Source organism: Equus caballus, chromosome 16 (genome assembly GCF_041296265.1).
Source record: "Equus caballus isolate H_3958 breed thoroughbred chromosome 16, TB-T2T, whole genome shotgun sequence".
Classification (NCBI taxonomy): domain Eukaryota; kingdom Metazoa; phylum Chordata; class Mammalia; order Perissodactyla; family Equidae; genus Equus; species Equus caballus.
Genome location: NC_091699.1, coordinates 84,215,343 through 84,462,789, shown reverse-complemented (window position 1 = coordinate 84,462,789; position 247,447 = coordinate 84,215,343). Strand labels below are relative to the sequence as shown.

Below are 247,447 nucleotides of genomic sequence, written 5' to 3'. Positions count from 1 at the left end.
ATACCGCTATGGACAGGGGGGATTTGGGGAGAAGAAGGAAAAAAAAAAGGAAGAAGATTGGCAAGAGATGTTAGCTCAGGTGCCAATCTTTAAAAAAAATTAAAAAATTAAAAAAAGAAAAAGAAAGTTGAGGACTTAGATGACCTGATTTTAAGACTTATTATATGTCTTAGTCCGCTCAGGTTGTTATAATAAAATACCATAAATGGCGTGACTTAACCACAGAAATTTATTTCTCACTGTTCTGGAGGCTGGAGTCAGCGATCACGGGGCCGGCATGGTTGGGTTCTGGTGAAGGCCCTCTTCCGGGTGCCAGACAACTGACTGCCCCTTCTGTCTTCACACGGCAGAAAGAAAGGCAGCTGGCTCTCTGGCCTCTTCTTATAAAGGCTCTAATCCCATTCGCGAGGGCTTCACCCTCATAATCACATTAAGGCCCTACCTCCAAATACCATCACATTAGGATTAGGGTGTCAACATATGAATTCTGAGGGGACACAAACATTCAGTCCATAACACTACACAACTACAGAAAACAAGACAGTGAAGCGCTTTATAAGAATAGACAAATAGATCAGTGGAATAGCCTAGAGAGTCCTGAAAGAAATTCACATTTATAACCAGTTGAAATTTGACAAAGGTGCCAAAGCAATCCAATGGAGTAAAGAAAAGTCTGAACAAATGGTGCTTACACAACCAGAAATCCCTATGGAGAAAAAAAATGAACCTTGATTCCTAGCTCACATCTCACACAAAAATTAATGTGAACCGAACTGTGGTACACTCACATTGTGGAATACGCAGCAGTAAAAAGGAACAAGACATTGATACATGCAACGACTTAGATGAATCTCCAGGGAATGGTGCTGAGTGAAGAAAAGCCAGCACCAAAAGGCTGCATGCTGTATGAGATGATTTATATGTTATTTTTTAACGACAAAATTTTAGAAATGAAGGACAGAATAGTGGTTGCCAGAAGTTAGGGATCAGAGGAGAGATATGCAAGAGAGAGGTAGGTGTGGTGATAAAGGACAACAGTAATGATCCCTGTGTTCAGGATCTTGACTACGGTGGTGCATGCATGAACCTATGCAAGTGAGAAAACTTTATAGAATTTAATGCACACACACGGGTACAACAAACACTGGGGAAATCTGACTCTGATGGCTGAATTGTACCAATGTCAATGTCCTGGTTGTCATATTATACTACAGTTTTATAAAATGTTACCATTGGGGGAAACTGGGCAAGACTCACAAAGGATATCTCCGTGTTAGTCTTACAACTGTATGAATCTATAATATCTCAATAAAAATTTCAGTTAAAAATGAATTTGAGATGCATGAGAGGCCTAAATGTAAATTTTAATAATTTCTTTCATTATAATTTTAAAAAATAATTCCTCTTCTAACTACTTTAAAATCCCTGGAAGAACATAAGGGGAATATCTTCATGACCTGGGGGTAGGTAAAGTTTCCTTAGGAAAAGATTTCTTAGGCAGGGCAAAGAAAACAGTAAAATAGACCAAAAAGTTGATAAATCAAATTTCATCAAAATTTTAAAATGTCTGGTCATTAAAGCCATCAGAGTCACCTCAGGCTGGCAGCTGGGGGCAGAGGGTGGAGGAGGCCACGTCTGATACTTCACCACTTGGGCCCAGAAGCAACACTCCTCGCTTCCACCCTGACTGAGGGAAGCTAGCCAACTGGCGCCACCTGGCTGCGCGGGATGGGGTGGCCATTGTGACCTTTGGGATGGGGCCTCCCAGCAATGACCCTCTACTCTGAAAAGAGAGCCTGATACCTTAACAACAACAACAACAACAATGGCTTTCCTGTCAAGAAACTTTAAAAGACACTGTCTCTTTCCACAGCATTCCTGAAAGGTGGGTATTATACTGCCCATTTCAAAGAGGAGGAAACTGACGCTGAGGAAGTTGAAGGAGCTCACCCAGGTAAGAAGCTCACACAGGTCGGAGGCAGTAGGTCCAGGACCCAACTCAAGCCTGACAGATTCAAAAGCTCCCAGTTCTGTGACTCCAGCTGCCTTCCTCACAGCAGGTCACAGTAGGGACATGCCGTTACTTGTGGAAAAAGAAAACAGGCTATCTGGAAGCAGAGAGGCGTCAGCCTAGGCAGAGCTGTATGCACACATTCTTACCATCCAACATGAGAAACTGGAAGGTAGCTGGGGAAACAACAGCCCACTTTGGTTTGCGATTTGCTCGTAAAGCGAGTAGGTCCTTTCTTGTTTTACAGTCACAGCCCAGTTTTGAAGTGTTTTCATAAAGAAAATGCTCCTGGTGTCCAATTCGGATCACAGGAAGGTTTCCCTTGAGCAAACCACCACCTTGTGGCAATGACATGACTTGCAGGAGAAAGAATAAGGTTTTTTGTTTTTCCAATCTTTCAGACTCCAAAACACAGCAGTTACCATTAAAGTTAGAAGTTTTGGCATTAAACAAAGCAAAACAAGCGAACAAAAAAGCACCTCCCTCAGGGCTGATCTAATTAAAATAGATGTCTGTGAAAAAGACATCTGACTTTGGGCAAAGCAATCGAATCACTGACCCATATCATAAAATATGTGAAAGATGGAAATTTCATTAAATCAAGATGTAAAAAGCTGGAGTGACCCAAAGTGATCCATTTGGGGGAAAACTGATTAGGTTCCATTTTGTCCAAACTGTTCACTTTTGAAAGTAAAAGTGTTGCCATTAATAATTGCATGAGACAACAGATGTAAAGTGGAGATATCTCAGGCAAACCGGGACACATGCTTCCCCTAAATTTGTTTCTGAGGTTCAGCCTGGCAAAGATATGACCACATTTTTTAGTAGAGATCAAGTGGTAAGAAATCTAACCCTTTCCAAAAGAATAAAAAGGCAACCTCTATTGTGCTGGCAGGAGGAGTTTAGTATCTGATTTGAATTTTATTTTGGGAACAAATTTTAAGGGCAATTTCCAACCAGTCAAGAGCTTGAGCAACCACCACCCTGTGGCAACAAACGTCACTCGCATCTTGCAGACCCAGTTTGCAATGCTGTGTCTTACAGACGCCCCTGTATAGAGGTGTCACAGTTTGATTATTCATTCACCTATTGAAGGACATCTTGGTTGCTTCCAATTTCTGGTGAGTATGAATAAAGCTGCTGTAAACATTTATATGCAGGCTTTTGTGCACACATAAGTTTTCAAATTAGTTAGGTAAATATGTAGGAACACAATTGCTGGATCATATGGTACGACTGTACTTAGCTTTGTAAAAAACTGCCAGACTGTCTTCCAAAATGGCTGTATCATTTTGCCTTCCCGCTAGCAATAAATGAGAGCATCTGTTGCTTGGACCTTCATCAGCATTTAGCATTCTCAGGGTTTTTTTTATTTTAGCCGTTCTAAAAGGCGTGAGAAGTATCTTATTGTTCTAATTTGTAATTCCCTAACGACAAACGAGGAAGAGCATCTCTTTCATTTGCTTACTTTCCATCTCTGTATCTTCTTTGGTGAGGTATTTCTTCTGATCTTTGGCCCATTTTTAATTGTGTTGTCTGTCTTCTTATTGTGAGTTTTGTATATTTTGGATAAAAGTCCTTTATCAGATATGTCTTTTGGAAATAGTTTCTCACAGTCTATGGCTTGTCTTCGCATTCTCATAACAGTCTTTTGCAAAGCACAAGTTTTTAATTTTAATAAAGTCTGACCTACAAATTTTTTCTTTCATGGATCATGCTTGTGGTGCTGTGTCTAAAAAGTCAGTGCCAAATCCAAGATCACCTGGATTTTCTCTTATGTTTCCTTTTAGAAGTTTTATAGTCTTGCGTTTTACATTTACATTTATGATCCACGTTGAGTTAATTTTTGTGAAAAGTGTAAGATCTGTGATCAGAGTCATGTTTTTGCAAAAGGATGTCCAATTATTCCAGCATCATTTTTTGAAAAGACTATCCTTTCTCCATTAACTTTCCTTTGCCCCTCTGTCAAACATTAGTTTTGTACATTTGTCTAGGTCTATTTCTGGACTCTCTAGTCTGTTCCATTGATCTATATATCTATTCTTTAAATATAAAACCATGCTGTTTTGCTTATAGCAGCTTTATAGTAAATTCTGAAGTCCAATAGTGTCAGCTCTCCAACGTTGTTCTTTTTCGTCAGTATCGTATTGGCTATTCTCGGCCTGTTACCTTTTCATATAAACTCTAGAATCAGGTTGTTGATATTCACAAAATAGCTTGCTGGGATTTTGCTTGGCATTATGTTTAATCTGTAGATCACACTGGGAAGAAGTGACATCTTAACAATATCGATTCTTCCTCTCCACAGACATAGAATATGTCTCCATTTATTTAAATCCTTTCAAGTTCTTTCATCAGCTGTTATTGATTTCTAGTTTAATTCCATTGTGGTCTGAGAACATACTCTATGATTTCTATTCTTTTAAATTTGTTAAGGTGTGTTTAAGACCTGGAATGTGGTCTATCTTGGTGAATGTTTCATGTGAACTTGAGAAGAATCTGTATTCTACTGCCGTTGGATGAAGTATTGTATCAATGTCAATTAGGTTGATGTTGTCGTTCAGTTTAACTATATGCTTGCTCATTATCTGCCTGCTGGATCTATTCACTACTAAAAAAGTTGTGTTGAAGTCTTCAATTATAATAGTGGTTTATCTATTTTTTCTTGCAGTTCTAGCCTCATGTATTTTGATGTTCCTAGGTGAATACATATTAGTATTAATTAATTAATTAATACTAATAACATAATTATTGTCATGCCTTCCTGGAGAACTGCCCCTTTAGCTTTATGTGATGCCCTCTCTTTATCCCTGAGGAATCTCCTTGTTCTGAAGTCTGCTCTGCCTGAAATTAATATAACTACTCTAGCTTTTTTTGGGGTTAGTGTTAGCATGGCATAGCTTTCTCCGCCTCTTTTAAATTATCTGCGTCTTTATATTTAAAGTGGAGGTCTTGTGGAGAACACACAGTTGGGCCTTATTTTTTAATCCACTGACAATCTCTGTCTTTTAATTGGTGTAGACTATTCATACCATGTTTGTAAGTGTTTTATATTTGTTCCACTTGACTTTCATCTCTAAATTTTGAATGTGAATTTTGTATTCTTTATCTTAAAGAGAACGCTTCAGATCCCTCAAAACCTGCACCTACCGCTGCTCGACATGCATTAAGTAACGGTAGAAAAGGTGCAGGCCAGCCCGGCGGTGCAGGAGAGGCTCAGGGATTCCGGGATGCAGCTGCATAGTACATGGATGCACCGGGTCTTTGCTTGCTGGGTCCAAATCCCCCAGACACTGACAAACGCTTCAGCCAATGAGAGCGTTCCTACCGTCCAATTCTGACTTAAGGGGCGGGACTCCCTCCTGCCTTATTGCCTTGTCTAGAGTGGGCGTGGCTTACGTGTACGTTTGTTTATCACCTGGCCAATTTGGTGCGGCCCTGTGTTGCCATGACGACCGTGGCTAGGTCACTGCAGACTCGGTTGGAAACTCTCACAGCGCGTTGAGGTCCGTGTACCTGTCGAGAGATCGTTCACGGTGGTTCAGCTTCCCAGGAATACATTGGAACAGTAGGGATAGCAGGGTTCTGTGGCCTTTTTCCACCCTAATTCCTCGGCGGGCGCTCCGATGCCTGCCGGGCTGCGTCGCCTGGAGCCCCCACTCGGGCCTCTGCGCGCGTCCCTTGGCTGGCTCTGGGGCGAGGAAGGGGCTTCGCAAATCTGCAGAAAACCCGCCCCCCGAGCCGCAAGCCCCCGGGCTGCAGGCTCGGCCTCCCTCGTGGGGTGTTCGTTTTCCACCTGTGCGTTTATTTTCTGCCACTTATAAGCACCTTAAAGGGACGAGGGGCTTTGTCTAGAGGAAGCTCTTGGCTTGCTGATCCACGCAGCGGTTTGCCTCGAGGCTGCGGCCGGGGAACGGCCTGAGCCCGCGGTAACAGTGCTTCTGTCTTCTTTGCAGAGCCATGGGCAGCAAGAAGAAGGAAATTGCCTTGCAGGTAAGCCTCTAGGGGCGCTTGCTTCCTGCACTTGGTTGGGGTTGGGGACGAGCAGGATGGTGTGGAGCGGGAAGTGCAGTATGAAAGTGATATTGTCGGGAAGTGCAGTATGAAAGTGATATTGTTTGCCAGCAGTCTATTACAGCCAGTGTTCTCAAACTTGAATATGGTACCTTCCGTCTTAAAGGAAAAAAACTTATCTTGGACCCCTAGTGATGACAAATTTTTTGTGCACTTAAATATAAACAAACATAAAATTGGGTGTAAGCTCTTTATGGTTAGAGTACTTATGTAATGGTAAAACCCAAACATGCGTTAAAAGAAAATAAAACTACAAAACCGAGAAAATATGAATCAATATAATTCGATGTGACTTTTTTGTTGAAATACAATTGCCACTTGCTGTGGGAATCTGATATAGGTTCTTTTGAGTCTGGGCACACGTCTGTAGCTGAGTGCTCTCCAGAGATCCAGTTCTCCTACCACTGCTGTCATCAATCATTCGCTTATTCAAAGTAGATTTTGATATTTTATGTGCTGCACATTCGTTATATGGAGTGCCTTACTTACTTTGCGCCTGGGACAAGTGAATCCGTAAGCCAGTGTCTCTGTTCTTTTTTTCTTGGTCCTGGACAATAATTAGTGGGTGATTCTACAGTGATGGTAAACATGCAGGCGTAGCTGGAACTGGGAGGGAGGGCTTCGTCATCAGGAGATCATCTGATGATCTGTAATATGGGTACATTTTAAAGCAAACCTTAAAACGTCTCCTAGTCAACTTGGCCCATCAGGATAAATGCCAGGCTACAGGCACCGCCTGGAGACTAGAGAGCAGCAGCAGTCCTGAGCCACCTGATTCCTTTCATTGTTCTCGTGGCACCAGGAATTTGCATGTGAATTTCAAAACACTAGTGATTTAAAAAAGGGAGAAAGCAATGTCTGTCTAAGGATTGCGTTTACTGGGAGGGGGTTGGCGGGGGAGGGAAGAGCTTTGAATTGGAAGTCAGAAGACCTTATGTAGTTCTTGACTCTTCTCTCAGCCAACTCTGGGACTTTGTATACATCATGTAAACTCTCTGGGCTATAGCTTGTCCATCGTAGACAAGCATTGATGTTCTAGCAGTCCAGAGTTATGAAACTTCATGTGTCTATATTCTGTCTGTAAATAAATCCTAAGGACCCGGTCCTACCACTTACTGCCGTGTGAACGAGTTCTTCAACCTCTCGGACCCTCCACACCCTTTATGAAAACAGGAGGGATGTTACATAACCTGCAGAGTTGTGGCAAGAGACTCCTTTAGACACTTCTAGGATGGTCTGAATGCTGTCTGTGGTGGCTCTAAGATTTTTGCCCCATATGATTATCTTTTTGTGTGTCTATGCCCAAATCTCCTTTGGGGGTAATAACATTTTTTAGCAATTTTTTTTAAATGTATATTCCCCAGAGCCCTGAGTTCAATGCGGTACTCAAAGTAAGTGCTCCCATTTGCTGAGGGAGGAGGCAGTGGTGTGCCTGGAGGCGTCCGTGTGGGCACTGCCTCTCCACCAGGTCAGCTCCTTAAAAGCAGTGCTCAAGGGTCTGCCAAGCCAGGAACTCTGTCCTCTCTCTGGGTAAGACTATTTAGGATTCCTTTTGTGACTGAGATGGAAATCGCAGGACATCAAGAGACAGCCTGGTTGAAAGTGCCAGAGGGGCTGGCCCGGTAGCTAGTAGTTGAGTTCCTGGGCTCTGCTTCAGCGGCCCAGGGTTCACATGTTTGGATCCCAGGCATGGACCTACACACTGCTCATCAAGCCATGCCGTGGTGGCATCCCACATAAAATAGAGGAAGATTGCCACAGATATTAGCTCAGTGACAATCTTCCTTAAGCAAAAAGGAAGATTGGCAACGGATGTTAGCTGAGGGCCAATCCTCACACACACACAATTGCCACACATTCCCCATTCATTCCCTACAATGTAGGGCTTGGTGAAGTCCAGCTATTTCCCGTTCTGTTCTGCTCCCGCCCTGCTCCTCCGAGTGAGATTCTTCCACTGCCCACAGAGTCCTGGCCCCACTGCTGATGTGGCTCCCTCCACGACAGGGGTGCACTGCGGAGAGTTGCCACTGGCTGACAGCTGAGCCTCTGAGACTGACTATTATGAGAGAGAGGCTGGGGGTGGGGGTTCTTCTGAATCCTCTGTCGCTTTCCTCAGGACCATAGTTATGGGCCCAGGATGACATCAGTCCAGCTCTCTTACCTCATTTAAGGCATCAAGAAGAAGGCTTTTCTGTTTTTTGTCCTTTTTTATCCTTTGAAACAAAAAAGTATGGAAGCATGATTTCCTTGAAAGATGGATCTTTAATAAAGGATTTGCGGATGTTACATGTTTCCAGCCCTTTTAAAGGGACAAAGACCTTAACACACCTGTACTAAGAATGAGTGGTAATTGTCATGGTCTTTTAATTTATATAGTTTCAAGGTAGCTCCCCACAAAACGTATTAATTACAAAGGGAAGAGGAACAATTTCACAGTGTAGAAGCCTGACACCACCTTAATCAAGTGATCAAAGTGAACATCATCCGTAATGGGGCAGATCGAAACTGTGTCACCTGACAAGATGCAGTGAGAAGAACATTCTTCCACTTCTCTGACACTCCAACCAGTTCCAACCAATCCAATCAGTTCCAACCAATTACAACCAATCCAACCAGTTTTAACCAATTCCAGCTAGTTCCAACCAATCCAACAAGTTCCAAACAATTCCAACCAATCCAATCAATTCCAACCAATCCAACCAGTTCTAACCAATTCCAACCAGTTCCATCCAATCCAACCAGTTCCAAACTATTCCAACCAATCCAACCAATTCCAACCAATCCAACTACTTCCAACCAATTACAACCAATCCAACCAGTTCCAACCAATCCAACCAGTTCCAACCAATCCAACCAATTCCATTCAATCCAACCAGGTCTAATCAATCCAACCAGTTCCAAACAATTCCAACCAATCCAACCAGTTCTGACCAATCCAAAGATGCACAGCCTGAATCTAATCAGGAGGAAACATCAAACACACCCAAACTGAGGGACATTCTACCCTCTTGTAGTCTTCAAAAGTGTCAAAGTCATGAAAATCAAAGAAAGACTGAAAAACTGTTCCAGATGGAAGAGACCAAAGAGACTTGACAAATCAATTCAGCATCTGGTTCTGATTAGATCCTGTGCTATTCAGGACATTACTGGGGTGACTGGTAAAACTTGAATGGGGTCTGAGTATGAGAGAGTCATAATGCATCGTGTTTATTTCCTGATTTCAATGGTTGTATCACGGTTATGTGGGATAATGTATTCAGAGATAATAGGATATCAGGTTTGTCATTTACCTTCAAATAATTCAAGCAAAGGTTCTTTATACTGTACTTGCAAATTTTCTGTAAGTTTGAAATTGTTTCAAACTAAAAACGTTATACAAAAATATACATTATTAATAATGTACTATGTATGATATGATATATATATCTCTCCTTGAATTTCATTTATGACATAAACCAGAATATTTCTTAAGTAAGAGAAAAATGTGAAGAGATGGCAATAAATTCAACTGTTAATTATTTCTGATGTGGATGTTTGGATATATTTAACAAAAGATGTGCCAAAAGTATACACTGAAAACTACAAAACATTGCTGAGAAAATTAAGGAAGATTTAATAAATGATGAGAAACATGTTCCTGAACTGGAAGATTTCAGTTTTGTCCCAAATTGTTCCATAGATTCAATGCAGTCCCAATTAAAATCTGTGCAGGAGTTTTTGCAGAAATTGACAAGCTGGTTCTAAAATGTATATGGTAATGCAAAGGCCCTAGAAAAGCCAAAACAATCTTGAAAAAGAAGAATAAATATGGAAACCTGACACTGCCTGAGTCCAAGACTTATTATAAAGCTATAGTAATCAAAATAGTGTGGTACTGGCAAAAGAACAGACTAAATAGGTCAATGAGATAGAATAGAGTCCAGAATAAACCCATACTATTCCGTCAGTTGGCTTTCAATAAAGATGCCAAAGCAATTTAATGGTAAAATAAATCTTTTCAACAAAGTTTGCAGAAACAACTGTATCACTTCATGGAAAAAAAATTAACCCCAATCCTTCCCTCACAATATAGACAAAAATTAATTTCAGATGACTTGCAGGCTTAAATTAAATTAAAGCACATGAAATAGTGCTCAGCACCCCTAGTGATCAGGGAAATGAAATTAAAGCCACAGTGAGATACCATTATGTTACCATCAGTGTGACTAAAATTTAAAAGACTGACATCACTAAGTTTTGGTGAGAACCTGGAGCAACCACAACTCTTATGCTTTGCTGATGGAAGTTTAAAATGGTACAACCACTTTAGGAAAAGTGGTGGCTGTTTCTTATGAAATTGAACAGATATTTACCCTGTGTCTGAGCGGTTCCACTCCCAGATATTGACTTACTGAAGACAAATGAAAACATGAATAGAAGAGGATTTAACAAGAATGTTCATAAGTCTTTATTTATAGCCCCAAACTGGAAGTAACCCAAATATCTATCAAGCAGATTATGATATCGTCATACAGTGGAACATGCTCAGGAATAAAAATGGACAAGCTACTGACACACGACTACACAGAGGAGTCCCAGAAGTACGCTGACTGAAGGAAGCCGGCACAAAATAATACATGTTGTATTGTTTCATTTGTAGGAAGTTTTAGAACAGACAAAACGAATCTATCGTGACAGAAAGCAGATCGGTGTTTACCTGGGGTGAGGGGTGGGGAAGGGCTGAGAGGAGACACGGTAGAATGTTCTGGGGTGATGGAAGTGTTCTGTAGTGTAATAGGGGTATGTATGCTTTTGTCAAAACTCAAAGAACTGTAACACTTTAGTTCTGTGTATTTCACTGGACGTAAATTATATCTCAATAAAACATAAAAAGACAAAAAAGAAAAAGTGAATGAATACCTCTCTGTACATAAATATAGGTAAATGTCAAAACAATGTTGAGTGAAAACACAAATTGCAAAAAGTTATCTATTGTATGATATTATTGAGGTACATTTTATGGACACAAAACAACTTTATATATTGGTTTTGGACAAGTAATAAGTAAAACATTATTTTTTTAAATGACAGATTTTCTTAGGATAGCGGTTATTCCTGAGGATGGAGGCAGGAAGAAAGAGAAGGAGAAAACAAGATCGGGGAAGGAGGCCAGCTTAGGCTGTGTCTGTAACTATTTCATGGAGAAGGAGAGAGAGACAGAGGGCTAGAGATCTGGAGCAAATACATCAACTCGTTTCCCCATCAGTGCCCTGGGTCATACAGTGTTTGTTTCTCTTTGATGTTAGGTCAACATCAGCACCCAGGAGCTTTGGGAGGAAATGCTCAGTTCCAAAGGATTAACTGGTAATTTAAGATAATTTTTTAGATCCTTCTTTTGCAAAATTGCTAAATGATGTCTTGAACCCTGAAGAGAAAAGCTGCAGTAAGCACCATTTTCCTATATCCTTGAGTTTCATAAGTAAGGAACCAGGTGATTTCTTTGTGTATGTGTGCGCGCATGTGTATACATACATACATACATATATATATCTGGCTTGAACATGTTCATAAGTTCAGTTCAGGCACCTGGTCAGTACTGCTGGATAACAGGCTTTCCTTGTTTCAGAGCTGACTGTCTTACTCAGGGGTTGTTTGCTGTTAAGGAACAGAAACCTCTCCTAATGGCCTGAGGCATGAGAGGGGAAGCAGTGGAAGGAATTCAGGGATCTCTTGGAACACAGGGGCTGGAAGGAGAGCCAGGCATCCGAAGGGCCCGGAACCAGGGGCTGCACAGTCATTAGGAAACAGCACAGCCACTGTCCCTGGGCCCCCTCGTCTCTATCCTCCTTGTATCAGTTATCTATTGCTGGGCAACAATTTACCCTGAAACTTAGTGGTTTGAAATGACACCCATTTACTATCCCCCAGTTTCTGTGGGTCCGGAATCCAGGTGTTGCTTAGCTGGGCGCCTCTGGCTCAGGGTCTCTCACCAGGCTGCAGTTTAAGAGTCACACAGCGGGAGCCGACCCCTTGGCTGAGTTGTTAAGTCCACACGCTCCGCTGCGGTGGCCCAGGGTTTGCTGGTTCGGATCCTGGGCGCGGACATGGCACTGCTCATCAGGCCATGTTGAGGCGGCGTCCCACATGACACAACTAGAAGGACATGCAACTAAGATGTACAACTATGTACCAGGGGGATTTGAGGAGATGAAGCAGGAAAAAAAAAAAAAAGGTTGGCAACAGTTGTCAGCTCAGGTGCTGGTCTTTAAAAAAAAAAGAAAAAGAGTCACACAGGGAATGTCAAGGCTCAGCTAGACTCAAATTTGCTCCCAAGCTCGGTGTTGTGGCTTTGGCAGATCTTAGAACGTCACTTCCAAGTTCATTCATGTGGCTATTGACAGGACTCAGGTCCTTGCCAGCTGTTGGCCAGAGACATCAATTCCTCCAAAAGGTTTTACAACATGGTAACTTTCTTCCCTCAGAGCAGGCCAAGAGGGAAGGCGGGAGAGAACGAGAGAGAGAGACAGAGAGGAAAGTCATAGTCTTTTGTAACATAATTTCAAGAGTGACATCTTTTGCCCTATTCTATTAGAAGCCGTCACTAGGTCCAGCCTGCGCTCCAGTGCAGGGGATCACACAAAGGCGTAAATCCCAGGAGACTGGCCCACCTTAGAGGCTGCCTACCACCCCCGCTGCTCCACTATTCCTCTCTCTTCTTTGTCTACTCTAGACATCTCTGGGCTGTTTTTCTCTGTGTCTGCTCACGTCTTCTCTCTATAAATACACCTGCTCCGTCAGCTTGTGTTTGCTCTTCTCTCTCTCCGCCACCCCCCTCACCAAAGGACTTCAGCATTCAAACCCCTCTCCCCCTTCCCTCTCTCATGGCTCAGTTTGTCTTTCCAGCCCCTTCACCCTCTGTTCCCTGAGGTGTGTCCTGAGCTCCAAACTGTTTCCTAACATGCCACAAGTTCTCTTTCTTCACTTTTATCCGTGTTGTTCCTACTACCTGGAATATCATGGCCCCATCACACCCTGTACTTCCTCACTCCCAGGCCCTGCTCCAAAGCAGCCTCCTTGCGCGAAGTCTTTCCTGAACCTCTGTGTCGTCACCTCCCCCTGGGGGTCTCTAGGGCATTTGGGGTGGGACTCTGTCTCAACGCCCCCAGCAGACACCCAGCTTGGTGGGACCCCTGCGTGGGTGAGCACCCTCATGGCTTTCCCCATAGACTGTCAACACAGGGGCGTTGTCTTGTTCATCTCGTCTGGAGCAGACTTGTCCGGGCCTGGCTGCTGGTTAAATGTGGTTGCCTTGACCCAGTAGCGTAGTGAGGAGTTGCCACCCTCTACTACTTGAGGGATTACAAAGCCTTTTTGACGGTGCCAGGTCGTAACTCTTCTGTCCATGTGTCTTGTCTGTGCAACTAGAACATGCCTCCAGGGCAAAACCACCATGACTTCTATTTCTTTACCACCAGTAAGAAAACTACCACCTCATCACTTTTTGAGAATCTGCCTGTGTTCCGGGCACCTGATGTGATCCTGGTGAGAGTGTCGACTCTGTCAAAGCCTGCTCTAAGCCGTGCAAGGGAACTGTGTTGGCTGAAGGCAGCAGGGGCCCATCTGCCCCTTCTCGTCAGGCAGTCTCGAGGAAGACATGCTCCTCCTTCTTTCTGGAGCCAGCAGAAATTTGCCTCCCAAGTCAACCACCATCTTGGAAGTCTTGCCTTCTTCTGGCTCATTTTCATCTGCCTTCAAACATGCAGAAGTCTACTCAGGTTTACACACACACACACACACACACACACCCCTGCACAGGTTTTTGTATTCCCTGCCATTCTTCTCCTTCAGGTGTCTTTTCTATTTTGCTTTCTGTCTTTCAGAGTCAAACTTTTCGGAGTCCTCTCCAGTCCCCAGGCCCCCATAACCTTGTGAAGTGTACCTTTGTCCCCGCCACTCCATGGGGCACCAGGGAGTGCAAGAGGAGATGGGAAGCTCATACAAATGACTGGGCTGAACTACCAAGTCAAATCCTGCGTAGAGATTGGTTGCTAATTGGGCCCCCAATTTTTTCCCACTGGGGCTTGAACCTGCTCTCCTTGGTGGGCCTGGATATAGGGTCCTCTTAGTCTTCAAGGACTTTTTCCTTACTTGACCCAAATGCCTTTCTCCCTCAACGGTGAGGCTGCTGTCCTTAGAGAAGCCCAGAGCTTTATCCTCTGTCTGATGCTAAGGCCCCAGTCCCTCTCTCCTGCCCCTGCTGGGGTCTGGTTGCCTCTGAGACCACTTGCCTTAGATTCTCCGGTTGGTACTGGAGACCCAGCGTGTCTAGAGTCGAGTTCACTTTTCTCCCTCCCCAAATGCTCTCTCCCTGCCCCACCCAGTTCTCTCTGCCAGGCTCCAAGGTGGAGTCCTTTTCACACCCACTCGACTTTCCTCCCCAGTTCTCTCCACTTCCTTTTCAAAGTCTCATGGATTCCCCTGTTCCTCCCCTCCCATCGACACTGCCACCCCCGTGTCTGGCTTCCTTATCCCTCCCACACCCAGCTCGGCTCACTTTCTTTCTGCAAAACTGTGCTGCCTGGCTGAACTAACCAAGACTGCTGAATCTGTGCATCCTGCTTCTTTCCTGGGGGAGTTGAAAGAGCATGGGCTTCAGACAAACCTGGGTTCACACTTGGTTCTGCTGCTTGAGAATTTTATTTTTTTACCTTGGGTTGCTCACTCCACCTCTTTGAACTTCAGCTCCCTTGTCTCTCTGGCAGGATAATGATGCCCATCTCACGGGGTTTTCTGAGAGAAAAGCAAAGCGCAGATGCCCTCTTGCAGCTTAATAAATATCACCTCCCTCTCCTCTCTACACCTTGCTGAGGGTCCTCATCGCCTAGTAAATCAGGATGCAACTCCTTAAACCCACATTCCATACTCTTCCACTGATCTCTGCCACCTCTTCCCACAGCCCATCCCCAGGCAGGTGTGAGCCCGCAGGCAGCCCCTGGACGCCCCAGGCTGTGCCTGCACGTGCTTCCCACCACAGCCTCCCTCTCTGCCCATCCAAGCGTGGCATTTTCCAAAAGGCCCAGTGTAAGTCGCCCCTCCACGAGGAAGCCTTCCTCCCCTGATTAGTACAGTACAGTGTTCATATGGTGCTGCCAGAGTCTATGTTAATTTGAATAATGCTAATTTATGTCGTGTTTTTTTAATAGTTCTCCCGTGATGTGAAAATCTTAAAATGTGAATCTTCAAAAAGTAAAATCACAAGTTGCATGCTATTAAAATTGGCAGGCCCGAGAGTTTATAAACAGTGTCTACACTACCTCCCCATGACGCCGATACCACGCCACTCCCGCTGCCGAACAGAAGGCCACCTGTGTGGATGAGGCAGGAACTCTGAGGGCTGAGGTCTTTTTGAAGACATCCTTCCTCTAAAATGTGACCTCTGGGACATCGCAATCTAGCACTTGCTGCATCTTCGTGATGGGGCCAGGCGGGTCCTGCGGGGATCCGTGCACATGTGCCGGCCCAGCTTGCTCACAGGCCTCATGGTCTAGTGCAGTCCCACGAGAGGCTTCCCTCTCCCCAGCCCTGGCACGCTCCACAGACTGGGGCCAAAGAAGAAAAAGCTACCCAAGTTCCCACCTAGGTCTCTATCGGGTCCACTTTCCAGCAGAGCAATGTCAATTTCGTAAAGTGAATAAAACTCTCCTTTACCCAGAGCAAGTGGGTTTTAATTTGTCAGGGAAAAGGTCAAAGCTGTGTTTATTATCAAGGTAGCTAAGAGTTGACTGTACGCTGGCAGGTCACATACAGGGACTTCTTCCTTTTAGAATAGATAGTTTCAGTCCAATTCAAATACTTATTGAGGGCCGCTCTGTGCTACGTCTGCCCCTGAATGTGCCTGACAATTCCTTAAGGTAAAGCATCCATGTTAAGAAAATGATTTTCCACCATACTGACTGAATTATGTTTATAATTCAGAACGCTGAGCTCATAACAATGAGGGAGAGCTGGGTTTCCATGCTCGCTGTACTCTGAGGGGATAATAAAGCCCTTTAAGCAGTAAGCGCCCCTGCAGACAGATGTCCTCTGGAGGGGTCAGAATGGCCAGAGATAAGTTCCACCGGCCATGGACGGCGCCGGTGCCCACTGAACGGTGCGCTTCTTGTCCACGCAGTGGTCGACGTCTATCAAGGCTGGTGTGGCCCCTGCAAACCCGTGGTGAGCCTCTTCCAGAAGATGAGGATTGAGGTTGGCCTGGACCTGCTGCATTTTGCATTAGTAAGATCCTCTCTTAGCAGCGTGTCACATGACATTGTAAAAAAATTAAGAATTTAAAAATAGGAAGAGGAAGTGCAAGCTGCCTTTACCAGATCATTGAAAGGACACCAGTTGTGGATTTTGGGGTGGCTATCAGTCATGATGCTTTATAATTTCTCCAGAGATGCAGATTCTGGCCCCACCGCCACCTCCCTGACAGTGTGGGCTTGGGCAGTCTCCTGATGCTGTGCGCGGGGAAGGGATCCGTGTCACCCTAGAGGGGATGCTCCTTCGTGGCTCGTGAACACTGTGAACTCTGAAGTGTCACTTTCAGAGCCCAGGGTTTCAAGATTTCTATCCTTGCTCCATAAAGGAGAACTTTTAGCAAAGATTTCCTTGGATTAATGTATGGAAATGGGAATAAATTCCAGAGAAGTGGGCAAGAGACACTCGATATGCTGCATGGGTCTGAGGGTCACAGACAGTGAACGTGGGAAATACACCATACACTGATTTCTTGAAGTTTGCCTTCAAGGACTCTGCACTTCCTCCCTCGGGAGTCGGTGCTGACGCTTCTGTAGAGTGTGGAGGAAGCGCCCAGATGGGGACACACTGTGTCCGTGTTCAGAATGGGGTTCACCAGACACACACCTCACACCTTCCACCTCTGTTGTTGCCAGTCCGGCAGCGGGAGGAGGCTGGACAGCGGAGCTCCCTCGTTTCGGAGCAGGAGCTGGGAGGGGAGCAAGAGAAACCTCATTTCCTCCTGATTTTAGTCTTCAAAAAAGTACACTGTCAACAATTTTTACCAATATGTTGACAGGACAATTGTTAAGATTCTGTTGAAAAGACATTAGGAGCAGCATGAGAGCAAGCTGGGGCTTCGCCTGGTAGGGCAGTCACTGTGTGTGTTGTGTGTGTATGTGTGTGTGTGTGTGTTATATGTAGTGTGTGTATGGTATGTGGTGTGTGTGGTGTGTGTGTGTGGATGTAGTATGTGTGTGTGGATGTAGTATGTGTGGTGTGGTGTGGGGTGTGTGTGTGTAGTATGTGGTGTGTGTGGTGTGTGTGTGTGTGGATGTAGTATGTGTGTGTGTGGTGTGTGTGTGTGTGTGTGGATGTAGTATGTGTGTGTGTGTGGTGTGTGTAGATGTAGTATGTGTGTGTGTGGTGTGTGTGTGTGTGTGGATGTAGTATGTGTGTGTGTGTGGTATGTGTGTGGTGTGTGGTATGTGTGGTGTGTGGTGTGTGTGTGTGTGTAGATGTAGTGTGTGTGGTGTGTGTGTGTGTATGTAGTGTGTGTGTGGTGTGTGTACAGTGTAGTGTGTGTGTGGTGTATGTGTGTGTGTGGATGTAGTATGTGTGTGTGTGGTATGTGTGTGGTGTGTGGTGTGTGTGTGTAGATGTAGTGTGTGTGTGTGTGTGGTGTGTGTGTGGTATGTGTGTGTGTGTGTAGATGTAGTGTGTGTGTGTGTGTGGTGTGTGTGTGTGTGGATGTAGTGTGTGTGTGGTGTGTGTACAGTGTAGTGTGTGTGTGGTGTATGTGTGTGTGTGGATGTAGTATGTGTGTGTGTGTGGTATGTGTGTGGTGTGTGGTATGTGTGTGTGTGTGTAGATGTAGTGTGTGTGTGTGGTGTGTGGTGTGTGTGTGTGTGTAGATGTAGTGTGTGTGTGTGTGGTGTGTGTGTGGTGTGTGGTATGTGTGTGTGTGTGTGTGGTGTGTGTGTGTGTGGATGTAGTGTGTGTGTGGTGTGTGTACAGTGTAGTGTGTGTGTGGTGTGTGTGTGTGGATGTAGTATGTGTGCGTGTGTGGTATGTGTGGTGTGTGGTGTGTGTGTGTGTGTAGATGTAGTGTGTGTGGTGTGTGTGTGTGTATGTAGTGTGTGTGTGGTGTGTGTACAGTGTAGTGTGTGTGTGGTGTATGTGTGTGTGTGGATGTAGTATGTGTGTGTGTGGTATGTGTGTGGTGTGTGGTGTGTGTGTGTAGATGTAGTGTGTGTGTGTGTGTGGTGTGTGTGTGGTGTGTGGAATGTGTGTGTGTGTGTAGATGTAGTGTGTGTGTGTGTGGTGTGTGTGTGTGTGGATGTAGTGTGTGTGTGGTGTGTGTACAGTGTAGTGTGTGTGTGGTGTGTGTGTGTGGATGTAGTATGTGTGTGTGTGTGGTATGTGTGTGGTGTGTGGTATGTGTGTGTGTGTGTAGATGTAGTGTGTGTGTGTGGTGTGAGGGGTGTGTGTGTGTGTAGATGTAGTGTGTGTGTGTGTGGTGTGTGTGTGTGTGGATGTAGTGTGTGTGTGGTGTGTGTACAGTGTAGTGTGTGTGTGGTGTGTGTGTGTGGATGTAGTATGTGTGTGTGTGTGGTATGTGTGTGGTGTGTGGTATGTGTGTGTGTGTGTAGATGTAGTGTGTGTGTGTGGTGTGTGGTGTGTGTGTGTGTAGATGTAGTGTGTGTGTGTGTGGTGTGTGTGTGGTGTGTGGTATGTGTGTGTGTGTGTAGATGTAGTGTGTGTGTGTGTGTGTGTGGTGTGTGTGTGTGTGGATGTAGTGTGTGTGTGGTGTGTGTACAGTGTAGTGTGTGTGTGGTGTGTGTGTGTGGATGTAGTATGTGTGTGTGTGTGGTATGTGTGTGGTGTGTGGTGTGTGGGGTGTGTGGGGTGTGTGTGTGTGTAGATGTAGTGTGTGTGGTGTGTGTGTGTGTATGTAGTGTGTGTGTGGTGTGTGTACAGTGTAGTGTGTGTGTGGTGTGTGTGTGTGTGGATGTAGTATGTGTGTGTGTGGTATGTGTGTGGTGTGTGTGGTGTGTGTGTGTGTGTGTGTGGTGTGTGTGTGTGTGTAGATGTAGTGTGTGTGTGGTGTGTGGTGTGTGTGGTGTGTGGTGTGTGTGTGTAGATGTAGTGTGTGTGTGTGGTGTGTGTGTGTGTGGATGTAGTGTGTGTGTGGTGTGTGTACAGTGTAGTGTGTGTGTGGTGTGTGTGTGTGGTATGTGTGTGGTGTGTGGTATGTGTGTGTGTGTGTAGATGTAGTGTGTGTGTGTGTGTGTGTGTGGTGCGTGTGTGTGGATGTAGTGTGTGTGTGGTGTGTGGTATGTGTGTGTGTGTGTGTGTGTGTGGTGTGTGTGGTATGTGTGTGTGTGTGTGTGGATGTAGTGTGTGTGTGTGGTGTGTGGTGTGTGTGTGTAGATGTAGTGTGTGTGTGTGGTGTGTGTGTGTGTGGATGTAGTGTGTGTGTGGTGTGTGTACAGTGTAGTGTGTGCGGTGTGTGTGGACTGTCCTGTGCGGTTCATCCCCCCTCAGGCCCCCACAGGCCCGCTGTGCCCAGGGTCCTGCTGACAGCTTGTCTTCTTCAGGCGGAGGCAGACTGTCTTGATGTCCTCGAAAGATACCGCGGGCGGTGTGAGCCGACCTTTCTGTTTTATGCAGTAAGTACATTGTCAGAAGCAGAACTATGCGATGGTTGCACATGGTTAGAGCTCAGGTAGACACGTCTCGCTGGATCAGTCCTCTCTGGGAGTCACCATGAGGCCTCACCGGCCCACACAAGTGATGCTGTTGTTTTATTGCTTTGGCTAAAGACAGATGTCCTTAAGTCATGGTAAGGCAGGGCCCTGACTGGGATGGTGGCCTGCGGGCAGTGCTCGCTGGAGGGGAGCAGGGAGACACAGCTTCTGCCACTCACTGTGGGCTCCAGCAGCCTTCCTGACCGGCGGGAGCCACTCACATGCTCCTTCGGGCTTATGCACGCTCTTGCCTGAGGTTTCCCTCTCAGAGCAGTTTCCAGATTTCCATCCTCTGCCCCGTGGAGGGGAACTTCCAGCAAACGTGAATGCTCCTTTATGGGGTAGACAGGCTGTGCATTCACCTTTATTTAATCATAAAATGTGATGATGTGTTTACAGAAAGTCAGAAATGAGAGGGACTATTGATGAAAGCCAAGTGGTTCAGTGCTTTGAAAAGATAATTTCAATGTCTTGGGTGTGACATCCACTGGCACAGCCCTTAAGGTCCACTGTCTCACACCTGGCTTCCTAGGTTTAGGTCAACTGCCAGGCCCTGAAGGCAACGGATCGCTGTGCAAACCCTAACTGGTCCAGCCCCTCATCTACGGTCGGGGAACCAGGGTCTAGCCGCCCAGGCCAGAGTTGTTTAGTTTGGAAACCGTCGGGCCCCTGCCCTCAGCACTGCAAGTAAAACACACTGGAACTCATGGTGAAACATTATTTGGGCTCTGGGCTGTTAGCAGGGAGACTGAAGTTAGAGGACGAAACATGGTGGGGGAGGGAGGGAGAAGTGGGGAGGAGCCGAGATGAACGTGCACCCCGCCAGACCGAGCTGGGAGCTGAGTTGCAGCAATGGGATCATCACCACAGTGGTTTGCTTGCTGGAGCCCGTAGCGATGAAAGCATAAATTGTCGTCGGCGTGTGGGAGCATGGGCCGAGCCAGCAGGCTCCATCGCATCCCTCCCCCATGGGGGTCCACTGCAGCACGGGATGGCAATGGAGGAGGACCCACTCTATGTGAGCTGCTGGGAGAATATGCATTGAGAAGGTTAAAGCAGAAACTTAGGTCACCCCGAACACCACCTCCACCGTGAAGCCTTCCCTGACCACTCCAGATGGAGCTGATTCTTGCCCCGATTCAAGTATCCCTATTAAAGCAATGGTCTTATTCCATTGGAATTGTTTCCCTGACATGACCACCTCTCTCCCCACTCACTCCCCATTCATTGAAGGTGGTGAGCAATTAGGTCTTTTCATGTTTGGTGTTTATATTCTGTGCCTCTGTCTGGGTGCTTGGTGTCGGAAGTGCTCGATAGACATCTGTTGAGTGACTAAGCCCTTTATCGGTCACACTTAGTCCCTCACAACCTAGCGTGTGCTGTTCCTCCCTTAACTGGTTCCCAATGCCCTGGAGGAAATTTTGAAAGGAGGGGCATGGGGTAGAAGGCAGAGAAGTGGCTGGAGGCTGTGGGCCTGGGGTGATGGCCTTAACCTTGGGCACACTCCTAAACAAAGCCCTTGAACACTCTCGTGTCTCTTGAGAGAGACTAATGTCGCGAAGAGGGGTCGGTGGTTTGCCCAGTACGTTGGTGCCGTGTTCTAGGGAGGAGAACTGGTGGCCGTGGTTCGTGGCGCAAACGCCCCCCTGCTGCAGAGAACCATCCTGGACCAGCTGGAGGCCGAAAAGAAGGTGCTGGCCGAAGGCAGAGAACGGAGGGTGGTAAGGAGGTCACTTCTGCAAGCAGCAAACCCACGAGGGTCCCCTCCACTTGCTCCACCCTTTTTCTGGCACCGTCGGTGGGAAGTGTGGTTAAATGCCCACCCCTGCATTGCACCCCACTGAGGCCTGGGAGGAGGGTGCCTGCTGACCATGACAAGTTTGCCCTTTGAAGCTTCTTTTAAGAAGTCGTCTCCTTCCTCCAGAGTATGTTAACTTCTTTTATCCATTTCCTTTTCATCCCCCCTTTCAACTCAACAGGCATTTTTGGAACCCTAACAATGAATTCCGAAATGGAAACACAGTTCTGAATCAAGTAGTGGGAAGGAGGCGTCAGCCTCAGGGTGACATCTCTCCTGGGTCACCTCTCATTCCTGACGGTTCTACTTGTGGATCCCAGAGGGTTCATTTCTTTCGTTTAGAAGTTAAGCTCTGTCATTACCAGGAGCAATCGGATCAGCATAGCTTGTGATTTTGATAAATTCTTTCCATGATCACACAGACTGCAAGTTTTTCACAAATAATTGGCTGCCTTTGGATATGGACACACCGTAGGTAGAGAGAGGTACTTCCTGGTTCTCTGAGCATCTGCCAAATGAGCCTTAACATTGTTCAAAGTTCATTGTTCAAGTTTGAAACGTTCCAAATAGTAAACCCTATTTTTATAGAATGGATTAGAATGAAATTTTATATTTCCCCCAGAAAACTGGCAATTTTCCCCCAAAAAAGAAAATCACAAATGCTTTTGCCTTCTCCAGGGAGCATCATCTCTCTCTTCACTACCTCCCTGCACTGGGTAGCCAATTGCTTCTATGTATTTCTATTTCAGCTCCTCCTCTGTGTTCTTGCCAACTCTCTATCACATTCTTCTCTTTCCTTAGTTTTGACTTGATGTTTGTGAAAACAGGCAGAATCTAAACCTTCAGATCAGCATGGATTTCCATGTCTTCAAATGCTCTTACCCCACTGTCATCTGACTACTAACAAGGGTCTTGTAAAGTTTCCAAGACTGATAATCTTTTTTTTTTTTGAGGAAGATTAGCCCTGAGCTAACATCTGCCACGAATCCTCCTCTTTTTGCTGAGGAAGACTGGCCCTGAGCTAACATTCATGCCCATCTTCCTCTACTTTATATGTGGGGTGCCTGCCACAACATGGCGTGCCAAGCGGTGCCATGTCCGCACCCGGGATCCAAACTGGTGAACCCTGGACCGCTGAAGCGGAAGGTGTGAACTTAACCGCTCCGCTACTGGGCCGGCCCCAAGACTGATAATCTTGACGCTTTTTTTTCCTCTGTATTTTGGACCTTTATGTTTTTGGTTTCTGCAGGTTTTGGAAGGTCTTTGTGGTAATTTTAATTAGCTAATTACTTTCTGTTCACGACCAATCTGCACTAGATTAAAGATGAGGCTCTTTCTGATGAAGATGAACATTCTTCTCATGAAAAGGACGATGGTGAAGATGAGGATGTGGGTGAGTACAGAACCAACAAGGAAGGGAAAAGGGCAAAGCAGACTCAGATTTGGTGGGTTTTCCAAAAAATATGTGAGTAATCAGTTTATTGAACAATCTGAACTCTGGGAAGATTAATCATAAAACGTTTTGTCCCCAATCACCTGACTTCAAACACACTGTGTCAGTTCTCCCTTCTGCCCCTTAATGGCGTCTTGGGCACCATTCACAGCTTTCTGATCATGTTCAGACATAACCAGTGTGGCTTTCATGGCAATTACCGGGCATCAGGAGAAGCTCCATTCAATAAAGTGGAGGGTAGTGGCACTAATAATGTAGAGTCATGATGCTGGTGTTTCCTTAGACCTTATTTGAGCTGACAGCTCAAGTTTCTGTTTTCACCTTTTTTCTGAAGTGTCAGAAAGTCAGCTGTACTGAACACCTCCCTCCGACAGCCCTGCGCCCTCGTCCCGGGAGTCCCAAGCATCCCTCACCCCTGGGCGTCACAGTTCTTCCTGAAGCTTTAATAGGAAGAGAACAGCTTTATCTGACAGTGCGCAGAGACGCCGGAAGTCAGAAGGGCCCTTGCTGGGAAGGTGCTCTTGATGGTGGCTGAGACACCAGGGACAACCAGGGTTAAGTTCAGGAACGGAGCTGGAAAGAGAAGGAAGATTTTTATTATTGCACGAAGTAGAAAGGCTGTTTATTGGAGAGTGGATGAGGACTGTTAGAGTTGGATTCTAACAAGGAAAGAGGCTCAGTTTAGAGAGCAAGGAAACGTCAACTGTGAAAAGAAATCAGTGATTGGGCTTCTGCAGGAAACAACTTTTGCCTCCTTTTTGGGTTATCTCCTCTTTCTTCCCTCCCAATTATTCCCTCTCAAATCAAGTCTCTCCATCTAGAAAACATCACAAAGCCTGCCCTGCCCTTAGCCTTTCTCTCCTGCACAGCCAAGCTTCCTGAACTTCGTCCACACTCGTGGGGCCACCCCTTCCCTTTGAATCCTGTCCCCACCTGCCGTGTCTGGCCTCTGTGCCCGCTCCTCCCTGAGCAGATGCTCATGGGGGCACCAGAGACCTTCTTGGTGCCAAATCCACTAGGCAACTAGGCAGGTTCCAGTCGTATCCTGTGGCATCTTTCGGTGGACTTGGATGGTGTTCACAACGTCTCCCTTCTCAAACCCTCTGCTCTTTTGGTTTCGGAGACCTCACGACCTTTCTCGTTTTCCTTCTACATCTCTGGTCTCTCCTCAGCCTCCCCTCCATTGCCTTCTTTTCTTTTGCTCTTCTTTCAAGCTGGAGTTCTCTGGGCCCCTGCTCTGGCCTCTTCTCTTCTCCCTCCACATCTGTAGGTGATCTCATTAACTGGTCAGTTTATAACAGAATTTATTGTGAGTCTCTTTAAAGTCTAAGTGTACATGGGATGTTAGAAACAGTACTCACAGAAAAATGAACAGGTTTGTTGCTGAAAATGTTTCACATCTTTGCAGTGCACGTTTTGAGATTTTTAGAGTAAGAAGCCCTCCTTAAATGCAGACATTGTCATATTTTATTGCAACCCAATAGATGTAAAAGCTGCGAACGGGAAAATAGGGGAATACAGAGTCAATGGAGAGTGCAGGTAGCGCCCCAAGGCCAAGTTCGTCCAAGCAGGACCACACCAGGCATGGCCTCCTGGGCTGGACACAGGGCTCTACAGCTTCCACTGGCCTGAGCAGTGGCAGCTCCCTTAACACTACTGCTAACGGGACCTGTGGACACTGGCCAATCAGTGCACTGGTCAGTGGGCTATGACTGGTGCCTTGGCTCCAAATAACGAGCTGGCCAGTCCGGTCTTCCCTCAGGAGAATCTGCACTGAGCCCTGGAAGATGGAAGCTGCAGTTTGTTGTAGGTGGTGGCACTGGAAAGTTGTGGGGACTCAGGGCCTGGCCAGCCATTCTTGGCCACACGCCAGGAAAGCTAAAAAGCAGCATTGGTAAAGGAGCCAGTGCCGTGAGAGAACACAGTAGACCGCGGGCAGAGGCCAAGAATCACAAGAGTGTGACAGGAAGGGACAATAGTGGCCAGGCCTGCACTGCCTCTGCTCCAGCTCTCCCCCATCCAGGCGACTCTTTCAGTTGCTTCTGGGTTTCTGCTCCTGAGTAGTCTCTGATCTTCTCCCCAGCCCCCCTCCCTCTCCTCAGCCCCTTCCTCCCAGGTTTATGTCCCCTGCATGTCAACGTCCCTTGCAGCCAGGTTGAGGTTGAGGTCTGGAGGCAGACCGGGGCATCCACTAGAGTCCAGGTCTGCAGGGGCACAGCCGGGAGGCCAGGCGAGGGAACCCCGGGAGCCGTGTGCAGAGGCTGTCTGGTCCCTGCGGGTGGCCTACCGAGAGCCTCAGAGACGCTGACAGCACTGCCCTCACTGACTGCAGTTTCAGCAGAGAAGACCTGCACCTTGGCCATCATTAAACCGGATGCGGTGGTCCACGGCAAGGCCGATGAGATTATTATGAAGGTAAGAGAGACCACACTTACCCTGCAGACTGTCCTCATGTCTTCCCGGTGGGAAAACAGGCGTGGGGGCTCATGCAGCAGTGTCCTAGTGGGAAAAGAAGGCTTCTAAGGACCTTTAGCCAAAATTCCATTTAAGTAACTTAAAAATTTTAAATCTAATTGGGAAAGATACCATGAGGATCAGGGTCGCCACAGCTTTTAATGTTGCCTTTTTTTTTTTTTTTACTTTTTACTTTTTATTAAGATTATGATCGTTTACAACCTTGTGAAATTTCAGTTGTACGTTATCGTCAGTCATGTTGTAGGTACACCACTTCACCCTTTGTGCCCACCTCCCCACCCCCGCTTTCCCCTGGTAACCACCAATCAGTTCTCTTTGTCTATATGTTTAACTTCCACCTATGAGTGGAGTCATACAGAGTTCGTCTTTCTCTATCTGGCTTATTTCACTTAACATAATACCCTCAAGGTCCATCCATGTTGTTGTGAATGGGATGATTTTGTCCTTTTTTATGGCTGAGTAGTATTCCATTGTATATATATACCATATCTTCTTTATCCAGTCATCAGTTGATGGGCACTTAGTCGCTTCCACATCTTGGCTATTGTAAATAATGCTGCAATGAACATAGGGGTGCATGGGACTTTTGGAGTTGCTGATTTCAAGTTCTTTGGATAAATACCCAGTATTGGGATGGCTGGGTCATATGGTATTTCTATTCTTAATTTTTTGAGAAATCTCCATACTGTTTTCCATAGTGGCTGCACCAGTTTGCATTCCCACCAACAGTGTATGAGGGTTCCTTTTTCTCCACAACCTCTCCAACATTTGTCACTTTTTATCTTATTTTTGCCATTCTAACAGGTGTAAGGTGATATCTTAGTGTAGTTTTGATGATTTCCCTGATGATTAGTGATGATGAGCATCTTTTCATGTGTCTATTGGCCATCCGTATATCTTCTTTGGAGAGATGTCTATTCATGTCCCCTGCCCATTTTTTGATCAGGTTGTTTGATTTTTTGTTGTTGAGTTGTGTGAATTCTTTATATATTGTGGAGATTAACCCTTTGTCAGATATATAACTTGTAAATATTTTTTCCCAATTAGTGGGTTGTTTTCTTGTTTCAATCCTGTTTTCCCTTGCCTTGAAGAAGCTCTTTAGTCTGTTGAAGTCCCATTTGTTTATTCTTTCTATTGTTTCCCTTGTCTGAGAAGACAGTGTGTCCGAAAAGATCCTTTTGATACTGATGTCAAAGAGTGTACTGCCTATATTTTCTTCTAGAAGCCTTATGGTTTCAAGTCTAATCTTTATGTCTTTGATCCATTTTGAGTTTATTTTTGTGAACGGTGAAAAAGAATGGTCAATTTTCATTCTTTTACACGTGGCTGTCCAGTTTTCCCAGCACCATTTGTTGAAGAGACTTTCTTTTCGCCCTTGTAGGCCCTCAGCTCCTTTGTCGAAGATTAGCTGTCCATAGATGTGTGGTTTTATTTCTGGGCTTTCAATTCTGTTCCATTGATCTGTGCACCTGTTTTTGTACCAGTACCATGCTGTTTGATTACTGTTGCTTTGTAGTACATTTTGAAGTCAGGGATTGTGATGCCTCCAGCTGTGTTCTTTTTTCTCAGGATTGCTTTAGAAATTCGGGGTCTTTTGTTGCCCCATATGAATTTTAGGATTCTTTGTTCTATTTCTGTAAAGAATGTCATTGGGATTCTGATTGGGATAGTGCTGAATCTGTAGATTGCTTTAGGTAGTATGGACATTTAAACTATGTTTATTCTTCCAATCCATGTGCATGGAATGTCTTTCCATCTCTTTATGTCGTCATCAATTTCTTTCAGGAAAGTCTTGTAGTTTTCATTGTATAAGTCTTTCACTTCCTTGGTTAAATTTACGCCAAGGTATTTTATTTTTTTTGTTGCAATTGTGAATGGGATTGTGTTCTTGAGATCTTTTTCTGTTAGTTCGTTGTTAGAGAATAGAAATGCTACTGATTTATATATGTTGATTTAATGTTGCCTTTTCCTTTATCGTTTATTTTTCAACTACGTTAAATGTAAATTTGGGGTTGATTTACCCTTTCAAAATATGCATATATATATTTTACAGATCCAGGAAGCCGGCTTCGACATTTTAACAGATGAAGAGAGAACCTTGACAGAGGCAGAAATGCGACTTTTCTACGACCGCACAGCTGGAGAGGTCCGCTCGTCCGCTTCCGCGTGTCCCACACACTCTCCTTTCTTTCTCTTCCTCTAACATCATGCTTACAGACTGACATTAGTTTGGGAGAAAATAGAATATGATGGAGAAGAAGGATGTGAACAGCAAGTGGGCCGTGAGTTTGCTCTCAGCATAATGGTTGCAAGGAAGAGATTGTGACTCTAACTTAAGTAATGAAACAAGGAATTTATTGGTACTCCATAACTTCCAGAATTGAAGGAAGAGAGCTGAAGGAGTTGAAAAGAAGGTCTTGGGGAGAAGAACTAAGACAGGTGCAGGGATCTAGGAGCAAAACCTCAAGGCCAGTCACTTGAGGTGCTGCTGTTGGATAAGTCAGATTCAACCACCCACCATTGCTTCTGCTAATGACTCACCTACTCAGGAGGGAGGGTCTAGTTGACCGAGCTTGGGTCAGAGCCCCACGTCTCAGGGGAGGTGTGTGCGGCGAGGTTGGGGGGTGACAGGCATCGTGGTGTCAGGCAGACCAGGACCAAGTGAACTGGGGAAGGGCTGCTCCCCAAAGGGAAAGCAGTGCTGCTACGGGAAGAAGGGGGAAGGGTTGCCAGGCTCTGCAAAAATGAAGTCTCAGCTCCATCCCACGCCGTGGTTGTCCAGCATCTGCATGATTGCCATGCATGTGGTCTTTTAGATGCCCCACCTAATTTATTATAATCTCACATTCAGTCCCAAACGAGTCACCTCCAAGTCTCATCTTCCTGCCTTTAATTTATATCTGGGTTCTCCGGGTGTGGTTGGGCACCCTCCCCGCCCCTCCACCCTGGGGCCCTCCATGGCATCCCTGGGCCCTCCACGGGCATGCTGGCTGGTGGCAAGACTGCCCACTGTCCCCCTTCCATCCTGTGGGGGGATGGGCCCGCTGACCCTCTGCAGGCCCCACGGCCCCTGCCCTGGGTCACTGTTTTCCCTCCCTGTGCTAGGAGGCATTTGAGAAACTGGTACATCACATGTGCAGTGGACCAAGCCACCTCCTGATCCTCACCAGGACTGAGGGTGTCGAGGACGTGGTTACTGCCTGGCGAACCCTCATGGGGCCCTGTGACCCTGAGGTGGCAAGGAGGGAGCAGCCTGACAGGTGATGTCGCAACTGTGGTCCTTTCATCCATCTCAAAACCTGCACCCAGGGAAGCTGAGAGCCCCGCTCGATGTTGAGCCCAGAATCATGGGTAACACAGAGGCTCTCTGATGGTCATGAAGCCCCTCTTCGTTATATATTTGGAGAGACCCTGACCTCTTTGTTACGTATTTGAGGAGGCCCTGACATGCTCACCCTGTGATCCAGTCCCCAGCCATTCACTGAGTGCCTCTTGTCATCTGCCTCTTTGCTGCCTCCTCCCCCTCTGCCCTCTTCTGAAGGCTGCTGCTGGATCCAGTCCTCACTGCTCTTTCTGCAGCCAGAGGGGCCCATAGTGTGGTCCAGGAAATGCAGATTCCGGAGCCCCACCCAGGCCTGCCAAGTCAGAGACGCAGGGAGGGACCTAGGATCTGCACTGTAGACTTGTTGCCCACCCTCCCCAGCCCCAGGGTGTCCTGAGGCCCCCTAGGGTCTGAGCACCCTGTTCTGCACCCCACACTAGGCTGCAGTGGTCTGCTCCCTGGCCCTGTGCATATTTAGTCTGGCCCCGCCAACGCCAAACCCACTGTGTGTTGCCTTTGAAGCTGACAGAGTCCAGCCAACAGGAAAGAAATTAGCAAGAGACTAAGTAACTGCAGTTGTACCTGTAGTTGTAAGGGGCCGGGAACATTCGTGAATGAGGCAGCCTGGGCAGTGAAAGGCAGCCCGGGGTTCGATCTTAGGTTGGCGCATACTCAGGCAAGTCCCTTCTCTGAGCGTCTGTTCTAGTCTGTAAAGAGGCGATATGAGCACCTGTGATAGGAGGCGTAGAGTGTCACGGTTAAGAACACAGACTTCAGGATCTCTCTTCTCTCTTACTGACTGCCTGGCCCTGGGCCGTGCTTTAATCTCTCTGAGCCTCAGAGTCCTCATCTGAAAAATGCCTACTACAATAGGGCCTGCCTCCGCCGCTGATGAGAGGGTTAGAAGAGTATATATACGTTGAAGCACTTACGACAGTGCTTGACACGCGGGGAGCGTATTATCTTGTGGGGATCCTGGGGGATTAACTATGCAAACCTGTGCCAAGCCCCTGGCAGGGTGCCAGCCCCTGATAGTGACATCCACCAAGGGCAGCCCCTGGGCCTATGCTGTGCCTCACGCATATTTAAACTGGGGGTCAGGATGGAGGCTCCCTCGCAGGGCTGTGGCACACACGAAGCCCCAGGACACGTGCCCAGAACACTGCCATGACAGACGAGACGTCAACCACGGTCCTCCTTGCTGTGGTTCTTGGCTTTTTCAACAGAGAGAAAGCCAGTTCACAGAAATGCAGGGTGCTGAACGGTAGCTGGGGACCATGTTGCCAGAGAGAAAAACATTTCTTTTCAAATGAAACAACCGTTTCTTGTACATTTTGCTAATGTTCCCAGTCTCCGCGCTCAGTATGGCACAGAAATGCCCTTCAATGCGGTCCATGGAAGCCAGGACAGAGAAGACGCCAGCCGAGAACTGGCACTGCTCTTCCCCGGTTTTAAGTTTTCAGATGAAGTGCTGGAAGCCCCTCGGGGTAAGTCACCAAGGCGGACTGGCCTTCATGAAACCTGCAGGGAGTGAGCGGGGCTGACAATAACTCTGTGGTGACCCCGTCTTCAGATGAGTGAGGTCCTGTTTGGGAGACGGGCTCTTACATACCTGTAGCTGCAGTCCTCATCTGTTCTGTGTTTTTATAGACTAAGTGTTGCTTTTTAATATCGCCATTACATTTTTTGCTCCATTCTTACTCTGGAGCCGTATTTTCGTTGCAAAGTTACTTTGCATTTTCCTGTGGAAACCACTGGGAAATGTAACTAACTTTCTGGAAGCCTACTTCGAAGCCATTCAGAGGCCAGATGTCACCCCTCACTTCCTCTGCGCTCCGTGTGCCCCACACTAAGCCCTTGGTGGGGATGCTGAGAAGCGGAGGGACACAGAAGGGGCCTCTGCCGGAGCTTGCTGTGACTCTCGGATCAGCCCCCACAGTTTGGGAAAAGCGTGCTGGGTCCAGGCTCCAAATCTGGGTAAGACACCCAGGGCGGCCGGCGCGCGTGACTTACCGTGTTCCCCAAATCGGAGAACCAGGCCTCGGCCGGCTGCTCCTGCCGCCAGCCGCGGCGTCGGCTTGGAGCCCGAGGTGAGGTGGAGGGGCCAGGGCTGAACATCCTGGGAAGAGCAAAGGACGTGACGGTGGGATTCCTGGGAGATGGCTGCGTGCAGATCTGAAATGGTCATGACCCAGGTGTACCTAAATGTTTAGGTTTGAAGCAGTATGTTTACCCAAATATTTGATATCTTCATGGTCTCCTCCAGATTGGAATGTGGCCACTAAGAGCAGGGACAGGAGGGCGGGCTGACCTGCGCTGGCCCGCTGCCAGCTGAGGGCCAAGCTGAGAGCAAGCTGTGGTTCAGGGAGTTGAGAAATCAGGGAGTGTGGCTCTCTGTGGGTCAGAGACCCAAGTTTACACATCCGAGTGTGTGCTGTGGTCGTTCAAAGCCATTCCCCCGCCGGGAGGGACTCTCACTCTGGTCATGGTGGCATTGCTAGGGCCAGCTTTCCTCTGGGGACCTGCCCTCAGAGAGAGCCCACGATGCATGTCCTATGTGTGCAGGGCCATGGGCCGTCTTCGTGCTTTTGGAGTGATTGGAAAGAAGGGGGTTTAACTCAGGGCCGCAGCTGGGGAAGAGGAGGGCGGAGCAGCTGGGGAATACTCCCCGGTACTGGTGAGAGTGTAGGGACATCTGAGCCTGACTTTTTGGCCTCAGGTGATAATGAGCAAAGAGGACAATTCCAGATGCGTCTGAGCCCAGACCACATCCCGGGAATGTCACAGCCTCCTGCGGGCATGAACTTGCAGCGGCCTCGGTGCGATTGCTGATGCTCTGCCCATTTGTTTGAGGTGCCCGGTCTTCTCAGTTGTCAGGAGCAGAGTGTGTGTTCAATGTACCCGGCACTTTTCGTGCTAAGGGGCAGGGGTCAGGGCACTGGAGACACACAACCCTGGGTTTGAATCCTGGCTCCACTCTTTACCAGCCCAATAGCCTGGGGAAAGTTACTTACCTTTTTTGGGCCTCAGTTCCCTCATCTGTGAAACGGGGATAAGGATAGACCCGTTATAGCCCATAGTAATCATCTTCCTCCAGGGCTGTTGTGAAGATGGGAGGAGACGAGGGAGAGGTTCTCAGCCCGGTGCCTGGGGCTTAGTAAGTGCTCCACAAATGTTGCCCTTCTCCTCATTCTTTCATTCCTGGTCCCTGACACGCGTACTAGGACCTCTCTTTGCTGTCCCTTCCGCCCTGACCCCTCACTTCATCATCTGTGAGGTAGTTAGATGCCCTTTTCCTGTTTCTTTGTGGATGGTGTGTGGGACAGAGGACTGGGACAGGGCTGTGTTTCAGAAATCCTACAGAACATCTGTCATCCCACAGGCCACGGGGCCGAAGGAGCGAGTGGTGGGCCCCACGAGGCTCAGGTGCCCTGAGCATGTGGATGGACAAGGCCGTGACTGAGGTGGGGCCCGAGATGAAGTGCCAGTGCACAGAAGGAAACCTCCAGAACCAGAACTTATTCTTTGAGCACTGATACTTTTTTGGTTTACCTTTCATGAACAATAAAAATAACAGTGTGTACTTTCCTGACTTATTAAACAGTATATAGAACATATACTAACACTTTTTTTTTTTTTGCTATCTCTGGGATTTTACAAAATAAATGGACATCAGTTATTGTCCTCCGCTGTGATATGATGTCATCCCAGGTCAGTGTTGCCCCAAGAATAAATCTACTTTATGATTTAAACAGTTTTCGAGCTGAACTTGGTAACTATGAACTTGAAAACAGTGCAACAAGATGGGACATGACGCTTCCAGGCAGAGTGACGTGGAGGCAGGTACAAATCGGCTTTACATCTTCATGCTGCCGCCCCAGCCAGGAGGACAGTCCTGTGACGATGCCAGCTTTGCCATCTGTGGTCCTCCACGGAGCAGGGCACGTTCATAAAGCAACACCTGGGGTTTCATTTGGAACCAGGATCCATCTAATTTTCTTGACATGCCCCTGCCCTGTTTCTTTGGTTTCTGATTCTGGCTAAAGCCTGGTTTTAAAAGCTGCGAGCTCCTGGGAGCCAGGTTGCTGCGGCTTCCACTGAAGCGCCTGGTTTAGCCGCCCCTGCACGGTGTGCCCTTGAGGGATACAGGAGGTTTTCAGTACAAAGTAACTGTTATTAGCCCCGTGGGTATTAACGTGCACAGCCGCCCTCTCTTACCAGCCTGCTCTTGGGTTTATTTGTAAATTCGCTAAGCCCAGCATACTCCTTCCTCTCCGAGGGAAAGGCTGTGTTCTGCATCACAAGGCAAATGTCAGCCATTTCCTTCTCATTTGCTGGTTTTCTCCAGAGGACTCTGTCCTTATGACTTGAAGAAGTTTTTTTTTTAAAGATTGGCACCTGTGCTAACATCTGTTGCCAATCTTCTTTTGTTGTTGTTTTTCTTCTTCTCCCCAAAACCCCCTAGTACATCGTTGTATATTCTAGTTGTAGGTCCTTCTGGTTGTGGCATGTGGGACGCCACCTCAGCATGGCTTGATCAGTGGTGCCATGCCCGTGTCCAGGATCCGAACCAGCGAAACCTTGGGCTGCTGAAGCGGAGTGCACGAACTTAACCGCTCGGCCACGGGGCCGGCCCCAAAGAAGTTCTTTAAATGGGCAGTTAGCTCCCAGAAAACTGCTCTTCCTGGGCACGTTACTCTTCCTGCCAGCGTAGAGCATAAGGCACCCTGTGCTGGCCCTAGGGATAGAGGGATGAGTCAGGCTGTGTGAAGGTGGGGACCAAGGCCTGTGACACTGGGTGGATGGCTGCGTTTCCCATGACTTTGTGTCACCTCTGGAGGGAAACATGCAAGCCTACTGTGCTCGTCAGTATCTGTACAGTCCCCGTGAGAAACAATGTGCTCAATGGAGCTCTCCCTGACAAGATCGGTTAGAAGTTGAATCCACTGTTTCAGACCCCGAGACGTGCAGCCCACCATGGGGCTATGTTCTTCCCTTTGTGAGTGGGCTCAAGAGGGGGGACTCAAGTGGTCTGTGCCCACCTCTGGCAAATGCCTTGGAGGAGCACTAGGGCCCTATGCCTGGCCTTCCACACCACAGGTGCTGTGTGGCTCTGAATGAGCTGCTCGGGGGTGCGCCCAGCTGACAGATCTCCCCAGAAGCTGGGGCCCAAGGATCTTCCATCACTGGAGAGAAGAGAAATGGAGCGACCAAGGCCTCTGAAAGCAGCAGAACAAGGGGAGAAGGTGGGAGAACTGGACCTGCAGGGGGAGACGTGCGCTGGTGTCTGGGAATGAATGACCTTGAAGCCTTCCCAGGAAGTAGCTGGAGCGGCAGGGCTGGGAGGGGGAAGCAGGAGGGGCACTGAGTGATGGGGCTAGAGTGGCAGGGGTGGTGACACACCCCCTTCTTCCATTACTTGCTTGGGCATATCTTGTCTCAGAGTCCAGAAGGTTCACGGCAGAAGGAATGGAGGTGGGCGGGGGAGGGTGGTGGTGGAAAGAAGGCTCCTAAGAGTGGCCAAAATGTCAGCCCACGCTCTGAGGATGGAACTCCTCGGCGGAGAACCTGGGCCTGGCTTCCTCTGACAGGAGCAAACCCAGGACTGCAGGATGGGTGCCATTTTGGGTGTTAAAGCCTCTCAGCTCCTGGGTGTCAGGGCCTGAAAGGGTGGAGAGCAGGCCAGCCCCATGAAGTCAAGGAGGGTGGCTCCCTCCTAAGGACTGGCTCTGGCCCTCCACTCAGCGAGAGGGCTGACTGCCTGGCAGAGCCAAGGCCAGGAGCCAGGCGCTGCAGAGCTGGAGGGTGGGGAGGCGGCTCAGTAGGTCATGACGTGGCCCTTGAGGGGGCTTCCCTCAGCTTTCTCAGAAGCCAGGTCATAGACCAAAACTCCCCTTGTGCTGGGAACTGACACGTGCCTCTCCGCCCAGCAGCGAGGGAAAGTCAGTGCGAAGGGGCAGGACTTGGTGTTGGGACCTCTCTCTGCTGGCTCTCCATCAGGATCTGGGGTCAGTCCTCCTTTCCTCTCCTTTCTCGGGCCTCATTTCCCAGTTTCCCCTGTGGCAGGGGAGTTCCCTCCCCTGTCAAGCACCTCCCTACCCTCCCCCAACACTCTGGGGCAGGTGTCCTTGGCTTTCTCTCTTTCTATATTTTCGGGATGGGGAAAGGAAGGCAGCACACAGTGAGCAGGTGAAGAGTGCCCGTGCACCCCTGCGGAGAGAGAGCAGCCGCGTGTGCTGTGCAGCTGGCCGTTTGGCATCCTTGCCTCTTCCCTTTATGGATGCCGCACCTCTTCTGGGGGCAGACTGGATGGAGGGGGTGGACACAACTTTGGGAGGTCCTGGTGGCTGGGAGTAGCCACTTGTAAAGGGTCTTCTAGTCTTCAGGAGGCCAGGAAGAAAGGGGTCTTCAGACGGCTGCAGATGCCCCTGGAAGCCGGAGTAATCTTAGGGCCCCGGCCCCCAGCTGAAATGCAAAGTCGCTTCCTGGTTTCTCATTCACCAAGAACCATAGGTTCCAAAAGCCAGTACACATTACCTCCTAATGTTTCCTAATGTTCTAGACATTTGGAAAACAGACTCCTTTTTAGAAGTTGCCGTGATTTTTCTTGGCTTTTATTAGCATGTGTTAAAATCATATTATCCAAACACTACCAGAAGAACATGTATTGTTCCGCATAAAGTGCTTAAGGAAAAAAATGCAACTTATTAAATTGGACATTCTTTTCTAGTTTATAAATTTTGGGTTACAATCAGGGCACAAAAAGGAGAAACAGAATGCAGTATTAGAGAGAGCGAGAAGCTTGGTTAAGAGCTTGGGTGGAGACGCAAGACCACGCCCCCTTCCCCCCACTTCCTTGCTGACTGAACACTGCACCTGCGTAAAGCAGCAAACAGCTTTGTTTTAATAAATACATTTTCCTTCATTCAAATCAGAAAGGTTAATTATAGTAAAGCACTTTTTCTTCGACCAACTGTTTATAGCCAGAGGCAAGATTTACCCACAGAGTTTAAGTGTGAAAGTGTGATTTCATTGGGCCTTCAGCTTTCTGATGCTACCTGGGTTCAAGATTGTCTCAGCAATTCATTACTGGTTTCTTTATATTTACCTGGTACTTTTACATACCAACTCTATAGTGTTTTAGGATACAAATGCCGACCATGGATATTTTCTCAGGACTAGAAATGTCAATGAGTGGCCTGGATGAGGCTTCCCCAGTAAACTAGATTTCCCTTAAACTGGCTTCCTCACACGGGCACTCTGAGAGCTGCACGAAACCCAAGTCCCTGACGTGACAGACTTTAAGTCAGTGATGTTCTGAAAAAATAACAACTTGGAAATCTCTGTGTTTGAATCTTGGGTGGTCATGTTGAAAACAGGAAAAATTGCATTAAATACATTTTAAAACATTCATTTGCAATCAAACATATGTAAATCTTCCAACGAAGGTGCAGGTTGGTGACGGGGCGGCTGCAACGAAAGCACTCCCATCAGGAGTGGCTGGTGGGCGTGGGACCCTGTTGGTGGCACGCACTCACGGCAAGCCTCTGGGCCGCAGACCTCACTTCCTGGCCACAGTCCCTTTGACCTTTTAGCAAAAGGAAAAGGAAGGCTGGTTCTACCTTCAAACAGTCAAGAGCAGCCTCTGTTGAGTTCACCTTGAAGCTGACCCAGAAGTTGGAGCGGGCGCCAAGCTGAGGGCTGTAAGGGCCAAGCGGCAGTCGCTGTGAGAAGCCACCTTCGGTCCTCCTGGGGAGAGGCCCTTGCCTTCTCTCAAACTTCGGCGCTTTGGGCTTCATGCAGGAAAAGATCTTTGCTGTATCTCTCACTAAAATCTCGATTTCACTTTACAAAAGCACACTGAGCAGCAGTCCTGAGTGACTAGCATGGAATTTGCTGTGTATAGCCAAAGCAAAAACAAGCTTTCTAAACTATCCTGTTCTTTGCTTGTTTCTACAGATGGGCCTGTAGGACGTTCTTTAGTTTCACAGTGATAAATGCTGTTTCAGGAAGCACAAGGTGATCGACTTTGTTTCCAGGAAGCGGTGACCTACTTTAGTTTCAGCATAAGGTTCCGTGACTGGTTCTAAATCCTGCCAGATATTGCTACACCAGTGACAGGATTTAGGGCAGCCGGCAGGCTCTTGGTGCTCCGTTCCTGCCAAGGGTAGCCCACTGGAGTCACGGCTGGGCTTTCACTTCAGTAGTCCTATTTCCCTCTGATGTTTCAAAAAAACGTGTGGTGAGTCTGCTGCCTCCCTCCACTCCACCCTGTCCATCGGACCTGGAAGCCTGAGAGCTGACTGAGTTAGGCTGAGAAGAGGCCCTGCACTCGCTGACCTTGACGGCAGTAAGACGCTAGCTTACTATTTTGCACAGCACCATATATCATGCCTGTTATTCAGGCCAACTATAGCCAACCTTTTCTTTTTCTTTTTTTGTTTTTGTTTTTTTATAAAGAAAATCTATGTAAGTTGAGGTTCAGAAATGCATATATTTTTTACTTACAAATATTCATCTGACCAAAATTCAACATAACTTTTATGGAACACTTAACAATTGTTTTGTTTTTAAAATAACATTTCATTCAAACTGTATATAATTCAGTAAGGTTTTTTATACAGCAAGCAATGCTTAAACCCTGGAAAATCTGTAGAAAAGAGATTTTCACACAAAATAAGAAAAGAAAAATTTGAGGTATCCCTCACACACACACATCCATTCATTCTGACCCACATGCGCGCACACACATACACACACACTTGTGTGTGCACAGACACATTCATTCTCACTCACAAAGTGGCTGCAGCATAGGCAAAAAATTGTAGGTCCAAAGGAAAATGATTGATTGTTCTAATAAAGAGTCCAGGTAGCTCAGGAAAAACCAAACAAAACACAACAGTCCTCTGAGGAAATTACTACCTCAAAAAAACGTTCTCAAGATGAATTTGAGATCTAAGCCTACCAAATTGCTTTTGCAAAACAGCTCCCTGCAGTCCAAGGTGACTTGTGCAAATAGAAGGAATCCAATGAGGCTAGTTCCTGTACTTCCTGTAACAAGGACAGGGGATGCTCGCAGGTGCCAGGGCGCTCCCATCACGCCAGGTACTGCTGCAGTGCCATCTTTGCCCTGAAAGCACAAAGTCCCTGTTAGCCATCGTCTTGGCAGGCTGCAGTTACCGGGGGATTTGTCTTCTTTAACGCACTGCATGGCAAGCTTCATGGAGGCACGGGCCCTGCTCTGTGTGTTCCAGTCTGGCACAGCTACTCACTCGAGGACAGTTACCAAGTGCCTCTTCCCTTCAGAGGGGCAGACAAGCCACCTGCCATCATGACCCAGGATGGTATGCTCTGCGGGTGCTATGGGAGCAGAGGGGTCCCAGGCTAAGCCTGTGGAGTAGGGTGGAGAATGGATCAGGCAAGACTTTTTGGAGGAGGTGACAACCTGCTCTGAGTTTTGAAGGATGAATGGCCATTGTCCAGGCATTTTCTTCTCTTGCTTTCAGGACACCTTAAGTGCCTGGGTCTCAGCCTGCCTCGTTGATTGTTCCTTCTGCTCCTTTGCTGGGTCTTTCTCATTTTCCCTTAAATGCTGGAGGGCCTCAGAGCTTGGTCCTTAGCCCTCCTCTCTTCTCTCTTATTCTCCCTGGGTGACTTCATTCAGCTCCAGGGCTTTATATACCATCCACATTTACATCCTAAGCCCTCATCTCCCAAGTCCCGTGGCTATCTAATAGGCATCTGAAAGCTGGCACACCCACACAAGGACTCTGACTCTCCCTATCAACCACCTTCTCTTGTACTCCTCACCATCTTGGTAAATGGCAAGCCTCTATCCAGTCACTCTGGCTACAACTCTAGGCAGTTTTCCTTTCTCTCTTTAACATCCTACATCGAATCCTGAGCAAATCCTGTTGGGTCTACCTTTAGATTAAATCCTGAATCTGACTTCTCCTCCATACCTGTGCCACTACCACCTGCCGTCTCTTTCCTCCACGCCTGCAATGCCTTTAACTGGCCTCCCTGCTTCCATCCTTGCCCTCCTGCGGACGATTCCCTACAAGCCACCAGGGTAATCTTTCAAAATTCAAATCAGATGGCCTTCTGCTCAAAACTCTCCCACGACTTCCTACTAACCTCTGAATAAAATCCAGAGTCCTTACTATGGCCTGCAAGGCTTTTCACTTGCTCCCCCATCACCTCGCTGATTCCACTTCTTATTGCTCACCCCCATTTACTTCCCTCCAGCCCCACTGGTCTTCCTGCTGTCTTGTGAACGTGCCAAGCTCATTTCTGCCTCAGGGCCTTGAAGTCACTGTCCTCCCTGCCTAGAATACGCTTCCTCTGAACATCTGCCCGCAGACTCTCTCCCTGCATCCAGGTCTTTGATCAATGTCACGTCCTCAAAGAGGCCTTTACTGACTAACCTGGAAGACAAGAAACTCGCTTACTCTCCACTCCCTCACCTGGCTTTCTTTTTCTTCATAGTACCTCTTGTTACCTGCTCTCGTATTACACTTTCATTTGCTTACTGTCTGTCTTCTGTACTAGAATTTAACTTCCACAAGGGCAAGAACTTCATCAATTTTATTCACCAAGATAGCTCCAATGCCTAAAACAGTGCCTGATAGAGGTTAGTATTAAAAAATATATATCCACTGAATGAATGGGGATTGAGAGGAGAGAGGCTTGGGATGGCAAATCAGAACAGAATGTGTAAAGGCACAAAGGTGTGATACTGTAAGAGGGGAGGTGTGGCTGGGGTTTAGGGTGGCAGTGGGGGTGTGGGGGAACATGAGGGCTGAGAAAGGCAGAGTCAAAGCAGGAAGTGCTTCTGAGCCCCGCTCAAGAGTCCGGAGGATGAAAGAGGTGGCGTTCCCTGCTGCTGTTACTGTTAGGCAGGGAAGTGAGCTGGAAAGTGAAGGCTGTTATATGGGAGCGTTCACACCGAGGGAAAGCATTTTTGGCTATTCTGAGGTTAGAGGGCTCTCTGATGATGACTCTTGCCTCTCCCAGTAAATGGTGAGCTCCTTGAGGACAGGGACTCCTTAGTGGTCACTGCTACAGCCCCAGCAGCCAGGCCAGGCTGGCAAAAGGCAGGCACTCAGTGAAATTTTAACTTTATGAATGTTTTTGTTTTTGTTTGCAGGGGTTTGCCCTAAGCTGACATCTGTTGCCAATCTTCCTCCTTTTTCCCTTCCTTTCCCCCACCAAAGCCCCAGTACATAATTGTGTATAGTTGTAAGTTCTTCTGGTTCTTCTATGTGAGCTGCTGCCACAGCATGGCAACTGACAGACAAGTGGTGTGGTTCTGCGACCAAGAATCAAACCCGGGCTGCCAAAGCAGAGCGTGCTGAACTTTAACTGCTAGGCCATCAGGGCTGGCTCTAAGGAATGCTATTATTGGCCATCCTTTCTGCTTTCTAAAAGGCAACGTGCATTTCTATTCTAATGATCAAGGCAATATAAGGGAGTGGCCTCTGGATCCTGCCAGATACCCCGACCAAGATGGCCCAGGCTCATGTTCACTCAGAGTAAGATGAGACTCTTTAATAATTTGCTAATTATTAGTTTATCTCTTACTCAAATGTCACATAGTTGGCTCACAGAAAATTAAAAAGGAATTCAAGAATCTAAAAAAATTTTAAGTTTGGTCATGTGAATTATGAAGCAATTTGAACTCTTTCATAAAAAGATCCAATGTACCCCAAAGCAAGGCCCTTTTACTTTGATACTCACTTGTCACAAAGGTTTGAGTCTGGTGACTGACTCAGTTTGTGTAGAATGTCTACGATGCCCATGTCTCGTAATTTATCCTGGCGTTCTTGTGAGCCTAAGAGGTGAAAGCTAACAGTTACTGGGAACACGACCCAGGCAGTTGCTCTCCTTGATTACAATCAACTATCTAGAGCTCTACCAGTGCCCTTCGCTCCCCACCCCATCCACCCCCGCCGTCCTCCACTCTCCCCCAGTGTAGGTGGATCGCCCTCATGCTGGGATTCTCCAGCAGCATTTTAACAGGTCTCTCTGCCTCTTGATTCTCCTTCCTGTAGTCCATCCTGGGTTCTGCTCCTGGAATAATTTCTCCACGGACTATAGGGTCAAGGTCAGATTCTTCAGCCTGGCACAAGGCACTCTGCCACTGGGCCTCAGCTTCATCACTTCTTTCTGGACATACCAAGCGGGCTCTTCCTCCTCCAAACAGGTCTTGTTTCCCCCCTTCTATTCTCTTCCACCCTCCCCTGACCTTCCAGCACTACCTGCTGCCTCTTGGTTAGCATGTGGCAGTTCCAACTTCACGCCACTCTGTTCTATCTTCCAACTAGACTAGGACCTCCATGAGGGTGACTGTGTTTTCCTGGCTTCCGGAAAGTACTTGGTCTCTAGGCCTGTGTGCTGAGTCCAGTTTCTCCTCCCTCCACGTTGCTCTGAACACAGCTGCTGAGTAGAGTAATCCTCTTGGAGTCTTTCCTCCCCACTGATGAGCTACAGTGACTCACTCATGCAGTGACCTCGTCTAGACCCAGTGACCCAGCATCTCCAGGGGTGAAGACCAGAAGTCTGCATTTTAAAAAGTTCCACAAGGGATTTCTATGCAGCCGACCCAGCACTGAGACCCACTGCTCCCCTGCACCTGTTTGCTACCTTGGCTATACATTGGAATCACCTGGGGAGTTTTAAAACATACTTAAGCCTGGAGCCCACCCCCAGAGATTCTTATTTAATTGCCTTCGTGCAAAATTCCCAGGGAGATTCTAATATGCAGCCAAGGTAGAGAATCTTTGATCTACAGAGGCCTCCTGCCAGACTGGCCACTTCCCCAGTAAGTGTATTTCTCACTTTTCACCAGTGCATCCTCTTATCCATTAAGCTTGTATGCCTCCAGTCCTTATATGTACTTCCTCTGCACACAATGACAGGCCTGTCCTTCCACCTGCTCTCACCTCTCATCTCCTTCAAGTGCATCTTACCAGCCTCCTCCTCAGCTCTCTCAAGGGCAGGGACTGTCACTTACTTCTCTAGGGTCTCCTCCACCCACATCCCTAGTAATCTGGTAAGTGTTGACTTCAAGGTGGGGGCTCAGTGTTAACTGTCCAGCCGACTCAGGCTGGACCCACTGATTCTCATATCAAGGCAACTCTATTGGGTGCTTGGGGCCCAATGAGCAGTGCCTCTACCCAGGATCTCGGGTACCTGCTGTCTTCTCTGTGCAAGACTTTCTTCCCATAATTTTCTTCAGAACAAATCTCACCAATCTCTTACCTTCCTCTTCATTCCATACGAGGTTTGATATACAAAACATAGCGGCAAGCTGCAGTTTGACATGCGAATGACCCTATTGTTGCAGAAAAGGAAAAAAAATGGAGGTAATCTCATTTGAGATTATTTTTTGTGACATACCATAAGAAATCCCAATAGCCTAAAAGTTTGAAGCAGGGGCCTCAAACTCAAGTGTCTTGAAGGGCCACAAAGTTAATACTAATGGGTGAATGGGTTGGGCTAAAGACAACAGGGAATGGTGGGGAGTCTGGAAAACTAGGGGCTGAAGCTTTGCCAAAAGACATTTACATTCCAACTTTAGAAACCCTCTGGGGCTGGCCAAACAAAACACTTCTTGGGCCGTAGGTGTAGTTTGCAATTTATCATTCAACCCATGCACACAGAAATACTGGTATAAGACAATTCTATGCCTTTGACTTAGGCTGTGCTTTGTCTCTGTTAGGAAACTTTCAGGTCACTAGTAGCCAATAAGTTGGATGGATGTGCATTTGGTATTTATCTCTTCCGCTATTGATTATCTGGTTCAAATTACTCTTATTTTTATAAGAACATCCCCCAAAACTTGACTGAGTCTCTACTTGATTCATCTTGAATATCTCTACTACTGTTAAGGAGCCTCCTATTCTTCTGAAACACAATTCTTATTTATTTTTTTGTTTAACTTGGATCATTTATCCATATAGGGTGTCTTCTCTTAAACAAAAGAAGACCCAGTGGTAAAACAATCTTTACAGATGGTTTTCCTATTGGTCAAAAAAAAAAAAAGTCCCCAGAATATTTAAATAATTTATGTAAATCTGAGGAAATACCAGTGGTATGATACGCTCGACAGTTTCTTAAAGGCTAGGAAAGACTTATCTTGGCATGTAAGACTATGTCCTAACTAAGTAGAGACAAGGAAATGGATGTGGCTTCCTCCAACAGAATTCTATGGTTGGTGATTCTTTTTTCCTTCTACCTGCCAAGACCTGTTAGGAGATGTCCAGTTTGGATTCTATTAAGACAAAACAATACAAAACTTATTTGCTCCTAGCCTCAGGCCATCAATGAGTACTTACTGAATAAATGAACTTGTATACAGTACAACTATGTATAAGTCCACTTATTATTCACTCAATAAATATTTTTTGAGGAAACAAATTTCTGGGATAGAGAAAACTGGAGGGAGGAAACCTAATTTAGGTGGAATGTACAGAAAAGATCTCTTTGAAAGAGGCAACATTTAAGCAGAGACTTAAAGAATAGGAAGTTGCCAGTTGTGCAAAGCTAGGGGTTAGGGGTCCTGGGAGAGAGGAAAAGTTTCTGGAAAGATCTGAGGTAAGAAGGAGCTGTATGGCCTGTGCTTACTGAGAAGGAAAAGTGGAGTAACATTAGTTCAGAGAAGCAGGCATGGCTCAGTAGGCACTGTGGGCCCTTGTAGGCCAAATAAGGACTCTGGATTTCATTCTGAGTTGGTAGGAAGCCCCTGAAGGATTTAAGCAGTGGAGGGACATGACCAGATTTACACTTTTAGAAGATCACCCTAGCTGACAGTGCAGGGGTGTCTAGCAGGCTGTTATGGTCAATCAGGAAGGAAATGCTGTGGCCTGGACTAGGGTGAGGGCAGTGGTGACACAAAGAAGCAAACAGAATTCACATCAGCTTTGGAGGCAGGGCTAACAGGACTTGCTGCTAAATTGGATTAGTGAGGTGAGAGAGCTGGAGAAATCAGGACTGACTCGCAGGTTTGAGTAACTGGGTAGACGACAGAGGAACTATACTGAGACAGGAAAGCCCAGGAGAGCAGAAATTTAGGTTTAGGAGAGTTATTTAAGAACTCATTTTTAAAGATCAACTTCAAGAGGTTTCAGATGGCTACATGGAGATGGTGAGTAGGCAGGAGGATACACGAGTCCAGAGTTCAGAAGAGAGGTCTAGGTTGGAGGTACACATTTAGAAGTTACCAGCACAGAGAGGATAGTAAAAGCCACAGGAATGGACAAGACTCCCTAAACCAGTGGTTCTCAACTGTGGCTGTACATAAGAACCACCCAGGAAACTTAAAATAATCCTGATGCCCAGGCTACCTCCCAGACCTATTAAATCAGAATCTTGGGAGGAAGAGGACACGGTAACAGTCTTTGAAAGCTCCCTAGGAGATTCCATTGTGCAACAAAGCTTGCGAAGCACCGATCTCTGGAGAGCACGTAAGAGAGAACACAAGAGAGTCCTGAGCTAAGCAGGGAACTATGGTGTCATGGAAACCAAGAGAAAAGAATGTTTCCAAGAGGAGGAAACGGTCAGCTGTGTTGAAGTCTGCTGTAAGTGAGGTAAGATGAGGAGAGAAGACTATGCTTTGGATTTGGCATCACGGAGCTCATTGGTGGCCTTAACCAGAAGAGTTTCAGTAGAGCAACGGGGGGTGGAGGCCAGATGGAGTGGATTAAAAAGTGAATTTAGAGCTGAGGAAGGAGACAGCACATGCAGAAGATGCTTCTAAGAAGTCTGGCTTTGAACAGCAGCAGAGAAATAGGTATACCTTGATGGGCATGAGACATCAAGAGATACTTGTAAAAGATTAGAGATACTATATGGATCTGGTATTGGATAGATAAGGGGGTGCCTGGTTGAAGCAGCAAGGTTTTCATTCAACAAATATTTACTGAGCACATATTAAGGGTTGGCACTGTAAAAGGTGATAGATATATAATTGGATATATTATACTGGATGGATACAAAACTGATACAGTCCTTGTCATCACGGAACTTACACTCAGTAGGCACACAAGCAAACTATAATTGAGCTAAGTGTTCTAATAGGAAGACAATGCAGTAACAAAGAATAACACACACAGATAAAAGCCCACGAGGAAGTGTCAGTTGAACTGAGATCTGAAAGGTGAGAAGGCACACCATGAAGAAGTGGGGAGAAAGCGCTCTAGGCAGAGGGGTCAGCTTGTGTGGAGATCCTGAGGCAGGAAAGAACATGCATGTCCTTTTCAAGGAACTGAGAGAGAGCTCAGTGTAGTGAATGAAGGGAAGAGGGAATGAGTGGGGAACATAGATGAATCAGGTCATGCAGGACTTCACAGACCATCGTAAGGGGGAGGGGAGTATGGATTTTATTCAAGGTGTAACAGGGAGCCATTGAAGCATTTTGGCTTCTATTCTCTTAATAAAACAAAAAGGGAGGTCACCACGAAGTGTGAAAACGGAGAGAAGAGGTGAGGTCTAAAGAAGGAGAAGGTAAGAACCGACACTTGTAGAGAAGGGGGGCAGCAGCTCACTGGAGAAGCACAGGAGGGGACCAGGCAGTGTTGAGGGCCCACCTGAGTTCTATAAATGTGAATTTAACATGAAACCACTCAGCCTGGTTCTGTGCCTTTCTCTACAGTTGTTCACTCTGACATGTAGGCAAAGAGAAGACAGGTTCATCCATGGTTAGGGTTTTTCTAGAAGACACTGGCCAACTGAAAAGAGGAGGGATGTTTGATATCCAGATTTTGGCAATGGGCAGTTTGGGTGATAAGATCCAGGGTATTATGGCAGTTGGTGGCTGAGGTTTTTGGAAGTAGGTGGCAGATGGTGTTTGAAAGCAAACAGGTCAAAGAACAGGTGCCAGAGAACTCGAGGGTTTATCCACATGGGATTGAAGACTTGAGAGAGAAGACAGGCTGGAGGGCGCTGAGAGAAAGCCAAGAGCCTAAGTCTTCCCTGAATAAGAGGAAGGCAATCAGGAGATGATGAGGGTGCTGAGCCAGGGGGCAGGTGGGAACACTGCCAAATGGCACAAGGCTCAAGGCCTTGTGTTGCTTCTTTCTCTTCAGAATGGAAGAGAGTTCCTTGAATCTGTTACAGAGTAGTCTCTTCTTTTTTTAATCTCTGCACAATTTGTTTTGAACTAACAATGCCACAGTCCCTGACTTCTAATGTTCGGCTAGCGGAGAGCCGGGAAAGGGGACAAAGGCCTACCATGTAGTACTTGATTTTCTGCAAGATGTCATCATTGGTCATAATAAGTTCTTTTGCCGTTGTCCCATCTGCTATGTTGGCTAGGATGCACAGTGTCTGGAAAAGAACAAAGGCCAGCAATCAGGAAAGCTCTGAAGTCCCCATACTCAAGCTCGCTTAAGAAATTGGGCAATTTCCACCTGAAGTGCATGGATTCTCACAGCTTCCACGATGAATGTCTTGATTTTTCACCTCCTGGCCTCACTGCCAACAAAAATACCCACACCTAAGGAAAGCCTACCTTAGGCAAAAAAGAACCCAAACATATCAGTGGTTTCTTTCTGGGCACACGCCATATGGGCAAAGGCAGCCATGTCTTAGAGTTCATGCTATCACATAAATCAAAGGGAAAGCGTAATTTATCATTTTCTTGAAAACTCCGTTTCTAAGAGAAGCTCTTGTTACTAACTCACAAGGTTTCTTTAAACAGGGGGAAACTTCATAGGTGATGCAACTTCCTTCCCTTCCTCTTCAAATGCTACTTGCTTCCAAGCACATAACCTTCTGGGTGAAGGCCTGGACCCTATCCACCAGCTACACTAGCCATGTGCAGTTAGGACCTCTTCACTTTTCTGAACCCTGTTAGAGGAACACAAAGGGAGCAAAATGTGTGAAGGAGCCTAGTTCAGCTTGGCCTAACGTGGGGACTGGAGGAGCCTGTGCCAGCTGGCAGGACAGGGCATCTTGCAGACAATCACCACACTGGTATGGAAGGAAGAGACTGTTCTTTCAGCTGTTATATTCTCACAGCCAGACCAGCAGAAGGCAAGAATTAAGGGAACGGTGGAAGGACTACTGTAGGGACACTGAGCCAGAGCCAGACTGAACAATTCAACAAACACTTCCTAAGCACCTATAATGTGTGTGCACTCTGCAGGGCATCAGGGGGACACAGGAGTAAGACACGCTCCCTGACACTGCTGTCACACAGTCACAGTTCACTGTGGTGTGACTGAGGTAAAAACAGAACTGAGAAAGCACAAAGTAAGCAAGCTTGTTCCATACTGCAAGGGTCAGGGAAGGCTTCCTGGAGGAAGTGACACTGAGTCCTGGTGCATCATTCAAAGAAAGTGATGAGAGATGGGAATGGGGTCTAAATTCAGATAATTTCCTCCATCTTTAATCTTTCCCTTTGCTAGACTTAAGTTAATTAAGCTTGCAGGTTATAGCTAATTGAGGAGATTGTTTTCTCACTTTGTCCAAACCCTCAGATATCTTAAAGGGTATGTGGTCTTATTTCTCCTAGATTAACACACTGTGGTAACTAGATTATTAGGGAATGAGTCCTGAGGTTTGAACCAAAAACAGCTGCCTCTGGGATACAGGAGACATGGAAAATGCAATTGATAATCCAAGTCCTGAGCAGGCCCTGGGAGACTATTTATTCCATAGCACTTAAATCATGATGAGGAGACCTCCACATGGCCCAGGAAGGGAAGAGAGATGACCTGGGGAAGATGTCATATTTCAAATGATCTGGTATGTGGTGAGCCATTCAGAAGTCTTGGCAGGTATTACACCCTTGAATTTCTCAGGACTGAGGGGACAGCAAGGGGGATAAACAGGTTTGGACTCTCACTATGGATAAGAATTTAAAAGGCTTTATGACCAAAGCATTCCTGGGAAGAGGAGGAAATGACAAACACCTTTATCTAGGGAAGAACCACCCTTCTTTCACCCACTAACACAGAATAAAAGGGGGGGTTTCAGGAAATATTCCTCAGAATAGACTAGGTCAGCAAGATAGGAAAGTGATTCCCTTTCTTGGAGTGTCAGAATACACCCACGCATCCTCCGGCTTGTACAGCATGGCAGAATGAGCTACAGTTCTGCTTGGAAGCCCATACAACCCCTACGTAAACATTCCTATGGAGACAAGAAGCCAAATCTTCAAGAGATCAATTAGTTTTTGGGCCAGGCCAGTCTAATATATGAGCTAGGGAGCAGAAATAAAAAGCTACACACACACACCCACCCACCCACACACACAGGGTCATGTGAACAACTGGAAATCAATGAGATAGAGTAGGGACTGGTAAATTATGGCCGGTGGGCCAAATCCAACCCACTGCCTGTTTTGGTAAATGAAGTCTTACTGGAAGACAGCCATGTCTCTTTGCTTACATATTGTCTATAGCTGTTTCCAGGCTGAACAGCACAGCTGAGTAGTTGCTACAGAGACCGTTTAGCCCACAAAACTTAAAATACCTATCTTGCCCTTTGTGGAAACAGTTTGCCGACCCCTGAAATAGAGAATAGAAAAATAATGGCGGGGGGGGGGGGGGGGGGGGGCCGGTGCAGAATCAATGAAACCAAAAGCTGCTTCTTTGAGAAAATCAATAAAATTGATAAACCTCTAGCCAGGCTGATTAGGAAAAAAGGAACTACCAATATAAAGAACAAAAGAGAGGACACTCCAAAAATACTACAGATTTTTAAAAGAGAATACTATGAACCATGTTACGTTTATAAATATGAAAATACAGATGAAATGGACAAATTTCTTGAAAGACACATAATACCAAGCCTCACTCAAGAAGAAATAACTTGAAGAGTCCTATTTCTATAAGAGAAATTGAATTTGTAGCTAAATACCTCTCCACAAAAGAAACACTAGGTCCAGATGGCTTCACTGGTACATTCTGCCAAAATTTAAGAAAGAAAGAATACCAATTCTTCACAAATTCTTGCAGAAAATCGAAGAAGAGGGAACATGTCTACCTCATTCCCTGAGGCAAGCAATACCCCAATATCAAAACCAGACAAAGACATCACAAGAAAACTATACACCAATCTCTCTCATGAATACAGATGTGAAACATTCCAGTAAATGTGTGAAAATTTCAGTAAATTGAACCCAACAACATATGCAGAGGATAAAACATAATGACATTTTAATATGGCATATCTCCCCATTTATTTAGGTCTTGGACTTCTTTCATTATCAACGTTTTGTAGTTTTCAGCATACAGATCCTGCACATATTTTGTGAGATTTATACATAAGTATTTCATTTTTTCTGAGCCACTGTAAACAGTACTGCTTTTAAAATCTCAATTTCTACTTATTCATCCTAGTATACGAAAATACAATTGATTCTTCTGTCTTGTGGCCTTGGTTAACTCATTGATTAGTTCTAGCTTTTTTGATGAGTTCATTCTCTACTTAGACATCCATGTTGTCTGGGAATAGTTTAATTTCTCCCTTTCCAATCTGTATGCTTTTGTTTCTTTTACTTGCCTTATTGTACTTGGTAGCAATTTCAGTACGATGTTGAATAGGAGTGGTAAGAATGGACATACTTGTCTTGTTCCCCATCTAAGGATGGTGATAGACATGTTCACTGTCTTGATCATGGTGACTGTTTCATGGTATAAACATATGTCAATTTGTATACTTTAAATATACATTATACATTTGTATACAATTAAATATATGCAGCTTATTGTATGTTAACATACATCAATAAAAAAGAAAGAAAAGAACAAAGAATTGATCAGATGCATTTGAGAACTGAACTTCCAGCTAATAACCAATTTAAGCCTCCCTATAGCTGCCTACTTCTGGACTATCACCAACATCTGTATGAGAGTACCATTTGTGTCCTGCCAAAACATGTTATTGTGTGTTGGTCTTTTGTTTTGCCCTCATCTAAATCTTGCTTCACCTTGCTACCTTGCTTCATTTTTCAAGTTGGTGGAATTCTATCTAGGTGAGCTGTCTTTATAGACAAAATTCATTCCTCTGCTCTCCAGGTAGAAGTCTATTTCGAACAATATGTCTTCATTGTTGTGTTCCAGTAGTGGATCTCATTCAACCTAATTTCAGTGATGCCTATGAGATTACAGTTTTTCTGTGTTAAATTTTTGTTCATCAAAAAACATAGTTGTTTATTATGAATTTTAAGAGAAATCACCTAAAAAGTCCATCTTAAAACCACTTTGTCAAATCTGTCACCTTTTTTGCTCACGAATTCAATCACAGCTCCTAGATCCTACCACTCTTACATCCTGGACTGTTGTTCTGAAGCCTGCTGAATTACTCTAACACAGGAGCACAGAGGATGAGGAGTATGGGCCCTCTAGTGAGACTCTGGGTCTAACTCTCCACTGATGACCTCAGGCAAGTTTCTTCCATGCATAGAAGTATAAAGCTCAATGAATTTTGAAATTGAATACACCCACATAGCCAATGTCTATGTCAGAAAGTTGAAGATTACCATTTTCTCAGATCTTGCATCAAAAATTTAAGTTCACAGGTGACGTTTCTTTTTGTAACAAAATATAATATACACTATGTTAAAAATCCTATAATAAACCTGAGGAAATATAGAAAAGTAATTCCCAAACTGTCCCCTCATGAATGCATAGCCTCTGTAATTTTTTTCTTTTTAAAGATTGGCACCTCAGCTAACAACTATTGCCAATCTTTTTTCTTCTTCTTCTTCTTCTCCCCAAAGCCCCTGAGTACATAGTTGTATATTCTAGTTATAGGTCCCGCTGGTTGTCCTATGTGGGATGCTGCCTCAGCACGGCTCAATGAGTGGTGCCATGTCTGCGCTCAGGATCCAAACTGGTGAAACCCTGGGCCGCCGAAGTGAAGCACGCGAACTTAACCACTTGGCCACAGGGCTGGCGCCTAGCCTCTGTATTTGTATGCCTACCCTAACCTTGCCCTACCAAAACACAACAGAAAGTAGGAGTATGGGATAGGAATAAAGAACAGGAATGTGTAAGAGTAAAGAAACAAAAAATGTCTCCAGCATAAGAGATTATTTTATTAGGGAGTTGCAGGAATTCGAGTTCAGAGCATGGTAATACAGAGGGCTGGAAACAGTCCTGGAGAAAGGATTCACTCTAGAACAGGCACAGGTGGCTGTCACAGTGTATACAGTGCCTGACACAGAGGTTGAAATTATCATCTCTGGTCATGTTTTCTTCCACTCCAGGAGGAAGAATTATTGAAGAGTTTAAGCGGTGGGGGAGGATCTTTCTCCTCAGACTTTTCTTGTCTCTATAGCACCTTCCATCTCAGCACCCTGTCTTTTGCAGATTTGACTATTTCAGGAGACTCCTAACTAGGATCTTTCTCAGGACTCACACTCAGAAGATATTCCTCAAAAAAAGGGAACACATACCTGCTCTTTGACCTCAATGTTATGCTCCCCTTCCAGAATAAGGGTGACGGCTTGCATAATTTGCTTTCCATGAGTACTCATTATTTTATCTATATGCTGCAAAACAATGGGAAATCCACAATTATCATCTGGGGAACAAAGAAAAAGACCATAGGAAAGAAAAGAAGGCTTCTAAAAGTTAAACAATACAATACACAATTGCTTCAAAGAGAACACCATAGCATACAGAAGTAGATGCCAAAGAACAGTGTTTATTATATTATGAAGCTGCATTTTGCCTTAAAAAAATTTTTTTTTGATGACGAAGATAAAGAGAGCACAGACCTGGCCTGATAGAATACAGAATTGTCATCACTGGGTATCCTCAAGCCCAAAGATATTAAAGAAAAGGAAAGCACAAAAAATGGATGGGGGAGACAGGGAAGCCAGAGATATGGAAAATATGGTGCAGATTTACTAATACTATCTTGGGCCAAAAAGGTACAAAGAAGACTCACAAAACCTGAAGGCCACTGACACTGCTGCTCAGGGAAGATTAGAGAACAATGAGAGGGACCCCACAGCACGGCTCAGCCTCTCCTGCTCTGACATATACCCACTGTTCTCCACAGTGATATCTTCAGAGGTCAATCCAGTAAATGTGGGCAGGGAGGTGTCTATGGAATGGCACTGAGAAGGATTCTCTAAAGGGAAAGAAGCAGACGCCCCAGAGATAAGGGATTTAGGCAGATGTGACAACCCATCCTGGCCAGCAAACCAGGTAAGAATAAAGTAACAAATCAAAGCAGGTTCACATTTATCATGGAGGAAAGACAGGGAGACAGGACAGGCAGTGAAGGAGTGGAGGGGCAGGTGACTATATGGTGAAGCACCTCCGAAGGTGACAGGTCTAGATATCAACTGCTTGCTTCTTCCAGGAAGGAGCAGTTTTTGAATTACACTTGTGGGCAGATGTTGATGGGAGCAGAGAGGGTGGGCACTGTTTCGCAGTGCATATGCAGGGGTAGCTAATCTGGAAACCTGGGTGATTTTACTTACAGGCCGAGTAGAGAGGAGATTTCTAAGAAGTCCCAATGTCTTCATCAGCACATTCAAATCTGAATCTGATAATAACCGGAATAGCTGTTCAGTACTCAAGCTTCGTAAAATATCTGCTTTTATTTTTTGTTCAGCCTGAAATGCCATATTCTGAAAGGATTAAAGAAGTTTCAAGAATCATGTCTACATTGGCTTTATTAAATTATATTTTAATAGTAACTCTGATAATTTCAAAGTATAAACAGAATCTGCAGAGTATCCTTAAGGATAAGTCATATTATTTTTCTGATTCCTGTTAAGCACCTATAATTCTGCCTGTCAAGAGAAAAACAACTGTCACTCCTACATATACTCCTTTACGAGGAATATGACCACTTCCTGCCATGGACATTTGAGAGTCTCAAGATTTTTCAAGTAAGTACAAAATCCACTATTACTTTTGAGAATATCCTTGTGGTGATTACCAAGTTGCCTTCTGTGCACTGTAATAACAAAATGACTACTAACGACTATACTATGCCATGCATTTTGAGAATGACTTAAAAGTACTCCGTTACCATGCATGAAAATAAGGAGTGGGTTTTGTTAACTTTACTGGCATGAAACACCTGATGTGTTCACAACACTATGCTAGATGTTGATATGGATGGTCCATATTATACAGGAAGCTCTCCACGAGGTAGGAGGTTTATACAAGCTACGAGCAATCCCAGAAGGCCAGTAGCTACTGTGCTCCTTTTTCTCCTTTCTGGACACATCATGGATTACCCCAGCTTAACCTGAAGCTATAATGACATGTCTAAAGAACAAAAAACCATGACAAATTCCAAATAACTCATAAATCAACTTTTAGTACAAAAATCACTTGTAAACTAGAGACTTATTATAATATGTGGCTATTGCCTTCCAGGCAATAATTAATTAAGGAGCTAAGACATATGAAAGATCAAGTAACCTAATGATGCAAAGTGGCATGGAAGAGCAAAGAGTCCTGGGCTAGGTGTCAGGAGACCCAGGCCAAAGATGATTCCAAGGTTTTATATTTTGTGGATAGAGAACATAGAAGCTGGTAGTATGGAGACTGATAGAATAAGATAGTTAATATGGATTTGAGAAGTGGGATAAGTTCAATTTTCTTTTCTTTTTTTTTTTTTTTAAAGATTTTATTTTTTCCTTTTTCTCCCCAAAGCCCCCCCGGTACATAGTTGTGTATTCTTCGTTGTGGGTTCTTCTAGTTGTGGCATGTGGGACGCTGCCTCAGCGTGGTCCGATGAGCAGTGCCATGTCCGCGCCCAGGATTCGAACCAACGAAACACTGGGCCGCCTGCAGCGGAGCGCATGAACTTAACCACTCGGCCACGGGGCCAGCCCCGGGATAAGTTCAATTTTCAATGTCAAAACTGTACACGTCAGGGAGCTCTCAAATGAAGTCCCACAGGCTGTTTAAGTGATAGACCTGGGAAATAGGACAGTTATATGTGGATAAGTGTATTTCAAAGTAACCTCTTGTATGAGGGGGAGTTTAAACCATGAGTGTAGGTGAAGTCCCTAAAACTGAAGTATAAAGGGAATTAGAAACTGGGAACCGAAACTTGGGGAAATATCCCCTGAGAAGGGGATGGAAAAGGAGGCTACGTAGAAAGTGGTAAAAAAAAAAAAAAAAAGTCAAGTTCTGGGAAAGAGTTTCAGGAAAGAAAAGTGCTAAAACCTGGTGCAAAGTTAAGGAGAAAAACAAGTGTGAAACTGCTGAATTCAATGCTTTCTTAGAAGATGGTTATTTCTATCCCAAAGTTTGTGTGAAAAGACAGCAGATACAGCATGGAAAAGGGAGAAGAGTAGGCTTGGGACAGGTTCACAACCCATTTCCGTTGCTTCTTAACTGTGAGGCCTTGGACGATTCATTTACCATCCGAGTCTCAGCTTCCCAACTGTAAGGTGGATATATACCAACATAACTTAAAACAAGAATTAGAGATAACAAATATAAAACATCTAGCTTAGTGCGTGGTACATAGTAATTAAATTGTAACTATAATAATTATGTTTAAAAAAGTCCATGTAGGATTACTGTTTTCAATTTCAATAAATTTTATTTTAATAAATCTTAAGGAAAAATGGTTCTCTGACTTCATAGTTATAAAGTTTTAGAATTTAGATTATTATAAATTATTTACTAGAAACTGTTAAAAAATTATTAAGCATTTATGTACCAATTCTGTTTCCTTGGGCAAGTTATTTAATCACTCTGTGCCTTAGTTTACTCATCTGCAAAATATGAACACTCCCTAGCTTATTCCACAATTTTGTTACAAAGAGCAAAGGAGACATGGAAGTGCTCTGTCAAGTAGATAGCGTTAGACAGTTAGCAATATGTTCATGACGGGGAAAATGTTTTCCCAAAATTAGGTAAGTCAAATTTCAATACCTGTCTGCTTTTCTTAGCAATAAAATAGGAGAGGTGACGCACACAATGGCCAAGCAACTTGCTTATGGTCACATCTGAAAGCTGAATACAGAGTCTTCTAGGTCCTAGGTCATTAGAAAACTAGGCCAAACAGCAAGATTTTTTAAAAGAAAATTCCAGACATTTCAAATAATACATTCTTTAGTTTTAACTTTGATAATAGCTCTCTTTTCTTTGTAAATGATGATATATATAAAACAGTGAAACATACCATTAAAGCCCAAATTCCATTCACTCGTAAAGCAGGATTTTCACTTTGGGTTAATCCACAAAGCAGCTCCACAGCTCCTGATTCTAAAATTGGCTGTCATTGGGAAAGAAAAAAAGCCCCATAGCTTTAATGTCAGGTTTGTAAACTAAATGTGTATATATACCCTGGCATTCTGCCTATGATTTCTTTCCCACTCTTACCCAATTCCAAGCAACTTTCCCAAAGCAGGGAACGAGGCGGCCATAAAAATAATCTTGAGATGGGCAAGGACAAGTATTCTCTCACAAATCCCCAAAATAAAATAATCCCTATCATTTCCTTCTCCTTTGTAGTCCTGAAAGCCTCTCCTCAGCATCTGTACATTCCTCATAGAGCCTTATGATCCCATTATCTAGTTCCACACTCTCATTCTCACCATCCTGAGACTCCGTCACTCTGGGCTTACGCTGTGACTATGAAGCAATATGGCTGGTTTACAATGGAAGTTAGATAACCTAACTATCCTCCTTCCAAATTGTCCATCTTGTTCCAACCATGCTGTAGAATTCATCTTTTACAAATATTTTCAGGACTACTTATCAATCATACAAGCAAAGTAGCCTTGTACTTTTCTAGTCCTACCACATTTGACACCTAAAATAGCATGCTTCAGCCTGACCACTTAAATTATTTATGATACTTGGCTGAAAATGGGTTTTGATAATTTCTAAAAAATTCAAGCCTTAGAGGATGGATTTACCATTACCAATGAATGCTGAAAAGACCATTTGTCAAGTAGAATCAAGAAATGTCTTAAGCAATTAAGATTTACATACCAAGAAAAAAACGGCAGTGCCTTTCAAGACCACATTTTCAAGAAGGGTACTCATTCCTTTACTTGTACTAATGGGTTTACTTTTTTCTTTACTTTTTATTTTGAAATAAGTTCAAACTTACAGAGCAGCAAGAATAACACAAGGGACTTCCATATATTCTTTTCCCAGACTTACCAATTTTTAACATTTTGTCATATTTGCTTTATCATTATGTTTCTCATTCTATATACCCACATCCACATTATTTATCTTTTCTGAACCATTTGAAAGTAGAATGCATACATCATACCTCTTTACCCTTAATAATTCAAAGTCTATTTCCTAAGAACAAGGATATTCTCTTAGATAACCACAGAACAGTTACTCAATTCAGAAAAGTTAACATTAAAACAATATTTTTAATGAATCTATAGCTCATATTCCAATTTTGTCAATTGGCCCAATAATGCTCTTATAGCATTTCCTTCCTTTCCAGTTCAAGATCCAGTTTATTATTTATTTTTATTGAGATATAACTGACATATAACATCATATTAGCTTCAGGTGTAAAACATGATTCAATATATGTATATATTGCAAAATGATCACCACAAGAGTCTAGTTAACATCCATCACCACACAGTTAAAATTTTTTTCCCTGTGATGAGAACTTCTAAGATCTCCTCTTTTTGAAACTTTCAAATATACAATACAGTATTATTAATTATAGTCCAGTTTATTTATTTACTTATTTGTGAGGAAGACTGGCCCTGAGCTCACCTCTGTTGCCAATCTTCCTCTTTTTGTCTGAGGAAGATTGTCCCTGAGCTAACATCTGTGCCAGTCTTCCTCTATTTTTGTATGTGGGACGCCACCATAGCATGGTTTGAGCAGTGTGTAGGTCGGCGCCCGGGATCTGAACTCGTAAACCCCAGGCCGCTGAAGCAGAGCTTGTGAACTTAACCACTACACACCAGGCTGGCTCCTAGTCTAGTTTACTTTTAATACAAAAAAATCAATCATATTAATGATCTTATGGCTGAGCTTATCTACGTTACTTCCTAACTGAACCCTAAATATTCTGAAGGCCGGGCTGAGGCATCATAACAGCTGTTCAGGATGATGAATGGTGTTGCACTAACTGCAACTAGATCCTCATCAGACCAAGACCCCATCTCCCCACCAGAGGACAGAAGAACAGACGGAAGCTCTGGCGTCCTATCTGGCCTTCGCCTGCCTTCAGAATAGCTACCAGTCTCTCTCCTTTTGTTCCAAGATTTTCGCTTGTTGAACAACTGTCTCTGAACCCCTACCCTGTTATTAACACCTTTCTAATTACCAGTGAGAAGCCTGCGGGTGTTGCAATGTAGAAAAGAAATTCAATAAGAATGGGATGACCAAAAGCACACTAAAGGACAGTGTCTAAACCTCAGTTCTCGATTGGGCAGACCAGAGGTATTTTAACATGATAAAATTAACTCCATAAGGTTTCCCCCCCTCCTTTACTAAAGTTTATTTTAGTTTTCCCTATTATAAAAATAACACATGCTCACATAATTTATAAAATGCATAAAGGAAGGGAAAAAATACCTCCACATTTCTTTTCAGGAAGATTAGCCCTGAGCTAACATCCACCACCAATTCTCCTCTTTTTGCTGAGGAACATTGGCCCTGAGCTAACATCTCTGCCCATCTTCCTTTACTTTATATGTGTGATGCCTGCCACAGCATGGCTTGACAAACTGTGTGTAGGTCCACGCCCGGGATCTGAACTGGCAAACCCTGGGCTGCTGAAGCAGAGCACACGAACTTAACTGCGATGCCATTGGGCCAGCCCAAAATATCTCCACATTTAATCCTTCCCCAAACAACTACCATTAACACTAAATATTAAAAAGATTATTTTCCAATGCCAGCTGTTGTCTCCTTGAAATGACTCATAATCCTGGTTTACAAAACTGAGTCTCAATTTATTCTTTAGTAAACATAGTTTGAAAATAGTCTATTTCCTGTGTAATTATTTCTTAGATTTGCAGTTGCAGGCAATTTAGAGTACTGTAAGCTGTGATCTATTAAATGATTGGAACATGTCAGGCAGAATAAAAGGGATAACAGGAAAAGATAATCATATTTAAAAATCATTTATTTTGTCTACCCCTTCAAACAATTCAGAAGTAGTTTTTAAACCCAATCCCCAAATTTCAGTGTCAACTACTGTGAAAATTATTTGGCTAAGCTCTTGGTAGACTAGGCAAAGTCTAGGAAGAGAAAATCAATACTAACCTCTTTGCTTGGAGAAAATTCAAGAAGAAGATTACATAGCATGGAAGATGCTACCACTAGGATTTCATCTGGTGCATTTTGTAAAACCTATGGAATTGAAAAAAGGGACACTTTTAATGGTTTGGAAACATGGAGGTGAGATCATAAGAATAAATGAGGACAAAAACAATTTATCTTTCAACCTGATTTCTCATATTGGAGAGACGATTAAGAAAGATCCACCTGATACCGTGTCAACTTTTACCTAGTGCTGTAACTATGACCGACTAAGGCCCTGACGTCTCTTGCTAGAGAAACTATAGCCCTGCTGCCAGGATGAGGGTTGCTGCACAGAAAAGCAGAGACACAAGTCATGGAGGGGTGCTCTATGTGAAAAGTGTGAAGGCCACCTGGGACAAGTTAGCTCATTCTACTCCATCAAATCAGGCCAATTGTGAAACCACAACATTGCCGTAGGGTGTGAGGCTTTCTGAGGTGTCTCTAGAAGGACTGTTTGACCAGAAGCATGGATGGATCAAGCTACTGCACAGGCAGGGTAATGTGGGGCACTGTTTCTCAGGACTGGAATCGCCCAGTGCTGGTTCCAACCCTCTCTCCTCCACTTCTAGACGCGTGCTCTTGAGCACATGTCTTTACTTCTCTGAGCCTGTGAATTGAGGAATTAAGGAAAACAACACTTGCTGGACAGGACTATCTACGATGAAATGTGGCACAATAATAAGAGAAGCAGTATAGCATGGTAGTTAAGAACACAGGCTGCCTGAGTGCAAATTTCAGCTGAACCACTAGATAGGTATATGAATTCCTGGGCTGAAAAAATGGAGATAACAATAGTACCTGCTTCATAGGGTTGCTGTGAGGATGTATAAAAAGATTGTAGAACAGTAACTGGCACATAGTAATGACTATATCAGTAAAGTTTTTAAAATTTACTTATTTATTATGGTCAACTTATTGCTATAATCACACACATAGTAGGTATACAGTAAACCAAAAGCCATGGACTCCTGCTGAGCTCAGAAGACAGCATGACGACAAATGTTAGTTGCCATTAGCTATTATCAGAGCCTGTTCTTTCTAGATTGTAAGAGAGAAGACTTCACAAATATTACCACTTACATGCAATAATCACTTCAACTAAATCCTCTGCATTTGGGATCAGATCAGCATCAAGCTCATGATCCCAAAAAGAGTCCTAAGGGGCTCTAGTTACACAAATTGGAAATAGATAATCACAAAAAAATTTAGAGAGTTAAATATATTATCTGCTTTCTTCAGCTAAATCAAGTCTGAAGTTCCCAAGTTAAGAATAAGCAAGAATTACAAAATAGACGCAGTTCTTCTAAGATACTCCGTTTTAACTCTCCTGTGAGTTATTAGCTAGCTGATAAAGATCAAATCTCATACACTCTGCACGCTGATCTCTCTGTCTGCTACAACCCCCCTAAGACCCTCTTCACCCTCCCCTTGCCTTGCCCTTCCTATATCTCTCAGGTGTCCCCTCTACTCATGCTTTAAGGCTGTCCTATTCCAGAAGACTCCTTGGGGCCCTTCCAGTCAGAAGTCACTCTATCCTCCTCCAAGCACCCACTGCCACTGTTTCTGACCTCTCTCAGGATGCTTATTACTCTCCGTACTATTCAAATTCTATGTGCAGAAATGCCAATCTCCTTTTCTCTTAACAAATTTAAGCTTCTTGAAGGAATAATCTATATATCTATGGTCTAATTTATCCCGGCCTGTTTCAACCAAATGGCGATGCACAAAATGGGCTCAATGAATGTTTGTGAAATAGGAGAAATAATCATTTTCCAAAATTATCCTACTTGGAGTAGTAAGTAGTAAGTATACTACTATACTATTGGTTGAAATAAATAAGTGCCTACCAAGGCTTTAAAAAGTTGCTTTGTTTGATATGATTCATTTTTTAAAATATTATTTATTGTTTTATAGAGATTAATGTGCTCTTATCAAGTTTTGTTTTCAAATTACATAACAATTATAAACAAAAACAGAAGAGATTCTATGAAATTCTTAAAAGCATTTACTCAGCGCAGTGTAAGATATAACGTGAAATTCAGAAACTGACACCTAACACTGACCACATAGAATTTCACCAAAATAAGAACAAAAAATAACCACAAATAAAATCTTTAACTAAAATCAAATGGCTACTCTTCTGTGGTTTGCTAACCAACAGTTAAAAACATGGAAGAGCAAAAGAGGAAAAATCAACAGACATGCAAACAGTCTTTGAACTAAGAGGAACCTAAAAGTATCTGAAATAAATCATTGCTTACTTCCAAGCTTTTAAAACTATACTTTAAATGTGCAACAAAGTAGTAGTTTCATAGTAATTATACCCACGTGTACCCAAGTGCACAAAATTCTAAATTGCTCACCAAGTCTTTTCCCAGGTAGAACCAGTTAGAAACCAGACGCTGTTCCATTTCTGATTCATATGATAAAGAGGTACTGAGCTGAGCAATCAGAGAAATGGCTCCAGAGGAAATATTTGGAAGTTATTTTGGGGAACAGGGGAGCACTTTAAAAAAATCTTGAACGGACCAAATCAATAAATCAAGAGTAACATGCTATGAAAGAGGTGCAATCTAAGAACAAGAAAGAGTGACAAGAGTAAAATCTCTTAAGTGAAGAGAGCACTGGTCCAACTCCACAACCTGGTGCTCCTACCCCATCCGCCCTTACAGTCTCGAAGGCACCTCACGCTGCCCACACACCGGAACGTTTCTGTCCATACTGCTCCCATCCCTGGAAAATCCTCCTGCCTTCGAAGCCTACTCCAAATTCTCCCTGCCTGAAGCTCCCCCTGTTTCTTCCACATTGACGGCTCTACTGTAACCTCGAGCTTTAAGCTGAGGACAAGAGCACTGTAGCAAAAACTTTCGGCAGATTTATTGTGCCTGGAGGCTCTCACACTAGGTACTAAAAAACCAAAAACATAAACAAAAAAATTCTGCTGATTAAATGCAAGGTGTATGGTCACTCAAAAAAAAGAACCAGAGACCAAGTTGACCTGTGGTTCTGTAACATATTAGGGATGCTATTATTAGCAGCAACCTGATGCGTATTCTCAGCCTCAATTCAGATTTATTTGACCTGAACCACTTTTTTTTTTTGGCCCTCAAGGGAAGACCTAAGATCAAAGAAGTTATTTTGGAGTAGAGAAGCAGGAGGTAAGAGTTGTGTTAAAAAATATCCAGGGATTGACAAAAGACTAAGAAGAGGCTATATCTGTAAGTGGCTGATTCCTTTCCTTCTTTTTTTAATTTGTTTTCAATTTTTGAAAATTGGCACCTGAGCTAACATCTGTTGCCAATCTTCTTTTTTTCCCTTCTTCTTCTCCCCAAAGTCCCCCAGTACACAGTCGAATATTCTAGTTGTGAGTGCCTCTGGTTGTGCTATGGGACGCTGCCCCAGCAGGGCCTGATGACTGGTGCTAGGTCCGCGCCCAGGATTCGAACCAGCGAAACCCCGGGCCACTGAAGCAGAGTACGCGAACTTAACCACTTGGCCACGGGGCTGCCCCTCCTTTCCTTCTTAAAACTAACAATTACAAAGATAACTCTGGACATAAGTCTAAAGTATAATACTAAACACACAGGAAGATCAGAAGAGTAACTGAAGTTTTATTTAAGAAAAGAAAACCAGGCATGTACTTCCCTGTCACAAATGAGATGCTGACCTCAGAAACATATTCTACAGATCTAAAGATGATTCTAACACCAGATTTGAGGAGATAACTGTTCAACACACTCCACACAAAAATCAGACAGACTCCTAGACCAGAGTGCTGTCAGCTCCCTCAGCTCACTAAAGGCTCTGTGGGAATGGGTGTTACTTGCTGACCCTTTCTTCTTACCTTCATTAAAGGTTTCCACACAGCATGATCCTGGAAACTGGTTCGAAGCTGCTGCACAGATCTAGATAAACTGTGCAAACATCTACAAAGAATAATCAAAATTAGCTTCACAAGAAGCCACAACTTTTACTTTTCAAATACACTGCTTGCCATTTCACAATTACTAATATACAATTCAAGTATATCTACAGACACTGTTAATTCAACTACTTAGAACATTTCATGGACTTTTCAGGCTAGCTTCTCTGTTAAATAAGGTTATACACGGAATTCACCTGAGCACACTCTGGAGTAACATTTGGATTCTGCGCTTACTCGGTGAAGGTCCAGAAAGGAACAGGTTAAACACACGGCAAAGGATTTTGTATTCAGACCATTTAAAGCTCATACCTGACGGCAGCTAACCGCACCTTGACACTAGACTCAGACAAGCCAGTCACAATTCGGTCCATCATATTTTCAGTCTCAATGATCTGGAGAAAAAGGTTAATGCTGCATAAATAACAACATGAAGATGACAAACTTCACTGCTCGTAAATGCAAGTATGCTAACGTCCTTTAAAAGTCTAATGTTTTTAGCAAGAGTTTTTATCTCTGGAACAATCATTTTGCGGCAGGCAGGGCAAGCAGCTCATCAGAAAGGTAGGGCCACCCCGCTAAGGACCTGTCAGGCTGAATGACAGGCTTAAGGGACAGCTTATGTTTGTTTTAAAAACATTTAAAACAATAATTACATGGCATAAGTATTGGAGAGGTGTTGCATAAAGAGTCTTGAGAAAAAGATATAACTGAACTACCAATGGGCAGGTTCCTGCCATGATGAGATTCTAGAAAAATCATGGCCCACACTCAGCCCTTATGAAATGAACTCTGTGGGGTTCTGACAGAGCTACCCTGTGGCTACAAGCAAATTGGAACTAAGTTAAATATTTAGAAAAGTAACACTCGCCACCTTTCCCTGTAGCATCAAGTCCTTCTATATGTCAATCATGAAACTTTATTAAAATTTAAAAACTAGATAGCCTACAATTTTACTTCATTAAGCAACGTATAGATACAAAATAGTGTGTGGAAGAAATTAAGTTTAATTTATGTGGTCCTATGGAAAAACAGTACATTAGAAAAAATGCTAATGCACCACAACACAAATATTAACAAAAACAATTAATACTTGTTGAGTATGTCTATGTGCGAGGCGTTGTGCTGATAAGTACATTACATTATCTGATTTAACCCTTTTGTGGGCATTACTATGATTATTCCCACCGGCATATTAGGAAACTGAGGATTCTAGATAATACAGATCTTGCTTGGGATCACAGAGCTGAGACTGGAACCCAAGCACCTGACTCCAGAGTCCTTATGCTGAGCCATGCTTGTATTACAGCCCTGGTTATAGGAGCAGTCCTTGCTCATCAGGTAGTTCCCTCTATGGACAACACATTAGGAGTCATTATTCCTTTGGGAAAATCATCTGTGGAGCTTTAAAAAAACCCCAGGCCAATTAATCAGATTTTCTGGGGTGGGGCCCAGGCATCTGTATTTTCTTTAAAAGCTCCTGAGGTAGAGTCCAATGTGCAGCCAAGGTTGAGGAACACTGACCTAGACTAAAATGAAGGGTGTTAGAAGGCTGACCTGAGAACAGGAGGGAGTGGGAAATCTCAGGATGTTCAATCCAAATGGGAAGAGAAGAAAATAGAGTTGAAATTAACAGTGATGGGCAGAAGAATATCAACTACTGAGAACAGAGAACCACACTTTAGCTATAGGGTAGGAACCATAACAATAGTGTTTGTAGGCTCCAAAGTGGTGGTGAAACTTACATACTGATCTACCCTCACCCTAGCCAAACATAATCTCACCCTACCTTTACACCAGCTACCCTTTGTTCCCATCATCACTTCGAGCCCCCAAATTCCTCCCTTTCTCCCTGCCTGCCTACTCCTTTTGACCCTCATCTGCCTTTCTCCCTGACCTGGATGCCCTGCTCAGACACTCCACTTAGAAGACAGATTCTCTTTTTCCACTGTCCTCCCACCACTCATTCCTGCTTCAGATCCCAAACTGCTGCGACTACAGTAGAAAAATCATCACACCTGGCTGCCTGGTCTTTCAGTGCATGCCGCCCACTTCAGTGGGACCCTCTCTGCTGCTCCACCAGCCTTGCACTCACCTTCACGAGACGCCCATATTCCCTGGGATGTTTACTTCCTACTTCAAATTCTTTCTACTTCCCTCATGTCCTCAGTCCCTCTGTGCCCACCTTATTTTTTGCAGAAACATGGTTTCTTTCTGGGATACAAATTGCCTCAACTTTCCTCTTCTTATTAAAATGTCTCCCTGGTTTTCATTTTCTTCACTCTTGTTACACTGAAGTTGGGTTCTTCAGGCTCACAGCCACCTTGATCCAGAAAGTACCTCCCACATCTCTTTCTTCTATCTTTATTTTGCCCCATCCCACTGGATCCTTTTCTTCAGCCTGCTCCACCTCCCACTTCCACTCCTATTTAAAAGATATAAATGCCCCAACTTTAACCTCTTTAAACTATAGTCCTCTCACCTCTTCTCTTTCTTAAATGGACATGTGTCGCAAGGCTCTGTTAATCTCTCACTCTACATATACGACAATGTGTCACTTCAAAATCAGCTTCATATGGGTAGTTGCCTAATCTAAAATTCTGTCCTACAGTTCTTTTCTGACCTCTTGCTCCACATTTCCAACTGCCTACTAAACACAATCTGGATGCTTGGTAGAACTTCTAACTCAGTATGTCCCATACTGAGTTTATCTGCCCTCCCCAAACCTGCTCTTTCCCTATGTCTGTTTCTCTCTCTCTGCTAATGGTGTTATCATCTTCCCAGTCACCCGAGCACTAAATTCTTGTTAACTTTGACTCCATCTCTTCCTGAATACCCAATCAAGTGACTTTGCACTACACCTTATATCCAATTCCATCACCATGCTCACTCCAATAAACTAGTTAGGACCTTATTACTATTTCCTTGGGGTAACAGTGATGTGTTTTCCAAGTTATCTATCTTCTGTGCTACATCAACTGTCAAAGACTGGTTGGCTGACAGCTGACTTCAATTAAGCACTAGTCAATGTTCTTGAAACAGAGAAGGCCAAATTAGGACCTTCAGCATGGGAAAGAAACTAAAACCTGGGGCAAAAGTCTCAGGCACCAGATGGTTAGATGCTGAAGCCTGAAAGCTCCTCTCTAGTGGCTTGGGAAATTATTACCTAGGAATTAGAAGTGACATTTACTTAGGAATGAGAATGACAACTTGGGAGAAACAGTTGTCTGTATTGAGTGTAATTACATTATCAGAGAATAAAGTGGTGGTGGCGGGGATGGGGAAACATAATTACTCTCCAAGAATTGAGAAATACTATTAGCACTGGCTCCAGGTGCTGAGGAAACCTGGACAAAGGCAAGACTTGAAAGAGGTTTCTGGACAATGTTTACTGGTCACATTCAACCAAAGATGTAAATCTGCCAAGGGACAGGACAGGTGTAGCAATCATGTAGGCATTCAGATTTGCTCTACAATCTTGAGCAACTTACTTGACCTCCTTGGGCCTTCAGTAAAGTGGGGGAATATTGCAATGATTATTTTACCTCCAATCCTTTGCAATCAACAGGTAAATAAAAATTGTGTTAGTCTGTTCGGGCAAAACTATCATGTTGTTCAAAAGCAACATGGGATGGGAGGTAAGTTAGAAGAGACTGGAGACAGTGCAGGGCTAGTTAGATAGGGGGCCAAAATCAGGGAGAAGGCAAGGAAGGGCAAATAGGGTACAGCTCCTATTTACATGCCCACATTTACTTATTAAGCAAATATCTGAGCACCCACTGAGTGCTAGGCAAGGTTTTAAAACTTGAAGCTACAGTGGTGGGGGAGAGAGCCCTTGCTCCCACCAAATTTACAGTTTTGAATAAGCAAGTGAAATTAACTGTTTAATGAGTGCTATGATTCTACAGCACTTGATTCTCTGTCAGCAAGAGCACTTCAGGAACGACAAAGGCCATGGGACTTAAGGGAGAGACTGAAATAAGCACCTACAAATGATAAGTAGAAAAAACATCTATTCTCAAGCATGGGAGTTTTAATATTGGTTGGGAAATAGCCATTAATGTCCTTACCAAAGAATATTCAGGCTCAGGCAAGAGGACAGTGGAGAACTACGTTAGTGGCCAATTACTGTAACATTAGAGGGTACCTTTGTGCTTTCTTCTAAGTTTTCTGGGGGTGTGGTGGCTGACACTTTGGGGATAGAGTACAGCTATAAGTGGCTGGTAAATCTTTCCCCTGAGTTAGCATATAAAGCAGTAGGACTACCTGGAGGCATCTTCCCCTCAGGCACAAGGTGACCCTTCTTAGGTCACAGTCTATCAAAATGTCTGCAGTAGGAGGCCTGGAATTTTAATTGACCTAGTTATGGAGGGACTTCAGTAACCCTGCTAGAGTTGCAGAAAGCACACTACAGTTATGCATACATAACAACGTTCTGGTCAACGATGAACTGGTGTATACAACAGTGATCTCAGAAGATTACTACCGTATGGCCCGCGTGTGTAGCAGGCAATACTATCTAGGTTTGTGTAAGTATACTCTATGATGTTCGCACAATGACAAAATCGCCTAAAGACACATTTCTCAGAACACGCCCCTGTTGTTAAGCGACACACAACTGTACTTGAGTGTCTGGTCTACCTTCTCCACCAAGATATCAGTCTACAAGCAAGAAGGAGAATATAATGGAAAATCAGAATATGAACCTAGGATTTCAACCCAAAAGGGATCTAACAGGGTTTTGTAGACTTGAGGGCATTGAGACCATCTGAGCAGGGATAAAGGAAGCATTATAGTGAATACATTGACCAAAATGAGGATAGAAATGTGATTACAAGACAGAGAAAAGTTTGGAATTGAATCCAGAGAAAAAATTTTCAGGTCAGCAGGGATGGAACTGGCAGTGGCTGCTGCCACAGTCCTTTGATTCACATGAAGATCTAACAGAGCACCAGATAAAGATCTGGAGTTGGAAAGCCAAGAGCAAGAAAACATTCTCCATGGCGCCTTTCAACGACCCCAGTACTGTACTATAAAGCCTGGATAGTGATGGAGGGTGCCGAGTCCTACCCCCTGCAAAGGATCTTAGGTCTTTCCTGAACATAAGAGCAATGCCAAATTGAGCTGTAAGTTGTTCTGCCTCAGGGTTCTTGTTGGGATTCCTTAGCCATAGCTCAGCAAATATGCCTGTGGTACAGCTTGTTGGATCAGCTTAAAAAAAAGAGACAGAAAGAGAGAGACAGTGCCCACTGTTACACAGACACTGTGCCCAGCCAGGAGTATTAGTGGTGGACTGAACCCTCAGAGTGGAGGAGACCATCTCTTTCTCTGCTCTTCTAGAGATGTGGGCTGTAAATTTAACTAAAGAATTAAATCACATAAAAAATGCTGCATCCCAAACTGACCCAGTTTTAGGTCATTGCACCAGGTGACGTGCACCTCTCTGCTGGTGTCTTTAGTCTTCATGACTACATGCTTTTGCTAAGCTTTTTGTCTCTGACATTGCAGCTCTTGCAGGGGTAGATGAGGATACACTGGAGCAGGATCTGAGGCCCCTGTCACTGAGACAGAAGATGGCCTGTGGGAGAAAGGGGCAGTCAGCTAGAGGGTCATGGAGAAAATGCAAAACCCAGATAATCCTAGGGCAGAAGTTCATTACACACATGGTAATGTTAACAAGAAGAAGATGGCCTTGGCTTATAAGTCAATTCCTCAGCCCTCCATGAGGTCTAGTGGACCCATAACTCAGTTGTGGTCAAGTCATGCATCACCTTTGCCTCAGAGCATATGAAGAACTGGAAGAGTCTGGAAGAACCGGAAGACATATGGTCTTCAAAAAAACAAGATCCAACTATTCTTCCAGCATGATCCAAGATGAAGCATTTTTTTAGGTACTAGAAATTTCAGCTTGGATTTTGAACAGTGATCAAACCAGGTCAAGCAGAGCATGTGGAAACTGGCACTAGGTAGATTCTTAGTGGTGTCACCAAACTTCTCAGACAATTCAAAGTGGGTGGGCACGGAGTCAAGGGAGTTGAATGGCAAAATGGGCATTCTGTTAACAAATTATGTATGCTAATGTGCATAATGGACAGGAAAATATAATTTAATTCCAAATGGGCTTTTGTGAAAGGTTCCCAGGAGTTCTAATAGAGGATAATAAGACAAAACTGGCCAAAAAGAGTGAACACTTGGAATTAGATGTCAGAAGAGGCAGCCATCTAAGATCTAAGTGGATAAGGTATCAAATCCAGAAAGTCTAGTTAAAGCAGCAGGGACTAAGCAGCCAAGCAGGGTGCAGCACAAGAAGGTCAGGAAAGAAAGAGTAGGTCTGGCAAGGAAAAAGGATCTACAATTGAGACAACCTGCGGGATGTGGGTGGCAATGCTTTAGTCTCATAAGTGTCAATGTAGATGAGTCCCAGGGCACACACTTGAGTCTTCCCCACTAGGGGCTACTTATTTAAGGTCTAGCCTCTTATCTAACTTATCTTTTTTTTAAGGAGATGAGCCCTATGAACACAAGGTCTGAGGTCAGTGCAGTCAAGAGACTGGTTTTAGAAATGGGGTAGAGGCTGGGGAGGAAGGAGGCAGGTTATGAGTGAATATGGTAGACACCAGAGTGAGACAAGCAAGTACAACCAGCTTCTCCAGTGGACTAAATAGAATCAGTAGGCCCTGGCAAGGGATCATTCTTAAAAATGGAAAACCAAACTTTTCCTAGGTTTCAGGAAGTGACATACTGATTTTGCCACAGAATACTTAACTAAAGGACATGAGACCATGCACATCATGGAAATTCTTGAGCACCTAATATTTATAATTCCTGAGTACATCCTTATGCCATTTCCCCTTTATTAAAACAAAGCAAAACAAAAAAACCTCAACAGCACATGGCCTTCCATGAACCAAGCAAGGACAGCTGCAGGGCTTGTTCCTAAACAGGTTTAATTGAGAAACCAATTCTCTTACTGTATTCTTCTTCATGTCATTAATGGTGGCAGATATAACTACCTGAAAGAATTAAACAAATTTATGACTTAATTTGGTTGAATAATGTCAAAATCTGAAGGGGTCTTGGAAGTAAACTCAACTAACTTCTTTAGGTGATCAGGGAAGTCTCTGAAGTTCAGAAAGACTAAGTCACCGGTCCTGGTTTTCTAGGTAAACTTGGGCAGACCTGGGGTTTCACTGCTTAAAATAGCTGCTTCCAGAGTGAGGTCCTTTCCACTCACTGTGCCGTAAGGATGAGTTTTTAGTTTAGCTTTAATAACTAAATGAGATCTGACTTTGGAAACTGGGAAAGAAGAGAAGAACTTTCAAAAGTTTTCAAAAGTTAGTGCTGTGGGAACTACAGACTACACACTGACATCCTAGACCAATAAAGATCAGTATAAGAGGCAAGAGAGGTCATCCTTAATAAACTGAACTGACAAGGAAAAAAAAGATGCAATTCGCAGGGCCTGCAAGAGAGAAAATGACAAATCAATGACTCAGCTTGGGTTGGGGTTACAAATGCCAAAGGCTAGAGGGGATGCAAGCCAATGAATAAAAGATAAGCCAAGAAAAAACTGTGAAGAAACCAAAAGAGTAAGTTCTGCTGACTTTTCAATTCAGTTCCCTGATGAATGATCTGATCTCCGTTCTAGAATCAGGATCTAGCTCCAGCAGATACTAACCAAATGGAACTAATATTCTACTGTTCTCAGGCCACAAGCTCCATCTGTTCTGAATGAGAACTGCAGACTTTCCCAACCACAGCCTATTTCTATGTAATATTTGCCCACTGCTCCAATATAAGATTTTCTGACATTTCCCTTATTTATTTTTTAAATACAGGGTAGTTTTTACCAAAGGCTCTTTTTTCCTGAAAGATACAGTTTCTCTTAGAATAGATCACTGATCAACATATTATTTTCTGGAGTCTCAGTAAACACTTTACAAAATATTTCTTCCCTTCTCTCACTCTTTCATTGTTATCCACTTACACAGTCATACCAAATTTCTCTAGCTCCACCATCCTGGGAGGCAGAGGGTAGGGGAAAACAGGGCATCTCCTCTCAACCAGAGAACCAAAAGGCAAAACTTCTTTAGAGTTGAGGCCTCTTTTTGGTCCTTTCTCTTGAAGGCACTGAACTAAATTAACATCTAGTCTCTCCTGGGCCTGACTGAGCCTGGGAGCAATATCATTTCACTTTAGGAGCGGAGCACAAAGAGGAGGCCTTCTTATTGTGGGCCCATTCTTAACCTTCTATATTTCATTCTTGCTTTTAAGCCTCTTTATTTTGCAATTTCTACCTCAGGACCTTTCAATCTTAATAAATGGGAAACTTCCACTTACATTAAATGTTTAAAAGAAATACTCAAAGTCCTAAACTTTTCTACGCTTTGGTAAAAAGTGGGAGCTCTCTCTTGGCCCAACTTCTCCTTCTCCTAAAACCAAAAACATAAACACACTGTGTCAGAAATACTTATAATGTCTAAAAATAGAATAACTCTTCCTCTATAAAAAAATATTTCTCTATATAAGAGTTCAATTTTTAAAGTTCAATCATTAGCTCAATGGCAGAATCGAACCTAAACAGCCACTGAATTAGACTCTTTTATTTTAACACATAAACAGAACCATTATAAAGGACTATTCAAACAAGAGAACTAGAACCATCCCCTCTATCTCTTACTGTTTTCCATCCCAGGGATCTGAACGATGCGCTTTCCCTGCAACACAGTGGTCCTGCTCAGCCCCTGCCCCTTTATAAATACATAGTCATGCATGCAACAGTCTTAATTATCCTACAGGTTAGCTGGCTGAATTTTAATGTCCAGACACACACAATTTACTCAATAAATACAAGCATAGCACCTACTGTATGCCAGGTACTGCTTTTACAGATTATATTCTAGTTACAAACATTATAGCCTGACAAGGGAATAACTATTAAAAGAAGGCCTCAGGATTTCAAAATGTTACCTCAAGTTTAAATCTACTCCATAAGGAAGCCGTCTACAAAATAAAACACAGAGATAGTACCTCTATGACATCATTAACTCTGGATGCTTCCTTTCTAGAATAATAGCTCACAATGGAATCACATCTAGACGGTGCCCTTAGAAAAACATTTTCAACTGATGTAAAAGAGACACAGATACAGAGATCCCTTATTCTGTGGGTCAAAACTTCTGAAATAACTGATTTTAACATTTTGGAAGAAAGTGAGAATTCTTTCAACTAAACTTTATAGGAGATGGACTTTTCCAGACTCATTCATAATAGGCTATTTCAATTACAATCACATCATATCTGGGTGTATCTATCACGGCAAAACTGGATTTCAATGTAGATAAGACTTTTTATACACACGAGGCCCTAGAATTATTACCTAGCAAATTACTGTCTCATCTTCTTAACTACAATAAATTGTAAGCTCCCACAAGGTACACACCAGTTTTCTGCTTCGTCCCTGGGCACACAGGAGGTATATCACAAATGCCAGATGAATAAACTGATGTAATTAAAGCATCTCATGACCCAATTTGTACCAAGAACTATGTGAACGAAAAGACATGTTTTCTGAATCTGATGCTTTGCAACCAGCTAATACAAACTATTACGTTCTCTCAATTCATAGTTCTCTTTTGCAATCATTTCAGACTATCACACATTGTCCTGTGAAATCTCTTGCCATTCTATATCATAATTTGGCTCTAGTAATGGTATTTAATTCTACATGAGTAAAGCAATGTAATGGTTAACGGCATACACTTTGGAGTCAGAGACACTGGGATATGACGTAGGTGCTCTCACTCACTAGCTGGGTGGCTTTGGTCAAATTGCTTGTTTCCTGACCTGCAACAGCTATCTCACAGGGTTGAATGAGGTTTTAGGGAGACAATGTACTAATGCTTAGCACAGTGCCGAGCACATGGTTAAGTGCTCAATAAATGCTACTAGTTATGTTAAATTCAGTTTCCAAAACAGATTATCTCTTGATGTTAAGTGCCTGAATTATATGATTTTTGCATATTCCCCTACCATCTAACACAATGCTTTGTATGTAGCAAAGGCTGAATAGATATTTTCTTAATAAGTGAACTAATCTTAATTTTTCTCTTTGGCATGGTAAAGAATTTTATTCATGCAACTTTGCTAACCAATACACAGAATCTAGTAACATTTCCTACCATAACCAAAAGCCATAGTTAACATCCAATTTGTCTGGGGTCCAACACAGGCCAAAATCATTCAAATAAGGGAATCAGCATGTAGGAATGTATCCAGTAACAATGACAATGTCACTTGATAATGCCTCTTTCAGAAAGTCAGACAACTGACCTCTCCCTGCCCTGGCTTTGATAGTGCCCTATTTCTTTCTACAGTCCAGTACAAAGAGGCAAATGAGAAGTAGAGTTTTTCGCTAAACTGGCTTATGATCATTTCTATTTGGCTATGCAGAATTAGCACAGGGCGGGAAAACTTTTCTGTAAAGGGCTAGACGGTAAACAGTTTAGGCTTTGTGGGCCATACAATTCTGTCGCCAACTATTCCAGCTACCATTATTGTGCAGAACAACCATAGGCAACACATAAACAAATGAACATGGCTGTATTCCAATAAAACTTTATGGGCATTTTGTCTATTATATCTCAATAAAGCTGAAAAAATAAAGAAAAAACCTTCATGGACACAAATTTGAACTTACTTTTCACGTCAGGAAACATTTTTTTACTTTTTGTTTTTTTTCCCCATTTAAAAATGCAAAAACCATTCTTAGCTCATAGGGTAAAGAATTATTATACAGGTAATAAATAGCCAAAGGGTGTAGTTTTCTGACTCTCGTGCTAGCATTTTAATCACAGACGAGTGTAGCAATGGTCCTCGAACACAAACTCAATTTTCTCAAGGTCTAATACTTCACAAATATTCTATCATTCCAAACATTTCATTCATTCCCAGATAGAACATTCTTGAAAATCCAACTTAAGTCACTAATTTTAGCTCTACAGATCTAAATAAAGATTATATTTTAGCCCATTTCTTGGTTTATAAGACATCTGTATGAAATAGAGCATAAACAACTAACAAAATAACCAGTGTATACTTCATACTTTAAAAAAAAGAAAATGAACTGTAATGCAATGGTTTATGTAACTGTAATACCACAACTAATAGTGTAACACTCAATTTCATGTCTCCATTTAATGAAACTCTGAAACAACAATTCCTTACTTGATTATATAAATACCTCTATTGTGTATATGGCATTATCGCTCCCAGGTTTGCTTCTTTCAGTTTGCTGAAGCCAAGGGTCTCAATACTGTGGGCAAGTGGCAAAACCTGGTCCTGCCATGGTTAACTCTTGAATACTTACCATCATGAATGAATGTTGCAGAGTTCATTTAAAATTCTTTGGTAGATTAGCTTTAAGACGATAACTAACACTTTGACCACAGATTAAGTCAAGGAATTCTGAATTCCAAATGAATGTGTTGCCATTCAGTAGCAGAGCCAAATCCTGAAGGGTGCTACTTTTGTGGTACCATCGAAAACCTTCACAATGTTCAAGACGTTTGTTTCGGTACGTAGGCTAAGGCTTAGAAATAATTCCTCTGCCTCATATCATGACAGAGACAAATACAGAATTTTGACACTGTGCCTTTTAAATGACCATTTAGAATTACTGAACTTTTGCAAAATATTTAAAAACATAAATTCATGGTATACTTATACTGTTACCCAGAAGATCAACTAGCAATAAAAGCAAGCTACAACAAATGATGAAAATGTTCAAAGTGAAATGTTTAGCAAGATTTTGAGATAGCAAAAAGATATTTTTAAAAACTGACCTAAATTTACAAAGGTACTTTAAAGTCTTATAACTTTAAAAATAAGAATTTACATTTGTCCAAATTTGAACATATATATTTGGGATATGGTTTCATATGAAGGATGTCCCTTTGGAGAAATGACGTCTATGGCAACCAAGGAAGGTAACACTTAGAAGACCAAAGTTAGATAGAATTTCGCCTCCTTACTTTTCTCAAAACATCTATTACCTATGATTTTAACCAATTATTGATTTATATTCTATTTAACTCCAAGAAAAACAAAATTATATTTGGTGCTTCAGAGGGCATGCTACATCAACAAAAAGTCTGAAAACCAGTATTTTAAAACACAATTATAACAGTAAGAAGACATCTTGTCATTAATAAGAAAACTAAAGAAAAAGCCTATGCTTCTGAAGTATAAATTTACTTTTACCAGAATGAATAACTAACAATTCTGGAAATTTACAGCATAAAATCACTGTCTGCATTGCAAACCTTTTTAATTTACACCCCAACATTGTTCAGCTTTTCTCCCAATGCATGTAAAATCTATATTTATTTTTAATCTTCCAATGAAGTCACTTAACATATTCTAATATATGCTTCCATTTACGGAGCACCTACAGGCACCATGCTAAATATTTTAAATACATTCTATCTCATCTTAACAATGACCCTGCAGTTACAAATTCCTTTGCTAGGAAAGAGGGTAGAAGACAACTCCTCCTTCTTCTTTGTTTTCCTTTTCTTTTATCTTTCTGTGCCTATATTTCTCAAAAAAATTGTTCAATTAAAAAGCAAAAACATCCCACTCTCAGCTACGTTCTTCCTATATGTCATGTAAAACCACTGCGATTGGATGATTTTTTTTCCCCCACAAGGAACAAAAACTTAAGATTTCATGTTTTCAATTTCTTTTTAATGAGGAAGCTTGGCCCTGAGCTAACATCTGTTGCCAATCTTCCTCTTTTTTTTTTGCTTGAGGAAGATTGTTCCTGAGCTAACGTCTGTGCCAATCTTCCTCCATTTTGTATGTGGGATGCTGCCACAGCATGGCTTGACGAGTGGTGTGTAAGTCCGTGCTCAGGATCCGAACCTGCGAACCCTGGGCCGCCAGAGTGAAGCATGTGAACCCAACCACTATGTCGCCAGAACGGCCCCTCAATTCTTGAAAATATAAAAAGCCTTTAGAAAATGAAACATTAAACTATTAATTTCCAAATTGATACAAGGATAGCTCCACTAATATCACCTTGTTCATTTTAGTTGATTCCAAGTAATTCTTTGAATCCCTAGCAAATTCTTATTGGCCATTCCTTACTTTTCTCTGACTTACTGAAGTTTCGTTATAAATGCTGAGTTTTAAGGCTGTATCTTATTGCTCTTTACTTCCCCTCACTGCTTTCCCCACTCCCTCCACCCACTGGACAATGCTCACACATTGCAGGTAGTTTGATCAATCTATGTAGAATTGAATTAAATTACTGGCCTTAAAAATCTGACATTCATTAATTGGGAAGATAATATTTTATACAGGTGTATATCACTTTACAGAATAGGTTGATTCCTGAGGCTCAGGCTAATATCTATAAACCAACCATACTATTATCCCTAGGAAAAAAAATTGGTCCAGATTCAAACTTGTGAATGATACACATTTTTTTAAATCATACATTTAGAAAGGAAAAACACTAAGAAATAATGGTAAAAATTAACTCAAAATTAAACAAGTAATATACCATAAAACATGTTCTCTTTGATCTATATCAAAGTGAGTAGAAGACATGCCCTCGGGATTGTCTGCCTCTTGAAAAGTGGGAATTTCCTGTATTTTCTCTACGCTAAATATAATGAACCCTCTTGCCTATATGATCAGAGGTAGATTTCCCCTATTTTAAATTTCCTCTCTTCACATACCCACAGAATTGCTAGTAAAGTTACAAAAGTTCTCAATGTAGGGAGGCCCATATATAACTCAATTAAGGGTACTTAATAATGCAATTTTGCAATATGGTTCATTCATGCATTTGTTTGTCCATTCATTCATTTTTTTCATTCATTCATTCTTCAAATATTTATTAAGTGCCATCTATGCACCTGGTAGTATTGAAGATACAAGGAATACAGTGATGAACAAAACATAAACAATTCCTGCCCTCATGGAGCTTACATTCTAGTTCCTTAAAAAGAGATCTCCAGCTAAAATATAAGCACTTGAAATCCAAGAGAAAAGCTTTCTGAAAGGCTCCATTAGTCAGATACCTCAAAGGAGCAAAGGCTACAATAAGTACTACATTTTAACATTTGTATTGTGTTTTATTTTTATCAAAAATAAAAACAACCTCTTGTTAAATTTATTAATTTCCTTCCATTTTAATTTATACTGACTACTTCTAATTTTCCTCAATTTACACTTTCTATTTCTGATAAATTCTACTAGAGTTCCTTGAAGAGAGTAAGAAAGAGACAACCCTTTTAAATTTCCAACCTAATTGATGATCAATAGGTACTAATCAAGCGATGGTCTCCATAAGAGCAATTCTTTGTTATAAAAGAATTGGCTTCACAGTCCCAGGATTGTTTGCCACTGCTGCCTCTGTTTGACTTAACCACTGACTGGCGCTTTGGCTGGGGATGCCAGGACTTGAAATTACTTGTTAGGTATCTTCTTTCTTTTTTAGTATCTCATTAACTGAACTTACGCTTTGTAGGCAGCATTAATATATAGTAAAGGCCATCCTTAGAAACTGGACTTTCCCTGGGCAAAGAGAATAGCCAATTTTTACCTGGCATTGTTGTCAGTGCAGTTACTGCTAATGGACTCTGGACCCTTCTTCCACTGAGCTCTCAATTCCTGCCCCTGCCCTTGCTTTCCCTAACCAAAATCCTTGAATTATTCTAAGTTTATTATGGCTAGACCACATGTGGTCAAGTTCAGTGGTCCTTCATCTTTTCTTGGGCTTCTTCTGCCTCTTTGTGTCATAGCCAACGTTAACGTTTTCCACTCTCACCTGCAGAACTCTTTCTACCTTCTTTCACTCTATGACAGGACCCAACAGGAAATCAGGAAATTTATAAATACATCACACGGTGATAAAGGATGCAAAGTTAGGAATTAGGACACCAACTTTGCTCTGCACAAAAAGATACAGAAATATCCAGGTATATTAATGGAAATGTCACTCTGTGTATGATTTCTGCATTTTCATTTCTCTATTTTTCAACAAATATTTATTGAGTGCTTATTAGGTTCCACAGATTGTTAGACAGTTGGTTTCTTTTAATGGGAATACACCAACACTGCTCCGAAGCAGGAGTGGGAAATCTCTTGACCTACAGATCATATTCAGTCTTCGGCTGAATTTTGTCTGGCCCAGAGAGAAGTATCAAGAAATGAAATACAGCAGGCCTTTAGAAGCAACGAGAGAGAGAGACAGACATAATTCTATGAAGAGAGAAGGCCTGTATCTTTCTCCTTTACTGCTGTGTATACCTCTCATCATCTCTACCTCTTTGCTCTGGTTTTCTCTTCTTCATTCTCCATTTCCTTAACTGGCCATAATAGGGTAATGTGATATATGTTATTTCCTGTATTTATTGAATTACATTCCCATTTTCAACTTAAAACGCAGACTAACTGAACATTTCACATTTTTATCCTGAAACAAAGAAAAAGCCATTTTGTTGCTGTTGTTTTGGTGGGAGGGGGAGATAAGTCTATAGTCCTTGAAATTTCTTTCAGAGATTCTCTACTCATTAACTCAGTAAGCTGAAATTCCACCTTGGCAAGCATATATATTGCATTAAAAAAATAAAACAATAAACATTGTACTTCAAGAATCTACACAAAAAAAGGAATACAAAGTCCATAAGGCATAAATGTAAAAGGTAAATAAATATTTCATGGAGAAAGTAAATAAAAATCTATCCAAATATTATTTCAACAAAAGTGGAATAGAAATAAGCGCATTCAAAAGAAGAGTTATCGTTTATCATTTTTTATACACTGAAAATAAGGATTCTCCACTCCTAAGAACAATTTTCATGCAGATTTTATCACAAAATGACTTTATATTTTCCATTTTACAATTTCTCTCTTCAGTAGTTGCTATGAACTACAAATTATTCAAACACTTAATTTCCCAGAAATGAAATATCTTCCTAAAAACTCTATAAAAAATCCCCATTACATAAGAAAGTCACAGTATCTTTTCTTCACCACACAAAAAAACTATAATAATTATAACTTATTCTTTATTTGTCATCTTTCTACATAAATTATCAGGATTAAAAGCCTTACCAGGAAATTATACACATTATGAATACAAGTTTTAATAGACTGCTGATCATCAGACTCATGTTGCAAGTACTTCTAGAACATGATATCACAAATTAAGTCATTAATTCCAAAACAATAGTTTATTAACAAAAAAGTACAAATAAGTACAAATGGACATCCTATTTCCCCCCGTTATGGTCTATCTATCTATCTCCCTTTCGGTCCATGGCATGGCCTCCTTAAGCTAAAAGAATGGGTAAAATATTCCTTCTCTTTCCAATGGGCCCTAATAATCATCCAAAATCAAATCATTATGTATTTAAGTTTTACAGTCCATGTCAATTTTTAAAATGTTTTATCTATATAAGCTGCCATAAAAGTCTCCTCCCTTGCAATATACCATGTACCTAAATTTAATGAAACACATCGGCATCAACATCCATAAAGCATGCTTAGACATAGGGAATATCATATCACTAGCACGTTTGCCTTGAAGGAACAGTTTACAAATGAAAGCTTAGAGGTGTCAAAAAGGATTTTCATAGATATTTACTAAAAACACTTCAAGTCAAAAACATCTTGTTAACGGAACTAAATTGAGGTACACAGAAAACATTCAGCTTAGTTGTGTTCTTTGCACTAATTTTAAATCAAAGCTACTCATATATCTAATCTTACTGTTATTATTTCAATTTTCTTCAAGAATGGTTCCTTTTCAATTTATTTCAATAAACCTACAGTTACTCCATACTTCTCTCTCTACAAGCCCAAAGTAGTTCTCTGAATCTTGGTAAATTCCCATGTGATTTCTCTTACATGGTTCCTTAAAATACCAATATAGATGGGGAGATTTAGTAAATTGCCATGTTTAGTAAATAATGCCCAGTTTGCTCTTTCTGCTATGGCTCATTGAGACAGAACATGTGGATTAATTTACTGATGTTCCTAAAAGCTTTGTGTAAAATTTATTAGATTATATATTATTTGAGTGGTAAGCTCCATCTAGCCTTTTGGTTTGTGGAAGGAGCCAGGTCAGAGCTTACTCACTTTACTCCCTACTCAGAACTATTCTGATAAAGAACACGAACGAGTTCAGTGTTGGACTAGGCTGTAGTAACATAAGGTGCTATACCAGTGACACATTTTTCGGGAGCTGGAAAATTCAGATGACCACTCACTAAACATAAAATCATTATTCCACAAAGATTTTATTCACATCAAACTTGCACAGTAGCAAAAAAATCAAAACATAACTAGCCACATATCAAAGAACAATATACAATAGAGATTTGAATTTCTCAATGGCATTGGAAAGTATTTCCATAAATAACATTTACAATTCTACTGTTAGGTCTTTCAAGGTGTCTGAAGCTTCACAGTGCTAGAATTGATTTTTATCAACACATGCAAAAATGTGCAACATAATAATCCATATTAATGACACAAAAAAGCACGCCAGTTATTTGTCATTCCAGCACGGCCATGCCACTCTATGTTCTAAAAACAAACAAACAACCCCCCAAATCCGGGTCCCATTCATTCTTCAATTATGCCTTTAGTCACTCTGCTTTATTATATTCAAACAGTCACTGTTAGTGCTCTTCACCACGACTTTCAGGTTGACGTCACTCCCTGCCTGCTGGCTGTCAGGACTGGGGGACGCCCCTCTCCCAGACTCACCTTCTTCCGGATGTCTTCATCATTTGCTCCGAGAGAGGCATAGAGCTTGAATGCAGCCTGGCGGAGTTCGTGAGCGTGTTTTAAGTCGTGATCAAGCTATGGGAGGGGAAAAAAGATATGTTCCAACTTAATCCACAAATTAAATCTTCAACAAAACTGAGAAGAGTTGAAGAAAAAAACTTAACTATAACATATTAGTGCTTTCACTGAATTCCTGATTATTTTTGGGTTCTGCTCACATTTGACTGAGACCTTGCTGTGCTTGTGTCAGAACGACCTGAAAGGCATGCAGTCTGCTTCTATCTAAAAGTGACCACCACAACATTTGACACTATAGTATAGGAAAAACCTTTGTGAACCCTTGACCCCTAAAAATTCAGTGTTCCTAGATGGTAGCTTTAGTGTTACTGACGCTTGCTTGCAGCAGCTCTTTGAAACGCTCTCTTCAAAACCAAGGCACACTCAGGCCTTTCTAGCCCCAGGATACAGCTGATAACTTGAGTGCTGCCGCAATGCAACGTCTTTAGGAGGTTCTCCTAAACATTGAGTAGTGCTAGCCTAATTTCAGCATTTATATAGCTTTTAGAAAAAGGGAAACCTTGTGAAAATCCCTATCAAACAATGCACTATCTATTACAATTACCTGAGATTTATGTTTGGGTTTTTTTTGATAAATTTATTTAAATTACTTAGTGGTACGAAACAATTAATGCTATCTTTCCATATGCATAACTGGCTTTCTAGGTTATCAATTCTTCCATATACCTGATTTATCACCAGACTACCATAAAAATTAAATAGAAGCATGTTCTCAGGACACTTTCAATGACAGACTATGAACCAGTGAATATAAAAGCCCTATCAATAATGTAAATAATTTTATAACTAAGAGATATAACTTATTCATCCAAATGATTGCTACTTTCTCCAAATGAATTGCCTTGGAAAGGTTCCCCCTTAGGCAAAAATGTTGCTGTTGTTCACAACATTCTGAGATCCTCTTTTGAAATTTCCTAAAGAGCTAAGTGGCCTATTTCCTAAAGAGCTAAGTGGCCTATTAGCTAGAAAACCTGGACAACGATATATCTTCATGAACTAAGAGAGTCTTCAGTTAATTGTCACATTGTGTCAGATTGTGGTATGTGAATATGGGGAAATCCTGCTGGGTTGCAACATTTACAGTAACAAAAACAACAACAACAACAAAAACACCATAATAAAAAACTGAAACTCATTTGGGGTGGTTCTCAAGGCAATTCTTAAGAGTAGTTACAAAAATATTTTGACCAAAGCAGGCACCAATGGATTATGGAAGGAACCTCTCAATATTCAACACTCATTTTGATGTGTGAGTTCTAAAATATCTATTATTAAAGTCTTAACTACTTTCTAGTCATAATATATATTAGAATACTGATTTGGACTAAGATACCATGAAAATCACACATTCATTAATATGTAAGAATTTCTCTCTACAGGTCTAGTATCTATACTTTCATGGTCAGAAATCAGTGGATAATCCATCATCAGACTTAAAGATGACAAAACAAATTAATATTCAAGTTTGGCACTAGGAGATAATTTTTGAAAATTATTATTATTCTAGTTTTACTGTGATGGAAATAAAATGGAAAATCCCAAACAGAAGGGATAATCTTCTACATACTAATTAAATGATTTGCACATGCATAGGCTAGAAGTTCCTATTAACTATGTTTGCTCACTCTCATGTCCATCAGAGCGTTCTATTTGCCTTGCTAGGATGGTTAGCTAAGGGTGTCCATGAGGCCATAGTTAGGACTTGCTCATGTATCTTTGTACCAATGAGATACTGTGTCCAGTGTGAGCAAGTAGCCAGAGAGAAAGCAGTTAGTTCAAAATAATCCATTGCCACTACTGGAAAAACACTACTACCGAAAAAAGAGCAGACACATAACTTTAATATGTAAAGGGTGGTGTACATTATTAATACAAATATCAGTAAAGGCTATTTTAGGCCCTTCCTAAGACAGAGAAAAGATAGCCTTAACAGTTTGTTTTATTTTCAATGTTAAATGTCAAATGAACAGTTGCCTGATAGATGAAATTTTCTGGAACTCAGGGGCATGGGAGAGGTCAAGAGAATAGTTTAAAAAAATTTTCCATTGGGACTACTGGCATCAAAAATAAAGTCACATTCATGGAACAGTACTGGTTACTAATTAGGAGGCAATGCTCTCTCTATCATGACCTCCTTGAAGCTTTCTCTAACATAATATTTATCTCTTATGCTTAGAAAAATGGATATGACAAACAGGCTGATAAGAACAAACTCAAAATATCTACCTATTCTAAGGAACTTCTATTTTGAGAAATAGTTAGCACAATTTGGTCCTCGGTGGTCTCAAACTAGAGGTTAAATAGCACTTTAGCTGTCACTAGCAGGCCCAAAGCACAGTATGAAACTGCAAAAAGGAAAGAGAAGAAGATGGCAGTAGTTGGAAGAAAAGGTAGCAGAAGAGAAAGACAGTGGTGGAGAGTGAAACAGGCTGCTCGAGGTGACCCTTGACCTAAAAAGGAGAATACAGCAACAGAGGTGATTCTGAGACCTTGAAGAGCATTAGATGATGTTGATATAATCCCACTATTTTAAAGTTTTAGTTGGGAATTCAAGGTGCAACTTTCTTTTTTCTCGATTATCTCCTTAGTAAAAAATTTGACAATAAACATGAAACAAATTGGATTCATAAAGCAACATCATCTATATTATCAGAGGAAAAAAATTCTTTTATTTAAAAAGGCTCTGAACTGTAGTTATCAATTGGTTCAAAGTTTTGAACAGTAGGAAAAACTTTTTAAAAATCCCCCTCTTGAACTGCTGAAAAGGAAAAGAGAACATACCCTTTTAATATCAGTGATGGCACTCACTGAGCTGGGATACTTGAAATAATCAGCAAGCATGGCAATGAGGTGATCAGTGATGCTAGCGATTCTCTGTAGCTCAACATCTGGTTCAATCAGATAGGCAAGGGTCTCAGCTCCTTCAACTCTCTCTTCTAGTAATCTCTCCTTACTGCACATTCGAACCAAACAAGGCAACGTCTAGAAGGCAGTGATATTAATTATTTGTTTTTTGGTAAAGGCAAAAGCTTGATGGAGAGCATACAGTGACTGAATCAACTCAATGGTTTTTCTTGAGAGTCATGTTTGTGATCAAATGTTTCAATAAAGACATTCAGAGAATGAAAGGTGTTTTTGGAATGTAAAAATAAAATTCAGTGCATATTAATCATTTATGCTGGCACACTAAATTCTAATCATACAATCAAAGCAGATTAATACAAACTCTAATTAGCCTTTTGTGATCAATAAGACTGAAGCTTTATTGTACAACCTTATAAAAGACATTTAAGGATCCCTAAGAAATCACGTCTGATGCTTCTGCCCCATCTACATATTTATTTACCTAAAAGACATTCAGCAGTTTAATCAGGAATGATTCTGTCTTAGAAACAGTATGCTAACTTTTCCTTTGTGAGTAATATGGCTGGGATGACTTCTTTTGTTTGTACAGTTCCAAAAACAAAATACAGCTTTAAAAATTCAGTGATCTTACCATAACTCAGATTCCACCAGTTCTCCTATAGTGTGGGTGAAATGCATCAATCAGAGTTCCTAGGTTTTCTGAAGAACTCCCTGGAATGACTGTGATACCTACTAGACCAATTTTACTTCTGAGGTCCCTCAAAAATCTTGGTATTGTCTTGGTAATTTATCCACATTAGGTTCTCAATAAAACTATCCCATTTATTTACTATTTCTAAGGCTGATGAATCCACTTTAAAAAGATAATGTGGAAGTAGAAATTGAAATGTTATAATTATAGGAAGCCTTCCTCAACTACTGTAGTCAACTGTGCTTTGCTCTTTTCCAAGTTCTTATTGTATCTTTACCAAAGACTTGCACTTTATTGTTCACTACTGATTTCCTATCAGGCTTGTTGAGCTTTACAATACAACCCTAGGCTTCTGAGAGGAAAGCTTTGTTCTTATTTTCCTTTGGACAGTTACTAACATTTATCAATACCATAAATTCATGGATTATTGAATTTAATGCTCACAACTACTACACGAAGAAGATACTGTTAACCTAGATTACCAATAGAGCAGTTGAGTTAATAAACCAAGGTCATGTGCATGGAAGCCCTCAGTATTCTATGCAGTGTTGTCTACTTAGGGGGTCCTCAGATCTCACTAAATTAACTGACTTGCTTCACCAAAGACTAAAGCAAACACTAGTCTTCTCAATGCTCTTTTATCCTTAGGTTCACTTTGAACACTGATAATGATAGCTCTCACATTCATAAAATGACACACAATCAATTTATATATATATTTTTATAGCTAATAAGATGTGTTAAATATATTTAATGTATTCTTATCCTCACAATAACACCGTGGAAGAGATGAGCAGGAATTACTGCCTGCATTTTCATAATTGAGAGTCTGAGGCACCAAAAGAATAAGGGATGTGCCTAAGGTTACCAAGTCAGTCAGTGGTGGGAGTGCTAAAACCAGAATCCAGGTCTTAGAACTTTTAGGTTACTTTTTTTTTTGAGGAAGATTAGCCCTGAGCTAACATCTGCTGCTAAACCTCCTCTTTTTGCTGAGGAAGACTGGCCTTGAGCTAACACAGTGCCCATCTTCCTCTACTTTACATGTGGGACACCTACCACAGCATAGCTTGCCAAGTGGTGCCATGTCCGCACCCGGGATCCGAACCCACAAACCCTGGGCCTCCGAAGCAGAACACACACACTTAACAGCTGGGCCACCAGGCCAGCCCCTAGGCTACTCTCTTATCTGGGTTTTTCTGAGTTCTAATTGCATTTGACATATCACAATGATCATGATTGTTTTCATGTTATTTACTTATTCTTTCTCAGTATGCCTTTCAATTATCTGCCATGAGGGTGATATAAAGTCTTCACCTGCAAAGATAGCGCACTGCTTGCCTACAAACACTGTGTTGCAAACTTAATGAAAATCAAGGATTAAAATATATTTTCTATTTCACTTGAATTTCACATAGTTTTACAATTTCTACATCCTCCCAATTACCATAAAAATGAAAAGGTGTGACAAGGAAAGAATTATTTCACTTTGACTTTCAAAACACATTGAAAACCAATTTTTTAAAACTATATGGCAACCCACTGAAAATAAAAGTATGGTGTTCTAATATTATTTTATCCTATGCACACATACCACAGTGATAAATGTATAAAAAGAAATAGGAATACCAACATTTCTATTCAACACTTATATGACTGGGTAATTTTCACAAGTTTTTAGAGAGAATTAGCTCACCTTTAACACAATACAGTTGTCATCTGTCCGAATTGCTCCAGCTCTACACATGTAAGTTAAACTGGAATAAGATGGCAGAAAGTAAATTTTTGCTTGTGTTTTAAAGCTTTAAAAGAAAAATTATCTCTCTTTAAGATTTTATGGGGAAAAAAGGACAACTACTCTTACTTATTTGGAGGGAGAAGGTTTTGACATTCCTTTATCTGAGGTTCTGTTAACTTAATAGTCAAAGACAACTAACTGATATATATATATAAGCCAGATATTTAAAAAGAAATACTGACAAAGTTGTTTTAAAAATAAATGGCCTAATGAGTAGATAAATTTTGAAGCTAGGTGCTATGCACCTTGGAGTCCTTTATACTTTTCTCTATACTTTTTTGTGTTTGAAATTTTCCATAATAAAAAGGAAAAAAACATTAAAAATAAAATATAAAGTATCTAAGTTTAAATGAAGTTAAATTGGGATATTCCAATTTGTTTTTGAAACCAGTTCCATGAGAGCATTACCTTACTAACAAAGAGGCAAACACTCAGTTTTGAAGTTAAGACAAAAAGCAAACAAAAAATACAATATAAACAAATAAAAAACAATTAATGGTGTGTTGAGTAATTCACTTGAAATTCCTCATTCTTGCCAAAATATCAGAGAGCCACAGCTTCCTAAATCCTGAAACTAACCAATCCATTTAGCACAGAACCCTACACAACAGGAGCTCACCCCATCTGCTAATGTATTGATAATTACAGAACTAACGTGTGTTGAATGCTTGTATGAGCCAGGAACTGTGCTAATAAGAACTTTACATAACTCTCTTATAAGCTGTCACATCTCTGCGGGGATTCCGTTTTGTTTTTCTAAAAGATGAGGAAGTCACATTCTCTGAAATCATGGTTTGGTTATCAACTTCAGCTAATTCTCATTCTATGTTTCTATATCTTTATATTTTCCTGGCTTAATATTTAGCATATTAGATGTGGGTTAAATCTGATCTAATTCGGTATAATTTCAACTGAAATATAACACGAAGGGAATGTAATAAAATAATTTTCTACAGACAGTCTTAGATGTTATATGAGAGTTCCTGTTCTGCATGCTACTAGTAGTAAACTGAGTAAAAAACTCACATTCATTTAAGAAAATGTGAGTCAATCATGACTTTTGAATTTCAAAATCACAAAACAAGATGGGGGTTGGAAGTGAGCTAATTGGGCTGTCCAAAAATACTCTAAGATACTGATCAAGCACTGTCTTCCCACATTGTCTTGACTTTTACCATTTTGCTGATGTGAGCTGCATCTCAATAGGCTTATCTCTCTGCAACATCTTCACAAAAATTTGTGGTAACAATTCTCCATCAACCAAAACTAGAAATAAAACAAACAACAAGAATTAAGGAATTCTTTAAATCTACAAAGTTCATAAATTAAATCATGTAGGTGCCACTGAAAGTTCCAGCCTACCATTTACCAGGGTCATTGATACCTGGGGGTTTTCAAAAGCTAAAACTGAGAAGCATTTCAGTGCTTGCATTCGAACCTGTAAAAATAAATGAACAAATGAACAAAGCATTTATTTTAACTTTGCAAATATGAATTTTAACATCTCAGAATCTAAGCTCTTCTGAAGAAATAACTATTTAAATCTGCTTAAAGTACTAAAGGAAGGACTCAAGGGAATACAAATAATACTTGTTTATGTGAAAAGTACAGAAGTTAAAATCATAAAAAGTTAAAATTAATTTTGAAGTAGCAGAAAAGAAACACCATGAAGTAGCAACTAAAGTTGAAATAGAAAAAATCTCTAATCAAATTTAAAAGAACACTGTACAAAATATAATGTTGGTAAGGCAAAGGGAACTTAATTAATTACCAACTGCCTTTCAAGCGGGGCACTTCTTCCCAAACCACAAACCAGAGAACTGAAGGGAAGACCAAAAAAAAAAAGAGACCACTCTTGCAGTTGTGTATGGGATGGTGATGCCAGGCAAAGAGAACAGAAGGAAAGGAGACAAAGTTACAACGAAAGTTTGAAAAGGACTAAACTAATTTCACTTTTTTTTTCTAATTTCACTTTTAAAACACCCATGAATTGTGCCACTAATTCTCAAAACTGGTTGACTGGTCCAGGATGATACCAAGGGCCCAAACGCTTGACCACATACAACATATTTTACAATCTGCAGGAGCTCCTATGAGAGCTGTGATTCTCCGTTCTTTCTGCTCAGTTTTCACTTCCAAGCCTGAGTCTGTAGATGATGTCATGTGGACCTGAGACTGGCCCAATAGGTAGCTGAGGTGTGGAGCAGCCCTGTCCCTCACCTGGGCAACGGTCTGCAGCACTAGCGTGTGCCCACAGGCAGAACTTAGAATATGTTAATGACACTCTGACAATGGAGCAAACCTTGACAAAGAGTAATGTTACCAAAAACTTTTTCCTTCTTATAGTAGATAAGGAAGTCTAGCGCTGAAATGAAAAGGAAAAATAGTAGAACAGCAGGGGAAATTAATGAAGCTAGAGGACAGAGAAGAAGGACAGTATATAGCCATCCCAACAACTGTTTGTTGATGTGCAAGTACTGACTGGTTCCAGCCTCTGCGTGGTACAGAGCAGAGGGAGTGGCTCTCAGTACATGATTCCTTCCCTTGCCTCTGGCTTGTTTCAAGCTGGTTCCATTCCCCGTTCCTATCCTTGTGAGCTCTTTACCACAACTGAACTTTCGACGTCTGAGGTAGGGAAAACATAAATATTAGGAGGCCCTACCTGCAATAAAGCTAAGGACCAAAAGAGTACACTGGGATCAGTGCAAGAGGATAGAAGACAAAAATCACTGCTTCTCTGCTCTACAGGAAACGCCCAGCATACCCAGCTCTAATGTTACACAAGAACAACAATATCCCAATATTTGCTACAACTTGCTAGTTGGACAATAATGAAATGACAGAAGTTTTAGCTAAATGCCTGATAATATACTATGACGCTACTTACCTATACATAAAAGATAGTAAATTTAATTAACAAGTCTGAAAACCCTTGACTTTTAAACTTAAAATACAAAAGCATTTTTTTTCCTGAGGAAGATTAGCCCTGAGCTAACACCTGTGCCAATCTTCCTCCAATTTATATGTGGGTTGATGCCATAGCATGGCTGACAAGTGGTGTAGGTCCATGCCTGGAATCTGAACCCATAAACCCAGGCTGCTGAAGCAGAGCATGCTGAACTTAACCACTACGCCATGGAGCTGGCCCCAAGAACACATTTTAAGTGTTGTTGTACATGTGGGTATATGCTGTAAGCTGGAGTCACTGTGGCTAAATAAAGGTTTCAAATATGAAATCCAAAGTCTTTCCTGATACAGCAAGCCCTTGCTCCAACATACTTCAAAGCATCACCTCGCCTACAGCTTTGGCACTGAGACCTAACCAGAAGAGACTGTTGACAATAACAGGTGAAAAGCAATAGCAATTCATGCCACAACCATATCCTGAAAAAATGGAAAGGCAAAGGTAGCTTTTTTTTTTTTAAAAAAAGAGCATTCTGTAGATAAAACAATGCCCCACAACATTTTACTGATAAAATACTAGTCTTGATTGTAATACTTATCAGAGAAGCAATAAAATATGTGGGCCTCTTTCTAGAGCAAGATGCTAGAAACCAAAAATAAAGTATAAAAATCCGGCCATAATTTTTAATATCTTACTTTGTAAGATACTGAGGTTAGTAGGTGAGCAATATTCTGAACTGCACCATGGTTAAATAAAATTGTTTGATGATCTGGACCCTGGAAGAAAAGAGAATATAATAATGCATTAAGAAGAGTAAGGATTCATTCCAATAAAACACTTACTTAAATGTAGAAAATCACATTCACTACAAGGTAGAATTCTCAGTTACCCTTCTCTCGCATAAACCCATCATAAAAAAGCAGGGTAGACTGTTTTCAGTCCTGTAAGGGGCTACCATATCTTACTTCATCCCAGTTCTGTAGAACTGCTGCCTCTTTACCTCCCCAAAACAAGAAAGGGGGCACAGAAGCTATCTGGACACAGGCTCTTTGCAATCTTAAACAGCACACCATCACAGCAACAGAACCACTATGAATTCTGCATTTCATGTGCATGCCCTTACCCTGTGCCCACAGCAAAGAGTGGAGTCATTCTTACAACTTAAGACTGATGAGCTAGCCAGAAGAACTCTAAAACTAATTAACTGCAAGGGGACCTGGACCAGAGCCTAGGCTATCTCAACACATCAGAGAAGTCTGAGCAACGGATGGTGGGAACCACAACACTCCGTAACTGACAAGTGAACAGGGTGTTCTTTTTTGTTTTTTTGTTTTTTTTGTGAGGAAGATTGTTGCTGAGCTAACATCTGTGCCAATCTTCCTCCATTTTGTATGTGGGACGCCACCACAGCATGGCTTGATGAGTGGTGTGTAGGACCATGCCCAAGATCCAAAGCTGTGAACCCCAGGCCGCCAAAACAGAGCACATGAACTTAACCACTATACCACTAGGCTGGCCCCTGAACAATCTGTTTTCATTTCTATCTCGCTTTTCCTCTTAAAATTATCACTTCTTAGAGGAGGAAGGTAAAGAAATAGGAAAATTCAGGTGTTTTATTTTTCATCAACTGTTTTCTACTAATCAATTTACTGAAGATCTTCAAAGTAGCAGAAGCTCAAGGTAAATGCAAGGCTTCAAATTTGCCACAGTTCTTATTCATTTTATGTCCCACCCATCCACTTAAATAATGGAAAGTCAATTAAAACCAGGACAAGGATGGTATCTCATGCTTATCATTATTCAGAAGAGAAAACTGTAGCACCGAAAGGTAGGCTACCTGTCTAGGTTCACCAGCCCATTAATAGTCTAGAAAAAGAGCTCTCAAACCAATTTTTCCAACCCACTATTTAGCCAAGTAACAACTATCTTGCAGAGGCTTATTCTTTCTTGGACCAAAATATCATTTGAAGTGCGGAGATTAGCACTGACACTTCTGAATAATAAAACAGCCAATATTCTATTTTATGGGTAAAAATCCCCTAAACATTTTATATACTATTAAAAAGGTCCTTTAAAAAAAACTTCAGCAATTTCTCTCTTAATTTCTACACTTTTTAAACTAACTTCTAATTTCTTATTTTTGATCACTATATAATATTCCACAGTTGACTCAGGCAAATCCTCATTACATATTTTACGTTGTTTCTAATGGTTCACTATTATAAACAATGTTTTGTTGAACATTATTAAGGCTGCATCTCAGTGTAGTAACTTAGGGTATGAGGATAAATTCCGAGTATAACTGCTTGACATATTTATCACTACATATCCATCCAGAACAGTATAAACTTGGTTTTATAACTGAAAATACTGACATTCTCAGGACACAGGCTTAAGTGTGCTGTCTTCCTATCTCATCCTCATCCATGCATCTGCAGTTATAGTTACAGGTCCTACTGACTGGGTCCTTGCTATTTGCTGGCATTGCTCTAAATGCTGTACTCCAATTGTCTCATTTGAAACATAGGCATCTCTGGCGTATTCATTATGAAGATAATGGTGGAGACCGTAATGGGGGAGTCAAGGAAAAGAAGGGTCTCCTAAGAATCTGATCCATTTTTTTCTTACCTAGTAACAAGTAGGTAACTAGAATAAATTGTGAAGATAAGCCTAAATTAGCCTCAGCAGACACGTCACCATACTAAGGGTTTTTGCCCTCCATATGAATTTTAACATCCCAATTTAAATACCAGCAGTGCTCAGTGGGAATAACTGAGTAGGCAGGGTGCTGCCTCCATTCCTTGTACCTCACTGTTCTTCCTTCTCTGCATTCAAGCAATTTGCTCCCTGGCTTTGAGGTAATCTAATACTAATAGACTATTTTATATTCTTCAAAATATTTTATACATACACAAATATATAAGTATATTCTTTCCCTTATTTTAACACAAATGGCAGAATATTATATATATACACACAAAAGGTTTATATATACAAATACTGTATACATATAAAATACTATATATAAATACTACATATACTATAAATGCATTTTACATGTATGCATATATACGTATGTGTGTGTGTGTATATACATATTGCTCTAAACCTTTTATTTCCTTTATAATGTATCTCAGAGATCATTCCTATCAGTACATAAGGAGCTTTCTCATTTCTTCTTTGGTCTTATTCCATTGTATCAATGTCCATACTTTAACCAGTACCCTATAGACATTTAGACTGTTTTCAGCCTTTTACAATTACAAACATCACTTCAATGAATATCCATGTGCATACATCTTTTTTCCCCTAAGAGCTAGATCACTTATGGAATGTCTTTACTGATGCTGTAAAGATCAATATATAAATAATGGTGAAAAGATCAACAACTTTCCAAACTTAACTATTCCCCACTGCTTACCAATGTTGTACTTTTTAATCCCTCAAATTCTTTGCCCCAAAGATTGCAGTAAACATTTGTTACAAAAGAAGCTCTTCTTCCTGTCTGTGGTCACATACAGGATTGTGTAAAAACAATTGCAAGAAAGGAATCAGTGGCTGAACCAACTAGAGAGAAGGAGCTGTCATTTAATTATCACATCTCTCTTTAGTCTCTCCAAACTGACCTGCATGGACCTGGGGTTAGTGAGGCTACATCCACAGAGTGGAAGCCCTCATGATCTTGAACTCCAAAATACAGGTCTCAGAAATCTGAGTCACTGCTGGAGAAGTGGCAACAATTTAGAAGCTAGAATTCCAATTAACTTTATTACTAGCCTTTTTTGCTGCTTACTAAGTCAGGGAGAGATTTTAAAGATATAATTCTGATTAGCTTATAACACAAATGCTTTAGTAATCTCTCCTCTTTTTGTCTCCCCTCCTGAAACTATGTAAATTTACTTAACAGTGATACCAGTATATGCAAATTTGTGAATGAGTTTTAAAATTCTATTATGAATCTTATTTTGGGCCTATACGTAAAAGTGAACAACATGAAAATAAAAGGTTTTTATAATTAATCACAATACAGAGACCATCAGATCAGTTATTTTCAAAGATACATGATGTTTGAGTATCAGCAGAGAAATAAATATTGTATTTTAGGTTATTACTATTGTCACTGGGGTTTATAAATGCTATAATGTTTCCTGAAGTCTAGTTATATCTCAGAACACTTAAATTTAATCATTTAATTACAATAGTAAATGCTAATTATCAGGCTAAAAGAAAGCTGAGTTAAGGTGATTTTCTCTGATAAGATCTTCGGTTCTGTTACTGGCACGAGGGTGACTGCACATTCTTGCTCAGCAAAGTTTCCCTCCAGCAAAAGAACTAGTGATTTAATGGTATTCCTTTATCTATGATTTCAGCTAAAACAGCACTGAGAAGTTTCAGATGAGCAAGCCTAAAAGGGTTGAGAAGTTTCTATGAGTAATTCTAAAAGCTATTTGGGTAACTTCAGGAATGGGATAATTCAAACTTCTCATAATTTGACATGAAGTAGTTATACTTGCAGGTCCAACTTTCAGTGCCCTTTGGGGATTACTGTGGTTATGACCAGCAGATGCTGTGTTCTCAAGAACTCAGGTATAGATGCTAAAAGATTTTTAATGAGACATAAAGTTCTGGAGTATCCTTCTCTACCCATCTGCCAGGGCTGGCCATAAGACATCATTTCATTGTTGGAAAATTCTAGATCCTATTGGTTCAGCTCATTTTTAGCGAATGCATTGCAACAAAGTTGTCATTTTCTCAAAGCCTTTCTTTGCCCATCTCAAAAGATTAAGGGATTGTTTGACATCCCTGGTCCTGTGAGCTGGTTTACACGCTTGTCAAAGCAATGCAGGAAGAGAAACTTCAAGGATTTTTGAGAAAAATCTTAAATTATAAATGTCTTAAATAGAATTGAATAGGCTGTGGTAATCAGCTAGGATGTGAGGGGTTTAAACTTTTAAATTATAATCTATAGATACTTTTCCTGGAACCAAGTGACAATTTTCATTTATTTGGGAAACTGTTCTAATCTCATAGATCTGTGATCTTCCTAGTTTAGTACGTAGGTGTTCACTTCTCTTTCCCTTCTGTTCTGTAGTTCCCCAAACTCCTCACTTTGTATTCGTATTATACACGATAGGTAGTTCAGTAACGCTGTCCTGAAAAAGCTACAGAATCATCAGAAGATAAACAATAATTTGGTCAGAAGTTAGCAAATGTGTAGCAATTATGAAAGACCTCAAATAATCACCCGTGGTTACCAAAAGAGTACACTAATACGTAAACTATGAAGCAAAATAAATAGTACTTCATGGCACTCTTCAGTTTAAGTTCGGGCCCTTTTAATAACAGAATTATTACAAAGATTACATCTTTGCAACAAAGAGCAAAGACAAATCTCTCATTTCTCCTTATAGGAGATCACTTAAAGCAATTTCCAGCAACGTGGAAACTGAGGGTGTGGGGAAAGAGTCATGATCACACACTGCTGGTAGCAGGATAAAATGGTACAACCCCTATAGGGACAAGATGTGGTCACATTACAAATGCACACTCTGACTCAGCAATTCTGTTTCTTATAAAATGTCTTACATATGAGGTATTTGTTGCAGCATTGTTTTGTAATATAAGACTGGAAACAAGCTAAATGTCCAACAATAGAGGACTGGTTAAATAAATTATTGTACATCTATACAGTAAAATACTATACGGCTGTTTATAAAAAAAGGAATGATGGAGCTCCTTATGTTCTGATACGGAATACCCTTCAAGATATGTTAAGTGAAAAATCCAAGGTGCAAAACAGTATGTAGGGTGAGTTACCATTTGTGTCAAAAAAAAAAGGGCAGGGGAAATATATATATAGGACTGCTTATATATTTATAGATTATCTCTATGAGGATACACAAAGAAGGCACATTTCCCAAGGGCATATAAAATTTTACATTATAGAGAACATTTATTCTGGCTCTTACTTTACAGCAGTGTGAGAAGATCTGACAGATGTACTCCTGGGTGTAGCGGGACCTGCTGAGGAGCGCCATGAGGTGCGGTATCACCGTGGCATCCTGGAGTCCAAGGGAAGGAGAACACAGCAGTAAGGAACTCAGGTACAGTAAGGACATCTAACAAACTGTTTCCATGAGTAGGTATATATGCAAGCCTCTTATCTTAATCACAGTAAATCAAGTCTCTTTAAGGAACACAGCAAAACAAAAGCAACATGGCCATCAAAACTGTCCAGGTGAAGGACAAGGAGAGGGGGTTCAATGTTCATCCTCGATAAAACACAACAACAGAAAATTCTCAATTTCTCTCCCATAAACAGGCTATATCCTCACCACAAAACAAAATCACTCAATAAAACCTGACAGAAATCTGTTCTGAAACCAAAACGTGAGGAAACTAATAAGATACACAATAATATAGTCGTGTGTCACTTAATGATGGGGTTATGTTCTAAGAAATGCGTCATTAAGCGATTTCATGGGTATGCTAACATCATAGAGTGTACTTCCACAAACCTAGATGGTTATAGCCTGCTACATACCTAGGCTGTATGGTACTAATCTTATGGGACCACAGTTGTATATGCGATCTGTCGTCGACCAAAATGTTGTTATAAGGAGGAATTATTGTATAAAAATAAAACTTGACAATTCTGATCTCTGAGACGTTATTGTAAACATCAGTAACTAGTAAAAATCTCTCATAATGACTGTGGTTAGCTAATTTCAATCTTGACCAGACAATTCATATAGTAACAACTTCTCACTTGTAGTGTACTGCCTATTGCTGACACTTAGCAACATACATCATGGTACAGAAGAGAGAAGAATCTACCCAACATGCTGCAGGGCTCTCCAAGAACCTCCTTTTTCTTAGAGTGCAAAAGGAATTAAAAGTCGAAAGAAGATTTGGCCTGAACCACAGACGGAAAAGGAAACTTAGCTCAAGCCTCCTAGCCTAACGCTGTCACGAGTCCTAGAGCTATGATTCTCAAGTTTGAATGTGCACGTAAATTCGCAGAGGATATTCTTTATGTACCGATTCTGATTCTGTAGGTTTGGAGTAGGACCTAAGACTCTGCATTCTAAGTAGCTCCCAAATGAGGCTGATGCTGCTGGTCCATAGACCACACTTCGACAAAAGACAACAGAGGGCAAGGAAGGAAACTTAAAAGAATACCACTGTTGGGATGAACAAGATTCGGGGTTTCCCTTAGAAAGAGAAGAATGTCCAAGATATAAAAAAGCTAAGTAGGAAAAGAGAAGGCTGTTGATTCCCTACATACAGAATCTTTTCCTCCTGCTTGTTAATATAACCCTCTGTGTTGTCACAAGCAGTTTAAAAACAAAATGAAAAACTTAGAAAACCTCAAAGAAAGTCAGGTACTATATGCCTAGAAAGAAAAGGAGGAGAGAAGATGAGAATATCAAGTACAGATGTGTTTTACGGGGTTGGGGGGACAGTGGTTCCATTGGCAGAAGACGGAAGTAGGTAGCAGCTCAGAGAGACCAAGCAATCGAGAGGAAGATAAATAAGCCTATTAGGCTCCTAAAGCTACTTTCACCTCTTTCCTTTCCTCATTGCTCTCTCACTCTGTTTTCCTGTCACAACAGACCCTGTCCCTTTTCTTCACACCTGCCCGCTTTCTGCCAATTGTGTTATATATCTGCAGTTTACAATTGATTAAAGAAGGCAAAGAACAGTTACATAATTTGCCCAAAGCCACCCATCTGATAAACAGGATTTCAGCTACACATCTTGCCTTCTTCCAACTCGACTGCCCTGTCTTTGGTTTAGTGCCTGAGCTGCGATGGCAGCTGGCCTCTATACAATCCAACTCACAGCCGTCAGGTAATTACACTGAAATGCTACTCTCTGTCATTATCCTGTCCAACACCTTTCACGGATTCTCCATTGTCTCTGAGGCATAAAATTGAGATGTTTCATAATTTAGACATTCTCACTGTGAAAGTCACTTAATGTCCCTGGGTCTTAATTTTTCTCATGTAAAAAAGTTAAGTTGGCATAGATCAGAGTTTTCCAAATTTTGCACCATGATCCATTAGTGAGTGATGAAATCAGTTTAGAGTGAGAAGAAGGAGTTAAAACAGCTAGCCAAGATCAATTTCTCCCCCTATTACTGGGCTAGGGTTGGGGAGAGACTTCTAGAGTAAAGAAGACAAGTGAGTGGCTTAATCTCTTTTAAACATAACAACAGGATCTTCAGGAAACAGACTGATATTTACTAGGAGGAGAGTCCTTCTCTGTGGAATGCTTTGAGGAGGATGTTCACCATTTAGGACTGCTTACCGTAAACTGGTGGCTCTCAAAGAGTGGTCCATGGACCAGTAGCATCTGAGTTACCTGGAAACTTATTAGAAATGCAAATTCTCAGGCCCCACCCTAGACTTACTGCATCAGAAACTCTGGAGGTAAGGTCCAGCAATCTGTGTTTAACAAACCCTCCAGGTATTTCTGGTGCATGCTCAAGTTTGAGAACCACTGTAGTAAACAATCTAGGAATGTATGAGGCATGGCTCCCTGAAGAATATCGCTGAGATGTAAAGAATGTCCCTGAGGTATAACATTGAGACGTTTCCTAATTTAGAGCCTCCTTGCTGTGTGAGGTGACCCATAGACCTCACTTACAGACCTTCTGTATCATTATGCGCCAGAGGAGTGTGTGTCTGATTTGGGAAGGATGGACTACACAGCCACATGACATGTCCGCTCTCCCTGCTTGCTTTGCCTACACCTCTTGATTGCTTATATTCTTGAAATATTTATAAAGCATGATTCTGGACAAGATCCCTGATTCAGATGTGTCCAATTTGACATTCTGATTCTTTGCGTTAGCTCAGAGAATCACTACCAGAATTTCTTTTTCTTAATGAAAAAGGATAGAATAGAAACCAGAGGGCATAACATTTGTGGAACTGTTTTGTGAAGACTGTCTCAGGATTCTCTCTCTCTCACAAACACACACACACAAATTCACATATACTCATAGTGTGGCAACGGAAAATATATTTCTTACTGTGGACTGTGGATAAGAGTGTTTGAAAATATTGGCCTGGATAATTTTCATTAAGGAAGTGCCAAGCAATCAATAGATAATAATATCCCCTTCTAATCCCTGAGGTTTTTGAAAACCACTGAATGACTCCAAAGATCTTTGGATTCTCTCACATGTATTTTCTGCTTGCAGCCTGACAAGTAAGCCTCTTGCAAACTGGTTCTCATTCATCTTTCCAGTTGAAACTAACACTGATACCCTTCCTATAACAGATTATTCTGCCAACCGTCCTGCATATTTTCTCTTACATAAATCTTTCCTAGACTGGTCTCTTTTGTTTCCACTTCTCTAAATCTTATCCGTTATTCAAGAACCAGGTCAAATTCTAGCCTCTCTAGAAAGCTTTCTCTGCTGGATTTAACCCAGAGTGAGTGGAACTCTCTATCACTCATTTGGCAGTAAATATACTGGCTTAATTTGTATATATTAAGAGATCAAAATGGGTCTTTTTTTTTTAAAAAAAAAAAAAAACAGCTTATAAATTCCTCAAGATCTGAGACTTTCACTTCTTTACAAAGCCTAGAACATGTGATATTTGCCAATCAGCAAGAACTCAAATACTTCTTGAGACTTTTCTATAACATAACACAGTTATGATGAGTTTCGAGATGCTAATAAGCAAATTAGAAGTACGCTGTTAGTGAACTGTAAGTGATGACTCAAAAACATCTAAAACTCACTGTATACAGTAGCTCCTCTGGAGTGACGGGGCTGGTGAAGATGGTACGCAGGCATCGGAGGCAAGCTTCAATGAACTTCAGGTCTGGGGATAGTAGTCCTATTAATAGAAAACAGATTTGAGACTCATCCTTTCAACTAGTATTTAAAACACTGCAAACTGATTCTAATTTTTACTTGTACAAAAATGACATCCCTACATACCTTGCAGTAAGGCAGGGATAATATGGCAATCTAGTAGAGACTTGACATTGTTTTCAGTACCCATAGCAAGACTTCCCAATACCACTGCACATTCAGTTTTCAGCTCTGTGCTTGAGGTTTCTTGCTGAAGCAAGTACAATAATCTAAAAAGAAGGAACTTGATAAACAGAAGAGACTAAAAAACTTAACCAAAGTAAATTAGCTAAAATTAATGTGATAGAAAAAGGCTACCAGTACATTCCACATACTAAAAATATGGTTGGTGAGCTTATGGAGTGCTAGGAAATGGTCATTTGTTTATATCAGCTGCTAATTTAATAAAAGAATATGTAAATATTTATAAAGCATGATTCTGGACAAGATCCCTGATTCGGATGTGTCCAATTTGACATTCTGCTTCTTTGTGTTAGCTCAGAGAATCACTACCAGAAAATCTAGAAGAGATATTCTCCATTTTGAGCAAAAGAACTATCATATCATCTCAGAGTTTATCAGAACTGTATATCTGAACGTTGTCCACAAGTGGTCTCTGTAGAAACAGCACCACAGTTCATGCGATCTACCACTTCAGGATATGAAGACTCCCAATGCCAAGTGCTGCTGGATCTTAGATTCAGACCAGAAATGGACCTTGAACATCCAGAGCCGTAATTCAGAGATCACAGAGGTCTAGCCTAGAGGGAGTACTCAAAGTCCTATGCAGCTCTTCAAGCATGGGAAGCTCTCTTCTTTCTCCAGCTCTCCCATTCGGGGAATCAGGAGCTCCTTCATTTCCACTCCAGTCCAGCCTGCCAAACGACTACTCCCCAAACTCTAACCACCCACCACCAGTGACCATCTCCCTCATGTTCCCTAAAGCATATTTATATAACACTAATCTCCTAAGAAAGGTGGCTGAGAGCTTTACGGTTACCAAAGTATAAATTTGAGGTCGGTTATGATAAAAACTATAAAACCATTAATCTTGTATCAGATAGAAAAGAAGAAAGAGAAGAGAAAAAAACAAAACATTAAAAAAATTCTGAGTGAAAAACATAGCAATTTCACATAAAACTTAGCTCTGAGTAGCAAAGGCAGAGAGAAAGTTATACAACTGCCACTCTTCCAAAAGGAAGCTTATTAGGTCATCAGAAGAAATCTAACTTCTATGTTAACTTAAAAAACAACAAATTTTAAAAATTAGAAATTAAAAAAAGAAAAGCAGAATTAAAAACCAAGCAGGTTTTTTTTTTTTTTTTTAATTCAAAAGGGTTTTAAGAATCCTAAGAAATTATAATCCAATCATTTAAAAACTGTCAGGGGTCTAAGGAGATAGGGAAGAAAGAACCAGGCTGGTGCACACAGCCTGTCCACCCAAGATATTCTTTTACTGCAGGGTCAAGGATCTTCCTGAATTTATAAAAAGTATTAATGCATTCACTTCATATTTCATCCTCTGGTACTTCAATTTTTTTTTAGAGACGCATCATATAAGTCAAAGTATTTATTTAAAAAATTAAGAGGCTTTTCAAAAATAGGATAGACCATATAGAAAAAAGATGAGTCTTAAGGTTAAGAATGAGAAGTACATTAGAAACTTAGTATGAATAGCAGAAAGGAGATGATAGCAAACATACCTTGGAACAGCTCCTAAAACAATGAGGTTGGCTTTCTGCTTGTTGTTTCCAATTACAGCATTTTTCATGTCTCTGAATTCAGGGGAAGAGAAAAGAGTAAGGTATGTTGAGACATCACAGAAAAATCAAAGATCAAGTCATTCCACTTCATCTTTATTATGCAACATCTTGGATTGGCAAGTGCAGAAACCAGTGAGTAACCAGTGACCCTTTCTCACCCGGAGTGCCAAGGAGAAGGGAGAGCAATAGGTGCTGAGTGAGCCCGGGGGCTGTAAAACAGGAGAGTATTGGATTGGGCGAAGTGGGAGATATCCTGAGTACTGGTAAAAGACTGCCAAGACAAAGAAAGTTGAGTTCTTCAAAAAAGGCCACTAATCCTTTGAACATAAAGAAATATAGGCCACCTTCTCACTCACAGCTCTGGGAGTGGGGAGTGAAAGAAACTAGCTGACAGAATGGATCTGAACTTTGTTTCAGGGACTATGACTTTGTTCACTTTTTCCTCTTTTTCTGACTTCTTTTGGACCGAATATTTCTCATGATTCCATTTTATCTCCTTTATTGTCTTATCAGCTGTATTTCTTTGGGTTTTGTTTTGTTGTTTTTTAGAGGCTGCTTTACAATCTACAATATGCATCTTTTAACTTATCACAGTCAATCTTCAAGGGATGCTATCCTATTTCAAGTATATTGTAAGAGCCTTGCAAGTATATACTTCCATTTCTCCAACCATTCTTTGTGCTGCTACTGTCATACATCTTATTTTTAAATTAGTTAGAAACAACATAATATATTGTTACTATTTTTGCTTAAGCAGCCAATTATCTTTTAAGGAGATTAAAAAATAAGAAAAAATAGTTTATATTTCTCATATTTTCCAGTATTTTTTATTCTAGCTACACTCAGACCTTTGCTTCATCAGGAATAAAACTCTACTCCATAATAAGAGTATCTCTATCAATGACCAATTGGTTCACAAACACGTGGTTGGTCCCAAAGGGCAGGTAGAGAAAATAAATAGCTCAAAATAAACCTAGTGATACTAAGAAAATCTTTAATAAAAGATACTTACCCAAATAGGTCAGTAGTGCTATCTCAATAGAGAACACTAGAACCCTATGTGATTCTACATAGCAGTGGTTCTCAAAGTGGGGAAGAAGGTATTACAGCCCCCCAGGGGCATTTCAGAAGTTTATGAGAGTGTTTGGAAATTTCTGACCATAGCTTTACAAATAGACGGCATTTCTTGCATAGTTTCAAAGAAAAGCATGTTTTTCAGTATTGTATCTGCCCTGTAAATAAAAGGGAGGTTATACTTTTTATTAAAAGTTATTTCATTTTGGAAAATCAGATTGCCAGCACTGTGGCACTCATGGTATTTGAGTCACTGATACCAGACACCATGAGCCCCCATCTGCAGCTCCCTGCACGCATACTACTTCATTACGTTTTCCAATGTAGTCACATCTAAGCATTTACATATTATAAATTATCTTCTTTTTAAAAATTTTCTCCTTTATATTATAAGCAGGGAAGACATTATATTATTTTTGGAGTTATCTATGTGAGTAGGTTATATTATTATGGATTTAATTTCAGCAGGGGGCGTTTCAAAATATTTATAAGGGGAAGTCATGTCTGACAGCATTAAGACCACTGCCATAGAAGCTCAAAGTTCTTAGCACCCATTTCTTTCCTACCCCAGAGTAAATTCCCCTAGATACTCATCCAGCAACTCTTTTGACTTCCCCTTTTTAGGTGTCAGAGCTCTACAATATACAGGAATTTTTTGCCAACCTTCAAAGTTACAATCCTGAAAAAGTTCTATAGTTGGCAAACCACAATCTTGTAGAAAGTGGAGTGGAAAACAGAGGGGGGAAAAGTTACTTAAAAAATCAACAACTACATGTTATAGTCAGCATGTATTTCCAATACCAACCAAATTCACTGGCAATAACTATAATACCCTTCTCTTCAATTATCTTCTTCAATGAGGGCAGAAAAATATGGCTATGATGTAGTAGTGACCTGCTGAAAGCTGATTCTCCTCACAAGTTTCTGAATAGCATTTTCACAAGTCTTGAGCCAAACACTGTACCTGACTAGTCTTCTTCCATTAGCTCAGTGCCTGAGGGTAGGTCTATTCTTCAAGGCCTGACTTCTCTCTGCAACCTATCTCTCAGATCTTCCACATAGTTTACGGGGGTAAGTAGGAGTATTTTTTATGGGGACTAAACAGAATGAAGTTTACTAAGGTTTTTACCAAGTTCTGATACATGATTATAAAATTATGTGATATCAAAGCCTCATTTAGCAACGCATAGTTGGTGAGGGGCTGTACATCTAGCTCCTGCCTCCTTATGGATGCCTGCTGTTTTCTTAGAGACTCACTTCCCAATCATCAGCTATAGACCCTAACCTAGCAGTGTGTCATTTACTTTCATCTTATTCCCTTCTCTTACTGTGTTCTGCCTACAAATGTGCACATTCATTTGTCCAGCAGCTATGTATTGAGAGTCTGTTTTGTGCCAGGTGCCATTCTAGATGCTATCTCTATTCTGGAACTCTCAACCATAATATTTTCCCAGATTTCTCCTCATTCTTCCTAAACTAAGCAGAAATGAGGTGTACCCATGTTACCTTACAAATACATTTCAAATATCCAAAACCATGCCAAAGTAAATGTTTTTATAGACAAAAGCAAATAAAAACCCCTCCAAAACCAACTGTCCAGTTCTCTTAATGGTTCATAAAAAGGACATGAAGGAGGCAGCCAGTAGTTATAGAGTAGATGCAGACTAAAGAGAACACAATTAATAAAATGGACCAATGTCTAAAGAAAACAATTCTTGCGCTAGCTCTAATAAGTAAAATATATCTATGCTAGATAAGGAAGAAGAGATGTTAATGACCAGCAAATAAATTCTATTCAGCTGTTACTAGAAAGGGATACTATAAGATCATTTCCAGGAAAGAGTTGAAGCCTAAAGAGATGATAACCGCATACAGCGATCTTTAGTAGATCTAAGTACAGCGTAGGATTCAATTTCAGAGGCAACCAGATGAAGCTTCTTTCAGTTCCCAGAGTGTAGCCATTCTCTCATCTCCTTATCCCCTCCTCCATACTTTTCCCTGGCTAACTTTATTCATCTTTCAGGTCTGAGCTTAGAGGCCAACGTCACTTCTTCCAGGAAGCATGCCCTGACAACGCCCAGGTCTGGGTAGGTGTCCTTCCTAGGTGCCCTCTAGCATAGCACACTCATTACTTTGTTAGGCTAGAAGTCTGTCCTCCTCTTGAGAGGCAAGAAAGCCAGTCTGACCTGAACTTTCAGAGAAGTTACTATTAATAGATCGCAAAACGTACCATATAGAAATCCAGATCTTTGTAAAATGCAAACTCACAACTATCATACAAGATGGGAGCACAGTAAAACTATGCAAGGTTTATATATTGCCTTAAAGTTTACAAAGCACTCCATATCCATGATTTCATTTAATCTTCATCACAACCTTGAGTAATATTAACCCCATTTTACAGAAAAGGAAGCTAAGACTCAGGTTTGGGGCTTTCTCAGAGGCTCACATTAAATGACAGATCCAGTCTCAATCTATGTCTTTTATGCCAAGTATTTTTTCCATTACTTCCAGCATATCAGGCATTCAGAACAATCAATCAAAAAGACAAAAGAATTCAGGAAATGTATTTCCTTTTTCCTTCTGTGTTTCAATTTTACATTTTTATACAAAATAAAAGTATTTCTAACTTTCAGTCAAAGACATCCTTTTTCCAGTAGATCAAAGGACTTTTAATGTTGGGGCTGGTGGGGGGGGGAATGCCCTACTTATATACTACTGAAATTCAACAATTAGTTTTTGAGTTCAGCACTGTGCTAGACTCTATGAAGGATATAAAAGCATCACATAATGGGATATCTGACCTGAAGAGTTTACAATCTCCTTAGGGAGACAAAAATAACACTAACAAGGTAAAGCAGTGCTATATTATAAACTGAGTGCTTCTAGGACTGAGAAAAGTAGACAATAAGACAAGCTTAACAAGTTCTAAGGCAATGGGAGGAACTAAGATGAACCTTAGAAAATGCCCAGGATTTGGCTAAGTAGATGGGGAGGGCAAAAAGAAAAGCCATTCATAGAAGACCATACTGGAAATGAATATGGCATGTTTCTGAGGCGGCACCAGGAGCCTGGACTGAAAAGAAGTTTTCCTTTACGGTGGCATAGGACATAAAGTCAGGAAAGCGATAGGGAGAAGAGACAAACTAAAGGGGGATGGATTAAGGAGCAATCATGTTTTTGATGAGAAAAAGGACATGAAGGAAGCAGGGCTAAGGAAAATAAATTGAGAGCAGAATGGATTGGAATGCAGATAATACTAAGGTCAAGAGAGGCAACTAAATGGCTGATGTCCTTCCTTTGTGGTCCCAACACCCACTGTGCTTATCATTAGCATAGCCGTACCAATCAAACTGTAACGGGCTGTCTCTTCTCTTATCTGTCTCCTCCATTAGACTTTCAGATCCTCTAGAGCAGTGACTACATTACTCATCCTCCCACACTAGCACTGTGCCTAGCACCTGGTAGGCACTCAATAAATGTTTGTTGAAGGAATTAATCATTCCATTCAGGTATCTGGTTATGTGAGACAGATTAGGGTGGCAGCCATAGGAATCATTAATACAAAGGACATTTTGAGGAAGCAGTTCACGAGATGATTTGATAGGTACAGGAAATGTGGTATGTGACATATCTTGAGTGACTACTTCAAATCTGGGTGCCTGGGTACAGAGAACACTAAGAAGCTTGGAGAATAAATCCCTCAGTAAGACAAAGACCTATCTTAATTTTAGATACACTGAATTATCTTGGAGGTAACAATATCCAGAGAGAAGAGCTAAACAGCAAGCCTGGGGGATAACCCACTCTTTGAGGATGAGAGAAGAGGAGCCAATATTAAGATGTTACCAACATGCATTTGTCAGGGAACATTTTCAGCTAAAATCTAGCTAGAATCTTAAATTTGCCCACTAATAAATGGACTCAAGAGGCACCTACTTTTACATGGAGGTTAACCTTTCTTTGCCCTGAAAGAGATTAATTTTTAGTGTGGTAGGGAAAAAGGGCTCAGGTACTAAAACAACAAGTACAGTGCCTACCACAGGATATGTCTAAATCAGAGTGTTATGACGGTGATCAAAACCAAAAGAGAAAGTAAATACTGCACTTTGCCATTAAAACAGTAGGAAAAGTAAAAAAAAAAAAAAAAAGAAAGAAAGAAAGAAAAAGAATTGGGATCTAGACCTACTAGAGAAACAAAGTTTCAGGCAATCAGGCATGAGCATATTTATTCCTAAACAAGATAGCATAAGTTTTAACTGAAAACCTAGTATCATCTAAAAACAGAAAATTATTCATTTTAAACCAGTATTACTTTTCACTTACCTGAAGAAGCTCTTGTTTGAAACTTGGTCTAATTGGTGTGAAGTAGCCAAAAAGTACACTGGATATTGAAAACTATAATCTGAGTATAAAGTTTGACCTACTTATGAAAACTCACTGTTTATAAGACATCCACAAAATAAGGAGAAAAATACATATTTGTGGGTAGCTAGAATAAGGCAACATGGTAAACAACTTACAATATTACTTGGACTTGGAAAATTACAAACATACTCACTGCACTGTCCCTGTAATTATAATTATTACAATGTTCTTTTTGGAGAATGTAGCATCCAAACATTGAAGCACAATAAGCTTTCTATTATCCGGCATGGATGGGGGATTGAGATCTACTCATATTCCACTTAAAGTTACCATTGCCATATGTAAACTGCCTTTAAAAGAACTGGATGATGATGAGCTATTATTCAAACTAAAGCTATCTTTAACATAAAGCTTTGATTCAGAAGGCACTTGAGAAACTTATAGTGAGCTTCATTTGAGGTCAACTTAGGCATTTATTGTGCACCTTCTATATGTATAAATTGAACAGAACTGAGAATTGGCAATAATTTAGTTCATTCTTATAAACAAATTACCCCATGGTGTGGATTTTTGGAATGTATGTAGTGTCAGATACAGTTCCAATTTCTATAGATACTGGCTCAGAAATTAGAAGCTATCGCATTTAACTCTTTGTTTTATCAATATATGATTATAAACCACCTTACATTCTCCAAAAATGAAGAGTGCAATTTAATAATTGCATAATAAATGTCAAAATATTTTTATAGCATATTAATAAATATTTTTAATGTATGTAATAATTCTAAAGAACATCAAAAATGTGTTAGAACATGATGGAATAACGCGTTAGCATACAGTTGAGTGGTTTATTAACATGAAAAGATATACACACATATACATACACATACACAGCTATTCTTGACGTTCAAAGTTAATAACATACAAACAGCTTCTCTATCTAAATGTAAAGACTATGTCAATTTGATCTAATAATTTCTGGAGAATCTTACTACCCTTTTAGCCATAATTCTCTGACTGAATTGTCTCAGAATATCTAGTTTTAAATAAGTAAGACTCAGAATCACTCCATTTCATTTTGTATGAAGCTCATCTTTGTTTACGTTTACCTATCAACACTTTTAAAAGTAACCAATAAAAAGTATTAAGGGGAAAAATAAAAATATATATTTTTGGGGGGATGTTTCTTTTGAATTATCCTAAAATTTATCCTTTAGTTTAAAATTTCTCAAAACCCAAAGGCTTCATTTAATGGGAGATCATATCTTTAGTTCATGCAAGAAAATGGAACCTGTCTATACTCTACTGAAACCAGAGGTACGTAATTTTCTGGAACCAGAAAATCAAGACGTCATTACCAGAATAAACTTATTTCATCAATACATTAAAATACTTCAGAAGACACTTTTTAGAAATGGATACCTGGTGAAAACCACACAACAATTCTACAGTTATCCACAACTGCCTGAGTTTACCAGAGAGGTGAGGTCTAGTTTTCTGGTTCTATTCAACTTTGAAACAACAAAGCCAGCCACATTTGCTTACAACATCTTTTGTCTTTCAAACATAGGGCCACATAGGGATACCTGCTGTGATCGTTCCCTGGAGAATCACTAATGTAAAAACCAGATCAGGTGCTCTAATTTAGATATGTTAAAAAACCACAGTGTTTAAGCAGCTTTCACTCACGTTCTACAAAAACATTTGAGCAGTTAATCTTCTCCAACTATGAGATTTAACATGGTTGACCTAATACCATAGTAACTTCACCAAAAAATATCCCATAATGGTTTTTTAAAGTCATACACAGATCTCCACACTAGAGAAAGCTCGGAATGTGCTATGCAGTAGTTTACCTGATATACCTACTGTTTGTTGTAGTTGCAAAGGCTACTGATGTCCTTGTTCTCTTTGCTCATCTCTTACTCCAAATCTAATGGTCTTCTATTCAAATATGCATTTGAAACTTTGCTCTTTTAGGACCTGATCCCAAAACTTTGATGCAATAGGATCATTCAAATTTCTGCTAAACATTGTACTACTAACAAAAAAATTATCTCTAGATAACTTCTCATTCTTCAACAATTGAAATTAAGCTGTTCTGATGCTTAATAGTATTTTTCAACAAGGGCATACTCACTGACTGGGTAAAAGAGTCTTTTATGACATGGGTTATTGACAAAGAAGTTCCCCACGGAACCATGGTAGGGCTATGTCTCTAACTCAGCTGAGTAGATTTATTTATATAGACCACGATGAAAACTCATTATTCACCTTTAATTTCTTCAATTCTGTTTTTCCTGATAGTATATTATGTTTTATATGTTCACAATCTTTATTGAGAAAACTCAAGCTTCATATAGCTAGAAAAATGATTAAACTCCGGCTGTCTTGTAGTTAAAACTAGTTGGTTGGTTCTTTTACGTCTTTCCAATTGGATATTTTGGATACAAAACTTCAGCCTCTGTCTCGTCCTTCCCTAAAATTAGGAGGCTGCCTTTGGTTGTTTACACTCTGTGGCCACCAGCTCCCTTCTACCTACCTATTTTTGTCTAGTAATGGTCTCTGTGTGACTCAATGATGGTTGTGTAATGTGTATAAGAAGGAAAGAATTGGTCAGCTCTCTTCCTAAACATTATTTTGGTACCCCCTTTCTTCTATCAATACTATATTATTCCACTACTAGAGAAGGTTACTTAAAACTTAATAAAATGTTAAAAATATAATTCACTTTTCATTGTCTTGACTATGTATAATTAATTTGCAGACAGTGACAAAGTTCAGGAAAGAATTAAGTCAGAAAGAATAAATATTTCTGAGGAAAAGGAAGATTTAAAAAATTAGACTACACACACCCCTATAAGGCCAGCTCTATTCTGACATACAGTGGAAAGATTTTAGGTGATCTGTCCCTTGAACCTGTAACAGATTTTAGTATCATAGCAGCAATCGCACTCACTGGCATGTGTTATAACTCTCATTCTCTTGTCTGAGTCAAGAATTCTAGCCCCTTTCCCTCTTCTCCTTCAGTTTGAGTTGTTTTATCTGTTTGATATTTCTTATTTGAGTTTTCCTTTCTCTTCTTTGAAAAGAATCATCCTATTTTTGAAGTTGTTTTAAATTAGGACCAATAATGACAAGTGCCAATTTGCAGGGATCCACAACATACCAGGCACTGAATTTCATATTTCTGACTTAATTCTTACAACAACTTTACAGATGATGAAGTTGAAGCTCACATAAATTAAGTAACTTGCCTATACACAGCTAGGAAAGGACTTCACTAGGAAATGTCCGAACCAGGACTTCAGCCTCCTGCTGTCTAGCCCCAAAGCCCAGGCCCTTTCCCCTCCACCCCCTTCAAAAGCCTTTCTTATCCATCTCAGCAGACAGCTAAGTGTCTGAGACTTGATAATTTTTTAAGAAGCGTAAGGCTATCAAACCACACCTTAGCTGGTTTGTTATAACACATTCTTCCCGATTTTTTTAATGGTTTTTTGTATATTTTACCAACTTTCAAGAAGCTAGTGTTCTTTGGTAAACAAAAAATTTCAAAAGTGACAAGCAACACTCGAATTAGCTGTTCATATCAGATATAACTCAAGATACAAGTTTTTCACACAGAATTCTTTTTTTTTTAAAGATTTTATTTTTCCTTTTTCTCCCCATAGCCCCCCAGTACATTGTTGTGTATTTCTAGTTGTGGGTCCTTCTAGTTCACACAGAATTCTTGACTGACAAATTTAGCTTTTCTCCTAAACAACCATAGTAGCAGTAATAATAAAAATAATAATAACACCATCTTCTACTATCATTCAATGAATACTTAATGAGCCTGACATTTTCAACTATTTATTGAGGAATCTTAAGTGATTTTTAATCTAGGTGATTAGATTAAATCACCTAAGGATTTCTCGGATTATAAACACAGAAAGCTGTCTGGCTGTGTGCGGGAACTGTCTGCTCGTCTAAGGAAGAGTGTTAAGTTAAACCTATCCCCTCAACTAATTTGTGTGTGTAGGCACAACCCAAACTGACGTATTTAACCGATGTATTTAATATAGCTTTTCTTGGTAATAACCAAACTAGTCTAAAAGTGGGGCTAATTAAATCATTATAAAGTCTCCTGGTGATAGGGACAAAAACAAAGTTAACATAATGGAAAAAATAAGAACACCTCCTATTTCTCTAAACTGAGAAGATGTGAAGATAAGGTGTCAAGTATTCCAGGTGGGTCTCCATCCAGCTCCTCACCTTCCCTTCCAGTTCAATTTCAATAATCAAGCAGCCTTACTCCCTTTTAGCTTGCCTCCACTTTACTAATCCACATCCCCAAGACATCCGGTCTACAATGCCTTTTTTCGGGGGGAAGGGGGTGGCCAGCAAAAGAGGGTTGGGGTTTGAATAAGAATTGTAGTCAGTAGAAACTTCCATAAACAAAGCATCTCAGCCTTGCCATAGTTGAGCGAGAGTTAAACTAAAGGTACTATTTGGCTGATAACACTAACAGGGTAAGAGAAGAAGAAAGGGACTCATTCGCGCTTCACTGCTTTCCCAGATGTATCTCATCCTGACCCTTTTTTGTGTCCTCCTTCCCCTGGACACAGTTCAGGCCTGTGGGCCCTGTGTGTTTCCCAATCCTCTGAGGAGTCTTAGGCTAGACTTTATTCCTTAGAACTAATGTGTCAAGAGCATGATAATCTGCTCTTTGAAGAATTCATCTTTCAATCTCTTGCAACCTTATCATACTTGTCCCACTTAATTTATTCAAAGCATAATCACCTCAGGTATGTTGCTTAAAAATATGTCCTCTCACCAAACACAAGGAAATTTTGGAAAAAAGAAAGGCATTTAGGTTATCAAGAGTTTACTTAAATTTTCTAATGACTGCTTTCTAAATTCTGATATTTAAAACATCACTCAGACATTCAAACCTTAGAGACAGTCTACGAATTAACCAAAAACAGAACAAAAAAACCTTCTGACCTATTCTCCCACCCCTTTCCAATTATAAAAGATCATCAATTTTATTGTCTTGCTTTTGCTGGATATTAAAGTCACAAAAGCATTCTCCAAAAGAAACATTCTTTAAAACGAAAAACAAGCATTCTACAAAAAAATGAAGCTGACCAAGTCAGTAAACAACTACCCAACAGACAATTCTTTACAGTACAATATTAAAGTCATGAATGTCAAGGAGTCTTTCCAAAACAAAAGAAAAAAGTTATAAGCCTGCATTTTCAGAATTATAATATTTGGCAGATTCAAACACGAAAACAAACAAGACTTTTTGATAGACTCTTAAATACATACTACTTACATGACACCTTGTAGAACTTTCTGGGGATCAGGGTCAAATAGCCTGTCAACATAGTGGCGACTGCTAGCTGTTACTTCCTAGAAAGTGGGGGAAAAATTATGACATCTGAAGCCATGCAAATCACAAATTCACAGCATCACCCACAACATCAAATAGCTATTTAATCTAACTTAAGGTAGATGCATTAGAATTTCTATAAAATACTTATTATATTAAATCATTCTGAGAAAAGCTTGTGACAAGATAAATAATAAGATGGGGACGAAAGAAGATATCTGGTCTCACTAAAAACATAACTAGACAGTGGGACCTTGGTGGTGAGCCCTGCAAGGTTTGCCAACAAAAGCACTGGGAGTAAGTGTTAAGAAGCAAGCTGAGTTTCTTAATTAACTTAATCACCTACATGTGAATAGCAGATAGGACTGTTGCTTCTGTTCAGTATCCACGAAAGGCAGAAAAGCTGGCTCTCGGCAAGGAAAAAGGCTAAGGACCTCAGGAACAGTCTCCGAGGGGCAGTCTAGGTCAAGAGGAAGACCCTCGGATTGGTGCAGAGGATGTGCACTGCTAGGAGGCAGGCACACGCAAAACGTAAAAACCAAAATAAAGCAGTTGTCACGCTTTCTGTGAGGGAAAAACAACTAAGAATAAGAGTGATTTATCAGGTCCAACAGGATTCTCTAGTCTCAACTGGCTGAGGCTCGGCAGAAGGGGGAGAGTTAGTGCATAAGGAACAAGGGCACTTACCTCCTTTTATTTGTGTTGTGGGGCTTGTCCGCTATGTTATTTCTTGTAATACTTATTTCTGGGGGGTTATGTTTATCTTTTATGTTTAATTTTCAATACTTAACATTATTTAAAACAAAGAATGTATGTCTAAGAACCAGAGAAAAAGAATTTTTGTCCCTTGCTGTTTCTTCCTGAAGTCTGCTGGAATATGCTTATGTACTGCCACTCATTAGCAGTAAATTATTATAGAGGGGAGGAAATACTTTTCCAATCTACCCAGAACTCTTGATCAGAAAAAGAGTTAACTGCCAAGACACAATGCCAGCTTAAGCTTCTGAGTCACCAAAAACAACTCTGGAGAAAAACTGCACAAATTCTAATTTCCTGACAATATAGTTAATCCAAAATCAAAGCATATTTTCACATTATGAGCTTGCTACCAGCATATCCTCATAGGCAAATCAAATTCCCACATTTAGTACGTACTCCATTTATAAAGAACAAACCATGGCAGCAAACAAACAAAACTGATGAAAATTCTTGTGCCCACCATCGTACCATTACAATACCTAATGGGTACCAACAGGGTCTGGTTTCCTCAACATAACAGAATCATAGGGTTAGAAGGACTCAATAATTATCTGTCCCAATCCCTTGGTTAACAAATGAGGGATGATCTTTACCCAGATTGTCAAATGTCAAGTAGGGATGTAAACAACTACACAAATATATCAACAAACAACATAGGAAGAGCAAAATCCAGAGTAAAACTGAAAACAACACTCCTGTAATAAAAACAGATGAGTTTTGTCACTCTATTTGAGCACATGGCTTTCCTGGCTCTCCAATACGGTAAATGCTTCTGAGCATCTCACCCCCTTAGTCTCTATCTAGGGACTGATCTTTGATTTCACTCTTTCTCTCCACACTCTCCCACAGCTCTACATCTCTTGCCTCTCAATGAGGTTTAAAAAACGGTACTTGGGGTTAAGACTTGTATCTTTGTTTTTTTTTTTAAGATTTTGTTTTTTTTCCTTTTTCTCCCCAAAGCACCCCCCCAGTACATAGTTGCATATTTTTAGTTGTGGGTCCTTGTAGTTGTGGCATGTGGGACGCCACCTCAGCATGGCTTGATGAGCGGTGCCATGTCCACACCCAGGATTCAAACTGGCAAAACCCTGGGGCGCCGAAGCAGAGTGCATGAACTTAACCACTCAGCCACGGGGCCAGCCCTCAAAACTTGTATCTTAAACAACATAAATTTCACCTATTAACAGCAATGTTCTTTACTGTTCTGTTCCTGGTTCATTCAATTTAACAAGCACTGAGTACCTATTATATGCAAAGCACTGAGGAAGGCATTAAAGACCAAAAAAAAAAAAAAAAAAGAATTTAGTAAGGCATGGCCCCTGCCCACAGGAATTCATGCTCTATTGTAATTGTGTTTACATATTTATACTCCCTACTAGAATACAAAATAGAAGTATACACACATAAAGGCAGCACTGAGGAGGGGTTAATGAACTGGGAGAATCAGTGAAAGCTTCTTAGAGGAGTTGGTTTTGGAAAATGAACAAGGAAAGAAAGAAGGAATTAGTGTCATAAACACAGCCATAGGGCATGTGAAGCCAACACACACACACCACCTGCAAGTATACCAGTTGCTGGACTGAAAAGTCTGGAAAGTACAGAGGCAACCACAGAACGTAAAATACAAAAGGCTAACCAATAGGTGGCCCATGACTGGAGAGTTCAGACTGCCTCTTGGTCAAAGTTCTTTGCCAGGTGCCAAAGAAGGTACAAGAGGATGTTAAGAAAGAGCCTTGCATTCAAGGAGCTTCAGTCTATAAGGAGGGTCAGTCATGTACACAAAAAAATGATCCTCTGAGCTGCCTAGGTAGTAGCAAGCTAAGGGGATATAGTAATTTATTCCATCTTATTTTACTCTGTGCATTCGCCCAACATATTTATTTTTCTGTCTGCGTGGGACAACTCTCATTATTTCACTGCTTTCCTTTGCAGATCAGGTCACTTTCCCCCTCTTATCTCTCCACTCTTCTTTTAAAACGCAGCCTGGAAAATGTAAGAACTTGAGAGAGAAGGTAATTGGTGCAGATATAAATAGGTTGGTCAGGGAAAGCTTCTCCAAGGTGACATTTGAGCAAAGATCTGAAGAAGGTGAAGGAGTAAGTCATGTGCCTATCTGGGGGCAAAGCTTTTTAGGCAAAGAGAACTGCAAATGCAAAAGTTCTGAAATGGGAAGCGCCTGCTGTGATACAAGAACAGGAGGCCATCATAGCTGGAGCAGAACGAGCAAAGGAGAAAGCAGCAGGAGATGAGGTCAGTGAAGAGGGGCCAGATGGTAAAGAGCTGTTTTGTCCAATATGATAGCCACTAGCCTCAGATGGCGACTGAGCATTTGAAATGTGGCTAGGAATTACATTTTAAATTTTTTAACTTTAATTAAAATTTAAACTTAAAAACCAATACTGGATTCAGTTATCAGGAAATGTTTAAGAATGTTTAGAACTACTTGGGTATGTAAATCTACTTTTTCAACTGTAAATTTTATGAAACCTAAATGCCAATCAAGTATTTCTGATCAAAATTTAGCATCCAAATTGTGCAAAATACACACCAGATTTTGAAGACTTGATATAAAAAAGTAAAATAATTTGATGTTAATTCCTTATATTGATCACATGTTGAAATAATATTTTGATATATTGGTTACATTAAAATTAATTTCATCTATTTTCTTTTTACTTTTACAGCATGGCTGCTAGAAAAACTACAAGTACATATGTAGCTTACATTATTTTTCCACTGGACAGTGCTGGAGTAGAGCTTTGTTGATGACTGTAAGGATTTTGATCTTATGGCATGAGTTGGAAAGCCATTAGACAGGTTTGGGAAAACAGACAGGTTCTGACTTGTTTTAAAAGGATCACTCTGGTTGCAATTTTAGGAACAGACAAAAGTATGGAGTGGGCTAGAGGACGAAAGCAGGGAGGCTAGGTAGGAGGCCATTTCAGTAGTGTGAAATGCTGTTATTTCAGAGAGACGATGGTAGCCTGAACAAGAGCAAGAGTTTAAGAGTAGTAAGACTTATTCAGATTCCAGATAAATGCTGAAATTGAAATGACTGTCAAATTGGATATGCTGTCAGACTGGATTCGGGGTGTGAAGGAAAGGAGGAGCCAAGGATAACACTTAAGATTTTTGCCTGCACACCTAGGAAGACTGGGTCACCAGTTAATGAGATAAGGAAGACTGTGGGAGATGCCGGTTTGAGAGAGAAGATCAAAAGTTCACTTTGGGACATGTTAGGGACAGTTGATCTGGGCACTTCTTATTTACTCCAGAAATATGAGAAGCACTGGGGTTCCTTCTTCCCTCCTGCCCACAGAGGCAAGGTTAGGAGGGTTTCTGATGTTCTGTCCTTTCAAGATGTGGCTTCACTCTGACCTCAAAACAACAAGGGCCTTTTAAATTACTTTCTGTAGCTTCCAGCAGCTAGAAGGGATTGTACACATGGTGAGTCCTCCATCCTCCCAACCAATAGAGTGAATGTGCCAAGCAGCCAGCCTAAAGCTCAAGGTACAGTCTGTGCCTATGAAGGAGAGGAGAGCTAGCCAGGGTCAGACTACGATCTCCACTTTTTGGCACAAGGCTTCAAACAAACGACCTAGCAAGACCTCAAAACCCAGCTCTGAACTCATTTTACACATTCAAAGCTGCAATAAAGTCACCACAAATGTACACATTAAAAACCTGTTAGAGTTTATGCTTAATAGTACTCCCCCCAAAATTATATTATGTGAAAAATGTACATGGATCCCTTCAGCAGAAAGTTTGTAGACACCAAATTTGTGACTAGAGAAGAGCTGAATCTACTGTGTGTAGAAATGGGTACTGATCATTAAAAAAAGAAGAGAAGCTTGAAGCAAACTTCTTGCAGGAAAACAAAGACAGAAACGGGTAATGAGTCGCCTTCTATTGTGGAGAAGTATTATGTGGAAGCAAGTTCCCTTTTATTAGGTGAGCATCTATGATAGGCAGCTTCTAAGACGGCCCCCAGGGATGCCCACCTCCTGCTAGTCAAGCCCTGTGCAATGTCTCCCTTGAGTGAAGACTGGACTTAGTGACTTGATTCTAGCAAACAGAATGCAGCAGAGGTGAAGAGATGTCATTTCACAGTTCTGTCTGTCTGTCTGTCTCTGTCAAAAGCCAGCTGCCATGCTGTGAGTTGCCCTGCAAAGTGGCCCACCTGGCATGGAACTGAGGCCCTTAGTCCAAGAGCCCACATAGAACTAAATCCTGCCAATAACCATGTGAGCGAGCCTGGAAATAGATTCTCCCTCAGTTGAGTCTTCTGGTGAGACATGACTCCTGCTGACATCCTGACTGCCACCTCAGGAGAGACTTTCCGGCAGAGGCATCAGCTAAGCCACACCTGAATTCCTGACCTACAGAAACTGTGAGATAGTAAACATTGTTTTAAGCAGCCAAGTTTTAGGGTAATTGGTTACATAACAATATAATAGATGACTAACAGACCTTCAAATTTGTCACCAAACTAAGGTAATTTTAAGATTGAAAGAGGGAACTATTAGTAACTGTTACAGAATATTACACATAAACCAAGAGTGTTGGAGACAAACTGAGCCATATAATCCACCTACCTTTTATTCGTCTTTTATAGTACAGTAGACCCCCTTATCCAGAGGGATACGTTCCAAGACCCCCAATGGGTGCCTAAAACCATGGAGAACAGAACCCCATGCACACTATGTTTTTTTGCCTATACATACATAACCATGATAAAGTTTAATTTATAAGTAGGCACAGTAATAAATTAACAATAACTAACAACAAAATAGAGCAATTATAACAATATGCTGTAATAAAAGTTACTTTAGATCTTATCAACCTCAGCATATGATTATTTTTCTTTCCTTATTAAGTCGAGAACTTTCACCTTTTCACTTCTAGGAAGGACTTCATGGCTTCTCTTTGACATATCTGAATTACCAGCATCACTACTCTTGTGCTTTGGGGCCATTATTACGTAAAATAAGGGTGACTTGAACACAAGCCACAACTGATCTGATAACTGAGAAGGCTACTAAGTGACTAACTGGTGGATAGCACGTACAGCATGGATACACTAGACAAAGGGATGATTTCCATCCCAGGCAAGAGGGAGTGGGGCAGTGTGGGATTTCATCACACTACTCAGAATGGTAGGCAATTTAAAACTTATGAACTGTTTATTTCTGGAATTTTCCATTTAATATTTTCAGACCACAGTTGACCACAGGTAACTGAAACCGCAAAATGTGAAACTGTGGATAAGGGAGGACTACTGTATATACAGGGTTCGATACTATCCATGGCTTCAGACTTCCACTGGGGGTCGTGGAACGCATCCCCTGCGGATAAGGGGAGACCACTGTACAAAAGAAAAGAGGAAAAACTTAAGGGCACACTAGAATAGTCTCTAATTGCCCTCCTGAATAAACTACCCATGAGTGGGGTGAATTAAAATTCTGCCTTTTGAAAAAAAATTCTTTAGGAAGGATTTTGAATGTCAAATTACTAAGTCTTAGACTTGCCATGAACAGGACTTAACTCAAAAATTAGGAGAACTAAATGTGTTCAACTGAAGTTTTTGAGTGAAATGGTGAGTTTATTAGACAATGAAGAATGGTAGTTTAAGGGTTAATAAGGAGACATCAAACTATTTTATTTCTTTCATTAAAGTCTTGCTCTACGTATATTTCACTATAATACAGTATTCTTTACTTCTAACATACTCAGGCACCGGGTGGTAGAAAGAACAAATGATGTGGCATTTGAAGACTTGAGTTTGAGTCCTAGTTCTAACACTCACTAGCTTTGTGATTTAGGGCAAAAATAAAATTTTGAGACTGCTTCTTCAACTATAAAATGGTGATATTACCACATAGCTTGGAGTGTGGATCAAATGAGATAATATACAGGAAAATCCCTCATAAACTGCAAAAGTACCACACAAATACTGATTTCAGGGAAATTCAATTTCTGTACAAAAAAGTTAATTGCTTTAACAAGTGTACTAATGTGCACTAATGCTCCTCTTGGTTATTTATATTCACGGTTAAAGCCTAATTATTCAAAGATTCTTTTCCTCACCTGATAGTAGCTTTCTCTCAGAGCAAGCTAAGTACTTAGCAAGAAATAAATATGCACTTAAGGGCTGAACTTAAAAATCTAACTTTCATTACTAGAGATTTTTAAAGCTGCTAAAAGATGTATAAACATTTGTACAGTTTTTATCACTAACTTTAGGTATTGCCATGGACTCAGAGAATATAAGATCACAGTTTAGAATACCAATGTATAGTTCAAGGAAGAATCAATTTACAGTGTTCTCTTTCCCATACAACCAACCCAGAAAGAAAAGGTAGAGAGATAATATTTCTATGATACCTGACACTTATTTAGTATGTTACAGTTTACAAAGCGTTTTCATATCTATTTACTCATTTAAATTCATGTGCTCTTTAGAAATTAAAATGTTACAGTTCTCAAAGGAGAATTCTGACCCCTAAGAAATGAATGTTTAAACTAGTGATTGCCAACCAAAATTTAATGCTGATTATTCCACAAACTACTAGGAACTTCAAGATAAAATTGTTCATAATGTTCATCATTCAGCAGTGTCAGGGAAAATCTTGGTTTTGGGGAGAGATAAAAGAAACACGCAAAAAAACAGGACGCTTGAACTTTATAAAGATTTAGTTTAAAACCTATTTCAGGCTGAAATTCAACAGGTGAATATCTTTAATTTACCAGGTATCATTCTAGGTGGTGGTAACAGAGAGAGAAGATAAGAGTCTCTTACCCTCAAGGTGTTCACAGCACAGAAAGGAAACAGATAGAGAAGCAAGTAAGTTACAAGTGTAACTTGAAACACAAGATAAGTGTAACCATGAAAGTGGATACAAGATAAAAAGAAGCTGATACAGTTAACTGAAGTACTGAAGTTAGGGGTGGAATGGGCTATGATGCCTAAACAGTGAGGATGAGTAATCTGAAAGACTAATATTAACTTGCCAGGTGAAAAAGGGAGGAAAAAAAGACAAGGACTCCAGGTGGAGAGCCCAGCACACACAAAACAAAGTTCTGAAGCCATGTGATGTGTTTGAGAAACAGAATTTAGTATTATAATGATATAGTACACACTTGGGAATACAAAACAAGCTGAAGTTGTACTCAATTCAGTCAGCCAACAAATATTTAAACAGCTATGCAGGCCCTGTTCTAGGCAATGACTAAAGACCCCCCCCCCCCCCAAACAAAAAAGAAAAGAAAAGAAAAGAAAAGCCTATCTCCGCAGAGCTTATGTTTCAGCAAGGGGAGAAAGATAAAAAGCAATAAACATAATAATTAAGTGATACAGAATATTAGGGGGCTATACATGCTACAAGGGGAAATGTTTACTAGCATATTTCCATGTCCTTATACTAAAAACTGTCACAAGCTGGGGGGAGGGAGAAGTACAGGAGAGAAAGGGAGGTAACTAGGATACATCTACCATTCAGAAAGTCCCATGCTCTCGGCCTCTCAGCAGTTCTAAATAGGGACAGCAATACTCCCTAAGATACATTTTATAAATCCACGGAAGTGATTTTGGCTGTCAAAATGACAACAGGTGTTACTGATTTCTAGTGGGCAAGGACCAAGGATGCTAGACGTTCTGCAATGCATAGGATGACAGGCCCACATCCCCAAAGACTTTCCACTATGCAGTCACACAGGCAAGAAACCCATTTTTAATTATCTGAGCCTAGACTCTAACTCTATTTTATATATAAACAGAAACTATGTTTTGAATCACTCTGCTATACAATCAATTTTCCAAGAATGCAATTAATTCTCATATGAATAAAGAAAAGGTTGTACTTTGTCTTGTTAGGAACTTTACCACAAGTTGTTCATTTTAGCAAGTCATGTCAGGGCCGGCCCCGTGGTCGAGTGGTTAAGTCCACATACTCCGCTTCAGCGACCCAGGGTTTCACGGGTTCCGATCTGGACGCGGACATGGCACTGCTCATCAAGCCATGCTGAGGTGGTGTCCCACATGGTACAACCAGAAGGACCTACAACTAAAATATACAACTATGTACTGGGGGGCTTTGGGGAGAAGAAGAAGAAAAAAAAAAGATTGGCAACAGATGTTAGCTCAGGTGCCAATCTTCAAAAAAAAAAAAAAGAAAGAAAGAAAGTCACATCAAAAACAATACCACTTACTGTATTTAAGTAACCATTCCATCATACCTATATCAGTCTGTAGCGAAGTGGTCACATTCACAGCCAAACTACGGACCTTTGCAAATATATGACTACTTTATTACTTCTTTCTAGTACGGAAGTACCTGAGTATTTGTTCATTTAAATGATATAAATTAGTTTCCTGCTCTTTCTTTCTTAATACAGCCAGGGCATTATGCCAACTCTTAAAGTTACCTGTGAGGATAGTTAACTTATCTATGAACTTCACTTCAGGACAGCCAAGGAGGCTCCACAAAACACATTTTAAGAGGAAGGTGTTAAGTCTGGTAGAGGTAGAGACCACTACCTGAAACAGCTACCACTCCAGTCAGCTGGAGCCCCAGAACCTCTTCCTCATTCCAAAAACTATTTGAAACCAAAATCTGGTTTTCTGATGCCTCCAAAACTTTCAGTCCAAAAAAAAAAAAAAAAAGACTTCTTTTGTCACTTTCACAATTTTCTGAAATCCCAAATAAGTCTACTGCTTAGATCAGTCACAAATTCACATTATTCATTTTAAAGCTCAGGGACACGACATGTTTGCAGTTGTCCCTAAAGAGATTAGGGCTGCCAGTGTCCAGAATATCAGAAATCAATACTTTAAAATCAGTATCTTACTAAATTGTGCCTTAGTTTAAAATCATATGTTTCCCCCTTTGTTCTGGTAAGATAACCTCACAAAATCCTAAATACTGCCTCACTCTTGCTTGAAGAGTTCTGGTGATGCAAAGCATTTCTCTGCCAGAGTTTATTTCACTCTGACACTAACTGCTAGACAATTCTTTCCTAATTTTGAGGGGGAAAAAATCTGCCTCCCTCTGGAACAATACCAAAAGGATAATATCATCAACAAAAAAGACTAACCTTTTCCTTGCAGAAAGCTATCATGACCTTCCTACGTAGTATTCCAAAATCCCCACTTGCCTCCAAAACGAAGAAAAATTGAAAGAAAATGCCCCAATGCTACTTAAAACCCAAGAGTTTGGAGGATTCCCCCCCCTTTTTTTTTACTTTTTGTATTCTGGTAAACTTTTGGCCCTGTTAGGACTCAGATTCTCATTCAATTCTTTCAAATCCTTTATACTTTCACATAGCATTTTTGCAACTATTTTTATCCTTAAATTTTTTTTGTCATGGGATTCATTCTTCAGTGTTTGCAGAGGCTCACATCATCCTCCCTCCGAAGATTAACCAAAGCCTTGATAAACTGCAGCCTCTGCAGCTAAACTGCAGCTTTAAAGTTCATAAAATGGCGCTTCACAGTTTGGCTGGATCCCATCAGTGTAGAATGTAACATACTTATGACAACTGAGATTGTCATATAATAGAATATAATATGCTTTAATTTCACAAACACAATCAAGAAATACTTAAATATATCATTTTTAACTTAACCTACTTGGATAAGAGGCAATCCTGACCTCTCAATAAATAAAGGCTGAAAAATCAGACTTTAACATGTTGAGAGAACATATTTTAAAATAAACAGTAAATAAATCAGTGCTTATAGAGTTTGAAAATGAAATTCTCACATGTAAGGCAGTGCACATATGTTTTAAAATTTAGATGTTTGGAAATCTGACTCTGACACTTTATATAACAGCATATGACAGTGGGCAAGTCAGCCTCTTTGGTGCTCAGTTTTCCCCAATAAAAAAATGGCAAGGATGAACTCAAGATTATCTGCAAGTTTCTTCCAGGCAAAGATTCCATAATTTTACATTGACACAAAGGAGGATTTTTATTTCATAATAGAAAAACCAGGGCACAGTTAGATTAAAAGGGATATGAAGAGTAGCCTTTACTTTTTCTGTAGTGAGTCTTTAATGTAGTAAAATATTATTACAGCCCTTGTATAATATCAACAATTGCTATTAACATGCTTTGGTAGTCACAAGAACTGGGAGCAATTTAGCATTCATGCTTCTTTCTAATCAAGCACTGCAATGTTTAGCCTTTTAAAGTATAGTACAAATCACAAAGAGTTATTTGGGTCTAGACGATCTTTAAGGTTCCTTCTCACTATTAAATTCTATTTGTTTACTCTTCAATGTGGACGGGACTTTCTGAAGACTGAGGGCCAAGAAGAGATCCCTCCAGAGAGAGTAAATAAACTAAGTAAGGACCTATGGTGCAAAACAGCATAATCTGAAAGTCCAAGGGAGCAAGAACCATCTTTGCGGCGTAGGAATGACAAGGGTTGTGAGGAGTTTTACCAACATTGAGATACTCTCTAGGTTGGCTGAGGTTCATTTAGATGCCTCCCAAGATGATAAGACAGCCCAGGAAACCCACTAGGATGCATTCAAATGCCTAGTTCTCAATCCTGACACAACAGAGTGTGGCTATTTAGACATGGGTATGGTGCTGTCCTGGGCCAAAAGAATAGTTCAAATTATTATTCACGACTGCAATCATGAATTTTAAGATCGCAATGACTTAGAGATCCTAGGTACCATCTTTTATGGTACACATCAAAAGCAGTATTGTCCAGATAGACTAGCTGCCTCCTGATTTAAAAAAAAAAGGCCTTATTTGCTTCAGATTCTTAGAGGCAGTAAACACCCTTGCCTCGGAGCTATCCATGGTGCTTGACTCAGACTCAGCCCACCACTTCCAGCAATTGGTGCATTAGCTAGCTTTCCTATTAAACTACAACTCAGGATCTGTCTGACCCATTATCCACACTGCAACCTGTGACAATCATGCCAATATTATGGGCCACTTGTGATCTCTGTCTATTCCACTTTGCCTGTGCCCAGATCCACAACTGCCTTACTTTGTCCTAGCTTGGATCTCTAGCTAACCTAGGTCTGCCTCCCGGGCCTGCTACACCATGTGCTACACAAAGCTCTTTCTGTAGATATGGAACACTTTGTGGAAGATCACTGGCATACTCTGGGCAAAAGATTATGATTCTTCAGAGCCAAGTCCCCTACATGACACCTTACGTGAGTTTTAAAACCTTATTGGCACAATTTTTACCATTCCAAAATGATTTTAAAATTTTGCTACATATGTTTTTGTGGCTGACTTTGGGATGAGTAAAGAACAGCACTGTTAACTCAAGACTGTTGTGTGGGTTTCAGGGATTCCATCAACCCCTTGAGATTATGCGATTCTTTAGGCAGATGCATATTTTTCTGGGGAAGAGGGTGTTGAGACTCTTATCATTAAAAGGTTTAAAACCACTGATCAATATGCTGATGACTCCCAAATGATGATCTTCACCCAGGTTTAAGCACTAGACCTTTTTATCTATGGTGTAATAAACACATTTAGTCTTTGTCCCAGTTCCTGGCACAGAGCTCCTAAAACCCTTGGCATTTCCTGAGTGATATGAGTGTCTCTGCTTATTCATAAGGAGTTTTGAGCACACCTGAGTTTATGCTAATGAATGATTAGGCCAAGGTGTCCCTAGAAATTCTAACCTCAGGATGGGACCGGTTACCAGAAAGACCAAGTGATTAGAAGGTTGGAATTTTCAGTCCCACTCACCAACCTCTGGGAAGGCAGAGAGTTGGAGGTTGGAGACTAAAGCTCTATAAAAATTCTTAAATAAAATCTGATGAGCTTCCAGGTTGGTGAATGCATCCATGTGCTGGGAGGGTGGCACACCCCAGTTCTACAGGGACAGAAGTTCCAGCACTTGGGACTCTTCCAGATATTGCCTTATGTACCTTCATCTGGCTGTTCATCTGTATCCTTTATAATATCCTTTACAATAAACTGGTAAACAGAAGTAAATGTTTTCCTGAGCTTTGTGAACTGTTCTAACAAATGATTGAACCCAAGGAGGGAGGCATGGGAATCTTTGATTTATAGCTGGTTAGTCAGAGGCACAGAAGAACAACCTGGACTTACAACTGGGATCCAAAGTGGGGGAAGTCTTGTTAGAATGGAGCCCTTAATCTATGAGATCTGACACTATCTCCAGGTAGATAGTGGCAGAATTGAGTTAAATTGTAAGACATCCAGCCAGTGTCCACAGTAAACTGGAGAATTGCTTGGTGGTATAGAAAACACTCCAGAATTTCCAACTGCCTATTGGACACCTCTAAATGGATGTCCAGAAAACACTTCCAACTCAGCATGCCCCAAGTGAAACCCATTTTTCCTCCTTACTCCCCTAACATGTTCCTCTCCTAATCCTCATCACCTCAGTAGATGATACCACCTAGTTGTAAAGGTAAAAATCTTACGCTTGATCATGATGACAACTTTCCCTTTTCTCCTTCCCCTTATCCAATCAGTCACCACTTACAACTTTTTGAAAGTCTAATAAGTTCTTAAAACACTGCTGAAGCAAAAGAATCATATGTTCTATAATCATTTCCCAGGTGGTAAAGATCTCCAAATATTAATAAGTCTTAGAGGCGGGAAACTCTTCCCACTGGGCCACAACTGTTCCTTTTTAATAGAAAGCATGACACTGTCTCATCATTCCCCCTTCCCCAATAACTGAATTACGAATTTACTAGAGGCTGTAGCTAACTCTTCATTCTTCTGATTTTATGGAATGAGGTCAAAACAGTTTTCTTTTACCAAAGTGACAAGTGGGAGCTGTTTCTGCAAAACAGCTCTTATTTGGAATACCTTTCATTCCTATCTAAACAATCCCAGGGATCACAGCACCACTGCTCAGTGAAGGCAGATGTTCTCCAATTTCCAGAAAGTAACAGGAATTTTCCTTTGTCAATAATTCCATATCTTTAGGCAGAAGCCAACATGACAGATGGCACTGCAAAACAACTGCCAAATCAGAAATCAAAAAGACACAAGCCAAAAATCACTGAAATTCCTGGCCCCTGGCACTATTTTAAAATTTGTAATGAGAACGGGAGGAGATAGGAAGCTTAGATCTCCAAGTGAAATCAGAAGACCCCACATGAAGGTGTCTCTAATTCGTGGTAAAGCTTAAAAGACTTCTTGAGCATTTATTGTCTGAATTCAGATGGCAATCTTTCCTTAAAGAGACAGCAAGATGTCTGAAAACATCTCCCATTCTTTACACACTGCCAGTAAAGATTAGGAAGTTCATATTGATTAATTTCTTTTAGGACCACCTCCTGACATACTGTGTGCTTATTAGTGCTTTGTAGAGTAAACCAATGGCAAACCTTAAAATACAGTGACCAGATTTTACTTTGCATTTATTACTAAAAACCAAGAGAAGCCAAATTCATGCTTATAGGATTAGTTGGGCTTAACTTCACAAAAATTTTTTTTCTAACTATTGTCAGTTGTCCATGTAAAAGAGCAAATCAATACACAGCTTAAGGCCAAGAAAATGCTTATAATTATCAAGAACAGAACAAAATCAAGGGACATCCAGATTTGGAATATCCTACACAATTTTAACACCTGCTTGTCAAAAAGGCCTAACGGCACTGAGAAAAGATTGTAATGGAGGCAATTAAAATTAATAAGTGTCTTAGTGTCTATATCAGCCTACAATATGATTCAAAAGTGTTTTATTACCTTCCCTCTCTCAAATCATAACAAAGTGACCAAAGTAAAACGCAATCATCCTCTTAACAGGGTCTCTCACAAAGCATAAATTTTCATTTTGATTAAGTACAATTATCAATTTTTTAAAAACAGGTCGTGCTTTTGGTGTTATGTCTAATTCTTCACCAAGCCCAAGATTCTGCAGATTTTCTTCTGTTTTTTCTAAAAGTTTTATTTTGTTTTACAATTAAATCTATGATCCATTTTGAATGACTTTTGTGTAAGATAGGAAGTTGAGATCAAAGTTCATTTTTTAACCTATGGTTAAGAGGATGAAAAAATAAACTACATACCAGGATAAAATATTTGCAAAGCATCTATCTGACAAAAGACTCATATCCAGATCATATAAAGAGTTTTCAAAACTCAACAGTCAAAAAACAAATAGTCCTACTAACAAGTGGGCAAAAGGATATGAAGAAATATTTCATGAAAATATTTCATTCATATTTCAATAAAATGTGGATGGTAAATAAGTAATGAAAATATTTTTGACATTACTAATCCTTAGGGAAATGCAAATTAATACCATGATGAGATATCACTATACATCTGTTAGAATGCCTAAAAGAAAAAATAATGACAATATTAAATGCTGGTGAGGGTGCAGAGAAACTGGATCTCTCATATATTACTGGTGGGAATGTAAAATGGTACAACCACTCCAGAAAAGTCTGTCAGTTTCTTTAAGAACTAATCATACATTTACCACACAACCTAGCAATAGCATTCCTGGGTATTTATCTCAGAGATAAGAGAAGTTATGTCCACAAAAAACGTGTACATAATCATTCACAGCAGGCTGTAATAGCCAAAAACTGGAAACAAGCAAAACCTCTAATAGGTGAATGGTTCAACAACCTGCGGTACATCCATACCATGGAATACTACTTAGCAATAAAAAGGAATAAACTATTGATACACAAAACAACTTGGATGGCTCTCTCAAGGGCATTATGTTGAGTGACAAAAGCCAATCTCAAAAGGTCACATACTGTATGACTCCATTTACATAACATTATAGAAAATGACAAAATTATAAAGATGTAGAAGAGATTAGTGGCTGCGAAGGGCTAGAGATAGTACAGGAGGGGGAGTAGGTAGATGCGACTATAAAGAGGTAGCATGAGAGAGATCTTTGTGGTGACAGACTAGTTCTGTATTTTGACTGTGGTAGTGGTTACACAAATGATACAGAACTATACACATACTTATACCAATATCAATTTCCTGGTTTTGATATTGTACTATAGTTATATAAAATGTAACCAATGGGGGGAACTGGCTGAACTGTACACTGGGATCTCTCTGTACTATCTTTGCAACTTCTTATGAATCTATAATTATTCCAAAATATAAGTTTTTAAAAAATGAAATCAATGTAAAATCATCCAAAAGTTGGGGAAATATGGGAGAATTTATAAATTTGTTGAAAGGGTGACATAATGCTAAATGCAAACCAAAGAGGGATAGGGGTGATCATGGTGGAGCCTAGAAAGATAGTTGGAGAGTTTGTCCAAGTCCCCAAAATAGATAGTTCAAGCATTTACTGAGTACCTAGTATATGCAAGACACAGTGCTATAAATAGTAGTGAGATTAAGAAGAAAAGGGCAAGCGCTTACCTCTGAATTAATTTACTCTCTAAAAAAGTAAGACAGAATAATTATTAAAGGCCTCAGGACCTCTGCAAATGCAGTTCCCTTTGCCTGGAATGCTCTTCTGTTTTTCTAGCTAGGTCTTACTCTCATCCTTGAATCCTCAGATCGTTGTCACTTCTTCATCCTCCATATCATCCTCACCATCCTCCATATTAGATCACGTTCCCTTATTACATGCTTGTATAGCACTCTGTATTTTTCACTCATAACACCAATCATCATTCACAAAGAACTGTGTGAAGATTTGATATCTATTTTCCCTATTATACTAAAATCTCCAAAAGGTCAGAGACAGGTCTGTGTAGCTACCACTGTATTCCCAAACCCAGTGCTATGCCTGGCAAATGACGGAAGCTCAAAGAACATTACATAAATAAATCCATACAAAGCCTATAATTTATACGTACAAATGAGTGGGCAGATAATGTGAGTTATGGGGTTTGGAAGAACCCAAGAGCTTGAGAAACTTAGTTTATATGGCATAGAAGGTTCACGCAGCGGATAAAGAATCTTATATCCAAAGCTGAACATAAATGTCAGCCCTTTGGTAATAGGAACCCACTAAAGAACTGAACCAGGGAAGCAGTGTGTCCAATGTGTTCTATGGAAAAATTAAAGTGGAGAACAGACTTGAACTGAGAGGCTAAGACACCAGGGGCAGTAAAAACTGCAAGGACACTGTGGTAATGCAGGCACAAAATGATAAGGTCCTGAATGAGAGGGTGGCCATGGGAACAGACAGATGTGAGAAACGTTAAGAATGAAGAGCCAACAGAACTTCAAGACTGATTAGATATAGGGTCACGAAAAGAGGGAAGAGTCAAGAGATGATTCAAGAGGTTTAACAGTGAGCGATCAGTGAAAGATAGCACCTTTAATAAAAATGGGAAGTCATGACTAAGTCCTTCTATTAAGAGAAGGAATGCGCTTTGTTGGAAGTGATGGGTAACATTAACACAATTAGATGGAGAAAAGTCAAGGCTGGCAAAGTAATGTGTACATTAAGTCACAGTTAAGGTTATAAGAGTAGATGAGATCTCTCAGAGGGGAGAAGGTATAAGGGGCCTTAAATGGAAATCCTTTAAAACCTTTTGATTTGCCTCTTGCTTGAATTATGTTTATCAAGCTATGGAGTCCTTCAGACTGCGAGCTCGCTGAGGGCATGTCTGATCTCATCTTCGCATTCCCTGAAGCATACATTACAGGGTGTTGTGCTACTGGGGCACAATAAGTAGCCTATTAAAGGAATCAATTATTTTCAAGATAACTTCTGATTAATATTTCCTGTTCCACTTGGACTTTGTATTTGGAAAAGTGGTGTTGTGAGTAGTACTTTGACAGGTACAGGCTTCACTTTAAATTAGCAGAATCAGTGAATTTAAGCAGTTTAAATCATTTATCCAAAGCTCTGGTTTCCCAAGGCTCTAGAACTGAAGAACTGACAGACCAGACTTTGGGACTGTGAAAACTTAAAAAAAAAAATGCAAGCCCCCAATGAGACTAAAGCTAAAACAAATCCCCACCAGAAGTAGGAAATACTTTAGTTTTTTGAACAAAATTAAACAGGAAATATTATTTACTGAGGGAGTAAGATAAATGAAAATTTCAATTGTATGCACTATACTAGTGGACAATGTACAGAAAGCAAAGAAGCTTCAGGTGAAACGAAGGATAAACTAGATAATTAAAGGGAACTGAGAACAGTCAACACATACTTTAAAAAAAAAAAACATAATGAGGGAAAAGTCACTGGCCTGCTCTCCCACCAAACTTTCCTGGGTACTACACTCAGAGGTGGAGTAATGGGGTAATCGGATTCAATACTTATGTCAACAGTATTTCCCCATTTGCAGTTTAGAATAAGAAAAAGGACTACTCGAGTGGATCAGGGGACAAGTTCGTTGACAGCCCCCCCCCCCCCCAAGTTAAATTATCAAGGTTGCAGTACGCCACAACGCTCTAACCCTGAGTCTTAAGGAATTGTCCTAGGTGCTTCCAGATAGGTGTGTTTGCGGAAGAAGCCAGGGAAGAGAAAAGAAACCAACTGAAGTCCGACTCCAGGAACCTGACAAGTCATTTATAATCCAACTGCCCTCTCAACATCAGTGACTCTCACAACAAGTCTAAAAGATCGTCACCCAGTCTTTGTCTGCTTGTTTCCAACAACAGTAAACAGATCATCGGTAAACTGACTATTCTCAGAGTTGGACAGCTCTAATTGGTAGCAAAACCCTTTGAAGTTCTCTCTCAGTAACTTTCACGCCTGGTCCTGGTTCTCTAAAGAGCAACACAGGGAAGGTGGAAGTCGTGCTTTTATTTTTTAAAATCTCTTAAAACAAACAACAAAAAACCTAGGTATTACTTGCCGGCACGTCAATACGTTCCCTCCTTTCAATAGTAGGAAAATCTGATCTTTTTTTTTTTCCCCCAACGTTTGACTCTCCTTTAAAGGAAAAAAGAAGGCCAGGCAGAGGTTCCTTTAGCCTCAGAGCTGCGACCTCCAGAGCCGAACGGAGAAAGGGGCTTAAATAGCTACACACACTCAGAGACGCTGCAGCTGATACGAAAGCCCCGCTGCCAAGAAGCAAGCAGCTCTCGCCAAGTCCAGCCCGTAGCCGGTGCTGGGACGCGACAGAAGCCGCACAGACCTGGCCCGGCCGCCGCGATGCCGTGGGGGCCGAAGACCCCGCAGCTCTTCTCGCCACAGCCGCGGGGGCCGAGCGGGCGCTGCCCCCAGGCCGGCGGCTGCCCTCCGCGGGCGCAGCGCTCGGCCGCGGAAAGCGGCAGCGCTCAGAGGAAGGCTCAGGGAAGCGCCCGGCGAGGCTCGAGCCGCGCCGCCGGGCCAGCTGCCCGGACGCCGTCCTGAGCCCCGGCAGCGGCGGCAGCGCCGGAGTTGGAGACGTCTCTGGCTCGGCCGGGATCCCGTCTATCCCGCCTGCCCACCCTCTCTCACACCCCGGCCCAAAGGTGAGCCGGGGGCCACCCCAAGGGGTGGGGCCCAGGAGGTACGCCGCGTTTGGGTGAGCGCTGCGGGCCGGACCCGAGCTCCCGGGCGGGCGGGCGGCTGCGGCGGGTCACTCACCGAGAGGACGCTCATTCGGATTGGGGTCTCCAACAGGCACGCCATCTTGAGCCTTCCCACCGGCCGCCGCCGGCGCCGGCGCGGGGGCCGACACTTTCGACAGCGAACTGTCGGGCCAACGACAGACACCTCTGCAGAAAGTCAGGCAGGGGGACGAGAACAGACCACGCTCTAGATACCGCTGAAGTACGGCCAGGGCCCGCAGGAGGGAGCAGAGGGAAACCGCGCCAGGGGCCTCCTTACGAATCGTCCTCTCAGAAACAGCAGCTACTCCCAGTCTGGATCAGAGGTGGGAGCGGGCAGCAGTTTCCGCATGCGCAGAGAAGATCTGTCGGCCCCACCTGCCGCTCGCGGTGGGCGGACCCACACGGGCCGGGTCTCGCTCCGACGCTGCTAGTTTCACCGATTGATTCATTGCAATTTATGAGTTAGCTTATTCATGTTCCGAAAAACGAGTATGTGGCGTCACATACATAATTTGAAGTTCACTTTCACATTCATTACCTCACGCCTTCTTTGCATCAAAGTCCTAGCGTCATTATCTCCATTTTACAGATGGAGAAACTAGCATCTCAGAACCAGGTCTTCTGCCGCCAATAAGAGCGTTTCACGATGCAACGCTGAAGTGTGACCTGCATCAGCATTATCTGCCCGACTCATTTATTCTGGTGTAGTGTTAAGAATAGATACTCAGGAGCCAGAAGGCTCCTTTAATTCTTGCTACTTCAGTTATGAGCTGTATTACTTCCGGCAAGTTACTTAACCTCCTTACGCTTCCGTTTTCTCTTCTGTAAAATAAGGGTCTTGAGGATGGAGAATGTAAAGCTGTTAGAACATTCCTGGAACGTAGACGGCGTTATATATGTGCTAGCGTTTCTCCAGCCTCTGAGTCAAGTAGAAAAAAATGGGGGCAAATATCTGAATAATTTACACTAAAACGCCCTGATAACTGAAGCCGTATAGAACTATGCTTCTAATTATATTTTCTGACTGATTAATTCAGTTTTCCCACTCCATTTGTATGTGTGTATGTGGACAAAACTGCCCCAACTTGGCTAGACAGCTTTCATTTTCTTGCTGCTCGCAACAAGTAAGTTTTCACAGGATTGTTGCAATGAGCCTATGACATTACTTATCTTCCTTCTGTTTCTACAGCCACTCCCTATTCAGGCTATTCCCTCTCCCCTGGACTACAGCAATAGCCTTCTGACTGATCTTGTAGCCTGTGGCCTCTCTTCACTTTGCTCCTCACTGCTTTCCTATCTTCCCCCTGTGCTTGGTTTCTAAATTTATTGTAGCACTAATCATCCTTCCTTATGGGTCTGTGTTCCCTAACAAACTGTTGAGTTTCTGGAAAGTAGGAATTTCATTTTAGGTTTTCCTTCTGTTATAACACACTTTCCCAAATTTCAGTAGTCCTCGTGCCACCCACACAATCTTTGCCAATCTGCACCCAGGTATTATTATTTACTCAATATTTTTCTTTAAAGCCAATTTCAACTCATTAGATAATTTTAGCCTCATCCTAAACCATAACACTGTAAAATCAAGTTTATTATGCTCCTTATTTTTATTCTAGTGCCTATTAACATAACTACAAAAAGTTAAATGTCCGTGCATGTATCACCTAAAATAGTGTCATGTACTGCGTACCAGAACAGAGCAGAGCAGAGCACTTACACGGAACATACAGAGATATCAATTGAATTTTCAGTTGACATTTGTATGATCTAGAGTTGTTATAGCTGCATTTGATCCGCACTTTGTCCGTTAGCTCAAGCAACCCAACCTCCAGGAAGCCCCTCCCCCAAGTATAGGTTAGGTGACCTCTGCCCCACATCTTCATGCATCACTCTGTCCTTGCCACTAACATAGCATCTCCAACAATATATTGTAATTTTTTTTGTAATTGTTTACTTGTTTGTCTCCCCATTATATACCTCAGGGCAAACCTAAGAATTTTATCTTCTAGGTCTTTTATCTCATTGCCTAGCATAGAATAGTCACTTAGTGAATGTTTGTTGAATGAATTTTTGGCTTAGTTTGGCTACCCCCAAAGGCAGATCCTGGGACAATGATTTGTGTGCAGGTAGTTTATTTGGACGATGTTTGCAAGAAACAGAACTGATGCATCAGGGAGAGTGAGAAAAGAAAGAAGAAAAAGTCAATATAGGGTCCATTATTGAAATCACTGCTTATTCCTTGAGGACCTTGTAGAAACATACAGAATGCCCCCCTGGATATCCATCTTGAGGTTGGAGCATTTAGCCACCTAAGTTGAGGGTTTGTATTTGTTGAGGGTTTCCCAGGGGGCTGTTAACTCTCCACCCTCCTGGATTGTTCTTGTGCATGGAACAGAGAGGGCTTCCTTAACCTGATGTAGAAAAGCAGAATCCATAGGCTCACTTTTGGGGTGGGATAAAGGAATACAGGCAGCAGGAATCTGAGCTTGCAGCAGAACCATCATTACAGCTGTGGCTGAAATTAGAGTGGGAGGGGCTGGGGAATGTGACTCAGGGCACCCAGCACCTCTGCTACCCAGGCTTTCCTGTTTTATTTCCAGAAGACTGACATGGCCATTTTACAGGAAGGAAGCATTGATCAGCAAACCCCTAAGCCTGGGGATCAAGGATCTCATTTCTAGTTCAAATTTTGCTGCTAAATAACCTTGGGTACCCTCCCAAATCTAAGTAATGAGTAGAAATTGAGAGGTAATAAGAAATTTTGATTCAGCCTCCACGGAACAGCAACAATAAAACTGTTAACTTTGGCGCTGTGTTAGGGAGAGGGAAGTACCCACTGACTCCCTGCAAACAGGAAAGAAATTTCTCTTCATCCTCCCTTGACTCTTATCTCAGAGGAGTATTAATTTCTGAAAAAATAATGACAACAAAGTGTGAGTTTAATAAAAGAAAAAGTAGAAATGCATAAATGCATAATAGAAACTGAGTAGCCAAAAAGAAATCTGAGAAGTATTTGTAAATATGTCAGTGGAATTGCCAGGATAGACAAACAAAGCTGTATTTTTGAAAGTTGAAACATACCTAGGTACAAAGAGGGAAGCTTAAAGTGTAGAAAGATGTAAACCAAGAACTGAACAGCCCCAAAAGGAATTTAGAAGAATCTTTAAAAATATTTGAAAACAAATGAGATTCTTTAAATAAAACATAAAGGGAAAATGGACTAATAATGGTGCAGAAGAGAGAGAGTTCAGTTCGACAGACACTAACTGCGGATTTACTTGGGCACACATCGTACAAGGGATTCAAAGCAGAATAAAGGTGTGGCTCCTGCCTTTAAGTAGACAGGAATAAAAGTGAGACTCTGAGAGGCTCAATAATTTGCTTAAGGTTGCTCAGGGAGTAAGAGGCTAAAACAATTTGCGCTCAGTCTTCCCTGTTTGAAAGTCCTTCTCAGAGCTCTCAGTCCTCTGGGACCTGACAGACTCTCCCACATGGGACTACTGAGCAGTCATTTAAGCAATCAGCCATTTAAGGAAAGTCTACGAGGGCAATGCGATGAAATAATGCATCATTAATTCATCAGGCATTTGGAGGGTGTAAAATAGGTATATGCATAAAGTGGAAGTAGTAAGATGTTGAAAAAGTCTTTTATTAGAAACTACAGTAAAAAAAGAAAATGCTCTTTGTATATCTCAATTACTGTTATGATGGAATCCTAACTTACAGATATAGAAGAAATGATGGAATTTGAAAGCCACCGCTTGACAACCATGTAAATTATAATTGTTTGGGGCAAGAATCATCAATGAGTGTTAAAACTAATGGATGAAAATATGATGAGAAACATGATATTTATGCAGTCTTAAAGCATCTCCCCACAAGTTACTAATGATAGTAGAAACTTGGTAGACATCACTTTATTCAAGTGATTATAGTTAATATCACCACGAATGGGATAATTAGATGCCACAATATGATGCACTGAGAAGCACACAACATCACTTCTGTAGTATTCTTGCCAAAAATGCAGGAGTATAATCATGAGGAAACATCAAACAAACCCTGAGAGACAGTCTACAAAATAACACACCTACATCTTTCTAAATTGTCACGAAAGACAAAGAAAAGCTGAAGAAGTGCCCTAGATTAAAGGAAACTAAAGTGACATGACAACTAAATGCAGTTTGTTATCTAGGATTGAATCTTGGACAAGGAAAAAAAAATTTCTCCCTCTTGCTACAAAGGACTACAGTGGGAAAGTTGGCAAAATTTGAACAAAATCTATTGATGAGGTGCCATTGTTATTGTCCTGCTTTTGATAATTGTACTGTTGTTATGAAGAGAATGCCCTTGTTCTTAGGAAATACACAGTGAAGAATTTAAATGTAAAAATTGAGTCACTGTGGATTAAGCAATTGTTTTTTCCTTTCCTTTTTTTTTAAAAAGATTGGCACCTGAGCTAACATCTGTTGCCAATCTTCTTTTTTTTTTCCTTCTCCCCAAAGCCCCCCACTACATAGTTGTATATTCTAGTTGTGAGTGCCTGTGGTTGTGCTATGTGGGACGCTGCCTCAGCATGGCCTGATGAGCGGTGCCATGTCCACGCCCAGGATCCAAACCGGTGAAACCCTGGGCCGCTGAAGCTGAGCCCACAAACTTAACCACTCGGTCACGGGGCCGGCCCCTGTTTTTTCTTTAATAGTGAAAAAGGAACTCGTTTAGAGAATAATAATAAAAAAAGAGGACCAAGAATTCTGGAAATTTATTCATTCAACAAAATATATATACTAAGTACCTACTATGTGCCAGGCACTGTGCCCAGGAGTGGTATTACAATTGTGAACCAGATAGATACATTCCGTGCTCTTGCAGAGTTTTCCAGAAAAGGGTGAAGACAGACAAGAGAACAAGTCATTAGAATGCAGGATGCTAAGTGACAGGGTATGGGGCTAAAGGAGCATCTAGGAGGGGAACCTCACCAGGACTGAAGTCATAGGAAGTCCTGCTGGTGGAGGTGGCACCCAAGCTCTGACCTGAAGTGTCGACAGGAATGGACCAGGCAAAGCCCTGTGTGCTACTCCACAAGAGCCTGGCTTGTCTGTAAACATTTGTCTAATTGAACAATTAAGGCACCATTTCTCTGTATTTTGATGTAAAACCCTGTCAGATCCTCCAAAATCAATCAATGCTAGGACAAGAGCCCCAATTATTTATAGGAAAAGAGACACAAGAAAATCAGAAGGTCTTCAGATGGATACCATCTTCTGGATTGCCTGGGTAATAACAAGAAACCACTCCCCCCCCGCCGCAACAATGGTGACCACGTTAGGCAGATGGGTTTGAAAATAGAGAAGTGAGGGCTGGCCCCGTGGCCGAGTGGTTAAGTTCGCGTGCTCCGCTGCAGGCGGCCCAGTGTTTCGTTGGTTCGAATCCTGGGCGCGGACATGGCACTGCTCATCAAACCACGCTGAGGCGGCGTCCCACATGCCACAACTAGAAGGACCCACAACGAAGAATATACAACTGTGTACTGGAGGGGCTTTGGGGAGAAAAAGGAAAAAATAAAATCTTTAAAAAAAAAAAAAAAAAAAAAAAAAGAAAATAGAGAAGTGAAGGTAAAAAGTTAGGCAAAGTAAATCCAAACTTTTCACCATTTGCAATACAGGAATGGAATCTGGAAGTCATCAAATCTATAAACAAGAGATGTTGCTTTTTTTTTTTCTGATGAAATCAGAAAGTCCAATGATATGTCTGACAAGTTTAAGATTCAGAGGCTAGAGACACGACACAACTCTTTTATCCTTCAGAACTCTTTTATGCCTCTGAGATGGTTGCCTCTCTTTGACTTAGTTTTACCTCCACAGACTGCTCTCTCCTTAAAGTTTCCCTGTGGTTAAGAGTGTGCTGCCATCAGGTGGTGTAGGTGCCCTAATGACCTAGTTCAATGATAAAATACAGATCGCAAGGATAGATGTTTTTCCTGATGTTTATAACATTTTATTTATAAACTGACTTGAAACTTGTTGCCCAGACATCTCCATAGCTCATTCCCTTATTTCATGAAGGTTTCTGCTCAATATGTCACCCTATCAACATGGTCTTCCAGCCACGGTATATGCACTAAGTACCTTTCCCCACCACACCCATTCCCATCCCCTTACTCTGCTCTCTTTTTAACTACCCATCTTTTAAACACAGTCCTTCCTTCCTGTGTCCTTTATTTTTATTCCCGAGCTAAATACCACCAATCCTCCTCTTTTTGCTGAGGAAGGCTGGCCCTGAGCTAACATCCATGTCCATCTTCCTCCACTTTATATGTGGGACGCCTACCACAGCATGGCTTGTCAAGAGGTGCCATGTCCGCCCCAGGGATCCGAACTGGCGAACTCAGGGCTGCCAAAGCAGAACGTGCACACTTAACCGCTGTGCCACCGGGCTGGACCCTCCCTGGAGTTCTTTTAGAGTTGAAAACATCTGCTTGTTGCCTTTTACTTGCATGACATCTTGGCTGGTACAACATCCAAGAAAACAAAACCCATTCTAGGTATTTTAAGCAAAAAGACTACAAAATTGTTGAAAGGACTAAAGATGCAAACAGGGAGAGAGTATTTTCCTTGAGATCAGGAACAACAGGAAGTTCACCACCACCAAAGGAGCCTGGGGTGCTGAGCTGCCACCCCCACTGCCAGAGTCCGAAGAGAAGAGAAACAGCTTTTACCTTTCTTTTACCTTCTAATCTCACACAGGTGTTTCTCATTCAGAAAACCTAATTCAGACCTCAGCTGGCAAGGGAGTCTAAGAAATGTAGTTTCTTGGTTTTTAGCCCCTGCAATACATGGATGGGCAGAAAATAAAGATCTATCTATATATTTTTTGAGAGTAAGTTGTAGAAATGATCCTTCTTTACCCCTAACTATTTCAGTGTATGTTTCCTAAAAACAAGGAATTCCCTTATCTAACCATAGTAAAATTATCAAAATCAGGAAATTAACACTGATACAATACTAATTTGCAGACCTTATTCGGATTTTGCCAATTGCCCTAACTATGTTTTTTATGGCACTACATTGCATTCATTTATCATGAATCTTCATTCTCCTTTAATTTTTAATCTTTCTCAGTCTGTTCTTGTATTTCATGACCATCATATTCTTTAAAAAAGACAGGCCAGTTATTTTTCAAAATCTTTCTCAATTTCAACTTGTCTGCTGTGCTGTTTTTCAAGATTAGATTCAGGTTATTCACTTTTGGCAGGCAGACCATGGAAGTAACGTATGTCATATCAGGAGGTACATGATGTGAATTTGTCCATTCCTAATGAGATTAACTTTGATTACTCTGTTAAACTGGTGTCTGCCAGGTTTCTCTGTTATAGTAAGTATATAGTAAGTATCTTTATAGTAAGTATATAGCAAGTATCTTTTGGAAAGATACTTTGAGAGTATATAAGTAGTCTCAAATAATAGATATATTGATGTAAGTCAGCAAAAGTGAGGCCATCTTGTTTCGATAAATGGCCCCAGCCCCTCCTCTGTGTGACTACTCACTGCTCTGCACACATGTACTCTAAAAAATTCACATGCTCTCCTAATTGATGGCCTCCTGATTACATATGTACTCCCCCAATAACTTGATAAATTAAAACTTTGTTCTATGAGTTTCTCTCCAGGAACAGGCTGACCACAGGCAGGAAACACACCTACAAGGTATTCCATCACAGCTGACAGAAGAATGGAACAATAAAAGACCCTGGAGTTGGTCATGACTGAAGGAAACCCCCTCCTTACTACCCATTTTCCCTATATAACTGCCTCAAGATTCTGTAATCCTTGAAGATGGGTTTTTGAGACATTAGTCACCTGTCTTCCGATTTGCTGGCTAATCTAAACTTCCTTTCTCGATCTCTAACTCATTGTGATTAACTGGCTCAGATCTCAGTGAGCAGAGCAAGCCCATTGCTCAGTACCACTGAGACTGTGTAACTATCTTATTAGTCTTCAATGTTTTACCCAATAGTTTTAGCATTTATTGAAGACTCTTGCTTGATACAATTATGATGATGATGGTGGTAAAATGGTAATTTCTAACTCCAACTTTCTTTCTATATTTATCAGTCGGCATTCTTGTGTAAATACGAGCTCTCTCTTTCCCCATTATTTATTTATTTATATCAGTATGGAATAATAGATTCCTACTTAATTCAATGGGCTATAATCTGTTACTATGATTATGCATTTTGATGCTGAAATTGTTTCAGAGTTGGCCAGTGGAAAAACCTTCACTTGGCATTCTTTTGATGTCCCAGATTCTTTGAGCACTTCCTAGCTTTCTGGCACAAAATGATCCAGGCTCATTTTGTACTTTCTCTGCCCTGGAATTAACCACTTCAATAAGCAGACTTGATTTCTTTTAGAGGAGGATAGTATTTAGAAAACAAGGTCTGGTCATACCTAACAAGTTTTGATTAACAGCTGCTCAGCCTCATCCCAGATTATGCTCTTTTTAGCATGTTTCCATAGTTGACACGTGGTTTCTTTTTTCATCTTGCTCATTATTGGGTGCCTTTATCTGAATACTATCTTTTCTCTGATAGAATCAGGGAAGTTCTTTCCCACTAGATCTGAGAGCTGTTTGTTTTCCCCATGGGACCACACACACACATTTTAAGAGCACCTACGTGTTCAGTGTGTGGCCCTTCATATTTGCAAAGAGAATTCTCTTCATTGTTCACACAATCCATTTGTCTCCAACAACCTTCCCATTTCTCCTCATTCAGAATGGGAAAGAAGGTGAGGCTTTCTATTTAGTTTGATTCTCTCTGGATTTGAGAAAGTCAGTGAGAATTCTCAAGTTTGTTGACTCACTAGTATGGCCTTGGGAAATGGGGTGTGGGCTGGGAATAGAGTTAGGAGCTAGCCATGACGCACTTGTTCATCTCTATTCATAATCTTCCATTTCCTTCTTTGACCACTAGTTTTTGAATGTAATGGCATTAAGCTATTGTTTCCTGTCAACCACAAAAGACGAAAATTCAAATTGACTGATATATTAAAATTTTGTTGTAAAATCTACATGGAAATCACAAAGAGATAGCTCTGCACACCTAAGAAAATGACTAAAATTTAACAGACAGATAATATCGAGGGTTGTTGAGCGTATGAAATAATAGGAATGCTCCTATGTTACTTAGAAAAGTGTAAATTAGCACAACCACTTTGGAAACTGACACTATCAATTAAAGCTAAGCATATACCTACTCTATTACCGAGAGATTCCATTCCTGGGCATAAGCCAAGGGAAGTAAGTGCTATGTCCACCAAAAGATTTTACAAGAATGTACATGGTGGTTTTATTCATAATAGTCCCTAATTAGAAATAATCCAAATGTCCGTCAACAGGAAAATAGATCAATAAACTGTAGTATGTTCACACAATGGAATGCCACACAGCACAATGAAACAGCATGGATGGATCTCACAGACATTAAGTGAAAGAAGCCAGACACAAAAGAGTACATAATATATACTGACATTTATATGAAGTTTAAAAACAACCAAAGCTGATCTATGGTGATAGAGCTTAGAACAATGCTTTTCTTTTGGGGTCAGGGGCTAGGGAGGAAGCACAAAGGAGTCTTTTGGAATGCTGGAAATATTTTATATCTTCATATGGGTGGTGGTTAGATGGGTGATTACAAATGTAAAAATGCATCAAAATGTGCACGTAAGATTTGATTTCTTCATGTTACTTTAAGTTAGACCTCAATTAAAAAAATTTTTTTAAAAGATTGGCACCTGAGCTAACTTCTGTTGCCAGTCTTCTTTTTTTTCCCTCTTCTTTTTCTCCCCAGGCCCCCCAGTGCATAGTTGTATATTCTAGTTTTCTAGTTGTAGGTCTTTCTGGTTGTGCTATGTGGGACACCGCCTTAGCATGGCTTGATGAGCGATGCCATGTCCACACCCAGAACCCTGGGCCATGGAAGCAGAGCACAAGAATTTAACCACTCAGCCAGGGGGCTGGCCCCTCAATTAAAATTTTTTACATGGAGGGAAAAAAAGATCCAGAGAAAGACAACTGCTGTAGATTAAAAATCAAGTGGAAAAAGTCAAATTTAGCAATGTTGTAAAAAGCATCTGTTCTTATATATTTCAAAAATCCAATGCAGAAGGAAAATAAAATATTAAAAAATAACTGAAAATTTAGATTTCCATCTTTTTCTACCCTCTTGATATCTATCTTCCTTGTAAATTTGAAAGGAATTGCCCATAAATCACTCTGGGTAAAATGTCTTTCAATGGATTTATGTCTTTGACAACTTTTTCTGTGTCTTCTTATTGTCATTGTTCCGTTCACATCTTCTGTTTCATTTCGAATTAATTTTGGTGTCTTTGCTCCTAGAATATTTTTTATCTAGTTTTTTAAAAAATGAGGAGAGATGGATTTATTATTCTCTGCATTATTTAGATTAGATTACTTTCCTTGATTAAATTATCCGGAGGTGTTTTATTTACTGGTTCGTTTCTGTCTCGGCCACTCATTCTTCAACCGTCATTTTGGTCCTTTTCCCTCAGGACGTTTTCGAGACATTCATCTACTTTCATTGAGCCTGCAGTCTAGTTATGCAAACAACCGTTTGGCAGGAAAATGAAGAGTTCCGGCCCCTTTAAAAAATATACCTGATAATTTTAGAAACTCTTCGGGGGGCATAGTTTTAAAAATCCTCAGTGAGTTTTAAAGCTGTATTTTAAAATTATTTTTATCTTGGGGTGTCTTTTAAAAAATCTTTTGTTTAATTTCTAACCCACTACCAGGCAATTATCTTTGCTGTGAGAGGTTCCTCCTAGGGAATTAGCCAATCGCACCTGCTCACTTGTTTAGCTTGGTTTAACTTTACCAAAACAAACTCCAATTCTTGGGGATTTTATTCACTGTTCTGGTTTTGATTTTTATCATTTGTCAGGCTGCGAGGACTCAGCCGTGAAAACAGGCAGAGCCCACGAGTCCATGGGAAAGCTCCCCGGAATCCTAGTGAATCCTTGCCCTTCCTGATCCCTCTCTCGCGAGACTTGGGAACCGGAAGTGAGTTATATTGCGGGAGTCTGAACGAGGCCGTGGCTCTGTTAATGTTGGCGGGAGCTGAGATCTGTCTGGTGTTCGCTGTCCGGCCTGGGCTGGCTCTGGTCTGGGGCTCGCGGGCAGCTCTCCCCGCCTCGGGCCGGCAGGATGCGGGTGGCCGTGGCCGGCTGCTGCCACGGCGAGCTGGACAAGATCTACGAGACGCTGGCGCTGGCGGAGCGGCGCGGCCCGGGGCAGATAGACCTTCTGCTGTGCTGCGGCGACTTCCAGGCTGTGCGCAACGAGGCCGACCTGCGCTGCATGGCCGTGCCGGCCAAGTACCGCCACATGCAGACCTTCTACAGGTGAGGGGCGCGGCCCGGGCCCCGGACCCGGCGGTGCGGAGAGAACCCGGACTAGGTTCGAATCCCCCCTGCCACGGACGAGCTGTCTCCCTTAGTTCCTGTCTTTGTTCAGCTTGTGTCTCTAGGAACTGACCCTTAGTAGATGTCACTTTCCTTCTTTCCACTCTTATCTGTTTCGGAAGAGATCGGAGCCTGAGGGGAAAACCTGGAGGAAGAAACTGACAGGTTAATCTGCCTTGTGCTTGATAGGTCTCTGGGACTAGTTCATTTCATGATCCAGGAGTTTTATTGGACGCCTGCCGTGTGCTAGTCCTGGTTCTAGAAGCTGAGGTTACATATAGCCGTGAACTCGACGAAGTTCTCGACCTCATTGAACGTACACTCTCTTGAAACTCAAGGTGGCAGCTCTTCATTCTTAAAGACAAGGATGGATCCTGGGCAATCCGTTTAGAAAGAGCTTTTTAACTTTTTAGGATGAGCTCGGATTTTGCCTGCGGACCTTATTTTGCTTTTCGGCTATGCCTTATTGTCTAGGCGCGCCTAATTGCTTTTCTCTCTTCCTAATTACTGTTATGCCAGCTGACAACTTTTCTTTTATGTTCTAGATATTATTCTGGAGAGAAAAAGGCCCCAGTTCTCACAATCTTCATTGGAGGAAACCATGAAGCCTCGAATCATTTGCAAGAGTTACCTTATGGTGGCTGGGTGGCGCCAAACATTTATTATTTAGGTATGTGTTCCTGGATGATTTCTTGGTTTGATGGGATGGAAGAGCCTGTCAGGATTTGTATACCAGTTGGGCAGGGTCTTGAGATGTATGATGTTTTTGTAATGTCTCTTCATTAGTTAATCATGAAAATGTAATTAAAATAGTTAATTTAGGTAATTACTCATGAAAATATGTCCATGGTTCATCTTGTGTTTTCAGCAAAAGTTAATATAACTGCAAAGACCTTGTACACTGTATTGCAATGCCTTTATTTTTTCCTACTCTTTTTATTAACTTAGAAAACAAAACTTAAATTTTTGTAATGGAAATTGTCAAACATACAGAAAAGTAGAGAATAGTATAATGAATCCCTAGACCTATGAAGTGTCTTCAACAAGTATTATTATTCTACCATCCCGACTTCAACTCACTCTCTCCTAAACTTTTTTGTGGAAGAAGGTGAATAATATTTTAAAGCAAATCCCTGTCTTCAGATTATTTTGCCTGTAAATACTTAAGTACATATTTTTAAGTGATGAGGATTTTTAAAAATACCACAATTGTAGTACCATTATTGTCTCTAACTAAAGTAACAGTAATTCCTTATTATCTGTTGCATAGTTCATGTTCAGGTTTCTCTGATTATTACAAAGATGTCTGTTTTACAAATGATTTGTTCACATGGGATCCAGACAAGGTCGACACATTTCATTTGATTGTCATGAATCTGAAGCCTATTAGACTATCACCATCCCCTTTCTTTCTTTTTTCCTCATTGTGTTTATTTGGTGAAGAAAATGGGAAAATTTGTCTTGTAGAATTTCTTGCATTCTGAATTTTGCTCATTGGAATTTCTTGTGTTATTTAACATGTTCCTTACATGCTCTGCATTTCTTATAATATACATTTAGATTTATAGACCTGATTAGATTTAGGTTGTATTTTAGGCCCTTTAAACTATACAGTCCCTTCATCTCTTTATTTAAGTGTATATTTTTTTCTAGAACGTTTTACAAGTTTTTCTTTCTTTTTTTCTTAAAGATTGGTAACAACTGTTGCCAATCTTCTTTATTTCTTTCTTCTTCTCCCCAAAGCCCCCCAGTACATAGTTGTATATTCTAGTTGTGAGTGCCTCTGGTTGTGCTATGTGGGACGCCGCCTCAGCATGGCTTGATGAGCCGTGCCATGTCTGTGCTCAGGATCTGAACTGGAGAAACCCTGGGCCTCCAAAGCAGAGTGTGCAAACTTAACCACTCGGCCACGGAGCCAGCCCCTACAAGTTTTCCTGATGATGAAATCATAACTTTAGAAATTTAATTTCTTTATGTCATTACTGATGGATCATCTTTTGACAACTGCAGTGTTGTGAAAAGATGAAATGGTCTGAAAATGATCAGTCAGAAATGAAATATAGAAACTGCAGATTCTTTATATCTTATGCTTCTTGACTTACAGATTTATGACACATAAATCCATCATAGGACATTTTCCCTTATGTGCCCCCTCCCCATATTCCATTAGGTACCAAATGATATCTCTTTCCCTCTTAATACACTCTGTCTCATTGGTTCCTTCCTTTTTGCTTAGTCTCTTGGCTGATCTGCTCCGAGGCCTTCCTCCCCTAGTCTACCTTAGATGTTGTTGGCATGTTACTATGTAAAAGAGTAACCTTCATCATGATAGTTAATTTTCAGATAATTTTAGGACTGCATGGAATTCCAGTCCTCTAAACTGCTCATTCAGTTAGTAAAGAGATGACTTTTGCCTGTAGTAATTTTATATAACTGTGTAATTTTTCAGGTTTGGCTGGTGTGGTAAAATACCGAGGCGTAAGAATTGGTGGAATCTCTGGTATTTTTAAATCTCATGACTATCGAAAAGGTATTGTTGTTCTGAGAATTGTTTTTAAACTTTAGAACTTGCGTGCCGCAGAGTCACTTAAAGCATAATATAAAATTTGACTTTTCGTTGGATTTTTTCTATGAAATATTTTATTCTTAATTTTTTATTGTAAAATATTTTATACCTATGAAAATACAGAGAACACTAGAGCTTGTTATCTGTGTATCCGCCATCTGGTTTTATGGAATTTTGCCATTTTTAGTTTTGATTTTTAAGAAATAAAACAGTGTAGATATAATGGAAGCTTAATGTTTATCTGTCCTGAATCCCAGTCCTCCCCTTTATCTCTCCCTTTCCTCACCACGAAATCACTGTTTTGAATTTGGTGTTTATCATTCACTTAATTATTTTATATCACTACCATGTATGTAAGAGCTTTGAACAACGTATTATGTAGCATGTCTTAAACTTCATATAAATGTATCATTTTGCCTGTATCTTTCTGCAACTTGCTTCTTTGTTTAACATGTTTTTGAAATCCGAGTTGATACTTGTACCTCTAATCTATTCATTTAAATTTGTGAATAGTATTTTATTGTATAAGTATACCACACTGTACTTATTCATTCCAGTATAGCTGAATGAATTATACCTTGATTTTCAAGTTAAAGGAATAGCTTGGATTAACATTGATTTCAAAATTTCATAAATTAAATTGGCAGCTAAAACTTATATCCTCAATGTAACTCTTAAGTCAGGGGTCTGTCCCCTGCTGCCCCGCTCCCCGTGATTCTAGACTGTTGGCGTGGGGAGCAAAAATAGGCTGTGTCCTACATGACAGACGTGGGCACAAATGAAACCACTCTTTGTGGGACAGTTGGTAATATCTGTGGATACTATCAAGATACTCGGACCCAGGAGTTCTGCTTCCAGGAATTTACAAGTGCAAAATGATATATACAACTTTATTTATTTCAGCCTTGTTTGTAATAGCAAAAAGTAGGAACTAGTTAAAGATATCATGATATGACTATACAATGAAATCCTTTGAAGCCGTTAAAAAAGAGAAAAAAAGAAAAAAGAGGAAGCTCTATGTGTAACTAATATGAAAAGAACTCCACAGTAAGTTAAGTGAAAAAAAAAGACAGGACATATATGAAGTATACTGCCATTTGTGTAAAAAAAGAGAGGATAAAGAAATACGTGTTTTGTGTGCATAGCTGTATCCCTGGAATCAAATACTGAAGCCTGGTTAATGGCGGTTGCCCCTAGGCAAGGTCCTGAGGGCTGGGGGACAGGAGTAGGAGGACTCCCTTCCTTTACTGAGTTGAATTTATATACCATTGTAAGTACACAATTCAGAGATTTTAGTAAACTTGTAGAGTTATGCACCCTTTCCCACCATTCAAATTTAGGACATTTCTGTCACCCTTGAAAGTTTTATGCCTATTTGCAGTTAACGCCTGCTCCCCGCCAGCCCTGGGCGTCCACTGGTCTACTTGACAGGAGGAACACTTGTTACTCTGTACCTTTCTGATGGTATCTTTTAAGTTTTAAACCAAGTGAATAAATAATGTACTCCAAATTAAATGTAATTTATTTTTAAAAAGCATAAGTCCCCCAATTATTTAGATTTATAGGTTGTGATCACTTATTAGTAGAAAATACCAGCATATTCATAGCAGTGTTTTTTAATAAAATTTTTAATAACCAAAAGCATTGCTGACAAACATTGGTCTTGGAGAAGTGTGTGTATGTATTTGTATTTGCAGTATTTAAGAGTTGAATATAGCTTATTTCTCTTCTTCAATTCAAGGTCATTTTGAGTGCCCCCCTTATACTCCAGCTACAATAAGGAGTATATATCATGTGAGAAATATTGAAGTCTATAAATTAAAACAGGTATGTAAAAAGTACATTACAGCACACTGGAGAAAAGTTTTAAGTAATTCTATACCAAAATGATCAAGAGCTTAATTCAGTATTTCTGAAATTTGGATCTCAAGTTGGTTTTAGGAAGTTTGTAGATGAATTTTTCTTTATTTTAATGGTTGTAAATTTATTTCAGTAAGTAATGATAAAATAAAACATTTAATCCATGATTTCAGATATTATTATTTAGGGTAAAGTTAAAGAATATATACTGGAATAAAGTGATACTTTAAAGAAAATATTAAAATATTTTAAATAATGGTAATTAAGTAGAAAATAAACAACGGTAATGATGGTGGAGGATATGGGAAAATTGTGAAGGTGGTATTGAAAACACTGGCTTAATTGGAGAGTGGATGAAATTAGGTTTTGGTTTGAGAGCCCACCACTCATGCTTGACACTCGGCTAAGCAATTTTCACACACGATAATTCATAGAATCGCCACTCAGATTCTGTGGGGTAAGTATTACTCTAACTTCATCACATTAAAGATGAGAGGCCAAGGCTCAGGTAGGTCAGTAACCTGCCCTGGACTTCCCAGGTAGTTGATTGTAGAGCCTGCCTGCCTGGACCCAGGCCCTTCCCACTGTGCTGTACAGCCTCTCCAGGAGCATCAGGATGCTCTTGGGCATTTCTTTCGTGCCTTATTCATAAGAGTTCCTTACCTGGAAGGCTTTTTCCCTCTCGCCCGTCAAAGTCTTACCCAGCTTACATACCAGCTTCCTCCTCTGAAGACCCAGTTTAGAGTCCACTTCCCAACCAGTATTCTAGTTTAAAGTCATAACTCTTCTCTGAATTTGCCTTGCACCTATTGCCCATACCAGTTATTCAGTGGTTAGTCGTATCTATCTTCTGTTTTCTATTGTTTTGAACAGTTATTTTATTTTGCTGTAGTTTTCCAAGTATTTGTTCCAGATTACTTAAAGGTGCTGAGGATGACCAAAGTATGGAGTATATTTTGTGTCCTCTCCATGAGGACACCCGTCACTTTAAATACCTCTGATATAATTTATGTAGTAAACAGAAGGTTTTTTGGTGTATACTGTATGAGTCCATTAGGAAAAAAAATGGAATATATCTTTGAGTTTACTGTGTTAATCACGTTAGAAGTCTCACGAAATCTGGTGTCTTTGGATCTTAAAATAGTAGTTTCTTTACCAAAAGGGAAGAGAACAATGGTTATTATATATATTAGAAACCCAGTGCCAAAGACCGTACCTGACTGACAGTCTTAATCAAAATGTTTCTCTGTGCACCTGCCTTGCCACAGAAAACAAGGATGATTTGTGAGGCAGAGAGAAAGCAGTTTCTCTTTGCCTAGGTGAGTGAGTAGCTTGGTATTTCTGTGACTTCCTTAAATAAAGTGTTCTTAGAGTGAATTACACAGAAATCTAGAGACCTCAATGGGTAAATGGTTGTGTGGTGGTGGAGAGAAGGGAGGGGATTGCTTTCGGTTAATCTGTTTTAGGAGTTTTCTTTCTTTTCTTTCTCCATTAAAGCTGAAGCAGCCTATGGACATATTCTTATCTCATGATTGGCCAAGAAGTATATATCATTATGGAAATAAGAAGCAACTTCTTAAGACTAAATCTTTTTTCCGACAAGAAGTGGAAAATAACACATTAGGAAGTCCTGCAGCCTCAGAACTTTTAGAGCACTTAAAACCTGCTTATTGGTTTTCTGCACACCTTCATGTGAAATTTGCAGCCTTGATGCAGCATCAGGTAGAAAACAAAATATTTGTTCTTCGCTTAACACTTACTGAACATCTGTGGGCTAGGCAATGTTGGCAGAGTTGTAAAGTTAGAGAAAGAAACCAAAGATAACTTTCCATTTTTGAGTGGCTCAATATCCAATGCAGGGAAAGGACAAGCAATCAATTATAAAATAATGCAATAAGTTTGTGATAAAAAGTGGTAGGATACCGTGGGAGCGCGTAAGCCAGACTATGGTGAGATGGGGATGTGGACAGGGAGAAGAAGCGATAGAGAATGTTTTCCAAAGGAATTGATGGTGCCAGGAAGAAGTGGATTATAAGGGTAATCTAGGTGGAAGGACCACTGTGTGCAAAGGCTGGAGGTCTGGGAGCGTGTTGTGTTTGGGGAACTGCAGCTAGTCCTGTGGCTGAGGCGTGGGGAACGGTGAAGCTGGAACAAGATCATACTGCCTTCTGCGCCACGCTCTGGGGTTTGGGTTTTAACCAGAATGTGATGGGGAAGTTGGAGAGTGATGAAATTGGATTTTCCTTTTAGAAAGGTTAGGTTGGCAGCAGTTTCGTGTGTGGACTGGAGTCATGTAGAAATGGGAGGTAGAGGAGGCTGTTTGAGCAAAAGATGAGGTTCTAACTAAGGGAAAGAGGGAACACAGAACAAAGCAGGTTCTAGGGAGATTTTGGGAGCAGGATCATCAGGATTTGGTGACAGAGGGAGGAGAGTGTCTAGGATGACGCCCAGAGTTTTCCTTGTAACTGCATGGATGATGGTGCTTGATGGAAGGTAGAGAATAAATGTATATTTATAATTAGGCTTTTATGGAAATACGCAGTTCTTCCTTTCACTTCTGATTCTGACTGACCTCTTACTTTCCCATAAAGCATTCCAAAGGGAGAACGTTCAGAAAATGCTGGGTTAACAAAGTTAGAGATTTTTTCCCAGAGGCTTCTGTAGAATTTCTGAGAGTCTTTAATGTGCTGAAGGGCAGCGCCTCCCTCCAAGAGTGGGATGTGGTGTGCAGTGCCTCCCAAACTTACTTGACCGAACAGTCTTCTGTGGTAGAGGTACGCTGGAACGATGGTCCTCAAACACGGTTTGCAAGGTTCCGTGTGAAAACATTCCTGCAGGCCCTTTCTGTTGTGGCCTTGTTCTCACTCCCCAGTTGCACTGGGAGAAGGAGGTGAAGCTACTCTCTTCCTTTTCCTCTGGGCCACTGCTGAAGTGCAAGTCGTCTGTTTGTATCAGTCCCCTTTTCCGCAGCTGTGTTACTCTCTTCTGTCTCTTGGGGCCTATTGTGCTCTTGGATTTTATTGAAACATCTGATTCGCTACTTTTCTCCCAGTCCATCTTCTGCTGTCAACCTCAGGGGCCTGTACTTCTGCATTGATGATATATTTGCTCCCCTTTTTTTGGCTCCTCAACCTCCTCTGACTTTGCTCGTGTTCTCTTTCAGCCCTTCAGCAACACCAAAGATCACCTTTCCTCAGATCTTGGCCCTGTTGCCAAGATCTGCCTGTAATCTCTGTGCCTCCATCTCTCCTGGTACCTCACCCGCACTGAACTGGTACCTGGTCCTCAGCAGGACGTCCCATAGCTTGCTTCCTTGTCTTTTTTCCTCCATGTGCTGTACTGTTTTCAGCGAGTCACATTTTTACTGCTTCCAGTGTGACTTTCATGTTTGTGACACCCTTCACCCCAGTGAATTTCTTTCTGCCAATTCACTTTTTAAAAAATAGCTTTATTGGTGTATAAGTTACATAAAATTCATCCGTTTAAGTGTACAATTCAGTGATTTTCAGTAAATTTCCAGAGTTGTCAAGCATCACATAATCCATTTTTAGAACGTTTCCATCACCCCACAAGATCCTTTGTGTGGGTTTGTTGTCAACGCTTGTTCCCACCCTCAGCTCAAGGCAACTACTCGTCTGCTTCGTGTCTCCATGGACTTGCCTTTTCTGAACACGTCATATAAATGGAATCATAAAACATAGTCTTTGGCATCTGGTTTCTTTCATTTTCTTGTTTTTGAGGTTCATTCATGTTGTAGCATGTATCAGCATTTCTTTCATTTTTATTGTTGAATAGTATTTCATTCTCTGGATATAGTGCATCTACGTTTGGTGCTGTATCTAAGAAATCTTTGCCTAACCCAAGGTTATGAAGATTTTCTTCTATAATTTCTTCCAAAAGTTGTCTAATTTTAGCTCTGCCAACTTACTTGAGAACTATTTAGGACTTTTAAGCTCTTCTGTTATCTTTAATCCTTGTGTTTTATGCTAGGATTCATGTGTGCTATATGCTTTGATTTAGTGATCATTGTTAGTTTCTGCTTTGACTTTTGTAAGGAAATTGAAGCCCAGAGAGTTTAAGTGCCTTGCCCGTCATTGCACAAGTGGTTATAGAACTAACTTGTTTTGGAAAAGTAACAGTTGTCCCTTTGACACACAACTTAGGGGTATGTGTAACAAAGATCACTTCCATCCTATTCAGTGTATGAATTAACTGTGATGTTTTAACATTCTTTCTTAAATCATGGTTCATATTGTCTAGGCCAAGGATAAAGGACAGACTGGCAAAAAAACCAAATTTTTAGCCTTGGACAAATGTCTACCACATAGAGACTTTCTTCAGGTAAAAAGAAAACGAAATAACTTTGCAATGTAGTTTTACTCTTCCAATGATTAAAAACAATTATTAATTTTCCTTTCCTAAATTATTAATTTGTGCTTTTTGTAATTTATGTATTCTGAGAACTCTTTGAGAATATTTAAGTTACATTAATGTTTTTAGGCTACTAAATTAAATTCCTTTTAAATTTTATTGTTATATTGAAATTCTTAGAATATTAAAAGTAGATATGTATTTCTTAAAATGCCCAATTTCTTCTGTAGGTAATAGAGATAGAGCACGACCCAAGTGCTCCTGATTACTTGGAGTATGATATTGAATGGCTCACTATTCTCAGGGCTACCAACGATCTTATTAATGTGACTGGGCGCCTGTGGAATATGCCTGAAAATAATGGCCTGCATACAAGGTAAGTCTGACCTTATTTAGGACTTGTCCCCCCATTGCATGCAGTTTTTGTTCCCCCCACTTTTTAAAAAGTTTTGTATCAAAAGAATTAGTGTTAAATGAGTGTAAGAACAATTCAAGATCTATAAGAAAATGGACCGTTGAGCACCAACCCAAATAAGTGTATACATAAATAAGTGTGCCTAAAACTATAACATGGTGGAGATTTGGTTCACACATTAAAATAGTTTATACTTGTTTTAGGGTGTGAGTTAAGGACAGCTTTTTCTAAGAATTTTTTTTATTTCAAAGTGGTCCTTTACTAAATTAACTATTATTTTACTAAATGGAATTTTGATGTATGGTCTATTTTTTATCCTTGTCCCTGAAGTCCATAGTTAGATTTCATCATTTGTTGTCTGAGGCTGATAAAATATAAAAGGCTGGTGTTTTCGACTTTTATAGGTGGGATTATACTGCCACAGAAGAAGCTATGAACCAAGTGTTGGAAAAACTGAATCATGACCTCAAAGTTCCATGTAACTTTAGTGTGACGGCTGCTTGTTATGACCCAAGCAAGCCACAGACACAAGTGCAGTTGGTTCATAGAATCAATCCTCAGACTACTGAATTTTGTGCCCAACTTGGCATCACTGACATTAATGTCAGGCTTCAGAAGGCTAAGGAAGAACAGCAGTTGTGTGGTGAATACGAAGAGCAGGATGACGTGGAGAGTAATAACTCTGGAGAAGACCCTAGTGAATACAACACAGACACGTCTGCCCTGTCCTCTATTAATCCAGATGAGATAATGTTGGATGAAGAAGAGGAAGATGAAGACAGTCTTGTAAGTGCACATAGTGACATGAATACACCATCTGTGGAACCTTCTTCTGATCAAGCTTCTGACTTTTCTGGAAGCTTCTCTGATGTCAGGATCTTGCCAGGTTCCATGGCTGTATCTTCTGATGATACGTTGGGTTCCCCACTTGGCAGAGAGGGGAAACCTGGTGAGGCTGTGGACTCAGGAGATGGAAAGGACTTACCAGAGGTGACACTGAAGAGGCTGAGTGATGAACATGAACCTGAACCAAGAAAGAAAATTAAGAGGAGGAATCAAGCCATCTATGCTGCAGTGGATGATGATGACGCAGCATGAGGCAGTTTCCTTGTCTTTGTATGTAGATATGTGATTTTTAAGACTATATTTTTTACAGTTAGATTTTTGACTCAAGACTTACCTTTGTAATAATGAAGTTACATAAGAGAATTTTAGTTAGGTATGGACTTTGTCTTTAGGCCTTTGTATGTTTCAGGTGTGAACATATTAAAATTTCATATAGTTACTTGATTGAGTACCTTTTTTGGGAAGACATATTACTTTCATTTTTTCAGCAAACATTGAACACCTACTTTGTGCCAGGCACTTTTCTATAAGGTGGCACTGTAAAGATGAGTAAGACAGGGATTTTTGCCTTTGGGGAGTTACTACTACTGTAAATATTTTGGTGAATAAAATATGGTATATTTATATTTGTTTTAAAAAGTTAAGTCATTATTGTATATATAATTATGTATGTGTTCTTTACATTCATTATAAATACTTTTCACAGTCAGCTCTTAATGTCTGTCAAACATAATTGAAATTGAAGATGGTACATAAGATTTCAGTAAGTAAATTACTTTAAAAACTAACATTGGTAAACTTAAAATTTTATGCTTAATTGCTGAGATTAATATAACCCTGTTGACTTTGGCTTATTATATTTTAGGTTTAGCTTTAATTTTAATGTGGTTATAGTAACTGTGTACAGGTCATTTTTGACATAGTTCCTGTTAGTATTGGTCACTAGCCTGCGTTGAGTTGCACAAATTCTGCCCCTTGTGCTGCATAATGGGTTGCTAATCTTAAAGTACATTTGAAGGCCCATGTAGGAAAACTACACCTCTGTTCTGTCTCTGGTTAAAATGCCCGTGCCACCCAAGGGGATCATTGCCTTGTAGTTTGGATCAGGAGTCATGGAATCCGAGGGCTGTTCCGGGATCTCATCATCCCACAGCAGTCCAGATCCAGGAGCCAGTCGAGGATGATGTAGCAGTTGGCTTCCATCTTGTCTGCATTTGATTTGAAAAAGGTCTAGGACTTTGGGTTTTTATCTTTATTGCCTTCTATTTTTTGCTTACTTTCTTTTTTGGGTTGAATATTCACTTATTTTTATTCTCATTATTTATGTAAAGTATTTAAAAGCTATGGATTTCCCTCATTCCTGATTTAATTGAATCTCATAGTTTCTGACATTTAGTGTCTTTTCCTAGAAATTCTTGATAAAGATAAAAGCAGAAAGTAATTAGATATAAAATACATAATAGAGTTAATAAATGCTGGTTCTCAAAAAAGCAAATCCTCTAGTTTACCCAATCAAGAAAGAAAGCACAAATACCAAGGAATGAATAAAAGAGAGAAATAGTCACTGAAATGGGTTATTCAAACAAACAAACATAAGATTACTCTACATAACTTGGTATAAATAAATTTGATAAATGGAGGATTAATTTCCTAGGAAAATAGAATTTACTGAAATTCTTCCTAGTAGAGATGGAAAGTAAAAACAATTTCTGTAGAAAGAATAGAGAAAGTTGTCAAATGATTATTCCCACAAGGGACTAGCCCAGTGGCATAGTGGCTAAGTTTGCGCGCTCCACTTTGGTGACCCATGGTTCACAGGTTTGGAGCTTGGGTGTGGACCTAGCACCGTTCATCAGGTCACACTGTGGCAGCGTCCCACATAAGATAGAGGAAGATTGGCACAGATGTTAGCTCAGTGACAATCTTCCTCAAGCAAAAGAAGGAGACTACCAAACATTTTAAAGGCCAGACAATCCTTAATGTTACATAAACTGTTCCAAAACGTAGAAAATAAAGGAAAGTTTACAAGTTCTTTTTATGAAGCAAGTATAGCATTGATTCCTAAAGCTGATAAAGATTGCAAAAAAACCTACAAACCAATCTCACATATGAATATTGATGCAGAAGTTCTAAATGAAATATTAGCGAACAATCTATAGCACATTTTTAGATGATATAGCATGACTGATTCAAAGTTGGGTCAATATTAGGAAGTCTGTTCAAATAATTCACGTATTAATAGATCTAAGGACAAACATTATGATTTTCTCCATGGATGATGAAAAGACCTGTGGCAAAATTCAGTGTCCAATTCTGATTAAAAGAATGAAATCTAGCATCTTGTTTAACAGGGAAACACTATAAGCATTCCCGTCAAAGCCAAGAAATGACGATACCCACTACTTCCATTACATTTTAATGTTTTATTGGTGGAAAGAGCAAAACAATCAGACAAAAGAAAACAATGAGGGGAGTCAGAACTGCAAAGGAAGATGCATCTGTCAACAGATGACCTGATAGTTTAGGTGGAAAATACAAGGAAATCAAAATTAAAACTAATACAGTAAAGTAAGTACATAAGTAATGTAGTAAATGAGAAGATATAAAATTAATATACAAACCAGTAGTTTTCACATACACCATTACTAGTGAGTGACATGGTATAAACAACACCAAAAGAAATACCTAACAAGAAATGTGCAAACCCATTATAGGTTAAAATACACCTAAAAATACAAAAGTAGACTTGAACGAATGGAAAAACATCTCTTATTCTTGGATAGATAGACTCAACATTTTAAAGCTGCAATTCTTCCCAAGTTAATATATAACTTTAACATGATCCCAATCAAAATGTCAATACATTTGTCTTTCTGGAGCTATATAAGTTGATTTTAAAGTTCATGTGGAGAAATAAGTTAGTACAGACAGGAAAGTCCCCAAAATGAACAATGGAGGTATGCTGGCCATATTAACTATCAAAACGTACTATATAGCCTCTATAATTACAACAATGTAGGATTGGTGCATGAATGGACAGACCAATGGAGCAGAAAGACCAGAAATAGGCCCAAACATGAAATTTTCATATATGATTTAAGTGGTATCTCAAACCACTCAAGAAAAAGAGGACATTTTTAATAAACAGGGTTGGACCTCTGGATATCCAAATAGAAAGAAACAAGTTTTAAATATATATTTATATACATATATATATATATACACACACACACACAGAAAAATTAACTCCAAATAGATCAGAAATCTAAATGTGAAGGATGAAACCATATAAATACCAGATGAAAACATGGGTACGTTTCCTTATAACCAGGAAGTGAGCAAAGCCTTTGTAACCATCTCAAAATCCAGACACAGTAAAAGACTGATGCATTTTGACTATATATAAAAGTTAGATAACTTTTGCATGGCAAAACAAAACACCATAAAGAATATTAAGAGAAACAATAAACTGGAAGAATATTTTGCAACTTGTCACAATCAGTGGGCTCGTTCTTTGCAAAAGATGAAGAACTCATTATACAGACCCAGTAGTTCCACTTCTAGGGATAGGTCCTAAGAAACATCTCCAGGAATAAAAGAAAGCATAAGCACAAGAATACTCATTGTAGCTTTACTTGTAATAGCAAAAGATTAAAAAAGATCTAGATTTCTACCAGGAGAGGATTAGTTGACAAACACCCAATGGAGTAATACGCAGCGTTAAAAAAGAACATGGGACACAAAAACTTTTACATGCATGTTTATAGGAGCATTATTCATGATAGCCAAAAAGTAGAAATAAATGTCCATCAACCAACGAATGGATAGATAAGATGTAGATTCACACAATGGAATGTTATTCAGCAATAAAAAGGAATGAAGTACTGACACATGCTACAACATGGATCGACCTTAAAAACATCACGCTAAGAGAAAGAAGCCAGACACAGAAAACCATATGTACGATTCCCATTTAAATGAAATGTTCAAAAACAGACAAATCCATAGAGACAGAAAGTAGATAATTGGTTGCCTAGGGCCGGGAGAAGGGAGTGGGCACAATGAAGATAATGACTGGTCATGGATACAGAGTTTCTTTTTGGGGTGATGAAATGTTCTAAAAGTAGATTATAGTGATGGTTACACCACTCTGTGACTGTGCTAACAACCATTGAGTTCTACCCTTAAAAAAAGAATAGGAGATTCCCATGAACTGATACGGAGTGAGTTTCAGGTTATAGTCAGTAAAAAAAGCAAGGTAGAGAGCAGTATATATTTTATGTGTAAGAAACAAGTTTGCTTCCTCGTCTTGCTTTTTTTTCTTTTAATTTTGAATGTGTATAGCACATGTTTCGAAAGGCAGAACTATGTACAAAGGTACTCTCAGAGATGTCTGGCTCCCATTTGAAACTCTTCACCCTGTTACTCCCTCCCCAAGTCTTTTCATTCGTTTCTAGTTTATCCTAGTTTCTGAAATGGTGATATTGCAGGTAAACCTTTAAAATGGTGGAAACCCAAAATTATGAATTGTAGAGGTGATTGAGTTTTGGCCTGCAAGCATCCATTCCTTTTTCTGGTACTAGATTCTTTAGGAATCACCTCCACTACACGGGTGTCCCGCTCTCACCTGTCCGAGGGCAGTCATGAGACTTAGGTTATACCACTTGGCTGCCCCTTCCCTGGAATACGAATCCTGATCAGAGAGATAAAAAGATGAAAATGACTGGTGCTCCTTAGTTCCAGTGGCAGTATCCTGACAAAACTGGTGAGGAATTTCTACTATCTATTCTACACCCTCAGAATTGCTCTTTTCTTAGCCTAATATTTCAGCTTTCCTTTCATCTTCTAATCCCCAACTCCCCATCTCCTTATCTCCTTTCAGTTAATACCCCTCTTGTTTAATTTACCCAGCGTGAGTTTTGGTTCTTGCAACCAAAATACCCTGACTGAGACACAAGCCCCCGAGTGTTAAGGAGCTTGTAGTTAGGATAGGAGAAGAAAAAGCAGGGTAAGAGAGGTAGAGCCCTCGTCTATGATTTTCTTTAATACTTCTTCATCAGCTTAGGGCACTCACTTATTCATTCAAGAAATAGTTATTGAGGGGCCGGCCCATGGCCAAGTGGTTAAGTTCGCATGCTCCGCTACAAGCGGCCCAGTGTTTCGACAGTTCGAATCCTGGGCGTGGACATGGTACGGCTCATCAAGCCACGATGAGGCGGCATCCCACATGCCACAACTAGAAGGACCCACAGCTAAGAATATACAACTATGTACTGGGGGGCTTTGGAGAGAAAAAGGAAAAAAAATAAAGTCTTAAAAAAAAAAAGAAATAGTTATTGAGATGACTAGGTCTCAGGCACTATTCCAGGGATCGAATTGTGAGAAAAACCAGGTATAATCCTAGTCTTCATGGAGTTTATAGTACAAGGAGGGAAATTAATGAAAAAATCACATCAATGACTGTGAAATTCCAACTATAACAGTGTGACAAATGAGATGAATGTGGTAATATAAGAGAAAATAAAGGGACATTTGATTCACAGGTATTATTTCATGTAATGCTTACTGGAGGTCTTGGGCAAAGCTATAAAATAAGAAAAGAAAATAAGAGATAGAAGGGTTGGAAAGGAATCATCATTATTTGCAGACCATTTATATGTAGATCATCTATATAAAAAGGGAAAAAGCAAAATAAAAAGATTTGTACAAATAAACAAGATCAACAAAAGTTTACCAGATACAAAAAGATCTCTAAAAGTCAGTAGCATTTTTTCTAAAACAGTAATAACCAGTAAGAAAAAATGATAGAAGGCAATGACAAAAATGATAGCATTTCTGGAAATCAACTTACTAGAGAATGCCTAAGACTTCAATGGAGAAAATTTAAAACTGTATTAAAGGAAAGAATTTAATATTTAAATAAATGAGGAAATAGCCCACGATTCTGGATGTGATAGGTTAACATTGTAAAGGTGTTAATTCTTGCCAAATCAACAACTACAAATTACCTCAAACCTCCTGAGAGAGAACATTGACTCCATCCTGGTAATTTAACAAATCTGGAAAGTTAAATTTTAATATAAATTATAGTAGTGAAACTACAAAGTAGATTCAAAATCAATCTTTAAAAGTGTGGTAACAAGAAAGAACATTGTGAAATATTGATGTCACCACAATCTTTATTTATTTATTTAGAAGATCTAATTGGCTTTATTCAGAGATTCATGAACTGGGCAGCATCCCATCTAGCAAGTAGAGAGACATGCCCACCGCTATCTTTATTTTTAACACGGAGAATGTGGAGAGGAAAGGCGAGGGAAAAATATCACAGGATTCCAAAGGATTTCCATCGCTTTCCTCTGTCCATTTTGGACTTCCCTACATATTGACTTCTTGAATCCAAAGTGGGAAGTTCCTGGTGATTTCTTGAATTCTTCATTAGTAATTTTATCAAACTTCTGAACTCTCTTCATAAGTCTGTGTTCATCAGTCATTGTGGGGATACTCAATTGTTGTCTTTTAAATTTTATTTTTTGAATTGCTTACATATTCACGTAATGAAGAATTCCAATAGTACAAGGTGCACGCTATGAAGATCTCTCTCCCATCTCCGTCTCCCAGTCACTCAGTTCCTCTGCCTAGAGTCAACCAACATTATCAGTAGAATTTCTCTTTATATCCTCTCTTTTGAGAAAGATAGTAGTAATCCACACATTCTCTTTTTTACCGTGCTTTTTTTCACTTAAAGTATGTATCTTGGAGGTCATTCTATGTCCACATATAAAAATCTTCCTTGTTTTTTAATGGGTGCATATCATTTCATTGTAATGTATAATGGATCCATTGTAATGTATAATGTAATCCAATGGATGTAATCTTAATTTATTAAGCCTGGCCCTTCTGATGGACATTATGTTGTTTCTAATTGTTTGGAAATAAAAACAATGAGAATGAAAATATATGTCATTTTGCTCATTGCAACTAGATCTCTAGGATAAACTTCTGGTAATAGGATTGCTAGACACAGGGTATATTGGTTTATAATTTTGATAAGTATAGCTTAACTGTCCTTTGCAGAGGTTGTACGAATTTATGTTCCCAGCAATGTGTGACAGTGATTGTTTCCCCACACCTTTTCCAACACCTTATATGATTAAACTTTATAGGCATTTGCTCACCTGGGAGATGAAAAATCGTATCTCAGGGCAGCTTTAGTTATCTGATGTATAAGGTTCAATGTCTTCCCTATATTTAAATCTATTTGTATTTCTTTTACTGTGGACTGCCTGGTCATAGCTTTTGCCTAATTTTTTACTAGATTGAAGTTTAATTTATTACTGATTTATAGGAGTTCTTATGTAATAGGGAATTAATAACTTTGCTTTTTGAGTAAGTCTCTGAGTTACTATTAAGGAGTCTGTAATCACTGGATCTTTATGTCTTTTTATAAAATAAAATTGGAAAATAAAATAAAACACAGAATGAGAACACCCCACAAAGCAAACGTATAGTTACTGAATTATTCTAAGGTGAACACCCTTGTAGCTACCACCCAGGTCACCAGGTGGCTAGAACTTTGCCATTCACCCCAGAAGTCCCTCCACGTGCCCTATCCTGATAGCAACACCCTCCCTTCCTCCTGGGGCTGTCAGTGTGGGAGGTTCTGATCCCAACTAGAGCAGATTTTTGCCAGGTGATACTGCAAGAGTCTTATTGAATTACGAATTGCCACAGGCCACATTGGATTCCTTGTGCCCAGGGACCAGCAAGTAAAAGGAGCAGTTACACTGGCACAGGTAATTGACCCTTATCAACAGGAGGAGGTCAGACGGCTTTTACACAATAGCAGCAGGGAGGCATATGCATGGAACCTAGGAGATCCACTGTGGGGCCTCCTGGTACCTCCTTGCCCTGTTATAACTGGGAACAGACCTGTGTGGCAACCCTGAACTGAGAAAGGGTGTGATTCCCAGGGTTCAGGAATTTCAGGGAGATGAGTTAAACAACCAGCTGTGCTACCAACACCTGATGAGGTGACCTCTGAGGGCGAGGTGAACTCAGAATGGATATTGGAAGAGGGAGTGAATGAATTGCGGCCCTGAGATCAACTATTGTGACAGGGGCTGTAGTTCATCCTTTTAACCTCCTTATTAGTTTCCTCTTGGGATGAAAGGTCCGTGGGAACCATGGAAGCCCTACTCTCCAAAACTATGTGGAGAATTAGGTCCATGCAGCTCAAGGGATGCACTGTGATGGCCATGACAATGTGCCTCACAGACCTTCAACTTGAGTGAGCATACTGACCAATGGCCCAGCTACTGCATCGCTGAATTGTGCTGAGGCCATCCCTCCCCTGGGCTCCTCCTAGTAATGACTGTGGGTAGCAAGAATACTGAGGTAGACCCGTTCCTGGGAGACACAGGACTCCTCTAGTGGCTGGCTTTGGTTTGAGGACTCCTTGATGACTTTGCTGAACCTTCCTTAGACAAGGCTAGCCTGAGCAAGGCAGCCTAGGACACTGCCACCCAAGCTTCTCTCAGATGTGCACTGTGAGGCTGACAGCTGTCCCAGTCTTACGCAGCTCCCTTCCTATTTTCTCACACAGGCATTTCCCCTAATAAAATCCTTGCACAGGTAATCTCATCTTGGTGTCTGTTTCTTAGAGGACCTAAACTAACATAGCTTGCATGTGGGGAGTAAAGAGAAAGAAGAGTCAAGAATGACTCCCTGATTTCTGACTTGGGTACTGGGTGCACAGTGATTGTCAGGCACTGCGATAAGGGAGACCAGGGATCTCAGTTTGAAGAGAAAAGAGGTAACAAGAGGATAGATTGAGGGGTGTGTGGAAGGACAGAAGGAAGGGAAGGTTGAGAGATCGCAGGCAAGGAGGACAGCTCCACCTGTAACAGGTTTCTCTTGCAGATGAAATTGCCTCTAATCCACTGGAGGCTTGGTCTCAACTCTCTAAATCTGAAGAGCAGCTCCAACCTCATCCAGGGCTCGAAAACAGACTCTCATGAAAACATATGGAAGGAGATGAGAGAGAACCGTGGGGTTCTCTGCGGTGGGGTTTCTATCTTAGTCAGCTTGCGCTGCTATTACAAAATACCGAAGACTGGTGGCTTAATCAACAGATATTTATTGGTCACGGTTCTGGAGGCTGGGAAGTCCAAGATCAAGACGCAGCTGGGTTTCTGGTGAGGACCCTCTTTCCTGGCAGACAGCCCCTTCTTGCTGTGTCCTCACATCACCTTTCCTTGTGAGATGCATGCTCCTGGAGAGACAGAGATCTCTCTGTCTTCCTCTTCTTAGAAGGGTCCCACTCTCCTGACATCATCTAAACCCAATTATCTCTGAAACATCCCACTTCCAAATACCATCACACTGGGGTTAGGGCTTTGACATAAGAATTTTGGTGGTGGTGGTGGTGGTGGTGGGGGAACGACATAAACTTTCAGTCCATAACAGTTTCTTTCACCATACGGGGAAGTGCTCATTCTCACAGCCACTCAGTCTTTATAAAGGTCCCGTGTCATGTGGACACTTGGCATAGGTGGCTCTAAGATGGTTCCAATTCCTTACAGGAAGGGGAAACTAAACCCTGACTTATTATAGAACTTAATGCAAAGCCCCTCAGACAGCCCTCCACTCTCTGGCTGGTTCCACTGTTTTCCATAGGCTTCTGGCAGATCCTGTTCTCCAGCCGGAAGGAGCGGTGTCTGGGGCACAACTGCTTCACTGAGAATGATTATTCTCCCTTATCTTCCTGCCCTAACCCCTGAGTCCTTCTTTTATCTACCAGTAAATTTAAAAAGGGGGGAAATTACATGAGTAAGCATAGCAATTTCTAGAACAAACTGAGGAACACATTCTTGATAGCTCTGCAAGGTTTTATAAGCAGGAGCATGTTTGATGGGTATGGCCAAGTGGAGAACGAAAAGCATTATCTCCAGAAACGCAAGGCTAGAACCATTTTCTTAGAAATACAGAACTCTAAAATATTGACATGGGATGAGGGGATTTTACTCTGGCACAAATTCACTGATTTTTAGTAAAAAATTTGCTTCAAGACTTGCTGTTGATAATGTCACTCCTTAATGCGCTTCCATGGTTCTCCCATGGGTCCCCCAGTGTTAAGCTCTGGTGATTTCTCCGTCTGCAGCGACCTGCCTCTGTCCAAGCCATCTCCTCTCCATTCATGCAAACCCAATACTCCAGTCTTTGTTCCTGCTTCAGAGCAGCGGTGAAAGGAATTGACAATGTTGATAAGATATCACTCTGAGTATTGGTTTTGCCTTGTTAATAGCTGAATGCTTTAACACGTTTATCGGTCCCACTCGCTTAATAAATACGTTAAAAACCGGAACTGTGGTTCTAAAGCCTCCAAAGTAAAGAAGACAAGTATTGTTGGCTTGAGTATTTCCTTTTTGCAATAAACTGGAATTCAAAGAAGCTACAGAACTAAAGGGTGTGCTTTTCACGTGTAATTCAACTCAACAAACATTTCTTGTTAACAATTCCTTTAACTTTTCCGTCTTGACACAGTAAATCCTTTATAGCCGAGGGAGCCTAGGACCAAACACTGAGCTGCCTGCAGTTGAGGTTATCACCGGAACTGTGGTTCTAAAGCCTCCAAAGTAAATAAGACAAGTATTGTTGGCTTGAGTATTTCCTTTTTGCAATAAACTGGAGTTCAAAGAAGCTACAGAACTAAGGGGTGTGCTTTTCACGTGTAATTCAACTCAACAAACATTTCTTGTTAACAATTCCTTTAACTTTTCCGTCTTGACACAGTAAATCCTTTATAGCAGAGGGAGTCTAGGCCCAAACACTGAGCTGCCTGCAGTTGAGGTTATCAGAGGTTATCCATAGGGCTGGAGAGCTGGGGAAATTTCTGCTCTGGTTCTGTGGTTTACCTTCCTGTGTTGCATTTCCTTTGCACTAGCTACAAATATCTGAAGAACAGCATTGTAAAATAGAAAGAACACTAGATTCGGAGTTTTTTGCCATCCTGTTCATTTATTTGCGGCTACATCAATCTACATTTCCTAAGGCCTCATCACTCAGCGACAACAACCCTAATCCATTGGATTGACCAAGTCTGACCTACATTACAAAGGAGGAGGTAAGATCTCTCTCACAACAGGCAGAAACTCCTAAGAAAGTAGACAGTATCTGGATGCATATGTGACTGTCACCAATGTATTCAGATCCATCCATTGCTTAAAGATAAATCACTACTCAGATACCTACAGTGGGTTCCTAGGAGTTGCTTGGCTGGTTGGAGAAGGCCTGAGATTGTGTGGTGAAGATGTTTGGAGGAATTTTGAACAGAGTTAATGTCACAGAGGGTCAAAGAGCAGGGACACTCCTTAGGTGATAGGTAGGAGAAGCTGTGGGTAAGGAGCATCCAGAGTGAAGGTACTGATACAAGCTGTGGCCCATCCTTGGAGCCTCTGGGGATCCATGGAGTCCAGGTTAGGAGGTGCTGCTGTGGGATCTGCCCACACAGAGAGAGAGTTAGTGTGGCACCCAGTAGACAAGGCAGAAAGGGGAGCAGAAGGAAGGAAATTCAGTTCTGCTCATCACACCAGAGGGAAGGCTCAAGGGATGGATCTGGGCATCCTGGGAAGCTCCTGGCAGAGTGGCCCAGATGACAGAAGGCCTCCTCGGAAAGACTTGGGAAGGACATCAGTTGTGGTCCTAAAAATGCCCTAGGGATCAGTGACTGACTACTGGCTTCTGCGCATATCTCATCAACTCTCACATGTGGCTGAGTATTCCCTTTTTGAAAGTTCACTGGGAAACAGATATCATTCATCTGAAAACAGCGACAACAACAACAACAACAACAACAACAACAACTTAATGTTTGTCGTCAGGGAGTCCAAATACCATCTACAGTAATAGTGTTCCATTTTTCTCCTCTTTTCCTGGGTGGAAAGTGTGAACTGCTTCTTTGGTTTACAGGGTCCTTTCATCCTCACCACGAGCCTGGGCTCAGTTATTTTTGCACTCTACAAAGGAGCTGAAGATCCAGGCAGCTTAGGGACTTGCTCTGGTGCCCTCAGCCTGCATGGGTAGAGGCATGACTCCAAACTCAGTGCTCTTTCCATCCTACCCTCTACTTGGTTCTTGGTCAGACAGGTCCTACTTCTTGTGCTTGGGGTTTCACTGCATCACGAATGCTCCCTTTCATCCCTGTGACAAAGACCACCAACTATTTCACTGTTCTCTGCCTTGACCACTTGTTCAGTGGTTTTGGCCACTGTGCCAGCAGTTGGAAGGCACCAGAGCACGTGACCCACCTTAGACGCAGGCATGAGGAGGGTACCCCTCCCACAAAGGGAGCGCTCCAGTTACCCCAGTGCAAGGGCAGAACACTGCCTCCCCTCGCCTCTGTAATGAAAGAACAACCAATCTATACAACGACAGGGGACTTTGGAATGATGCCAAGGTACCTGAGCCTAGAACTGATGAGGTCCAGAGAAGAAATTCAGCTCTGAAAGGAAGAGGTGTGTGAGACCCTATGAGCTATTCTTGGGCAGCCTCAGCCACGTAGAAAACGAGAAGCCATCTGTTGCTTCCCAACCTTCTTGGGAGCTTCTCAGTTGTAATCTGAAACTGGCCCCCGAATGTGGAGGGCAGGGAGGGACAGAACAAACAGGCAGAGCACTCCAGATTGGTAGGTGGCAAGTTTAATAAGCAAGGGAACTTACATGGTTTCTCTTGGCTGGCTGCAAGACAATGTACTCACCCACTTGCCAAATCTGACAAGTTTATATAGAGGCCTTAACAGGGCTTAGTCACATATGCCATCCAGATGGTCTCAACACCACATTTCTATGTCAAGGCTGTATCCTTGGGGTGGCGTCTGGGAATGGGGAAGGCAAACGGAACGCACATTCCTAGGACGTGGGAGGAGATGGGGAGCCTCCAATTGCCTGGGTCCAGCTCAAGTGTCAACCAGTGGTCATGTCTTCTCGATGACTTCCCCCAATACCATCAATGAGTGGGAAGGTTTAATTCCCTTGATGTAGGACTTGCTATGTCAGGATCCAAAGTTGCTCAGGAGGGGAACTCTCTGTTCACACAAGAACATCCAGGGGGAACCGGGATACCTGTTTATGGACAAAAGAAGGCTCTGGACTGAAGTTAGGTGGTTCCCTGAGCAGAGGATGGCTCCAAAGAGAATTACTAAGTGCTCATGTAAGGAGCAATGAGGAGCAGACCACAGGAGAATGCTACCCTGGGAGATGTAGGGACTGCCACATCAGTGGAGGGCGATGAAGCTGACCTTGTGAGACTGGGAGGAAACTCATACCCCACAAGGGGGAACTTGGGGCAAAAGGACCCTTCCTGAAGCCACTGTAATGGACACTGGGGAATCAGTTCTTGTTCCAGATCACCAGGCCTTTGAACTACTGGGTTTTGTCCGCTGCTTATTTGTGGTGATGGATTTTCTTTTCTTTTAATCAAACCTTGCGCAACATTTGGACTAACTTACAGGGTTGTCTGGTGAAGAAACCTCCCCAAGTCTTTGCTATGATTTTGATTGAAGCTAAGTCTCTCAGGGGCACATTCTGTTGGTTCTAGGGTTGTACTATGACACAATTTTCTCCAGGTGTGAAATCATTGCTTTATAACCCTCCTGATAGATCCGTGAACAGGCAGGATTAGTGTGTGAGTCACCTCAAATATCATGTGAATCCCTTCTTGTCCCCAAGTCCCTGTGTTTAGAGTAATTTAGGAGAGGGAGGAGCTTCCTGGGAAAGTCTTGTGTTTAGCGTTGACCATCTGCCAATGATTTCCTTCCCAGTGTTGAATTGGGAGATTAGGTGGTGGTTTATCAGAAAGTATAGCAGGAAAAACTTATCATTGCTAAGACCTCAGATATTAACTAACTGCAAGTTTCTGGCTAGAAGGTAAGCTCTGATTCGTTGGTTTTGTATTTTCTAAAAGAGTTACATGCCATGCAAAAAACAGACCACTGAAGAACTGAGATCCCTGCTCTCCTGGAGTTATGGAGAGGGAGGTCCCGCAGGTGAAGGCTCAGAGCCTGGGCTGTGGTGACAGGTGACCCACGTTAGAGTCCCTGCTCTGCTCCTGGTTACCTGTGTGGTCTTGGCAAGTTATTTAACTCCCACCTTCGGATTGCTTCCTTGGTTAATTTTCATCTTAGTTCTATTAGTTTTTCAGTAAATTATCTTGGATTTTCTAGGTAGGTAATCCTATATTCTACAACTTGTGATATTTTTGCCTCTTCCTTTCTAATATTCATAGTAGAAATACCTGTCTCTTGTTTCATTGCATTGCTTAGACTTATCAGAACGATGTTGAATACTAACAGTGACAATGGACTTCTATATCATACTCCTGGTCTTAATGGGGATGTTTGAAATGCTTCATATTAAGTGTGATGATTACTGTGTGTTCTGGCAGACATCGTTTGTCAGCTTAAGAAAGTTTCCTGGTGCTTTTTAAAAACCATGAATGGATGTCAGATTTTATCCTTTTCTTGGCATCTATTGAGTCAAAATGACCATATGGCTTTTCTTCTTTAATCTGTTAAGATAATGCATTTCATTAATAGTTTACCTATTAACTAATTAACTATTTTTGTATTTTGAATCATCCTTAAATTCCTCAGATAAACTCTAATTAATGCATTTTTCTTTTCCATATTAAAGGACTTGATTTGATTGTATTTTATTTTGTTGTTATTCGTGCTGTCGAGTCAATCCCCATCCTAGCGACTCTGTGTACAGAGTCTGTAGAGAGTCTGTGAAGAGTACAGACTGCCGGGTCTTTCCGCGCCACTCTCTCACCTTCTGGTGCTCTATCAGACAATGCTCCGCTGCTCTTCACAGCGTCTTCATGGACCATTTATTCGGAAATGGGTGGGCAGGTCCTTCTTCTTAGTCTGTCTTAGTCTGGAAGCACCACTAAAGCCTGTCCACCGTGGGTGACCCTGTTGGTATTTGAAACACCTAGAGCACAGCTTTCAGCATCACAGCAATACCCAGCCGCCACAGTATGACAACCCACAGACGGGTGGTCCAGTTCCCTGACTGGAAAACGAACCTGGGCTGTAGCAGTGAGAGAACAGAATCCACCACTTCTTTTAAAAATCTAAGCTTATAAGTGATATTTATGTATCATCTTCTGTGCGCTGTCTTGATCAGGTTTTGTGAATATCATTTTTAATTATCTGTGTTGATTCGAAGGAACAGGCTGAGAGAGGAGGACATGCTGAAGGAGCTCCAGCTCTCCCTGTGGGTCGTCCTGCTGCTTGCCTGTGGCTTCCTCTACCAGCTCACCCTGAAGTCCAGCTGCCTCTTCTCCTGCCTGCCTCCTTCCAAGGCCCTGCAGGATCCAGAAGCCCTCCTGGGCCAGGGACGCAGCATCGTGTTTCTGGAGACCTCGGAGAGAATGGAGCCATCCCCGCTGGTCTCCTGTGCTGTGGAGTCAGCTGCCAGGATTTACCCTGAGCAGCCTGTGGTGTTCCTTATGAAGGGTCTCAACGATTCCACACAGCTGCCCCCAAACTCCACTGCCTCGGCCTTTTCCCTCCTCTCAGCGATAGACAATGTTTTCCTCTTCCCTTTGGATATGAAAAGGCTGTTTGAAGACACGCCATTGTCTTCATGGTACGCTCAAGTAAGTGCTCAGAGAATCTTAGAATGTCAGTGTTGGGAGGGACCATAGAAAATGAATCCAACCTACTCATTTGATAGATGGGTAAACAGGGTAAGGACTCAGTGTTGGAGATGAGACTAGAACCCAGATCCTTTGACTCTTGCCTGCCTTCTTTCTACCATGTTGAGTCCTGATTCAAGTAAACAGGAGAGATTGACATCAGGCTTATCTGTAGCCTGATGTCTTTTGTTTCCAGCCTTATTTCTTAAGATCTAGGTTATTTTTGAGACCATTTTTTTCTTTTCATTCTTTAGAGGGCAGGCAGGGTATGGAGTGGGCAGCTCTTTTTTTTTTTTTTTATTGGTGAAGAAGAATGGCACTGAGCTAACATTCGTTGCCAATCTTCCTCTTTTTTTTTTCTCCCCAAAGCCCTAGTATGTATGTTGTATATCTTAGTTGTAAGTCCTTCTAGTTCTTCTATGTGGGATGCCGCCACGTCATGGCTTGATGAGCAGTGTGTAGGTCCACGCCCAGGATCCAAACTGGTGAACTCTGGGCTGCAGAAGCAGAGGGTGTGAACTTGACTGCTACACCATGGCATCAGCCCTGAGACTATTTTTTTTTTTTTAAAGATTTTATTTTTTCCTTTTTCTCCCCAAAGCCCCTCCAGTACATAGTTGTATATTCTTCGATGTGGGTCCTTCTAGTTGTGGCATGTGGGACGCTGCCTCAGCGTGGTTTGATAAGCAGTGTCATGTCCGCACCCAGGATTTGAACCAACGAAACACTGGGCCGCCTGCAGCAGAGCGCGCGAACTTAACCGCTCGGCCACGGGGCCAGCCCCAGCCCTGAGACTATTTTTAATGGAATGAGTCTCTATTCCAGGTGTACAGAACATCTATTTTGTCAGTTTAAACTGACAATTTTAAACCCATCTATGCTGGACTATTTTGCACCTGAACGGGCACTAGGCAATATTTAACTTGAAAATGATGTAAATAGAAAATTCATGAAGGATCAGGTGGAGTGTTGCTATGTGAGATTGGGTTATGTTAAGATATGATCAAGAAACTCCTGGAGCTCTTAGGAATTTTGCAATCTTCATCTTGGTAACATCGCATAATAAGGAAATAATATTTCAATTACATATTTCTCTCACAGAGGACCCACAACAAGGTAAAACTTAAGGAAGTAATAGCCCAAGCACTCAACGATTCCATAATGTGGGCTTTAAGCATGGCTTCTTATAAAGACTACCACACAATATGGAATTAAATACTCTTACATTATAACGTAATTAGAATTATTTTAGCTATGCAACCCTGGCCCCTGCCACATCTATATGGAAAAAAAAGACCTGAAGAAAATACACAACACGCAGTGCTAGTAGGTGTTTCAGGGTGACTGGATTAGAAGTGAATTTAGTGATGAGAATATGTTAATTTTATAAATAAAATTATTAAAAAAATAAAAAGTAATTTTAAAATTGACATCAAAATAATACCATTTGCTTGCCATGTAAAGTCCTGTCTAAGTTCTAATCACAGGCTGGACCAAATGCCAGCAAACTCTTTCTCTGTAAGGGGCCGGATGGTAAATATTTTAGGCTTTGCAGGCCAAGAGGCAAAATTGAGGCCATTAGGAAGGCACATGTATTAGTTTCCTGGGGCTGCTGTAACAAATCACCACAAACTTAGTGACCTAAAACCACAGAAAGTTGTTCTCTCACAGTTATGGACGCCAGAAGTCCCAAATCAGTCTCACGGGGAGCAGATAGCAAGGTGCTGGCAGAGCCCCATTCCCCAGGGAGGCTCTGGGGCAGAGTCTCCACTCCCTGCCTCCACTTTTACCTCCCCCTTTCCTCTGTGTGTGTGTGTGTGTGTGTGTGAACTTTCCTTCTGCCTCTCTTTCTCTCTCTCTTTTTTTTTGCTGAGGAAGATTTGCTCTGAGCTAACATCTGTGCCAATCTCCCTCTACTTTGTATGTGGGATGCCTCCACAGCATGGCTGATGAGTGGAGTAGGTCCACACCCAGGATCTGGCCTCTGGAACCTGGGCTGCCGATACAGAGCGTGCAGAACTTTAACTACTCGGCCACAGCTGGTCCCTGTCTCTCTCTTTAAAGGACACTTGTGATAGCATTTATGGCCCATCAGGATAATCTCCCAATCTCAACATCCTTAATTTAATCACATTTGCAAAGACCCTTTTTCCAGAGGTAACATTTACAGGTTCCAGGACTTAGGACCTGGTATTTTTGAGTGGCCATTATTCAGTCCACTACCATATTTATATATAAAAAGGATAGCTGTGGTCCCATCCTGCCTCATTCACTTGGGGACCAGGCAGGCTGTCCTGGGTGGAGGACACACTTGCATCTAGTTGCTGTCAACTGGAGACATTTTCTGGACTAAGCGACAGCCTGAGTGTGTGTGTGTTGGCGGCAGTGGTCAGTTTTGCTCTTGGCCCTGTTTCATTTCTAGATCCTAGTGTGCCCATCTCTTCTCTGAAGAGCCTGAAATCTCAAATTGGGACCCGTCAGGAGGAGGTGGAGTGACCTGCCGGGTGGAGATTTCACCTGCAGTTGTCAGCAAGGGTTCCCAGCAAATAGGTGGTGACCAGTGTGGCTCTGGGCAGCGGCAGAGCAGGCCGAGGGCCAGGGGGGCAGGCGCTGGCAGTGAAGAGGGACCGGGTGGAGGGGACATGCAGGCTGGGTCCCTGTGGCTCTCAGTGCTAGCCTGCTAGACGGCGCTCTAGGACTGCACAGGAACAGGCGTGTGCTGGCTCCAGGCCTGGTTTCCCGCACGCCTGGGCTACATTAACTTTACCTGCACTGGGTTTTGCTCCTTGGAAAAAGAAATCTCTACTCAAATTGTTTTGGGAGATGTTGCACACCGCATCCTTTTCTCACAGACTAATCACGCACATGAGGAGACGGTAGGCTCTGTGTAGTTCTGAACTAAAGAAACTTTAATTTGATTCAACCCAGGATTTTCCAAATTTATTTGAGCATGGAACCCTCTTTCAGCATGACATAAATATTTCCTTGGAGCTAATGTTCTGTGGAGCACAGTTTGATTTGCTCTGAGCTGTGCCTCATTTTGGGTCTTAGGAACAAGGTGGGCCCTGGGACACAGAATGTCTGCCCCATCCGAGCCTGCAGGGACCACATCAGGCCATGTATCCACAGCGGTCACACCAGCATACCCTTGGGGGGCTGGGCTGTGGCATGCTCTGCCCCATTGAGGCCACCTCAGGATAGCTGGGGACCAGCTGTTAGGGATGACCCAATGTGCCATCACCTGCTGGTGACCCCTGGGTTTGCTGCACTGGTTTGGCAACTGTAGGCCTTGAAGATGCCCAGGGAGGAGTACTGTGGGGTGCTGAGGGGATGAGCATCCAGACCCTAATCCCCTTTCTGGTGCTCCACCCCATGGGGTCTCTTGTATTTTAGGTTGATGGTAGCTCAATGCCCATATCAAGCCGGGCTCCCTCCTCCTCTGATTCTATGTGGCTTTTGATATCCTTCATCTCTGGGTCTGTTCATTAACAATTACCAATTGACCAAATAATCAACTTTACTTATTTTTACCAAAACCTTGTTTCTTTTGAATGATTGGATCTCTGGAGCCAGACTGCCTGGGTTCAAATCCATCCTCTTCCTCTCTTACCTTGGACAAATTATTCAACTTCTTAGTCCTTTTAGTTTTTCACTTGAAAAATGGGATTAATCATAATACTGATCTTTGAGGATTTGCGTAGCTTATAAAGAGCTTGGAACAGTTTTTCATAAAATTTAGCTATTATTTTTTATGAGGTTTTCAGCAATTGTATGCAGCACGATGATGTTAACAACTCGTGGGAAGGTTCCTACAAAGTATTAGTTGACCTGCTCTCATTTGGCTTCATCGCAGAATTTTAAAGAATGTTCATTTTGTGATAAGCCAAGGATTGTTGTTTAATCTTTTAATCAACCTATTTCAATTCAGAAAAATCTATTTTGCTTTCTGTATTCAAAATTTTAGCATCCCACTTGGGAACAATGCCATTTTCTAATGATTTATTTTTATTCTTTTAAAAGTCATTTTCTGTTTTGCTCACATTTTAGCATCTGCAGCCATCCTTGACTCCTCTCTCCCACTCCACGTCCCGCCCATCAAAATCTGGACGGGCTTTGTCTTTATCGTGTACCCAGCATCTGACCACTTCTCTCACCTCCTCTATCATCCTCCTTCTCCACCGTAATCTCTTGCCTGGATTATTTCAACAGCCTCCTAACTTGCTTCTCTGCTTCTGCCATGGCCACCTCCCAACCACCCTCCCCCACCCACCATCTGTTTTCCACACAGTGGCCAGTGTGACCCTTTTAAGACTAATTCAGATCACATCACTCCTTTCTTTTGAGCCTTACAAATCATTTCGGTCTTCACCCCAGCCTACGTGATCTGCCCTCCCTCCCCACCCCAGCCCTCTCTGATCTCATCTCCCATCCCTCTCCCGTCACCACTCCGTTTTGGCCACATTGCCTCCTTCCCGTTCCTGTAAAGAGTGAGCGTGCTTCTGTCTCAGGGCCCTTGAACTGGCTGTTCCCTCTACCTAGAACCCACTTCTCTAAGATGTCAGCAGTGTTCACCCACCCACTTCACTCAAGTTTCTGCTGGAACTCAAGATAAGATAGAGCTCTACCTCGCTACCTTAATAGCCCCTTCACTCAACTTTTTTCCCGTCATATCCCTTATGAACACCCAATATAATATATTATATACTTATTTGTTTATGGACTATCTCTTCCCAGTTGGAATTTTGTCTGTTTGTTCACTGCTGTGTCCTTAGTAATTATAATAGAGCTTGGCACATAGTAAGCAGCCCCTCAATGAACGTTATTAAAGAAATTAATTAGTGAACAAAGGCATGCATGCATGCATTTTAAGATTCTTTTACCAATTTCTCAAAGAGCATACATATTGACCCATTCTATAGTTTCCTAGCTTATTTTTCTTTATAGTTTTTAGCATTTTTAGGATATTAAGAGTTCTTTCTTCAGAGTTTCATGTTTGTGGTTAATGTATACCCTGCTGAAAATGACTCACACAGTTCATTGTGAAATCCCCCCGGGGTTCTTCTTTCCCCTTCCATTGCTTTAATTATTTTTATTATATTTTTAACAATTTCATGAAATCTTTAAAAGCTGCTAAAACCTTCCCATCGATACTGATTGCTATAAACTTTTTACTTAAAGGCAACTTTTTTGGGTGGAGGTGAGTTTGGTAAATTTGCAAAATTCGGCATTCGGGAGGCTGGCTTGCTTCCTCCTCCCCAGCTACCCTGGGGCTGCCCTCGGCTGTGAGCGCCTCCCTCTGCCCCTGCTGCTGGCGGCTGATTTGCACTTGCTCCTGCAGGTCAACAGCAGTACAGAGAGACACTGGCTCTACGTCAGCTCAGATGCGTGCCGCCTGGCGGTCATCTGGAAGTACGGCGGCGTCTACATGGACACCGACGTCATCTCCATCAGGCCCATCCCTGACGAGAACTTTTTGGCTGCGCAGTCTTCTAAGATCTCTAGTAACGGGGTGTTTGGATTCCTCCCCCGCCACCCCTTCCTGTGGGGGTGCATGGAAAACTTTGTTGAACACTACAATTCAGCCATTTGGGGCCACCAGGGTCCCCATTTGATGACGAGGATGTTGAGAGTATGGTGCAAACTCGGAGACTTCCAAGAGGTGAGCGACCTCAGGTGTTTGAACCTGTCCTTCTTACACCCCCAAAGATTTTACCCCATCCCCTTTCGACAGTGGAGGCGCTACTATGAAGTCTGGGACACAGACCCGAGCTTCAACGACTCCTACGCCCTGCATCTGTGGAACTACATGAACAAGGAAGGGAGGACCGTGGTTCAAGGAAGCAACACGCTGGCGGAGAATCTCTACCGGAAGCACTGTCCCAGGACGCACAGGGTCCTGATTCAAGGCTCAGAGGGGTCGGTCACCCAGGAGCTGGGTCCAGGTGATACGTAGAGCCGAGGCTGGGTTGCTCCTGCTACGTCGTGGAACTGGGCAATTTCTGGAGTGCCAGGCTCTCACTGGATCTCCACTTCCCCAGGGGTGTGGGGGTTTACTCACGATATCAGTTAGGATTAGCTTTCTCTGTCTATAATAGAAAAGTCCCAAAGACCATTGGTATATAACATATGGAGGTTTATTTCTCTCTCATGTAGAAGAAGTCTGAAGGCAGGCAATTCAGGGCAGGTGTGGTCACTACAGTGCTCAGGGATCTAGGCTTCTTGCATCTTTCTGTTTATCATCCTTCATGTCCACAGCCCGTGGTCCATATGGCTGCTTGATCTCCAGCCCTTCATGTCTGCATTTCAGGCAGCAGGATGAAAGAAGGAGGAAGGGAATACCTCCTCTGTTTTATGAAGACTTCCTGCACCTACCATACAGCACTTCCCTTTACATCTCACTGGTCAGAATGTAGCTGCAAGAGAGGCTGGGAAGTTTAAGGAGGAAGAAGAAATGGGGTGTTGGGATAGGCAGCTACATGTTACATTTACTTCTGCAAGATTAATTCCAGCACCTGTTAGAGAACTGACTGAGGAAAAAAGAGACTTGATTTCTAGTACTGATTTTGACAGTCATTAATGCATTCAGTCAATAAATATTACTTGAGCCTCTTCTGTGTGCCAAGTGCTAACTTAAGAGCTGAACATACAGCTGGATCAAGCAGACAAGGTCCTGTCTTAGTTCTGGCTGCAATAACAAAGTACCATAGACCAGGTGGCTTATAAACAACAGAAATTTATTTCTCACAGTTGTGGACGCTGGAAGTCCAACATTAGGCTGCCATGATGGTCTTATTCTAGTGAGGATCCTCTGCTGGGTGACAGCACACTTCTTGTTGAATCTTCTTATGGTGAAAGGAGTCAGGGGAGCTCTCTAGGGTCCCTTTTATAGGAGAACTAATCCCACACGTAACGGCTCCACCCTCATGACCTAATTTCCTTCCCAAAGACCCTGCCTCCTAGTATCATCACATCAAGAGTTAGGATTTCAACACGGGGAGTTTTGGGGACACAAACATTCAGTCCATTGCAGGTCTCTAGTACTTATATTCTGTGACTGTCCACATCCCCCTGGGATAGTCTCCTCCCCTCCTCAGGGGGTCTGCTATTCCCTACCACACCCCAACTGGCTCAAAAAAACAAATTACAAATTCAAAAATTTAAAAACTGCTGCCCCTTTTACAGTCACATAAAACTTCACCTCCTCTTTCCAGGAGGTATGGGAATTAATATTTCTTCTACAAATACTCATCAGCCAAGATTTTCTAGAACTTTCCTTTTGGTAGTTTGCTTTATGGGAAAAAATAGTTTATATTTTTTTCCAAATATAAAATTATGATGCTTTTTCAAGCTATAGCCACCCATCCCCTTTCATTCTGGTATTTCCCCCTTTGAGAATCACTGCTCTGACAGTCTTTGTAAAAATACTCACAAATCATGTCTCCTGCCCCAGCTTTATTTATTCCCAGCTGCTGGCTCTGGATTCTTAGCTATCTGACACCACAGTTAGGTTTTGAGGCCTGCTGCTACTCCCCATGGCTGCCCTCTGAGTTGTGTCACCAGAAACCCTGCTGGTTTTCAGCTCTCCAATGGTCTCCCCAGGGGAGCATTCCTAGGGCTAGCCCTCTCGAGGAGGGGTAGGGTCCCACACACTGGATCTCATTTCCCCATCTGGAGAACGCACGACAAGGGGTTCTCCAACTAACGTTCCCAACCCCTAGGGTCCTGAAGCATTTGGTTAGAAATATTTCAATATTTCAAAAGTGTATCAACTGTTTCATGATGGGAGCAACTAGGTCAACCTGAATGTCCCATTTCTATGTGCTGGGCTGTGATTATATGAATTCAGTATTGATAATTTGACATTTATAGGGAGCTTTAACTGTCAGCAAAATGTTTTTGATTAATAAAATATAGGAAATAATGATGCATTAATTAATAAATGTAGTTTATTTAGTAGAAAAGAATACTCAAAACACGGCGATGAGGGGGGATTGGGCAAAGTAAGGAGCAGAGGTGGTAGAAGGATGGGATTTCTGGGGCTCTGGATGAGCCTGGATTCCTTCTGGCCTTTTGTGTGTCTGGGCCGCTTGTTTATGTCATGATACATTTTGAAAATAGGCCATGCTGGTGTTTCCCCCATATTAATTTTTTTCAAATCCTGCATTCCTTCTTTGACTTTCAAACTAACAAGATTTTACGGAGAAAAAAATTGGCTATAGAGTGTTTCATTGTAGGGTATGTCATAAACTATTTGAATCAATACCCAACTGGTGGAAATTTAAGTTGATTCTAATTTTAATAGTACATGTAATGCTGTAGCAAAAGTCCTGGTTACCACATTTTTGAAGACTTTAGGTTTTGATATGTGCTGCCAAATTGTTTTAAAAAAGGCTATTTGAAATTGCCCATTTCCCATCCTTCACCAATGCCAAAAATCTATTTAATTTTGACCAATATAATAGTTTAAAAAGTGTATCTCATTGTCATGTTAATTTTGGTGGGGTTGAGTGTTTCACATGTTTAATTGGTAATTTATATTTTCTTTCTTTCTTTCTTTTTTTTTTTTTTGAGGAAGGTTAGCCCTGAACTAACATCTGCCGCCAATCCTTCTCTTTTTGCTGAGGAAGCCTGGCCCTGAGCTAACATCATTCCCATCTTCCTCTACTTTATATGTGGACGCCTGCCACAGCATGGCTTGATGAGAACGGTGCATACATCCGCACCTGGGATCCGAACTGGTGAACCCTGGGCCACTGAAGCAGAACGTGTGAACTTAACCACTGTGCCCCCCGGTGGCCCCTATATTTTCTTATTCTGTGAATTGCCCAGTACCTTTTGTCCACTTTTCTGATGGGTTGTTTTTCTATTTCTTGATTTGTAACCACTTTTTCTGTACCAAGGACACAAACGTTTCATTATTTTGTTGCAGTTTTGCAGTCTGTCCTAGCCCGCCAGGCCTTGGGTTTGTTTCCAGACCGAGAGAGCAGGTCCTGGTTCTGCTGACTCTGCGTTTTCATTTTGCAGGTGAGGAGATCGTTTTCCTGAGAAACATCTCTTCTTTAAGTGCACAGACTTCCTCGGAAGTGAGTTTTTCAGGGACTGGGCTAGAGCGTAGGCTCTGCTTACAGAAGAGGTCCCCCATCAGCTCCAGCCTTTTTTTTTTTAAAGATTGGCACCTGAGCTAACGTCTGTTGCCAATCTTCTTTGTTTTCTTCTTCTTTTCCCCAAGTCCCTGCCCGCCCCAGTACACAGTTGTGTATTCTAGTTGTAGGTCCTTCTGGTTGTGCTATGTGGGACGCCACCTCAGCATGGCCTGATGAGCGGTGCCATGTCCGTGCCCAGGATCCAAACCAGCAAAACCCTGGGCCGCTGCAGCTGAGCACACGAACTTAACTACTTGGCCCCGGGGCCGGCCCCCAGCCCATTTTTTGATATGTGAGAGGGCAAGCCTTCTTCTGTTGCCAGATCCTCAGATTTTTCCAAAGAAACCAGCAAAACGGATTTTTATGTAAAATCCCCCTCTGCCTATATGCCTATGTATACATCAAAGCTGTGAAAACCCAACAATATACCCTTGACCTAACCTCACCTCAGGGACCGTTAGTGGCCAGCATCCTAGCCCTGGGGGACCTGTCTGTACACCTCAGATGCCCTTCAGGAAAGTGGGATCCGGAGCTGGCTTCCAAGGTGTGATGCCAGCAGTTGACAGCAGAGGGCACTCCTGCTGTGGGCTGCCTAGAGTCCCGAGTCCACCTCTAGTCAGCAGACATGTCTCACTGTTTCCTGATAGTCCCTAAATGTAGGAGGGAGACCAGCCGTGCCGGGCCTGTGCTGGGTCAGAGAGCAAGGGTCTGGCCCTGGCCTGAGGGAGGGGTGAGGGGCTACGGGGCAAGATGGAAACTGCAGGTATTGGGAAGTCACCCTCCTGCCCTCCCACCCAATAGATTCTGCCCAGACGCTTAGGGCGAAAGGACTGTCTCCTGGACTAGCCATCTAGGGCCAGTCTCCTTTGGCCTGTTCCTGTGTTACGGGCTAGATGCCTGCCCCCATTGGTGCCAAATCTTGTGTGTGCTGTAGCAGAGGTGGCGCAGCACAGGGTGACAGCTTCCCAGTGTCCTCCAAAAACGCTTGGTATCCTCGGGCCCTAGAACAGAGCCTGGTGCATAGAAGGCACTCTGCAAGCCTTGGCTGTATTGCAAGTTGAATTGCGGCCCAGAAAGGGAGGGTGTGAGGGCTCTGCCCATAGGAGGTCTTGGTCAGCCGAAGATGGAGTCGTTCGCTTTTGGCATTAGCAACAAGGTGGGTGCAGGTCAAGTCCACTTTCTCACAACCACCCCGGAAAGAGGGCACCCCATTTACATATGGGGAAATTGAGGTGAGTGGAAATGACACAGATAAACACATACGGGTCCCTCAGAGCTGCTTTCTGTACACTTCAGGGACACGGTGGGAAGAGAGCTGACGAGCGCATGCTCCAAGCCCCCACAGCTTTCACACTTGACTGAGCTCTAGAGGACACCCCACTGACAGCCGGGCCCCAGGCTGAGCCTGGAGATGCTTTAGCTAATTTGGTTCTCATAATGACCCTGCTAGGTACAGTTTCTTTTTCCCATTTTACGGAGAGGTTAAGTGACTTTCCCAGGGTTACACAGCTTGGGAATGTGGAATGTAAATGTGTCTTTGACTCCAAAACTTGGACTCTTCTCTCCCTTCCAGTGGGCAGCAGGAACCCCTGGAGTGAAAAGGGTGCCCTGACCAGGAGAGGAGAGGGGGAACAAGGTTCCCCATCAGGGTGGATGCTCACAGACATCCTTACTTGATCCTGGTTACTGTCCCAGCCACTTTTATTTTAAATTTTAAAAATTGTGGAAAAATATACATACCATAAAATTTACCACGTCAACCATTTTCAAGTGTACAATTCAGTGGCATTAAATACATTCGCATTGTTGTACAACCAATACCCCTAGCTATCTCTGGGAACTTTTCACCATCCCAAATTGAAACTCTGTATCCCTTAAACAATAACTCTCTATTCCCTAAACCAGCTCTCCCACTCCTCCCACCCCCAGCCCCAGGGTAAACACTATTATACTTTCTGGAACATCTCTATGAATTTGACTATTCTAGGTACCTTGTATAAGTGGAATCATATAATATTTGCCCTTTTGTGTCTGGTTTACTTTACTTAGTGTAATATTTTCAAGGTTTCTTCATGTTGTAGCATGCATGCATCAGAATTTCATTCCTTTTTAAGGCTGAGTAATATTCTTTTGTATGTATGCACCACATTTTTTTTATCCATTCAGATGTTGATGGACACTTAGGTTGGGGTGTTTCCACCTTTTGGCTATTGTGAATAATGCTGTTATGAACATGTGTGTACAGACATGTGTTTGAGTCCCTGCTTTCAGTTCCTTTGAGAATATACCCAGAAATGGAATTGCTGGATCATATGGTAATTCTATGTTTAAGTTTGTGTGGAATCACCACTCTCTTTTCCACAGCAGCTGTACCATTTTATATTCCCACCAGCAATGCACAGTTTCTCCACATCCTTGCCATCACTTGTTCCCATACGCTTTTGCTTTGGCTGCCCCAAGATACAGAGTTTGGCAGATTGAGGCTGGGGTGGGAGGAAGACCTTAAAAAAATTTCCCAGAAATCTGAATCTAATGAAAGCCTTGACTGGCTATAGGAAGGGATCAGGGACTGATTATCAGGGAAGAATTCTCTGGTCCTGGGTTTCACAGCTGGATCCACAGGGCAAGCCAGAAGGTTAGGGGGTCGGAGGGTGGTTACCATTTGACCAGGCCTGGGACTCACCCAAAGGACTAGCTCTGGCTGGGTTGGAAACCAAGAATCTCCGTTCAGTTTAAGGCAGGTGGGCTGGGCTGTCTGCCTGGGAGGCTGCAGCTTCCCCAGCTTTCAGCAGGCCAGCGGCTGAACTGCGGGCAGTGTGTTTGTGTGTGTGTGTGTGTGTGTGTGTGTGTGTGTGTCTAGACAGAACCACGTCCAGCCTCCCTGGGCTCCACGCGGCCCGGCCTGTCAGCAAGGCCTGGGAGCCATTCACTTGGATCCTAGGTTTTCCTAACGGATTAAACGTGGCATTCCCTCCTCCTCCCTCCGTAACAGACCTAAAAATAGCTCCTCCCAGGGGGCTGGGGAGAGGCTCCACCCTCGCCGGGGCGGGGTGGACCGGCTCTCGTCGGGGCGGGAGGCGTCGGAGACCCCAGGCCGAGCCGCGGGCGGTGAGGGGTCCCCTTGCCCGTACCCAGGGCGGCAGCGCCGGGGGGCCGGCCGGCCTGCTCCCCGCGCCCGCGGCGTCCGGGTGCCCGAGGCTGGGAAGCATCCCCGGGCCGCGCGGCGGGGCGGGTTCCGGGAAGGGCTGTGGCGGCGCGGGGCGCTGGGGCGAGCCGGGAGGCCGGGCCGGGCGAGAGGGGGGCACCTCCGGACCTCTGCCGCCTCCCGGCTCCGGACCCCCAGGTGAGCCGGGCCGCTGGGAAACTATGCCAGGAATTCGGCCCGGGAGGGGCGCGGGCGGGCGGTGCGAGGGCCCCTGGATCGGGCCACGGGCGCGGGGGTTAAACATTAGCGGCTCCAGCCCGGGAGTTGCGGCCGCCGCGCCCCGGCTCGGCCTCCAGACGCGCCGCTTCCCGCGCCCCGGCTCGGCCCTGCGCCGCGGCTCCTTGGCCCGCTCTGGAGCGGGGTACCCCGGGAGGGGAGCAGCACTGGCTGAACCCCAGGTCTGGGCTTCGCTGGGAAGACAGCCCTGGATTTCTACTTGCTGAAAAAAGTAAAATGATTTGGGGGCTTGATGCTTTGAGTTCTGCAGGTAAAGGGGGATCTTTTGCTAACAAGATGGTTTAAAAAGCAAACACATTGGCATCCCGTTTCTTCTCCTTGTACTCCTGGGCTGGAGTTTGGGGGGAGGCAGCAATGGTGTTTTCCCCAGGTACAAGTTCACGGGAGACTTGCTGTGCACAGGACAAGGGGCCAGAAGGCGGGCAGAGGTGCGGGTCTGGAGGGCTGGGCAGGGGCTGCCATCCAGCCAGCGCTCCTAAGGGCCGGGCTGTCTGCACCTGCCTTATCTCCTGGAGTTTGATTTCTAGCAGGACTTTTGAGAGTGGTGAGTGTGAGGTGCTCTGTCTGTGGCCTCTTACACTCGTGTCTGCAGACAGCTGGCGGGGGGAGTGTCATCCTTCTTGGTCACAGTGCCTAACACCTCCTCCTGGAGCTGAGGACCCTCCAGTGAGAACAACTCCACCTAGAGAAGGCTAGTCCTCCAGTCAAGTGGTTGAGAAGTGGTCTTTTGTCTGTCTTGTCAGCACCCAGGGTCTGGAGACATCTCCCTCATATGGAAATGTTTTTGGACACCATCCACCTTGATAAAATGATCCCGTGAAGTTATATGCTTCTGGTTGCGAACAGAAACCTGAATTCACTTGTGGAGCATAACCGGGTCCTGCCACAGAGCTGGAATTTGGTGAAAAGGCTTGCTGTTCAGCTGAAACTGACAGGAGTGGGGAACGGCACAGTTTGGTGGGCTCTTGTGAACCTCCTTGTGGGCCCCTTGCAGCAAGGGCAGTCCTGGTTAGCAGGGTTAACCGCCTGCCGTGCCACTTGTCCCTGGCCTTGCACCTGTAGCGAGGATTTTGTGAGATTCTGATGGCTCAGGCACTAGAGATGGAGAAACTCTACCAAGAGGCAATGGCTCCTCCAGAGGAAAGAAAACGCCAGAATATTCTAAGCTGGTTTTGTTTGAGATGTGAAAAGTGGTGTTGGTCTTTGACCGTCCTGCACCTGGGAGGATCGGTCCTGTCAGTATGTAGTCTCCTTCTCTAAAGTACTCCTGAGCGATGTCGATCAAATTCCTGCTCCCAGTTTTTTATTTTGAAGAAAATCCTCTTGTAGCAAAAACTTAGAATAGGTTCCTGACAAAACCGTGGACGATTTCTTTTAAAAATATCTCCTTAAGGTTGCTAGGAATGGAGGCCAGCTGTCGGGGTGGAGTGTCTCTCTCTCTTGATACTTGATGGTTCTGGGAGTGCGTGAAGGCAAGAGTGGAGAGGGGGACTTCTTTCTTTGGAAAACAACAGAATCAGAGAACAAAGCTAAGGTCTGTGACGGGCGCGCTCCGGAAGAGCTCCTGGGTCACTCACCTCCGTTGGGGTCTCTAGCGCTCTCTTGACTACCATGTGTGCACAGCCTGTTTGCAAACTATGTGCAGGTTTCCTTGGCAGCCACCACAATTAGCACTAATGACACGCCTGAGCTCCCGGGGCAGGTCCCGCTGCCTTTGGCTCAGAGCCAGGGCGGGCTGGTAAATGATTGCCTGGCAGCCACCTCAGAAGCCTGGCTCCTCCAAGTGCTCCTCTTGGCTGCATTCTTGAGGAAGCAGCAGAGACAGTAAGGTGGCAGCAGCGGTGGTATAGACTAGCTGCCAAGTTACATTAAATCAGAATTTTATTTAAAAAAATCAGCTCTTTGGTTGATTTTGTGGAAGTTATCTTTAACAGATCATAGGTGGGCAGCTTTCAGTACCATAAAGTCTCGGGGAATTGTTTCACAGTGGATGGCTGCCTTGTGAGGTGGTGAACACCTCATGGCCAGGGGTATGCAAAGCAAGGGTGGTAGACGGGCTTTCGTTCTTGGCTGTGGGACTGTCCAGGTAGAAACCATCTCTGTGACAATGAAGTGAGTTTGGAATGCTGGCATAAATACCATTCTTTTGTGTCCCACTAATTGTGACATTGGTTTAGGATTGGGAAGTTTCCGAGGACTCCATCAAAACATCTAGAGATGGTTAACACAGCTTCAGGTTTCCTGATGACAGAGAGTCAATTCTGCCTTGTGTTTCTATTCCCAGATGTGGGAGAAGCAGTCTGCTGATAATTCGGTCTGGAGAGAGCGTGGTGTTCCTGCCCCCGGGGGTGTGGTCTCCAGGTAACCCGCAGCACTCTCCTTTGGCTTTGTCTTCAAAACTGAGTCGCATTTGGCTAAGCTCTGCCAACATACAGGGAGAATTAGGGTTTCCAGTGCCGACCCTCTTGTGATTTGCTGTCAGCTCTTTCAGTCCTTGAAGTTTAGTCAAGAAATCTCAGGTACTGTAATTTCAGTAATGGGAAATAATCTATGTATCGTCATCATCATCATTAGGAGGTAGTTTGGCATAATTTGAAAGCTTTGGTGTCAGACAGAACTTGATTGAATCTTGGCTTCTTTACGTGGTAGCTGAGTGAGTTGGGGCAGGTTCCTTAGCTTTTCTGAGCCTCAGTTTCTACATTTGTCAGATGAGGCAAATCGTAGCTACATACAAAGCCAGAAATAGCACTTTCACAGCCTGGCACAGTGCCTGGCACACAGATACTTAGTAAACGATGGCTGCTATCGTCATCATCATCATCTTCAAATTCCCACAGTTCTGCTCACCTTTTGATGTCCGAGCCCTGGGCCTTCTGAGAATTGGCCCCTTGGGGTTCTAGTAGAAGACAGCAGGGATACTTTTGGGGTTCAGTGAGTCCTCATGAACTCAGAGCCCTAATTCAGAATTGCGTATAACTGGGAGTCGGGCTGCCATCCTCAGTGCTATCAGAGTGTGCTCAGAGTGTAAACGTGCGGGTTTCAGAGCTGCTCAGGAAGCAAGCTCGACACTGCAGCCAGGTCCTCACAGGGGATGTGGGCGCTGGGGCTCCTCGCGAATCGGCCTGAGCCGACCCCCGAGGGCTCCCACGCTCCAAGCTTTCGTTAGTGGCCAGTGGGATTGAGCTATGGACACAGATGGTCAACAACCCAGCATTTTACTAAGGCTGAATGGCATTTCTCTCCAGCGAGTCCAAATTAAGGACTCCTAACTCATTCGTACTCTTTATCCTAATTCTCACTGGTCCATAGCCTCATTTCTCCAAGACCCCAAGAAGGTAGACTTTTGAGGCAATATTCTAAGATTTTGACAAACCTGCTCAGTTCAGTAGCAGTCTGGGCTGCAGGTAATATGCTAGGAGTGGAAATACAACAGATAGGTATAAGCCGTGGTCTCAGCCCTTGTGGAGCTCAGGGCTGGGGGAGTCGGTGGGAGAAGGGAGACAGAAACATCCTGGTGTGGCCCTCCTTGGTGCTCCCACAGCACCCGGCCTGGCTCCTACCCCGGCACTTACCACTCTGTAGGGTCATTTCTGTCTTTGTGGAGAACAAACTCTGGAGCCAGATGCCACCACTTACTGGTTGTGTGACTTGGCTCTCCTCGTTCACCTCGAAGCTTCTTCATCTGCCTACTGGGCTGTGGTGAGAATTAGATGGGGTGATACACGTAAAGCCTCCTGACTGTGTGTGGAGTACACAGTGCCAGACTGTTAACTGTTTTTATTAACAATGGCAGGGACAGTTGCCTGGGTCACCGTCAATTCTGAGTGCCAATCATGGTGCCTGGCACTTAGTAGGGGCTCAGGACTCATTTGTTGATGGGATGGATGGATGAATGTTGCACAGCTGCCCCAACCTCGACCAGAGTGTGGTGAGGGCGACCAGAGGAGTGCGTGCCTGTGCTCTGGGAGCCTAGGGGAGGGGCAGGGAGTTCTGATTGTGGGCCTGGGAGGGATTTATGGGGGCAATCATGTATGAGCAAGGCCTTGGAGCACGCATTCCCCTGCAGTAGGAGCAGAAGGAGGTGGTGGAGGGCCATCTCTACCAAGAGGCAGCATGCACAGTGGGGAAGAGCTCGGATTCTGTCACCCGGCTGTGTGGGTTTGGATCCTGCCTCCTGCACCTGAGGCAAGCTTCTTCACTTCCTTGTGGGTTAGATAATAATAGTCTCTCCTCAGCGCCGGCCTGGTGGCGCAGTGATAAAGTTTGCACATTCTGCTTCTTGGCGGCCCAGGGTTTGCCGGTTCGAATCCCGGGTGCGGACATGGCACCACTTGGTATGCCATGCTGTGGTAGGCGTCCCACATATAAAGTAGAGGAAGATGGGCACAGATATTAGCTCAGGGCCAGGTTTCCTCAGCAAAAAGAGGAGGACTGGCAGTAGTTAGCTCAGGGCTAATCTTCCTCAAAAAAAAAATAAAAGTATCTCCTCCAGAGGTGTTGTGAGGAGTACATGAGTTACTCGTTATAAAGTGCTTAAAGACAGGGCCTATAAATAAATAGTTCAGAGATATGAAAGTATGGACAGCGAGGAATATGGTTAAGTGAGAGACGCAGCTAGAGAGGTAGTTTGGAAACAGTTCTTAGAGGTCTTTGAATACCTTCTTAATGAATTTGGAATTAGCCCATAAGAACACATAAAATCCATTCCCATATGGCTGAAGCTCAGTGGCGGCTGCCGCTTTTAAACAGGGCATGGACTCCCCATTTTGCCACAATCCCCAACACTCCCTACCCCACACTCCCTCCTGCAGTGCTCCTGAATCCGTAAGTCTGGGGATCTGCATTTCTAACAAGTTCCCAGTTGATGCTGATGCTGCTGGTCCAGGCACCACACTGCCTAATTGTGTCTGGGACACTAAGATGGGGAATCAGTTGCCATTTGTCATCAATTTGTACTGTGGTTTCTCTTATAGCTGCTGTGTCCTGCATTTAACACACCTTCCTGGCCCTGGTGGAATTTGGATTTACAATTTCTGGCATAAACAGTGTTGGAAGGTTGGGTCTAAGTCCCAAGAGACATATGGGCCGGTGAGAAAGAGATTTGGGAGTGGCTGCGGCTCAGCCTAAAGCAGGACTGTGTAGCTGAAGCTGTGGTGTGTGTGAGCTCATCCCCAGGGAGAGCGTGCAGGGAGAGACGGGTCGTGGGTGAATGGCAGAATGACGCGGGGGCACTGGCACACCCTGCCTTGCAGGAAGGGAGAAAGGATAGTAACTGTTCAAGGAAGAGGATGGAGGGAGCATTCGGAGCAGAGGGAGGAGAGTGAGAGAGCTGCTGATGGAGCGTCCTTGGCCTTGTTGTTAGAGACAGGACTGTGGGCAAACATCTGAGGCCAAAGTTTTAATAGTTAAACAGTGAGTTGTCAGGTGAGCTCCGGGCTGTGGGAGCACAGGGAGCGGGTGTCCTGTTACCCCTGCCCACGGCATGCCTGGTAACCTGCTGTTGCTCCAAGGCACGGCTTGTTGTGACGATTGTCTCTGAGGCTCCGGGGACGTGGTTGCAGCTTGGAGCTGAGCATGGTGAGTATCACGTCGTTCACCTCCTCCTTTTTGATAATGCGACACTTTGAGTAGAATTGTGCTGATCTTCTCCTCATGGCCATGGAGGGCATGCTTGTGGTTGGATGGTTTTGTTTTTGGAGCACATGTTGGGAAAGAGTCTGAGAAAGGGAAGCGTGGTTGCTGAAACTGAAAAGGGAGGTCAGTGGCCTCCTGTGGGCAGTCTTCGAGGCCTGGCTGCGGGGTTTGGACTTGGTACTGTGACAACAAGAAGCCATGCTGAGCTCCTGTGTTGAGGGCAGACATGTGGTTAATACACCTCGGTAACCTGGGCTGACCCAGGTAGGCATCCTGTAAATGAGGGGGGAGTGAGTGAATGAATGAATGAGTTTGAGGGATAAGCGGTGATGAGCTGATCAAAGCAGAGTTTTAGGACAAATAGCCTCAAGAATCGTGCTGGGTGGTTCAAAGTCCACAAGCTTTGGCGCCAGATGCACCTCCGGTTGTCCTTCAACGCTGACCTCCCTACCTGGGGCAAGCCACTTCCCCTCTCCACACATCAGTTTCCTTGTCGGTAAAATGAAAGAGTGGTACCTGTTTGTAGGTTTGTGTTTGGTTTGTGTCTGGCGCAGAGGCTGGCACACCTTGCACTGTGGCCGGTATTGTTACTGAGGGCTTCCCTCGCTTCTCCTTGGGTTCTTACAGCGCCCCAGGGGTAGGTGGGGGGGGTCCTATCATGGGTACCACAGCCTTTCATCCATGAGAGGCTTGGGGGGTGGAGCCTTTCCTGCAGGCCCTTCCCCTCTGCAGACCTGGCCCCACCGCTTCCTCAAGGCCTTTCTCCATCCTGAGGCCAAGGACCTTTCTCTCCTCTGATTTTCTATTGCACGTAAAAGTCAGAATCACGTAATCTAGAAAGAACTTGATTAAATAGGTCACATATACTTCTTGTTGCCCCAGTCGGATTCTGAGTTCCTCAAGAGCAGGAATTGTATTTTTTTCTTTAAAAAATTATAAAAGTAATAGATGATGATGCAGAGAACTTTGGATAGTCTAGAGAGGTGGAAAGGGGAAAATAAAAGTCCTCAAACCTCCATTCCCCCTTCCCAGAGGTAACCATAAACAGCTAACAGCTCGTTTATTTTTCTAGAAATAGTCTGTGCTTATGAAATAATACAGATAATGAATCATATAGGAATCTAAATTAGTATATTTTATTTAATTATGACTATATATGAATAACAAATACGGATCACTCATGTATGTGTATATATATGTATATATACCGTATATATGTATCATTATCATCATTGGTAAATGTAAGTCCTGTCTATCTGTCTGTCTGTCCATCTATCTATCCATCTCCTATCCATGCACTATCCGTCTATTCATTTATTTATCCCCGTTTCTCATTCCCATTTTCCTCATCCCTCATAGGTAACTATTCTAAAGTGAGATAGATATATATATTCAGATAGATATAGATATAGATGAGATATACATATCTCCTTTATTTTTGCAAATTATTACTAAATGTGACTATATTAATATTTCATTTAAACAGAAATGGAAGCATGTGTGTATGTATATGTGTATGTGTGGTCGTTATTCCATATCAGTACATGAAAAGTGACTTTGTTTTGAATAACTGTGTAGTATTTCATTGTATAGAGACGGTCTGTGTCATCCCCTACTGTACTTTGCCTTCTTGGACTTTGCTATTACAGACAACACTACAATGAGAATTTTTGCACAAGCACCTTTGCACACTTGTATGAGTTTATCTGTAGGATAAATTGTAATTTCTAGTAGTGGAATGTTCATTTTAAATTCCTGTTGCTCTTGTCAAATTACTCTCCAAAGAGAGAGAACAGTTTCTGTGTCTACCAAGAGAGGGGAGAGTAGAAGCTGAGTCTTTTGATAACAAACTGGAGCTCTTTTCTAAACCATTAGGTTTGAAAAAAAAAAAGACCATCATGGACTGGGCACAATCTGTGTGTAGGGTCGCAGGCGCTCTCCTAAGAGCACTACCCCCTGGCAGTGGCGGACATCAGTTCACTCACATCCCACTAGGGAGGACATAGTCACATGACCACACCTTATAGCCGAGGAAACTGGGAAATGTAGCCCACCACTATTCCACCCTGACCTTGTAATAATGGGAGGAGAGGATGGGCTGTGGTAGACGTTAGGCAGCTCTGCCACCCGAGGTGAGTTCTTGGACTTTATCCTGAGGTCAATGTCAGGCTGCAGAAGGACCTACTTATACATCTGACAGCTCCGCCCAACAAAGAGCTCGGGCAGGCACTCTTGCAGTGGACTGGGGCACAGAGATGTTCACTGAGGACCTACTATGTGCCAGACTCTATGCTGAGTGCTTCACCTGCCTCATTCCTAACCACAGGCTTGCAAAGTGGGCCCCGTGATCCCCAGTATACACAGGAGGCTTAAAGCTGTGAAGGGACTTGCCCAGGGCTGAGGTTCTGAGTCCACATCTGTGAGACTGGAAAGCCCACACCCTTGCTTGCTGGAGCTCTGGCTGTGTCAGGGCAGAGCAGCCTACTGCAGCTGTTGTTTAGTTCCCTTAGGCTCTTGCTGGCCACGTGTATGGTACATGCAGCCACACGCACCTTGCCTAACTTGGATTCACTTCTCATTTTCCAGGCCCTCTCTCAGCTCCTTTGTCTGCTGCCGTGGCCCTGGTGGCATCCTCCCTCGGTGATCAGCCCAGGGCTTCCCCTGCCCATGCAGTCCCCCGCAACCACTGCTGAGGGCCTCAGTGGCCCCCTCTTTGGGGCCTACATGCTCCCTACCTTCAAGTTCCAGCCTCGCCATGAAAGCATGGACTGGAGGCGTATTAGTGCCCTGGATGTGGACCGTGTGGCCCGGGAGCTGGACGTGGCCACCCTGCAGGAGAACATCACTGGCGTCACCTTCTGCAATTTGGACCGGGAGGCGTGCAGCCGCTGTGGGCAGCCTGTGGACCCAGCGCTGCTCAAGGTGCTGCGCTTGGCGCAGCTCATCATCGAGTACCTGCTGCACTGCCAGGATTGCCTGAGTGCCAGCGTGGCCCAGCTGGAGGCGCGGCTGCAGGCCAGCCTGGGCCAGCAGGAGCGTGGCCAGCAGGAACTGGGCCGCCAGGCTGACGAGCTCAAGGGTGTACGGGAGGAGAGCCGCCGGCGTCGCAAGATGATCAGCACCTTGCAGCAGCTGCTCCTGCAGACAGGCGCCCACAGCTACCACACGGTAAGGGATCTCTGCAGGGTGGGTTGTGGGAGGGCTTTGCACCCAGCCTCCAGGCCACCTGGGCAGCACCACTGCCGTGGGTCCCAAGGCCCTGTGGGCCATTTCACTGGTTAGGAGCAGATTTTAGAGACGCTGCTTGCGGTCAGAGAGCTCAAGGGTGTCTGACCAGGTTCTACAGTGTGTGTGTGATAATGAAATTATGCATTTGTGGCAGGTGTGTGTAGGAAGGATGTGTGTGCACAGAGTGTGTATGTGTTTATGGAGAGGGTGTGTGTCTAGCGTGTACCTGTGTGAAAGCATGGAGGGTATCTGTGTTTATGGATGGTGTGAATATGTGTGTGTCTAATCTGTGTATGTGAATGTTTGGAGGGTACATGTGTGTATGGTATGTGTGTATGTGTGGAGTGTGTGGTGTGTAATGTGTGCATGTGTGTAGAAGTGTGCATATAAAGGTTTATTTATGGTGTGGTGGTATGAATGGTGTATATGTGTCGAAGGGTTATGGAGGGCATACGTGTGTATGTATGAAAGGTTTGTGTGTGCATGTCGAGAGTGTGATATGTAAAGGGATGTGTAAGAGGGTGTATGTATGTGTGAAATCAGTGTGTGACAAGGGACTGGTGGAGCCAGGCCCATTCTGGAAAAGTGACTCCATTATTCAACTAAGTGACAGTTCATTCCCCACAGTGGCATTTGAGTATTTGCATGTATTTCCATAGAAAGTGTGGACTGGGGACAGTTGCCCTTTAATAAATTGTCGTGATGGCCAGGCCCTGGGCCAGGCTCTGAGGATGAAGGCACAAGTCATGCTGGTTCAGGTTTTCAAGAAATTCATAGTTTGGGGGTGTGTGGGATAGCAGGAATCATTATGATCCAATGTCAATTGATAGAATGATAGTTTATATAGTTGATATAATGTTGATTATGATAAAAAGGGTCAGAACCCTTTCAGTAGTAAGTGACAAAGCAGCAATCCAACCTCGCTTAGGCCAATAAGGAATTTTTTGGCTGATTTAACTTAAAAATCCAGGGTTATGGATTTTTTGTGTGTGATTTTGTGTATGGATTCAGGTGTGATTTGCCCCAGGAATCAGACGATGGCACCAGAATCTAGTTTCTCTCCCTGCAGCTCTTGGCAATTCTTCCTCAGCATGGGTTCCATTTCTAGAAAGATTCTGTCCCTGTGGCAGCGGTTGGGTCACTGTAGTGGCAGCTTCTCATTTTCTCAGATTCAAGGCTGGCATGGTGGGGGCCTCCTTTGGTGTCAGCAGCCCAGCCAGTGCTTCACCGTCTCTCCTATGTTTGGCCGTGCATGGGTCTCCGACCCATCTCTGAACCAATCACAGGTCCCGAGAATGTGGAGTTCAGAGTGGCTTTGGTCTGGGTCACATGTTCATCCATGGAGCTGGGGGTGGACTGGAGCCCGTGGATTCTCAATCCTCTGGGAAGAGGGTAATCACCCAGCAGGAAGCTGTACTGTCAAAAGTGAACACATGTCCTTAACCAGTGGAGAAAGTGTTGAGTACAATAAAGATGTGGCTGAGAAGCTGTAGGAGCACAGAGGAGGGAGGGGGGTGTCTTCTGGAGGTGGTGTTTAAACTGAGCCTTGAATGCTGAGCACAGTTTTGTAAAGGAGTGTTGCAGGCAGAGGCAGCGCGGGTGCCAAGGAGAGAAGGGCCCTCAGTGCGATGGCTTCGGAATGGCCTGAGGTGGGGTTGGTGAGGGGCTGTGGGCAGAGAGGTGGCAGGAGATGATAGCAGAGCCAGGTTCTGGTAGCCTTGAATGCCATGGTGAAGAGTGTGGACCTAGTCTGAAGGCAGTGGTGGTGTCCAGCATCAGGAGCCTGGTTTGTGAGTGTGCTGAGAGGTGAGAACAGGGAAACGGGGAAGGGTGGGATGAAGGAGGGGCTTACGATTTGGAATAAGATGCCTCATAAAATATTCCCCACCCACCCAACTCATATTCCTTCCGACAACTAGAAATTCATTTGTGTCCCTTTGGAACTCCAGAGTGGACCAAGTCTGTCAATGTCGTGTGTATCTCTTTGGATTAGGTTTGACTGTGGGTGACAGAAAACCTCAAATCATAGCTGTGTGACTGGGTAGAAGTTTATTTCTCTCTCATGAATAAAGTCTAGAAGTAAGTGATCCAGGGGTGGTATGGAATGCCACAACCATTGTGGACCCACTTCTTTATGTGTTGCTCTGCCAGCCTTGTCATGTGGCTTTTGCCTCATGGTCCAAGATGGCTGCCTGAGTTCCACCTCTCAGGTCTACATTCTATTCAGCAGGAGGAGGAAGGGTGAGGAATGTCATGACTCTTTCTTTAACGGCACCTCCCAAAAGTTACATATCCACTTCTACTTACATGTCATTGCCCAGAATTTAGTCACATGGCCACACCTGGTTACAAGGGAGGCTGGGACATATAGTGTTTATTCTCAGTAGCCTCGTGACCAGCTAAAACTGAGGGTTTCTATTGCAAAGGAAAAAGGGAAAATGGGGATTGGGTAACAACTGGCAATTTCTTTCGCATTTGCGCTTCTGTAAAGATAGCAAATAATCTGCCCTCTTACTCTGATTGACTAGTCGTGGCAGCCTGCAAAGCCGTGTTGGAAGGATTTTGAAGTTTTACAGTGAAAAGATGATAAGATAGATAGGCAGCGTCTGAAATGCTTCAGGAGAGTGAAGTGGAAATGCAGGGGCTGTTATTTGCTGTCCTCTGCTCCAGTGGTTCTCAGCCTTGGGGTGGGACCTGGACATTTGCATTTTTAAAAAAACTTTTTATTCTGGAAAATTTCAAACATATACAGAAGCAGAGAGAGTAATATAATGAAGCTGCTTCTTCATGTTACCCAGCCCAGTAGTTGTCAGCTCATGGCCAATGTTCCTAACAATTTCTCCCACCCCTGGGTTATTTTGAAGTGTATTACTCATATGATTTTGTCTGTAAATATTTTAGTACGTATCTGTAAGAGGCAAGGATTCCCATTTTTAAACATAAACATGATACCATCATCATGCCCAGAAAAACCAACTAAAATTCCCCAACATGGTCAAATACCCAGTCAGAGTTCACAGTTCCCCAGCACTGGTCGTGTGTTAAAGCTCGGAATACATAATATATGTATATTTTTTGGGTTGATGTTCCTGCTCACTCAGTTAGTCAAATTCTTCATTTCTGAAGCAGCCCAGGGGGCCCAAGGAAATGGGCGTTGCGATGTCGGGAGAATCCCAGGCTGACTCAGGTGATCTAATCCTGCTCTCTCACTGCTTCCCCTCTGTGTAGTGCCACCTGTGTGACAAGATGTTCATGAATGCCACCTTCCTCCGAGGCCACATCCAGCGCAGACATGCGGGCACGGCAGAGGGCATGGCGGAAGGTAGTGAGTCCAGGCAGCAGCCCAGGGCCCTCCTGGGACTGTGGAGGGACCTGGGCTGGTGTTCAGAGGGTGGGGGGCACATACACCACCAAAGCTGCCCTCAGAACCTCATCATCCAGTTGAGGATGGGGTGATCCCACCATCCATCATGGGGGGTTTCACCTGGGGCTGGGAGAGTTTCTGACCACGTGTGTAGGGAAGAAGGGCTGGGAGTCAGACAGGTAGGTTCCAGTCTTAGCTTTGTCTCTTTCTACGAGGTGACCATGGTCAGTGCTCCCCTGTCTGAGTCTCAGTGGCCTTCACTGTGAATGGGGCAGTCAGACGGAGTGACTTTGAAGGGCCTTTCCCTCCTGGCCTTCTGTGAATCTGCTCTTCTCTGATGCTAACTAGGAATAAGCTTAAATGGGGTTAAGGAGCAGCCAGACCAGTTTTTTGACTTTTTTATGTATGTGAGCTTATTATGACTCAATCACTTTAATTTCGTTGTTTCAAATTCCAAAACAAGTAACAAGGTTATATGTTTTCCCCACAAAGAGATTTGCGTACTTTATATCCATTTTTTGAGGTTCAATAAGAAATAGCTGTTAAAACATAAAACATAGATATGAAAATATAAATATAATGTAAATATAAAAATACTATTAAATAAAAATTTTTTCTTATCTTCCTTTATTTTAATTTCCTTTTCAAAGAACAGACTTAGACTTTGAAATAGCACCATTTACCTAGTTCCTATGCATTTATTATATATCTAATTCTTCTTGGTTCTGAATTGGAGGCTGCTAAAGAAAAATAGATTTTCTACTTCTTAAATAGTTTTTTTTCTGATAAAAATATGTCTTTGAAGAGATATTTGTATACCCATGTTCATAGCAGTGTTATTCACAGTAGCTAAGATATGGAAGCAACCCAAATGTCCATTTGATGGATGGATAAGCAAATGAATGGATAAGCAAAATGTGGTATATACATGCTAAGGAATATTATTCAGCCTTAAACAAAATGGAAATTCTGCAATATGATACAACATGGATGAATCTTGAGGACATTATGCTAAATGAAATAACTCATTCACAAAAGGACAAATACTGTATGATTTCACATATATGAGGTGTCTAGAGTAGTCAAATTCATAGAAACAGAAAGTAGAATGGTGGTTGCCAGGGGCTGGGAGTAAGGGGATGGGGGGTCATTGTTTAATGGGTACAGAGTTTCTGTCTTACAAGATGAAAAGAGATATGGAGATAGATGGTGGTGATGGTTGCACAACATTATGAATGTATTTAATACTGCTGAACTGTACATTTAAAAATGATTAAGATGGCAAATTTTGTGTTGTGTGTATTTTAATACAATAAAAAAATTGGGAAAAATGCCTTTGATATAGAAAATTTAAATACAGGAATGTAGAAAACCAAAAATAAAAACCATGGGCAATATCACCTGCAGTTAATATTTTGGTGTATTCTCTGTCACTGCTCTTCCGTTTACATATATAATTGTATAGCACGCAGTTTTGACTATCGCTTTTTTCCAATTAAGAATATATTACATTTTCCAATGTCATTAAATCATCTTTGAAAACATGATTTTTTTAATGACTGAATAGTATTCCATCATGTGGCTATCATGATTTATTTCACAATTGAATTATTTCATAATTTGTATGGGTTACTCAAAAATTTCCCTATTATAAATCACATGATGATCACCAATCTTGTGTATAAATCCTTGTGCATATTCCTTACCATTTCCTTAATGTAAAGGGCTGTAAGGAGAGAGGGAAGATGGTCTTCAGGCAACTTTTGGGGCATTTCTGTTCATGACCTTTTTATTCTCGGGCAGCTGGCTCTCGGATACCCCAGCTCTGCTGTTCCATACTCACCTCAAATCACTTTATTAACCCAAATTAATTTTGACTGCATCTAAACATTGCTTGTTTCCAAAAAGTCCAATCTGAAAAAAGCCTTTTCAAAGAAAGGCTTAGAGTTTAATAACAGTACCGTCTATCTAATGATCACTAAATGTACTTTAAAGAGTAACGTGTTCGTGTACAGCTGGTGTCTTTTTCATTAACCCTTGGATCTTGGTTTATCAGTATGTGTTTTAGTTAAGAGTATTCTTTTATAATTCATTCTTTGTTTAAAATCTTAAAAAATTTAAAGTCTACAGTTTAAGCAACCTTGACTGAAAGTTTCCTTCATAATTCATGCTGCCTTTTTTCGTTTTGTACAACTATACATTTAGACTATATTATGGAAAAAAGTGAACTTAAAACTAGAATTATTTTCCTTACTTGAAGCTCCTCGCTGATAGCTGTCGGGATGCATAGACCTGTTCTTTGGGGTCCTAACCAGTGTGTGCGTGCTATTTGCTATTCTGCTTCTGTTACTCTACTAATTTTGCGTCCACATTTCCGTGTGTCAGTACGGTCAAAACAGGTATTTTAAAGGACAATAATAGTAACATTTATTGAGCTGTCATGCCAGGCACAACGCTGACAACTTTGCTTTGTCACGTTTCGTCCTCATAACAGCCCTCTGAGGTAGGTGCTATTTTCCATTTTCCAGTTTGGGGAAACAGTTATGTCGTCTGCCCGAGGTCAGTGTGCAGTGGAAGTGGCAAAGCTAGCCTCAGACTAAGGTGGGACTGATTGCATAGGTGAGGAATGTACTGACTTTTGCACTTAAACTGGTCCCCCTCTTTTTGCATGGACTCCACAGGAAAACAGAAGAAGCAGGAACAGCCAGTGGAGGAGGTGTTAGAAGAGCTGCGGGCCAAGCTAAAGTGGACCCAAGGGGAGCTGGAAGCCCAGCGTGAGGCTGAGAGGCGGCGGCAGCTCCAGGTGGGCACGGAGGGCAGAGGTAAGGGAGGCTCGGCCGTGGGCGACCTGGGAGACCCATGATGCTCCTTATCGACAGGGCCCAAATGCTGGCTGGTTTCCCAGAGCCGGGTGTCAGAGCTAGGATCGCAGGTTCCTGGATGTGGCAGATGATTTTAGGTCGTCTGGAAAGGAAAATCCAGTTATTTTGGCAGACCTGTGTGGTCAAAAGTAGGGCAGAGAGTTGCAGTTTCCTGCGTTATTCAGCGCCCTCTGAGGGCGTTTGAACCTGAATTTTCACTTCTTACACCGTGCTCTTAGCTTTTTGAGGACAAAGACTGGATAAGCTCCAGAATCCAGCCCAGAGGAGGTACTCAGGAAATACCTGTAGAATGAAAATGCATAAACTTGCCTCCCTCGTTCCTTCATTTATTCATTCATCACTCATTCCCTCAGCATGCATTTATTGAGCACCACCTATGCCAGGCATTGTGAGGAACATAAAGAGAGAAAAGACATTATCCCCATCCTCAAGGGACTTTACACTTCAGAAAAGCCTTGTTCCATTCCATGTCCGGACAGTGGGGACCGTGGGATGAGTGTCCTTTGGGTCTCCATAGTGACTTGCGTGGACAAGGGGCCCTAGCAGTTTCTCAGTAAATATTTGTCATAATGTGGAATTAATGATTCTGTTGTTTTGCTTTTCTTTGTAGGAAGCAGAGATCACTCGTCAGAGGGAAATGGAAGCTAAGAAAGACTTTGATGAGTGGAAAGAAAAAGAGCGGGCCAAGCTCTATGGGGAAATAGACAAGCTAAAAAAATTATTTTGGGATGAATTTAAAACTGTTGCCAACCATAACTCTACGCTAGAAGAGGTACCCAATATGAAAGCCTTCTCAATGTTCTTTGGTGAAAATCTGCTTATTTGTTCTCATAATTCAGTTCTTAGTTTGTACTGGTTTTATTTCATCTGCCATTGGGAGCTAATATGCTATGAGGCCAGATACTAGAGGGCGGTGCCTGAGATTGAATACCTGCTCTATCATATACTGACTGTGTGACCTTGGGCAAGTTACTTAACCTTCCTGTGCCTCAGCTTCTTTTCTGTAAGATAGGTTGCTGGAAGGGTTAAATTAGCACAGAGACAGCACTAAACGTTATCTGGCACACAGTAAGAATTGCCTAGATATCATGCTTATTTTTGCAAAGGGCTTTCATCACTGGACAAGAAATGAGGCAAAATTTAAATTAATGCATTTTTCTTCCAACAAATATTTGCTGAGCGCTGGTCACCTGCCAGGCAGTCTGCTGGGGTCTGTGGAGGTCACACTTGGTAGCTAACATTCACTGCCTGTGTTTACTGTTTTCCAGCCACACTGCGGAGCGCTTTACACACCCTCACTTCCGATCGTCGTAACAACCAAACAACCATAACATTCTCAAAGTCGGTACCTCCTTAGTTTATTAATTTATTTGTTAAAATTCTTTGTTTTGTTAAAAGCTTTTTATCATTCCTCCTTTACGGGTGAAGACAGTGAGGCCACATAGCTTGCCCAAGGTCACACAGCTTTAAGAGGCAGAGCTGGGTTCTGGTCCCAGTTCCTGAAACTTTGAAGCCCCTGCTGTTCTTCCGAAGGTGCTATCAAGTTTATTCAGGGAAACCTTATTAAACTGATCCCTGGACAGCATCTTCCCGTAGAAGCCTGGATGACTACAACTGTCTAAGGGAAAAAGTTTTGGGGAGGAATATTTTTGGAATGTGTGTAGCTCTAATTGGTCCTCCTAACATCAAGGAGAATCTTTCTTGTTTTTCAAAATGAACTGTCAAAGAGTGTTTCTCATAATCGTTTCATGTTTTTTCTAAAGAAACATCTAGACAACTTTTCCAGAGGGGGATTGTCATAGGATGCGCTTGGAGTCTTCAGTGATCCAGCGTCTTAATCTGAGACGGGAAGCTGAGGATGGAAGGCGGAGGGGTTGAAATGAGAGTCGTGTGTGTGTGTGTGTGTGTGTGTGTGCGCGCGCGCACGCGTGTGCGTGTGTGTGCGTGTGTGTGCACGTGTGATTATCTGTAGTGACCTGAGCCCTCCTGTCCTAAATGTGCCCCCCGTGTGGTCAGGGATGATCTGTGGAAGACAAGATGTTGCTCTGCCGTGTGAACCTCATGCTCCTAACCCCCAGCTCCATACCCACCATTCCTGAGCTCGTCTACACCTCTCCCGACTCCCACACTTCCCTGACAAGGTGCCAGCTGATGAGACATTTGGTAAATAGGTATTGATTTGATTTTGGAGTTGTTCAGAAACCACCTCATCAAGAGTCAAAGGGTTGCTCTTGGTTAGAAATTCTGAGTTTTGGTAGATGAGGACATGATTCTTACCATCCATGGTTTCCTTCTGACTTGATCTCATTCTCCTAAACTGGAACATCCATTTCTTTGTGTGTTTCTCCTATCGGACTGCTTATGTTGTGTTTTTGTGTTTGTGTGTCTCCCCCGTCTCCTCTCACCTGACATTTTATTATTTTACTTTTATTACAGTTAGGAACCAAACTGGATACAAAATTCTCAGTGTAGTTGGATAATTATTTTGTTAATTTATTTTTAAAATTTTGGGGGTAAAAACATAAGATTCTATTTAGAGTGATTGTGAAACTCTGTAAGACAGGCCATTTTCAAAATGCAGGAGAAGATTCTCCTTGATGTTAAGAGGGCCAATGAGAGCTAAATATGTTTTCAAAATATTTCTTCTCAAAACTTTCCCCCGTTACAGAAATCTGAGTTTCCTTTGGCTCAGTTACCTGACTGAAGAGAAAACTTTAGATTAGATGTAGGGTAAATCCAGGAGTCCCCAGTTCAGGGAAGATACCATGAGGGTTTGTAATGCCAAGACAGCCAGCTCTCTGGTTGTCACGAGCAGCAGTGTGTAGACAGAAGTGACCCACTAGAGGCTGAGAGTTGGGCATACATCTGATAAAGCATTCGACTGTGAAAGTATTCGAGGGCTTCAGAAGGTGAACATTTGGACCTAATATTGCTTGAGCAGTAATCGAGAAGAGTTAAAGATTAGCAACAACGATGCCAAGTTAAACTCAGGGACTTGCAGTTCATTGAGGCTTCGATAGGGCTTCTGAGATTTATTTAGAAACAGAGATGGAGTTATTTGCTTTGTTACTGCAGGAGTGATATATTGAAAAATATAACCCTAGTTGGGTGTACAGGCGCCTTCTCTTGGATCCACTTTTCCTTCAGATCACACGCTGCTAGCTCAGGAATCACTAGGCATTGGTGACGGCTCCAAGCCGGGCAAAGCCAGGCCTTCTTGGTGACAGCCAGAATATTTCTGTGGGAGGAGGGCCAGGAGTCCTCAGGGAACGGTCTGGGGTGCCTGAGACCTTTCCAGAGGCTTACAAATCTGATTCTCTTCAGCCTTTTCAAGACTGAGGAGGAAATGGGGCAGCTGTCAGGCGAGCTTTGGGTTTGAATACAGCAGAATTTCAGTGCAATTGAAATCCCACTCTTGAATTCTCTTCTTCCATGGGAACTTGCTTCTCCTCTGCAAGGACTGAGCTCTCAGGAGAACTCTAGTGAAGGGGAGTGTGGACTTGTGTGATTAGCAGGTGTGCAGCTATCTAGCGGGGACAAGTTTGGGGTTTGTTGTTGGGTTAAGGTGTGCTCTTCTGACACTGCTCAAGGGCCAAAGACACCATCGTGATCAGATCTTCATCCAAATAAAACTATGCCCTGGCCTTTGCAGAAACTGCAGGCACTGCAGTCCCACAGTGTGATCGAGTCCCATCTGGGGTCGCTGCAGGATGAGGAGTCGGAGGAGCGACTCAGGCAGGCGCAGGAGCTCCAGGCGCTGAAGGAGAAGATGGATGTTCAGGTGAGCAGACACCCATGCCTTTCTTCCCCAAGCCAGCCAAGAGGCATGTTGTCTTCCAACAAAGATTCTTGTTCTGCCAGGATGTGAAAGCACAGAATAGGGTTCTTTGGCTTCTCAGGTGAGGCTGGTGATGTACATGTGTGCAATATCAGAATATGTACAGCTGTGTCTCTTATTTTGCACTTTTATCTTCATTTTGAGTCCAACCCAGTTGAAAACAACTCTTAGAAAGTGTGACAATCGCTTGGATTTGAAAATATTTGGGATGAATGGTGTGATGGTAAATATTTAACAACTGGCTCTCTGTAACTAAAAAAGCTTTGATTTGTAGCACTTGTCATTTTCCGTGGTATAAATATTCCCACCATGGCTGATTTCGTGCCACCAATGTAAGGTCACTGCATATGAATTGGGACAACTTGTGCACAATCCTCTCTCTTGAACTGGTAGGAGGTGGCCCTGGCCACTGCTGGATGAATCTTACAAACAGTCCAGTTATACATGGTCTGTATCATGGTGATTCCATGATGAGAAAGGGCAGTTGGCACAGTCATTAGATGATGTTGTGCTTCTGTTCCTGTCTTCCAAGAATGTTAACAAAGAGCTTAATGTCTAACAGTCAGCAGTAAAACGTTTCCACTGGTGGATGTTTCACAAGTTTCACATTAAAGAAAGCCATTCTTCTTCTATGAACTCTGTTTACATCCTTTCTTATTTTTCTGTTGACTTCCGTCCCAACTTGTGAGTTTATATAATGTATGGAAATTAAGCCAGTCCTTTGTTCTTGTTGTGGCTATCTTCTCCAATTTTCTGTTGGTCCTTCAACTTTGTTTATTGTGGCTTTGGCCATACAAAATCAATACTATTTATGTGGTTAAAATGATCAATCTTTTGTTTATGGCCACTGTGAGATTTAAAAAGAAAATATTCCTGCGTTTTCTTTTAGTGCTTTCGTGGCCTTATTTATTTATTCATTCATACATACATACCACTTTACTGAGGTACGATTGACATGTAAAAAGCTGTATATGTTTAATGTATATGACTCAATGAGTTTGGGGATAAGTATACACCCTTGAAACCATCACCACCATCAGGCTGTAGACATATCCATGACCTCCCAAGGTTTCCTCCCATCCTTATTATTGTTATTATTTTTGTGTGTGTGGTAATAACACTTAACATGAGATCTACTTCCTTAGCAAATTTTAAGTATACAATACAGTGTATATATATATATCTTGCATAAAAACTTTGTGCTCTTTGACCATAAGCTCCCCATTTTCTCCTCACCTTAGCCCCTGGCAGTCACCATTTTACTCTCTATTTCTATGAGTTTTACTATTTTAAATTCCACATATAAGTGAGATCATGTAGTATTGTCTTTCTGTATCTGGTTTATTTCACTTAGCATGCTGTCCTCTAGGTCCACTCATGTTGATGCAAATGGCAAGATTTCCTTCTTTTTTAAGGCTGAGTAATATTCCAGTGTATTTATATACTACATTTTCTTTATTCATTAATTCGTTGATGAATTATTAGGTTTCCATATTTTGGCTGTTGTGAATAATGCTGCAATGAACATGGAATTGTGGGTATCTCTTTGAGATCATGATTTCAATTCTTTTGGATCAACACCAAGAAGTGGAATTGCTGGATTATATGGTAGTTCTATTTTTAATTTATCTTAACAAGAGAAAAATAAACAAGTTTATTAACATGTATACCTCATATATACTTGGGAGATACCCAGGGAAAATGAGTAACTCTCGGTGTTTAATGTTTTGAGGAGCCTCTGTACTGTTTTCCATAATTGCTGTGCCAATTTACATTCCCACCAACAGTGTGCAAGAGTTTCCTTTTCTTCACATCCTCGCCAACACATATCTTCTTGTTTTTTTAAAATAATAGCCATCTCAGCAGGTGTGAGGTGATAGCTCACTGTGGTTTTATTTGCATTTCTCTGCTGAGTGATGATGTTGAGCACCTTTTCATATTCCTCTTGGCCATTTGTAGGTCTTTGGGGAAATGTCTATTCAAGTCCTTTGATCATTTTTTAATTGTTGTTTGTTTTTTGCTATTGAGTTGTATGAATTCCTTATATTTTGGATATTAACTTCTTATCAAATATATGGTTTGCAAGTATTGTCTGTCGTTCCGTAGCTTGCCTTTTCATTTTGTTGATTGTTTCTTTTGCTGTGCAGAAACTTTTAGTTTGAGGTAATCCCACTTGTTTAGCTTTGCTTTTGTTGCCTGTGCTTTTGATGTCACATCCAAAAATATATTGCCAAGACCAATGTCAAGGAGCTTTTCCTCTATGTTTTCTTCTAGGAGTTTTATGGTTTCAGATCTTACATTTAAATCTTTAATCCATTTTGAGTTATTTTTGTGTATGGTGTAAGATATTGGTCCAAATTCATTCTTTTGCATGTGTATATCCATTTTCCCCAGCACTATTTATTGAAAAGGCTATCCTTTCCGTATTTTGTATGCTGGGTGTCTGTGTTGAAGATTAGTTGACTGTATATGTGTGAGTTTATTTCTGGGTTCCATAGTCTATTCCATTGGTCTATGTGTCTGCTTTTATGCCAATACCATACTGTTTTGATGACTATAGCTTTATAATATAATTTGAAATCAGGAAGTGATGCCTCTAGTTTTGTCTTTTTGCTCAAGATTTCTCTGGGTATTTGGGGTCTTTTGTGGTTCCATATGAGTTTTAGGATTTTTTTTTCTATTTCTGAGAAAAATGTCATTAGAAATTTGATAGGAATTACATTGACTCTGTAAATTGTTTTGGGTAGTATGGACATTTTAACAATATTCTTCCAGTCCATGAGCACAGAATATCTTTCCATTTATTTGTGTCTTCTACTTCATTCATTGGTGTTTTATAGTTTTCAGTGGATAGATCTTTATATCCTTGGTTAAATTTGTTCCTATGTATTTTGTTGTTTCTGATGCTGCTGTAAATGGGATTGTTTTCCTAATTTCTTTTTTGGGTAGTTTGTTGTTAATGTATAGAAATGCAACTGATTTTTACATGCTGATTTTGTATCTTACAACTTTATTGAATTTTTATTCTAACGGTTTTTATTTGGGTGGAGTCTTTAGGGTTTTCTATGTATAAGATCATGTCATGTGCAAATAGAGAGAATTTTACTTCTTCCTTTCCAATTTGAATGCCTTTTATTGCTTTTTCTTGCCTGATTGCTCTTTCTAGGATTTCGCGTACTATGCTGAATAGATGTGGTGAGAGTGGGCATGCTTGTCTTGTTGCTGGTCTTAGGGGAAAAGTGTTCAGCTTTTCACTGTTGAATGTGTTACTCATATATGGCCTTTATTGTGTTGAGATACATTCCTTCTATACCTAATTTGTTGAGAGTTTTTGTACTGAAAGGATATTGGATTTTGTCACATGCTTCTTCCACATCTGTTGAGATGATCATATGATTTTGTCCTTCATTCTGTTAATGTGTTTTACTACATTTATTGATTTGTGTGTGTTGAACCATCCTTGCATCCTGGAATAAATCCCACTTAATAATGATGTATGTTCTTTTAATGTGCTGTTGAATTTGATTTGCTTGTATTTTGTGAGGATTTTTGATCCATGTACATTAGGGATATTGGCCTGTAATTTTTTTCCCTGTAGTTCCCTGGTCTGACTTTTGATAAGAGTATGCTGACCTCATAAGATGAGTTTGGAAGTGTTCCTTCTTCAATGTTTCAGAAGAATTTAGGAATAATTTGCATTAATTCTTTAAATGTTTGATAGAATTCACCAGTGAAGCCATCTGGTTCTAGGCTTTTCTTTATTGGGAGATTTTTGATTACTGATTCAATCTCCTTACTCTTTATTGATCTGTTCAGATATTTTGTTTCTTTATGACTCAGTCTTGGTAGGTTGTATGTTTCTAGGAATTTGTCCATGTCTTCCATATTATCCAATTTATTGGTGTATAATTGTTTGTAGTAGTCTCTTGTGATCCTTTGCATTTTTGTGGAATCAGTTGTAACATCTCTGCTTTCATTTCTGATTTTATTTATTTGAGACTTATCTTTTCTTTTTGCCTAGCTAAGGATTTGTCAATTTCATCTTTTCAGAAAACCAACTCTGTTTTGTTGATCTTTTCTATTCTCTATTTCATTTATATCTACTCTAATCTTTATTATTTTCTTCCTTTTGCTAACTTTGGGCTTAGTTTGTTCTTTTTCTAGTTCCTTGAGGTGCAAAAGTAGGTTGCTAATTTGACATCTTTCTGTTTTCTTAATGTGGAAGTTTATCGATATAAACTTCCTTCTTAGAACTGCTTTTTCTGCATCCCATAAGTTTTGATATTTGTGTTTCCACTTTTGTTTGTCACAAGATATGTTTTGTTCCCCCTTTGATTTCTTCTTTGACCGTTGGTTGTTCAGGAGTGTGTAGTTTAATTTCCACTTATTTGTGAATTTTCCTATTTCTTTCCTGCTATTGATTTCTAGTTTCATAGTATTATGGTTGGAAAAGATTAACTTGATCTGATTTCAAGCTTAAATTGGTAAGACTTGTTGCGTGGGCTGCCATATGATCTATCCTGGAGAATGTTCGTTGGGTGCTTGAGAAGAATGTGTATTCTGCTACTTTTGGATGGAGTGTTCTGTATATGTCTGTTTAGTCCATTTGGTCTATGGTGCTGTTCAAGTCCACTGTTTCACTGTTGATTTTCTGTCTGGATGATATATCTGTTGTTGAAAGTGGGTATTGAAGTCTCCTACTATTATTGTATTGCTGTTTATTTCTCCCTTCAGTTCTGTTAATATTTGCTTTATATGTTTAGGTGCTCTGATGTTGGGTGCATATGTATTTACAATTGTTATATCCTCCTGATGAATTGACCCCTTCATCATTATATATAGACCTTCTTTATCTCTTGTAATAGTTTTTGACTTAAAGTCTATGTTGTCTGATATAAGTGTCATTACCCTTGTTTTCTTTTGGTTACCATTGGCATGAAATACCTTTTTCCATCCCTTCAGTTTTAGCCTATGTGTGTACTTAAAGCTGAAGTGAGTCTCTTGCAGGCAGCATATAATTGGATCTTGTTTTTTTTTTTTTTTTTTTTTGTGGTGAGAAAGATTGGCTTTGAGCTAATGTCTGTTGCCAATACTCTTTTTGCCTGAGGAAGATTATTGCTGAGCTAACATCTGTGCCAATCTTCCTCTATTTTGTATGTGGGATGCTACCACAGCATGGCTTGATGAACAGTATGTAGGTAATTGGCTGGGATCTGAACCTGCAAACCCTGGGCTGACGAAGCACAGTGCACAAACTTAACCACTATGACACTGGGCTGGCCCCTGGATCTTGTTTTTTTCATCCGTTCAGTTGCTCTTCATCTTTTGATTGGAGAATTTAATCTGTTTAAATTTGAAGTAATTATTGATAGGTAAGGACATACCGTTGCTATTTTGTTAATTTTCAGACTGTTTTGTGGTTCCTTTGTCCCTTTCTTCCTCTCTTGCTGTCTTCCTTTGTGATTTGATGATTTTTTTTGTAGTGGAATGCTTTGATTTCTTTCTCTTTCTCTTTTATGTATCTGCTACAGGTTTTTTCTTTGTGATCATATGAGGCTTGCATAAATGTCTTGTAGTTACAGCAGCTTATTTTCAGTTGATAACAACTTAACTCTGATTGCATACAATACTCTACACTTTACTTCTCCTCCTCCATACTTCCTGGTGTCCACAAGCCGGCCAGCAGCATCTGTGGCCAGTTGTTGAGATCCATCTGCCAGCACCAAGAGCCAGTTCAGCTGTGCCGATTCCTTTAGTCCTGGGCGGGGTGAGACAGAGTGGGCCCCCTGGGCAGTGTTCCTCAGGCTGGGCACTCTCTCTCATTTTCCCCCATGGGAGAAATTGCAGGCTGAGGGGCTCTCTCTTACCACTGAGCTGGCTGCCTTGGGGAAAGGCTGATGGTAAGGTGATCTTCTTACCTCTGCAATGCATCTGTTCTTGGGTTTCTTGCTCCACTGTGGTGCTGACGCTCTGGGCTTGGTTCCTGGGCTCCCATAAAGGTATTGTCATCTGCCAGTGGTTCAAGGGCTGGAGCATCCTATTCTGCCATCTTGCTGATGTCACTGCTATTTTAAGTCTTTGACCCACCTAGAATTTATTTTGGGTAAGATATGAAATAAGGATCCAAGTTCATATTTTTTTCCAGACAGTTAGCTATTTGTTTGAACATCACCTGTCAGTAACCCATCTTCCCCCAGACTAAGATTCTGTTTTCCCCCATCTTTGTCTGGGCTTTCTGTCCTCTTCACTGCTCTGTCTGCCTCATCATGAGCCAGCACTTTTTCATTCCTGTAGCTTTGTATTGTATTTTAATATCTAGAGAGGCCCGTTTGATAAACCTGTTCTCTTTTCAGAAAACAGAATGGAAGAGGAGAATGAAGGAACTGCAGGAACAGCATGCAGCTCAGAAGAAAGAGGTAGGTGTCGCTGGCTGGTCTGGGGGAGCTTGGTTTCCCGTGACCTCCTCGCATCCTTCGGCACCCCCATCCTTCACCCCGACCTGAAACTGGTGGGCGGATACTTTATCGTTGATACTGTTCCTGGCTGCTGGCCCCCATCAATACACAGAAGGAGTCAGTGGCCCAGAGAGCAGCTTCCCTGGCCAGGAGCAGCAGCCTCCAGGCCTTCCCTCTGAACCCACCACATCCTTTACTCTGTGGCCCCCTCTGTAGCGACCCCTTCAGCCCTCCAAGGAGGGTTATGCGGTAAACTCAGATGAATTGCCTGGTCTTTTGTGTTTGGGCTCTTCTTTGAAATCCCACCCAGGAGGGAACCAGGAGGCTGTGGCCCTCGGTGGGAGTTCAGGCGGAGCCCACATGGGAGAGCTCAGATACTGAGATCCGTGAACAGAGAGTGGCAGGCCTCAGGGCAGGGCAAACAGCCTCTGTAAAAATGTCCCTGAGGAGGTGGCAAAATGAGGAGGAAGCCGATGACCAAGAGCCCAGGTTCTGCCAGCAGAAACCTCACATGAAGGGGCTTGATCAGAGGCTGGCATGTGGTGGACACCCTGTGCCCGTAATTCCCACCTGGTGGGCTTATTTTATTTGAAATACTTAAAAATGGGAAATACATTCAAATTTGTTCCAAAAGTAGAAAAAATATATTAAGGTACACTGAGTAAAGTCTGACTTCCACCCTGTCTCCATCTACCTGTCCCCGACTCCCACCCCACAGGTGACCACTTGTATTGCTTTCCTGTGCATTCTTCTAGAGTTTCTTTATGCAAATATACATAGATAGTCTCATTTTCTCTCGGCTCTTACACCGGAGGCAGCATGTTACCACATTTTCTTCACCTTTTGTTTTCACCTAAAATCATCTATGTGATGATTTTTAAATGGCCTCCATTTACCTGCCGTCCTTCAGTGGGGCCACCCCTGGCAGAGAGCGTTTTTGCCCTGATCCTGGGTGCTTGCATTCAGTTCTGACTTCTCCTCAGGCACAGCTTGAAAATGTCCCCTGGAAGGTGGTCAGTCTTGTTAGGAAGCCACCTGCCTGGGTCTGGAAATGCTGTACCCTGCTTTAGGTGGAACCCCAACCAGCGTTTGCCCGCAGGTGCAGGCACGGCCAACTCTGGGCTCTCACAGATCCCTGCAGACATGTGACTGACCGACTGCCCTGTGCCCACCAGCTGCAGGAACAGAACGAGAGGCTCCAGGCCTCCCTGTCTCAGGATCAGAGGAAAGCAGCGGCCCAGGCCCAGCGCCAGATCAGCGCCCTCCACGCCCAGCTCCAGGAACAAGCCAGGCTCATCGCCTCCCAGGAGGAGATGGTAGGTCTGTCCCTCCTCCCAGCCAGGCCCTGGTCCCCTAGGCCTCTTCCTGGGAGGATATCAGATTCTCTGGACTCATCGGCGCTAGTTCCGTTAGTCAGGCTCTTTAAGGAACCAGAAGAGTCCTCAGGCTGGAGGGGCACAAAGTGGAGAGGATCGGCCTGCCTCCCTCCAGGCTGCAGATGTGCTGTTGTCCTTGGGGTTGTGTAGTGGCTTCACAGTGACACCAGAGACCATATATGTGCCAGCACTTGGTCGATACTTTGCTTTTACTTCATGATCTTCAAGGTAGACATCACCGTCTCCCCATCTTCAATTGACAGATGACAAGGCAGGCTGGAGAAGTCAAGCGCTCGCTTAAGTCCACACAGGGCTTAAGTGACAGGGGTGAGAGTCACCCCTAGCCAGGCAGGTGGAACGCAAAGCTTGTGCTCTTTTCACTTTGTTCTCAGACACAGCTTCTCAACCAACACCTTTTTCGTAAGTGAACAGCCTCTGATGAGGTTGTCAGGTAAACCAGTGTGATGGAAAGGCACTTACTCACTGAGCAGCCTCTCCTGGAATTGGGCCCTGTGACTCTTCACCTGTTGCTGGTAATTCTCTGCCCAGCCCGGGCTCAGCTCCCCATTCTGAGCCCCAGCTTGGTGGAGAAGTGTATCTCTCCCCAGCTGGGCCCCTCCTGTGGTCTCAGGTCCTTGTCATGGTTCTGACACCACCTCCCACACAGCTTCCCTGGGCTGAGAACCCACTGACCCATCTAGTCCATTCTTCCTGCACCCCAGCCATAGTGCACCCAGTCAACGTATCTAACCCACTCCCTTGCTGCTTTTCTTTTTACTGTTCCCCTTAAAACACTTAGCTCCTCACTGCTGGGGCCACCTCAGGTCCAGACTGGAGGTTTCCTCCTTACGTTACCCAGAGCTCTTGTTTGCAGATGTTTCAGTTAGGAAGCCGCTGGCTAAACATAACAAAATAGGTTAATAGAGGTTTATTTTTATTGTGACACCAAAAGAGGTGACAGTTGTTGGCCTTAGTTTGGTAGCAAAATTATGCCATTGGAAATACAGACTGTGTTTTTTTTTTTTAACCATCTTTAGCATGTTGATTTTTGCTCTCATGCTTGACTCTGATAGTTGCAAGATGGCTGCTGTAGCCCCATCCATCACGACCATATTCAATGGAAGAAGTTGATGAAAAGGCCCCTTCCCAAGACTTCTTGTGTTTTATCAGTTAAACCTGTGTTACATGGGCAACTATAGCTGCCAGGAAGGTTAGAAACTGAATAATTAGTTTTACAGTCTCTAGAATAGAGGTGGGCAAAGGAGGAAACAGTTGGAAATGGACATTGGATGAGTCATTCATCAGCAGGTAATAAAAACGAGTCAAGCTTAAGCAGAAGAAGGAATTTGTTTTAAGGTAGACAGGGTATCTCACAGAGCTCAAGGCAGGGGAGCAGCTGAGTCCTGGAGTAAACTGGAACCGGAGGCATGAATGTGGTCAGGATTTTCCTCTGCTCTGTGTCTCTGTTCCTTTCCCTGTATCTGCTTCAAGTTTTTCTTTTACTCTGAAGATCAGCTTCCACTCCATATCTGTCCCACATGGCGAAACAAACAAGCAAACAAATAAATAAACAAAGAGAACCAAAACCAGTTGACTGCCTATAGCTCTTTTTTTTAATGACCACATTCAAAGCAAGCCATATATTTTTAATTTTAATTTTATTCATTTATTTTTTTAAAGATTGGCACCTGAGCTAACAACTGTTGCCAATCTTTTTTTTTCCCTTCTCCTCCCCAAAGCCCCCTCCCCCCCCCAAGTACATAGTTGTATATTTTAGTTGTGGGTCCTTCTGACTTTGCTGTGTGGGACGCCGCCTCAGTGTGGCCTGATGAGTGGTGCCATGTCCGCGCCCAGGATCCGAACTGGCAAAACCCCGGACCGCCGAAGCGGAGCGTGCGAACTTAACCGCTCAGCCACGGGGCTGGCCCCTGCCCATAGTTCTTGACTTCACATGTTACCAGTCTGGAATTCTCTGCCCAAAGCTGGACAGTCAGCCATGGCTGAGGTCTGGGGTCACGTTGTCCTAAGTGGCTGCCCCGTCTGCAACTGTGTGGAAGGAGGAAGAAGAGGCTTTCCTGGAAAAGGGGAGTTGAGCCTGGAAAAGGCTTTCCCTTCCTGGAAAAGGGGAGTTGAGCAGACAGTTCAGTGACCATCAGCATCATGCCTCCTTTGTCCCAGGGGGCGCTCAGCTCAGATGTCTGCCTTGCCCTGGCTGTCTTCCTCTAACTGTACCAATAGTACTGACTGTGTGCCTGTCCCCCTCTGTTTGCCGGGGGCTCCTGCCCTTCAAACCATAGTCTCTGAAGAGGGGGCATTCTTGCCTCCCCGCCATGGGAAAATGGAGCAGGGTGCCATCCTGGTTGTTGCCATTCAACCTTGGTGCCATCTTCTCTCACTTCTGGGTGGCAGGAGATGAACTGGGGGTTGGGGCAGTGTACTCTGAGCTCCTTCCAGTTCCCAGTAGGTAGCCGGGACTTAGTGGCCATCCCTTCTTCACGGTGCTAGGCAGACCCGCTGCTCAGAGCAGAGTTCCTTGCTGGCCGTAACCTGTTCTCTTCCACATCTTTGCAGATCCAGACCATGTCTCTCAGGAAAGCGGAGGGTAAGTCTCCACGGGGTGGTTTGGAACAGTCTTGGCTGTTGTTTGGCCTCCTCTCTCTTCTGTCGCCCACCAGTCAATTTATAGGATGAGGATGGGTGATAGCTGCCCGTGGACATGTGGTGTCAGGTTCTCTGGCTGGGCGAGGGGAGTTGAGAAGAGAGAAGACGATTGCTTCTGGGACAGACAGGGCTCCAGCCTGGTGTTTGTGCTGAAGGCATTCTATGCAGCGGGCAGGCGTCCTTGCCTGGCTTGCTCTTCTCTGTGGGGTGGTGGAGACGTGGGGAGGGTGGGGATCTTGGAGGCAGTGATGGGTGCAGTGGGGTTCCTGAACAAGCTCTTTCTAAGTCACATGCCTGTGGTTCAGGCCACTGACCTTTGCTTTGCTCCCAGCATGTAGCAAGTTGACCCCAAATCTATGTGAATGTGGCCTGTTTGGGGTGTACATGCCCCTCCTCTTGGGTACTCTGGTGTGCTGGTGTGTGCGCATGTGTGAGTGTGTAATGGAGTGCAGGTGTTGGTGTCTAGAGGGAGATGGTACCTTACAGGGGACTGCTCCTGACCCTTGACCAGCCCCTGGAGGAACCTGGCCTTCCCACTCTACCACCTCCCCTGGCCTGGCCCTTTAGCTACACTTCTGCTTTTTCCTGCAAACCCACCCATCTCTGCCCATCCCCTGCCTCAAGACCAGACATTTCTTTCCCAGCCTTGCAACTAGTTCGGAGATGTCCTGTTCCTGTGGGCCTGAGCTTTCTCAGTGCCATGGCTGGGATGGGAGCCATTAATAACCACTGAGTGCCGTGCGCTGCGCCAGGCACTTCAGGTTCCTTCTCTCCTTACCTTGTCCCCACGATTTCATGTGGGCTGGGTATTATTATCCTAATTTTCTAGATGAGGAGACTGAGACTTAGAGGGGTTCAAGGACTTGCCATGTCACGCACAGCTAGTGAGGGGCAGAGCTGGAACGTGAACTCTGATCTTTCTGCCTCCAGTGTCCTTGGTTGTGACCACTGCTCCATCCTGCCTCTCTCTGGGAAAGAAACAGCTGAAGGGCTTGCTCTTTCTGGCCACCACTCACATGGTGTCCCATGCTTTTCTCAGAGTCAGGGATGGGGTCCAGGTATTGGAGCCACTAACTGTTCCTCCTCTCCTCAGGGATCTGCGAGGGCCCGAAGGCTGTGGACACAGAAGAGGACTCTTCCGAGGAAGGTGGGACCTCATTTTCTTCCCTGGTGTCCACTGCAGAAAACAGGTTCACTGCCCTCTCATTGTTTAGTTTGGCTCTACTTAAGTGTATCTGGCCCACTGAACGGGGTGCAGGGAACTAGGGACGTGAAATAAATATTTCTTAAGCACCTTGTGTGTGCCAGCATGTGACATGCGGGTACTAACATGCAATCTGCTGGTTCACTGATGGGGAAACCCAGGCTCAGAGAGGGTCAGTGACTTGCTCAGAGTCACAGAGCCAGCAGGTGGTGGAGCCAGGATTTGGGGGGGCATCTGATGCACAGCCTGTCCCTTGTGCCTGCCCCACCGCCTCTCCCCTGGTACTGTCTGGAGCAGTGGATGAGGAGTCACTGCATTGGCTTCAAACGGCCTTTGCTGTTTTGTTCTGTGTGGTGCTTGTGCTGCAGACACATCATGCAGGCCTAACTGGTGTGCAGGCGTCCGCCTCGGCTCTCTCTTCAGAGCACCGGGTCCCGGCTGTTGTAATTCACTCCATTCGGTGACCGCCTCCGATTTGCAGAGCTCTCAACCAGAGGTCTCGAGGGCATGCAAAGGAGAAGTGAAGAAAATAGCAATGCTCCCTAACCACGGGGAGCTCCTGGGTTGGTAGGGGAGAAGGAGCTTCCAGGGAAGACGAGCGAGTGCGCACAGCCAGCCTGCTGACCCGGGCCTGCCCGCACCAGCCGGGCTGGGATGGGACAGTTCAAAGTCAGCAGCAGATGCACCCGGGAAAGGGTTTTATCTGTGTCACCAAAGAGTTCATCATGAGTATTTTATTTTGTTTTTTAATATAATATTTTTCTGTACTTTTGAGACAGTAATCTATGCTGATGGTCAAAAAAGGGGAAAAAACAAAAGAAAAGAAAGACTGTGAAAGGATGTGCTGTGAGAAGTGGGGGTCCCTCCTGCCGGGCTGTCCAGTTTCCACCCAGACAGTCCACTGTTAGTGTTTCTCGTGTATCTTTCTGGAGATACTTGGTGCAAATCCAAGCGCACATGTGTATGCATTCCTTTCCTTTTTCCCAAGTGGGAGCACACTTTACATGTTCTGCAGTTATTTATTTCCTTAGCAGCTTATTTGGGAAGTCATTTTATATCCCTTTATGTAGAGCTGCTTCGTTATTTTTTCAGGGCTTTGCAATATTCCATTGGATGGATGAAACTAAATTTATTTAAGCCCATGCTGTGGCTCACGCTGTGAGAACCACTGCTCTAGAACAATCGGTTCTCAGGCTTGGCTATTTGTTTGAAGATCTGAGGAGCTTTAAAAATCACTCTTAAGGCTTGGGGCCCACCCTCAGAGATTCTGATATTGTTGGGCTGGGCCCTGGGTGATTCAGGTCTGCAGCCAGGCTTGAGATTGCCACCCTGGACACTGAGCTCCTTGAGAGAAGAGAGATGGCTTTCTTCTGTGTCCCCAGCACCCAGCTCTGGCCTGTTCACACTCATCTTACTTGTCAGTAAATGTCTGTTGAGTGCATCACAGGGCTGGTCCAGCCCTGACCACAGTGGCCCCCCAGTGGTCCTGAAGGGTGCTTCTGGGGGGCCTGTGTGTCTCACCGTGGGTGGCCCCTTTGCAGCAGTTACCACATTTTATTGTAATTGCTCACTTTGCTGCCCTCTGGGTTGGTATTTCTTAAGGTGGGGTCTGTGGCTCACCTCTGTCAGAATCATCCAGGCAAGTTAAAATGCAGGTTCCAGGGCCCTTCCCCAGATCTGTGCAATCAGACTTTCTGGAGTGTGGGGCCAGGGTAGGTGCCTTTTGAACCCAGGTGATTCTGATGTTTATGGCAACTGGAGGGAGAAGCCCTGATCTAGACAGTAGACTCAAAGGGAGCAGGGACCTGTCTATTGTGTCCACCATTGTATCCCCTGGACGGGAACAGAATTGGCGCAGCAATGGGATGAGGGCATCAGGTGGGGCCAGGGCTAGGCTGGAGTTGGCAGCAGGCAGGGCCTGGAATCTGGGGTCAGAATGGAGTCCAGGGAACAAGCTGCAGTCAGGACTCAAGTGAAGTCGAAAGCCCAAATGCCCCATTATTCTGGGACAGGATGAGCCCAGATCTTGCAGGTCCAGACTGGCAGGCGATGAGAATCCTGAAGGTGGGTGGGGGGTCTGAGGCAGTGGTACCCAGGAGCAGAGACATCCCAGCTTCTGACCCTGGGACAGACACTTGGGTAGGGTCAGTGGCCCTGGGCTCACGGGCTGGAGACCAGGATCACTGGCCGAGTGAGGGCCAGGCAGGTGCAGTGGGGCTTTAGGAGTGGATGCTGCAGGTGCCCAGGCTGACCTAGGTGACTGTGCTGCAGAACTGGAGGCCTCCCGAGATGGACAGCAGAAGGTGCTGGCAGCTCTGAGGCGAAACCCCACCTTGCTGAAGCAGTTCAGGCCAGTCCTGGAGGACACCCTGGAGGAGAAACTGGAAAGCATGGGGATAAAGAGGGTAAGCCCAGGGCTACTGTTGTAAGGGCCAATACCCACCATGTAGGCAGGGGCTGTTCTTAAACTGACAAATGATCAATTATTCTTTACTTTATAAGCTTATTCATCTTATTTCTTCCTATTGGGGTGCCTTTGGTGTCCGGGAATATAAAGCCCCACAGCTTCGCCCTCATCTCCCAGTGCAGTGTGGTCTCTTCTCTGTCTCCTCCAACAGCCTCTTGAGATCAGCCCTACCTGGCTGACACGCTACCCTGCGTCCTGAGCTCTCCGTGCTCTCCACTCACTGGTTGCTTTCTTCTGTGTCTCTAGTTAAATTTTCTTGCAGAGGGAATTTAATTGGTTCAATCTGACCTCTGGATGGGTCCCTTGGATGGAGAGTCCATCGTCCATGGCACACGTGGCCACGCCCATCCAGCAGGCGGCTGCGGGTGGGACAGGCTCTGAAAGCTGGGTCTGGTACAAATTAGTATTCGAATGCCATTGTTCCTTCATGCCTGTGTTTAACCAGAGCATGCATATTATCGTGAAGGGCATTAATGAAATCTGTTATTAAATGAAAACATACCTTGTTACTAAAGTAGCCGAATGATCATGTCATTGAAAATACTGTTGTGTAGAGTAAGATTAGAAAAAAAAAAGGACACCTAGGTTTAATTTCGTAAGGATACTCACTCATCTTTGGCGGTTTTCAACTCCTGCTTAATCTAACTTTGGGCCTATGTTCAGACCCGATTAAAACATTTCTTTCTAACCTGAATGAATCCTCATCTGGGATTCGGATGCCTCCTAAGACCCTCCCATGGGCTCTGGGTGGATGTCAGAGCCCAAGCAGCTTCTAATAGGTCTTTGAAGGGTACCTGGCTTTTGTTTTTTGTAGTTGATTTTTTCAAGCATTGTTAGCCACAGTGCATAACAATAGTGCCTGGGTTACGAAAAGGAGCACGTCATGCTCCCCCATCCCAGGATTCAATTGGGTGGAGGAAAAGCATGTCCTGTCTAAGTCCCCTGTGCTGTGGTGTTCTGTCTAAGTCCTGTCCAAGCCCCCTGTACTGTGATGTCCCGTCTAGACCCCCTGTGCCGTGGTGTTGATGGAATTGTAAGCAGCCCTTTGCGTCATCCCGCTATGTGCATTTTGACGGGGCTCCCGGACCCTAAACCAGCCCACTTTCAGCAGGACGGGAAGCTACTGCTCACCCTGCTGTGATGCTCATCTCATCCTCCTCCAGAACACTCCGGTGCTGATGACAGTGACTTCCAGGCCAGCAGCAGCAGGTTGAGAGGCTTAGGAGAAGGAGGAGAAGGGGAGCCCCTGTCTCCAGAGGGGAACTTCTATCTCTTCTAGGGTGCCAAGGGAATCCCTGCGCAGACTCTCAGACACCTGGAGTCCCTCCTGAGAGCCCAGCGGGAGCAGAAGGCGGGGAGGTTTTCTGAATTTTTGAGTCTGAGGGAAAAACTCGTCAAGGAAGCCACCAGCAGAGTGAAGGAGAAACAGAGGAACAGGGCTGCAGGGTCCCAGCAGGACGGCCAGGCTCCAGGTAAGCTGGTGAGAGGCTTGCTTGGGGGCTGTGACCTGGGAGGGTTTGGTTCTTGCCAAGGCTTATTTGCATGTGAGCAGGGTGTAATCCCTGCCCGCACCGGGACATGGCTCTGAAGGACGAGATGATAGGGTCCTCACAGGGGACTGAGTCCAGAAGTCTGGGGTGAGGTGGGGTGGCCCGGGCCTGGGATGCCTCAGGGAAGCAGAGGAGAGCCAGTGCTAGAGCTCGTGGCCAGCCCTGGATGTCCCTGCTCTGATGTGCAGCCTCGCTCGGCAGCTTGGTTCTGCTCTGCTTTACCACAAGTTGAACTTTGCTCCAGCAGGGTTTCTGGTATTTCTCTCTAAACCAGGCATGTCGGTGCTAGGAGACAGGCCCTGGGCCTGGGAGCGCTGGGGCTGCAGATGGCGGCAAATATTCATCAGATGAAAACTTGCTCTGGGGCAGTGGGTGGGCGTGGGGGCTGGGCCAGTTCTGCATGGACAAATCCTCAGAGCTCAGACGTGTTCCCTGGGCCGAGTCACTGCTGCTCCTCTGCCCCCGGGGCCGTGACAAGGGAAGGCCTGTGGTTCTCGTGGAGGATTAAAGTATGAGGGCGAGGGCCTCCAGCCTCTGTCCTCAAGGAATTTAGGGAGAAAGGGAACTTGTGTTCCTAGGTTCAAGAGCCCCCCATTTCTGGAGGATTCCAAGATCCACTGGGCTGCTGTACCTGGAGGCCTTGAGGGGGGGGGGGGCGGTGCTTCAATGAGTCTGGGCTGCTCAGGCAGGGGGATGCCCCGGCTGCTTTCACTCGTCTTCTCAGTCACGGACATACTCAGCCAGAGGAACATCACTTCCTCTGTCCAGGCAGACCCAACCTGAGCTCTTTGCGCAGAGGAATTTTCCAGATTGTGGTCCACATATCTCTAGGGAAATGAGAGATAATTTTAGTTGGTCTATGGACCAATAATTTTAAAATTTAATCTTTCCTTTTCTCCATGTGAATTAGAAAAACTGTTACTAACATAGCAGTCTTGTGAGAGCATGAAATTATTACTTGGACAAATATGAAGCAGGTATTTTGTGGTTGAAAGTAGCGTCGTTTAGTATAAAAATGTTAAATAGATAAGAGGACCGTTGGTGTGAGGAAATGGTGGAAATCGTGTTGGTCTGGGAAACTGTCCTATTTAGTTTAAACGTCTGATCTTAGAAGCTGTAAGGAAAGGGCGGTTCTTTGTCGTGCACAGACATCGCAGACAGAAGGGTATCTGTCCTGTTGGCTAACCCGCCTTGCACACTTCAGCTTAAGCTCCAGCCCTTTGCTCTCTTGCTCAGGTGTGCACTCCTTCCTTCGCTCGCTCATCTAGTTCAGGACTCACCGAGGCTCACCTGAGCCAGGGCCGCCACCTCAGCTGGGGAGCTGGCCGGGACAGTTGTGTGATGGAGACAGGCCCAGGGCAGTGGGAGCTCCCAGGAGAGGGGACAGGCAGTCAGGGAAGATGAAGGGAAGCACCCCTGAGTCCTGGCTTCCAAGGAGAGGAAGGTATCTTGCTCCTCCAGGTGCCACCCTCCCCTCTAGCCCTTGCTCCTGTAGTCAGGAAGCCCTCTTGTCTCCTCTCCTCTTCCTGGTCTTGGGGTCCTGTCTTCTCCAGGGCATGTCACTGACATGTGAGGTGAGCACTGTGACCTCTCTTTCCAGCTCTGTGCTACACGCTTCTCTTTCCAGGTCCCCTGTGAGTGCCTTGTGCATGCTCACCTCCTGTCTCCGCTCAGACGCGGCCTCCTTTGTTCTGGGGCAAAGCCGTGGGGTGTAGAGGGGCGGTGGCAAGAGCCGTAGATTTGGGGTGCCCTGGGTTTGCGTCTACCACTTGCTCCCATGGAATGGTGGGTTTTCACCGAGTCCCTTAATCTCTCGAAGCCTCTGTGGAGTAGGGAAAACGATGCTCTCCGAGGGTGTCTGCAGCTAAATGGAGGTTGTGAAGTGCTTATTAGCTCTGCGTTTGTACACGGCAACTGTAGCTATTGTGGTTATTCTCCCTCGGCAAGTTTGTCGGCCTCCCCTTTCTCTTCCGTTGACGCTCTCCTGGAAGGTCCACTTCTGAGTAACGGCGTTCTCTGAGAGCAGTGTATTTCAAATGTTTTTTGACCTTGAGCTAGAGTAAGAAACACATCTTACGCTGTGACTCGATCCACACGTGTAAGACTCCCGCTGTGCACTTTCTCTCCTCTTATCTTTCCATAAAACAGTTGCTGATTCTGGACTCCCTCTTCTTCTCCGTGGGTCTTGATGCAATTTGGAAGAGAGAGGGTGTGTCTAGTTGCCTGCAACGGGCCGTTCTGGGAGGAGGTTGTGTGGGTCTTGATAGCCCATGTGGTCCTGCGGTGACCTCTGGCGGCAGGAGGGCCTTCCTGCAAGGCTGCCCGCACACCAGCGACTGCAGCTTGAGTGGGTAGAGAGGGTAGACGGCCTTAGCGAGGTCGGCCTCTAGGATTATGTCGGGGGTGAGCTGCAGACAATGCTGGGTCCCACTGCAGACGTGCAGCCTCCTGTGGGTCTCCTAGAATGATGACATAACCCTGGAACACCAGTTGCTCTCCTGGTCTCTGATGAAACCATGGGTCCCAGCCCCAAGTCTGGCAAGCAGCGGGACATCTGGGGTGGGGGAAATTATTAAATCTGCTGTGGTTATACTGCAGCGGAGTGACTTGTCCATTTCTAGTGTGTCGGAGCCTCTCTCGGCATCCTCTGAGGCTTGAGGGCCCAGGTGGGTATGCTCTGAAAATCATTCTTATCTGTGTTTCTAGCCAAGAGCCAGCAGAACCTTTTGTTCACCAAAGAGGTCCAGCCAAAGGGCAGGACCCTGCATGTGACATTGCCGTCCAAGCTGGCAGAGCCACCCATGACAACTCCTCAGAGCCGCGGCAGCCATGGCCCTGGCCTCGTCCAGGTGCCCACCCCAGCTCCGCGCCCCAGAGCCCATGGATCCTCTGGCACCCCTGCTTCCCCGGGGCCTGGGCTGAGGTGAGCCCTGGACTCTGCACCCTCCCCGGGTTGGTGATGTGGCTCCCGGCCTCACGCATCCCTGTTCTGGGCTCTCCAGAGGCTTCTGCAGACATGTGAGGGGCACAGAGAGAAATGAACAGGAGGGGCCTCAGGTGGGGTTCAAACTGAGCTCATAGGAAGAGACTGGGGCCCTTTGGTCCCAGCCAGGACAAACCTCCCTGCCCCTTCCCCATCTCTTCCCGGGCAGCAGCTGGCACACTGGAATAGCTGGGTCTTCATCTTCTAAGGGAGGAGCTGGCGTGGCTGCTATGCTCCAGGATGGCTCCTGGCTGTCCAGGGAGGGAGCAGGGCTGGCTCTGGGCAAACCAAACACACTTGCAAGTGGTGAAATGTGTTTCACTTTTCCTTCTGGCCCATTCGTCCCTCGTTTCTTCTCCATGGCAGTACGCCCCCGTTCAGTTCTGAAGAGGACACTGAAGGAGATCCTGTGCAGCGTGTGTCTCTCCAGCCCCCGAGAGTTCCTTCGAGGATGGGGTCCCGGCCAGAGGATGACTGGGACTGGTCTGACACCGAGACGTCGGAGGGGAACGCCCAGCCCCCCGGCAAGGGCTCTGGTGGGCTGGCTACCTCAGGTGACGAAGGTTTTCTTTAAAAGTATTAATGAGGCCTGTGGCTTCTGGTTTCAGTTGCATTTTCTAGCCAAGGCTTAGTTTAAAAATATGGAACTTATGGTTCTGTCTTTTTGAAGTTGGAAAGTGGAAGCAATGGGGTGTGAGCCCAGGTGTGTGCAATCTGCAAAGTCTTGATGGATTCTGCTGTCCATCTTGTCCACAGCATAGCCCAAGCCTCCTAGTCCATCAGAGTCTACCAGAACCAGATCTTTGGAGAAGTGTTGACAACCTGCCTGGCAGGGCGATAGGGTGGAAAAATCTTGGAACCGGGAGTCAGGAGTCCTCGGATGCTGTTCGGGCTCTGTCACTTGCTACCTGCTTGTGCCTGTAGGAGGGGTTTCGCTTCCTTTGTTGTAGAATGATGTGTCTGGACAAGATGATTCATGGGGGTGAGGAACACAGTGCTTGGTACGTAGTAGGCCCTTAGCAAACATTTCTTGAATGAACCAATGAGCCAAGGGCTGTTTAGCTCCAGATGTCGCTCAGGCCCTCTGACGTTTGAACCCAGAAGGCCTCAGTTAGCTCCTTGCTTCTTGATCATTCCTGAGGTCCGCACATCCACCTTGCCTTTGCCATGTCACCAGGAGTCCTTAGACGATGTAGGTCACTGCTTTGCTCCCTTCCTGTGCAGAGTTTGCAGAAAGACTGGCCACAGCCCTCCTGTGCTAATTTATATTTATGATATTTCTTCTTGTGTCTGTGAAGACATTGAAGGAGGATGTGTCTGCATATTAGTTTTGCAGTTCATGTACCAACGGAGCAGAGGTTCTGCCTTAGCCTCCTATTAAGAAGGAAGAACAGCTGCCTAAGATGTAGGCCCTGTCCCAGCCCTGTCCCAGCCCTCAAGTCTGCACTGTTACATTTCAGGATCCTCAGAGCCTCGCGTCACCGGCACACGCGGGCCTGGGCCTTCTCTCTCTCTTTGCCCCTCTCCTCGTGATTGTCCTTCCCTCTGCCTTCTGACCTTTGCCACACTCCCTCTGTCCACACCAGAGCCTTGCCATGAGCCACAAGGGTGAGGCATTCATTCTCTGGGCTTTTCTCGCTGACACAGCCTCTGGTTGCCTTCCAGAGACACTGGTGCAGTCGATGGTCAAGAACCTCGAGAAGCAGCTGGAGGCTCCGGCGAAGAAGCCTGTTGGAGGCGTCAAGCTATTCCTAATGCCCGATGCTGGGCCACAGAGGGCTGCCACACCAGGGAGGGAGCCCCAGGTAGGGTGTAGGATGCTTGGAAGTTGCCCTGAAAGTCCGTGCAGAGCCAGCTCTGAGTTTGGGGGACCTAGGGTGGGGATTGGGGGAGGGTCCTGCAAGTGTCAGTCTTGGCTCTAGAGGGACGTTGCAGGTGACCTCACTGTCTCCTCTGCTCCTGTGCAGGTGGAGAGATGGCCTCTTTCAAATGCTTGTTGCTTGTGTGCATGTTAATATGAAAAGGCCTTTTGGTCCATTATTCAGGCAACTACATGGTAGGTTGTTTCTCCTGGCCACTCACACTCCATTTCCTGCCTCTGGTAGAGCCTGGATACGGCTCTGGGTCTGCCTTCCTGCCATAGCTGCCTCTTCGGGCTCTGGCTGATCCCACAGCAGACCCCTCCCCATTCCTTCACTCCTCCGAGGACCCCAACACAAGGCTGTCTGCAGAGCAGATTTCTCCCCAAGGATGGGGCATTGGAGTGTCATCATATAGCACATCAGAGTAGGTGACAACATACAGTGGGAACAACGGCACACCTTTGTCCTCATCACTGAATGTCTTGATGATCTTGCTCTCTCAGGCTCTAGCTGCCGTCAGATTTAGAGCTCACATGCTCCGCCTCCCTGACTCTTATCATGACCAGACACCCTCACTGCTCCCTGTCAGGGACCAACTCCCACATTCCTGTTACTTTCTTAGGCAGAAACATTTAGAGTTCTTGTTACTTCATGTTCCATTCTCACCTTTGTCATTCCAAAAGGTGCATCCTGGGATGACCAATGCTATTGCTAAAACCCAGAAGTAGTGGGCAAGCAGTTCTTGGTTCTCGGTAGCATACTCGCTCTCTCCTTTACTACATAATGTGTTTGGTTGATTGCACAGCTCATGTACATTTGTGAGTCATGAGTCCAAATGATTAGAACAAATATTCATTCCTTTCCCTGTGTTGTGAAAGAGCACCAGCAAAGCAGGGGAAGCGCTGTGCAGAGCCTGCTGCTGCCCTGGGCCCCCGGAGGTTTCTGACTGGGTGGCCTTACATTCCAGGAGAAAATGCACAGGATGCTTATGTCAAAGCCCAGGTGGCCTGGGCCTCGTCCCGGCATGGGCACTGAGAACTCCAGACGGGTGACTGTGATCCTGGTAGCCTGCGTCCTTTGCTGACTCTGGGCTCTCCCATTGGCCGCAGCCCAGGCCCCTTCCAGCTGCAGGGTCCTGGCATCTGGAGCTCCCCTCGCACTCCTTTGGTTGGATTACCAACCTGGCCTGACCCAAGAGAAGCAGTCTGAGAGGAGGTCAGGTGGGCGCTTTAGCCCCTGGTGCATTCAGCTCAGGAATTCAGAAAAGTCAAACCTCTGAGCTTCTAGCTCTGAAAATTTGGGCAGTTAAAAAGTCTAGACAAAATTTAAGTGACGAAAGCAACCTGATCTACACAGGGCTTTCCGAGGAGCTTCCCTTGGTCTGGCTAGAGGAATTTCAAGAGTGCTTGAAGTCACTCTAACCCCTGGTCCCTGACGCAGGTTCTCAAAGAGAGGGAAACCTGAGAAAGCAGGAGGGTGGTGTCCCCCTGCTGCTTTCTTCCCGGTCTGCATTTTGCCCCATGTCCATCCTGCATCGCCATCCTCCCTTAGCAGAACGCATTTTCTTCTCCCATTTACCTCCCGCAGCTGTCTGACGATGAGAGTGACTTGGAGGTCTCTTCTTTGGAAGATCTCCCCCAGGACCTGGACCAGAGAGAGAAACCGAAGCCCTTGTCTCGTTCAAAGCTCCCAGAGAAGTTTGGCGCCAGCTCTTGGAGCCCCAGCCGACCCAGGGTCCCTGGCTGGTGATCCTGCCCCAGAACCTGGTGGGTAGAGGACCAGCCATGTCGCCTGGCTGGGGCCAGCTAGGTCCCACCCAACAGAAGAGGCTGCTGGGCGTCTTGTCTTCGCCAGTAACCGAGAGGTCTTCTTCCTTGGAGAGAAGCACAGCGGAAGACGGGTATAATTTCTCCCTCCCCGCCTGTGAGGGGTCCTGCCCCAGAGCATCAGCGGTGCCTGGCTGGGTGCCCATGGGTCCTCCCACAGCTTGAGAAAGGCTTATAACAGGACCTCTGAGCAATTTCCTTCCACCACCTCAATGTTTACTACTTGGTCTCTATTCCGGAGCGTTTGTAAACCTGTGGGAGCACTGTGAAGATGAATCCTATGTGGGGTTCTTTTGGTGACAAGTGCCTCAGTCGGTCATTCAGTGATTGATCCAAAGTCATTTACTAAGTGCCTGCTCTGTGCCAGGTCCCCCAGCTTCTCACTGCCGAGTCGAGGTGCAGGCAGAGATGGGTGGGGCAGAAAGTACGGGACAGTAATCTAGTAACAGAGATTGGGGTGTTATGGGAGCGTAGACGGGACCATCCAATGCAGCCTGGGGTGATCTTGGAGAGCTTCCCAGAGTTGTGATGTCTAGCACGGCAGTGGGAGGGAGGGCCACTTGGCTGGGGCCTCATATCCCTAAAGGACCACAAATTTTATTTTATTTTATCTTTTTGCTTGAGGAGGATTAGCCCTGAGCTAACACCTGTTGCCAGTCTTCATCTATTTTGTATGTGGGTCACTCCCACAACATGGTCACAAACGAGTGGTGTATATCCGCACCTGGGAACTGAACCAGGGCTGCCGAAGTAGAGAGCGCCGAACTTAACCACTAGGCTGTGGGGCCGGCCCCAGGACCACAAATTTAATTTTTGATATTATTTCCAAAATTAGGTTATATATATAGCCACTGTATTTTTTGTAATGTGAAAAGCATTCATTTATTATATGTGGACATTTAAATATAACACAATGTTTATAACTCTGGTATTTCTTCATTATTTTTGGAGCTTCTGTGGGGGCAGGGGTGGGGGTGAAGCACCCTGCACCCCAATCGTGTCGGTTTACATCCTGTGGGTGCAGTTGCCAAGAGGGAGTTAGGAGTGTGAGAGGTTTGTTGAGGAGCCTCACCTGTGAAAGGTGCAGGTGGAGGAAGCAGGCTTGGATGGGGAAAGGCCTCAGAGTGCGATGCAGGTCTGACTACGGTGGGAGGAGAGGAAGGAGGAAGCAGGAACAGGCAGGAAGAGCCCCAGACCACCAGGCAGAGCTGAAGTCCACCAACCCAATGAGAGCTCCAGGGCAGGAATGGCCCACCAGGGAGTCCCCAGTGGGCAGAAACGGCCAGGCCCTGGTGCCCCCACCCTGCTCGGCCATTGAGTAGGGCGGCCCATGAAGAGGGAGACCTGACCTGAAAGCTGAGACGAGCCCTGTCAGCCAACTTCATTCCTTGTAGTTGAACAGCAGTTTTTTTTTCCTGGAGGGAGACCCAGCGGTGCATCTCCACGCCTCACAAGCAGAGGGAATAGCGTGCCAGGACCACGTTGCCAACACCCAGCTTTAACCATTATCAACTCAACACACAGCCCGTCTTGTTTCATCCATCTCTCCCCCCACCTCAGGTCTCTCCTCCCCAGCCCTCCGTCCAGGCTTCTTTTGACCTCTGGGTGGTCCTGACACCTGGGCTAGGCCCTGATGTCCTAGGAGGAAGAAACAGGGGAAGTGAGGGAGGGAAAGCCTTGCCTGGAACAAAGGGGACCTGCGCGTGGGGAGGCTTGAGGGGATCATGGGGCTGTTCAGTGAGGCCGGAGCACAGCTTATGAAGGGCCTTATGGGGTATTTGGGGCCAGCACAGCCCTGGCTGGCTGGGGGGTAAATCCCTTTGTGTATCTCATAGCTTTGAACAGCTGAGAATGTGTAGGGTGGATGATCCAGTGGCTGTGTGAGAAGGGACAGTGACTGAGGAGTGGTGGGGCTTCATCCTCCTCTCAGAATTCTACCCACAAAGCTGTGTTTTCCTATTCACTAGGTTTGGTTTCCCTTCCCGTGCCAGGCGCCCACATCACGCATGCCCCCTGAGGTCTCTGCTTGTGGCCTCAGGGTTGTCTCTGGCGCTGTGGAAGGCTGCACCGTCTACTTGCAGGTACAACCGGAGGTGTGGGAGGGCTGCCACTACCCGGGCGGCCCACAGCCAAGGTGGGATGGGAGTTGGTGAGTAATTGTGCCAGCCTCCTTGTGCTTTGGTGGGACAATTCTGAGGCTTGTTCTGCAGTTTCTCAGAGCATCCCCAGGGGGAGTGAGCCCCAGCTCCCAGCAGCAGTTACTGCTTGTTAACACACCCTTTATCGGCCTTTCTCCCTCCTGCTTCATTTTTCTCACTCTGTCACTTCTGCTTCTTCTCTGAAATAAATTAACCTGTACGGTGTACCTGTGTAACGTGCAAACACTCACTGGTGAAAATTGCCGATGAGAATGACTCTGTTCTTGAGTGTTCATTATTAAGTTATGTGTTTCCAAACATATTTTTCTATCTGCTGTGAAGATTGACGTATTAGTTTTGCATTTCTATGCTGTTTAGCCCTCCCCACTTTCACATACATTTTAAAATCCTCTGGCAAGATTTATAAGAAGTTTGGAACATATGTGTATTAGGGTTCTCCAGAGAAACAGAAGCAATAGGATGTATATGGATATATATAAGAGGGGATTTCTTATAGGAATTGGCTCACGTGGTCCTGGAGGCTGAGCAGTTCGATGATCTGGCCCCTGCAGGCTGGGGAGAACTTGGAAAGCCCTTGATGTCAGTCCTGGAGTCTGAAGGCCTGAGAACCAGGAACTCTGATTCAAATGCTAATCTATTTTGGAAGCACTCTCAGGGACACACACAGAAATAATGTTTGACCAGCTCTCCGGGCATCCCTTAGCCCAGTCAGGTTGAAATGTAGAATTAATCATCATGCTATGTAACATATTACGTTATTTAAAAATGATGCAAACAATAAGATTGATCTTGAAAAATTAGAAAAATACAGATAATCAAAAAGAAAAATAGGGGCTGGCCCCGTGGCCGAGTGGTTAAGTTCGCGCGCTCCGCTGCAAGCGGCCCAGTGTTTCGTTGGTTCGAATCCTGGGCGCGGACATGGCACTGCTCATCAAACCACGCTGAGGCAGCGTCCCACATGCCACAACTAGAAGGACCCACAACGAAGAATATACAACTATGTACCGGGGGGCTTTGGGGAGAAAAAGGAAAAAATAAAATCTTTAAAAAAAAAAAAAGAAAAAGAAAAATAAATTTGAATAACCCCTAAATCCAGAGTCAACTACCATTAACATCTAGGTACACATGTCCTGATTAAAAAAGTACATATGTCTCCTTCCTAGGATTTAACTATATTCATTCTTCTCTAGCTTGATTTTCCTTCTTGAAAAAAGATTATAAATGTCCTTACATCAATACATATGTGTCAACATAATGGCCACATAGTATTACAAGGTAAACATTACAAAAATTTATTTAACTAGACATTTCAACTTAGGGCTTTTTATAAATTAGGACATGGTAAACAAACATGTATATACATCTTTGTGCACTTAATTAAGATCTCCTTAGGACTATAAATACTCAGACGTGAGGTTGCTGGGCCAACATAATAATGGGAGCCAGCCCTCTATGGCAGGCACTGGCCTGAGTTCCCTAGGAATATTCTCTGACTTCGGCTCACAGCAGCCCTTTGAGGGGTTGCCACTGTTACGGTCATTTTACGGACTCGGAACTGAGACACGGCAATTAAGAAACTTGCTTTTCATTCTGTTGTCAGTTAAGTGGGATGACTGAGATCTGACCTGGCCTTGCTGGCCTTGGCGCATAATCATGTCCTCTTGGGGATTTTTGTTACATGGTTTCCAGAAAACCTGAGCCAATTTAGGCTAATGTTTGCCATTCTCATTTTCACATTTCCTTACCACCAGGGGGTATTGTTCATTTTTAAATGTTTGGACGATGTGCTAAGTGAAAAATGCAACCTCATTTTTAAAAGAATTTATATTTTTTTGGTTTTCTTCTAATGTAGGATTCTTTTTCATTTTCATATTGATTATTTCTATTTCTTCTTTTACAAATTGCCTGATCGCATTCTTAGTCCTTTTCTCCCCCAGTTGATGTAATTAACTTTTGCTTGTTGCTGTTTTCTTTATCTTTTTATTGTGGAAAACTTCAAGCACGTATAAAAGTAGAGAGAATGTATGAGGACCTCGATGGCCTTGCAGCTCAGCTTTAACAATTGTCAGCATGTGGCAACTCTTGTTTCTTCTAAATCTCTCTCTCTCCAACCTCCTCCCGGATAGTCGAATCATTATGTCTACAATATTTCCATATTTATCTCTAAAAGATACTTCCTTTTCAAAAGAAGCATTCTACCACCACCATCGCACTAAAACAAAAATCAATAAGATCTTCTAAACATCATCCAATACCTACTCATTGTTCACATTTCCTCTATTTTCCTTTGCATGTTTTAGTCTCTTTAATCTATAGATTCCTCTTCCACTTTCCCCTCTCTTCCCGCCCTCCCTCCCTCCCAATCTTTATTATTTTTGTCGTTGCCGAAGAAATTGGGTTATTTGCCTTGTAGAATTTCCCAGTCTGGACTTGGCCGATGGCATTGCTGTGCTGCTGTGTAATGTCTCCTTTTCCCCTGAACTTTCTATACATTTGTAGTTAGATCTAAATACTTGATCGGGTTCAGCTTTTTTGATTTTTGATTCTTTTTGACAGGACACTTCATAGATGGTGGTGTGCACTTCCATCAGGGGGCACGTAACGTCAGTTTCCCTCTTTTCATGGTATTGGTGATGACACTGATGATTAATTGAGGATCATTGTCTAAATCTGTCTATTGATTAGGGATTTCTAAAATTGTGATAGTCTAAATCTATCATTCCTTTGGGATTTACTTGCTGGAAAACTTCTGTAAGGAGAAATTCTCTGTATCAAACTCTCTGGTTGCCTTGAGGTATGGTTTATATAGGTAAGGAATATAATGGTTTGATTTTTTCTCCTTTCAGAATAAGCAGTTGGTTTCTTAGTATCCTCCATAGACACCATATGAACTCATGTATTTAAATATATTTGATTTGTTAAATTTATTGTACTTGTTATCCTTATTGAGGCTAAAGATTGTCCTGTCTTTGGCCAATGGGTACCTCTTCAGGTTGGTTCCTGGGTCCTTTTGAATGACCTTAGTAGTCTCATTGCTTCCTTGCCATCTGGTATGAAGGATGCTCCAGGCTTATATTGTCTGTTTCCTACCTCAGACCTGAATTAGTATCTCTGGGGACTCCCGGTTTCTTTCAGAGGAAAACAGTACTTATAGATACAATCTGGATGCTGAGACTGCTTATTGCTACTGGTCTTGTCATTATTTTTAAGCCCTTTTGGTGGACAGAGATAGGAAATACAATTAAGAAAATATATTCTGAGTTCATACTGATATTTCCCTTTCAAATTCAGGACTACAGGATTTTTATAGTACCTCATTGATCTAACATCTGTCCGTATCACTTTTCCTCCACACCAAAAGTCCTGGCTCTTAACGTTACGATCGCAGCCTCAGAATAGCAATACCAACACTATTGCCCACAGTATGAATATTGGAAACAGTTTAAGATTTATTGTTGTTACTTTTTGAAATTCTTTTTGTCCTTAGGATTTATTCCACTAGAGAGGCCCAGTTAAGTTGTGTTTTAAAATCACTTCAAATAGTTTCTCTCTGTGGTTATGCTATGGAATGGATATATAATTAGTTTTGTTTCTTCGTTTTACTTTTGATTTTAGAGATTTCATTTTTATTACTTAATTTGCTTCATATTGTTTCTAAGAGTTCTTATATAATTGAAAATATTAATCCATTGACATATAGGCTACTTTTTCTCCTTCTTGGTTGGTCATTTGTCTTTTAATTTTGTTTATGGGTTCCTTCCTATAGAGAGGTTTTGAGTTTTTATATGTCTAACCAATCAATGTTTTACTTTGTAATTTCTGCCTTTGGTGTCAGAATTAGGAAGACTTTCTTCATTCCAGTATTCATACATGTTCGTCTATATTTTCTTTTACTTCCATTGAAAGCTTTAAGATTTGAATACTTAATACATCTGGACTTTTTTGGGGGGTGTTAGCTGTGACTTAGGGGCCTATTTTATTTTTTTCCAAACAGTTAGCTAGTTGTCTCAACATCATTACTTGATAATTCGCCCTTTCTTCACTTTTAAAAATACCCCCACTATCAAATATAACTTATTGGATGTGCTCGGGTTTTTGGACTTTCTATTTATTCCATAAACTGACTATTCTGGTCCTAGTGTTTCAGTGTTTTTAATCACTGAAATTTTATCTTGCGAGACACAACTACCCTGATTATCTATATCTTCCAGAATTTTATATTGGCTATTTTTCAAAGTTGAAATTCTATCATATTCTTATGAAGGCATCCCCGTTCTCATGGATGAACAAATAAACGTGGATGGCTCTGACATGCGCCTTTGTGAATCCTAATTAGAACTCTTATTTGAAGTTGGGTCTTGGCAAAGCTCTATCTCGGACCTTAGCTGGGTGACTTTTGAAAACTTCTAGTAGAATGTCCCATTCCTTACAATTCTTCCTGTTCTGGATTCTCATCAGGCTAGTTCTTTGTAAAGTGGGAGTGTAAATCCCCGGCATTGTGGGGGGCAGTGTGCAGTAGGCTCAGATAACAAAAGGTTTTGCAGGTGATCCAAGGTTACCAAATTTTATTTTGCCACGTAGAAACACAAAAGAAAGAAAGAATGCGGCAGTCACCAGCTTCTAGCACTATTGTTTAATATAAGAGTACGATTGAGTTGGTCTTAGAATAAGAGACAGAACTTCCCAAGACTAGATTCCTTACAATGACACCCCCCCCCCCAACCCGTTTTCCTCATTTCACATTGAACAAATGAAAACTTGGTGATGGACCAGCTCTGGTCCACAGCCCGGCGCTTGGGAACCACTGCGCTAGTTTGTATCTAGGGACCATTCCAGCTCTTATATTCCATGATTGCATGATTCAATGTGAAAAGAGAAAATTTAATTAGTTGTGTCATCTTAGGTAACTTCAATAATGAGCCTAATTTATACCCATAGGGATGACATTGACTGGAAGTTTGTAATAGGTTATGGTCACACCTGAAAAAGGTTTTTTACCACCTAAAAGTCTGCACCTACAATTTAGGAAGTAGATGATGCTTTGGTCTTATGGCTGAAACCTGGTAGTGGCGTGAAACTGAGATAAAGATTAAGACCATTTTAGCTTTGAAATGTCTAAAGTGAAATGACGTACTAGGTCTATTATATGGTATGATTGAACTCTATAGGGAATCTCAGTAAAGCGACTCCTAAAGTCAACAGACCCTCACGTCTGATTCTGCACTTTTTTCTCCTCCCTGTGTCTCCCCTGTCAGATTCTGGGAGGAGCTACAAAGACCCGTCAAGTCCTCTCTAGACTTAGGAGGAAAGGATGTGGAAGGCATCATCCTGCACCAGCACCGTCTGCTCTGCCTCTGTTTGCAAGCCTGTCTCCCTGCTGGAGGTGCTGGTGCAGGCTCAACGTTCAGAATAACAGAAAATGGAGCTGCCAGGCACTAGCATTTGCTAAGTCCTGTAGGGAGAAGGATGTGTTGTTGACTCTTGTAACACCCGTGTCTGCAGAGAGCACACTCGCCATCTGATAAGCTGAGCTGGGCCAATCAGACTCCTGGGCCAGGAGTATCTTCATACATTATTCCAACTAATGACAGGACAAGAGAGAAGAACTGACATAAGCAAAATATTTCCAAGGAGTAGAGAGGACTCAAAGTAAAGGTCAGAGGGTGGTGAGTTTGGAAGAACCTGATCCAGGACGAGATAATGATTTGAATTGTTCTGCCACTGGCAATAACTGGTCATTGTTAGGCTCTTGTGGAAGATGAAGCTGCATTTCATAGTCAACAGAGCCCATCAGTGGAATGGGTCAAATGGGTGGTCTGAAGGGGCAGAGAGCTGCCCACTGCTCATTGATTCCATCATTTTGACTAGTCAGAGATCTTATGGAGGAGATGGGTGAGAACTCAGGCCTGATAGCTGATCACTAAGGGTCCAATGCACCCTAAGATTCAGCGGCCTTTTCTCTGCATTGGTTCAGCGCAATAGCCATACAGAGAAGGTGCTTTGGGTTCCCTGACTGGGACTGATATGTTGGCTTAAAGGCTGCTACGGCGTCAGTTTTATTTTGTGCAGTGTCAGCCAGCTGGTGTTTACCACATGGTGGCGCTGTGGGCCACAAAGTGGTTGGCTACACAGGGCTATTTGGTGCCATGAGGACTTCTCTGCAAGAGATAACAGGGTTCTTCCGGCCTGCACCCTGACTCCAGGACAGGTGGGCAGGACTTGGTAAATTGTCTTATGCAGCCAGGCAACTTCTCTATGATTAAAAAACAAGAAAACAAAACCTTTAAAGATTGGTTCTAGAGCAGGGACTTGTCTTGCTTTCCTGCTTATCCTTGTGTTGCCAAGGCCTAGCTGAGACCCTTGCATGGAAGGGGCAATCAGCAAATATCGATGAGTTTCCACAGCCTGTGCTCTCAAGGGGCTTCACTGTTGGGAGGTTTTCCCTGTCCAGGAAATATCCAACATGCATGGCAACCCCACACTGAGAAATCCTTAGGACTTTATTGCTTCTGCAAGTTGCTGCACTGTGTCTCATTTTGTTTATATTTGCATCTAATTAACTTGTTTATACCTGCTGCAGCCAGACCTGGTGGTCTAGTGGTTAGACTAGATGGACTAGACAGACTCGGAAGGAGGACCTGGCCACTTGCTTCTGAAAAAACTGGCCATGAAAACCCTATGAATGGCAGCTGAGCATTGTCTGACATAGCGCCAGAAGATGAGAGGATGGCACAAAAAAAGGCCAGGCAGGCTTCTGCTTTGCTGTGCACAGTGACAAACAGAAATGGCAAGTAATAGGATGTATTGGAGAATATGAGGAAGCCATTTGGTATAAACCTAATTCGGCCTGACCTTGTCTTTCCAAAAGGGCCTGACCGTGGCTGTTGAGCATGCATTATATGTCTGCTTTAGACACTCCCTATGGCAAGAACAAAGGCCCTTGAGATAGAGGTGCAACTTCCCTCCCCTTCCCAACGTTGGCATTTCCTTAAGGATAAGGCATCTTTCCTTAGGCTAGGAACTGATTGCTGCGCTCACCTGTGACCACCCAGCTCGAGACAATAGGCTTGCCTTCTGCTGCGCCCGCTGAGATAGCAGACCCACAACCTGCTGTGTCCATCAAGCGCTGTGCCGACAGGGCAATCTTGTGACTATTGTGGGAGGGACATTTCAATCATATGTGAAACATCCTGTTTGAGGGTATATAACCACTCTGTGCACCCCACTTCTTCGGTGCCCTTTCTTCCTTCGGGAAGAAAGGCCCTGGGCCACGGTCCTCAGATTTTAGCTCAGAATAAACTCTCCCAAATTTTCATTTATAGATTGGTTATGGATTATTTTCGTCGACAACAGGGTTGCTAGGAGTCTTGAGGGCACTAACAGCATGCTGCATCTCCTTCCTTGTTCCATCAATTTCTTAGATTTACTCAGCTATAACTGAATCTCAGCTTTGGCTGACATGTCCTGAGTTGCCCTTGAACTGCCCCCTACTCCTCAACTTGCCAGCACATATGCATCCCACCTCGTCCATCACCACCACCTCTACCTCCACCACCACCATTACCACCTCCACAAATTTACCCATGTAATTCTGGGGATTGTTGCTCATTTGTGAAAGCAGCTTCTACTTTAGAGTGAGCAGAAAGGACCTGAAGAAGGGAGTCAGGAGCCCCAATTTGAATCCTGACAGCCACACACCTGTTTTGTGACCTTGGGAAAGTCATGTGACCTTTTGTTTTCTCACCTGTGAAGTGAGGAGGTTGGCAGAGATGATCTCCTAGACTTAGAGAATTCTAGAATCCCATGAATGCCTTAAGCTTTAGAAATTCACTTTTACCTTTAAAAACGTTAGTCAATTTACTAATTATAACCTGAAAGTCCTTTTGATATTTAAAAAATCCTCATGCTTTCTCTTTGTTCTTTGAAAATTTAGAGCTGCCTTGTTTCATAATGCCTAAAGCCTGTATTTATAATCAGCATCTATTTCATGGTTCTGAGCCATTTTTCACATAATTGTCTTTTTTTTTTTTGCTTTAGAATTAGTTCTTTTGTGGTTAATGTATAGCAGAAATGAAATGACTTTTGAAAAAGCCCTTTAGGAATTATGGGGTCTGCCGCTGTATCGCTAGGGGGCCACACAGCTTTGTGAGAGAGCTGGGTCTCAGAAGGGGAAGGCAGCCCCATTCTTGGGAGAGAGAGAGAGAAAGGAGCAACTGAGGGCAGAGGCAGGTGGTGTGTGGCAGTGGTGTAGACAGGAGTTTGAGGGTGGCCTGGAAGAAGCCAGAAAGGGTGGTCTGGACTCCAGAGGGGAGGGGATGAGGTGCATCCATGAGACCAGCAGGGGCGGCAGGTCACAGGGAGGTGAGAGCTGAGGTGGGTGCATGTGGAGGTTCTGTTTATATGTGGGGCTTTCCGGGCACTCTGGGAAGGAACACTGCCTTACCCAGGACCCACAGATGGGTAGGTCTAGGGGCATATAGGTTTCATGTAAATTCTGAGAGATCTGAGAAGTTTAGGGAGGGCATCAAAGCAAAGAATGGGACTTCCTATTAGTCAAAAGTGTAGAGGTTTGGAGCAACAATATTTGGAGTGTGGCTGTATATAAATGATCACATAATTTCTACCCTTTAGCTGCTGAAGGCTAGGTGGCAAACATACTTGGGTTTAACACCCCATAACCTTGTGTATTTTCCTCATTCTAGAGTGTGGATTCAGGCATTCTCAACACATTCTTTAGTCACATGGGTGGGTTGCCAGTTTCCACCTAGAAGGGGTTTAGGGGCGCCAGTCTGAGCGGGGGGTGAGGACTGGAGGCCTCAGTGAAGTTGCATGAGCTGAGGAACACTCCGTGCTTTGCTTGGATTGTATGCCGTTAGAGTAAGTGAAAATAGAAAATGAAAAGATTTTCACTCTCATTCTTAAATGATAGAATATTTAGGTATAGAATACTAGGATGAGAACTGCTTTCCACCATTACGTTAAAGATACGGTTCCACTGTGTTCTGGAAAACTCTGTCATCACTCCAGATGCTGTTGCTTTGTAGTCGATCTGTCCTTTTGCTTAAGTTAAGTTTAAGATGTTCTCTTTATCCCTGCAGTTCTACCACTTTGCTACGGTGTTTCTAAGTAAGGGGTGATGTGATTTGTCTATACTTACCGTGCTACAGTGTGATTTTAAATCGGAGGCTTCCTATCTTTTTAAAAAACTTAAAAAAAATTGAAGTATACTGAATATAAAGCTAAATGGGGTAATTAACTGGATTTTGTAGAGGCAGTTCTAGGATTTTTTTCTGCAGATGGTTGGCCAGTTCCATTTGCAAAACAAATAATAGCAGCTCACACTGACCGGGCATTTAGTGTGCAATAAGTACCTCAACGAGAGAAATTATTATTTCCCCATTGCACAGAGTGGACTACTGAGCCTCCGACAGGGTCAAGCTCCCATGACTATAAATGACAGAGGCAGGGTTTGAACCCAGGGCAATTGGCTTTAGCAGCTGCTGTCCTTAACTACCTTGCTATGCTTCCTTTTGACATTAGCCTAAAGTTTTCAAACATTTGGTCTGCTCATTTTTCTTTTTTAAAACTTATTTTTATTATATTTGGAGAGGCTCTTGGGTGCTAATGACGATTATCTGAAGGGGACAAGCACCTCCACCCGTCACCAGGTTCTCCTACCCTCAGGTTTGAAGCCATTTCCCCAAGCACGTGTCTGCCCGGCTTGCCCCGTAAACGCCACTCCTCTGCCTCAGAAAGAAGCACTCCTGCCGGGAGAACCTCTAGGGTGTGCGGGGCCCTGGGGCAAGTATTTTTCATGAGACTGTCTACATAAACAATTTGATGAAAACAAAGAATTACAGAATTCATGGGTTCATGTGTGACCTAGTGATTTGTTGATAGCAGCCTAGAAAAATAGGTGGAGAAGAGGTACTGACAGATTTGTTTATTGTCCAGTCAGTGTGTGCGAAGACTCTTTGTAGTGACCTGACACCATCTCATCCTGTTCAGGTCCAGGAACCGTCTCTCCGTGTTCTTTATTGTCAAATACACCATCCCTGGCTGATTTCACACCCCTCGTCATGAGGGAAAGGCAGCAACCTGCTATTGCTCCCAATGCTGTGGCTGTTGGTATTGCAACAATATAGATCTGCCTGTCTCTGCAATTCCCTGCTGCCTGTTACTGAATGCTGTCGCATTGTTACTTCTGGTGCTGCATCTGTATCGTGCCCACTGTGAATACCGGCTTCCAAGGACTCTCTCGAATGTTGTCACAGTGCGTTGTTGTTAATGAGCACAAACACAAATCTTACCCAGAGTACACAGGAAAATGAGAATAGTCATTTTCTGTTTCTTGTTAAATTTACCATTTGGAATTTTGTAACGTAAACGTAGAACACGTCTTTTGATCATGCCCTCTCTTAAAATGTTTAGGCTTTAATAACTGTGTTTCTAGAATGTGGTCTCTTTCAAAGTTGACACAGCGTTGCGTGCAGGGAGGATAAACGAGGGGGTGGGGGTGGAGTGAGAAGAGCAAGGCGCGTCCCTCGTGCAAGGCAAGTCCGTATGGTGTTCTCTGCCATGGCTTAAGACTGACCCAGGAGAGCACGAGGTCACCATGCTGACTGGAGGCAAGAGAGGGCCCATTTGTGTTGCAAAGCAACAGTCTCAAAAGCCCTTTGAGGATACAGGTGAGACCAACCACCCCCAGAGGGCTTCTGGACACTTGGCATGGAGCCTGTGAGAGCATGGGAGACTTCCCTGGGTGCCGACAGTCGGGGGCACACAGGGTAAATGACCCCTGCTGCTTCTGATGTTGTAGATCTGAGGTGGCACTGAGGATAGAACATGGAAGGATGAGAGTTGACACATGGGCCCACACACGTCCCTGAAATTATTCTGTGAAAAATGAGAGTAAGTGTCACCCCAGATCAGCATGTTAGTACCATTTTAGGGGCCCAATCTTGCATGATCCTGCAGAGAAATGTTGCACCAACTAGCGTGGTCTGCTTGCCTGGCTGCTGTCCTGGAACTGGGGGCACATAGGCACAAGTCCCAGAGCTCTTTTGTGCATCTGATCCACCCCACATTCAGGATAGAGAGTCAGAAACCACTGAGAAGGGGAGAAACGGGCTGAGTTCTCTGCGTCCTGGCCTGGGCTTGAGGAGCCCTGTCAGATGGCACAGCTGGCTCCGGCCAGTTCCGCGCCCTGGAGGGGGACTTAGAAAATTTCAAGGAAGGCATTTAAGAGTAGAGCCCCATGAGGCCTGGGGCCCCTCGTCTGCCCGGCTGGGCCATGGATTGCTCCTGCCCTTCTCATCAAGATGACTGCATCTGCATTTGCAGCTGAGGAGGCAGCCCTAGCCCCCGGAACGCCGGGCACAGGAAGAGAAGCAAGGCTGGTGAGCTCCGGTTTGACGGCTCAGGATGGACGCAGATCCTTCCAGTTAGGTCCCTTGTTTGATACAATCACCGCTTTTCCCGTAAGTACATCCTGAAGACAACGTTTGTTTTATTTTTGACCACACGGTCTGAATCCACAGTGCGGGAAGGACGTCTCTTCCATCTGCATCTGCAGAGTCTGTCCTAACCTGGGCCTGACCAGGTCTCCATTCCCGGGTTGGGGAGCTTTCTCTCTTGCTTCTTCTGGAAACCTTCCATTAAATGTTGCTCTTTGCTTCCTCAGGAAGGTCCTTGGATAAGTTCTATCAACTCTGGAAATACCCTCTGGTAAGCGTGAATGTTTGTATCTGTGGTATTTTGGGGGCTGTTGTGGCTGTTATTGTTATGTCTTTTGTCAATTATTCCTGTGACATAAAGCATATTGTTTTGTTTGAGTGTGTTTCATGGCATAGTACATGCTGAATTCTTGATTTAACAGGGGGGGAAGTGGATGCTGTCTGAGTGACCTGTCCAGACCAGGGTCCCACAGCAAGGCTCCACACCCTGGGATCACACCCTGGGATCTACACCCTGGGATCACATCCTGGGATCCACACCCTGGGATCACACTCTGGGGTTATACCCTGGGGTCCACACCCTGGGATCATACCCTGGGATCACACCCTTGGATCACACCCTGGGATCACACTCTGGGATCACACCCTGGGATCACACTCTGGGATCACACCCTGGGATCACACCCTGGGATCCACACTCTGGGATCGCATGCTAAGATCCACATCTGGGGATCACACTCTGGTAAGCCTGGCTCTCCTCTCATGCCTCTCAAGCTCACAAGCAAGTGATGCTGCCACAAGGTTCTCCAAGCCCATAGGAAACTAAGGTACGTCCTCCTGGGGTATCAATTTTATTTAAATATCTGAGGGGATAAAAGCTAAGCATTTTAACCGATAAATGATTTTAACTCTTAAAAGTTACAACAAATACAGATATATAATGGAGCAGAATGCCACGCGTATAAGAATCCTTACCTAGAGCTGTCTCCCTGAGTCTGAGTCCACCAGGCCCCCCGAGGACAAGTTTCCAGGGGCTGAGTTTCCTGTTTAAAAAATTTTTAAAAAATTATTATTGAGATCTAATTCATATAACATAAACTTCAGCACTTTAAAGTGTACCGTTCAGTAGTTTTTAGTACATTCACAATGTTGTGCAACCCTCCCCACTATTCCCTGTTTTTAAGGGATTTTTTCATGAAGTCGGGGAAGTGCTGCCTGCCTGTGCCACTTGGCCTGCAGAGTAGACTTTACAGCATCAGTGACAGCAGACGGGGAAAGTTTGTATTTGGGGGTGGCTTTGGGTGTCATGGGGTGCGTTCTCAGTTCCTATAGGTCCTTCCACTTAGGCAAGGATCTGCTCTCTATCTGGGAGGCAGCCCGTTCCCTGAATATTCACGCTGCGCTGCGGAAGGATTATCACTAGAAGAAACCAGGACAGTCTTCCTGCAGTAGAAATTACTGACTCACAAAGGACTAAACAGCTTAGAAACTGTGAAGACCCCTGAGAGAATTGAAGGGGCTGGACTTGCTTTTAATCAGGTTTCAATGCAGAGACAGGTGTCTTGTTGATTCGCGCATTCAGGGACACATTTGTCGTGGCATTAACAGACAAAGTCAGCATTCCCCGGGGACCGACAAAAGCCTGAGCCAATGCGAGTTTGTGCCTTTCTGTAAAGATTGGCAGTGGGATTCCAGGCAGGTTAGCTAATGGCCTTCCTCTCACTGGAGATGCGGTGCCTACTCCAGGGGCCAGACTCGTGGTTATGTTCTTTATCAATTTTCATGCAGATTCACAAGCAGACTTGAACAATGGTGAGTCCTTTTGGTATTTCTGGCAGTATCTCTGCTGAATGAGGACTTGAGTAGGAAAGCAAGTCTCTGAACTTGCCTCTGATTTGGAATTTTCTCTTCTTACAAACTTTCCTGAGATTCTTGAGACAACCATGTACCTTCTCAAAACCATATAGCAAAATCTTAACTTAGATGCTAAATTTCATAATTCATACCCATTGCAAATTCTGAAAATTTGGTGTGTAGGAAAATGACCCCTGCCTCTTTAAGAAATGTTGATTTACAGAGCTGTGAATAACAATAGCTATTCTTTACAGACTGCTTGCCACCTGCTAAGTGCTTTACACATATTATCTTTAATCCTCACAACAACCTTGCAAGGTAGTTGTTCGCCCATGTTGACAGGGCCGCTGAGGCTGAGAGAGGTTAGTAACTGGCCCGCTTTCACACAGCTCGCTAGGAAATGCTCTGACTCCAAATTTCCCAGGAACCCTCCTCCCCTCGTTCCTGTGAGCCATTCTTCTCAGGTGGTCCCATGTCGTGGAGCATTGAAACACCATGGGCTTTGAGTTAGACATGATTCAAATCCCAGCTCCACTAATCACTAGATGAGTGACTGGGCTAGTCACGTAACTCCCTGAGCCTCACTTTCCTCAGCTGTAATTGTGATAATGATGCTTTGGGAGGTTGTTATGGGAATGAAATGAGCTGAAACTCTTCAAAGTCCCCAGCATGGTATTGACACGTTGCACAGCACAGCAGAATCGCAACAAATGATACTTTCTCTTTCTTCTTTATTCATCTGCCATGGCACCTGGTAAAAAGTAGGTACTCAAGAAATATCTATGGAAGGAAATTCAAAGGATTCTCCATGGCCTTGTTTCCTAGGGGCATTGTGAAGTTGGGCCCTCTCCACAAGCTCCCTGAAAGAACAAAAGAAGTTTTGAAGCATGTCAAAGCTACTCATGGTTAAAATCTTTAGGATGAAGCAAGAAGACAAGAATAATCCTAAAAATAACAATAGTACTAAAATTCTGAAGTGAAATTCACGAGGTAGAGTGCTGTTGCTCTTCAAGAAAAAGCACTAGTTGAGGGTTGTCAAGTACCTTGAAGCATAAGGGACAATAAATGTGATGAGAATGGCTCTTGGGTTTGGTGGATTGTTCGACGATGACTGGATTGGTTGGAGACAGTGCACTTTAGGAAGTGTATCCTTGCTTAAGAGTAGTTAAAAAATAAAACATAAGATCTTCGAATGTGTAACATGGGGTGTTGGAGGGAGCGCATCCTTGCTGTGATGCAGGGAGTGGTCGGCTGAGGTCTCGGAAGGGATTCAGGAGGGGGAGTGTGTGGCATGTGTGCTGCCATTCCCCAGCCAGATCCATGACGGATGCTGCTCATTGATCTTGGCATTCTCTTATGCCTGAGTCCTTCTAACCACAGTCAGTGGAATCAGTCTGAGTTGGCATTTAAGATCCAACAATTTGTTGTCCCTGGCTCCAAACAAGGAGACTTTTGTGCACATTTAATAACCAAGATTCAAAGACCCTGTTCTCCCTCCCAGGAAACTTTGGTCTAGTCTCCTGACACAGCTAAGTCATGGCACCAAAGCTACCAGCACGTCTCAGTATGCCATGGAGATTTTAGTGAAGTCGTTGTTAACAATTTTCCCTTCTTTCTGCAGTGCATTTACCCTGGAGCTCAGATACAAGTCTATGCGCACGAGAGTAGAAGAAAATCAAATGACAACCATTACACTGCATCTAGAATCATCCCTATTCATCTTGAAGTAAACTTGTTCTTTCTCACGTTTCTTCCTCTGAGATGGGATTTTCTAGGACATTCTTTAGTCCTTATGCTCCCCAAGTCTACTAAACCCAAGTGGCACAGTGGATATTTCTGTGGGAGCTGTACCTGTCCGTTCCTGGCCTGGGAGTCCATGTTTGTTTTGATTAGGATGCATTGGCTTTAAGTCATAGTAAATCCCAACTGAAATTGGGTTAAGCAGTAAAGAAGTTAATTGTTGTACATTACAAAAACTTTAGAGATGGGATCTCTGCAGGTGAGGAACATAAATTAGAACTCTGGCTCCACTTCCCTAGGCTTCTCTTGTTCTGCCCTCCTCCATGTGTTGCCTTCATCTTCAGGCCAGTAGCAACCTGGCTTCAATACTTCTAATCATCACATCTACTCATGATTATGCTTAGATGGAGGAAGAAGGTGTGTGTGTGCATATGTGTATGTGTGTGTGTGTGTATATTGGTGGATGGGGCTGTCTGTTTTACTGTCTTCTCATTAGGAGCAAAGAAACATTTCTTAGAATCTTCCAAGGCTTTCCTTTATGAATCACTAGTCAAAACTGGGTTGTATGCTCCATCCCCTAAACCAATCACTGGGAAGGGGAATGAGTCACAATGATTGACTTAAGCCAAACAGAATATATCCCTTGAGCTAGAGATAGGGCCATAGGAGGGAGAGTGGATACACTTCTTTAACTAGAAAAAGTGATGGTAGTAGAATGGATGTTGAGTAGGCAAGCCAACAGTTCCTGTTACACAGGGGCATAACTGATAGGATCACCTTCACAGAGAGCTGAAAAATTTTTCGTTGGCTAGTGGTCAATCTGATTTTCTTTCTTGAGAAAAATTTAAACTAAGAGAAACATATCTTCTGCTTAGGTGGTAGTCAATACTTAACTAAAAATTCATGTGCCATTGGGTCTGGGTGGGGAAACAATTTTTACTTGATGAAGACGCATATGGTAGGGAGAGCCAGAATCATGGAGTGGTTTTCTATTCCTTGCATACAGAAAGTCTTGACCATGATGTTCGTATATGTTTGCATCTCAGGGTAAACACAGTGTAAGTTTAAGCTGGGCCCTCTGCCTTCCTAGTGTGTGTATATTTGCAATTCTCAAACTAATGAAGAAATTCCAGATGGGTAAAGATTACTAAAGCTAAGATAGTGCTTGCTCTTTGAGACTTACCTGTTCTTGAGTGTCTGGATAAAATCCTCAGTGGTATTTGTCTGGGAGTCTCCACTTAATAAGGTCAACAATACGTCCAGTTCCTCAGACCTGACTCTTTTCCACTGAGAGAATCCTGGGTGACTCACACAGTCTTCTGAGCACAATGAGAGCTGGAACTGTCAGTATCTTCTATGCTTGTCCCCTGAAAGCCTTGATCACAGTTTCTGTTGCTACTCTTCATCAGGTCCTTAATTTGGAATGATAGTTTAGCTGGGTGTAAAATTCTAGCTTGACAGTTGTTTTCCCTCTTAACTTTGAAGCTATGATTATAAAGTCTTCTGGCATTTGTTGGTGCTGATGTCAGTCTCATTGCCAAGGAGTGGTAATAAATATTTTTTTTCTTTGCTTATTTTAGGATGTTCTTTTTATTGCTGATATTCTACATTTTCATGACAATGTATGAAGTAAAGCTTAATTCTGCTCAGGAGACAATGTGTTTTCAACACTAGGACATATGTCTTTCTTCAAATGTAGAGATATTTCCTCTTCCCGATTCTGACCAGTCTTCTTTTTTGGAATTGAATTAAGTGCATGTTAAAGCTCCTCATCCTGTGTGTCATGTCACTAAAATATTTTTCAAGCATTATATCTCTCTCTTTCCTTGTGTTGGGTCATTTCCTTTGCTTGCTCTACTACGTCAGCATTGCTGTGTCTAGTCCATTATTTAACTTAACTATGATTCTTATATCAATGACTATATTTTAAATTGTCACCATTTTTATTTGGTTCATTTAAAATTATCACCTGTACTTTTTTCCCCAATTATTTTTTTTGGGTGAGATTTAAAGTATACTTATTTTACAATCTTTTATATTTTTCTATTAGTTGGAGATCCTGAGATGTGATTTCTCTTGGTTGTCTCATATGGTGACTTTCTCATCATGGTTTGTTTCCTCACATGCTTTATAATTTTCAGTAGTGAACTTGTCTTTAGTGAAAGATGTTTTAGTATGAGAAGCTTGTATAACTCCTGGGATGCAGATGCGTCCATGTAGGGTACCTACAGTTTCACTTATTTCAGACTATTTTTTTTTCTTTCTTTGATGATTTTAAAAAATGTTGTGCTATATGGCTCATAAATATTATAATAGTGGATTTTCTTCATGTTGGTGTAAAACAGACATTCAATACATGTTTGTTCAATAAATGAATACTAGTGAATATTGAAAGTATATTTTGTGCATGAAACACAATTTGGAGAACAATAAGAGTCAAATCTTGTGTTCACGGAAAGGAGAGCTATCTTCCTTGTAGGAGAGAGAATGTTAAAGGGTTAGACATAAGTGGAGGAGGCCCATGTTCAGGCTCTTTTTGGTGTTTCCCTTCCATTGAAAGATGAATCAGGGCAGAGCAGGGAAAGTAGAGCGCAGCCAGCTGTGGGGTTTCACAGTAGAATCTTTACACTCCTTGTCTTCCCCACCCTGCTCTGCACACCACACTCCTCAGCAGCTGCTCTGAGGTTAAACTGTCCACTCCAGGGGCCACAAAAATTCCCTTGAGAGAGTCTGGCCTAGGGTCTACTGTTTTAGAAAGGCTTTTTCTCCCACATCCAGAAGGGAAATATGATTACAAGGAGAGAAGAGTTGAACTGTTTGCCATCAGTGATGACGACTAGTTGACTCTCTAATCCTTTTGTAAAACAGTTCATAGGTGATTGAAAGCAGAATGAATTTAGTTTCATTTCTTTTTAAATCTTATCTCCCTACAACTTTTATACATATACACAAAATTCTGCCACTTTCACCCTAGTGTGGAGAAGTTATTTTAGCAGATATTTTCAATTAATCAGCTCAATGTGCTAGGCATAAATTACATTTTTTTGCTGTTATTCTGCCAAGAGTCCAGAAGTCTCCCATTCCTTAGCATGTTCTGGTTGAAACCAAAGACTATGCAATTGGCTTTGTTCTTACTGATACCTGTTTCATCCATAAACTCAGAACAAAGAAACCCACGTCACACAAAATATTCAATGTTAACACAGAAAAGGGGAGATAAAAACATAAGAACAGATGTCTAACAAACTGATAACTTGGTGACGAATATCAAATGAAAATAGTTTTTTTAAGCTGACACAACTTTTTAATACGAGACAAGACATGCAGAAAATGACCATTGATCAGTTCTTTGTCTTCTGTAGTAGCTTTACTTATTCTAGAGACCTATTAAGAGGTGCACTTGAGATATGGGAATTGAGAGGAAATTCTCATCCTGGAAGCTTCCACCTCTATAGCAACTGTGTGCCAAGTAACATTTTCAAAAATATTCCTTCAATTCAGTTTTCAAAGTTAATTTCCTGGTTTAGTATTGGGTTTAGAGACTGCCAAAATTTGCCTACTACTATTACTTATTTAATGCTATTGTGTTTCCTCTTTGAAGGAACACTGACAGCTGCCCAGAACTTCTGTGATGGTGGAAGTTTAGATGCAATGTACTGACTGCTTCAAAGTCTCAGGCTTTGAGCCTTGCATTCTATCTAGTGATATACAATGTCCTACTTAATAAGGTCTGTTTCCAATGCCCTTTATTTCTTCCTGAAGATCCTAGTTTCTATTTGGTACCATTTCCCTTTGGTCTGAAGAATTTCCTTTAGCATTTTTTGTAGTAAAGATCCACTGGTAATGAATTCTCAGAGTTTCCTTTTATCTGAAAACTATATTTTGCCTTCATTCTTGAAGGATATTTGAGCTGAAAATAGAATTTTAGGTTGACAGTTTTTCCTGTCAGCACTTTGAAGATATCATACCACCCTCTTCTGGCCTCCATTGTTTCTTTTTGATACTGTCCTGAAGTCCCTGAAGTTTTGTTTTTGTTAAAACTTCTTTTTCTCTGTTCTTGGATAATTTCTATTGATCTTCAAGTTCACGGATGATTTCCTGTCATCTCCATTTTACTTATAAGTTCATACAACACATTTTTTATTTCAGATATTATATTTTCAGTTGTAGAATTTCTGTTTTAAAAAATAGTTTTCATTTCTCTGATGAGATTTCTTTATGAGTATATTTTCTTTTCATTCTTTCATATCTTTCATTCATTATGAGTGTGTTTTCTTTTGTGTGTTTGACCATAGTTACAATTGCTGCTTTAAAATCCTTGTCTTCTAATTCCAACATCTAAGTTATCTTGAAGTCAGTCTCCATAGATTTCTATTCTTTTCAACCTTTTCTATTAAAAATGAGTCATGTCATATGCATGTCAAATAATTTGAATTCTATCCTGAATGTTCTGAATGTTATATTCTAGAGACTCTGGATTCTGTTTTAGTCTTCCAAAGAGTATTGATTTTTTTTGTTTGTTTGTTTGTTTGAGTAGACAATTAACTTGCTTGTGTTCATACCGCACTCTCTGTTTCTTGGGAACATCTCAAATCTCCCTTCAGTTTTTATCCTAAGCCAGCTGTTTGCAGTCAACACTGCACTTGTGTATTCAGAGACTTCCACAAAAGTTTATATACAAAACTTGGACCTTACCCCTTTGGGTATCCGTTTTCCAAGAGTCCCTCCTCGTTTTATGATGGCTATGGTTGCCCTGAGCTCTGTTCTCTGATTCTTCAGGCCATAAACACAGCAGGTTTTCTGATGGAGTGTTAGCTGCTCTGTGCTGCCTGACTTTGGCCTTCTCTTGGGCCAGAAGCCACAAAAATGGGAAACTCATCTTTGTCTTTCCTTCCTTTCAAGTGCCAACTAACCCTCCAGAATATGCCTGTCTTTGTTCACTCTCCAGTGGCTTCAGGTGGTTGTTTTTTGTACTTTTCACAGAGTTTGTTATCTGCAAGAGGGTTAATCTGGGAGGAGCTTTCTAAGCCATACTGGAAGCTGAGCTCCTCCGGACTGGTTTTGGTAATTTCTGTGCCATGCAAAAACTCTGATCCTAGAAAAACTTAGAGAAGCACAGACTGTAGACCACGAAGTCCCATACATAGCATGGAATGTGGGTTCACTTTTCTCACAGGTGATTCCTTTTCCATCTTTGGTCCACGATCAGTGGCACATTTCTGTTCAGTGTTTCTGGGCCAGCGAGGGCGGTATTTCTATTCCCCTTTTGCAATGAGTTAAGTTCAAATATCTACACCTGTGAGGTCTGAATCTTCCCAAAGGAGGTTAAAATATAAACCCCATGATGCATATCTAGTGGAAACCCTCTGTGGGCTCTTTGGCATCAACTCCTATGCATTACTCTGCCTTGGAGTTCTTTCTCCATTTCAAGCACTTGTGGTTGCCCTGCTCCAATTTGGCTAAAGATTAAAATTTTTTTTTGTTCAATTTTATCCAGCATTCCTATGTATTTGAACTGGCGGTGGGGTGTGAGGTTCCTGTGTCTGTTCAACTTGCTGCCTTCGCTGACAGGCAACTGCTACAACTCTTGCTGATACAAGTATCAGTTTGCTTAGCTGCCTCTGTCTGGGGTTGGGGAGGTGCTCATTCAAGAGGAACCTCACCCCCCGAGTTACAGATTCCTCTGCCCCAAATCTTGGCGTAAGCTCCCAGGGCCTGAGACAAGGGGCGGTTGAGTAATGCCACCCTGTGTTTGATTTAAAGTCGTTCTGGACCAGATACGCCGACCTGGTATTCCAGGACTCCCCTGGGGCACCTTGCCTCTCTCCTGCTTCAGAATGACTTTCTTCTCTCCAAGTTTAACCCCTCCCTTTTTAATTTGGAGACGGACTTTGTCCTCTCTTGTTGCTAAAGCTTTACCCTTTGTGCCGGGATCCAAGTGTCAGTCTGCAGTCTTTCTCCCAGATCTGCCCACAAGCAGATCTCCCTGATGGTGGCATGTTCTGTTGTGTGAGAATTCCCCAGGCGGTATATAGGCTCCACCCAGCTCCAATTTTGCCCTGTCCTTCCCCATCCCTGTCCCTTCATTTCCCTCAAGGTCCTGTTTTCTTCTATATACAAACAAAAACTAGTGACACATTTTTTTAGGTGCCCTTTTTGTGGGCACAGCCCTGGCAGTAATGAGAACCCAGCTGGTGCAAAGAACTTTCACAAATTCTGCAAGTGGAGGGCTTTTTCTTTCCATATGGATTGACTTTTGCTTCTTTGGAAGTCAAAGCTTTATTTTTGTTCAGCTTCCTTCCACCAATTTCTGTGGTATTCCTTGCACATGGAAAGATGTGTATCTGGAGTATAATGGTGCCAAGTTTCTTTGCACATTTTCTGCACACTGTCCGTCTGCTGAAGGTTCCCTTAGCCAGAGAACCACAGCTTTTTCTAGAGTCAGGATGATTTCCTTTGGGCAGATTCCCAGGAATTGGACTACTGGGTCCCAGAGAATGAACCAGGTAGAGTCTTGGAGTATGTTGCCAAAGAGGCCATGAGGGTCATTGGGTTTTCTGTGCTCCGTCAGCTGTACCCCTTTGCAGATGGATAGGACTGGTCTGTCTGCACAAAAGCTCATGGTGGGAGGGTCTGCCAGCCCTCAGGAGAAGACACAGTCACATGCATTCACTATTGACTTTCAAAATATCTCCACCCATGTTCTGACCCCACCCCTCAACATGTTTGTTTGCAGTTGGATAGTTTTGTTTCCCTCACTCTCTCTTAATTATGACTTAACTCCTAAAACTTGGGCAAACACTCCCAGTATCATAAGGGGCTGGCTGGCAGGACAGCCTGTGCCCCATTATGGTATTTTACTCACCTTTCAGCCAGGAGCCATCCTCCTTACCAGAGCCATTGCCATGGCAACCGTCCTCCTTTGGGCGATAAGTATGGGTGGCAAAGTCCACATGCTTAATATGTTTGATATTTTACCTTTCAAAAAATTCTTTGGGGAGATTCAAGTTGGCTCATTGAACAAAATAAATAAGCTTTTTATTGTCAACAAGGGCTAAGGGCAGCAGCTCTGATAACAGGGAAAGCCAGAACTGGTCAAAAACCTGAGACCAGAGTGAGCTGGTCACATCCGGCTCCACTTGAGACAAGAAAGGAATGGGAACGCTCTCAGTGGCTGTGGAAGCTGGCTCAGACCCCAGACAGCTTTGGGGAGCTCCAGCCTGAGAATAGCGCTGAGATGAAAGGAGCCTCAGCCCGAACCCAATCTCAGGGACATTTGGCTGCCACTGCTGGAGGGGTCAGGGGTTTCCCCTGCAAACAGTGTCCTCTGGGGGCCCTGGCCCTTTCCTGCCCTTTTGGGTGGCATCACACCACAGTTCTCTTTAGCCTGGAAGCCCTTAGAAGTGCACACATGTCACGCAGCATACTGAGAGCTTTGTAGAGGCTGAATGTGTCAGCTCAGACAGGGACCAGCTAGCCTGATAGCCTCCCCCAAACCTGCCATCTGCCTGCCCACCATTTACAATACATTTGCTTTTGCTTGACATTTTTTTTTACCTTAAGAATTAAAGATTGAAGTTTTACAGTATATTCTTTTAAGTAATATGCTTCTTGGCTTCATACTTTAAGGATATTTCCTCCCTCCCTCCTTCCCTTCCTTCCTTCCTTTGCATGTATGTATGTATTCTGCCTGTTTACTGGGATTCACTGTGGTGTAGTGGAAAGAGTGAGGTGTGGAACCAGCCGCACCCTGAGTGGGATCCACACTTTCCTCTTAGCTGTGTAGCCGTAACATAGGGTGACCAGCTGTCCTAGTTTGCAGGGGGCTGAGGGGTTTCCTGGGATGCAGACTTTCAATGCTAAACCCAGGACAGTCCTGGACAAACCGGGACAGTTGATTACCTTACTTGGGCAAGACATTTAGCCTCTCTTAGCCTTGGTTTCTTCATCTGTGAAACGGGCCTAATCATACTTGTCTCATGGGTTATTTCAAGGATTGGGGCTATTGTACAAAAAGGGACTGAAGCTGTGTCTCAGATCTACCTGATGATTTTGATAGTAATATTAATATTAATAATTATCTATTTTTTTTAAGTCTCAAAGTGATCTTTCACCATCATTCATTTCGGCCATCAATGCTTTTCTCTTAATTTCTAACATCTGTTCAGGAAGGAGGGGTTGATTTTGTTCTCTTTGTTCTTATGTAAGCCTGGGTTTCTAAAACTATGCTTTGCCCAATTAAAAAAAAGCTACTGAATTTTGCCTGACTCCTAACATCTCTGAGTAGAGTCTAAGGGTAATACACCAACTGAGATTGAGATTATCTTTTAGAAACCCTGAGAAACCCGCTGAGGCCCCTAAAGTCTTCCTCTTTTGATATAAGACACACAGATCTTACTAAGCCGCTTCTTTACCAGATGAAGGTCTGAGGGGTTCCCGGTGTTGAATGTTTGGGAGCTGAGGGTCTGCTCTGGATCCTTCCCTACACAGGAGTGGAGGCCCAGGCCACCTGCCCACTTTAGACCACCCGCCCCAGAGCAAGCCCGTCCTCACTCTTTTGGGTTGGCCCTTCTGTCCAGAAAAAGGGTTGGAAACTGGGGAGGCACATGGGGTAGGAGTGAGGAGATGAAGTCTGGGTGACTTTGGAGAGGGGGTAAGAGGTTAAACCTGGGTGTGCACTCCAGTCCTTGTTCTGGGTCCGCCTGCCATGGCTGAGCAAGGCCCTGAGCATGTCCTTGTCCACGATGAGGGTGTGGGCCTCTGCTCTCCCATCTTCAGAGGTGAGTAGGGGTGATGAAATGGAGAAATGAATGCCAAAGAGTCACCAAAAGGAAGACAAACGATAACAACACAGTGTGAGGGCAGTTTCTGGGCTCACGACCATTTTATTTTATTGGTTCAGAATAAACAGAGAGCTCAGCTCAGCCAGGGCTTACCAGCTTCCTTCTTCTAAGCTGCCTGAGATGGCCAGGTGTCCAGGTAACAGGCTGCACCTGCCCTTGTGGACTTCCTGTCTGGATGTTATTACTATTTTTCAGTTGTGGTGAAAAACACATAGCATCATATTCAGCATAGTAACCACTTTTCAGTGCATAGGTAAGTGATATTAAGTAGATTCACGTTGTTGGGCCGTGTCTGGATGCTATTTTCTATTTTTTGATTCTTCATCAGTTTTTAGTTTTATTTTTTCTCTGGATATAAAATGAAAATATTCTCATTGAAGAAAATTTAGAAAGTATGGAAAAGTACACATAAAGAAAAAGTAT

At 42.7% G+C, this 247,447-nt stretch overlaps 5 protein-coding genes across 51 annotated transcripts; 4 read left to right on the top strand and 1 right to left on the bottom strand.

The window, feature by feature from the left end:
* The first annotated feature begins 1,786 nt into the window (after positions 1–1,786).
* On the top strand, positions 1,787–32,477 carry NME9 (NME/NM23 family member 9). Of its 32 annotated transcripts, none has more exons than XR_011427040.1 (14): positions 5,384–5,517; positions 5,968–6,004; positions 11,371–11,428; positions 16,236–16,339; positions 19,663–19,734; positions 21,417–21,503; positions 22,928–23,003; positions 25,396–25,478; positions 27,592–27,684; positions 28,644–28,798; positions 30,211–30,837; positions 31,580–31,679; positions 31,958–32,017; positions 32,243–32,477. XR_011427040.1 is itself a non-coding variant. In XM_070238204.1 (14 exons), coding segments are annotated over exons 2-14 (1,089 nt in total). In that variant the 5' UTR covers positions 5,384–5,517; positions 5,968–5,971; the 3' UTR covers positions 32,244–32,477. The 32 variants fall into 32 exon arrangements, 29 of the variants coding, with proteins under 29 accessions (XP_070094308.1, XP_070094302.1, XP_070094305.1 ...); XM_070238204.1 differs by having other exon boundaries at positions 21,417–21,533; positions 30,211–30,347; XM_070238205.1 differs by having other exon boundaries at positions 5,474–5,579; positions 21,417–21,533; positions 30,211–30,347.
* A 4,857-nt stretch (positions 32,478–37,334) lies between these two features.
* ARMC8 (armadillo repeat containing 8) lies at positions 37,335–130,138 on the bottom strand. Of its 10 annotated transcripts, XM_070238194.1 has the most exons (23): positions 129,858–130,137; positions 119,259–119,439; positions 110,561–110,637; positions 99,739–99,810; positions 98,123–98,265; positions 97,921–98,018; positions 94,131–94,223; positions 88,857–88,937; positions 86,619–86,694; positions 86,432–86,522; positions 85,155–85,215; positions 82,687–82,887; positions 79,807–79,902; positions 62,332–62,414; positions 61,942–62,023; positions 58,059–58,145; positions 54,982–55,074; positions 52,307–52,456; positions 51,269–51,364; positions 46,093–46,188; positions 42,124–42,196; positions 40,600–40,693; positions 37,335–37,990 (listed from the first exon to the last, which is right to left on the bottom strand). In XM_070238194.1, the coding sequence occupies exons 4-23, from the start codon at positions 99,804–99,806 to the stop codon at positions 37,957–37,959; spliced, it is 1,896 nt and encodes a 631-aa protein (XP_070094295.1). In that variant the 5' UTR covers positions 99,807–99,810; positions 110,561–110,637; positions 119,259–119,439; positions 129,858–130,137; the 3' UTR covers positions 37,335–37,956. The 10 variants fall into 10 exon arrangements, with proteins under 10 accessions (XP_070094295.1, XP_003363216.2, XP_070094296.1 ...); XM_003363168.5 differs by lacking the exon at positions 119,259–119,439 and having other exon boundaries at positions 129,858–130,138; XM_070238195.1 differs by lacking the exon at positions 51,269–51,364 and having other exon boundaries at positions 129,858–129,991.
* Positions 130,017–151,982, top strand: DBR1 (debranching RNA lariats 1). The gene is made up of 9 exons (XM_001499235.6): positions 130,017–130,146; positions 140,781–141,240; positions 141,846–141,970; positions 143,750–143,830; positions 145,608–145,693; positions 147,224–147,448; positions 149,987–150,067; positions 150,328–150,473; positions 150,917–151,982. The coding sequence occupies exons 2-9, from the start codon at positions 141,044–141,046 to the stop codon at positions 151,608–151,610; spliced, it is 1,635 nt and encodes a 544-aa protein (XP_001499285.2). The 5' UTR covers positions 130,017–130,146; positions 140,781–141,043; the 3' UTR covers positions 151,611–151,982.
* Positions 151,983–165,129: 13,147 nt separating this feature from the next.
* Positions 165,130–178,320, top strand: A4GNT (alpha-1,4-N-acetylglucosaminyltransferase). 4 transcript variants are annotated; one of them, XM_070236843.1, is made up of 4 exons: positions 165,130–165,283; positions 166,586–167,018; positions 172,396–172,716; positions 175,633–178,320. In XM_070236843.1, exons 1-4 carry the CDS (start codon positions 165,162–165,164, stop codon positions 175,693–175,695), a joined length of 939 nt encoding a protein of 312 aa, XP_070092944.1. In that variant the 5' UTR covers positions 165,130–165,161; the 3' UTR covers positions 175,696–178,320.
* A 1,094-nt stretch (positions 178,321–179,414) lies between these two features.
* DZIP1L (DAZ interacting zinc finger protein 1 like) lies at positions 179,415–221,895 on the top strand. 4 transcript variants are annotated; one of them, XM_070239096.1, is made up of 17 exons: positions 179,665–179,892; positions 181,927–182,003; positions 187,863–188,444; positions 191,733–191,826; positions 194,550–194,671; positions 195,361–195,522; positions 198,403–198,531; positions 204,942–205,004; positions 206,219–206,359; positions 208,991–209,021; positions 210,174–210,227; positions 212,556–212,689; positions 214,031–214,223; positions 217,008–217,224; positions 217,651–217,838; positions 218,950–219,089; positions 220,734–221,895. In XM_070239096.1, exons 3-17 carry the CDS (start codon positions 187,944–187,946, stop codon positions 220,893–220,895), a joined length of 2,331 nt encoding a protein of 776 aa, XP_070095197.1. In that variant the 5' UTR covers positions 179,665–179,892; positions 181,927–182,003; positions 187,863–187,943; the 3' UTR covers positions 220,896–221,895. The 4 variants fall into 4 exon arrangements, with proteins under 4 accessions (XP_023476762.2, XP_070095197.1, XP_070095198.1 ...); XM_023620994.2 differs by lacking the exons at positions 179,665–179,892; positions 181,927–182,003 and adding an exon at positions 179,415–179,543; XM_070239097.1 differs by lacking the exon at positions 181,927–182,003 and having other exon boundaries at positions 179,672–179,892.
* The last annotated feature ends 25,552 nt before the right edge of the window (positions 221,896–247,447 follow it).

What these genes read in the sequence shown, in the direction of transcription:
- NME9 (XM_070238201.1), top strand. Translation starts at nt 5,972, where the DNA reads ATGGGCAGCAAGAAGAAGGAAATTGCCTTGCAG. An exon ending in AGAAGGAAATTGCCTTGCAG is followed by an intron (nt 6,005 to 11,370) that starts GTAAGCCTCTAG and finishes CTTTGATGTTAG; the next exon opens with GTCAACATCAGCACCCAGGA. An exon ending in CAGTTCCAAAGGATTAACTG is followed by an intron (nt 11,429 to 16,235) that starts GTAATTTAAGAT and finishes TTGTCCACGCAG; the next exon opens with TGGTCGACGTCTATCAAGGC.
- ARMC8 (XM_003363168.5), bottom strand. Translation starts at nt 129,902, where the DNA reads ATGGCGTGCCTGTTGGAGACCCCAATCCGAATGAGCGTCCTCTCG. An exon ending in TCCGAATGAGCGTCCTCTCG is followed by an intron (nt 110,638 to 129,857) that starts GTGAGTGACCCG and finishes CCCACTTTCTAG; the next exon opens with GAAGTAACAGCTAGCAGTCG. An exon ending in CAGAGGAGCTACTGTATACA is followed by an intron (nt 94,224 to 97,920) that starts GTGAGTTTTAGA and finishes CTTGGACTCCAG; the next exon opens with GATGCCACGGTGATACCGCA.
- DBR1 (XM_001499235.6), top strand. Translation starts at nt 141,044, where the DNA reads ATGCGGGTGGCCGTGGCCGGCTGCTGCCACGGCGAGCTGGACAAGATC. An exon ending in CACATGCAGACCTTCTACAG is followed by an intron (nt 141,241 to 141,845) that starts GTGAGGGGCGCG and finishes TTTATGTTCTAG; the next exon opens with ATATTATTCTGGAGAGAAAA. An exon ending in CAGCCTTGATGCAGCATCAG is followed by an intron (nt 147,449 to 149,986) that starts GTAGAAAACAAA and finishes CATATTGTCTAG; the next exon opens with GCCAAGGATAAAGGACAGAC.
- A4GNT (XM_023619735.2), top strand. Translation starts at nt 165,162, where the DNA reads ATGATTTCCTTCCCAGTGTTGAATTGGGAGATTAGGTGGTGGTTTATC. An exon ending in TGCAAGTTTCTGGCTAGAAG is followed by an intron (nt 165,284 to 166,585) that starts GTAAGCTCTGAT and finishes GTTGATTCGAAG; the next exon opens with GAACAGGCTGAGAGAGGAGG. An exon ending in TGTCTTCATGGTACGCTCAA is followed by an intron (nt 167,019 to 172,395) that starts GTAAGTGCTCAG and finishes TTGCTCCTGCAG; the next exon opens with GTCAACAGCAGTACAGAGAG.
- DZIP1L (XM_005600947.4), top strand. An exon ending in AGAGGACTCTTCCGAGGAAG is followed by an intron (nt 210,228 to 212,555) that starts GTGGGACCTCAT and finishes ACTGTGCTGCAG; the next exon opens with AACTGGAGGCCTCCCGAGAT. An exon ending in TCCCCGGGGCCTGGGCTGAG is followed by an intron (nt 217,225 to 217,650) that starts GTGAGCCCTGGA and finishes TCTCCATGGCAG; the next exon opens with TACGCCCCCGTTCAGTTCTG.